Below are 288,358 nucleotides of genomic sequence, written 5' to 3'. Positions count from 1 at the left end.
ACCAACCAACTTCGAAGCGATCCTCACCCAGACACATTACGTACACTTACCCTTCCAACAGCCATGGAGTCCCATCAGGTCAACTTCTAAGCGATCCTCACACAGCCAAAGTACGTACACTGACAGTAGCATCCGCCATGGAGTCCCACCCAGTCAACTTCGAACTCAGCCTCACATAAATCTAGTACGCCCAGTGTGTATCGTGCATTAACCAGTCAACAAATTTATGTAGTTACCAGTGTATATCGTATAGGAACCAGTCAGCCAGTTTATATAGTTACCTTTGTGCATCATGGAGTGACAAATCATCCAGTCTATAGGGTTATCGGTGTGTATCGTGTAGGAACCAGTCAACCAGTTTATATAGTTACCTGTGTGCATCATGGAGTGACAAATCATCCAGTCTATAGGGTTACCGGTGTGTATCGTTTAGGAACCAGTCTACCAGCTTATATAGTTACCTGTGTTTATCGTGTAATAACCAGTCAGCCGAATCATGTAGTTACCAGTGTGTATCGTGTAATAACCAGACAACCGAATCATGTAGTTACCAGTGTGTATCGTGTAATAACCAGGCATCCAAATCATGCAGTTACCAGTGTGTATCGTGTAATAACCTGTCAACCGAATGATATAGTTACCAGTGTGTATCGTGTAATAACCAATCAACCGAATCATGCAGTTACCAGTGTGTATCGTGTAATAACCAATCAGTCTAATCATGTTGTTACCAGTGTGTATCGTGTAATAACCAGTCAATCTAATCATGTAGTTACAAGTGTGTATTGTGTAATAACCAGACAAACCAATCATGTAGTTACCAGTGTGTATTGTGTAATAACCAGACAACCGAATCATGTAGTTACCAGTGTGTATCGTGTAATAACCAGTCAACCAAATTATGTAGTTACCAGTGTGTATCGTGTAATAACCAGTCAACCGAATGATGTAGTTACCAGTGTGTATCGTGTAATAACAAAACAACCGAATCATGTAGTTACCAGTGTGTATCGTGTAATAACCAGTCAATCTAATCATGTAGTTACAAGTGTGTATTGTGTAATAACCAGACAAACCAATCATGTAGTTACCAGTGTGTATTGTGTAATAACCAGACAACCGAATCATGTAGTTACCAGTTTATATCACACAGTCTGATTGGTGTTTTACGCCGCACTCAAGAATATAATACGACGGCGACCAGAATTATGGTGGTAGGAAGCCAATCAGTGATCAAGGAAAACCCACGACCGTCCGCAGGTTGTTGACGGACCTTCCCACCTACAACAAAAGAGAAATATGAGTATCATATAATCAAGTCGTTGATCAATCTAGAGGCTGGTATAGATCAAGGTTCCTTTCAGTTACCTCTGGTCCATTTCTTCCACCCAGGTTTCACCCGGTTTCGTTCACCCGGCCCAGTTTCACACACTGCAAGCTCTATCCAGTTTCTCTCATCCGGCTATGGCCCGGTTTCTCTCACCTTTCGCTGACCATGTTTGTCTGACCGGTTGTATCCTGGTATCTCTCACTCGGCATTGACCCAGTTTCTCTCACAAGACACGGGCTCAGTTTTTCTCACCCGGCTCCGACCTGGTTCTTATCGGTTCTGGCCCGGTTTCTTTCACCCGGTAATGACCCGGTTTCTCTCACCCGGCACTGGCCCGTTTTTCACCTGGCTCTGACTTAGTTTGTCTCAGCGGTCCTAGCACGGTTGCCCTCACTCGGCATTGGCCCGGTTTCTCTCACCTGTTCTAGCTCGATATCTCTCACCCGGTACTGGCCCGGTTTATCTCACAAGGCACGGGCCCGGTTTTTCACACCCAGCTCTGACCTAGGTCTCACCCGGCACTGGCCCCTTTTCTCCCACCTGGCTCTTATTTAGTTTGTCTGAAGGGTTCTATCCCGATTTCCCTCACCAGGCATTAGCCCGGTTTCTCTTACCTGGTGCTAACCTATAGTTTGTCTGAACGTATCTAGCCGGGTATCTCTCACCCGGTAATGGCCCGGTTCCTCTCACCTGGCACTGGCCCAGTTTTCTCACTTGGCACTGGCCCGGTTTCCCTCACCAGGCACTGGCCCGGGTTCTCTCACCCGGAACTGGCCCGTTATTTTTTCACCATGCATTGGCCCGGTTAGGCTCACAAGACTTTGGCCCGGTTTCAAGCACCAGGCATTGGCCAGGTTTCTCTCACCAGGCACTGCCCGGTTTCTCTCTAAATTTCCGCTCTCTCACTTGGAGGTAAATATGTAGCATTTAATTTTTCAATAAAATACAGATGGGTCTGTTCACAAATCAATCACTCAATCGATCAATCAATACATCAACATATCTCAATGGCGACAAAACATTGACCCGGTTTCTCTCACCCGGCTTTAGACAGGTTTTTCTCACCAGGCACTGGCCCGGTTTCTCTCTAAATTTGCACCCTCTAACTTGGAAGTATATGTGTAACATTTTTTAAATTTTTCAATCCAACATAGACGTTCATTACACAGACGTTCAGTACAGATAAAAATGATGACAGCGAAAAGGAAAGAGTGACCTCCCAATCATCAGAATCATCACGAATCATTTATTATCAGATATACAAATACATGATCTCTACATGATATCAAATGGTTTATCAGTTTCACCAACAACCAGACTGAAAAATTGCGAGCATTCAATTAGGCTTATCGATGTAAAGTCTATAGTAATCAATTACTTTTACGAGTTTGGAATAGCGATAAAAAATCAATAAATCATCCCACTAGTCAATTTAATACTTCTTCCTTCAATTAAATCGCTGAATCACCTAATCAACCAATCGTTGAATCAGAGAATCCACCAACTGCTGAATCAAACAATCATGCAACAAACCGCCGAATCACCAAATCAACCAAACGCACTGAAGCAAATCACAAACAATCAACCAGGCGCTGAATCAACCAATTAACCAGGTGCTCAATCAACCAGGTGCTCAATCAACCAATCAGAGAGGTGCTCAATCAACCAGGTCCTCAATCAACCAGGTCCTCAATCAACCAGGTGCTCAATCAACCAATCAACCAGGGGCAGAATTATCTAATCCACTATGCATTAAATCAAACAATTAACCAATTAATTAAACGCAGGATAACATGGTTTGCTAATGAATCATGCATCCCACCAAATCACCAGATTTCCATTTATTAATGAATTGAGCACACAATCGATCAATATAGCCGCACACGCTTTAAAAACAGAAAACAAGAAGTGGGCTTCTTTGATCTCCATCATACTCTCATTTCAAACAGATCTATAAACGAAGTCTTTATTGGCTAACTAACAAGGCACCAGTCAACATAGCATAGGAAAAAGGGTATCCATGGCTATTTGAGGTTGTGATGCTGACAGAAACAAGACACGAGTGGACAAGAATTACTTCAGTACATTGGATATATATAGTCACAACTCACCATGATGACACATATTCTGAAACTCTGTCACATGTACAGTTACATATAACTTCTGTGGTAAGAACTATTTTTGTAAGACAAAAATTGCCCCAGGCTTCAAATTTGCATACATCAGCAATAAACAGAATCAGCCACCAAAGGTCAGCAAAAGTCATTCCCAATATGTCTGATGCTAGGTCCCTGCTAGGTGGGAGCTGTCACAGCTGTCCGGGTATATAACCAACACTTACTGTTACGCAAATTTGCTTGAAGGAGCCCGGCGTTCCTTAGAGCTCTGGAAGGTTGGGTTTGATCCGGCTGTAGGGGCGGTGAACCATGCTGGCTCTCACCTGAGTGTGAAATCACGTGATGAACCTGCGAGACCGAGCGACACACACAACGCAGGCCGGCAAAACCGTTATAACGCGGCCTGTACTTCACAGGGACAAATTATCCACAGCAATTTTAATTTCAACTTAAAAGGGAACAGTGCATGGAAGCAATATTTTCCGGAAACAAAACATCATGAAAGAATTATACGAATTTCAAGGCTAAGCCATAGATCAAAGGAAATGGGCCCGTTTGACTGGCAGACTGGATTTTCTTTCTCCATTTAGACCGCCTGTCTTCCTGTTACTGAACTTACACACGCCGTAACCATAGCAACGCCTATATACAGTCTCGTTAAGCGGCGCGCCTAATTTGTTATCAGTAAAGCTACCAATGGTGTGGAGATCTGACAAAATGGTGGATATTTGTTTCTGCTTGATAGTCAGGCGGCGTTACCTGTCACCCTGATAGCCCACGGTCAAGTTTCACATTATTCCTGTTGCCATGACGACAGGCCATGGTACATGACGAAAGAACGGACTATTTCCAGCAGGTTTCGACGACAACGAACATTTCTATATTGACATTGTTCGCTTATCGCAAAACCTGATAAAATAGCCCCGGAGCCTTGGATGACTTGCACGGACAGATGACGGCGCTGTTCCGCACGAGCCACTCGTGTGTCTGGTTGCCATGACCACCATGAAACTTTGACAATGTAGAGAGATTAACACGAGAGTGATATATACGGATTAGGATAAGATGTGACAGAATCAGAGATTCGATTGCAGATGTTGGGTAACATCAAAACCTTGTAAACAACCAAGTTTGTAACTCCCAAACCTTTTGTTGCGTACTAATAAAATTTCTATAAGCGATAACGCAGCAAGTAGTTTAATCCCGTTTACATTTAGCCGTGGTAATATGGTTTCCTGAGTTTTCTCTTTCCTGCTAACTGCGTAAATAAGCTGGATTTAACTGTCACGGGCATGAGGGATGTGGCGATCTTAACACTGGCGAGTTATTAATAAACAGACGAGAGAAGAACATCCTGACCGTATATCCGATGAAAATGGAACAATTGGACGTTTTCTGTCAATCTGTGACCAGCATATTTACAGAGCCACGCATACTTTGTAAAATTAGCGCTAATGTTAGGTTTTGTGTATAACCCTGCAGGTTCTACTGCTGACAGAAAGGTAAGTAGCGTGCACGTCACTTCCGCGTATTTTTGTCCTGTCATTGCCCCCAGTCGACCCGATATGGTCTGCCAAGCGTAACATACACCCCTAAACTAATATTATACCACGCACAGCTTTACCACAAACCAAATAAGTGTTGCCTCGAGAAAATATGATTCGCTTGTCAAAAGTTAACAGCTGCGGGGAATAAAATGGACCACCTAGCAGAGGGTTGCTCGTGCCATTAATGTTGTAGGGGAGATAACTCATCATCAGAACAAATCACTAAAACGCAGGCCATTTCCAGAAAAATCCACATGAGTATGACCAAGTCGGTCGACTCGTTAAGAACTGGAGTCACCTATACATACCCGCACAACCCAAGACGCTAGCCTGGACATTTCCAGGACCCGAATAAATTTGGCACGTCAGGATTTATTCTCCATTTTTGGAAACCATTACCAAACGGTATCAAAAATCTTTGAAAATATCGCAGAAAACTACACAAGTATTTTCTCCTGAAAATTTTATCCAATGACTGACAAATATTATAATAATTCAATTGCTGTAATGTCTCCCGTGTCTATACTGTCTCCAAGACCCTGTAATGTTTCCCGTGTCTACACTGTCTCCAAGACGCTGTAATGCTTCCGGTGTTTATACTGTCTCCAAGACGCTGTAATGTCTCCAGTATCTATTCTGTCTCCAAGACGCTGTCGTGTCTCCCCATGTTTATAAGGTCTCCAGACGCTGTAATGGCTCCCGTGTCCATACTATCTCCAACATGCTGTAATGTCTTTCCTGTCTATATGGCCTCCAAGACGCTGTAATGTCTTCGGTGCCTATACTGTCTCCAAGACCTTGTAGCCTCTCTCGTGTCTACAAACAATGGAAATGTGTGTACAAATGAATGGATGACTGAGTTAATGGATACAAAAAGAAAAGTTGTGGATGCGCTAGATTATTAGCTATTATTATTTGGAGATTATAAATGAATTCTGTAGGTGGCGCTACTTACTGCTCGGTATTTCTGATAGTCTATACTTGGGGTTGTCTGCCAACCGGGGACAATCAGCTATCTTTCAACGTTCCTCAGATTATTCATGCAAGGAATGGGATATTTTGCAGCAATCGCTTTCTGGCAAGTTGCACAGGATGGCTTTAATTTATGCCTTCATTTTTCTTTTTTATCTGGAACAAACTGCTGCCGTGCCGATGTCAAAAGGATGGTCAAATGATAGCTGCCTGATCGATGGCTGGTGAAACGACCGCGTGTTGAAAGAACAAAGTGAATTGCTGTGCACAGGTGTTTATGTAAAAAAACATCAATAAATTCTAATGGCACTTTCATGCGTTCTGGACAACAAGAGAGGGGATCATGGCCATAAATAAAGCAGCCGTTTTAACAATGCACGCTGTATCACCTCGTGTACATTCACTCACGAGTGCTATGGCGTTAAGTTCACGTACTACATTTCACAATGATCAGGCAGGTTCAGACTACATATGTCAAGATTACACCAACACTCCTTGATCAGTGAAGGTCTTGGTTCGAATCCAGCCTCCATCGACTCCCGCGGCACCGAACTCACATCAACAGATTTACTAAGTACTGTTATCTTCGAGAAGTCTGTCGGTTTAATTTTTGGCAGAGTTGCTCCCTGTTTCTTTGATCATTAACTTTACAGGCCATATATAAGAGAAATATTTTTGGCAGGGCGTATGCTTTACTCACTAAAAATGAAGAAGTAAACAATATAAGAAGTCAGGTAAGGTTGTCACGCAAAGGAGAAAACGTCCACATGTTTGTCTAATGAAGTTAGAAAGGTTCAGTTCATACTCTTGGTGCGTAATCCACATCCAGATTCTAAAGTCAGATTCAGGAAGAATACGTACATCAGTTCCGCTATCGTTTATTTATTTATTTGATTGGTGTTTAACGCCGTTTATTAAAGGATTGTTTACATGACGTCGTATAAGTGAATATTCTAGAGTACGGCGTAAAACACCAATCAAATAAACAAATAAATATAGAGAAACAAAAACAAAGTCATGAATCATAGATGTAATAGAAAAAATATCACATGCAGAAACAAACAGAAGTTCAGTGAGCTGTGGGACTATTATAGTCGTTATATTTATTTCATATGTGTTGGGCGGTATAGCTATAGAACCCGGTGGTTTATTGGGTGTTGGACTTGTATCCATTAAAGTCTCACCCTTAGGGATCTTGTACTGCGGTAACATTCAATATTTACGCACCTTTCTGTCTCAATTATTAACACTTGTGCAAAGAGATATTATCAGAATATAGTATTCTCTTTATAAATCAAAGGGCAGGCTAAGGAATGTCTGGCGCATATATCCCTAACACGTCTATGCCTGTGGGATAAGTGCTCAGGGAGAATATAGAATCCACATATGTATGAATGTACAGAGCGCCATGTTTGCCCGCAAAACAAGCAGTCTCTTACCACTCTCTGACTTGCAAAACTTGCGTCGTTTCCGTGAAACTCGCCACCTGTGTCCGTTTCCTGAAACTGACAATTTGCGTCGGTAACGTCATTGAAACTTCTAACTTCCGTCGGTTTCATGAAATTCGCTGCTGAATTTCGAACTTGAGACTAAAATTTTACGACTGTCATTTTATCGGTTCACTGATCTGCCAGTCAATATGTAAATACAAATGTTCGATGGCGTAAGAATATCTGTATATGAGTAAAACAGTACTAATGGACTTACAGGTCTACGTTTGTGTGTGAATGGCCTTCATTCTCAATGTGACCTTAGAGGAGGACTGAATAACATAGCAACTCGTGAAGAAGAGATGTCACAGCTCTGAGTTTCCTGAATGCATGGAATAAAATTTTACCACTGCGACTAAAAGGACTCATGTTGTGGATCATGTTCACGATATATATGTGTTAGGTTACAATGACTGCCATACATTGAATTCAGATCGTTTACATCACTGCAGACGATTGGTCATTGTGGTCACGTGTTGTAATGCAAATCACGTTGGTTCTCGCTACGGCTTTACTTCACCAGGTTATATTAAATGAAATATTCTAATATAATTGTGGTGCAAGATTACCTTTGGAACTGGTGGAGAGATCTGCTTCATTACATTTAACATATCAAAATAACTTCCAGTGAAAATTCGATAGATTACTTTGGAAATTGGTGCATTCCGCTTTGACACTAACTAGACAGACCATTTGCACCGGTCAAGTACACGTATTCTTGGTAAACTAGCACGCCAAAGCTCGCCTGAAGAGCAGCCTTAACGCTCAGCGCTGTCCTAAATGTCAATCGCCCGCAGTCAACCATTCTCAGGAGAAAGCAATTATACATAGAATTTCCTCATTGTCTTTCGCCCAAAACCTTATAACTGGATGCTTGAGTATTTCCATGCGTACAGCATGTCCATTACGTCTTCGGTTAATGCAAATTAATCGAGCTATACACACACACAGCCTGTTCCAGTGAGTTGAATGAGCATACGTAGTAACAAGTCATACTGGAAGGCCCATAATTACACCGTCATCAGATGATCATACGATTCTCTTCTTCACGTCTATAGTCACACCGTCATCAGATCATGACGCGCTTCTCTATTTAACGTCCATAGTTACACTTTCATCAGATTATGACACGCTTTCTTTTAGGCCCGTAGCTACACCGTCATCAGATCATGACACGCTTCTCTATTTCCCGTCCATAGTTACACCATCATCAGATCATCACACGCTTTTCTATTTCAGGCCCATAATTACACCGTCATCAGATGATGACGCGCTTCTCTATTTCCCGTTCATAGTTACACCGTCATCAGATGATGACACCCTTCTCTATTTCGGGCCCATAGTTACACCGTCATCAGATGATGGCACGCTTCTCTATTTAACGTCGATAGTTACACCGTCACCAGATGATGACACGTTTCTTTATTTCACGTTCATAGTTACACTGTCATCAGATGATGACACGCTTCTGTATTTCAGGCCTAAAGTTACACCGTCATCAGATGATGACACGCTTTTCTATTTCAGATGCAGCTCCGTGGATAAAGAGCTACTTTGAACATCCAGTAGAACAAATGACCAGGTAACTTTCATGTTCTGTATTCTTTTAAGTAAGCTTAATATGCTGATACATGAATACACTGGCACCTGAGTATATTCTGACAACTGAGTATTCTGAAATCTGAATATGCTGATACCTGAATACACTGGCACCTGAGTATATGCTGACACCTGAGTATTCTGAAACCTGAATATGCTGATACCTGAATACACTGGCACTTGAGTATATGCAGACAACTGAGTATTCTGAAAACTGAATATGCTGACACTTGAGTATCCTGAAAACAGAATATGCTGACACCTGAGTATTCTGAAACCTGAATATGCTGATACATGAATACACTGGCACCTGAGTATATGCTGACACCTGAGTATTCTGAAACCTGAATATGCTGATACCTGAATACACTGGCACCTGAGTATATGTAGACAACTGAGTATTCTGAAAACTGAATATTCTGACACTTGAGTATTTTGAAAACTGAATATGCTGACATTTGAGTATTCCGAAAACTGAATATGCTGACACCTGAGTATTCTGAAATCTGAATACGCTGATTCCTGAATACACTTGCACCTGAGTATATGCAGACAACTGAGTATTCTGAAAACTGAATATGCTGACACTTGAGTATCCTGAAAACAGAATATGCTGACACCTGAGTATTCTGAAACCTGAATATGCTGATACCTGAATACACTGGCACCTGAGTATATGTAGACAACTGAGTATTCTGAAAACTGAATATGCTGACACCTGAGTATTCTGAAACATGAATATGCTCATACCTGAATGCACTAGCACCTGATGGCAGCTTTCAGAAAAGCTCAAATATACTGGTCCAAGAGTATTCGATTGATCTGACTCGCAGGTAGTGTCGTGCTTGATTACATTGTAACTAGGGTATCCAACATCTGCTGTCAACTGCACATGTCAGATATAAGCGTGGGGAAGCTGATATTCTGAGGCCCACTTACATTGACACGTATACTTGCACACAAATCTACTCTCATTGCTGTTCAAAGTTAAACCTCTTGTAAACCACCTATGAAGAGCGAAATCATCATTTAATTGGAACATCTTGAGGTAGTTCATCGAGTAGAACTGTGAGCCCAGTACCCACTGCCTTAACTCTTCGCATTATGACAAATTCACCAGATCAGACTAAGCTGTTTAATTTTACATTTCCTCACAGAGAATGAAGCTAAATACCAGCCTTAAAATGAATCCAAAGTCTTAATCACGAAGGGCCAAAAACTCAATATACCACCAAATGAATATTCGTTAACATCAATATTCAAAAGTATCAAATATGTTGCATCTATAATTTTGCAAATAACCAAGGTTCCGGTAATACGTTTTTAAAAACTGTTACCTATGTGATTTGTTAACAGATACCAGTATCAGAAATTGTAAACGACTAACTGCTGAAGTATAGAGGAATCGTTCCTACAAAGGAATCTGTTCCCCCCGAAAGCTATGAGTGACAGGATAGGATAAAACATCACATTCGCCAGACAGGAACTTGTTTTGATTGGGAACAGCTTGCCACGTTTACATACACAAAGGTGCACAGCGGAACGGATGAGGCTTACCCGTTGATAAATCATGCCTGGATGTCACCTTATCGTCCGCCGTATTCTTGCCAGATGGAGAAATTCGCCGATCACCTGATTTGTTCAGCTGTGGGATGGAGGATTCAGGCGGGGTCGTCCTCTGTTCAGGCTCTCCTCACGACGGTCGTGCGACAGCTATCGGTCTTCAGCAAACACTGCCTGGCAACAGAAAACAAGCCTTGGCAACGGGCTTCTCTCTCTCAGTATGTGCACGGAATGCGTTGCTATGACGTATAAACGGTCTAAAAATCTAAGCAGCTTCTGAATGGCCTGATAAACCAACCAATTATTCAAAGTAATACGCTATTCAGCGTTTTTATGTCATTTGCTAAAGACGCCATCTGGCGACTTTCCACGCGTTCCCAATGTGCCCGGGAACGGTGGAGCGTTGTTATGCTCGGGGCTGTCAGCCTGGAGGACCCTCATCCAGGTCGAACCTCTCACGAGCCGATTGCAGGCTGGCCGGCGCCACATTGGCGCACTATACAAGCGCAACACCAATATTTGTTTCATAGTCAAGCAATAAAGGCGTATTGAGCTGGCAAATACATAAAGATATATAGCCTGCTCCGATGAACTTTCGGTTTCCCAGGGGAATTTCGGGCTCAAAGCACGGTAACCACTTTTACCAAAGAGATTCAGCAAACAGATTTGACAGTCCTTCTGGGCAAGTTTTACCCTCATTGAACAGAGCCGTGGTGCAATGCGAAGCGTGGGCTATAGCGCTTTTTGAGAAGCGGTAATGCCATTTCCACATTAACCAATCCGGTGCAATGGAGTAATGTCAAAGCGACTTTATCTAAGGGTATACATATTTACCAGGGTGAAAGAATAAAATATGACCGTCTGACGAGCTTCCACCGTAGAAACTGGCAGCATTTTGCCAAGACCAACCTTGGATGATCTAGTTCCAAAGGCTTTTTACTGGCTAAACAACTGAATAACACCTAGAGTGAGGTTTTGTGTCAAATTTCCGTACACCACATGTGTGACGAGACTCCTGCCGTCACGACTTTGTAAGTCGCTTTGTTTCTATAGACGCATTGTAATATAAGTATGTGTAGTAAGTGTATGGAAAGACGCCTTTGCTATTATTCTGCCCCGTGGGGTTAGACTACAAACAGTAACGTTAAAGATTGACACGCCTATATCATGCAGATTGCAAACTTGAAGAACCATTGTAAATATGCAGGTCAAAACTGCCTTGGTTTCTAAGTCCCAAGTGACTGACGCCACATACAGCGGCTGCATCCTTGCCAACTGCACGTCTGTTAAAGGAAAGAATACACGTCACTTCAGAATCATATGGTTTACCAGCGATATATGCGCACCTTTGCATAATTTCTATCTTTGGTACATTTCAGGCGCTATATCGTTATTATTACATTAAATGACACAAGCTTACATTAGATGACTGACAAACATAAAATTATGAGGGAAGGCAAAGTTCTCATCCAAAACGATACCGGAGACGTGGCTAAATAGACCACTGAGACGAATCTCGCCATACTTTGGTATCACGTGGCCAAATGACACCGGGCTGTAACTAAACTTTATGAGAAGGATGAAAATGGCGCTTCTCGAATGAAGTAATCGTAAACGTTAATAGCACTGCCGTGATGTGCAATAAATTTATAGTCGACTGGAGCTGCATTTCAAACAGGAGAGTGGCGAGTAGCCATTATGGTGAAGGAGTGGTACAGCTCATTTGTTAGAGAGTATATCAGCACCGGGCTGTCATACACGGCGTGGCATCACTCGAGTAGGTTTTCTGTAAATAAACCGTACTCCACCGTGATGGAGTTTGTGTGATATGCGGGAAAACGGTTACCAATTACAGCACTTTGCCCAGGCAACAACTGTGAAAATAGTTAGGCTTTTCGAACGCAAATCTTATAAAAGCAGGCCGTGTATTGTATGCGGAGAAACAAAGCCATGCATGCCATTATGCTCGCCGACGCTTTGTGGCAGCGTAATGCCTGAACAACATATATATGATATTATGCAAGGTTTGAGGTCATGTCAGATTGTATTAGAATAACGATGAGTCCGTATACAGACCGTTCCTACGCTGAAAAACGACTAGTGCGACAGCTTTCACCATCTCAATGGCGCTGTAACACTTCAGCGTACAGAAAGCAAGTAAGAGCAGAATGAGCTAACGTTTATGAGCAGTGGCGCGAAGCTAGGTATATTACTTTGTCACACTGTAACCGTGGTGTGTGTGTTGTGTGTGGGGGGGGGGGGGGGGGAGGGGGACGGTCCGCGCAGCATTAAAAAATAAAACCCACAGGCCGGACAGCTATGGCTGAGCCGATGTATATACCATAACGCATGCATTGCCTGAGAATCACATTTCTCTCTGCATCTATTGATCCAGTCGTTTGACGAGGAAAAATGCACTCACTATAATGACGTTCTAATAGCTGACTATATGTTTATCTTTTTTTATTTATTTATTTTTTTTCATTATTACATATTTGTCAGAGAACTTCGTGGCGCCATGCATGGTCTGTTCACACAAAGGCGGTGTCCACAGTGGCTATAAGCTTTATCGTTTATACCACATCCACAGATCTGTGGCGCATTCACCAAGTTGACTTTGTTAAGCCTGAAGGTATTGTGTAAACATAACTGAGAACATTTAACACGAGAGACTGCTTTATGTTTACCTGTGTGAACATAATTGGGAACATTTGATATGAGAGACTGCTTGGTGTTTACCTGTGTGAATGGGGTCCTTTTCTCCACAGCTGATGGCTTACCCGATAACTACCGCTAAACACCAGCTCCAAGACGCGCTATTGGTATCGACACGCCTCTGAACTGAGATATCAGTGGACGTCATCATTCAAGTTGAGTGTATTCACTAATCATGACTTGATAGTGTGCTCGTACATCATCAGTAGATTCTACCGTAGCATCATTTCGTCACCATGGCCCCCAGACACCACTGCCAGCCAGACTCCCGACATGCATCTACATATATGTGTATATCATGTAGGCCTACCCCGTCAGCTAGTAACAGGTTGGCATCCACTGATGATAACTTGCGTTCTAGAGCAAAGACCATCAGCGTTGGTGTACATATAGGCGGCACCCAGAGGGTACACAGGCTGGTCAGTACGGCCGATAAGTGCTCCCCGGAAATGCCATGCCGGAGCCTGGCCACCAACAAGGACCTGCCATCTAATTTGTCCTGATAACATTTGAAACTACTCACCATCGATAACGTCCCAACACCAGCGACCTACTGATAAAGCCTCCTTCAATGCCCAATCGCCTTTACAGTTTCGGCTATTTTATATGAATAGAAATTGCCCACAGAATTGCTGACATTTTGCGAAATGTCGTATCCAAAGCGTTAAATGGGGGATCGCCTCTGGCTACGATCAGTTAACACCAATAACAGTTGTGAAGTGATGAGCCTCCCTTATTTGCATATATCCCGAGTCCCTCTTGTGATATTATACGTGCACCTGAACGGGTTTTAATACCAAAAAATGTCAGCCGGCAAACTAATATGCATTTTGTGAATATTTTTACCATTTCGGTCTCCAATGGTATTTACGGAATCGTATTAAATTTCATGTAAAAATCACAGACCACTGCAATTCTTCAACCTTTTTGCATGTTTGCAATGTGTTTATTTCGAGCATTAACCGTGTAGACTTATACTCTTTGTGAAGCCCTGAAAGTGAACAATCCAACAAATGTATTGTCTCCAAAATCAAATTAAAACATGCATAAAATGCAGTGAAAGTTGCTCTTTCATATGTGAATAGGTTGAGGAGCAGGATAATAAATCTGCGCAACAAACTGAGTTTTAGACAAAAAACTTTAAAACAGTACGTTTGCTTTAAATACCCTATGTGTATCCAGAGCAGCAAATTATTCAAACACTATTTAGCAACCACGCCGCACAGAACTTTCACATTCGGTAAGCACGAGGAGGTTCACGTTAACATGTGCACGCAAACGGCCGCAGACTGTATGTTTTCTCCATGTGTCAATGTCACATTTAAACCCAGCTTGTACGAGTTCATCGTAACTAGCACTAGGCCCCTTCCTTACAATCACACACAAACTGCGTGTGTAATACTGACATAATTAACTAGTTCCTTTTGTCAAAATGGGACCTTCTGAAAAAGATGTATATGTTCCCTACATATCTTACCAAAGGTTCTGGTCGCACACATTTACGATCTAGTTTGTGTTGTATATAGCTTCAAACCACTGCAATGATCGATATATTTTATCATTAAAAATAAAGTATTACATTTTGAAGACACTTTAGCGAACAGGTGTGTGAAAATGGTGCATAACTGTGGATCTTTTCTGTGTGCTGAGAACTGTGGATCTTTTCTGTGTGCTGAGAACTGTTACGAAAACGTCTACCCAGTCATGTGCATGTATATAGGATATCCTAGAACTGGTTAGAAAAGCTGTGGCAGGCTTATAGTCTGTAACTAACAAAGCAGTATGCTTATTGATATACAAATGGTTATTTTGCTTGTGATCAGTGGCGTATACTCAAACTTCTCTAATACAATGGCGTCCCTGTTGACTGCTAAATCAACCGGGCAACCAATACAAAAACCATCGCCTTCTGACCGGCGTTTGGTGACTTACAACCTCAACAGAGAACTTACAGCTAGATTCAATCAGGCAGTCTAAATGGGTCATTTAAGGACTCATGGAAATATACATTAAAAGGCATTCGTCACCATGGGAATTGCACTCAATATTGTCTAATGATATCTTTGTGGACCTGAATCCAGAATTTTAGATCAAATTTTAAACCCACTCTTTGAACAATGGCGCTTATGTCTTAAGGCTTGTGTATAAATAACAAAGCCTGGGAACAGCTTGCAGAGAAGGAGAATATACATCATTTACTGATTCAACAGCAATGTAAGGAAGGCAGTGCAAAAAATAACTGTTTTCATAAATGATTTATGGAAGTGATGAGATTTATAAGAAGATAATGGCACAAGCGATAAAGAGACAGGGACACCGACAAAAAGATGGGAATTGGTATCATATTGCGACAACTCGAGACGAAAAGCTTTTAAACATCCGAATAAAGTGTGTTTTACTGCCATGAGCTCTATGATGCTGTCATTTTGGAAAATTAATTCAGACAAATGTATGTGATAATTATTATTACGTCAATACTTGGATAGTATATTGCAGCGCGTGGAGTAAGCAGTGCCCCCTGAGAGACACGTGTCCTATACATATGATCGCGAAGCCCGCTGGTAGTCTATAACACGACGACGGAAATATAGCCATAGACGCCATCCATCGGCGCAGAGAAGATTTAAATTCTTTTGCCAACCAATGAACAACCCATGCGTATAAAATCTGTATCTATACGTGAAAAAATGTTGATTTTGTGTCCGGGAAACATATTTTCAAAAAGTGCGTCTTGTCTGAGTCTTGTCACGAAAATCAACTTCAAAACATATATTATCAACGTTTGTTTAAATGGCTGTTATACATATATGCATTTTGCAGGTATTTAAAGAAATACAGTTCATCTTCACAACCCCCGAGTATATATACGCATATTTTTAGCCATTTAGAATAAAAAAGGAGTAAAAGGACTTGGTGGTCAGTAACATAACTGATAAAATCAAAGTGAATGTTTGAGTGAATGAGTGAACTTTTATTCTTTCACAGTCCCAACTACATGGAGATGGTGTCGGCATGTCAGGGCTAAGGATCACTGTTTCTTACCTCTTTAGTCAGTAACTACAACGCCAAAAACTCTCCAATTCTTCTCATTTTGGGCTCAAATGAAATATGTAAATAAATTACTGATTATAACTGCCGATAGCTAAATGCTGAAAAGGGTTGTAACATTTCGCTAGAAGACTGATTGATTGGTTGGTTGATTGATTGATTGATTGAATAATTAATTGTCAGCCTGACTGAATTTAATTAATGCAGTCTTCAACATTTTTCCTGTGAGATTTAGACCTGTTGGAATAGCAAAGGTAACTTGAGCACGTCAGCTGTGTTAAATTTCAATGTGGGAAAATCGTAAAGGCTTCAAAAATCTTTTTCCACAGATTAATTTTCTGTGAAGTGTGGATATGTTTTTGAAAAGCAAATGAAATGACAAAAGGAAAAAAAGACTCTCCCCTCCTCACCCTTCTAAAAAAAGAAACAACAACAAAATCTTCATGCCCGTGCGTCCATTCTTCATTTCAGGTTAAAAAAGACTGGGGCCATTTAGAGCGGCTGTGATCATGGAGCGAGGCGATAGCCTGACAAGTGTAGCCTTCCAATCTCTAGCCCTTATACGGCCTCCCCGTAACGCGGATATCAAACTAGAAGACAGGTAGGTTGGCATTCTCCTGAATAAAACCTGGCTATAGCGCAGCGTTTAGGAGAATCAGCCTCGGAGGCCGTCGGTTACGCTGATGGGCGCACCGCGGGGGAGATTGGCGATACCTTATCAACAACTGCGGGAAGTTATTCATCTCCATCAATGACACGAGCCGTCAGGACACGGACCCATCCAGTAAGGACCTTCCACGCAAACGCTACAGTTGAATTGGATAATGACACCCACAAGCCGCGCGTGCGTATATACCGAAGTATCATACCGACATATCGCGTTTACAATTATAAAATGGTAGTTTAGGGAATGATTAACATTTGACGCAATTGTCTAATGACGATACTATGGCAAGGTTTATACACCGGGTAAAATGTTTCCAAATCCATAATTTAGTATTTGTCTCCGGGCGACCATGCGCTTTGAAAGGTTGCATACAAAGGTTGGATTAAACGGTTAAATTATAGGCTGAATTAAAAGGTTGGTCGCGCAAATCCTACTCAATCAATCTAACAAACTTTGAACAATACAAAAACAAGAGCACAGTGACTGCACAATGCTTGGGAAATATATACAAAATACTAGTCATCCGCCAGAATGGATGTATTTTTACCTGAGTCATGGTAAAAGAATTTTGCTGAAAGATACATGTACACAATGCTACTCGGCTGAGAATACGATAACAAAAATTTTAAACCATGCTTGGGAAACTGAGCACAGAATTTGTTGAACACAACAACAGATTAATCTTGAGTGATAATCTTGATTAATGGCGATAAATGATAAACTTTAATTTGGGATCAACAGATATATATATATATATATATATATATATATATATATATATATATATATATATATATATATATATATATATATATATATATGGGGGTTATTGTGTGTACACTCATGCGCATTATGGTGTGTACGGTTATGCGCATTGTAGTGTGTAAGCTCATGCGTGTTATTGCGTGTACGCTCATGCGCATTATGGTGTGTACGCTCATGCGTATTGTGGTGTGCATGCTAAGAACGTAGACCAGGCCCAGTTTCATGTCATGCATGTACGATAATCGCACATATAAGACAATGGTACTGTAACAATGACGTACAAAATATCGCACGACAAATGTACGATAAAGAAATGCCGTATGCCGCTTTGTGGAACTAGGCCCACCAGTAGACTATGGTCACGCAATGACCCACCGTGACACATCGTGACAAATATACCAGTTTGAGTTAAAAAAATTTATAACAGTAGAATTGTGAATGTTGTGAATGTTGCGATTGTTGCGATATTTGGCGAGCTATATAGTTTGTGCACTCATTCTCAATCATCGAGAAAAAGTAATCCACACATAGCCAGGTAAAATACGCCCAGCACTTAGCACGACACGTCTAAGATCCCTCCCCAAACTACCATTATACAGACGGCTTTACAGCACAGACACGGGGAATCAATCTTATCTCGACTGTTCCTTCTAAGCTTTCAATCATAGGAGAAGACAGTCAGCTAAATTGATAATCCTCTATAGCTTAGTTCGTTCTCAGAGTAACACGATCACAGACCGATTACATGTGAGACAAATGAGACAAGCTGGTAAGCACGGACGTCAGTCCAGACGTCTCGTGTCGCCGTTACACTTATCAACAGCGCCCGGGGATCGGGACGCGCCTTTATGCGATGAAGGACTGGTCTTATGCGTTTTCTACCTGTCTAAAGAGGGCTCCGCAAAACAGGGGTAAAAGTTCTACCGGTAATTTTGTCACACCCGTTCATCACGAACTCAATGTGTAGACGGCAACGCCAATTTTATTTTGTGTTTCGTGGACAAGCCGACTCTAAAATGTCTAAATATGGAATAAAAATAAAAACGGAATATCAACGTTTTTATTTTGTCGGCTCTCTTGATTTAGCTGTTCTTCTTGGATTTCCGATTATGTGTATCTGTCTACAACTGAAACAACTGCCAGGATAATTCACATTTTACACAAACAAGATGATCTTCAAGTTCTTATTGTATTTTATGCCTTCCGATGACATTGAAAAAAGATTTATTCTGCTCGTAAAACAACAATAAAACTTGGTGTGGCCTAACCCTTTACAAATGTCAGTAGAAGATGTCCTTTGTAGGCAGGCTACGCAGTGTTTTCGTATGTTTTTTTTTTTTTTGCAATCAGCGAACTTGTTGAGATCGAATTCATTTGTCCGATAACGTGGATCATCAAACTGATCAACTTGTCTCAGATAATGTGAGACAAAGTTTGGAAATGTGGAGTTTTCTGAGTCACTAAAATGTCATTTTGATAGTATAACGTATAGGACATAAAGGTGCCATACTAGATTACTTCGGGATAAAAGTTTTAGTGGAAATGAACTGACGGAACATCGCAAATCATTACAAATATGACCCGGCGCCGATGGCATTGCCGGACACGCCTTTTTGAGTACCACTATGTCTCGCAAAGCCTCACAATTTCCCGCGTTACCTTTCCGCTAGAAGCTATGTATCGCAAAGCTCCGTGTGGTAAATGATGAGATGAGCGTACTTTATGTTCTACATCACTATAAAAGGGCACAGATGTAAAGCCTGTGTGGCCTTGAGATAAAAATGGAGTGGCCGTCAATCGGGAAGGACAGGATCTAAGAGAAGCTCTCGAGGGGAATCTCCGCTGTGTTACAGGTGTCTTTGTAACAGCGTAGTCCCAGTGTCATAAACCTGAAATGCTTCTGTTTGCATCCTTTTTCATTTAAGTTCAGTTAAGTCATATATATGTAAGTACAGAGCCTTGGACTGGGTTGCACAGCTCTGTTGTGGAGAAACGTAATATGGACATTCAATCTTAAAGATGCAGATATATTTTGGACATAGGATGCTTTGTCAAACCTCTTGTGTTAGATGTATTTTAAATTTTCACCAAACGTGTGAGAAACTGCTTAAGGAAAATAGGCTTTTGGACAATTCTTTCTCACAGACTCTCTCTCTCTATTGCCTCAAGAGATTCGTTAACAAATCGATATGGACTAAAAGAAAGTCACTTAGAAGCACACAGAAGGAAATGTTGTTTTAACCGGCGTCTGCAGCACGGTGATACTCCTAGCACAGGTCTTCCAGCGTCCTGAGAGGGTAAAGTGATACTGGACCCAATAGGACAAGTCTCCTCCAATTGATTGGTTAATTACATATACAAATCGATCCTGAAACCTTTGACTGGGAGGAGATTGCAAACGTGCGACAGCTTCAGGCAGAAAGCACCCATGGGCTCATGAATACAGCCCTCCGTAAACGCTTAGTTATGGGCTTCCGGCATCAGAATACCGAAGAAACCGTTAATACGTGTTAGATGTAAGTCCATGCACCTAACCGCTAATGCGTGTTAGATGTACGTTCATGCACCATTCCGCTAATACGTGTTAGATGTACGTCCATGCACCATTCCGCTAATACTTGTTAGATGTACGTCCATGCACCTTATCGCTAACACGGGTTTGATGTACGGCCATGCTCCCAACCGCTAATGCGTGTTAGATGTACGTTCATGCACCATTCCGTTAATACGTGTTAGATGTACGTCCATGCACCATTCCGCTAATACTTATTAGTTGTACGTCCATGAGCCTTATCGCTAATACGGGTTAGATGTGTGCCCATGAACCTAATCGCTAATACGTGTTAGATGTACGCCCATGAACCTAATCGCTAATACGTGTTACATGTACGCCCATGAACCTAATCGCTAATACGTGTTACATGTACGCCCATGAACCTAATCGCTAATACGTGTTAGATGTACGCCCATGAACCTAATCGCTAATACGTGTTACATGTACGCCCATGAACCTAATCGCTAATACGTGTTAGATGTACGCCCAAGAACCTAATCGCTAATACGTGTTAGATGTACGCCCATGCACCTAACCACTAACGGTGTTAGATTAAAGTCCCTGCACCTAATCGCTAATGCGTGTTAGATGAACGTCCATGTACCTATCCGCTAATACAGGTTAGATGTACCTATAATGGACGATTCCGCTAATACGTTTTAGATGTATATCCACGCACCTAATCGGTAATACGCGTTAGATGTACGTCCATGCACCTAATCGGTAATACGTGTTAGATGTACGTCCATGCACCTAATTGCTAATACGTGTTAGATGAACGGCCATGCACCTATCCGCTAATACAGGTTAGATGTACGTCCATGCACCTTATCGGTAATACGTGTTAGATGTACCTTCATGCACCTCTCCGCTAATGCGTGTAGATATACGTCCATGCACCTAAACGCTAATACAGGTTAGATGTACGTCCATGCACCTAAACGCTAATACAGGTTAGATGTACGTCCATGCACCTAAACGCTAATACAGGTTAGATGTACGTCCATGCTCCCAACCGTTAAAGCGTGTTAGATGTATGTCCATGCTCCCAACCGCTAAAGCGTGTTAGATGTACGTCCATGCTCCCAACCGCTAAAGCGTGTTAGATGTACGTCCATGCACCTAATCACTAATACGTGTTAGATGTACGTCCATGCACCAATGATTTTCATGAGTTCAGACGTTGAACGGAGAGAAAGTAGAAGCTGTACTCAAGTATCTCTCGGATGCCTGTTTCATTTCTTTTATACTTATCCAGTTTAATCCTATTTTTCCCACCGTTTGAGAACATTTTAATAGTATTTTTGACTAACTGTGTCTCAGAACGAAGGCGCCCGAGAATCTCACAAATTTACAAGACCGAATTTCCATAAAATTCACGAAAAAAACAGTCATTTCGTGTTCGCCACATACATAAAATCGGCAGCTTGTTAAAATGGATTGACACACTGTCTTCAATAAAGAAAAAAAATCCCGCTAATAATTAATAACTAAAGAGTGCTTCGGTGTATCTGAATCAAACAACTACCAAGGTAAAACTACAGAGATCAATTAGTAAAATAACCTTACCTGGATAAGGAGGGTTAGCTCATTTAGGAAGTTGGCTCAGTACAAATGCCTACGTGACCCTATAGTCTCTTCACGGAATCCTCTCCATCCCGAGCACCTGATGAACCAAGTCACAGAGTTCCAGAGAAACGGGCGTTGGTACATCGACAGTGGTCCTTTGTGGCATCCTGTCCATTCTAAACCACAGAAAACAGGCGTAGGTACACCGACAAGAGCTCTTTTTTTTTCTCTGATTGTCGCTGTTGACTGTTTGAAAGTCCTGGCTCCTTTGCACCACTGGCGGACCAGGGACATAACCCTGCATTTTCCATTAGACTGACTTCAGGGGCACCTGTTGTTGGCCAGAAGTATTGGCCGTTGGCGGTGAGTCCGCCAGGAAGCCCTGCTTGCGGCTACCATATGGAGTCGCCAGCATAGTTTGTGCCATGATCAGTGTCCGGAGCATAAAACAAAAAACCCTGCTTTGTTTTTTACGAGGATGCTGTGTGGTGGCTCCATGGTTGCTGATGAAACCACCGAGTTGTGTCTCTGCCAAATTTCTCCTCCACCGGCACCACTGTCTTACACCAGACGACCAGCGTCAACCTAGTCTGCGGTCTGGACCTGTGCGGCCGGGATATACAGTCCCTGCCGGCGTACATAAGCTTATTACAAAGAGACTACATAACGGCATAAAGCCAGTAAAGCGATGCATGAAAGTGAAAATGCTGTGTATGTTGAGCTTTATTCACACTCGCATACTCGCTCGATCGATAAGCTGCGTACAGTAGGTTTGATGGTGTCGGCCAATCAAGGCTCGCTGTGCTCAGCTCCCACCGTTCGCGCGGGGCTGGACAAAGGCGACACAGTACTTAGAGATCCAATTGTTTTGCCCAAGTGATTTGACTTTGGCATTATGGCCTGGGAATGGCTCGACTGAATGCCCTTGATGTAGTCTCCAAAGCCGGGTACCAGAAAATAAATATTGCTTACTAATGATTTCAAGCGATCAAATATACATACATGTATTGTATCGTGTAGCAACCATGCTTATGGCGAGCGTCAGTTAAAACTCTGTCACAATTGTTGTACATCGCGCGTGAGTAAGTGTCCTAACCTAATGAATGCCAAAGCCAAAGATACATCTGACTGTAACGTCGGGTAGACAGCATTATAGTTAGACATGTAGGGTATTTTGAGGGGGGAACGGGGTGGTGCTGGTGAAGATGGTGGAGTATTTGTCAAATCTGGTGCAACAGTCGTGCCTGAGTGTAGTAGGCCAGGAGCTGGTAAAACCGGAGATGATTCATCTGGTCTTGATGGACAGACGGTTTATTGAAAACACGTTATTTTTCGTTTACATGAAGCGGTAAGGGCGAAAAGCAATCAATCGGAGCTGTCACGTGGTATAATATTAACAGGAGATGGTGAATGCGATTGGCGGTGGCTGGGAGATATATAATTGTCGGTTTACTGTTGCATTTCCCCCGAGCCATGGGGTTTTAGGTAGGTCCCCTGCACAGCCTGCGGCCAGTCGGTGGAAGTCAGGATAATATATGGCTGCTGTACTAAAGGGGTAATTGTCATCAAGTGAAACAATCGATCGCACCAATGAAAGGCCGGTTTTATTTGGCTAATGCCCTCTGTTACCTGGTTACCACGTGCTGTGACAGACCAGGCGTTAGGCCCTGCCCCCGTCTCTTATCGGACGTTTCGTTAAAGTACCTGGTGCGAAGGCGACTTCTGTTTCCGACGGGTTTATAGCCAATCCTTGTTTGTATCTCTAACCTTCACTTTGACGATTAAAAGCAAGAGCCATAAATTCCTAGGTGCATGGTGGAAGGAACCCACTAATGACTTACAGCATTGTTTGCCAGATCTAAATGTTAATCTTTCAAAAGCTTACCTTGTATATGGATAATTGCAAAGTCATGCAAGACTCTACAAAAGCATTTTGTTTTACACCTTTTATGATATAATATTTATTTTTCGTATTGACATCTTTCTCTGGTATGTAAAGTAAATTGGAAAAGTAGTAATATGAATTCCTGACAGTGGAAATGTACCCTTATATGCTAGAGTATATTTGAGAGTATATTTGAACCTAATAGATTACAGTGTTAATATGATGTGGGAGGTGGATCGAATCCTACACTGATGCAATCAGAGTGCTTGGAGATGGATAGAATCCTACATTGATGCTATTAGACTGCTGGGAGTAAAGCACGTAGCATGTCCAAAGCTAAAATCAAACTCCCTACTCGTAGTATTTCTGAGGCTACGAATTTTTCCCTTTCAACATCATTTTAAGTTGAGGAATTGATTACCGTATAACTGTAAATAGTAAAGCGATAAATGTCCACGATGAAGATTGCATTTTTATTGCAACAAGAGCTCAAAATCCTAGCTTTGAATTCGTTTATTTGCATTTCCAACTATAGATTTAAACATCTGACATGTTTTGAAAGGTCATTTGTAAAAGAGACGAGAAAGTACAAAATATTTTAAAAATACAACCCAACAGTAAACAACGTTGATGAAGTACAGATAGAAAGTTGATGAAGGAGTGGGAATAGGAGCTGCGCGGACACAGATAGTTCTACAGGACACAGATAGTTCTACAGGACACAGATAGTTCAACAGGACACAGATAGTTCTACAGGACACAGATAGTTCTACAGGACACAGATAGTTATACAGGACACAGGACACAGATAGTTCTACAGGACACAGATAGCTCTACAGGACACAGATAGTTCTACAGGACACAGATAGTTATACAGGACACAGATAGTTATACAGGACACAGGTAGTTCTACAGGACACAGATAGTTCTACAGGACACAGATAGTTATACAGGACACAGATAGTTATACAGGACACGGATAGTTATACAGGACACAGATAGTTCTACAGGACACAGATAGTTATACAGGACACAGATAGTTATACAGGACACAGATAGTTATACAGGACACAGATAGTTATACAGGACACAGATAGTTCTACAGGACACAGATAGTTCAACAGGACACAGATAGTTATACAGGGCACAGATAGTCATACAGGACACAGATAGTTATACAGGACATAGATAGTTCTACAGGACACCGATAGTTATACAGGACATAGATAGTTCTACAGGACACAGATAGTTATACAGGACACAGATAGTCATACAGGACACAGATAGTCATACAGGACACAGATAGTTCTACAGGACACAGATAGTTCTACAGGACACAGATAGTTCTACAGGACACAGATAGTTATACAGGACACAGATTGCTATACAGGGCACAGATAGTTATACAGGGCACAGATAGTCATACAGGACACAGATAGTTATACAGGACATAGATAGTTATACAGGACACAGATAGTTATACAGGACACAGATAGTTATACAGGACACAGATAGTTCTACAGGACACAGATAGTTCTACAGGACACAGATAGTCATACAGGACACAGATAGTTCTACAGGACACAGATAGTTCTACAGGACACAGATAGTCATACAGGACACAGATAGTTATACAGGACACAGATAGTTATACAGGACACAAGAAGTACAGATCGCTCATATCAATTACTGTACTATTTCTTTCAAAATGAATAGTTTCATATTACAAACACCACAAAAAAGATTTGCGATGAAATATGTTGTTCTCTACGTCACCAACACTACAACCTATATGTTAACACTTAAGGACGGAAATGAAATAAATGTAATTTGAACCACGTTCTTTACCTTGCATAAATGCTGCAGAATGCTGGGTTAAGACCATAAAATATAAAGCCACATAAGTGTGTGCTATTTTGTCTGACTTTCATTGTTTCTCATCTTTTTTTCTCCAATTTGTCCTACCATTGTGACACTTGCACACTCAGTCAGTGAGATTTACACCAAACCACCTACACGTAATTGCTTTCTTCAACGCTCTTCCTCGGCAATATTTTCAGCAATAAGCAAATCCCTGTTGTACAAATTCGCACCTGCATGCTCTACGTTAGCTTGGTGAGCAGTTACAGCGCCACAAAGAGTCCAGGATGAACGGGCACTGACCGAAGCGAACATGCCTGAGAACCCTTGTACTCCGCGCCTATATGGAGTGGAAGAGTTTCTGTTTTAGTCTAGACTAAAATACTTACATTGGCAAATATTTTCATCATAGCAACGTATTGTTCAATTTCAGCACACCATGCATGCAACAAAGTCGGTCTCTTAGCTAATATTTCATACAAATCAAGCTATGACAATATACAAAGCCATGTTTTATGCTCCAGTTCCACGGGATCTAGTTACCCATATCTATTCATGACACGGATCTATTATTCACGGTACTGACTGAACCTTCAACATATAAAGCATTCAGCATTATAAACCCTTGTGCCCACGTATTGGAGATAAAGGGCTTCTATACCCCAATTTGTGCTCGTAGACGGGAGAGTTGGGGAAATTTTATTTAAGAAAATGTTGATGTAGCGACCGGTTCAGATGGGAGATTTAAGAAAATGGTGATGTAGCGACCGGTGCAGATGGGAGATTTAAGAAAGTGGTGATGTAGCGACCGGTGCAGATGGGAGATTTAAGAAAATGGTGATGTAGCGACCGATTCAGATGAGAGATTTAAAAAAAAATGGCGATGTAGCGACCGGTGCAGATGGGAGATTTAAGAAAATGGTGATGTAGCGACCGATTCAGATGAGAGATTTAAAAAAAATGGCGATGTAGCGACCGGTGCAGATGGGAGATTTAAGAAAATGGTGATGTAGCGACCTGTTCAGATGAGAGATTTAAGAAAATGGCGATGTAGCGACCGATTCAGATGGGAGATTTAAGAAAATGGTGATGTAGCGACCTGTTCAGATGAGAGATTTAAGAAAATGGCGATGTAGCGACCGGTGCAGATGGGAGATTTAAGAAAATGGCGATGTAGCGACCGGTTCAGATGGGAGATTTAAGAAAATGGCGATGTAGCGACCGGTTCAGATGGGAGATTTAAGAAAATGGCGATGTAGCGACCGGTGCAGATGGGAGATTTTAAAAAATGGTGATGTAGCGACCGATTCAGATGGGAGATTTAATAAAATGGTGATGTAGCGACCAGTTCAGATGGGAAATTTAAGAAAATGGCGATGTAGCGACCGGTTCAGATGGGAAATTTAAGAAAATGGTGATGTAGCGAACGATGCAGATGGGAAATTTAAGAAAATGGCGATGTAGCGACCGGTGCAGATGGGGGATTTAAGAAAATGGCGATGTAGCGACCGGTGCAGATGGAAGATTTAAGAAAATGGCGATGTAGCGACCGGTGCAGATGGGAGATTTAAGAAAATGGTGATGTATCGACCGGTTCAGATTGGAGATTAAGAAAATGGCGATGTAGCAACCGATTCAGATGGGAGATTTAAGAAAATGGTGATGTAACTGCGGGCTCAAATGTGAGAGAAATCGTCATGTTCAGGTCAGTTCACGTGTAAATCTTAGGAAGTGGTGACATATCAGTAGACTCAGAATACAGATTTATGCAAATCAGCAAATTAAACCTGTTCAGACGTGAGATTTAGAAAAATGGTGATATAGTGGTCGGTTCAAAGAGGAGATATGAGAAAATGGTGATGTACCGGCCGGTTATAATTAGAGATTGAGGAAAATGGTGATATACCAGCCACTGTGATATGCCAAAGCCCACAACATTCTCTGTACTATACACTATGACACGCAAAGCCCACAACATTCTCTGTACCATATTCTATGACACGCAAAGCCCACAACATTCTCTGCACCATACACTATGACACGCAAAGCCCACAAACATTCTCTGTACCATACACTATGACACGCAAAGCCCACAACATTCTCTGTACCATACACTATGACACACAAAGCCACAATATTAAGGCACGAAATTTTGCTTCATATATGCAAAGATCAAACAAAGCCGCACACAAGTTAACCTGTGCTGTGCACTGGCATACAAAGTCACGCAATTCCCTGTGCTGTGTACTAGCATACAAAGTCACACAATTCCCTGTGCTGTGTACTAGCATACAAAGTCAACACAATTCCATGTGCTGTGTACTAGCATACAAAGTCACACAATTCCCTGTGCTGTGTACTAGCATACAAAGTCACACAATTCCATGTGCTGTGTACTAGCATACAAAGTCACACGATTCCCTGTGCTGTGTACTAGCATACAAAGTCACACAATTCCCTGTACTGTGTACTCGCATTACAAAGTCACACAATTCCCTGTACTGTGTACTAGCATACAAAGTCACACAATTCCCTGTACTGTGTACTAGCATACAAAGTCACACAATTCCATGTGCTGTGTACTAGCATACAAAGTCACACGATTCCCTGTGCTGTGTACTAGCATACAAAGTCACACAATTCCCTGTACTGTGTACTCGCATACAAAGTCACACAATTCCCTGTACTGTGTACTAGCATACAAAGTCACACAATTCCCTGTGCTGTGTACTAGCATACAAAGTCACACAATTCCCTGTACTGTGTACTAGCATACAAAGTCACACAATTCCCTGTACTGTGTACTCGCATACAAAGTCACACGATTCCATGTGCTGTGTACTCGCATACAAAGCCACACAATTCCCTGTACTGTGTACTCGCATACAAAGCCACACAATTCCCTGTACTGTGTACTCGCATACAAAGTCACACGATTCCCTGTGCTGTGTACTAGCTTACAAAGTCACACAATTCCCAGTGCTGTGTACTAGCATACAAAGCCACACAATTCCCTGTGCTGTGTACTACCATGCATAGCAACACAATTCCCTGTGCTGTGTACTGGCATACATAGCCACACAATTCCCTTTGCTGTGTACTAGCAAACAAAGTCAGATTCAATAACCGAAAGAAATAAAGCTCGTTACATTTGTTAGTGTTGTAAGACTTTAGATTTGTAACTTTGTATCTTTTAGACCATTGCACGTGGTTTGTCACAATCTTTATGGGTTTCGTCATGAGAATGGTGTATTAACACATTCTTGATGGAAACACACATGTACTAATTACTGCTTGATGAATTAAGGCAGTTTGTTCTTATACTGAGAATGCATTCTGGCATTCTTAAACCCGAATGACCGTTTTTACCCAATATTTGTGAACAACAATAAACATATTTCAGCCGCTTGTGAGAATATCCCAAGTTACAAAATCAGTTCAGTTCTGTCCATTGCATTTAGAAGTGATTAAGAAGTTTCGGGAGGAGAAAAAGCAACATTTGTTTTCGTCGAGTATAATCAGTGCGCCCGCCATGTTAGACATTTCCTAGCAGTCTCCAGAGATGTACGGAAACCAGGTCTGTATCAGAGAGACGCTGATGAAAACAGGTATCAGTTCTCTAGGAAAACGCGGTTTGCCATTATAAAACAGTTTCCTTACAATGGGATTTGTCTGGCTCAATAAAAGTCGTTATCAGTCAATCTGTAATAGCGATGGAGAACGGTTGAGTCGCCCGGCTGGAGATCAGCATGGGGTCGTGAGGGAGTCGACGGTCGAGGTCTGCGTGCTGCTGTAACCTGAGAGCGCTCGCTTCCGTCGTCATACCTCACCACTGCCGAAACCGAAAACCACAAATTTGCATGCAAGTCTGTCCCTGTCGGATATTGTCTGCTTGTGGGACAGATTCCACAGAAACTGATTGCGAAGCGTGTCAAAGGCAGTTTCTAATGGGCGCATATAGCCATGCGAGGAAGACGCCACTTATTTCTGTCGAAGCCATGATAATAACCGCCCTGTGCAAAAAAAGTTGTGTAAAATTCATGAACTGAATAATTTTCACTGCCTTTTTAATATAGAAATAACAACTGTTAATAATTACGTAATATACTTCTAAAATATGAAGCCATTTCTAAATTTATAACAGATAATCCTATATTTAAATTTTTTTTTTTTATTTACGGTTTATAAGCATCACAAAGCGCCACGTGGGCGCAGTTGCCATAGAGAAGCAATGCCTATAAGCGGCTTACTTGTTACCATGGTAACAGCGTTACGTAACGTAACCTTGCTACTATTAACATTATTTGTATTGTAGCCACAGTCTTTATGGGAGAACTCACCTACAACCCGCCACCCGGCCATGCATCTGTGTCAAGCCTCTTAATATGCCAGTATCTTAACCTAATACTGCGTATATATTTGGAACTGTATAAGGCATATGTTACATTAGTCCCAGTGTATATCACTTTGTGTTTGTGGAAATGACTATATGCGTGTTATATACCGAGGGCAATAGTCTACATGTATAGTGAGGACAATGTCAGCTTCGAATGCATGAGGGACCGCCGTGCGTGGCTAAGGTGGTTGGCATGGAGCAGCCTTTCACGAATGCTTTCGCTGTGAGTTCAAGTCCCAGCTCATGCTGCCTTCCTCTCCAGTTGTACATGGGTACGTCTGCCAGGTCTAAGTTGTTTCTAGTACGGCGTAAAACACCTATTAAATTTAAAAATAAATAAATCGAATGCATGCTCCAGAAAGACTGAAATCTCGTGGATATGTCTCTATGCCTATAATTAAGCCCTGACCCTAGAGAACGGTTTCTCAAATAGCATGAACATTCACAGTGACACGAACTCTGGGGAAAACTGTCCTCGCTTCCAATGATATATCTATAAGACATGAAATCATCAAATAGAATATGGTTGTCTAAATACGACAATGATATTCAGGCTGTACTGGATTTCTGCCTAAAACAGGACCACCAGTAAAAAGGTGACCGTCATGCGCTTAACCGCTGTTGATGAATAACACCCATGTCGGTGAAATATTTTAAGGTAACCTACTGTTCCTCATTGCCTCATCCAAGATGACCTCCATATCGTGTCGGTGTCTTCCACGTTTCTTCTGATCATTTAATCACAAACTATCATTATGGGAATTACTATGATCAAACATTCAAATGACTTTTACACTATTCAGCTAGAATAAACGTGATATTTGTTACCCATTATAATGTTATGGCGTGATCAGTGTTGATGAGTCCTCTATTTTGGTTGGTTTCACAGCTTAAACTTGTTACATTCAGCTCTGGACATGACACGTGACGTTACTGACCAATTTCCTTGTGCGCGAAACCTCTATATTATTGTCAGCTATGTATAAGCTATGAAACCGAAGACATATTATTCCATGATAGCGCTCGCGATTCGGCATGAGTGTTTGTGTGACAGGTTTAATCCCAAAACTGTTTTGTGAATACAGCCATGAAAAAGTGCTTTGAGGGAAAAAAATGTGAATGACTATGCATGGGTTAATCTTGTCAGAGGCCAGTGCAGTGTATAGCTTATGGACAGGGCAGTTTGGTAGTAGTCTGAATGGTGTTATCAGCTACAGGCAATCTCTGGTTATGTATTGCGCCAGCCGGAATACATATTAATTGCTAAAAGGGTAAAACTAGTCGCTTGAGAGCATAAGTGCATGTTTGTATGCTGACTTCATCAAGCTGACTTCATTTTATTAAAGTCATACGATTCTTCATGTAAATGTGGATGATGTCAAAAATGTTTCTGTTAACAGAGCTGCCTACTGACAACACGGACACCCTCCACCGCAACCCCCCCCCCCCCCCCCCCACCCCTCACCACAACCGATCACCACTTCCATTTGTATCTTCACCAGTAACTTACCCCCGACATTGGAGACGCCGCTTGGACAATCCCACATCCAGGAGAGCCCAGTCCTCTCCCGCAATACCAATTATTATGCAAATGCTAATTGTTCCCCAAGCCGGGATAATCCGGGCTAGTGTACAGGCGGCCCCTACACGAGACTCGCCAGCCACAACACCCGACACGAAATCTCGCTTCGTCATCCGATCATCGTCTAAACGCAACTCCCTGGACACCGGCAATGAGTAAAGGAAACATATGGCGGTTCACGCTCGCCAATCCATTCCTGTAGTCTGGCCAGTTCACCTCCAGACGACCAGATATCCCTTTTTGGGGTTTGTTTTGGTCATTTTTCTCATCAAGGGACGTATTACAATTGGCTAGCTTTGTGTCAGCCTTGTAAAAACTATACGTCTATTCAATGTGCATCATTTCCTATTTAGTATGTGAAAAGCATAAATGCGCAATTTATGTTACACCGGTTTCCTTCATGTAACCATAAAACCTGCCTGGGGCCTCTGTAACCGTGTAGTTTCCTTCATGTAACCATAAAACCTGCCGGGGGCCTCTCCAGTGAAGCACAATGATCAACGAGGACAATGCGATCGCTAAGAGTTGAAGTCCAACTCCCGCTGGCTCCCTCTCCGGTCCCTCTCACCATAATTCTGGCTGCCGTCGTATAAGTGGACTGTTCTTGAGTAAGGCAACAAAAAAGTAAATAAATGTTAACCCTTATAATATAGAGGAGAATTTAAAAAATCAGACGGCACGAGAACTCTCATTTGACTGTTCCAGCAGATCCACCTGTTTGAGACCAAAACTGAAGATTACCACTGGAAACTTTTTGCATAAGATATCTCATGAATGTAGAAGACAAATCGATGTAGATTTTTGGAACCTATAAAAACAGCTTTCTTCCACTTTCATCTATACCTTACGTTACAGTCTTAACGTATGTAAGAGAATGTTGTTCAGCATTGACGCACAGCCTACAAAATAACAAACTTTCACAAGCTATACACAATATTAGCTTGGCAAAGCTAGACGCTAAATGGTAAATATACACGTTAAGGCTGCAAATGCAGCGTTAGACAGTCTAACGTTAAGAGACCATGTACAGCTCTTCGGTCGACTCGCTTACAGTGTAGTATCCTTATCCTCTGTCAGAATACAACCATATTTACAGCACTTAAGTCTGCCAAACAATGGCGCTACGCTATGGCTGCAATATATATAGTGCGAAAGCAGCGTTATTCATTCAGCACAAAAATGCTTCGAAAGTATGTAATATATCAATTTACTGTTTTGTTCTTTGTTTGACACTCTGAAGACTTTTAACAGCTTTCTCTTGAGCAGGGTCGTAGTTTTCTTCTCAAAGAGGATATAGTACAGGACTGCCTGGTCAATTCCTGGACACAAGGTGACCAACACCATTTTATCTAACCAGGATAACCGACGAGTTTACTATTGCTTTACACGCCACAGACTTTTACCTATTAATGAATGTCGGTTGTACGACTATATATAAATTTATATGTAAACAGCAACTTGGATCGTATTGTGTCTAGTGACGTTATAGATTGGTTGCTGGGTATTGTTTCCAGTGGCGAGTCCGTCACGTGACCGGTGCTTATGAACCACCAGGCCTTCGGTCAACCAAGCATGGCCGCCGTCAATGACCCATTATCTGGTACATAGCTTTCTTGATTTCCGTAACAGAGTCCTTATGTTGGCATTTACACGGAATATAACGTTCACCTGAGTTCCGCTCAAACTCTGGCCCAGCTTCGAATCGATTCACCAACCTCTTTTGAAGTCACCCTCTGACATGTTTAATAACGGCGTGAATTCTCCTAGGGGTTTTGTGCAATTGACACTATATTATGTTGACATCCTGAACTCAACACATTTTCCAACACAAGCTCTCTCAGCAGCCGTAGCATAAAAATTAATCGACTACCTTCCACTTCCAGCCCAGCCAACGTACAGCATCAGCCACCGCACGTACCCCACGGGCTACACCACCCACCCCTATTTACCTCAGCACAGTGACTGATCACCATCCGTGTGATTATGACTAATGACATGTCCACTTGGCCACGTTAACACACGTCTATTGTATACTATATTACTAGCCATTTTTCAAAGAACTAAATGGAGAAAATGGTACTATACCAGGCCTCGTTATTATCAAGCAACTTAAGACTTCACAAATTCCAAGTGCTTCAAAAATCAATAATATAATATAGTCCTATCTCGCAACAGGAAAGGACACGTTATGGTTGTTACATTGTTCTGCGGTAAAAAATCAATATACAGATTTTAAACTTCCTACTGAAATATATTTTAATTGTAGCTGTGTTCGAATTTTTGACATTAGTCTGAAGACGTTTAATAAAAGTTGTCCCTGGAATTTAGATTTGGAGACTGAACACAATACTGCAGCGGATGTTGACTCTCGGAATCTGATGTTTGCGATAGTTGCTGACGTATTACAGGTCTTGATTTTATTTTCCCATGAAAGGTGTGGCGTTTTAGAAGTAACTGCCCATGGTGTGGCGTTTTAGAAACAACTTCCCCATGTTGTCATGTTTTGGAAGTAACTTTCCCAGTATATGGTGTTTTGGAGGAAGTCGTATCTAGGACAGACCAATAAAATGCAGAATTTCAGACACTGGGATTATGTCTATTAAACATTCCATAATAAGGTAAAAGAAAGGTCATCTAAATCAACAGACATTGCCGTTGTTTGAACCATGAAGAAAGCCGTGTCCCAAAAGATCTTTTAGGATCAAATTGATCTTTTTTCAGTGGCCTATAACGCTTCTAACGATACCAAATTTGACAGGCTATTACAAATACATATATACCCATGTGCTTTATGTTTTATCATTGTAGAAATACAGAAACGTAGGAAAATATCTTTATGACCCATCCAATGAATCCTGTTTGGGTCAAATCCCCGACTTACTACATCGTCTCCTTTGTCTGCTGAATAAAGAAGTAACAATATAAAGCACAAAAGTCACACAACTTTATGTATAAGGTATCTCGTGAGTGTAGAAGACAAATCGATGTAGATTTTTGTAACCTATGAAAATAGCTTTCTTCCACTTTCATTTATACCTTACGTTACATCTTAACGTATATTGGAGAATGTTGCTCAGTTCGCAGATTGAACACCGGCAGTTGTTTCTTTTATTGTTTGGTTTTTAACTTCGTCCTCATCATTATAACTGTTAATGTAGTTCACAATACCGTCATGTTTATATGATGCTGTCTCAGTGGAACACCAAACATAGCGCCCCGACCAATTACATGCAGTGATCCACCGGATCACCATACAAAGCGCCTCGACCAATCACAGTGACTCGCTGGAACACCAAACATAGCGCCCCGACCAATTACAGTGACTCACTGGAACACCAAACATAGCGCCCCAACCAATCACAGTGACTCACTGGAACACCAAACATAGCGCCCCGACCAATTACAGCGACTCACTGGAACACTAAGCATAGCGCTCCAACCAATTATAGTGACTCACTGGAACACCAAACATAGCGCCCTGATCAGTCACAGCGACTCACTGGAACACTAAACATAGCGCTCCGACCAGTAACAGCGACTCACTGGAACACTAAACATAGCGCCCCGACCAATCACATGCAGTGATCCACCGGATAACCATACATAGAGCCTCGACTAGTTACAGTGACTCGCTGAAACACCTAACATAGCTCCCCGACCAGTCACAGTGACTCACTGAAACACCAAACATAGCTCCCCGACCAATCACAGTGACTCACTGGAACACAAAACATAGCGCCCCGACCAATCACAGTGACTCACTGGAACATGAAACATAGTGACTCTCACATAGTGACCACTTGGCCTTTCTTCATGAACAAAAAGATGCAAGTTTATTTGAACAGTTGTGTTTTCCCTGAGCTAGTTTGATGTCCATTTATTTGATTGTGGTTTTATGGGATTATAAAACGAGGGACAAATCATTGACCATTGACAAAATACTGACGAACTTTCTCATGTAGTGGTGAAAGACAAGCGGTCTTGAGCGAAAGTAAGACTGTCCCACCTTGGCCACACAGTGACAAAGGGAATATGTATAAAATCGCTGTCCAAGGCCAGGATTAGGTCCAAACTTCATGTATCAACGGTTGGAAGTCGTATTTCATAGGGGAGCGTGGGTGGGGGAGGGAGAAGGGGTTGATGTACAATACTATAATCGTCGTGTATCATACCAGTCAAGAACTTATATCACTCGTCAGATTCAAATTGCAGTTCTGCATGACGATGAGGAAGAGGGATATTTTGGGGAAAACTGCATACTGGCAAATGTGTTCAGTGGTAGGTGTCTGTAACAGGCATGCACATTCTTCAGTCACTTCTGAAGGAGTTTCGTGTTGTGGAGCTGATAGTCTCTGTATCTGGAAGACAGTTTGAGGAACCTTTATGGAAATATACCGTTAGTATACCAGGTGCACATACATTTTATTTGATCCCTTGTCTACATATATTAAAAATTGTCGTCTCCTCTCATGTCGCCTTTCAGCAAAAAAGAAACCACTTCATATACACAGCAATAAGACCAGCATGCAATGTACTCACGTCTTGAGGATTTTGCTCTTGTACATATAACATATATTGTGAACTTCAGTCTACATGTCTTGGATCTGAGTTTCTAGATGAGATATATACTCAGATTTACTCTGTCAGTGATAGAAACTGATGCAAACTTATGGATTTCTGGCTCCAGTGTCGCAGTTTTGATTGACTGGTTGATATTAAGGACGTGATCAAGAGTTTTACACTGATTTATGGCGGTTAGGTTTATTAGTGGAAGAAGTCAATGCCCGGTGTAAAACCTCCGACCTTAGGCAGTTACCTGACAAACCTGACAAACCTCCTGACCTGAAACCGCGGGAAAGGGTACTAGTAATGCCTTAATCAAATTTATTTTCCAAAGGTGGGTATTCTGACCCTAATTCATGCCTGGCAATACTGGCACGATCGTTCCTTGGAACATTTCTGGCGTCATTCCAGCATCATTGAAAACTACTGACTGCTTCTGTTTACATGTTTCCGTCATTATTTCATACTTCATTGGTTTGTGTTAAAGGTCGGTTTGGGAGTTGACCATGCCATTATTGACCGCGAGCGACCATTTTGGTTGACGGCTGCTGTACGAATGTCTGTTTGACGTACAGATCCAAAACAACGGACAAGGCTGAAGTATAAGGTTGAAAATCTGTGAAACAAAATTAAGCGTCTTTGGAATGACCACTTAAAACTGTGTGCGAAACGATACATAAAAAACGATACTTAGTTTTTTTAGCATTTTCTTTTTACTGAATTAAATGCAGGAAAATGTTAATGTCTAACTTGAGTCGCAGATCATAGGTATCAAACGGAGTACGTCAGAGTATGTATGAAGTGTAACAGGCTATGTTCTGGACAGACTGGAAAAGTAGTGAGCCAGTATGACCATAAAGCTTTACTTTCATCCTACTTATATATTATTACAAACGTGAAACATAAAACAGTCGAAGCAAAAGCTCTGTTAGATAGAGATAATTCCAAGCAAGATTTATGGCTGTACATTTGTGATCATTTACCGTCAAGTACCATTAGCTACTGATTAATGGTTAAAGGCTTTCAGTTTTATGTTGCGATTAACATATAAGGCGCTCGAAAAACCACACAGTCGTGTAATCTCCAGTAATCTCACATTTGTTCATCAGTCTACAGTATTCTTCGGAACCGGTGTAAATTCTCTCTTATTCTCCACGAGATATCTGTCCGTGACAAATGTATAACTGATCCAGCGACATTTCTTGGTTCTAAGCCAGGCCTTGGTTGTTCCAGCTTTTATCTGCTCCTAAGTCGCTCCTCTTTAACCTGGCTTTGACAAGGGTCCTCTGTTAAAGTTGTGGTCAAAGTAGAAGCAATACGTTACTGGAACACCGTTACTTTGGCTACATCCGGTCTGATCTTCACAACTCATGTTCCAATATTCGATCCCCGTGACCGCGGTGGCTTCCATTTACTGTTTAAAGACAGGCCTTGTCATTATTGAGCGATGATGTCCAGAGAGACAGAGCGAAGAAGCGCTAACAACGAGTTTTTACACGTAGTAGCTGAGGGATGGAGTAAAGTTGTACATGTCGCGTAACTCAGTTCTGGACCACTGCACCATACATCACTAGCTTCAGTACCAAGCATGCTGCCATATCCTGTACAACTTCCACCTGCCAGCCAATAATTTCTATCTCATACAATCCTTTGAAGTGAAAACCCTCGGTAATCTTATGCTATAAAAATAAATCAAGACACAGAGGCTTAATTACGTATCGTCCGTGCACTTGTAAACTGTGTGCCTGCTGTGATGGATTGGTTTTTATTGCATGCATGCATCACATCTATCCGGTTGACGGTAACCTTACTACTGAACATTCATCAGTTTGGCAAGACGGGAAATACAGACAAGGAACAGTTTGGGTTTTCTTTCCAAAAGTAGTGCCAACATAGAATACGTTGAGATACGTTTACTTTCTTGCAAATTTATGGCAAATGGAATGGTGTTGGTGTTATTTGTTTGGGTTTGGGTTTGTCTCATCTCCATCTTCGCCCACCATTCATCTCTATTTCTTTTATAAGACATAGTTTATGTCAGTGTCATGGTGAAACCTATGTAGGATTGTGTGAACACAGTTTAGTCTAGCCAAACGAGATGCACCTGTCCATTGTGTCCAAACGTGGACAAAAGACTCAAGTCCGACCTCGAACTGCTCTCAGCCGGCGTCGACGAGACCGATGTACCCGGGTTAACATTCTCACATGAATGTGGTCCTATCCACTCGGCATCAAACCTGTGGGGTAAAGCTGTCTAATAAATTATATGTCCTAAATGGCGCGTTTGCAACACCGACACTGATCTGTCCGCCCGTGTAAATCACAGCTGACTGAGCAACCTGGGACAGTTCATTGCCCACTGGTAATCGACAGAGCTTCACAACCAAATCTGCCTTGTAAGATCCTGCGCAATTGAAAATATTATGTTTCTCCATTCTAGGCCCTCTGTTTGAAACCGTACTCCGTATTAATTAAGTACAGAAACTGCTTCCAGTTTTACTTTGTCCTTAAGTAGCCTTGGAATGGCGACACACAATACAGCCTCTGCACTCATAATATTCTTCACTAATTTCAGCCAAAAGATCAAACTCATCATCAACGACAGGCGGCGACTGTGAGGTGTCCAGCACATGCTGGCTCCCTCTCTTGTCGGACGTGCGAAGGTCTGACAGCAACCTGTTGATGGTAATGGGTTTTCATTTGACTCGGTTCCCTTCCACCATAATGATGGCCATGATCGAATATTCTTGAGTGAAATATTCTTGAGTACAGCGTAAAATACCAATCATATGAATAAATAATTCGACTGCGACGAAACCATTTAGTGTCTCCTTGTTTAATCTGGTTCTCCCGACGATATGGCTGTATTAAGCCATACCGATTGATTCAGCCCCAAGCCATTGCTGCTGTGCTCAGCTATGAGATTTAATAGAACATTTTACATCAAAAAGCTACCTATTTGATACCATCTGATATTAACTCCACAGGCATTTTTAAAATTTTCAAATTATGCCGAAATGTTAATCCCCTTTTTCATGTTTTTAAAATCTTAATCAAATATGTAAGTATCGGTTGTAATGTCAATCTCCGTTAACAAGATAACAAGATTTACCGTTAACAAGATACACACACGTTAACATGGACCTGAAGCATCCATTATGATTGACGGTGTGCGAAAGTCCGTTTCGATATCCAGAGATTCTCCACAGTTTTGTAACGCAATAGATAGTAGGCAAAAATCAGGAGGACGATTTGCTACGGATCCTGTCACTATGATCAGAGATCTCTCCGTAAGATTCCAAATCTCACACACCAATACAAACTGATCCTGACATATTCAACCTGCAGAGTGATCAGCTTAATGTGGACTTAAATGGGGGTTACAGGGCTGTATGGGTACACTGACAGATGGCCGGCTAGTATAAGTAATCTGACTAGGGCGGAAGTGTCAACAGCGACGGGACGCACCCCGGCCAGTCTATCCCAGGACAAGGCGATACATGTATTAACTTTCACCGATATCATTATATAAACACGCCAGGCTCGGGCCGCAGAGATTTGGGATGCAAAGTACCGCCCTTATGCCATATTCTGACGAGTTAGAGTGGACAGGCGATCAATACGGTAAACACGGATGGTGTGTAATGGGGGTCGTGATTTCCGAGACACGTCGCCGGCCGTGTACCTGTCTGCAGCCTCCATTACCACGACAAACCAAAGTCACGCAGCGTCCGGCCGGCCGGTCACGTGACCACCATAATATCAGGGGCGCACTTGTCCGGTGTCAAACTTTGCCAACTGTTGTTCAGAACTATCCCATTATCATTTAGCTCAATCATAAATACATGCAAGGGCATTCATGAAAGGCATTTGTGGAAATCCCGCAAAAAATATGGAGCTGCTAGAACAATCCGGTTAGGTCTTGCGGTGAGTAGACATGCTTCTACATTTTAAGACATATAGTGTACCAATCAAAGACACAAATAAATAAATAAATTAATTAATAAATAAATAAATACACGCATACATACATACACGCATACATACATACATGCATACATACATACGAGTGAGTGAGTGAGTGAAAGTTTTAACGTCACTTTCAACAAGTAGTCGATCTACTACGGATAATTCATTTACTATTCAGTCAAAAAGGACACTAGAAGTCACATAACAAACACAGACGGTAGTTTAAAATCACAGCTTTCCTGCCATACCAATGGTAGAGAGAAAATCAAAAATAGTATCACTTTCTACAGAATTGAAAAGTTCTGAAAGAGAGCTCACGTGGTAAAAGGAACGTACAGGAGCAAAGTCGCCACAGTCAAGCAATATGTGCTTGACTCTGAACCGTTGATCACAAGCAAAGCAATGAGGAGCATCTTCTCCTTTCAACAAATACCCATGCGTAGCACGTGTGTGACCGATACGACACCTCCTCAAAATGCAAGAGCGGAGACGATGCCGTGAAAGGGAAGGCGCTGGACCAACAAACTGACGAATATCATGCAGTTTGTTGGTTGTCTGGTCATCCCATTGAGCCGGAAACAAGCGCTTGATATAGGAGCAAATAAGTGAACGCAAGTCCGAATATGGAACGTCAGTTTGGGTAGTAACGGAATGCAAAGCCGCCACATACATACATACATACATACATGTATACATACATATATACATACAGACAGACAGACATAAGTCGTATCTTATTTGAGGACAAATCCTCAACCGACATGTAACAGCATCAACAATGGCCTAGAAGCTTTACGGCACACCTCTGAAGCCCGAAGCTGGGCGGCACACCTCTGAAGCCCGAAACTGGACGGCACACTTCGGAAGCCCGAAGCTGGACGACACACCTCGGAAGCCCAAAGCTGGACGGCACACCTCGGAAGCCCGAAGCTGGACGGCACACTTCTGAAGCCCGAAACTGGACGGCACACCTCTGAAGCCCGAAGCTGGACGACACACCTTTGAAGCCCGAAGTTGGACGGCACGCCTCGAAAGCCCGAAGCTGGACGGTACATTGTTGAACCCCGAAGCTGGACGGCACACTACTTAAGCTGAAGTTGGACGGCACACCTCGGAAGCCCGAAGCTGGGCGGCACACCTCTGAAGCCCGAAGCTGGACGGCAAATCTGAAGCCCGAAGCTGGACGGCACACTCCTGAAACCCGAAGCTGGACGACACACCTCTGAAGCCCGAAGTTGGACGGCACATCTGAAGTCCGAAGCTGGACGACACCTCTGAAGCCCGAAGTTGGACGGCACACTTCTGAAGCCCGAAATTGGACGGCACACTAGTTAAGCCTGAAGTTGGACGGCACACTTCTGAAACCCGAAGCTGGACGACACACCTCGGAAGCCCGAAGCTGGACGGCACACCTCTGAAGCCCGAAGTTGGACGGCACACCTCTGAAGCCCGAAGCTGGACGGCACACCTCGGAAGCCCGAACCTGGACAGCACACTTCTGAAACCCGAAGCTGGACGGCACACTTCTGAAACCCGAAGCTGGATGACACACCTCTGAAGCCCGAAGTTGGACGGCACATCTGAAGCCCGAAGCTGGACGACACATCTCTGAAGCCCTTATGTAACAAACGTTCTCAACTTAATGAAAGATTAAAACAAACCGATTGACTGGAGCCAGGTAAAATCAACAAGCAAAACGTTCAGCGGCGAGTTTTTCAGTAGTGTATAAGATTTAAGTCATTTCTTATATTTGACCAATGGTCATTTTTTTCAGTAATGTATTACATAAAGATTTAAGTCAAATGGTACAGGTGTGTTGATGAGTGATGAGGACGTCATGACCTCTGACAGCCGGTGTTGGAACGCATTTACAACAGCCCTCACTCGGAATACACAAGCTGTGCCGGTCTGACCAAGCTCATATGACGATTACAATACGCAGGTGCTACAAGAAGGCCCTGTAAGACAAGTATGTATAGCTAAGGCTCATTTGGTCATTCGCAACCGAAATCCTTAAACTTTGTGTTGTACATACCCGGTCTAAAATCACCAGTACTGGTTCAATCGCCATTGCTTGAGTGAAACATTCTTGAGTAGACTACGCCGTAAAACACAGTCAAATGCAAAATTAAAAACAAAGGCTTATTGCTTTGAGCATTTGGCATGTAAACTGTATTCAAAAGGTATAATATACAAATACCAGTGGCTGATGGAGAGCCAGTTTTGTGACTTCATCTGTGCACGTGCTAAATATACCTGTACCATACGTGCATTTACATACTAGATATATACGTGAACAAGCTCAAATATATGTGTGCACATATTAAATACATCAGTGCACACGCTAAACGCACCTGAACAAGTGTTAAATACATCAGTGCACGTGCTAAACACACCTGAGCACGTGATAAATACATCAGTGCACACATTGTAAACGCACCTGAGCACATATTAAATACATCAGTGCACATGCTAAACTCACCTAAGCACGTGTTAAATACATCAGTGCACGTGCTAAACACACCTGAACACGTGACAAATACATCAATGCACACGCTAAACACACCTGAGCACGTGATAAATACATCAATGCACACGCTAAACGCACCTGAGCACGTGTTAAATACATCAGTGCACGTGCTAAACACACCTGAGCACGTGATAAATACATCAGTGCACACGCTAAACGCACCTGAGCACGTGTTAAATGCATCAGTGCACATGCTAAACACACCTGAGCACGTGATAAATACATCAGTGCACGTACTAAACACACCTGAGCACGTGATAAATACATCAATGCAAACGCTGAATGCACCTGAGCACGTGTTAAATACATTTCTGTGCCTGAATCCACTGATACTTTCTCTGCTGTTTCATCTCTGTGTCTGCATTTAACAGGTGATATAAAGAATATGAGTTTATTTGTTTGAATACGATTATCGGAGATTCGTTCCTGTAATGTTTACCCTTGTAATTTGTCCGTGTGTACCCAGAGAAACCAGCCTTATGTACGGTGTTAAACATACATAACAGATCCCGGTCCCAGGGACCAGAGCTATTCTGTAGGTAATGATCGGATATTGATGGATCTGAATGGACGGACTAAGTATCAGATCTGGGCAGGGTCACTAAAACATATTCAGCGACATATATATGCGTGTTAAAAGGCATTAATTAATTAGTAGATTAAAAGCTGTAGTAAGAGGCCGAACGTGTGTAACATCCATTTGCTACATAAGAGCCTACCTCATTACCCTGCGCCTCTACATGCTGCACTGGCAGATTTTCCACACCATGGGCTCGCATAAAACCGAACAAAAACCTTCATAGACAAATCATCGGTGTCATACTGATGAATAAGATCCCAGCAGATATATGGATGGTCTGCCACGCATACACTTTTGATATGGTATCTGGATATTTTCCAGACACACATGGATAAGCAAAACAAACAAACGTTAAATGATATAGGGATATCACCATCATAGTTGAGATAGTCCTAAAGATGACGTCAAACACCTTCGAAATATTAAATGCAAATTCATACTGGCGCAAACATGCGTAGATATTTCTCGACACTCTTGGATAAGCAAAACAAACAAACGTTAAATGATATAGGAATATCACCATCATAGTTGAAATAGTCCTAAAGATGACGTCAAACACCTTCGAAATATTAAATGCAAATTCATACTTGCGTAAAAAACGCCATATTCTTGTATTTGCAATCACACTACTGGAATTCGTAAGGGCTGGATTTTGTAGCTGAGGTAGCTATAACGTGGTAGAGTGAGGTCTATCCATTGAAGAATCAGCTTTTTACAATGAAGGGGCTGACTGACACTCTCAGAACTCCTGCGTCGTCATATGACTAAAAACTGTTAAGTATGACGCTAAAACCTAAATACTCACTCACTAACAAAAGGACAAACCTAGTCTTTGCACTGCCATTCGTAAACAACTATTCCTTTGAATTGTAACAGATAGGAGAAAAAATTTTAAGGGGACGTAAGAATTGTAGTATCCCGTAAATACCATGGCCCTTTAAAATTTAAATGTTTCGTTATTTACGAATTCTAAATCCAAGAATACACTAGGCAAACAGAAAAGTGTTTATGTTTTCGATTAGAAAAGCATGCGTGAGGTAACAGTGAAATGTTTGTTTATTTATTTAATTGGTGTTTTACCCGGTACTCAGGAATATTTCACTGATATCACGGCAGCCAACATCATGGTGGGAGGAAACCGGGAACAGCCCTGGGGAAATCCACGACCATCCGCAAGTTTTTGCCAGACCTTCCCACATACGGCCGGAGAACAGTGAAATGTAGATACTACATGCTGAATTGCTGTGATTTCCAGTAAATCATGCATAAATATGCAAATACTTAACCCTATGTCATTGAGTCTAGCAACTGAATTTTAACCTTTCATACAGCTGATCTGTTGGGTTTATAGGCATGCATATTACATTGCTTTCCATACAGCTGATCTGTTGGGTTTATAGGCATGTATATCACATTGCCTTTCATACAGCTGATCTGTTGGGTTTATACGCATACATATTACATTGCCTTTCATACAGCTGATCTGTTGGGTTTATGGGCATGTATATTACATTGCCTTTCATACAGCTGATCTGTTGGGTTTATAGGCATGCATATTACATTGCCTTCCATACAGCTGATCTGTTGGGTTTATCACATTGCCTTTCATACAGCTGATCTGTTGGGTTTATAGGCATGCATATCACATTGCCTTTCATACAGCTGATCTGTTGGGTTTATAGGCATGCATATCACATTGCCTTTCATACAGCTGATCTGTTGGGTTTATGGGCATGCATATCACATTGCCTTTCATACAGCTGATCTGTTGGGTTTATCGGCATGCATATTACATTGCCTTTCATACAGCTGATCTGTTGGGTTTATAGGCATGTATATTACATTGTCTTTCATACAGCTGATCTGTTGGGTTTATAGGCATGCATATTACATTGCCTTCCATACAGCTGATCTGTTGGGTTTATCACATTGCCTTTCATACAGCTGATCTGTTGGGTTTATAGGCATGCATATCACATTGCCTTTCATACAGCTGATCTGTTGGGTTTATAGACATGCATATCACATTGCCTTTCATACAGCTGATCTGTTGGGTTTATATGCATGCATATCACATTGCCTTTCATACAGCTGATCTGTTGGGTTTATAGGCATGTATATTACATTGCCTTTCATACAGCTGATCTGTTGGGTTTATAGGCATGTATATTACATTGCCTTTCATACAGCTGATCTGTTGGGTTTATAGGCATGCATATTACATTGCCTTTCATACAGCTGATCTGTTGGGTTTATAGGCATGCATATCACATTGCCTTTCATACAGCTGATCTGTTGGGTTTATGGGCATGCATATCACATTGCCTTCCATACAGCTGATCTGTTGGGTTTATCGGCATGCATATTACATTGCCTTTCATACAGCTGATCTGTTGGGTTTATAGGCATGTATATTACATTGTCTTTCATACAGCTGATCTGTTGGGTTTATAGGCATGTATATTACATTGCCTTTCATACAGCTGATCTGTTGGGTTTATAGGCATGCATATTACATTGCACAACTTTGGAAGGAATTACTTATTTAAAGAGGCCATAGCTTTTCAGAAACGGCCTCCTGAGCTCAACAATGGCGTAAAAGTCTCTAAAGAATTAAATGTTTTCAAATGAAAGCACATCTAATACTGTAACTTTTAAGACATTTGATTGGCTGACCGTTCTACGATTGCCATGGCAATGTCTGGTATATGTTTCCAGACGATTAACCCATCGAGAACACTCATATCCTTTATGCTCGAACCTCAGGTTACAACACAGTCACAACACAAAAGCTAACGCATAATTACCAAAAGCATTTTATATTTGCAATAAATATTGTGAAAAAAAGACAACACAACAATCACAGCGAAATAAAACATATAGCGATGTGAGATCAATAGCAAACAACGGAATATGTCAACTGCACGCTTGTATACGCTAATGAACGAGACAATTGGAGGCGTTTCGGCAAACATTTTGACAATGTATGTCTGCAGCAATGTCGCCTTAAATCTTCCTCTTGGGGAATCATTAGGACGTGCTGGCGACTTTCTGGAGGCTCCTCCAGACGGACTCAATGACCACTGATTACGGACACCATGCACGCTTAGAACAAACTCTCCATTCTCTACGAGTTTGTTACCTCTTCAGGCAGACGACATCTGATTCTGTCACGTGATCACAGCAGGATTCTCGTCAGATCGCTGACGACTATCACGTCATCTTGCCGGATAACCATCTCCTTGGAGACACGAGATACGAGACAATATTACAACGTCTCAGTCACCTATTCTGCGGTACATACGGCTGTCTTCACTTTCGGTTAACTTTCGCTAGACTATATCAGGTTAAAACCTTTTAGGTTGTCCGGGTTCTTGTGGACTCAGTTGTCCGTTACGAGGCAATAATACTGGTTGTTCCTGATTTGTTGATTCAGTGGTCAATTCTAGCATCATCGCTACTTAAGTATAGGTTTAGCTGACTGTTATACGTAATCTTGCCTGCAACAAATAGCTATATAAGCTGTTAAGTCTGTTTGTCTGTTGATCGTTAGTCAGTTTGTTGGCCTTCAGTCGGTCGGTCTTTCGCAGTAAAGAACCAGTGTACAAATTTTAAAATTCTTAGAGCAAATTTTGTTAATTGCAGCTTTTACTAGCTGTGAATTTTTGACTTAAACATTAATATGTTTGATAAAGGCCCAGTCTCGCTGTCACTTAAATCACGGTGTAAATGTCTGCTTTAGAGACAAGTATTGCAGATTAGCCCAGCATCTACTTCCACGTAGTCGCATATTTAAATATATCAGGTGGTCAAAACATTGTTTTACTCAAACCAAGGTAATTTGTAAATTTTCCTGTTTCTTGGGTGTGTGTGTGTTTTTTTGTTATTGTTGTTGTTTCCTTGGTGACAAAAAGAGTTGGGCGACGCATTTGTCTTCCACCAATAAGGTGTGCATATCTGTATATGACTCGCGTGAGAAAGTTCGTCAGTAACTTGACAAAGATCAGACATTTATCCCCGTTTCACCAACCCATAATACTGACCGTGAAAAACAACGAGTTAAGCAGCAACCAGATCAAATCAAAGTCAATTCAACAGTATTTATACTCCACAACAGACAGTATTTCGCTCATCCTTGTACTTTACTGTCGTAGCCCCTTATTTTGCTAACCTTGTATAATCACAAATATAGCACTGAATTCATCACACGTATAACAACGTTTTCTTTGCGCAAAGCCTGAAAACTCAGAATTAGGTTTGGTGCCACCTTATTCAACCAAAACATTCAACCATGCTAATCAGAGTTACAGAACATAAATAGGCCTATACTAAAACCAATGTATACATAGTAAAACCACGGTTGATATGTTAGTCAGTGTAGCGACTATGTTAATTTTTACCACAATAACAGATGAATTCTAGAAAACAAAATATATTGAACCCTAACCCTAATAGCCGGGACCTCCAATCAATATGCAAAAATAAATAGGTGAAGACTTGCTTTGAATTCAGTCGCCACAAGCGGTGACAAAGAAATCTGAACAGGGAAAACATAGGGCAATATGCTCATACTATCCCCTTTTCTTCCCTTTTCAGCACCCCCCCCCCCCTTCCCCTCTCCCCACACCTCCCCCACCCCACCTAAGATATACACATCTCACAGTTCCTCGGACTCCTGTTTAAATCACACATGCTTGACGTCCTCAACGGGGCACAAGCACTTAAAACAGGAAGAGAGAAAAGCTTTCTAGCCCGATATCACCTGGCTATAAATTTACACCAAAATGTATCGTTGAACAGCTCGACACCTGTGCTGTCTAACCACTCCTGAGACTGGATATTTGTTACAATGAATTAATGTCTTTTGTTTTAGCTTTTAATTGTATTTTAATAGGAGACGCGTGTGGGTTGGTGTATGCATTTGTGTAAACTGTCAACACACGTCGATGATGGAACCGCGCCAGTGTATCGAGGACACTGCGGCTTGTGGGCATCGAAACAGATGGTGCTATACGTAGTCTTAAGTAACACTTGCCGTAAAATCTGAGCTCTTGTGTGCATGTAATTCCCGTCAGCGAGATAAATAAAACATTCATGGCCATCCCAGAGTGACAAGCATAACCACAGCCACTAGCTGTTAATAACACATCGATGATGTATAAACCCCAAAGCTGTTTATCCGGTCATAGTAAGGTGCCACTCCTGACCCAGACATGAAATAAATAAGATAGGAAAACGAAAACTTTCAGGATAAACGGTAATTAAAGTATTCAGTTCTTGATACCCACTTTCGTGAAATAATCCAAACAACTAAGGAAAGGACAATGAAGAGCTGTGAGCGCAGTTGATTGGTACAAGTACCTATCTCCTTGGACATAGTGTGATCGTAAAGGAATCACGACAATACTACCTTCATGTTCACCCAGTTTTATTATACACTATTGAGTACCAGTATTAATGGTTTACATCACTTAGACAGAGTTATTGTAACACACAAAGAAATAGTGTTCAGTCACATAGTCATACAGGAAATAATAACACGGATTGATTGCTGTACTACATGTTGTTGTTGTTACATTACTGGGATCACACATTAGTATAATAAACATTCAGAACATATTCTAGAGCGCTACATGATATTGTTTTACTATTTATGACTAGAACATTAAATTACCCGTTTTATGTACGGCGCTGTGGCACATCTCGCTCATATAGCTTCACTATCTGTAATCCCTGTAAAAGCCGGAATTCTTCTTTAGCCTGTGCTTAAGGAACTTCAGTCGCTGCAATGCTTGGGATCTGTTATCCGGAAGTTTGTTATCATCTCTTTTGAATGGTAAACCGATTCTACAATGACCGTCCTTTCGAACAATTGACCTGCCTACAACGTCCAAGAACTTCGTCCTCTTGTGAAGGATGACGTTTATTTTCAGATACTTTCCGGAAAGTCCACATTGATTGCGTGTCTGACGAGCTTATCCAGACGATCAAATTCTCTTGGACGCTAATATATCTGCTCTATTTACGTGAAAAACAGGTTGACTCCCTTCTGGTTATCTTTGCTCTCTCACTAAATTGCACTAAAGGGGCCTCCGTGGCTCAGTTGGTTACTGCGCTAGCGCAGCGTAATGTCCCAGGAGCCTTTCACCAATCTCGGTCGCTGTGAGTTCAAGTCCAGCTCATGCTGGCTTCCTCTCCGGCCGTAAGTGAGAAGGTCTGTCAGCAACCTGCGGATGGTTGTCGGTTTTCCCCGGCTCTGCCCTATTTCCGCCCACCATAATGCTGGCCGCCGTCGTATAAGTGAAATATCCTTGAGTACGGCGTAAAACATCAATCAAATAAATAAATAAATAAATTCCAAATCACCCATCTAAGGATGGTTCTAACTGCATGGGGATTTTCCTTAGATCCAGTTCTGATGTCGATTGGCGTTTAGGCATCAGCAACATTGTTGCCTATAAGCAGTCCAACTTCAGCGTTAGCCAGCGGTAACTCAATGTCATTCAAATACTCCCAAGCACTAATGTCTTCACTAGTGGTGATCAAGTCCTTACTGACTGGGATACGATTCTTTGTGTAGATCTTTGGAAGACTAACTTCGTTTTCGAAGTCCTGATACTGTTCTTAAGTTTGACTCGTACTGATACTATAGGCATAGTACATCTTCCGTCACCAGCCCTCGTAGAACAATATGTAATGGCCAAAATGCGTTTTTGTGTTTGTTAAAGTGAGATGTGTTTTAGTTTTAGTGCGTGCGTTTTCACTTTTCATCAGTTAGCTGACTAAGGCAGGTTATCTCCTTAGGTGTCGCTTAGGTCTGTTTGAATGTGGGAATGTTAGACACAAACATGGCGAAACCCTAGCATAGGCAGCGTGAAAACGGATGGACACAATGAAGCCCAAAAACGGTGTGCAGTTTATTATTTTTTGTTTTAATGTAACATGCAAATATTTACATGTATATCTCTTTGTATAAGCCGCATATATTTTGTGTCTGTGAGGGGCGTAACTTTTCTGGGTTAAAGTAAATAGTTTTCTTTGTTGCTCTGGCCTAACTGTGCACTGCATTTCCGCCTTGCTGTCATGGTTTAACCCCGAGTTCTTCCCCTTTATCTGAGATACATATGAATGTTATAAAAATAACGTTAAACGTACGCAGTGAAATGCGAATGTTTTCGAGCCATTCTCTCAATATTCTCTCTTCGTTTTTACTTCATCTGTTTTGTTCTAATTTATGCACCGGCCCGGAGAGCACAGTTGGTAGAACGTCCGCTTCGGGAAGTTGTAACTTCCTCGCATGGCGTTCAGCATGAAGGGGATAGTGCAACGACTGGTTGACCCGTTGATCAGCGTAATGGCTCGGGCGGGGTGGCTTACTTGCCTTCGGTAAGTCGTCTCAGTGAAGCAGCACTAGATAAAAGAGTGGTGGAAATCCGTCCTGCAACAAGGAGGCACATTACACGTACATGCACCCTAAGGATTCCTTCGTCGTCATATGACTCAATGAATTGTCCAGTACGACGTTAAACCCCAAGCAGATCAGTTGGTTAGCGCGCTAGCGCAGCGTAATAACTCAGGAGTCTCTCACCAATGCGGTCGCTGTGAGTTCAAGTCCAGCTCATGCTATGGTAGAGCGTCCGCTTCGGGACCGGTAGATCCAGGATCAATCCTTGATCGAGTACCACCTAAGACTTTAAAAGAGGAAGTTGTAACTTCCTCGCTTGGCGTTCAGCATGAAGGGGATAGTGCAACGACTGGTGGACCCGTATCAGTATAATGGCTCGGGCGGGGCGGCTTACTTGCCTTCGGTAAGTCGTCTCAGTGAAGCAGCACTAGATAAAAGAGCGGTGGAAATCCGTCCTGCAACAAGGAGGCACATTACACGTACATGCACCCTACTAATTCCTTCGTCGTCATATGACTGAACAATTGTTGAGTACGACGTTAAACCCCAAGCACTCACTCACGCACTCACTAATTTATGCAACTGATCATGTATTTGACTAACATGTACGTACTAGCGCAAATTGTACTGTTTCTTGTTTGTCATGACAGAGAATGTGTGATGTAAAGCTGACATGTAAAATGTTGTCGTTTATTTTGTTTACAGTCAAACACGTACTGAAAGTATCACGTACTGACCGTATCACGTACTAAACGTAGGCCATTGACCGACAGAATGTAGCCCAAAAGTATATCAGTAAATGCCAAGAAATCGAACTACGTGCATTAAGTTCTTTAGTACCAAACATTACATTATACTCTCAGCAAAGTTCGAAACCCCAGTAGCTGTAGTGTCGGACAACCTTTCAGTACTTCGTTTGCTGACTTTGGCTTCTTCATGAAGAACTATAGGGTGGTGAAATTTGCAAAAGGAGCAAACTAGTTTGTTTCGACAGTCCCTAGCCCGGTGCCCTGGTTTTAAGCACCCATAACATAGCCCCTTCGACTTCATGAACCTATTTCGCTCTAACACTGGGTGCATGTAAAACCCTTTGCAGCTGTCCAACCTGTGTAATGTTTCCTTCACAGTACAGGCAGTTCCTAAATCTATTTTCTTTTGACTTAGCAGAGGTGGAAACACTCTGATTTCCCCCTGGCTGCCTGTCTGACAATACAACTGACTCACTTCCTTTAACTGATGTAGCAAAACTGCCTTTAGATCGATACTGTCTCCCCTGGCGAGACGACTGGCTGTTTCCAGAGCGGCTATTCTGTTTTGTCATGTTAAAGTTCATAGCCTCTCTGCCAAAGATAGGATCGGTTACCTTATGGTCTTCGTCCTTGACGAACTGTACTAAGTGACCAAAGCCAGTCACCTCCTCTCTCTTTGTCGTATTCTGTACGATGCCTCTCCACTTGTCAAGAAGGTAATAGGGAAGTTTGCAAACTAAACGTCTCAGATTCTCTGGGTATTCAAGCACCGTACAGCCTCTATACATTTCACAGCATTCTGACATTCGATAAGCAATATTGAGATGTCATCCCTGAAATCTGATGGCTGTTGAATGACTGGACAGTAAGTGGCGCATTACACATGTGGAATTTACAGGTTAAGCGTGTTGCAGGTCGTTACCATTATCTGTAACATCACCTGAATTCATGTTATCATTCTTGCGATCATTTACAACCCCTGGAATAAAACACGGAGAATTAACATTTAATAGTGATTTCACATTATTTGCCTTCGGTTGGTCATTTTTATCTTCCATATTTTCATCAGTTTTATTATTACTTGCCAAATTTGTCTGATCACGAACAGTTTCTGAATGTCGGTCAAAATTGTCCAACACTTTGGACTTGGCATTCACGATAACCATATCTGTGACCAAGTTCAGTTCTTCTTCCTCAGTTCTGAGTTTCGCTTTAGCAAGTTCCATTCTTTCTCTTTAAGGCCGACATCTTCGCTTTTAGTTCCGCCTTATCCTGCTAAACCTCCAGTCTGGCTGCAGACACCACACTGGCCAACGACAATTCACTTTGTCGCAAACTATGGTGACTGGAAACGCGACTGCTATATTTTGCACCTGCCAGCATGTCTGGCAGACTGTATTTCGACCAGTTCGGAGTCAGCATGTATCTGCCAGTTAGAGTATGCTGCTTTAAAGTTTTTCAGGTAGGTATACCGATCTTGATATATGTCATCTAAGTAATTCTGCTTTCAGTCTCTGATAGTAATGCACAATATTCTGTGTGTATTATTTTGGCCCTGGCTCCGGAGATCATCTCTGTTTCTACCCGTTCCATGACCCGGCTTGCTGTTCTCATCTCACACGTGTCTCACTCTTCACTCATCTTGGTACCAATCGTCAGTGATGTGATCGTAAAGGAATCACGGCAATACTGTCTACATGTTCACCCAGTTTTATTGCACTCCATTGAGTACCAGTATTAACGGTTTGCATCGCTTAGACAGAGTGATTGTAACACACAAAGGAATAGTGTTGTATCAGTCACATAGTCATACAGGAAATAATAACACGGACGGATTGATGAAATACATGTTGTTGTTGTTGTTACATTACTGGGATCATACATTAGTATAATAAACATTCAGAACATATTATAGAGCGCTACATGATATTGTTTTACTATCTATATGACTAGAACATCAAATTACCTGTACGGAACTGTGGCACATCTCGCTCACATAGCTTCACTATCAAAACTAACAAACTGATGCGGGCCACGTGGCTTTGTCACACCTACCAAAATAACACAAATATCGAAACTAAATGAAGCAATAGCGAAAAGATATGCAGATTTCTGCTTACTGTTACTGTTTATAATGACAATAAACATATTATACAACGTACCAGTTGTATTTTTTCCATGATCGCAAACAGACAGTAGAGGTTTGAAGAACACGTTATCGCATGGAGACCGCCATATTGTGAACAAAGTAGATAACTGTGCGGTAACACTAGAAGCTCAGAACGGAGTTACCTCCCATTAGCGTGCATAAAGTACATAACATTACTTGCTTACGTTTGGCCGTTACACATAGTATCTGTCAGTTGTAGGCCTGGTGTGTCTCAGTTGAAGAAATATTACATTTACTAACATCTTCACCCAGATTTCAGCCACATTAGCATAATTCTAGAGTCAAGTACCGTACCTTACAATTGAAGGTAGTAGCCCTTGGGTCGTGGTAATCTCAGATGCAAAGACATGTGCTCTGCCTTGGACTAAATTTTAGAAACATGGAAACTTGGTTGACATGGCGATATTTCGTCTAGATTTAACCAAGAACGCCTGATGCCAACGTGATCGCAGCGAGATTGCGACGAGATTTAATTACATGTACTCGATAATCTCGTGTAGGCCTAGTTGTCGAACAAATCTCATCCTAGTCGGAATCTAGTGTCTTCTTCTCATTCCTCCCCAAATCCCACGTTATGTGCTCGGAATTTTGATTGATTGATTGATTTTCTGATTTATTTTATTGGAGTTTTGCGTCTTCTTTTGAGCATACTTCACTTACACTTACAGAGCAAAGGGGGAAACCCACAATAATCCGCAGGGTGCTGACAGACCTTCTCGCGTACGGCCAGAGAAGAAGGTCAGCTGGAATATTGTGCTGTGGTAGCACGCTATCCACTTTTCCACGTAGGTATCATGTCCAAATTTTGAATGTTTCCTAATTTTGCCAAAATGGTCAGAGGATTTGTGTACCCCCACCCCCCACCCCCCCTCCCCCAACCAACTCGCGCACAGTTTAACTGTGGGCCTTCATGACAACAAGCGGTGACGACGCTGGTATGTCGCAGTCTAACGTGCCTTGGTGATCACTTGTCTCTCACCACTATGGTGTGCTTATCTGTACGTCACAGATTGGAAATTATATATCCACCTATAAAACTGACTACAAATGTATATAAATGAAAAAAAAAAAACAACCTTGAGTATGGCGTTTTAACAGCAAGCAAATAAATATACGTTAACAGAATAGAGGATGCATCCTATAGAAAAAGAAAATAAATCGCTAAACCAGCATTAACAGGTGAGCCTGACTCCGTGTAACTTTGCATTCAGCAGGAATATGGAAGAGACTAAAACATCTGGAAAGAGAGAAGCCTTAAAGTTCAGAAAACTATTCACATATAACATAGTAAGCATTATATCGCAAAGGCCTAAATATTTTATCCAAAATCATTTTTTTTTGTCGACTACTGTCCCATGCTGCATGAATTTTAATGCCAATCAATTTAGGTGTATTCCTCGTCTCCAGTAATCTGGTAATGGACCCGAGTTGCGCCAGCCGGTAACAAATGAGTGTCATATGTTCCATTACGCTGCAGTGGGCACGTGTATGTACATTCTCCCGGTCTCCAGCGATAAGCCAACAACTATCGCCTATAATGTCATGATCACAGTTGCCAAAGAACATCCTCTATAATTCATCGTGTTAATTTCGCCCGTCCCTCGGGGACGCGGCAAAGCGGTACTTTTCCGGAATGGGTCCCTCTACCCCTCCTCGGCCCGATGCCCCCCCCCCCCCCCCCCCCCCGATACTCCCCCCACCCCCTGGGATCTACCCATCCATAGATGGCCCGTAGTGTTAAGCGCGCCGTACAAATGTCAACGCGCCCAGTGCGCCACCCTCGGAGATTTTCTGAATGCAAAACTGTAGCAAAATCCGCCACTTTAGGATGTGCAGCGGTCCCCAAACTCAGGAAGGTCGAAATGTTGTGTGGTAAGGTTTCCCACTGTTCGAAAAATATCATCCGTTCCATCACGGGTCGACATTCCTACTCAGGCCTTTCGGTACAGGCATATTCGTCTCCTGACAGATGCGTTCATAACATCAGTCAATATGCTGCTATATAATAGGTTAATATGTATATGGTTCTAACCTATGTTTATCACACATGAAAAAAAAAAATGCCAGCTATCGCCCAGAGAGTATCAGTTTCAGTTTCAATGCATAGTTTACAAAAGGACTGTTATAACACACGATGGTGACAATCATGTTAAAATACCTTTTGTTTCATCCTTTGTGCTGCATATAAAAAGGAACAGTTCATGTGCAGTTGCTTCCCAGAATAATTATATATGGCACACCAAATAAACAAATCTACATTTTAAACTCTGTGTCGCTACAATATGTCTGCAACATGCTCAACGTGTCGTTAAGCCAGAATCATGCATTCATTCAAAGGAAGGGTGCAGAGCACCGAATAAACCTAGGAATTTCGTTGAATAAACGTCAGTGTATGCTGTGAATTAAGTTTTATATGTATTGACAAAAATAATACAAATACCACTTTGCTGGCTTTGTACTTTAAAATGATTTTAACGGTGTATAGAGTTTGTCGAAGGTTTGCCGCCCCTTTACATGCAGCCTACATGACTATGCAAAGGCCTCGTGCATATTACGGCAGTTCAGAGCCCAGACAAGCCCACGCGCTTAATATTCAACACCAAGCCTTACCTTATAACGCTGTTTTAATAAGTGTGTAATGCTCGCTCGATACGGTATGCTCGCAAGCATGCAACCAACCGCATGAGTCAAGAGAGAAAACATACAGAACATAGAGGCATATGTAAAACAGAGGTATATTCGGTTGGACGACTTGTACGGTACTCTATATACCTTCCGGTAAACAGTAGCTAGGGTTTACAAGATTCGGATTGTCAGAGCATAAACCTGCATGACTGATCGATGTTAGAATATACACTGACACTTTGTACCCTTTATATCATGATTGGTGGCAGAGACACTGGACTATTGGTGGAACTGCAGGCTGTATATAGGCCTACACGTACCACGGGATTGAATGAGTTGAAAAGTAAAATACACGTCACAGGGCGCTGAAGTCAACACATCCCTGACCCTTGCGAGAAATGCAACAGATTTGGTCCCAAAATATAGATACTTTATGTAAAGATATTAAGGGCGTACGTGACGACCATGGCCAGAATCGCCATGTTTCCAAAATGAACATTTAGTTTGATTATTTGTTTGTTGTTTTATTATTGAGACCATTCTCAGAATTTTTCATTTGTACCATGGTATTACTTGTGGAGGACACCAAACTGATAAGTGGATGGCGAACTTGCCTTATTCATACGTTTTGTAGGCCAATCAGTGAAAGGCCAGCGGTCTCTAGCGTACTTCATGGACTGCCCCATACCAAACACCAAAAACGAATTAATCCGTCAATGTTTACAGAAAGTCTGTTGTCTTAGTGATGCTAGAATGTATTCAGTTCTTACTCTGTGGCAAAGTCAACATAATACCCTGTTAGTCTAATAGAATCATTATGTTGAATTAACAGAATATTTGTGTTATATTTAACAGAACAATTTGCTGCAATAGCAGAATACATTCTAACCGCCAAGACAACAGACTTAAATCATTCGGCCATGGTCTGCTCCCACTGACAATGCAAGCCTTAGTCTGTCTATTCTTGTTACTGTATATAATACAAAAAAGGAGTACTGGTATGCCTATAAATGAAAAAAAAGTTTGGTTCTTACGTCGACAGTTTTAAAAGCGACAATAAATGGGAAGCACCAAACGCTGTAGGTTCGGCCACCTTCACCCGATTGTAAATGGACGGAACAGTGGAAAGGGATTCAGGTCCCTTGTGGAGAATCGTCTTTAGTCTATAAACTAGTTCCCTTCGCTATAAAGTGGCTTCGTCAATATATGTTCATGCATGCAGTATGATTTAATAGCTGAAGACAGGAATAAAACAATACAGATCTCCACGAAGATAGTGTATCCAGTTCGAGTTATGGCGAAGGATTGTATTCGATATAAAGCCCTATCAGCCGGTATGCTCATGTAGAGAGCCGGACCGACTGCCATCAGACGATCGACTCAATTAGACATTGGCCTTAGGAAGATTACATTTACAACCTCCGGTTTTAATCTCTCCAAAATATCTCTCCACAGTGTCACATGGCTGGTGTAAGCCGCTCCTATCCCACTCTGAGAGCGCAATTAGCCCAGGGCAATGGGTTAACAAAAAGCTTGGCTTACTTCACCAGTTCCTCTCCGAACCATATCGCAGTGAGATACCAAACATAATAATAGAATGGACCATGACACCAAATTACATGTGTGGAATAAGACCAAATGGCTTGTAACATATCCCGCGCCATGTGATGGACATGCCGATCCAACGTTCCATCTGGCTATAGATCTAATGCACATTGGCAAGCTGGTTTCTTATAGAAAATTCGGAGCAATGTTCAGTTGTTGTGTGAGGTGTGAACGCTTTCACTTCTGGCTTATTAAAGGCTAAACCACAGCGATTACAGGCCAATCTGAAGCTGAAGAAGAACAAGTGCTGCATGATTCGTTCCACATTATACGCCCTTCTCAATCGTGTATCAGCTACATACACTGGCCCGGAAGAGGCCAGAAACTCGAGGGGTACATGGGCCTCTGAGGACACTTTGGAAACATTGCAGTTGAAATCAAAAGACCGCCTGGCACATGATGTCAGCATTTCCTTCAGTGGAAGCTAAAGTGTAATTTTATATGTTACATTGAAGAACTAATTACTTTTAAACTCGCGTAAATAACATTTCTATACATAGTTTTTGTGGGTTTGTTCACATTTGATATAAAGCAGAAATTACTTCGCCTAACATAAACTGCACGCCTGCAAGGATAGGACACACATTCGCCAGCTAGCGCCCAACCACACGGTGTGCTAGTCCAACCACAAAGGTGTAAGCATCTAACCACAGGGTGTACGAGTCCATCCACAAAGGTGTAAGCATCTAACCACAGGGTGTTCGTATCCCATCTCTGAAATCGGCTAAACATGTTCCAAATTTGCCTTTTTAGTTCTACATTTAGCGCTGTTGCATACTTAGGAAAATTGCATGACAGACCTCAGATCCAGATCTGCACCTTTACCCTCCCTGCACACCTTTTCACATTCGTCACCTCAAATATTTGTCCTTGAAGACATGTATATACGTCAAAACATTGTAAGCAAATAACAAACAGCAAAGGTAAACGATATTGATAGAATTTATTCCCCCACACAATATAAACATACTGTCTATCATGCACTAATGAGCTAAAAACAATACCTACTGATTCGAGGTAGAGACAATCCATCAATACAACAACATAACAATCAGAAATAAGAAATTCACGGGCAGGCAGCAATTAAATTTACAACGGAAACTGTGCTTTTCTGGTATTACAATTGATGAGTCTTAAGATTGTCTGGAATTAGTAAATGATGCCAGCTACCTGGACATGTACAAGTATCTACGAGAGATAACTCTCTGGAGCAATATAAGGATTAACCAAGGGAGACAACCAACATCGGGGTGGGCTATAAGTAATATTAGTTGTCTGTGTCAATGAGCGACCATAAATATACATATTACAGAGCAAAAATATGGACATTGAGCCCAAGTGCCCAGCATTCATTAAAAATATGGATTTTAAACAGATTGTGTTATATAAAAATAAATATGTAGTCAAGTTAAAACGTTTTGCAAGTAACTGTAAACCCTTAAATATTGTTATTTAAGAATTAGCAATAAATAAACATCTTTTTCTTTTGTGAATATAATTTTAAAACACTCTTAAATCAAACACTCAATAAATATCTCAATTTTCGCTTCACATCTGAACAAATAACTAACAGGATCTGAACAATATAACCATCAGACAGGCTGAACATGGAACTGTTCAAGTTTGATCGATACCCTACTGCAGTGTGATGATTATCTCTTTCATCTAATACAATTAACATCTTTAGGACTACAATTGTAAAAACATTCTGCAGACCACTGACATTATCAGAGTTCAAAACATTCCACTGCTAACCAGCTGTGCAGGCATGCTAAGTTTATCTTCTCTCTTCTGAAGAACACACTATTATACAGTTTTATCCCAGGTCCACTCAACCTATGAAATCAATTATTCTTTTTGGGTGTTGTTTTGTATGGAAGAAGGATGCATCCACTTACTTTCTCGAGCCACGTGTTTTAACACACGAGGATTAAAAAAATTGAGCGGTTTTGTTAGTCCTGTCCTGCAGGTTTTATAATGGGATGAGCGAGACAAACTGGGTGACATTATTACTACTGTTGCACAGTTTGTCAACAAATGTCTGAGAATAATTTTAAAAAACTGCTAATTTTGACTCTTGTCAAAATCAGAAGTTAAGAACTCTAGAATATGAGATTTGTTTTAACCTATAATCACATGGTTTCACTAATATCACATTCTAGCACATCTTGTCATAAAACCCATGGATCAAGATTGGCAAAACTCACTCAATTTTATTCATTTTATTTGTTAATCTCAACTCCAATACTCTTGACCAGCTGGTATTAAAAGACATGGCTGAAGACCATGAGTGGCAGCATCTATCTTTTTTAAGTTTGTTCGTAAGCTCACTCAGTTGTTAGACTTGGGGTTGTACCTTTGCAGACGACACTAACAAGAGCTCTCAACTTTTCTTGGCTATACCATGCATTCATGTCACCACTGTTAGTATACTGGTAATTAGCCACCTCTAAAGCTGTAATTTACAGATAAGATGCAGGCCATGATGTCCTTCACATAAATGAACCAACCTAGGAGTAAATTACTTCACATATCAATAAGTGATTCCATATACATACATGTAGAATATCCTTCCCACAGATTCCACTGACACACACCTTTACATCAATCAAGTTTGACAATGCTTACCTTATTTTATATATAGATTGTCATTTTACAATTTACAAATATTTCCCTTGAGGAAGGTAAACTACCTACCAAGCTCATATCGGGTTCGTTGTTGTTGTAAATGCTGTGATCTACAAGCCTCTAAGGTAAGCATCCCTCTAAACCCTTGAGTTACACCAAGTGTCATTAATGTACATCAAATAAAGTGATTATGTTGTGACATTAAATCAACATTTAATATTGAACACTACACTGTCTTTGATTTTACTGAACAAAATTTGTCCAGACAGTAAATAAATTATTAAACACTACAACGGAGATATCTTTGGTCAACTTAACACTGCAACAATTAAATTAAGAAAACAATAAATAACTAAATAACTACTCCAGCCAATATAATGTGCTAATAGAATGTGAAGAGTAATGCACTGTACTCTGTACAAGCGTTTTCCGTCTTCAATCAGACAGCAAATATATACAGGTAAACACTAAGCAAATATGCAACGACTACTTGTGACCTCAGCAAACTGAAATCAAAAAGAAAAAGTGTACAATGACCTATTCCATGAATCTCGCCATTAATAAATGCATTATGTATTTTGTTTCTTCAGTCAACCATATTCATAACACTAGTGTGGAATTTTATTACCCAATCCACACTGGTTTAATGCCTATCACTTCCACACAGCATTAGCACCAACTACAATGTATCCATGAGGCAGCGTGAGAACTTTACATACTCTGGTCTACATTGTCTACCTGACCCACATCTAAATCTAGACATCCAGGCATCTACATATATGTAGCAGTTCAAGATCTGTCAATACCAAAAACCCACCGTACCCTAATTTATCAACAGTTTATCCTAAATATGAATTTTAAGCACTGTTTATAACTTAAACACATGCACATTAAAACTGGTTTAGGCTTAATGCTGAGAATGTCATTTCTGTTTATTTATACAACTTGTATATATAATGATGCCAAGAGAACAATTACAGCTAGATTCCAGTCTGTGACCAAATTTTCAATATGACATGTGTCATCCTCAGAAGGCTTTAATCGACTTAATCAGCAAAGTCTTGAAACAACTACCTGAAAAATAGTTAATCTCTTCTAATAAGAACACAGTTTACGTCTTGAGAGCCATATATATGTGTGTTCTACCACAAAGACATAAAATGTCAAGCAGTAACTGAAGATAGTCATGTTATTGGGCCACCTCAGGGGAGACAATCCATAGCAAGGAAACTTAACTCCATCTGTGCCTGACATTTTCTCATTGATAGGAATGGAACATTTGTGGTCATTCTTATTGAATAGCTCAACAGCAAAGCCATCTTCAAACCACATGTTACTTCTACAATTTCATACATACTGTGACACTCTGTAGAACAGTTTTGGGTCACCTACTGCCAATTGCAGGCAGTTCATATCTTTTTCAATTCATGCACTACATGTCAATAATGCAGGTATTTTTCCTTGTGCACTAAGCAGGCTTTGAAATGATATCAAGAAAAATAATCATTAAATAATAATCCCAACTGACTTAAACTGGATGTCTTCAACTATAGATGGTGTACATTTTTTTCAACTTAAACATTTTTCTTATTCAACTTGTTACGGTAAATTGACATTAACAATGTTTGAGTGATAGACATTAGTCTGTGGTAAATACACATACAACGGTTAGGATGGCTAGGTGGGGTCCTGGGAGATTGACTATTGTCGAGGACGGTGAAAGGAACCATATGCATATTTCTGTACAAAATCATCAGCTGATGGAACTGGGATACTGATGAAACTTCCAATAAAAGTTTATCTTGTTCAAGCTGCCATAAAGAATTAAGACAGGTGTAGTTCTACAGCCCTTAATGAAATAAAAGGTTTGCTGCCGTCAACTATAAGTGAGCTGTAAAGTCCAAATTACATACAGATCTAAGAACACATGCCTGTGAGATAGGTCTAGTCAAGAAAGGTGGCTTGCTGGCCACGTACATGTAGGTAATGAACAGCAACAGAGACTACCCCTACAGGGTCTGGTTATGCTGAGAGTATGACCAGCCTCAGTCCTGCCCGGTGCCCAGTGCATACAGAATCTTCACCTGGCTCAGTCTATCTCAGGCAGGATGTCCGGGCAAAAGTATTTACACATATCCTGCTCATTATTCACAAACACCACCTTGCTGGCTGTCACTTCGTGAAGCCTGGTAGAACAACAAACAGCAAAAGGTAAACATGGTCTCAGATGATACAAAAGAACATATGTCACGATACAAAAGTGCTTCTTGGATGTACCCAGATCAATCCTCAGAGAAGGGCCACATATGATGGCTTTTTTTTATTTATTTATTTTTCTCTCCATGTTAATTTCTTAAAATTCCTATCTATTACATTTGCAAGAATAATAATAATAATAAAAAATCCCCACCAACCGACCCAATTTTTGGATAGCATCAGGTTATGCTCAACAGTTGCTGACATTTTTATTTCAACCTTTTGAAATATCAAGTGGCAGAAATAAATATAGTCAATTTTTTCAGCTCAATTATTTGACTACAGAGATAAATTTTAACTGGCTGGGTTGATCAACTGTAAAGGTAAATATGACAATATTATCGGCAAGTCTGGTCCAAATAATCATGTCTTGGAAAAGTAAAACCACAAGAACATGTCGAAGAATTGGGTTCACATGTCTAGCACCAAGAAGTTCCTTGCAGTTTTTGATATCATGCCCATTTATCATCACAGTAGTAGAAGCCTGGTCTCCAAGCCTACTGCTCTTGAGTACGGCATAAAACACCAATCAAATAAATCATACTAAGAATATCAATGACTACATTATAATGCTGGCCGCCAACACATCAGTGAAATATTCTTGAGTTTGGCATAAAACACTAATCAAATAAATAAAGAAACAATAAGTACATTAGAAATGTAATCCCAAACTAGTCAGTAGGTCAGCAGACCAAGTGGAGACAACTCATGGTAAGGGAGAAAACTCAGGCAGACCTATGATATACCAGAGGCACATAAGGACACAGACCCCCGCTACAACTTCCGTTTTTCGGGAGGGACGAATGTAATTCTTTTTTGCTGCCAGGCTGCCGTTTTTGGTGAACAAGTGCATGCTTGGTATCAAAATGATGTAAAATGTCTAAGCTTTGGGCAGGTATGAGTTTTAATGATAAAAGTTTAAAATTCCGGGCGAGAGGACACCAGGAGACAGGTGCTGATGAGGCTGTGGGTGACGTCCCCTTGGCGCTGCTAGGCACCCCTCCCAGCTGCCGGCATAGAAAGGTCCAGATTTTGACCAACGAAAGTCAAGATTTTTATGGCTTATTTCTCACAGACTGGTCCAGGTATGCACCAAAGCTTAGTGGCCACGGAATGTTTGGGACTGAGCTAAAGCGCTAAACATTAACAATGTCGCCTGTTGAAAATTAATGGGGGTCTGTGGCCATAATGCCACCACATGTGGCTTAAAATTCAAATTTAAAGTCAAGCTGAATATTTATTTGATTGGTGTTTTATGCAGTACTCAAGAATATTTCACTTATACGACAGACAACCAGCTTTATGTTGGGAGGACACCAGGCACAGCCCGGGGGAAACCCACAACCATCCACAGGTTGTGGAAGACCTTTCCATGTATGGCCGGAGAAGAAGCCAGCAATATGGCGGGAGGACATCAGGCACAGCCCGGGGGGAAACCCACAACCATCCACAGGTTGTGGAAGACCTTCCCATGTATGGCCGGAGAGGAAGCCAGCAATATGGCGGGAGGACACCAGGCACAGCCTGGGGGAAAACCACAACCATCCACAGGTTGTTGGAAGACCTTCCCATGTATGGCCGGAGACGAAGCCAGCAATATGGTGGGAGGACACCACGCACAGCCTGGGGGAAAACCACAACCATCCACAGTTTGTTGGAAGACCTTCCCATGTATGGCCGGAGACGAAGCCAGCAATATGGCGGGAGGACACCAGGCACAGCCTCGGGGAAAACCCACAACCATCCACAGGTTGTTGGAAGACCTTCCCATGTATGGCCGGAGAGGAAGCCAGCAATATGGCGGGAGGACACCAGGCACAGCCCGGGGGAAACCCACAACCATCCACAGGTTGTTCCAATGTACAACCATGATCTTAAAAAAACATTACTTTCAAACAGCTTTTATGCTTAGAGAGACAAGACCTACTTTCACACGTACATGTGGTAAATGCAGGAACTTACCACGGTCTGATGGCAGCCCAGCAGCCTGAGAACATCATAGGAGAGTTGATGATGAGACAGACCCCGAGTCTCTCAGGGTAGTGCTTACTTAGCAGCCAGATCAGGTTCTTCACAAACTGGTAATCCATACAACTTAGGCTGAAGCCTTTCATGTCAAAAACAATACACAAGTTGTCAATGACATCCTCATGACATTTTTTGCAGGCATTTTCCTGGAAGAGAGGAGATCTTTCACTGATTACTACATTCCTAAACAAAAATTGCCAATAACGTGATACACCTTACAAATCACAACAAACTGTAGATGAACTGCTTAACTTCACTGCACACCCACACTCCATACACGTTCTACACCAAACTGATAACCTGACTCGTGATGTGCATCTTTAATTTGTACCTACAGAAACTTGACAGTATCATAATTCTAGAGTCAGTATACACATGTGCAATCAGGCCTGGCCATACATGACACTTCGAGATGAATTTGGCTTTCATGCATGCCTTTCAACTTATTCTCAATAACTGCCCCATATAACAATTTGCACCCATATTACTTTAAAACTGTACTAAGTTTAATTAATTTATGCCAGACTCAAGAATATCTCACTTATACGACAGTGGCAAGCATTATGATGGGAGGAAACCAGGCTCTCCATGCCCATCCACATGTTGCTGGCAGATCTTCACACATACTACTACAGAGGAAGCTAGCAAAAGATATTAAGTGTAATGAATCAGTCATGTATATAACAAGCTGTTGCCATTGACTTGTAAGTTCATCTGCACTCACCAGTATGCATACCATAAACTTCATAAATTTGTCTGTATCTCTCTTATACACAGATGTAAGTTCATTTGCACTAATCAGTATGTACACTATATGTAAATTTCCCTATATCTCTCTCATACACAAATGTATTAAGTTCATCTGCACTCAGCAGTAAGAACAATATAAACTTCATAAATTTGTCTATACCTCCCTCATACACAGATGTAAGTTCATCTGCACTCACCAGTAAGTACACTTTAAACCTGGTATATTTGTCTACATCTATCTCATACACAGATGTAAGTTCATTTGCACTCATCAGTATGTACACTATACACAGTAAATTTGTCTATATCTCTCTCATACACAGATGCATTAAGTTCATCTGCACTCAGCAGTAAGAACCCTATAAACTCTCTAAATCTGTCTATATCTCCCTCATACACAATGTAAGTTCATCAGCACTCACCAGAAATACACTTTAAACCTGGTATATTTGTCTACATCTATCTCATACACAGATGTAAGTTCATTTGCACTCATCAGTATGTACACTATACACAGTAAATTTGTCTATATCTTTCTCATACACAGATGCATTAAGTTCATCTGCACTCAGCAGTAAGAACCCTATAAACTCTCTAAATCTGTCTATATCTCCCTCATACACAATGTAAGTTCATCAGCACTCACCAGAAATACACTTTAAACCTAATAAATTTGTCTATATCTCTCTCATACACAGGTGTAAGTTTATCTGCACTCACCAGTAAGTACACTTTAAACATGGTAAATTTGTCTATATCTCCCTCATACACAGATGCACTAAGTTCATCTGCACTCAGCAGTAAGAAACCTATAAACTCTCTAAATCTGTCTGTATCTCTCTCATACACAATGTAAATTCATCCGCACTCACCAGTAAGTACACTTTAAACTTGGTAAATATGTCTATATCTCCCTCATACACAAATGTGTTAAGTTCATGTGCACTCACCAGTATGTACACTGTAAACCTGGTAAATTTGTATACATCTCTCTCATACACAGATGTAAGTTCATCTGCACTCATCAGTAAGTACACTTGGAACTTGGTTAATTTGTCTGTATCTCTCTTATACACAAATGTATTAAGTTCATCAGCACTCACCAGTATGTACACTATAAACCTGGTAAATTTGTCTATATCTCTCTCATACACATTATGTTTCCGGACCGCCACATACACAATAGGTCTGTAACCAGAATGAGGACATAGACATTAACATACAGTCTTTACTAATACTGTTCCACTAGGAAGGGACCAAGCAAAATGGGAAATACCAAAAAAAAAAAAAAAAAAAGCCTGGTCAACGAATTGCTCTTGTTCTGGTCATAGGTACATGAGAGTGTTGAAATGCTATTGGTTTCACATCATTCAGCATAATTTAGAGCACCATTACCAGTATTGTTTACAGGTGAGAAGAAGTTTATTTATCATGGGTACTAGGTGAAATATCCCAGGATATACCATTTGTTCCCTCTAACAACCAAAACATTATTAATAATAACCAATGGTATTCCATAAACACTGCAGCTATATATGTGAAGACACATGTTTTTATATCTTTTTTTTTTCTTCCCCTTTTTTTTTTCTTGTATAATCAATGTTAAGAATAAATTTTACCATTTGTGTTTGAGACACACTAATTTTTCAGTGAATAGGAGTTGACTAAAACATTAAAATTATTCAATAAACAGCACGTAATGCTACTGGATTTATTTGCTTCTAAAAATGCATATTTTTAGAACAAAATTTGAAGTAATAAATATATTTACTATGCTAAAGTCTGTGAACTTCAGATGTATTTTTCAGTGTGCAGCGAGACTTGACAATCATGTTACATACCTGCCTTGGGAGTCTCTGTGCCTCAGGATTGTGATTTTCCTAGAAATGAGCTCTTCTTGAATGTCTTTGTCTTCAGGTGACAAAGACTCCACGCCAAACTCCTGCCGCCATTTGTTACTCTTTAATAAATTTTTGCAGGCTAAATCTGCAGTCCCAAAAGCCCTGAGAAATCTACGTAGAGATGCATCACTATGAGCCTGTGTAAGAACACAGCAATGAAGTGACGCCATACATTCAACATTATTCAGTAAAGGACTACTAAATGTAACAAGCTGAATCAAACAAGCGGATAGAGAAAGCACAACCTTGCACGAATTTTCTGACAGGCATTGCAAAGATATCACCAAGTAAGCCTTAAGTCGGTTTTCATCTTTCTGTCTGTCAGAATATTTATTATCTTTTTATCTTCATTGGTTTAGGTTTTATTTTTTTAATAGTTGAGTAAAAAAGCTGTTACCAGTACCTGCGATGGATCAGCCTCAAATAAGATCTAAAAGCAAACAAAAACAGGTCATTATACTAATGAAGTGAAAAGCTGCACAGCAAGAATAAAATCCTTAGCAATCAGGTACTTACTTCAATGGTGTTTTTCGCCACGATATGGCTGAAATATTGCCGATGTAGTGTTAAGCCATAATCATTCATTCATTCAATGGTGTTTTGAGCTATATCAGAGACAGTATATTCCTTTGAATGGAATTTTACACTGCATTGCTGTAAAGATAATTTCACATTTAAGTTAATCATTTTTTTAATCATGAGTCTTACCCTCAGCCTCAGCAATTATACTGCTATAATACATGCCACACCTTGGTGGTTCCAGATTTGACTAATGAACTGCATTTAAAATGCAAATAGTTTCCTTTTTAAGATACCCTAATTCTTCTAATTTTCCAGACAGATATCAATAGTGTTGAAAGCAGAATATTAAAGACATAAGTATGTTGTTCATTAGATGGTATAACCATGTGAGAAGAAAGAAAGTAAATATTCCCACTACAGTTACATGTATATTGGCTAAAAAGACCAGACATCCCAAAAATTAGAAAAAAATGGGGTACATGTGAAAGGATCAGCTCTGTGCAATCTAAACCAAAGAAAGATGGAAACACTAGAACATTTACATTTTTAATACAGCAGAGGTAAAGAATTCTTGCATGATATAAGTGAGTGGTTCAAAACTTTCTCACATGGCCCAGTGAATTACCTAATTACAACGAAACATATAGTTCTTTTGGGAATGGATGGCACAGATAAACCTATATTTATCCATGTAAATTTAGAAAACAAATACAAAAAGCTTCAGCTTTTAACCATGTTCTTAGACAGAACAGGGAAATTGAAAGGGTGTCATTTTTATGGAAGAACTAGCCTTTGACAAACGATGGAAGCTTTGGACACAATTGTATACATCGCAACTGCCTTCAGGTGGAATTAATGAAATATTGTATTGTATTGTAAGCAATTTAATACATGCCTGTACTTCTAATAAAGGGATTCAAGGGAAAAGACTGTCATTAACAAATAAATTTAAAAAATGCCACATGCCCTTGTCTAATAATGGTGCAAGAAGAACTGAAACAAAATCACTTTTACAATGAAAATTTATGATTGCCACAGTTATTAATAATCAGTTAAACATGCGTACCTTGCAGTTCTCTTTTAAATCCAATAATTCTTCCTCAAATTTGTTATTTTCTTCATCACCAGCCATCTTTACCAACCAAAAAATAATTTATTTCCAGCCACAAGATAATTCATTAAAGGCAAGGTAAACTTCTCATAGCATTGCTGCAGATATAGTTGAAATCTGAAATCACAACACATCACAATTATATAAACGACTGTTAAGTCATCTCTAACTACTCTGATTCTTCTGAGTTTTAGGACAGATATTAATAGTAAAAATACATTTCTCTCTCAGTTTTCTTGGAAAGGCAGATATGTTTATGTTGTTCATTAGATGCACAAACCACTCAAGAAAAGAGAAAAGAGAAAAGAATTACAGGTCTACCAGAAGACCTAATGTCCCAATAATGAGAAGAAATGCAACTTTTGAAGTGTTAAATACATGTTGGGATGTATGTGAACATAATGTTAAGTTGAATGGGAGAAACATATGAACTCGCCAATGGAACATTCTTGTGTTTGAATTTCAACTAAATCTGTCATGTCTGCAATATATTTTTTGATTTTATATTTTTTTTACCTTATGAACTACTTCACAACACACTGCCACAGAGTATATATACATTCTGTTACATTTTCAGCTTTATTATCTACTTGTCTACAGTCACCTACTAAGACACCTATCTAAGGTAATATTATGATATACATTTGTAATACAGTAATTTTCACGTTATTTCCACAGCTTGATCTATATTCAAGACTGACAAGTTATATACAGTACTATACATGCCCTATATTTTAGAGTGTCTTAATCTTGATATTATTTCTTGGAAAACATTTCTTCATATAAAAGAATAGATACACGAGACCTAAAAAGCATAAACAGGTACTTCTCCAGTTCCAGAGTGTTACCCAACAACAACACACTAACTTCAAGTTTGGCCAGCTCAGCCCTTGACGTTCGGGTTTCTGGAGACGACATATGGAAATTTGAGACGGCTGCATGACAACCCATGGTGTTATGAAATGTGTAAATAATCCATCAGACGTGTCCTTACATGTTTCATGTTGTGATCAACAAATGTACACAGCATCACATCGAGTGACATGAGAATGACCGATGGTTAGTTACGTAAATCACTGCATCAACGTCTAGCTGTCAGATGAGACGGTGCATGAAAATGTCGTCTGCTACTACAATATTCCATTAACTCAACTTGTTAAATGCAAAAGTTCTACAGTAACATAAAAACTGTTACGACAGTTACACACCATATGCTGGATTTGCCGAAAAGGCCATAACCTTTCTAATCCTAAGTCACCAGTAATCAGATGAAGCGTGATTACATCGAACTGGGCTAAATCGATCGGCTTTTCTCAGGCCAGTCACAATCGGCCTTGACCCCCGGTGCGTGAAGTCACAGCGAGATGTTGTTTGAAACTTAATGTAAAAAAAAAACAATTACTTCAAGAAAACTACTTAGCATTTAACATTTCGATTAATAATTATGTTTGTTCCGGAGATTTCATATATTAATATTTTATTCAATTACTTTGAATAGTTCCAAACAAACCCCCCATAAACTTCGACGTAGTGCATCAGGTTACACACATGGGTAAGATGGAAGTGACGCTAGACACGTCGTCTCTAGGTGCAAAAGATGCTGAAAAAGTATTCCTTCGTAAGTGTCGAGGTTGATATGACTAATATATTTTATGCAAATTCATATGAAAGTGACACATATCCTTCGTAAGTGTCGAGGTTGATATGACTAATATACTTTATGCAAATTCATATGAAAGTGAGCCAGTAGGAGAAAAAAATGCAGATCACAGGCTAGTTCTTGGCTTCTGAATATGTCTGTTACAGTGCCCGTCTATGGACGACAAATAGCAGTGTATCGTTTGACTTGTTGAACTAAATCTGTCTTTGTCTGTCAGGATTTGCAATACCGATACAAAGTACGGGACTGTGTGTATCCTTTAGTGCTTCCCTTAGATATGGAGCCCAGTAGCAGCAATATGGAAAGGTACGGTGGTCTAGCATTGCACCCAGTGACATTTGTGACGATGGTACATACATGTAAGTTAGTTGAAGTGCTGCTTCAGTCCCAAGAGAGGCCAGGCGGAAATATTAAACTGATATGAAGGATACAATATAGAATATAGCTAGCACCACGCTTCAAATAAATTTATGATGAATAACTTTATTTAACATCTGTAAGTGGAGAGTCCTCAAAAACAAAATCTTCAGCAGTTTCCGTAAAATGTAGCTGATGTAACGTTAAAATATTCCTCATGTGACAATGAATCAGGCAGATATGGAGTAAGGTAGCTATGCTGGAATGACGCCATGCCCGTTTGAGAGTATGATGTCATTTGCGGCTGTACGTCAGTGACAGTGACGTCAAGTGTTCTTGCATGACGTCACACAAAGGCAAACTTGGAGACAACAGAAAACTGTTGTTTCCGTTTTATCCTCTCAAACTAACAACTGTAATACAGAGCATTTTTTAAGTGTAAGAAAGTAAGTCTGTCTGTCTTCATCCTTATCATTTAACCTTGCTCTTAGGATGAACAAGTCTTGACACTTAAGTAGCTCTCTAACTAACCGCACAGAGTATGCCCTAAGTTGTTATCATTCAGAACTTCCAAAAGAGGGTACTAGTATGCAAATAATTAGCTTAAAAGCACTGATCAGCTAGCCCAAAAATGCAGTCAAAAAATGGCATATATTTACTTGTACGCAGAGGCTGAACTAGACCTTACTGAGTACCAGTATGAATTCACAACTGATTTTTTTGGCTAACAACCATCAGGTAATTAGGTGCTAAAATACTATTTGATAGCTCAGCCCAGGCAATCTAGTGTCCTCCATATCAACACTGACCACTGTCAGATCTATACATTTTAGTGAATTTAGTGAAATATTTATAAGCACACCTCATAGAAAGAAAATATAACAAAACAAGACAGAGATTTTCTGAAAAATCTGTGTGTTTTAAAAACCAGAGACCAACACTGTCAAGTGTGCCAGTTGCCAGTGTCAAAAGGTGTAGACTCTGACTGCACATTCATGAAAGTAAAAATAGTCATAAGCATATAACGCAAATTAGTGAAGTATGGCCCCTGTATTTCAGTATGACAAACAGAATAAATCCAGCCAAAAGTATTTTGAAATTTAAAATTTTACAAACTGCAAGTTCAGAAGATTCAGGAAAACTGATTTTCTTCCATTAATCCTTGTGCTACATGATTTGTCCCCTTCATCAGGTTCTGTATCAGGTTCTGCACAGGGAAGAGAGAGTACCACTGTTGGCTTTTTATTTTTAACTTGGGTGGCTAAAACTCTGTTCTCTGACTTGGTTGTCTTTATTCTGCCGTTCATGCCAAATATCTCTGAAAAAAATATATTTTTTGTTTGAAGTGATCAATAGCATACAGTGTATGAGGATTAAAGGATTTGAAAAGAGGAGTAGTTTATGTACTATTCCATTTGTTTTCTTTTGTGCGCTTAGTTATGTTGTTGTCTGTATGTGCTGTTAATTTTTCAAAGTTTATTTTGTATTAGAAACTTAGACATAGAGTGCAGATATTGTGATTGTGATGGATAGGACATAAGTTCTTTGTTAAATGTTATTTTGATTGGGATACTAGTATTGTTCTTCGGGTTCACTGATGTTACACAGGTATGGATATGTAACCTTGTATATGTATTTGCAATGAAAGGGAGATGTTTTAACCTGGTATATTCCAGCCTCTAGTTTCTTTTAGGTTGCTTGTGTTGGGATAAACTTCAGTTTATTTTCAATCATGAATTGTCTCCCTTTTTTGGCACTGTCAAACCACTGTCTCCAGAACTTGTCTAGGCTTTCCTCCCACCCCTGGTGAAATCCTAAATTACGAACTCTTACAAAATTTTCGCTTCTTTACCCCAGTATTACTGTACATAGTGTATTCTGTCACTGGTCCATTGTATTACTGGTCCTTTGTATCACCGGTCCAGTATGCTCTTAACAAATTGACCAGACAGTGGTTGTTAAATATAGTGAATGAAGTGCTTCATGGGCCTATGGTGTTCTGAATGAGCCCCTTTCTATTTCTTACTCCAGTTAACTTTCCCAATGGAAAAATCAAAGAAGAGGCGAAAAAGGATATCAAATTTGAAGCTATTGAGAGCTCTGACAAAGACGATCCAGTGAAGAAAAATCACAAAACTGTGGTGAGTTAACTGTTAGCTCACATAACTTGTTTCTTTGAGGGTGTTTACAAGTAGATTGTTCTTTAGCCTGTAGACAGTTTGTGAAAGTATTGAAATACTGTACACATAATTGACTCATGTTAAAATCTTTCAAGTACAATCTCAACATTAAATTGCTGTAGGCCTTCAACCGGTCTCCTCTTTTTAATAGCATTTATTGATCAATATAAGTCATATTAGGTACTGTACATACATGTATGCATTGATGATAGTGCAACGGCTACTGTATCTGTCTACATATATTATATATCACCTGAATATTAAAAACGTGGGTAAATTTCCCTATTTATGTTGATGATTAGGTGGCCAAGACTGGCAAGATGACGTACAGAGGTCAGAACTTCGGCCCTACAGCCTGCAGATCTGCCGGTCTCTGTCAGTAAGTGACACCTGCTTTCCATCTTCCACAGTATTTATGATTATTTGTTAATGTATGTGTGAGACAGATTTGTATCATCTGTGCTTTTAATGGAAAAGTTATTTCAGAATAATATGAGAGCAAAGTTACTCAAAATGAATCCAGTTTGACAATATTTCAGTGTTACTTTTATTAAGTCGTCATCTTAATTACATATGACGTGACTGCATTAAAGTCAACATATTGAAATTGTCAAAATGTATTTATTCAGATTTACATTGCTTATCTAGTCGATCAGTGGCTCTCTTCAAAGGTATAGGAACCATTTTCTTAGGTGTTTCTTTCTGGAATGTTTGGATAGCTTGCCTTATAAAAACCTTATATATATTTTTCTGCTGAGTGATTTGAATCTTTTGCTTAGTTGGAAGTCCATCTGGATTTTCTGTTTTCCATCAGGTATTACCTCGGTGTACTAAATAAGGAGACTGGGAAAATGCGATTATTGGATGCTCATATGATAAACATGGAGCCAGTCATAGCAGGTGAGTGTGAGCAGGTGAGGGAATATCACTGGTTATAGCAGGTGAGTGTTGGTTGTCACTGGTTATGGCAGGTGAGTGTTGGTTGTCACTGGTTATAACAGGTGAGTGTGGGACGTCACTGGTTGTAACAGGTGAGTGTGGGACGTCACTGGTTGTAACAGGTGAGTGTGGGACATCACTCGTTATAGCAGGTGAGTGTTGGACGTCACTGGTTATAACAGGTGAGTGTGGGACGTCACTGGTTATAACAGGTGAGTGTGGGACATCACTGGTTATAACAGATGAGTGTTGGACATCACTGGTTATAACAGGTGAGTGTTGGACATCACTGGTTATAGCAGGTGAGTGTGGGACGTCACTGGTTATAACAGGTGTGTGTGGGACGTCACTGGTTATAACAGGTGAGTGTGAGATATCACTGGTTATAACAGGTGAGTGTGGGACATCTCTGGTTATAACAGGTGAGTGTGGGACGTCACTGGTTATAACAGGTGAGTGTGGGACGTCACTGGTTATAACAGGTGAGTGTGAGATATCACTGGTTATAACAGGTGAGTGTGGGACATCACTGGTTATAACAGGTGAGTGTGGGACGTCACTGGTTATAACAGGTGCGTGTGGGACATCACTGGTTATAGCAGGGGAGTGTTGAACGTCACTGGTTATCCAATGCTGAGTGAACTCTTTATCCATGCCCTGTTTTAATAGTCAGAATCGCGTAATTTCATAGAATGCTGAAGCAAAAGCCACATTCTCAACAGTTTTGGATATTTTGGAAAAGTGAATTCCGAGCTTGTTTGAATTTGACTAACATCTAACATGACTAACTGTGTAGATGGCAGGGCAGTCATATTGGGGCAATGTTCGCATACCAGTTGTAGTAACAAACTCATAACTACAGCCACAGTATACTTCAGTCATGGGTAAATTGTATGCTAATTTCTCTGTTAATTGACAGCTTGAATCTTACTGGCCATGTTACAGCTTGTTTTCTTGTGTGAAATAAAGAAGATATTGTTGAAAAAAGAAACAAAATAAGAAAATTCCTTCATTCTACCATATGACTATATAAGCAGAACAGACAAACAGACCAGAGATCTTTTCTCTTTTAGGGGAGGAAGAGTCTAGCATCCCAGAAATTCCAGCCAACTTGAATTTGTCCTTCAGAGAGAAGGTGAGGTGATCAACAAACCAGCTTGTTCAGGTTTTTATACATTAACCCAGGTGCCTTGTAGATCAGAATGGAGTCTGCTGTAAACTGTCAAATTTCTAACTCCATGTACCCCAATTCTTCTACCTCTGCCACCAGTGTTTTGAAAAATTGTGAGAACTCTAAGTTTCAGGACAGATTAATAAGTATAATGTTGTGTCGGGGAATATGCAGAACTTATACGGCATGTTTTTCCCATTCTGAGGATCAGCAAAAAGTGGAACTAATGAATGACAAATGCAAGTCATCTTGAATGACAAAATGTAAGTTATCATGAATGACAAAATGCAAGTTATCATGAATGACGAAATCCAAGTTATCATGAATTACAAAATCCAAGATATCATGAATGGCAAAGTCCAAGTTATCAATGACAAAATCCAAGTTATCATGAATTTCAAAATCCACCTGATCATGAATGACAAAATCCAAGTTATCATGAATTTCAAAATCCACCTGATCATCAATGACAAAATCCACGTTATCATGAATGACGAAATCCAAGTTAACTTGAATGACGAAATGCAAGTTGTCATGAATGACGAAATCCAAGTTATCATGAATGACGAAATCCACATTACCATGAGTGACAAAATCCAAGTTATCATGAATGACGAAATCCAAGTTATCATGAATGACGAAATCCAAGTTATCATGAATGACAAAATGCAAGTTATCATGAATGGCGAAATCCATGTTATCATGAATGACGAAATCCAAGTTGTCATGAATGACGAAATCCAAGTTAGCATGAATGACAAAATGCAAGTTATCATGAATGACGAAATCCAAGTTAGCATGAATGACAAAATGCAAGTTATCATGAATGACGAAATCCAAGTTATCATGAATGACAAAATGCAAGTTATCATGAATGACGAAATCCATGTTATCATGAATGATGAAATCCAAGTTATCTTGAATGACGAAATACAAGTTAGCATGAATGACAAAATGCAAGTTATCATGAATGACGAAATCCATGTTATCATGAATGATGAAATCCAAGTTATCTTGAATGACGAAATCCAAGTTATCATGAATGACAAAATGCAAGTTATCATGAATGACAAAATGCAAGTTATCATGAATGACGAAATCCAAGTTATCATGGATGACGAAATCCAAGTTATCATGGATGACGAAATCCAAGTTACCATGAATGACAAAATTCACATTACCATGAATGACAGAATCCAAGTTATCATGAATGACAGAATCCATGTTATCATGAAAGATGAAATTCGTTGTATCATGAATTACAAAATCCACATTATTATGAATGACGAAATGCAAGTTATCATGAATGACAAAATCCAAGTTATCATGAATGATGAAATCCATGTTATCATGAATGATGAAATCCAAGTTATCTTGAATGACGAAATCCAAGTTATCATGAATGACAAAATGCAAGTTATCATGAATGACAAAATGCAAGTTATCATGAATGACGAAATCCAAGTTATCATGGATGACGAAATCCAAGTTATCATGAATGACGAAATCCAAGTTACCATGAATGACAAAATCCAAGTTGTCATGAATGACAAAATCCAAGCTATCACGAATGATGAAATCCAAGTTATCATGAATGATGAAATCCAAGTTATCATGAATGATGAAATCCAAGTTATCATGAATGATGAAATACAAGTTATCATGAATGATGAAATCCAAGTTATCATGAATGATGAAATTCAAGTTATCATGAATGATGAAATCCTAGTTATCATGAATGATGAAATTCAAGTTATCATAAGTTTAGAAATTAGGTACAGCTGATACTAATTAACACTGCCTACCCTTTCCAAGATTGTAGTCTTTTGATTTTTATTAGAATGACATTCTCACAAAATCATTTGGGAGCTCTAAGAAGAAGAAAGCTGTTGAATCACGTCAGAGGAACCAAGTAAAGGGGGAGGCATTAGAGATGGCTCTGGAGATGGCTGTAGATCATGCCATGTCTCAGCCAGACGCCAAAAATCTTCTGAGTGAGTGGAATTTTCTGGAGTATGGCATTAATCAAAGAACTAAATTGTGAGTGAGTGCCATCTGTACTACAGTATGTAAAGCTGTGCTTGGGATTCAAACATAAATGTTGACCTGCATATTTTTTTTTTTTTTTTTTTTTTTGATTGGTGTTTTACGCCGTACTCAAGAATATTTCACTTATACGACAGCGACCAGCATTATGGTGGGTGGAAATCGGGCACAGCCCGGGGGAAACCCACGACCATCCGCAGGTTGCTGACAGACCTTCCCACTTACGGCCGGAGAGGGAGCCAGCATGAGCTGGACTTGAACTAACAGCGACCGCATTGGTGAGAGGCTCCTGGGTCATTACACTGCGCTAGCGCGCTAACCAACTGAGCCACGGAGGCCCCGACCTGCATATTCAGTGTATTGTGCATTTGTATTGTGGTAATTGTCCTTCAGAGAAAACAAAAAATATTCAACCTGTAGTGTTTTAAATGTAAGAATTATGATACAATTACATTTATTGTAGCAAAGTGACAGTATTTATCTTGACCTGTTCATTTCCCCTCAGTTTTCTGCCTGTTTATACATATATATACATATATATATATATATATATATATATATATATATATATATATATATATATATGTGGTAGGTTGCCCTAAACAGCTAAATACCCAGAAAATAAAATGGCGGCAGTCAAAGCCAGGCTGTACTGTTATTCACATCCTTGTGTATTATTTTCTTGACACAATTTTAAATCTATTACCACTGAGGAATTTTCCAAAGAATCATTTTCGGTATTTCACCTATAAAATGGCACATTTTGGGCGATTTTCACCTATAAAATGGCACATTTTGGGCGATTAAGTTGGATTGATTCACCCACCTTAAGCCACTTAATAATTTTTTGTGATGTTTGATTAATTTCTCACCAGAAAAACAAAATAAAAAGTGTTGACGTGAAAAGTGTTATTTTAAAAAGTGACATTTATTTTCATGTACCTGTGTGTCACAGCATGACTTTACTCTGTTTTACCTCACTTTTTGATACTATGATTTTACTCTGTGTAACTTTACTGTTTGTTGCCTCGTTGGATCCAGTGTATATGACCTTGATGCTGTGTTTTGCCAGGCCCCAGCAAGTCTTCCGAGACCTCCAGCCTGATTCCTCCATACAACAAAGACGCGACAAGCCCAGCAGGAGTGTACAATCTGGATGACAGTGAGTTGTCTAGTTATGTCTTACCTCATCATAGTCCTCATCTGGTTATGTCTTACCTCATCCCAATCCTTGTCTAGTTATATCTTACCTCATCCCAGTCCTCGTCTAGTTATGTCTTACCTCATCATAGTCCTCGTCTAATTATGTCTAACCTCATCCCAGTCTTCGTCTAGTTATGTCTTACCTCATCCCAGTCCTCGTCTAGTTATGTCTTACCTCATCCCAGTCCTCGTCTAGTTATGTCTTACCTCATCCCAGTCCTCGTCTAGTTATGTCTTACCTCATCATAGTCCTCGTCTAATTATGTCTAACCTCATCCCAGTCTTCGTCAAGTTATGTCTTACCTCATCATAGTCCGCATCTGGTTATGTCTTACCTCATCCCAGTCCTCGTCTAGTTATATCTTACCTCATCCCAGTCCTCGTCTAGTTATGTCTTACCTCATCCCAGTCCTCGTCTAGTTATGTCTTACCTCATCCCAGTCCTCGTCTAGTTATGTCTTACCTCATCCCAGTCCTTGTTAAGTTATATCTTACCTCATCCCAGTCCTTGTCAAGTTATGTCTTACCTCATCCCAGTCCTTGTCAAGTTATATGTTACCTCATCCCAGTCCTCGTCTAGTTATGTCTTACCTCATCCCAGTTCTTGTCAAGTTATATCTTATCTCATCCCAGTCCTTGTCAAGTTATATCTTACCTCATCCCAGTCCTTGTCAAGTTATGTCTTACCTCATCCCAGTCCTTGTCAAGTTATATCTTACCTCATCCCAGTCCTCGTTTAGTTATGTCTTACCTCATCCCAGTCCTTGTCAAGTTATATCTTACCTCATCCCAGTCCTCGTCTAGTTATGTCTTACCTCATCCCAGTCCTCGTCTAGTTATGTCTTACCTCATCCCAGTCCTCGTTTAGTTATGTCTTACCTCATCCCAGTAATTGTCTAGTTATGTCTTACCTCATCCCAGTCCTTATCTAATTATGTCTAACCTCATCCCAGTCCTCGTCTAGTTATGTCTTACCTCATCCCAGTCTTCGTCTAGTTATGTCTTACCTCATCCCAGTCCTCGTCTAGTTATGTCTTACCTCATCGCAGTCCTTGTCAAGTTATATCTTACCTCATCCCAGTCCTTGTCAAGTTATGTCTTACCTCATCCCAGTCCTTGTCAAGTTATATCTTACCTCATCCCAGTCCTTGTCAAGTTATATCTTACCTCATCCCAGTCCTCGTCTAGTTATGTCTTACCTCATCCCAGTCCTCGTCTAGTTATGTCTTACCTCATTACAGTCCTTGTCAAGTTATATCTTACCTCATCCCAGTCCTTGTCAAGTTATGTCTTACCTCATCCCAGTCCTTGTCAAGTTATATCTTACCTCATCCCAGTCCTTGTCAAGTTATGTCTTACCTCATCATGTCCTTGTCAAGTTATATCTTACCTCATCCCAGTCCTCGTCTAGTTATATCTTACCTCATCCCAGTCCTCGTTTAGTTATGTCTTACCTCATCCCAGTAATTGTCTAATTATGTCTTACCTCATCCCAGTCCTTGTCTAATTATGTCCAACCTCATCCCAGTCCTCGTCTAGTTATGTCTTACCTCATCCCAGTCCTCGTCTAGTTATGTCTTACCTCATCCCAGTCCTTGTCAAGTTATATCTTACCTCATCCCAGTCCTTGTCAAGTTATGTCTTACCTCATCCCAGTCCTTGTCAAGTTATATCTTACCTCATCCCAGTCCTTGTCAAGTTATATCTTACCTCATCCCAGTCCTCGTCTAGTTATGTCTTACCTCATCCCAGTCCTCGTCTAGTTATGTCTTACCTCATCCCAGTCCTTGTCAAGTTATATCTTACCTCATCCCAGTCCTTGTCAAGTTATATCTTACCTCATCCCAGTCCTTGTCAAGTTATATCTTACCTCATCCCAGTCCTTGTCAAGTTATGTCTTACCTCATCATGTCCTTGTCAAGTTATATCTTACCTCATCCCAGTCCTCGTCTAGTTATATCTTACCTCATCCCAGTCCTCGTTTAGTTATGTCTTACCTCATCCCAGTAATTGTGTAGTTATGTCTTACCTCATCCCAGTCCTTGTCTAATTATGTCTAACCTCATCCCAGTCCTCGTCTAGTTATATCTTACCTCATCCCAGTCCTCGTTTAGTTATGTCTTACCTCATCCCAGTAATTGTCTAGTTATGTCTTACCTCATCCCAGTAATTGTCTAGTTATGTCTTACCTCATCCCAGTCCTTGTCTAATTATGTCTAACCTCATCTCAGTCCTCGTCTAGTTATGTCTTACCTCATCCCAGTCCTTGTCTAATTATGTCTAACCTCATCCCAGTCCTTGTCAAGTTATATCTTACCTCATCATAGTCCTCATCTGGTTATGTCTTACCTTATCCCAGTCCTCGTCAAGTTATGTCTAACCTTATCCCAGTCCTCGTCTAGTTATATCTTACCTCATCCCAGTCCTCGTTTAGTTATGTCTTACCTCATCCCAGTAATTGTCTAGTTATGTCTTACCTCATCCCAGTCCTTGTCTAATTATGTCTAACCTCATCCCAGTCCTCGTCTAGTTATGTCTTACCTCATCCCAGTCCTCATCTGGTTATGTCTTACCTCATCATAGTCCTCATCTGGTTATGTCTTACCTTATCCCAGTCCTCGTCAAGTTATGTCTAACCTTATCCCAGTCCTCGTTTAGTTATATCTTACCTCATCCCAGTCCTCGTTTAGTTATGTCTTACCTCATCCCAGTCCTCGTCTAGTTATGTCTTACCTTATCCTAGTCCTCGTTTAGTTATATCTTGCCTCATCCCAGTCCTTGTTTAGTTATGTCTTACCTCATCCCAGTCTTCGTCTAGTTATGTCTTACCTCATCATAGTCCTCATCTGGTTATGTCTAACCTCATCCCAGTCCTCGTTTAGTTATATCCTACCTCATCCCAGTCCTTGTCTAGTTATGTCTTACCTCATCCCAGTCCTCGTTTAATTATGTCTAACCTTATCCCAGTCCTCGTCTAATTATGTCTTACCTCATCCCAGTCCTCGTCTAGTTATGTCTTACCTCATCCCAGTCCTCGTTTAGTTATGTCTTATTTCCTGTTCAGCCACATCCACTTTAGGGGGCCTCCGTGGCTCAGTCGGTTAGCGCGCAAGCACAGCGTAATGACCAATGCGGTGGCTGTGCGGAGCCTCTCACCAATGCGGTGGCTGTGAGTTCAAGTCCAGCTCATGCTGGCTTCCTCTCCGGCTGTACATGGGGAGGTTTGCCAGCAACCTGTGGATGGTCGTGGGTTTCCCCCGGGTGCTGCCCAGTTTCCTCCCACCATGATGCTGACCAACGATGTATAAGTGAAATATTCTTGAGTACGGCATAAAACACTAATCAAATAAATAAATAAATAAACACATCCACTTTATTGACATGCTTCATAATTTTGTTAATCATCTTTATATTCTTGCGAAGAACCAAAAACATGATGTAGCATCTCTTGTACCGACGTGCATGTGGTCATAAAGACAAAGCAGGACGTAGCGTCCCTTGTACTGATGTACATGTGGTCATAAAGACAAAGCAGGACGTAGCGTTCCTTGTACTGACGTACATGTGGTCATAAAGACAAAGCAGGACGTAGCGTCCCTTGTACTGACGTACATGTGGTCATAAAGACAAAACATGACGTAGCGTCCCTTGTACCAACATACATGTGGTCATAAAGGCAAAGCAGGACATAGCAGCCCTTTTACCGACGTACATGTGGTCATAAAGACAAAGCAGGACGTAGAGTCCCTTGTACTGACGTACATGTGGTCATAAAGACAAAGCAGGACGTAGAGCCCCTTGTACTGACGTACATGTGGTCATAAAGACAAAGCAGGACGTAGCGTCCCTTGCACCGATGTACATGTGGTCATAAAGACAAAGCAGGACGTAGCGTCCCTTGTACTGACGTACATGTGGTCATAAAGACAAGGCAGGACGTAGAGTCCCTAGTACTGACGTACATGTGGTCATAAAGACAAAGCAGGACGTAGCTTCCCTTGTACTGACGTACATGTGGTCATAAAGACAAAGCAGGACATAGCGTCCCTTGTACTGACGTACATGTGGTCATAAAGACAAAGCAGGACGTAGCGTCCCTTGTACTGACGTACATGTGGTCATAAAAACAAAGCAGGACGTAGAGTCCCTTGTACTGACGTACATGTGGTCATAAAGACAAAGCAGGACATAGCGGCCCTTTTACCGACGTACATGTGGTCATAAAGACAAAGCAGGACGTAGCTTCCCTTGTACTGACGTACATGTGGTCATAAAGACAAAGCAGGACGAAGAGTCCCTTGTACTGACGTACATGTGGTCATAAAGACAAAGCAGGACGTAGCTTCAATTGTACTGACGTACATGTGGTCATAAAGACAAAGCAAGACGTAGCGTCCCTTGTACTGACGTACATGTGGTCATAAAGACAAAGCAGGAGGTAGTGTCCCTTGTACCGACGGACATGTGGTCATAAAGACAAAGCAGGACGTAGCTTCCCTTGTACTGACGTACATGTGGTCATAAAGACAAAGCAGGACGTAGAGTCCCTAGTACCGACGTACATGTGGTCATAAAGACAAAGCATGACGTAGACTCCCTTGTACCGACGTACATGTGGTCATAAAGACAAAGCAGGATGTAGAGTCCCTTGTACTGACGTACATGTGGTCATAAAGACAAAGCAGGACGTAGCTTCCCTTGTACTGATGTACATGTGGTCATAAAGACAAAACATGACGTAGCGTCCCTTGTAATGACGTACATGTGGTCATAAAGACAAAGCAGGATGTAGAGTCCCTTGTACCGACGTACATGTGGTCATAAAGGCAAAGCAGGACGTAGCGGCCCTTGTATCGACGTATATGTGGTCGTAAAGACAAAGCAGGACGTAGAGTCACTTGTACCGACGTATATGTGGTCGTAAAGACAAAGCAGGACGTAGCGTCCCTTGTACCGACGTACATGTGGTCATAAAGACAAAACATGACATAGCGTCCCTTGTACTGACGTACATGTGGTCATAAAGACAAAGCAGGACGTAACTTCCCTTGTACCGACGTACATGTGGTCATAAAGACAAAGCAGGACGTAGAGTCCCTTGTACCGACGTACATGTGGTCATAAAGACAAAGCAGGACGTAGCGGCCCTTGTACCGACGGACATGTGGTCATAAAGACAAAGCAGGACGTAGCGTCCCTTGTACGCACATACATGTGGTCATAAAGGCAAAGCAGGACGTAGCTTCCCTTGTACTGACGTACATGTGGTCATAAAGACAAAGCAGGACGTAGCTTCCCTTGTACTGATGTACATGTGGTCATAAAGACAAAGCAGGACGTAGCGGCCCTTGTACCGACGGACATGTGGTCATAAAGACAAAGCAGGACGTAGCGTCCCTTGTACGCACATACATGTGGTCATAAAGGCAAAGCAGGACGTAGCTTCCCTTGTACTGACGTACATGTGGTCATAAAGACAAAACATGACGTAGCGTCCCTTGTACGCACATACATGTGGACAAAACAAGATTCATTTGACGTCAGCGGAAACAGCTACATACTCCAGTAATAAAAATAACTCAGGCCTGATTGGTTGGCACTGATACAATTTTTTCAGTGTGCATGTTGTAGCTTGCTTTGATCTGTCATAGTTATGCAACATATCAAATATAAAAAGATATGTGTTTCCTCCGCCATAATGTTGCTGTTGTGTAAATGAAATAAAATGTCCATCATGGAAATAAATAAATTAAACTATGGGAGACTTTATCTATGCATATTTAAGTTTGGTCTACTGTTATCTTTTGTCTTTTGAATGTGTACAGTTGTCAGCCCAAGAGAAAGGGATGAACTGTCTTGGGCGGCCGAAGTGTTCTTGAAATGCGAACGTGATCAAATAGAAGCCTGGAGAAAAACTTCCACGTAAGTGATTTGGTCTTCTTTAAAAATTAGTAAACATTGGGTGAGGTTTTGTTGCTGCTATAAGATATGCATATCCCTACCATATGAAGCTACCATATTAGGTGAGGTTTTGTTGCTGCTATAAGATATGCATATCCCTACCATATGAAGCTACCATATTAGGTAAGGTTTTGTTGCTGCTATAAGATATGCATACCCCTACCATATGAAGCTACCATATGATGGGCACTTCCTTTAGGTGAGGCTTTTATAAGATTGGTACCTTTTTTGGTTGTGGTCGCTGTAAGATAGGCACCTTCTTTGGGTGAGTTTGATATAAGATAGGCACCTCCTTTGGGTGAGTTTGATATAAGATAGGCACCTCCTTTGGGTGAGGTTGCTATAAGATAGGCACTTCCTGTGGTTGAGGTTGCTGTGAGAAAGGCACTTCCTATGGTTGAGGTTGCTGTGAGATAGGTACTTCCTGTGGTTGAGGTTGCTGTGAGAAAGACATTTCCTGTGGTTGAGGTTGCTGTGAGAAAGGTACTTCCTATGGTTGAGGTTGCTGTGAGATAGGTACTTCCTGTGGTTGAGGTTCCTGTGAGAAAGGCACTTCCTGTGGTTGAGGTTGCTGTGAGAAAGGCACTTCCTATGGTTGAGGTTGCTGTGAGATCGGTACTTCCTGTGAGAAGGGCACTTTCTATGGTTGAGGTTGCTGTGAGATAGGTACTTCCTGTGGTTGAGGTTGCTGTGAGATCGGTACTTCCTGTGAGAAGGGCACTTTCTATGGTTGAGGTTGCTGTGAGATAGGCACTTCCTGTGGTTGAGGTTGCTGTGAGAAAGGCACTTCCTATGGTTGAGGTTGCTGTGAGATAGGTACTTCCTGTGGTTGAGGTTCCTGTGAGAAAGGCACTTCCTGTGGTTGAGGTTGCTGTGAGAAAGGCACTTCCTATGGTTGAGGTTGCGGTGAGATAGGTACTTCCTGTGGTTGGGGTTCCTGCGAGAAAGGCACTTCCTACGGTTGAGGTTGCTGTGAGAAAGGCATTTCCTGTGATTGAGGTTGCTGTGAGAAAGGCACTTCCTATGGTTGAGGTTCCTGTGAGATAGGCATTTCCTGTGGTTGAGGTTCCTGTGAGATAGGCACTTCCTGTGGGTGAGGTTGCATGTGAGATAGGCACTTCCTGTGGTTGAGGTTGCTGTGAGAAAGGCACTTCCTATGGTTGAGGTTCCTGTGAGATAGGCACTTCCTGTGGTTGAGGTTCCTGTGAGATAGGCACTTCCTGTGGGTGAGGTTGCATGTGAGATAGGCACTTCCTGTGGTTGAGGTTGCTGTGAGAAAGGCACTTCCTATGGTTGAGGTTCCTGTGAGAAAGGCACTTCCTGCGATTGAGCTTGCTGTGAGAAAGGCACTTATTGTGGTTGAGGTTCCTGTGAGAGGCACTTCCTGTGGTTGAGGCTGCTGTGAGAAAGGCACTTCCTATGGTTGAGGTTCCTGTGAGATAGGCACTTTCTGTGGTTGAGGTTGCTGTGATAAAGGCACTTCCTGTGGTTGAGGTTCTTGTCAGATAGGCACTTCCTGTGGTTGAGTAAAGCATAAAACACCAATCAAATAAATAAATAAAGAAATCTTCAGCCATGACATTGAGAACAGTTTCTGATCCTCCACCACCAGGTACTCATCCTATGTGCTGAATCATCTTGTCACCTTACCCCTGAGGGAGGAAGCCCGACTCAAGAAAGCCACATTGTTACTCTACCTTCAGAACCTCATTAAGCTTTATCAGACGAAGGCAGCAGAGCTAAGGAGTAAAGGTAAGTCACACAAACATAAGTCACCTTACCCCTGAGGGAGGAAGCCTGACTAAACAAAGCCACGCTGTTACTCTACCTTCAGAACCTTGTTAAGCTTTATCAGACGAAGGCAGCAGAGCTAAGGAGTAAAGGTAAGTCACACAAACATAAGTCACCTTACCCCTGAGGGAGGAAGCCCGACTAAACAAAGCCACGCTGTTACTCTACCTTCAGAACCTCGTTAAGCTTTATCAGACGAAGGCAGCAGAGCTAAGGAGTAAAGGTAAGTCACACAAACATAAGTCACCTTACCCCTGAGGGAGGAAGCCCGACTAAACAAAGCCACGCTGTTACTCTACCTTCAGAACCTCGTTAAGCTTTATCAGACGAAGGCAGCAGAGCTAAGGAGTAAAGGTAAGTCACACAAACATAAGTCACCTTACCCCTGAGGGAGGAAGCCCGACTAAACAAAGCCACGCTGTTACTCTACCTTCAGAACCTCGTTAAGCTTTATCAGACGAAGGCAGCAGAGCTAAGGAGTAAAGGTAAGTCACACAAACACAAGTCACCTTACCCCTGAGGGAGGAAGCCCGACTAAACAAAGCCACATTGTTACTCTACCTCCAGAACCTCATTAAGCTTTATCAGTTGAAGGCAGCAGAGCTAAGGAGTAAAGGTAAGTCACACAAACATAAGTCACCTTACCCCTGAAGGAGGAAGCCCGACTAAACAAAGCCACGTTGTTACTCTACCTTCAGAACGTCATTAAGCTTTATCAGATGAAGGCAGCAGAGCTAAGGAGTAAAGGTAAGTCACACAAACGTAAGTCGCCTTACCCCTGAGGGAGGAAGCCCGACTAAACAAAGCCTCGCTGTTACTCTACCTTCAGAACCTCATTAAGCTTTATCAGTTGAAGGCAGCAGAGCTGAGGAGTAAAGGTAAGTCAGCAAAATGATGTTAGCCACAAACCCATCAGTCACCTTATGTTCTTTCAGATATTTCGTTTTGTCCTTTCTAATTTCAAGGCTTCATGTGTGGTTTTTTAGTCAAGAATTCAAGTATATCTGTTAAATGTGCACAAAATGTCTCTAAGATGTTGTGTATTGAAGATAAATGTGCTGTTGAATTTTCATATGTTATTACAATTGTTCTTCAGGACAGGATAGATTCAGGGAATTTTATAGTATTTTATGTTAAAAGTCTTCACTTTTGCGAGGGTCTTTGGTGGGACATAGACATAAGACATACTCACTTGCTGAGTACATGGGAAGGTCTGGCATCAACCTGCGGATGGTCGTGGGTTTCCCCTGGGCTCTGCTTGGTTTCTTTCGACCATATTGCTGGGCACTGTCGTACAAGTGAAATATTCTTTAGTACAGCATAAAACGCCAATCAATGAAATAAATAAATCCTCTTAATGCAACTGCAGATGAGAAAAATTCCTCATAGCTTGGCTAAGGTCTTTGTCCTCCCACAATTGATTGGCCTCTGACCAATGAGTTGGCTGGCTTGCAGTTAACTCTGGCTGGTTTGGTTGAGGCTTTAAATCAGAAGGTTTGTCAGATGGATGGAGAAGGTCGGTGGTTTACTCACCACACTCAGGAGGTTTGTCAGATGGATGGAGAAGGTCGGTGGTTTACTCACCTTACTCAGGATGTTTGTCAGATGGATGGAGAAGGCCGGTGGTTTACTCACCAAACTTAGGAGGTTTGTCAGATGGACGGAGAAGGTCGGTGGTTTACTCCTCAAACTTAGAAGGTTTGTCAGACGGACGGAGAAGGTCGGTGGTTTACTCACCACACTCAGGAGGTTTGTCAGACAGACTGAGAAGGTCGGTTTACTCACCTTACTCAGGATGTTTGTCAGATGGATGGAGAAGGCCGGTGGTATACTCACCAAACTTAGGAGGTTTGTCAGGTGGACGGAGAAGGTCGGTGGTTTACTCCTCAAACTTAGGAGGTTTGTCAGATGGAGGGAGAAGGTCGGTGGTTTACTCACCACACTCAGGAGGTTTGTCAGATGGAGGGAGAAGGTCGGTGGTTTACTCACCACACTCAGGAGGTTTGTCAGATGGACAGACAAGAGAGTCAGGGGTTTACTCACCACACTCAGGAGGTTTGTCAGATGGATGGAGAAGGACACGAAACACAAGACCACTGATGTATCATTCTTTAGAACAGTGCTACATACCAAAGGAATAGATAAATTGAACTTTTAGTAATTAGAATCTCGTATCTCTCTCTTTATTTTTATTCGAATTCATATGAGACAAGAAAGGTCTTGTTTCAACATTTCAGACCCCCTTCCAGATCTACCAGATTTTGTGAAAAAGTCTGTTCTCAACAAGTTCACTTTGAAGTTGGGTGAAGATGGGAGAAAGATGACAAGGTATGTAGAGTCATTTCTCTAAAGATAACAAGGTACGTGAAGTCACTTTTCAAAAGATAAGGTATGTGAAGTCACTTTGCTAAAGATGACAAGGTACCTGGAGTCACTTCTCCAACATGACAAGGTATGTGGAGTCACCTCTCAAAATATGACAAGGGATGTGGAGTCACTTCTCAACAGACACAACAGGAAATCTGGAAATGTAGGACATAGAGGATTTCACATTGTCAAAGTGTAATACCATAAAAATAAATATTTTTAAAGTAAGAGATGGAAATAATATCCCATGAGAGACGTATGAGAAATATCCCAACCTTCACTCTGCAATTCTCTATTGTTTATAGTTTGATATCATGATTTTGTGTATCTGAACAAGTTTATAAGCAGTGTTTTAAGCTGCAGGCCTACACAGATTGGTCATATACAAGTGCCATCTACCTCCGGGCTGGAGGAATTTTTCTTTAGTCTAGTGGTGGAAGAGTGGTTTCCAAACCCATAGATTGCTGGTTCAAATCCCTGTGATACTTGGTGCTGCGAGCAGGGTTGCTGGGGTACCTTATATAGCAGGCCATGATGCTTTGATGGGCCCTGTGTCTGTTAGACTGTGATGTATATAAGCGCTGTCTCCCTACAGGCCTCTAGTGGTGGAAGCTTGGACTCCAAACCAAGAGGTGGTTCAAATCTCCAGTTAGTACGCCCATCACACTAGTTCCAAGATGAATAAAAAAAGTAAATATTGTAGTCATTCTTATACAACATAAATCTGCATGCAGTAAACTGCTCCTATTTTTTAAAACTAAACTCTGTCAGAAAAGAAACGCAACCCCCGTATTTTAGAGATTTTAATATTTAGTTTTAGGACGGCACAACTTTTTTCTTATTGAAGACAGAAGTCAGAAATTTGGCAGAATAATAATCAAGATGGTCATGTTTAAAACTGTCTTTTCAAAAGTTGCTCACCAGGGGGCGTCTTCCTCAGTATCTCGTATGACCACCACGAGCTGCAATCACTGCACGGCATCTCCTTGGACAAGAACGGATAAGACGCCGGATTCTCTCTTAGGGAATGGCCCTCCACTCCTCCTGTAACGCAACAGCGACCTGTTGAAGCATCTGTGGCGGTGGCTGACGTTGACGCACGTGTCGATCCAGAGTATCCCACAGGTGTTCAATAGGGTTGAGGTCTGGTGATTTAGAGGGCCACGGCAAGACATTGACGTTGGAATCCTGCAGAAAGTTCATTGTTGCACGTGCAGTATGAGGCCTGGCGTTGTCTTGTTGAAAAAGCTGTGTCTGTCGGTCAATAATCGGGAGAAGGTGAGGCTGTAACACGTGGTTGATGTAACGTTGGGCTGTCAGGTTCCCTGGAACGATCACCAAGTCTGATTTCTGGTTGTACGAGATGGCTCCCCAAACCATAACACTGCCTCCGCCAAATCTGTCCACCTGCCGGACGCAGATGGGCGCAAAGCGTTTCCTATACACACGCTGTCTTCCGTCGTGACGTGTCAAAAGAAAACGGGATTCATCAGAAAACCAGATGCGCCTCCAGTTTTGTAAAGTCCATATCCTTACGTTGTTGCACCACCCGAGTCGTAGGCATCGATGTAAGGGGCGTAGTACAGGTCCAACAACTGGTCTACAGGCACGTAAACTCGCTTCTTTCAGACGGTTCCTAATCGTTTGAGCCGACACTCTCCTCGAACCTGGTATTTGTTTGGCAGTCACGATTGGTAGGGCATGCCGATTACGCAGGTGAAGGACCCGGATGTACCGATCTTGAAGTGGGGTCGTGATTCTTGGCCTTCCACTTCTCGGGCGATCGTTGGTCGAATTAAAGTTGTTGTAACGGCTTCAAAGTTGGGATATCGTTGTTTTGTGAACATTTAGGTGTCGTGCAATAGTACCAAAACTTTCTCCGGCTTGAAGATGACCAATGGCGATATTTCGGTCGGCAGCACTCAGTCGCGGCATTTTACCGACTGCCTTTCGTCGACGAATGAATGAATAAAATACGAAAGCACATGGGCTTTTATACACCCCCACACTATAACTGCCATTGATATGATTTGCAAGTGAATGGTTCTGTGTGCGACGTCAACAGGGTCAGTCCATGCGTTGTGACGTCATAAGCAATAAAATACACTTAGGAGAGAAAAGGCAGTTGTTTGGATGGTAATCTTCATTAAAAACGTGTATAATTTCATTACATTTGGCTAAAATTTAGTTTGGAAGCAATAACTTTATTTGAACGAATTTTTGATATCCGAGGACAGGGGTTGCGTTTCCTTTTTGACAGAGTTTATTATTATTTACGAAATCATTATTATTTATTAAACTATTATTATTTAATAACCGTTATTATTTACTAAACCATTATTATATACTAAACCATTATTATTTACAGAAGATTTCCTGTGGGAATTCCTTCAAAATCATGTTGAATTTACACAAATAATTTGGCTGTCATTGCTTGTGGTGTCTTAAACAGTATTAAATTCATGAGAAACAACTTTTCTCTTCATTTTTTCTTTCATCAGATGCATGCCGGCACGGATGAAAGACAAGGTGATCTCATACATCCTGGTTCTTTGTCTGATTATAGACGAGTTTCAGGTGGACTTAGGCCCACTGCAGCAAGACCTTAAAATAAGCCAACAGAGGTAAGCACTACTCAAGCTGTGCCAGTCAACTTTGGGACTTTGTAAACTCTAATATAGATGGTGTTACAAACATTAGAGTGCCCATCTTATCCTATTTTAGGGTAATGTCATGCCTAAGATGCTGGGTATAAGAGATTAAATCAAGTACTCATCAGATCAGAGGCAGTATACTGGAACGTGGTGTCTGGTGCCTTTAGCATGGCATTGCAGTATGTTGGTATGAAGACCAATCTGGTACCCTGCTAAACATTGTTTTCGCCACAACAATGATGTCAGAAACTGTCTATCTCTCAGTTTTCAGGACCCAGGAGGTTTGTCAGATAGCTGACAAAAGGGCAGTGATTGACCCTGGGCACTTCCCTCATTAAGAATAGGTCTGTTAAACCAGAGCACATTGTTAAAAATTAAATATTATATTAAAACCAGCATAGGACTCCCAAAGTAAACAAATTGAACCAAATTCAAATCTTCTCAAATTTTCATCACATTTTAGAATTTCAGTGAATTCATGAGATGCATTTGCTCAAAGTACTAAAATTTGATTGAAGATGTTTACCTGTATCTCTTGTTGTTCAGAAGAAGATTTGTGGTGTTACTCTGTTTTTCTGACTGGTTTCAGACTGACAACATTTGTTCGAGCTCTGGGCTGTCATTACAATGTCAGCAAGAAGACAGAGTTTGGGGAGAAGACAATGACGCAGACAGCCAGATTGGAGGTTCCTTTGACATTCCCAGAAAGAACAATAAAGACGAAGAAAACCCGCCGATGATGCTTGAAGCAGCTGCTGATTGCTTCAGCGTGGTGAAAGTGGCACAACAGCATCCAGATCAGTGACAAACCAGTGGAAGGATATGCATGTACACACCTGCAGTGCCACCTTCAGTGCCAAATTCTGCACACTGCCCTTGTCTCACATACAACCCTTTCATGTGGGTTGGCCTTGACTTGGTCTATTCATAAGGTAGACAACTTTCTAGGCGTAATGAGCACGTTACCATGGTAACTAGCAGAGCCTGCCTCCCTGAGTTACACATGAGTTAAACACAACAGGAATAAATTTGTTACTTTGAGTAGCTTGATCAGAGTTGGTTTTCCAGAAATTGTACATCAGCAAGAATAACTGATCTCTGTGTGGTGACTGGTGATGATCTTGATCGGGGTGGACATCATCCCTAACAAGAGCGTTAACAACATTGTCCTAGCCCCCATTGAGCTGCCCATTGTTTGGTCATGTTTCCATTTGTTATCTCCCGATTTCAGTGAGCATTTGTGAACATACTTCACAGTTTAGGCTGCCAAGGCAGGAATAGGCATGGAGCATAGGATTGGACACTGCAGCAGTCCCTGTGTGGAGACGGTGCTCAGCACCAAAATCTAATCTGTGCTCAGTGTCAAATCTCACCTGTGTGCTGACCTGATATTGTCAACAACAACTGAGTTACCATTTAACAGTTATTTACCTTATTAACAGAAGCTCTATACAAGCTGGTTTGTTAGCTGTGATAAACACCGTTGTTTTTGCAAACCTTGTCTCTCCCTCTTTGTGATATTCATGTTTTATGACAAGTGGTGGCAGATACTTGTGTGGCAGTTTCCGCGGTCAAACTTTTATTGAAGACCATCATTCCACCATTGTATTCCAAACTGTTTGTCAGATGTGGGGACAATTTGTTGGTAAAACTTGGCCGTCATCGTATAAGCATAATATTCTTTAGTATGGCATTAAATAACAATAACATAAATAAATAGACCAATATCAATGGCATTAGATGACAGGTTAGACAGGTAAAAAGGATATAGTTGTACACGAGTAGGTCTGGCGGCAACCAGCGGATGGTCACAGCCCGTTTTCCTCTAGTCACAAGGCTAGCCGCCATCATATGAAATTTTGAAATTTCAGTGAAATTTTGGGTGAAATTTTCTTGAGTACAGCTCAAGACACAATAAACAAAGAAATAAATCGTAAACAGGAGGCAAATGTTCAATCCTAAGGCCTTCACACCTAAGTCTGTAACACAGGCTAAGGGGAGAGGTGAGGTGCTGCTCAGAGAGTGACATTCAAGTGAGGCAGGGCTATAAATGTGCTACAAGAACAGGCCATAGTTATCTCCCCCTCCATGCTCACGAAATACTTCTGCTACCTCGGGATAGATCCAAGACTCGTTCTTGCCAGTTTAGCTTTCAGAAATACAGATCTGTACTCTTACATTGGCTAACCTGCAGCTCGGGATCAATGCGAGTATGCTGTTGTGGACACATCAAATTTGCACACTACAAAGACGATAATGGCAGTAATTCGGACATCACATAGGTATTCGTGAATGATGCAAACCATCATTGCCATAATTACCACAAACTACCAGACACACTGACAAACACCAAACTTCGCCATTTTGATACAAATCGGCTGCAGCATCTGGCAACAGATAAACTTAGGCAGATTACACCATAATAAATGGCGATTTTGAGACTCTTACCATTAGTTTTTATTTTTTCCTTTCAAAACTGTTGCCTTCTGTTCATTATTAAAAGACGATATTATTAAGTTTTGGATCACCCTAGCCACAGGAAATTTGAATGCTATCCGAGAGAATGCATTGGTTATATTTGGCAACATTATACATGTAGTGTTTATTATTGCTGCAAAATAAAGTGCATCTATGGGGTTTAACGTCATACTTAACAATTTTCCAATCACATGACACCGAGGAGTGAATGTGTGTACATGTATTGTCTTCTTGTGGCAGGGTGAGTCCATGCAGCCAAAGTGCTGCCACCACTGAAGTATCATGCCAAGACACCAGAAAACTAGACCCCACCCAGTCACATTCTACTCGCACAGTCAACCAGTCATGTTTCCTTGCTCTAACCTCACAGTACTGAGTAACAAGCGAGGCAGTAGCAAGTACCATTTTTAAAGTTTTTGATATGACCAGGCTCTGGTTTGATCCTGAAATCTCATGACATACTTGGGCGATATGAATTCAGAATTACTTTAAGATCGTGGGAAACCTGTTTTCATTGCGTGCAGCTTGACGCTTTGAGAACATAATACACAACAGGAGTTCCAAGCTTGTGAATGTAATGATTCAGAGTGGAAAATGTGGAGGCTAAGCTTGAAACCTGACCAACCGATCTTACAGCTAGCTTGACCTGTAGTTATCCCCCCCTCAGGGTTCATAAAATGCTTCCCCTGCCATCAGAGTTTTCAGGATTGTCACACTTGCCAGGTTTTTGACCGTGTCCATCGTGTGCAGAAGTTGAAGACCTGTAGTGGACAATACAAGTGAGCTTACTGTTTGACCTATTCTCCACTGTTTAATTCATATTCAGGTAGAAAAGTGAAAACATCGCTGTAAACAAACACCAAAATTTGATGTCATTTTAATATTCACTTTCTTCCCATTATAATGAATGTACATGTAACCAGAAAATTGATTTACAATCAGCAAATACTTGTGTAAATATATATACATATATGTAGGTATGGAAAGAATACCACCATTTTTCATGTACCTTGAAATGATTGTGACGAAATACGTAGATGTACAAAGGCTTTCATGTGTACATGTATGAACACAGAACAGTCTTACCAAAAAAAAAAAAACTTGCCATCCTGAAAACAGTGGACAGTTCATGACAAACAAAATTCTGAAGGAAAAACAAAGGTATCCATAACTGGAAATTTGCAAATTTAAAGCTGGATATTACAGCTCTGGTTGTATAATCACTATTAGTGTAAAACCAACAGACTTCATACAGAACACTGCTCATCTGTTTTAATGATGAGATAAGCACCTGTCTTTGATATACAATAAGTCCTACAATTATATATGTACAGTTCTGATCAAAAACTTATTTCCCCCTTTTATAGTTAAATATGGTAAACATACATGTATAGGAGAAAGTCTGCTTTATGAGCTACTTTATGAGCGCTCGTGACTCGTACATACATGTATGTGTTCATTAAAAATATAAAATTAATTGGCATGGAGTGGTCAACTAGTTGACAGACTTAAAAACCAGCAGTTTTCCTCAGAAATTAATATGAAACAGAACACTGAGAGCGCAGACTAATGACGTAGTATAAACATACCCTGCCTACATGCCAATATACCCTGCCTACATACAAATATATCAAGCCAAAATGACGGCGCTACAGGCTTCTTGTGAGTTTATTTATTTATTTGATTGGTGTTGCGCCATACTCAAAAATATTTCCCTTATACGCTGACAGCCAGCATTATGGTGGGAGGAAAGCGCGTAGAGCCCAGGGGAAGCCCACAACCATCCATAGGTTGCTGGAAGACCTTCCCATGTAAGGCCGGAGAGGAAGCCAGCATGAGCTGGACTTGAACTCAGGCTTCTCCTGGAGTTCAAGTATATAGCCATTCTATCTTAACTTTATAAAATATTATTTCACTTGTCTCATTTCAAATTAAAAAATAAAATAAATGAAATGCTTTCTTATGCATGTACATGCAGTAACCTCAACAAAATACTTGGACTTACCATGTAGTAAAATGAATGAACATGTAAATAAATCATGAGCTTGACTGAATGAGCTTACTAGTATTCAAAACCTGGCAATTGTGGCCCTATATTCTGACAGGTATGTACACACTATTCATATACTGTACACATCTTCATCTCCACATTCACCAGACATCAAATAAAGTGTTTTATTTCGTATTTACTTTTTATATTTGGTATTTGGACAATTTTTCAAGTAAGTATGAGAGTTAAAACAACACACATTTAAAAACCTTTAAAAATTACCTGAAGTATTACTTCTTTGATGATTCCTTATGAAGGTTGTAAAACATGGAGAGGCTGGCCTGTAATAAACACATCTCTGAAACAGGTCACATAATGAGAATAATTCCTTAGGTCATAATGTACCCCAATTGGAACTGGAAACTAATTGGATTTCTCTTTCTCCTCAACAGCTGACTGTAGTAATATACAACAGTCCTTATTTCTACACTCCCTCAAGCTAGCACCAAATCTAACAACAATTCATGTACAATACCTTTTGAATTTCCCTTTGAAGCTTACAATACAATGTGTGTATTCGTCAAGTTCAGGGCTTTGGTATAAGAATACTTCACTAGACAAGACGGGCAATTGCTCTGAGAACAGGTCCGCTTGGGACTAATGTAAACACGTAAACGAGTCCACGCGTTTTCAGCATGAACCCATGGCTCATGACAATGCCTTCACTGTCCCAAGGCTCATGACAATACCATCACTGTCCCAAGGCTCAAGACAATACCATCACTGTCCCAAGGCTCAAGACAATACCTTCACTGTCCCAAGGCTCATGAGAATACCATCACTGTCCCAAGGCTCATGAGAATACCATCACTGTCCCAAGGCTCATGACAATACCATCACTGTCCCAAGGCTCAAGACAATACCATCACTGTCCCAAGGCTCATGACAATACCATCACTGTCCCAAGGCTCAAGACAATACCATCACTGTCCCAAGGCTCATGACAATACCATCACTGTCCCAAGGCTCAAGACAATACCATCACTGTCCCAAGGCTCATGACAATACCATCACTGTCCCAAGGCTCAAGACAATACCATCACTGTCCCAAGGCTCATGACAATACCATCACTGTCCCAAGGCTCATGACAATACCATCACTGTCCCAAGGCTCGAGACAATACCATCACTGTCCCAAGGCTCATGACAATGCCTTCACTGTCCCAAGGCTCATGACAATACCATCACTGTCCCAAGGCTCATGACAATACCATCACTGTCCCAAGGCTCATGACAATGCCTTCACTGTCCCAAGGCTCATGACAATACCATCACTGTCCCAAGGCTCATGACAATACCATCACTGTCCCAAGGCTCATGACAATACCATCACTGTCCCAAGGCTCATGACAATACCATCACTGTCCCAACGTCTCTCCCTTAATGACATATTATCACTGTGCCCAGATATACTTCTTCAGCAAAATGAGGGAAATGCTGGCCTTGAATAGACTTAAGTAATGTTTTATGGGGGAATGGGTAGGTGATACACTGTGAAGATTGGTTTGTTTTTCTCATAATTCTTGTAAGCTGCTGCCTCACATACTGAATGACTTTAAGGCAAACCTGAGCGTGGGTGTTAAAACATGCCACAAATTGATTGAGTCCATATCAAGGCCTATTAACTGCTTTGTGAAATGGACCTCTTTTAACCTAATTTATGCAGATTTGACATTTTGAAAGTTAAGGATGGCTCTGCTGGACACTGTCCTTAATGAAGCAATCACTTTGTGGCATTTCCACTCATCAAATGCCAAAGTGGGGGCATCCACGAGGACGTAGTGTATCTGCGGTATTCCAGATTAGCAAATCCTGCCTGCTCGATGTTACGCCATGTCTCCCTGTTCAAGTGGCAGCCTTCCGCGATAATTTTAAAGACAGGGGTCAGGAAACACTGCAAACAATATGACCAGGTTGAGGGTTGAGCTGCTACATGCTCCAGGAAGAAGAACATCCCACCCTGTACCATGAGAGATAAAACAAAACTGCACGTAAGCTTGATGGGAACAAAGCTTGCATGTAAACACAAAACACAAAGCATATAGTGATATGTAATGCAATGCAAACATCACAGCTGGTTTAGGAGAGAGCGAATATTTATACTAGTTTTTTGTTTTATTGTTTTGTTGTTTCATTTTATTGCACTATTGGAGCCCTTACTATCAGATGTCTTGTAGCCCTTACTATCAGATGTCTTGTAGCCCTTACTATCAGATGTTTTGTAGCCCTTACTATCAGATGTCTTGTAGCCCTTTACCAATGAGATGGCATCTTCTGATCCTTCTCCTCCTGTGGCTTTATGTTAGGAGGTTTTGCAGGAACTTTTGTTTTTTAAGCGCCTCCAACCGCAACTCCATAGGTGGGGGATTCTGCGGGGGTGGGTGGCTGAAGTAAAAGTGTATGATTCAGCCCCATGCTTCAACAGAATCATATTTTCGGCCTACATACATTTACGTGTCTTCCCTTCACATCCCCCCCCCCCCCTTACAGCCCCCCTCAAAACTGACTACATTTTTATGTGTACGTGGAACGGTTCAAGTTTGACACAGATTCACCGAAAATACCTAATAACTTGACAAATGAACTTGTTTGTTGATTGACTCTGCCCAAATTTCTTTCTTAATATACTTTTTTGTAGCTCTTTGGTGGTTTTTGTTTAACATTCTTTTGGAAATTGGTAGAAGGGTGTCTGTTTCCACGCCTAGGTACGCGTATTTTTGGATATCACTTGAATACCATTTTCATTGGTGCTAGAGTTCAACAGTCAGCTGGTCACTGGCACTACGCCTATATATCACCTTAGAAATCCATTTTGTTCAAAATATTGCAAATCAGTATTTGATGTACAGGCCTCCAAACTTACATAAAAATATAGCAATGGCAAAGCAGGGGTTAAAAATATACATTAAGATTTAAAGTGCTTGTGTGTTGGTCTGGGATGGTATTAGTTCTGCTAATTTAGCATCCCAAAATTCATATGATGTGGTCAAAAGGACAACTTTACACTTTTTACGACTTTGACAGCTGTTTAACTCCTAAAAGGATTGGGTTATGGCTTGTCATGCTTGTCAGGAGGTTTTTCAGGCAACTTTTAAAGCTGTGGTTGTTGCCACTTGGTAGAGCGATATCAATTTATTGAAGAACCGGAACCAGCTTACAACATTGAACGTTGACTAACAAAAGTATCGGCCTATCCTTTAAAACTGCGCCCAATTTGTCCATCCACATCAACAGGATTTAAGTTAGATGTACAAATGACGTACTGGTTTTAAGACTCGCTTCACCTCCTTCAGCAACTGGTCAGTGTCTTCCACACTGCACAGGACAAGCGTGCACACGGCCGCGTCACAGAAACTGTCCGGAACTTCGGACATATCCTCGCCTTTAGCAACGATGAATTCTCTCAGCTTCACATGTGGGAACTCAGAACTGTTGCTTTTTAAATAGGACTCAAAATGTGGGTTAGGGTCCACGCAGACAATATTTGTCCCTCGGGGGTAATACTTAAAATTCGCTCCTCCTCCAGCCCCGATTTCCAATAGCGTCAGATTTTTACGGTCTTTCAATGACCCTTTGATTGCCACGAGGGGTCCAAACAGTTCCTCTTTGTCATTCCCTAGCTTCTTATTAACGCCTGCTGTCATCCGATTAATAAAATATGCAAAAAACCTTCTTTTCAAACTCTGCAGAGGTTTCCTTAGAAGTAGAAACAAAAGCATCAGGACAAGGAGGGGTCCCAAAATATTGAGGAGGATTGTTTTCAACGATGCATCAAACTGCGCCATTTTGGTAGCCTACTTCTCAAAACAGCTACAATAACAAGGCCGGGTCGTGACCAGTAGGGGGGCGTTTGTCGACGCGAGTTGAGCACATGACGGTTGTCAGGTAAAACTCGTAATCTCAATGAATTTTTTTTCAGCGCGCATTCAGAGCCGATGAGCCCACATGTGCAATGCAGGTAACATTTACTATAAATCTGCATTTTAATGTGTCCTGGTTATTTTTTTGTTTAACAAATGTGGTATTATTTATTTATTTATTTGATTGGTGATTTACGCCTCACGCCCACCCAAGACTATTTCACTTATACGACTGCGGCCAGCATTATGGTGGGAGGAAACCGGACAGAGCCCACGACCATGTGCAGGTTGATGCAATACCTTCACACGTACGGCCCGAGAGGAAGCCAGATATGGTACTAGGATTTGAGCCCATCATCATGCTATTTGGCCCTGGGGATCGAGCGTTCATCGATTATACTGCAACCTGAAACGGACAGTAACAGACAGGCACTGACATATGAAGCCCTTGCCTACAACAATGCGCAGGCTACAGTAGATCCACGGTCAATCGTGGGTCGTGTCACACCTAAGACCTTAAAGAAGAGAAAGTTGTAACTTCCTCAGTTGGTGTTCAGCATTAAGGGGATATTGCAGTGACTGGTTGAGCCTTATCAGTATAATGGCTCGGGCGGGGCGCCTTACTTGCTTTCAGTAATTTGTGTCGATGAAACAGCACTAGATAAAAGAGTGGTGCAACTGCAACAAGGAGGCACATTACATACATTCTAGGGATTCCTTCGTCGTCGTATGACTGAAAAATTGTTAAGTACGACGTTAAACCTCAAACACTTACTCATTCACCCGACTATCTAAGGCCCATCTACACAACCAGTCACAGACACGCGACCACCTAAGGCCCATGCATACAACCAATCACGGACACGCGACCACCTAAGGCCCATGCATACAACCAATCACGGACACGCGACCATCTAAGGCCCATCTATATAGCCAGTCACAGACACGCAACCACTTAAGGTCCATTCATACAACCAATCACAGACACGCAACTACCTAAAGCCCATCCATACAGGGAATCACAGACACACGACCACCTAAGGCCCATGCATACAACCAATCACAGACACCCGACTACCTAAGGCCCATCTATATAGCCAGTCACAGATGCGCAACCACTTAAGGTCCATTCATACAACCAATCACAGACACGCAACTACCTAAAACCCATCCATACAGTGAATCACAGACATGCGACCACCTAAGTCACATGCATACAACCAATCACGGACACACGACCACCTAAGGCACATGCATCAGTCAATCACAGACAGGCGACCATCTAAGGCCCATGCATACAACCAATCACAAACATGCGACCACCTAAGGCCCATTCATAGAACCAATCACAGACGCAACCACCTAAGGCCCATCCATACAGCGAATCACAGACACACGACCACCAAAGGCACATTGATACAACCAATGACAGACACGCGACCACCTAAGGCCCATTCATACAACCAGTCACAGAGACACGACCCCCTAAAGCCTATGAATACAACGAATCAAGAAACCTGAAACTAATGCATGCCATCAGTCACAGAAATGTGAAATAAATGTACCGATTAAAGTGGTTTTATTTAATAAAATTTGATTAAAAGCCAAGGTCACTACTCGATATATACCATAGCCACTCCCTTTATCTAAAGTATGGGCAATGAACACCTGAAACATTTTATTGAAGAGGCAATGAGTGACGTCAAGCTGAGGACCACAATGCCAGCGACCAGGTGACAAGCTGTGAATAGCGAACATGAGCGCTATCATGAAAACATATATCAGGGGTATGAGTAACCAATCTCGAGCGTGACCGGAGAAAATACGTGTTAGCTGCAATGGCAATCAACCAAGCGAAGATCTTAATGGCCTAAGTTGATAATTATAGGTTTACTCGAAATCCGCCGTCTAACTGTATGACTTGGTCAAGTCTAGAAAAAAATGACCAGGTCATTATTCTTTCTGTGATGTAAGAGGACATTAACAGCAACGTAGGCCTAGATTTTGGCGAACATCTCTTAAAAATCGTGTTCATTTTTTTTCGCCTTTATTCAGGTACGAGTTTTCGGTATTTCGGGATTTGCTAAGCTGAGGCTGCTGTTTACATCATGTGACAGACGGTATGACATCAGTTCTTTGGCAGACATCTGCTTTTCATACTGAGCACTTGAGACGATGTCAACAACTAGTAATGAATGTACAGCAACCCTAGGACTATGCTATACCAGCCACAGCTTTTCAACACCCAAACCCACCAGGACTATACGTTAGCCACGTTGTAAACCAGAATACAAACATTCACCACCAAGACTGGTGGCTTCTCGTTATACAAGCTTTAAAGTGGGACCTTTTGAAAGTGCCACCGCTACATTATCCTCTTGTAGTGTTTTCAAAACGGATCCAAACCAACATTTTAAGTTTTAAAACTTTTAATTTTAAAGTTTTAAGTTAAAATGTTACTTTTTCAACATGTCAACGTTTTAACTATAAGTTTACCCTCTGCCCAAAGGTTTGAGCTTGAGCATTGGAAAAAAATCAATAATCCGTCTTCAGCAATGTGGGTTCGTTGAATCAGATTAGCATCTATCTAATTAGCATGTAGTAGAATGCGCTTGGGTAAAACAATACTCGGACGATCTCAGTCTATATAGCAGAATAATTAAAGGGTCGTACCCCAGATAAGCTGTGAACCGACAGTAATCTAAAGCACGAACATAGCCCGCGAAGGGCATCATTTTGACGTAAAAAGTGCCTCCAGAGGAGATATATTTAGATGAGCCAATTTAAGGGTCAAATGGGGCGTCTCCCTCCTGTTCAGGTACATAGAGTAGATGAATAGCAATGAGCGAAATGGGCTTCCCGATAGGAGAAACAGCCAGCATTCCATGATCTCTTTTTTTTTTTTTTGAATTCATTATATAATGACGTATATAAATTGTCTATATAATGGACCACCGAATATCAGGTTACATGTGAATTAAACAAGGGACAGAGATCCCCTCATCACCTTGTGGCATTTCCTCACCCCGTGGCATTTCCAATCTGCATGTCATCACCTCGTGGCCTTTCTAGTCAGCATATGTTATCACCTCGTGGCATTTCCAATCTGCATGTCATCACCTCGTGGCCTTTGCAGTCAGCATATGTCATCACCTCATGGCCTTTGCAGTCAGCATATGTCATCACCTCGTGGCATTTCCAATCTGCATGTCATCACCTCGTGACATTTCCAATCTGCATGTCATCACCTCGGGGCATTTCCAGTCAGCATATGTCATCACCTCGTGGCATTTCTAGTCAGCGTATGTCATCACCTCGTGGCATTTCCAGTCAGCATATGTCATCACCTCGTGGCATTTCCGGTCAGCATATGTCATCACCTCGTGGCCTTTGCAGTCAGCATATGTCATCACCTCGGGGCATTTCCAGTCAGCATATGTCATCACCTCGTGGCATTTCCAGTCAGCATGTCATCACCTCGTGGCATTTCCAGTCAGTATATGTCATCACCTCGTGGCATTTCCGCTCAGCATATATCATCACCTCATGGCATTTCCGGTCAGCATATGTCTTATTAGGAAGGACCAGGAGGATGTGGTGAACCTGCGGTACTCCAGACTGGAGAACCCCGGCTGGTCTGTGTTACTCCAGATCTCCCTGTTCACACTGCATAATCTCCCGAATGGATTCAGAACACACTGGAAACGATACAGGATCAGAGTGACGGAGGCGCCGCTACATGTTCCAGGAAGAGGCATACCCCACCCTGACTACAATAGATATAAACAAGCCGTTATCACACAGTAGAGAATTGCTCCAGACAACACACAAATGCGCACTGTCTTAAAATTCCCCCAGTGTAATCTCATACATGTTTCACAACAAATGCTAAACTTGGCTATAACTTTAACGGCGTTTGAATGTTGTATAGACGGTGTACACGAAATCACACGAAAATTTACGTTGATCATTATCATATGGCAGAATACTGGCCATATACAAGCGACTGTACAGGGGCCTCCGTGGCTCAGTTGGTTAGCGCGATACCGCAGCGTAGGAACCTCTCACCCAGGATATCGCTGTGAGTTCAAGTCTAGCTCATGCTGGCTTCCTCTCCGGCCGCAAGTGGGAAGGCCTGCCAGCAATCTGCGGATGGTCATGGGTTTCCCCCTGGGCCCTGCCCAGTGTCCTCCCACCACAATGCTGGCCACAGTCGTAAAAGTGAAATATTCTTGAATACAGCGTAAAACACCAATGAAGTGAATAAATAAATACAAACGGCTATATATTCTTACGATTTTGAAAAGCATCTCGGGATATGTGCATGTATGGATAACAATTTCTGATTTATACAATACACCATTGGAAAATTCGGAAACTTGTATTGAAAGCTTTGATAATGTTAACTGACGTTCATATCGCTCGGATGCTGGCAGCCGAGTAATGAGTTAAATACAAGCGATACCCATAAGTAAATCTAACACACATTCAGTACATACAGGTACATGTCAACCTAAATATTTATCTTACGGTTGATTTCAGTATTGCTTATTTTCACATCTTCAAATGTTTTTCTGCTAAGCTTCTTATCCACCGCCCCTGACAAAAGATTAAAAGAACACGTAAAATACTTTTCATTCACACCCTGCCAATTGTTTTCTCAGAAATAGAAACAAAAGAAACAAAGTAAGAATAGGTCCCAAAATATTCAGGAGAGTTTTTGCGCAGAGGTATCAACTTCGGTCATTCTGTTTTTCTGTAAGACTTCTGAACTCTCTCAAGGCAGTTTCTTCACCAATAAAGCCTAATCGATCCACACACTTTTTTTCAGACGCGATAACCAAACATCCGTTATCTCCCTTACAGCTCGGGCAGCCCGAACAATTGACCGGTCTATAGACTGCTGTTTCTTTACTTACAACATTCGCTCGTCCGGCAATCTTTAGCCCGTATTGCTTGTGTTACCCGAAAGAAAATGGACAAATGTATCTCCTATCAACCGAATGTCTCTGCACATGGTGGTCCTTCATTCAGGTCAGAGTCTGTATCGGTTGATCGACTCAAACGCATATCTGTGCTTCGAATTTAAACGCATGAGTTACTTATATGAACGGATGTCGCTTTTCAAACTTGATACTTCCGTGGTAGGCTGTAAGTTAAGTTGTTTTCTTACTAAAAGCACACATATTAAAATCGTCACAAGTCCATCGAGCCAATTTACTGTGGTGACCCAATATCGGTTCACACTGTGTTGTCATCGAAGTTAACTCATTTTGAGCACATTTTGAGTTTGACTGCTTCTTAAAACAAGCCCCAGAAATAAATGGTCGATAAACTTAGTGATAATGGGGGAATAGCTTAGTACTCTCCATTACGGTGCTTTCATTCCTTCGCCCGAGTCTGCAGTCGTCATGACTGCAGGCTACTTAAATTTTCAGGCTGACAGCTTGGGCCTTAGGTTAACTCACTTGAAAGCCCTTTCACACTGGGTTGACAGATGGTCATATGGATAGATGGATGGATGGATGGAAGGACAGACAAACGGACAGATGGAGGGATGGACGGGCGGTCAGCAACAGTTTCCAAATTGTAGCACACAGTTTGTTCTCACTAATCTTGAATAGAGACTCTACTCTATAATGGGATGCTCACATGACTTAAAATATGTTGTTAATTTAGCCCATGTATATTGCCATTACACCGTGCCTTGTCACTTCCTATACACCCTACTGACTGTTCTAAAATATATAACTAAACTAAATTCTATTAATACACAAGACATTTGGTGCCAGAATGGTAAAATTTATTGTAAACAATTAAACTGACATGGACGTCTCACATACAATAAAACAATGGACGTATAAAAGTATCAAGTATATCTGATAATAATGAATATCTGAAAACTAAAAATACCAATATTTCTTGAAACTGAAGTTACTAAAATCTACCAGAATATATCAGCAGTCAAAACAATTTCTATATGTAAAAGAAAAAAGAAAAAAAACAAAACAATTTTTTATAATTCAATTCTGATCAAGACAAGGAATTTCTTTGATAAGAAATATGGCTCTTTTAAATGTAGACTAAAATGTATTACCGTACAATTATTAAGAAAACTATGAACATTTATACAGTACGCCTGTCCATAATAGCTGTGGAGAATGAAACTGAACACCAGTGATAGTGAAGAGAAAAATATCCTAGGTTGAGAATATGTGGTTATCAATGTTAGTATGCCAAGTACAATATTTAACAAAACATAACTCAAATTATGGGAAATTATTTAAGCTCTCTGTCCATCATATTCATGATTTTTTACAGGTTTTGTCTTTTTTATTCCACTGAGTATGCCATACACAGCAGAGATAGGCCATGTTTGGCTGGTTGGACCCTGAGCTCTGCAGCGTCTGGAAGTAGTGTTTTATAGCCTTGAATCCTTTCATCTCGTCCTCTTTCTAGGATGTATCTTCTACATCGTCTTGGTATGAGCCCTTCAACCATACGATGTTCTCTCTCAGTCTTCAGGGCCCATTAGCTAATACTGTTATCAAGTCAAATTACACACTTGTCCAAAGTGAAAGTGTCACAGCAACAGACTTAGTTCACATCTAATATACTATTACAAAGTTATTTTGAACTAAATACACACACACACACAAAAAAAAAAAAGACTTAAAAGGCTAAAAGTTAAACCTGGTATTAAGTCTGAGAACATTTTAGAACAACCAGGCCCTGAAATCAAACTAAAAGAGACAAACGATTTTCCAGAAGCTGCAAACTGAGTTGGCGTACACTTTACAGTAGTGTCTTGTTTCAGCACCGTTTCGGCATTCCCAAGTCCTGCCTAGTTATTGGGTAATGGACCACTCATCTAACCATAGGTTCGCAATACTGCACAGAGGCATAGTTTTTGCTTTTTAGCTATGTTTGGAGCCTTGTATTTTCTTTACTCAAAATTGCCCCAGAAATTAAAGCTTGTTGCTACTGGCGCTGCAGGAGACTGGCTTTTGTTTCAAGCATGAAGGACCTGAGAGTTTTCCTCTCTTTTCATTATGCTGGTTTATCCAGTGACAATTCAGACTATGTACAGATAGTTACACCATCACATATAATGATATACTCCATATAATGTCTTGTAACAATGTACAAACAAAAAACAAAACATGCACTTGGACAGGTAGCAGTGAAAGTTATCTGCAGCTACCCTGCATGTATGGACATGTATATAAGGCAGTGCAGTGTAAATGAACTAAGAACATCATAAAATATTATTCACAGTGGTGAAAAACAATTTAAGTAGGATATGATCCCACCTTCTAAACAAAAATCAAAACACAAAAATTAGTTATGGATGAAATGTCGGGTTATTTAGGATAATATTTAAGCACCGTTGAACAATGTGAGCATTTTGGTCAGTACAATACTTAAAAAAAACCTCTCACGCTATATAACCATGATAATGACACCAATCACTTGATGGAAAGACTGATGACACTGATCATTTGATGGAAAGGCTGATGATGCTTATCACTTGATGGAAAGGCTGATGACACTGATCATTTGATGGAAACGATGTTGACACTGATCATTTGATGGAAAGGCTGATGACACTGATCATTTAATAGAAAGGTTGACGACACTGATCACTTGATGTAAAGGCTGATGAAACTGATCACTTGATGGAAAGGCTGATGACACTGATCACTTGATGGAAAGACTGATGACACTGATCATTTGATGGAAAGACTGATGACACTGATCACTTGATGGAAAGACTGATGACACTGATCACTTGATGGAAAGGCTGATGACACTGATCACTTGATGGAAAGGCTGATGACACTGATCACTTGATGGAAAGCCTGACGACACTGTTCACTTGGTGGCCGTCCCTGCCAGGAGATTTCTCAGTGGGAAAATCCACGTAGACAAAGTAATTCTGCGATACTCCAGTGTAGCAAATCCTGCACATTCGATGTTATACCAGGGTTCCCCGTGCTTGTGGCCCTTCTGGTCATGTCTGAAAAATCTCTGAATCCCACTCAACAGGTAGTGGAGGCGACTGTGACCTGAATGACGGCCTGCAACATGGTCCAGGTAAAAGAACATCCCACCCTGTGTACAGGAAAAACATACCTGCATAAAAATTATAACACATACAAGTATACATCTATATACTGAACAGCAGTATCTATTTGCTGTTAAACTGAAAAAAGTGAGTCCCAGGAGTTCCTGGAAGAGTCTGATTGGAGACTGGAGCCCAGGTAATATTAAAATTAATACAAAGGGTCAGCTAACCCACCCTTGTCACACTTGATTAAAGGCAAAAAGAGCTGTTACTGATTAGCTGATAGTAAGGCCATGGTTGGTTTACAAAATATCCCATTCACACTTCAGTGCACAAAGCAAGCCTTTAGGCTGGTGTCTTTTACTTAAACAAGACTTCTATAACAAAGACAATCGGCCTGGAACGTTCTTGAATATGAAATAAACACTGTTAGCGTAGAGACCCCAACAACATTGGGCCTGTTTAAGAAAAGGAGTTGGTGTCTATTGGGGCTATGCCTGTGTACTTCATATATGTTTTATCAGCAAAAATATATATACAGATTACTGTGACGTAATAAAGGAAAGAACAACAAGAGTTCACAGCTTTGTACTGTTTCGGTACATGTGGGAGGTATTTTCCCCACAGTAGTGCACATGACAAACGCATATGACACATAGCGTATTCATCTCCCTTAAACAAGTCTAAGAAATACATTGTGTGACAACAAATCAAATGGCCTAGTGGTATAGAAGACAGATTACGGACCCAGTGGAAGTCTGATGGAAGTTCGAATCAAGAGGTGTTCATAAGGACCATAAAAGCAGTATGTTAGTATGTACATCCCATCAAGTGTCCAGGGAAAGCACAAGGCTGGGTATCAGATGATTGGGTTCAGCATAAAAAATTAAAAAAAAAAAAAAAAGAGTCCGTTTTGCTAAATTTTTGCAAGATTAACGTCTCCCCATTTATTTTTTAACCAATGACAAATCAGTAAAAAGTACGTCACCGTGGGGAAAAAAAGGCGTCAAGACGCACGTGGAAAGTATCATCTGAACACAGCTAACAATGTTGTCTTCACAACTTCCCAACTTCGATATTCTGCTAAATTTGTTAAACGTATTATTACTCACTGGTTTTAAAACTCGTTTCACTTCTTTAAGCACCATATCAATGTCTTCTACAGAACATAGAACAAAGGTGCACACAACGGCGTCACAAAAACTATCGGGAATTGCGGACAAGTCTTCGCCATGAGCGATGATGAACTCCTTGAGCTTCACATGGGAAAACTTTGAGATGTTGCTCTTCAGATAGGACTCAAAGTTTGGGTTTGGGTCCACAGCAACAATATTTGTTCCGCTGGGGTAGTATTTAAAGTTGGCCCCGGTACCGACACCAATTTCCACGACTGTTAGTGCAGACCTCTTTCCTTCATCTTTCAAAGACTGTTTGAGTTCCAGAAGTGGTGCAAACAGTTCCTCTTTCTCACTTCCTACCTTTCTATTTATGATACCTGTTATCCAATACATAAAAAATGAGAACAACTTTTTCTTCAAGCAATGAAGTAGAAGTAGAAGTAGGATGAACAGGACAAAAGCAGATGCCAATATGTAACTGGGCGACAATGACGGCCATAAATCGTTCCCTGCCGACATTTTTAAAAATAGCTGGAGAAGCATTAGTTGTTGTGGCGCGTTACACGTCATGACGAGTTGATCACGTGATGGATGTGAGTTACGTCTGGAGTTCACTTGGTACCACAAGTTCATAAAAATTCTGTTGCAAAGAAAAAAAAATTGATCAAGGGAGCCTGTTAAGTACTTGAATACTTCTGCGTCTGATGCGGTTTTGTGCCGTGTGCCAGTGCGCTGTGTTCAGCTGTCACCTAGATCTATAACTGACCGCTAAGTGGCCACACAACGTGATTAAATCGTGTCGACTTTTGTGTCAACTCTCTTGAATCGATGTAGCGCAGATAACAATTGCGGTTAACTTTTTTTTAGACTAGAGTCATTTTTTTTTTCACACATTTCGCTTTTGTTTGATTTCTACTCAGGCTCATAATGTTTTGATCATGCGCCAGGATTTTTTTTTTCTTCGGAATGGACTTTTGTCACTTCTCAGAGAGGAGACTGCAAATATAGCCTAAGCGTTTAACCTTTTACATACACAGGCCGGGGTTGCGTTGTCCGGGGGTTTGTCCCGAAGCCCGTCAATATCGCTGACACAACCATGTTGAATTTTAATAGGCCTAAGTCTTAAAATTAATGTTCCACTGGATGCTTTGCAGGTGATCATGACTACTCAACTAAGATTAGTGTATGCCTACATTGCAGTACTGAGAGGTTAGAGCAAAGAAACAGGACTGGTTGGCCCGGTGTCAATATAATGTGACTGGCTTGGGTGTAATGTCTGGTGTCTTCGGCATGATACTTCAGTGGCGGCAGCATTTTGGCTGCGTTTATTCGCCCTGCCAAAAAAAAAGGAACAGTATATGTACACATAATGACTCATCGTCGTGATATACCTGAAGAATTGTTAAGTGCGGGTGCAACGTTAAACCTCAGTATACATACATATATACATACCATCCATTGTAGGCTTAGGCCTGTATACTGATGGACATATCTAGCCTGCATAGCTTGTTCTGGTTGCCTACTTTAAGGCACTTTACTCGTGCCAATACACATTTAGATTAGGCTTGGCTACCTCTTAGCATAGGTCGGAAGAAGATTTTTTGGAGTGAGGTCAATATCAACTTAGGCCCTAGCCACAATTTATCAAGGCGTAATTGTAAGGATGGTTCCTTGTCCATCTCTGGCACATTTCTTTCACATCATACAACACAATTAACGTCTGTGTTCGAACAGTAGCCTATCTGCATCAGCCTATATAAACTCATCCAATCTGCAGAACTTCTGTTCTTTTAAACTTTGAGAGTGCTACTCTGCCAGATGGACAATAGGGCCTACATCACTGCCGTATTGCAGGCGCCGTCCGGGTCTATGAATTCGCCTATCATTCATTCGCTAAGAACATCTCTTGCGCCTTTCTATCATTGCAAACTATTAATCGCTTCTCTTTGCATGATTCCGTCGGACTGTCGTATTTTCTATAGTTTCTTAGTTGTTTGTGTGGTTTGTGTTAAACGTCGTTTTGGGAACTAACTTTCTAATCATTGACCAGGAACGTGCATTTAGGTTGATGGCTGGTATATGAATGCTTGTTCCGACGTATGGATTTATGCACAACCAAAACAGACAGGCATATACATGTTAAAATAAAATATTTGACCACTCCAGTAGACATTTCACATGTTTTCTATGAAACACCAATTTTTGGGAGAAAACGTGGAAATGATTGACTGAAAACGTCAATGTTATAAAAAGGACGCCAGCCTATGTTAAAACATATACGTGTATAGTCCCACCATACACATGTAACGTGTTTATGGATAAGACGTCTGCGTTCAAATAAAAACACAGCAAGGTGTTTGCACATTAAAGCGGGTGTTTTTATAAATACATGTCGTGCGTCGTTAATATTTGCAGTGTATTACACCTTACTGTAAATATGGGGGGCCTCCACGCAGCGTAATAACCCAGGAGCCTCTGTCCAATGCGGTCGCTGTGAGTTCAAGCTCATCCTGGATTCCTCTCCGGACGTAAGTGGGAAGATCCACCACCAGCCTGCGGGTGGTCGTGGATTTCCCTGGTTTCCTCCCACCATAATGCTGGCCGCCGTAACATAAGTAAAATATTCTTGAGTACGGCGTAAAACACTAATCAAATAAATGAAAATACTGTGAATGAAAGTACTTTCAATCTGTACCCTGTGATCTCAACCTCTAAAGCACTCTTTTCAGTGGAATTTATCATACAGTTATTACAAAAATGATTTCTCCATAGAAATGTGCAGCTTATTTTCAGTTCAAGTCCAGCTGATGCTGGCTTCCTCTTCGGCCGTACGTGGGAAGGCCTGCTATCAACCTGCGGATGGTCGTGGGTTTGCCCTGGGCTGTGCCCTGGGCCCATCATCATGCAAATGGCATGATGATGGGCTCAGATCCTAGTACCATATCTGGCTTCCTCTCGGGCCGTACGTGTGAAGGTCTTGCATCAACCTGCACATGGTCGTGGGCTCTGTCCGGTTTCCTCCCATCATAATGCTGGCCGCTGTCATGTAAGTCAAAAATGCTTGAGTATGGCGAATAACACAAATCAAAAAAATTAATATTATGCACTTTGTTATGTTAACCAAGATCTGTATTTGACTGTGACTATACCACAATACTTCATTGAACTATTCCTCAACAACTGCCACATGGGTTGAGAAAAATGTGACATGCTTGGACAAAACCAGCAGACTTTACTAAGAACCATGCATCATTCTTGGAGGAAACTAACGTATCGTACCATCAACGAAACTTTATCCCTTGAAGCACTTAGGCATTCGGACAAATCCTGGACATTTTCTGAGAACAATTTTTTTCCAAGGTCACTGGGATCATGTAAAGATATACTTTGTGACAGCTAGGCTTGTAAACACGCTATCTCTTAAAATCTTGAGGCAGTTTTCATTCAATTTAAAGCTCATGTGGAATAGTGGTCCTATAATTCATTTATATATTCAGGTTTAATGCCACAATCAGGAACCAGACTGCCCAGAATACTACCTTTGACAAGGTACTGACAAACTTTCCCACTTGTGATGTACGGAAAAGCACACCACACTGGTAGAAGACGTTAGACTGTGCAAATGAACACAGGCTCCATAAAAAGTTTAAATGGGGAGATTCCAAGTGCCAGGTCAGATTTAATCACACATGTGTATCCTGCTGTGCCCTATTCAAAGGGAAGCTCTTTAAAGGCAAAAAAAAAAAAACAACAAAAAACCACTAAAAGAAAGTATTTATCAGATGAAAGACCATTAAACACTGTTCAGAAAAATTGATTGATTTATTTTTTTTACGCGTTTTTCAATAATGCTGACAAATGTATGTCTTCACATTAAATTACATACTCTATCAGATGTTCATGCATAAAATCTGTGTTAAATGTGACTTTAGCAGAGACATACCAGGTTCACAAATAACTTCTGATAAAAACAATAATTTAACATATTGCTGATGACTAAAATTCTATATCTACAAAATGTAAAATAACAGAAAAAAAAAAACTAAAACCATCAGCCTTGATCATCATTTGGAGAATAAAACATGAACATATCAAAACTTTTATCACAATGAACTTGTCAATACTATAAAAATATAAAAGAGGACACATGATGATGTGAAATGCTGACTAAAAGTTCTCAACCAAAGAGCACAGACCACAGAGTGAATCTGTTACACAAGGGGCAAATACATGTACATGTATTACTGTAGCCTTTCCTCCTTCCTCTTTTTGGACTTTCGATGAGAATGCTTGCGCTCATGCCTCCTGCTCTTATGGTCTTTCTTTCTCTTGAGACTTTCGCTCATGTCTGAGTGTCTTTTTGATGATTTAGGGATTTCAGACCTATGTCCCGCTGGATGAGTATGATCATTCGTTGAGTGATGATGTCTGTGTTCAGAGGATCGGGATTTTCTCCACACAAGGTCAGATTTCCTTTCACCTGATTTGGCAGAACGTGTCTCATCCATGTGACTTCCATCCGTCTGCTGATGAGGCTTTTTCTTAACCGGACTACGAAGGTTCCTTAACGTGCTGACCACTGTATTGTTCAGGAATCTTTTGTTGGCACGAGGAATTGGAGCTTTTAACCTAGAATGAAAGATGAGTCCCGAATTAACTGGCTTGTTCAACAACTGAAGAGAAACCTTCTGGATGTATCCATGATCTTATGGACTCCTAACAATTCTCTCTATGCTAGTTTTTGGATAACCTTTCTATACACATTACTACTTAGCATCTTCCTGACCTCTGATGTACACACTCATACGTATTGACACCTCTGTGGCCTGGCCATATAACCATCGACACCTAAGATGATTTTATTTATTTGATTCCTGAGGTTCATGGTACTTATTATTCTTTCACCGAGAATTGTTCTTCACACAGCAATGTAAACGCTAAAGTACTGGGACTGTTCAAATTGTTATAGAAGATAACTAAGAGGAGTTAAGAAGATTTCAACAGACAAAAAATTTCATCCATGACTAAGATGCTCAAGTTTCCCGTCACTGCGATCACGAAGCGATCTTAGACTTAAGTAAAAACTTCAATCATTAAATTTTGTATGTTCCTTCCCGTTTTTTTAGCGGAAATTTGTTGTATGATAATGTACGCAGAATTTATGTCGTCAAGCAAAATTTGGACCTTGCATCATAAAAACAACAATTTTAACATGATTTGAAATTTTGAGGTAAGTCTAAAATCGCTTTGTGGTCCCTAGGCCAGATTCTGAGGGTTCTACTGATTTTAGAAACATGTTCTCAGGTTTGTTTGGAAGTATGACGATCCCACTAAAGGACAAGTACAACACCAAAGGTAATATTTTATGACATTTATTTGCTTCCAAAAATGCCGGTTGTTGGTCAAAATTTTATGTCATTTAGGGTCTTTTCTGTACATAACAAGCCTGGAATATATTGACAATTGCAGGAATTATCAAGATGGTCCTAGTCTTCCTCCAATCTTGTGAGAAATTGGCATGTGCAACCATTTTTCACATTAATTCTCTCCAGAACAGAAAATACGACCTTAATGTTTTATTTTTACCCTTCATCTAAAATTGGCCAAGGGATATTGTCATAGCAGTCAGCATGAGTCCATTCCTCCATTTTCCCAGTAAACTCTCTGTCTTGAACGCTTGTTGTCGGGTTTACCATGCTTGTACTGCAGTCAGCACGAGTCCATTCCTCCATTTTCCCAGTAAACTCTCTGTCTTGAACGCTTGTTGTCGGGTTTACCATGCTTGTACTGCAGTCAGCACGAGTCCATTCCCCCATTTTCCCAGTAAACTCTCTGTCTTGAACGCTTGTTGTCGGGTTTACCATGCTTGTACTGCAGTCAGCACGAATCCATTCCTCCATTTTCCCAGTAAACTCTCTGTCTTGAACGCTTGTTGTCGGGTTTACCATGCTTGTACTGCAGTCAGCACGAGTCCATTCCTCCATTTTCCCAGTAAACTCTCTGTCTTGACGCTTGTTGTCGGGTTTACCATGCTTGTACTGGCAGTCAGCACGAGTCCATTCCTCCATTTTCCCAGTAAACTCTCTGTCTTGAACGCTTGTTGTCGGGTTTACCATGCTTGTACTGCAGTCAGCACGAGTCCATTCCTCCATTTTCCCAGTAAACTCTCTGTCTTGAATGCTTGTTGTCGGGTTACCATGCTTGTACTGCAGTCAGCACGAGTCCATTCCTCCATTTTCCCAGTAAACTCTCTGTCTTGAACGCTTGTTGTCGGGTTTACCATGCTTGTACTGCAGTCAGCACGAGTCCATTCCTCCATTTTCCCAGTAAACTCTCTGTCTTGAACGCTTGTTGTCGAGTTTACCATGCTCGTACTGCAGTCAGCACGAGTCCATTCCCCCATTTTCCCAGTAAACTCTCTGTCTTGAACACTTGTTGTCGGGTTTACCATGCTTGTACTGCAGTCAGCATGAGTCCATTCCTCCATTTTCCCAGTAAACTCTCTGTCTTGAACCATGCTTGTACTGCATGTACACTTTGACATTGGAAGAATCTTACTCATTTTCAGGCACATGAGTTGTCATTGGTGTCATTTAAGTAACATTTTGTGACAGGCCAGTAAACATGGCATCTTTGAAACTATAAGCAATTTTGGTCAAACATTTACCACATGTGCATTTACCAGTTATGTAAAAGGACTGCATTGTTTTCTGGCAATATACTATCATTGACAGTGAGGTATATTGTTCATGGTCTATGGGTCTTTGTTTCCATTCCTTCTGAACACTTAAGTCACTTCGGTGGCTTAATAGTTAGAGTGTCCACCTTAAAGTCAGATCTGGGATCAAATAAAGGGTCAAGTCATTCCAAAGTCTTTAAAAATGGTACTTGTTGCTGCCTTGCTTGGTAAACTACAGTCAGTTAACTTATATTTTGTGACAGGCTTATAAACAAGATCTCTCTTGAACTCTTCCAGCATCTTTCATCAAACATGTGCTACCTTGTGGATGAACTGCTCTCACATACGCTGACTTACTGTTCCAAGGTCATTGAGCCTTTACCTTGTAAACATGCTATTTCCTTCAGCTTGTCAAAGCGTAAGTAGTGCACACCACTATATTCCTAAAGCTTGATGCAGGTTAATGGCAAGAAAATCGCTAAAATGTTTAACCAGTAAACAGTGTCCAGTAAAATAGTTTAATCTGTTTTTTTAGAATTTTTCCAGCAGAGTGAAATGGTCTTAACACATTAGATTCTATGATGGTCTGTATTGACACAGAGTCTCAGTGGCACTACTTCCACATTTTTGCTTGAAATGGTTTGTTTCAATGTCCCACTGAGCGGATGCAGTTATAGATCTACAGGTACAGTGTACATGTATCCTGACTGATGAAATCTGAAAGCCTATGTGTTAAGTGGCCAAACCTAATTTAGTCTCACTGGTCCAAATATGGTCAGCAAAGGCCACCATAGAATTCCGAGTTTCAAGTGCACTTTACTAGCATGAAAAACAGTACAAAGAAATCAGTCTATTTTATGGACATTGTTAAATGGTCTTTTGTCTGACAAACTTCATGTTAGTGTTTTCTTTGACTTTAATGTCAAAACTGCTGATATGAATTAAATTTCAATGTTTAATAGATGAAAGCTTTACATGTTCATGTAACAAAACTAACTGTACAAATTTCTCAATCCTAGTTTAACAATCCTCATCAATAAATAAAACAGTAAAAAACAATTTTCATAAATGAAAGTAAAAGACATTACAATACCAATAATTCAACTGTCCCAATTTCAAACCTTTCCATTAATCATTACATGAATACCCCCTGCCTGAGTGTCTTACCATCCAGTTGCCCCCATATCTCGGGCCCTTTCTGCTCCTCTCTTCGCTTCCTTTATCAGCTCCTCCATGGCTAACCTATCATGTGATGCACACAGAAAAAAGTGAGAACTTATTAACGAGCCACTGATATTAGTGATGCTATGGATTACTTGAAACATCTGTCAGATTTCATACAGTAGACAGCATCAGAGAGCTGTAATGTAGAGCCATAGAGCAGGTAAGGTACATGCAGAGCCATAGAGCAGGTAAGGTACTTGTACAGCCATAGAGCAGGTAAGGTACATACAGTCATAAAGTACAGCCATAGAGCCATTGAGCAGGTACGGTACATGTCGTGCCATAGAGAAGGCAGGGTACATGCAGAGCCATAGAGCAGGTAGGGTATATGTACAGCCATAGAGCAGGTAAGGTACATACAGTCATAAAGTACAGCCATAGAGCCATTGAGCAGGTACGGTATATGTTGTGCCATAGAGAAGGTAGGGTACATGCAGAGCCATAGAGCAGGTAGGGTACATACAGAGCCATAGAGCAGGTAAGGTACATACAGAGTCACAAAGTACAGCCATAGAGCCCTTGAGCAGGTACAGTACATGTCATGCCATAGAGAAGGTAGGGTACATGTAGAGCCATAGAGCAGGTAGGGTACATGTAGAGCCATAGAGCAGGTAGGGTACATGTAGAGCCATAGAGCAGGTAAGGTACATGTGGAGCCACAGAGCAGGTAGGCTATAGAGTAGAGCCATAGAGCAGGTAGGGTACATGTAGAGCCATAGAGCAGGTAGGGTACATGTCGTGCCATAGAGAAGGTAGGGTACATGTAGAGCCATACAGCAGGTAGGGTACATACAGAGCCATAGAGCAGCTAGGGTACATGTAGAGCCATAGAGCAGGTGGGGTACATTTAGAGCCACAGAGCAGGTAGGCTATAGAGTAGAGCCATAGAGCAGGTAGGGTACATACAGAGCCATAGAGCAGGTAAGGTATATGTAGAGCCACAGAGCAGGTAAGGTACATGTATAGCCAGAGAGCAGGTATGGTACATGTACAGCCATAGAGCAGGTAGGGTACATGTACAGCCATAGAGCAGCTAGGGTACAATTACAGCCACAGAGCAGGTGGGGTACATTTAGAGCCATAGAGCAGGTAGGGTACATGTACAGCCATACAGCAGTTAGGGTACATGTAGAGCCATAGAGCAGGTAGGGTACATTTAGAGCCAGAGAGCAGGTGAGGTATATGCAGAGCCATAGAGTAAGTAGGGTACATGTAGAGCCATAGAGCAGGTAGGGTACATTTAGAGCCATAGAGCAGGTAGGGTACATGTACAGCCATAGAGCAGGTAGGGTACATGTACAGCCATAGAGCAGCTAGGGTACAATTATAGCCATAGAGCAGGTGGGGTACATTTAGAGCCATACAGCAGGTAGGGTACATGTACAGTCATAGAGCAGGTAAGGTACATACAGAGCCATAGAGCAGGTAGGGTACATGTAGAGCCAGAGAGCAGGTGAGGTACATGTAGAGCCATAGAGTAAGTAGGGTACATGTAGAGCCATAGAGCAGGTAGGGTACATGTAGAGCCATAGAGCAGGTAGGGTACATGTAGAGCCATAGAGCAAGTAGGGTACATGTAGAGCCATAGAGCAGGTAGGGTACATGTATAGCTATAGAGCAGGTAAGGTACATGTATAGCCATAGAGCAGGTAAGGTAAATGTACAGCCATAGAGCAGCTAGGGTACAATTACAGCCATAGAGCCAGAGAGCAGGTGAGGTATATGTAGAGCCATAGAGTAAGTAGGGTACATTTAGAGCCATAGAGCAGGTAGGGTATAGAGTAGAGCCATAGAGCAGGTAGGGTACATGTAGAGCCATATAGCAGGTAGGATACATGTACAGCCACAGGTACATGTAGAGCCATAGAACAGCTAGGGTATGTGTAGAGCCATACAGTAGAGCCAAAGAGCAGGTAGGGTACATGTACCTGTAGAGCCATAGAGCAGCTAGGGTACATGTGGTTACCTTTCAAGTTCTTCCTCTTCTTCTCCAACCTTTTTGTCGGCTTGGTTGTTAGCTGCCTTAACCTCACCATTTTTGACAGTTGGTTCCATTGAAGATTTCTGATTCTACAAATGAACATGAGCTTTTGCTAAATGGAGAGTTTAACCACCAGCAAGTATCACAGGCAGACAGCATAATGTAAAATGTTAGGGCTGCTATCACCAGAACTCTAAAAATTAAACCACAGAAATATTAGGTTAGGAAAATATTACATTAGGTACATGTAACATGAAACAAATATATATGGTCAATATCAATATGTAAATTTCATAGTTTTTCACTTTTAGTTTATCATAACAAAACACCAAATCAAAAGTCCATCAGATAATAAATCTTAAAGGGCATCACAAATACAAGGGTATGCAACTTGTCATTCTGTACATTGTTTCTGTGAAAGAGATTTATATTTTGACATAATCAGTTTGCTGTTCTGCATACAAATGCATTCAGACCTACGTGTATCTCCCTGGAACTCCCTGGAGCTCCTTGGAACTATCTCAAAATAACTAAATATACATGTAATTAATATTGGTGCCAGAAATAAGAACAGAATGAATGTTATGTGTGTCTGAGTCAAGTTCAATCAACACCAGTGTATGTCACAAATCCAAAGTGGTGCACTGAGTCTGATAACATCTTACAGGGGCACAGGAAGCAAATGAAAAGTGGAGTGATTTGTATGGGGCTTTTAAGTTGGTAAAATAAACCCTAACTGACGTAAATTGACAAGAGGCTGGATTTTCAATAGTTACTCGTATTGTCAAATATCACACAATGACATCTATTGGGCATATGCCACAATGAGTTTTGCTGGCAAACCAATTTTTACATAGGTGCAGCGCACAGCATTTAATGGCACCGTAAGGCCTTTCAGAGTTAGACATGCACGATATTGCCAATTACAAAACTGCAAATACCAAACTTCATTCAGTAACAACATGCGTTGGCCCCCAACTTTTGACAATGTTTACTACGCCACTGCACTTCAAGTGGACATTTCAGTCCTTTCTTTATAATGACATGGCACTTCCACCAGCCTGGCCTTTTGATCAGCACATTATAAACAAAGGTGCGATATAGCCAACAATCAGTGATAACATATGAACATTTATCATTCTCATACCTGCATCAGTTATTTTCCTTGGTAACTTGCACGTGAAGGACAGAAACAGGGAAACGCTGAATTAAAAACAAACATTTTTGCACTTCTGGGTTTCAATACATGCACGTATGAAATGTCTGCGGAGTTAAGAGAAAAACAGTTCCAAATGTGTCAGATTTATGGTAAGGAACATCGCTGCTCACACGTGCACTGAAACTCCTAGCTCTAGCATAAATCTACGCCAAGAGAGTGATCTTTAAGTACAAGTCACTCACTTTTCTTGAGACTCGCTGAATGAAAAGAGAAATGAAAACCATTACAAAATTGTGTGTGGTGACTGAAAATGGAGATGTTATGACGTGGATTGGGCAAGGTAGACGTAAGCGGAGTGCTTTCCCATGTGTCATCACTGGTAAACCCACACAAGCATGAAATTATTGTGCAAACTGGATAAATTAACTGGCTATTGTTTACGATCAGTCTCACCAGTAATTACCTAGAGGGAACCATAATCAACATTGATCACTAAAAACATTTTTCAAATAAATTAAACAAAATTGAAGAAAAGATTCAACAAGTACAAATTATGCTAATAGTATCAGTGGTTATCTCCCTTGTATGGGCTGTGAGGAGTATGCATTCAAACATGGTGGCTGGAGTTGGAATTTCCGCTGTAGTTTCAAGCTTGTGTGGATTTACTAGTGATGACACATGGGAACACCTACCTGTAACAGACAACTGAGACGACTGTGACTACGGACAGACAAATTATTTGGTGCCCAGCAGTAGTATATTGAACCCAGCAAGGGAAGTACAGAGGTGTTCAATGTATGCTTATGGAACAAGAGAGGGCTGTGAGAGTATATGTAATCACAGCCCTACAGAATATATACTATGTGCATGAGGTGGGGTGAAGGAGTGGTATTTGGAGTGAAATTCAACATTCTGAGAGTGTAAGACTGGGTACACAGTTGTGACTGTTGACAGTCCTCTGTCTGCACATCCCATCCTCCATGTTATCAACACGCGCATGCCGGCGGCAGCTCAGATTCAGTGGGGGGTGCTGTGTGCAAATATCAAATCATCTCAAATCTAACCAAGTCTCTGGTCATTTAGATGTCAGCATAAGTAGTGTGTGGCTAGAGTGCGAGGCACCTCCAGTCTCTACATTTACCTCATCCAGTTACGGCATCATTGTTTAGTTCTTCTCATTTGTGTGGAGAACCGGAAGTCAGTGGAAGGGTTCGCTGACGCTTCCGGTTCAAATGACAGTTGTCAAGAAATCCGTTCGCGGTGAGTAGAAATTAACCAAAATCAGAGTCAAATTAAGATGTGAAGACTGGACCTCTGTAAACAGAATACCACATTGGATAGCACATTCACTGTAGGCTTCCAGTGACATGGATGCAGTTATCTGACAGGAGCAACACAAGAAACTAAAATAAATTTAAAGGCTGGCCAAATCTTGATAAGCGAAATCTGGACTCTGAGTAGAGATACTTGGGATTAGTAAAACAGCTGATCTGCGTGTCAAATATGATGTCACAGTATGCTGCGATGTGAACAATTGTAAGTTACTTTTCGGCAGAATAAGCTATTTTACCGCATAGTAACATGACCAGACATTAGTTTAGGTAGACACGAAAGAGAGTTCCATAATTTATTACATCTGTCATTTATTCTTTGCTTTTGTTTTTTTTTTCCTTTGTTATCAAGTGACATTGTACAACAGGCCAAAGCAAACACCCTACTAAACATCACACATTCAAGAATGCAGACATTCAAGCACTTTCCGGTTTACTCACGCCAACAAGCTTTACTTGTGACGATAAGATGGTAAAAATATTATGTAAATAACCTGAAAGTTACTACAAAACTTGGCTTCATGGCGACATATGTTCAAAACTTTGCTTTTTTGATGTTCACCATTTACATACATGTATGCTGTGCAGTATGTTCTGCTGTCTGACATAGTATAATTTTTGGTTATTATCAGGCATAGTTGTCAGGATTTCTTTCATTGTTATTGATTTCCCTCTACTGACCCAGGCTATCCATCTCTTCATCATCTACTTGCCACTGCTGGAGGCAGTTGCAGTGAGTTGCCCGTCTGTGCACAGTTTTGAATAATAGGTGAAACTGGATGTCTTATCAATTTAGTTCAGTTAGGGTTTTATTCTAATTGTTCATGTACATGCTTACAAGTGAACTGCCAAGGCCTTTGATCTGAAATGGAAAGATATAACAAATGCATAGCGATGATTATTCTACATTTTTCTGTTATTTCTGATATTTGTATGAAAATTGTAGGTTTTTGTGGCCAAAAATGAAAGCAGAAGTATGGACACAATAGCTCCCCCCCCCCCCCCCCCTGGATTTTGGAACATTGTGACGTCAAAGCAACCCTAACCTATCCATCTGACCGTCAATGACATCACAAAAACTCCTAGATTTTTGTGAGCATAAATGACAGGCACCATCCATGATATCTCGAGGCTTTACAAACAAAGAAGTATAAGCAATGAATAGTTTCCATACAATGTTACATTGGATTATTGTAAATATTTTACTGAAAAAGACCAACCCGGTGATGAATTATTTTCACAAAAAAACTTCTACAAGATTATACAATGTTGGGAAAAGCCAGTTGATCAAAACTTTTTTGTGAAAATTAAAAACTTTGCAATTCACCGTTAAATAATAGTGACTTACATGTATTCTCCCCAAAGCAACATGGCTTATGGTAAGTAGACATTTTAGACTCCCCCCCCTCCCACTCCCCACACACTCGCCCCGCCCAAACTATGGGGTGATGTTAATAGCAATATACATAAAACACGTTCTTTTGAATGTGAATGCTGCATTACAGATACTGCTGTTGTCTGAATGTCAGAAAGCACACATTACAGGACTTCGTTTACAAATTGTACTTGTATTTAAAAGTTGCTGAAACCTTGGTTATATCTTGGCTATGATACCAAAATTACTTCTTATTTTTAATATAAAAACTAGCTAGTTATTTATGAACTATGACATTTTTTTTCAATTGTATTGCTAGTTTTAATACAGCTCAGTTAGTTTGGGTGCCCAACAGTTAAGGAGCACAAACTCTTTTCAGAACTGAAATAGCACTAGATATGGCCCTGTTATATCCATGATCACAGATATTAAACAGTAAACCTTTGGCATCAGTAACACATACATGTACCCGTAACTTCACCCACTGTCCACTGATGTACATGTACATTGTACACAGGCACTAGATTAAGATATATCCCCCTATGAAGTCAGTCAACAGGGAAAGCTGTATTTTATCAGCTCTTAGCTTTGGCATTCACCTATCTACATGTACATGTAGGTCAGTTAGACAGAAGTCTGAGATAAATGCCAATGTTTACTGAGCAAGAGGGCTTGAGTCAAACATTTGTTAACACATTACACTAGTACAGTGTGTCTGTCTGTGAAGGGATTGAGCTATACAAGCGAATGAGCTGTAGGCTATACAAGCCTTAGTGTAATACTGTTACGGAAGACAGGGTCAGTGGCAAATCCAGAAGAAAAGCTTTGTCACACTTCATTAGAACTGTTAATACATGTACAAGTAGGTAAATAGAGTCATTTCTTTTCAGGCATCTACATGTGTATGGAATGTACTTTGTATTGTCGTATTTGATTTGTAGACTGTTACTTGTGTTTTTTAATGTGTGTCATTTTCTCACTGGTTATTTGTAACACTTGTAGGTGGTTGGCTTGGGGGGATGATTATGTATGTGAGTTACAAATGACAAGTTTCATCAAGTAAATTAAACGTGTTTGGTCCTGAATATGATAAGGGAGTACAGTAAAACACTTAGCAAACCTGCCATTTAGAGGGCACCTAGACCGTATGTGTTTAGTGTATGTACAGCAACTGAACAAATCATGCAGAAATGATGAACTGTATTCAGGCCTGGTTTATTTCACCTCAGGTTTGGCATTTTTCAGGTAACACTTTCTGTAGGATTCTTATTGATTCATCCACCTTAATATGGCCACTTGAGAGTTTGTTGTGAATTTTTTTTTTTTTTTTTCTTGCCTGAAAAAGTGTTTGCCTGAAAAGTATCATTTTAAGGTTTTTATGTTCTCCTGAAAGCGTATTTTACATACCAAACTTTAGGTGAAATACAGTATTGTATGTGGATAAAGGACCTCAGTCAGGAGGCGGTTACTCAGTACACTCTATGTGTACATTATGTACACATGTGTATGCAGTCAGATGTTAGAACTAGCTGTCATGTGTACTCATTGCCTGTACACGTGTTTACAGGCTAAGTGCCTCCTCGCTATAACATGCCAGCACATCCTGAGGACTTGTGGCTTCACTAAAGCATTGCTCAAGCTTATCACCAAAGTCAGCTGTTTGGCCCTGGCAGAGCTGACTTATAGTAGTGTGAGCCTGTGGTCAGAGACCAACAGCTGTTTCCTTTAAAAAAAAACATGCATCTTTTTTGGAAGCCCTTTTATTACACTCACAAGCGAAGAATGTTACGCTATTCTCTGTCTCTTTGTTAACAGAGGCTGATATGCTGAGCATTGCCTTCCCTGACCCAAACAATAAAAGATGACAGATGCGGCGGGAATGAACAGTACAGAGTTTGCCAGCATTTCAGGAAGCTGACCTGCATTTATCTGTTGATATGACAGAAGCCCTTCCACATGGACGGTTAATGTTACAGCAAATATCATACCTTACAGCAGTTTGATAGTGTGCAGCAGTGAATCAGTCAGCACACAAGTGGACTACTTTTCTGGATTAACGTGGGATCCAGATTGGTGCTGTAATCTGAGGTAGTGGGGTGCCCCTAACTCACAGCAGACATGACGGCGATCAGCTTCAGGGGCCAGTTGCTGTGGGAGAACATCAAGCGGGGCGATTTAGCGGCCGTGGTCAATCTGTTAGAGAGCGGGGGCATAAACCTGGAGGAAAAAGATGAGGTAATTGTCATCGTGTGATTTGTCTGCCATTTCTTACATCTGTTTCCTTTTTTTTATCAATTTACAAATGTATAAGCGTTACTACACTGGTACAACACAGTCCAGAGAAAACCACTGCCCTTTACCGGGTAAATCAGACAGGACCTCCACTCCAGGCTGAGCTATTATTGAGCTAAAACAGTCTTGAGTGTGGCACTTTAAACTGCCCAGCCATTAATATCTGTCTTTATTAATGACAGTGTATTTATTATTCAGACAGTGAAATTTAGGATAATGGAAAGACTACATTTACATTTACCTGCTTGTTGCTTCTGTTAGTTCTGTTAACATTCAAAGATATCTACACCAAAAGTAAAATTTTGTTTTAACGTGCAAAGATATCAGCACCAAAAGTAAAATTTTGTGTTAGCATGCAAAGATGTCAACACCAAAAGTAAAATTTTGTGTAAGCATGTAAAGATATCAACACTGAACATAAAATGTTGTGTTAGCATGCAAAGATATCAACACTGAACATAAAATGTTGTGTTAGCATGCAAAGATATCAACAACAAAAGTAAAATTTTGTGTAAGCATGTAAAGATATCAACACTGAACATAAAATGTTGTGTTAGCATGTAAAGATATCAACACCAAAAGTAAAATGTTGTGTTAGCATGCAAAGATATCAACACCAAAAGTAAAATGTTGTGTTAACGTGCAAAGATATCAGCACCAAAAGTAAAATTTTGTGTTAGCATGCAAAGATATCAACACCAAAAGTAAAATTTTGTGTAAGCATGTAAAGATATCAACATTGAACATAAAATGTTGTGTTAGCATGCAAAGATATCAACACTGAACATAAAATGTTGTGTTAGCATGCAAAGATATCAACACCAAAAGTAAAATGTTGTGTTAGCATGCAAAGATATCAACAACAAAAGTAAAATGTTGTGTTAGCATGCAAAGATATCAACGCCAAAAGTAAAATGTTGTGTTAGCGTGCAAAGGTATCAACACGAAAAGTCAAATATTGTGTTAGCATGCAAAGATATCAACACCAAAAGTAAAATTTTGTGTAAGCATGTAAAGATATCAACACTAACATAAAATTTTGTGTAAGCATGCAAAGATATCAACATCAAAAGTAAAATTTTGTGTTAGCATGTGAAGATATCAACACCAAAAGTAAAATTTTTGTGTTAGCATGTAAATATATCAACACTGAATGTAAAATGTTGTGTTAGCATGCAAAGATTTCAACACCAAAAGTAAAATTTTGTGTTAGAATGTAAAGATATCAACACCAAAAGTAAAATGTTTTGCAGTCATTCGAAATACATGTATGTATGTTGGTGATAGCTCAAGCGACCTTCCAGATGTCAGCCCTAAAGTTTTTAATATCGACATTTTTTTTGCTGATGTTTGTGCAGATACAGTCTATAGTAAATAAATTATATCCATTAACGTTTTCTGTTACATTGATGGATTTTGGGTATGTTCAATAGTATACATGTGTATGTTCCTAAAAGAATACAGATATACAATTGCAGTTGTGTGCACCTCATAATTTACCTGAGTTTTAAGTGTGTGTTGTCATACTTATGGCTTCTTTAACACCCTGATGCATTTAGTCAGTTGGTTTTAGTGGCTCTTTTAATATCCTGAAGCATTTAGTCAATTGGTTTATCAAAATACATTCATACAAATCACTTATGGCAGCACAGCATGTTTAAATATGGTTTTCTGCTGTTGAGAGCAGATATACTGATACTGCATGTGTATTTAGGTGTATATGGACATTTTGAGACATATTCCTGTTTGTTGATATGTTAGAGATTGCCTAAGGAAGAGTGACAACAAGTGATCTGTTTTGGGATAGGTGATAATTAGGGTAATACCACCTCCAGTTACAACTAAGTGTACCCAGGTGTGTACAGGTAGAACAATTCAAGAGGAGGTAACTTGTGGTTTTACTCTGGTCATGATACCTTTGTTACTGACACATAAGCCTATTCTGTCCATGCAGTAGAGGTTGATAATGAGAACAATGAAAAGGTGTATGCCTGGTCCTGCTTACAGCTTATTGTTTCCTCCATCTCACAGCTTTTTTTCATACAGTGGACTGTTCATGTAGTGGTTTGGCTACTACAGAATACATGTATATGCCCTTCTCCGCCTACCCCCAACTATTGTGCAGTAATCACACATCCTCTTGTAGTTCCCTTCTCTGTGACAATGACTCTGTGTGTGCCACTGAACAGCAGAGTTGACATGGAGCATACTTAGATACTCCGATACTCTGTTTTCCTTCTACAATGATCCTGCTCTGGCTATTGTGGAATGGTTCAAGCTTTATCCTGCCCTGGCTGCATTCACTGACTTGTACATTCGGTGACCTGTACCAAGCTAATGAGGCCATCACTTATGATGTAAAGTTTCAAGTGCCTGATTTATCAACAAGGTAGTACATCAAGCTTGTGAAAATCCCATGAATTTGTACATGGAGGGGATTCACTCCACACATATATACAAATAGTTTTTAACTTCTTTGTCAAAGTGAGCCTGGATTCATTGCACCAAATATCATCACATTTGGTGTGAAACTTATTTGTATGATTTTATCTATTAATATGTTTACATAATCTTTATGAAGAACTGATTAACATTACTTACTTTTCCATCGTTAATTGTCCAACGATTGTTACTGTGCAGATTTGGAGGTGGTTTGAGGAAGAAATGAAATTTGTGTATATTCTGCAATGATAATCACATCTGTACATACATGTACCATCAAAAAGGCTAAGATAATTGGCATACTACAAGGTACACCTGGCATGTTAAAGGGTACACCGTTAAAAGGTATAAATATACACTCTGTACTCTTGATTAATTTCTAAAGTCTCTGTTAACGTTGTGCGTGTGTCAGATTCTGAATGTACGCGTAGGTACATCGGCTGTGGCACAGTGTAATGGTGGGTAAGGCTGGGTATTTATGATCAGATATACTCAACCTTTCCGTTTACATTTAGCTGTCAGTGTGACAAGATGTGCATGTGGTCGTACAAGAGAAGGTTTGACAGCAACCTGCGGATTGTCATGGTCCCCCACCCTCCCCGGTTTCACCCCACCAAAATGCTGGCATATATCCTTGTGTATGGCATAAACATTTATAAAATAAATAAATAAATGTTCTTTGGGAATTTCCGTTATGCTGAATTATATCCACAAAAGGTGTTTCTGGATTAAATCTGTATGTTGGTTGATGTGTTTCAGAATGGCCAGACGTTTCTCATGCTGGCTTGCGAACGGGGAGAGTTGTCCATCGTCAGAGAGCTTCTGGAGAATGATGTAGATGTCAATGCTGTGGATAATGTGAGCTATTCACACTAATGCTCCTTTGTTACATGGCTTTATATCGTTGTTGGGGGCCTCCGTGGCTCAGTCAGTTAGCACACTAGTGCAGAGTAATGACCCAGGAGTCTCTCACCAATGCTTTTGCTGTGAGTTCAATTCCAGCTCATGCTGGCTTCCTCTCCGGCCGTACGTGGGAAGGTTTGTCAGCAATATGCGGATGGTCGTGGGTTCCACCGAGCAGAGCCCGGTTTCCTCCCACCATAATGCTGGCCTCCGTCATATAAGTGAAATATTCTTGAGTACGGCGTAACTCACCAATCAAATAAATAAATTATATCGTTGTTGTGAAGTGTTAAAATTCCTGCTACATGTACATGCGTCATTTCATACACGTACAGAGAACAGTGCACGTGTAGCTTTTCTAATGGACCAAATAGTTCCTTTAACTTTTTTAATTGGCATTAGTTCAGTTGATGAACACAAAGCACAGCAGAATCTGTAGATAACAACTTAATTGATTCTTGGTATGTAATGTTTCAGTGCAGATACTAACACCATTTCATTACACCTTGAATGTCACAGACAAGAACCCTCATATTCTCTAGTTTCTCTTCCCAGTTTATTTCATACTCCTGTCTCAGTGTATTGCATCATATTTGGATTGTTGAAATTCTTTATCTCTCCCATTGTCACTGTGTCTCCCCAGGAAAGCTGGAGTGCTCTGCTGTGTGCAGCCAGAGAGGGGCACCTGGAGATAGTGATAGAGCTGCTGGAGAGAGATGCAGTGCTGGAACACAGAGACATGGTAAACACACATTGCCTGAAAGCAAGGCCTGTAAAAGTCCTGTAAGAGTGGCATGTACAATTTCTCAGTCATTAAATTTGCATTCTCAGGAACGAAAAATGGTGCAGAGAAAACAGTTCAAAACCAACACACTGTTTTTACATGTATATTTATACTAGTGAGTGTTTAATGAGTGGAATGTTCAGTGCTCTATATAAGTGTATTTCCTTCTACCATACTGACTGATTGCTTGTTTTCAGTGTATTACGTTAAGCCATGTTCGTTGATTGCTCCTTTTCGTTGTATTATGATAAGCCATATTGGTCCATTGCTCGTTTTCAGTGTATTACATTAAGCCACATTGGTTGATTGCTCAATTTTGGTGTATTATGTTAAGCCATATTGGTTGATTGCTCGTTTTCAGGGTATTACATTAAGCCACATTGGTTGATTGCTCGTTTTCAGGGTATTACGTTAAGCCATATTGGTTGATTGCTTGTTTTCATTGTATTACGTTAAGCCATATTGGTTGATTGCTTGTTTTCAGTGTATTATGTTCAGCCATAATGGTTCATTCCGTGTTTTCAGTGTAACTGGACAGCATTGATGTGGGCGTGTTACAAAGGGAAGGTAACTGTGGTACAGGAGCTGCTGGACAGAGGAGCAAACCCTAATGTTAAAGCTGATGTAAGTCATCACTTACATCATGAGCCATTACTTTTACCCCTCGTCTTTAGTGCATATACGAAACGCAAAAGAAAAAAGCCTTCATTGTAATGATAATGATTGCCAATTTGTTTGAGATTGTTCAAGTTATCAACAGTTCAGAATGTCCATATGCCATCTATTTCAGTTCATTGAAAAGCTGCCAGAAACTGTCTGTTCAGTGATACTAACTCTGGTTCTAACTTCCAATGTTTGTCATACACATGAATGAAGCAGTCAGTTATATGAGAGAACCTCACTGTCTCTCATGGACATGTTCATCACCACTTCATCACATCTATGCATATGGTGATAACTATGTAGAAAGCATTTCTTCTGTGTTTTCAGCACAACATGACATGTTTGTCATGGGCAGCAGGCCGAGGCTACACAGAGATTGTGTCCATGCTGCTACAGAAGGGGGCAAAGATCAACTCGCCAGACAAGGTAGGAAGCTCTTAGGCTGAGTTCTGCCACAAATCATCTCATTATTAAAACTAGTTCTTTTGTAGATTTTGTACCAAAGCAAACACATTGCTTTTGAAGTTAAAGAAATTGAAAAGTGGATCCTAAAGGTCAAAGTGAATGCTTTACACATTAGAATTTGCCTGTTTATTCAAATTTGAACTATTTAGGTGATGATTTGAATGTGTTATGCTCAGCAAGATGTTATTAATGTTTTATGCTAACATTAAGAAAGAATAACTGTAATTATTTGGATGAATAGTAATTTGTGTCAGATAAAATTGCAAGGCAATGTGAAATAAAGGTACTGGCAGGTTGACGTAGTGATCAAGGATAAAACTGATGCCTTCATATGTCTGCACAGTACGGGACGACGCCCCTGATCTGGGCCAGCAGGAAGGGTTACCTGGAAATTGTCAGGATGTTACTACAGGAAGGCACCAACGTGGATGTTGCCGGCATGGTCAGTTATCTCCCTTGTGGGGCTGTCTTATTTTGAAATTTGTTTTGGTCAAATAAGAAGTTTATGTTCATATTTCGTAAGAAATCTTGCGACAACCCAAGTCTGTATTCTCCGTGCTGATTTTCGTGTGTCTGTAATTTGCGTGGTTATATCTGTGATGTAAGTGCTCTGCTGACTATGATGGCGCTCTATTGATGTTTTGCAATGTTCAGTGTCATTTAATTGACCTAACCTGTCCCATCTCACATTTCGGCAGGTATCCATCCCATTACAATCCTGTTGAAAGGCATTTTGCACTCATGTCGAGACAAAATAGTAGTTTGGCGGCCCCTATGTTTTATTTGGTATATTTTATTCCACTATTATTTTGATTATATTGATTTGCAAATTTTAACATAATTCTGAGTGTTAGCAGTGATGCGAAAATCTGTACACATGTCTGAGTGATGTGTCCAGTATAGTGTAGTTGTGTATAGCATACAGAATAAGAACAAATATGAAGGTATTTGGAACGTTCTCTTGACAAAAAAGTATTCCCAGTTTTTAGTCCATTTTATTTGCTTTTAATAATTTGATTTTATTTGAATCTGCATGTATTATGGCGTTTCTTGAAAAAACATTTTCACTTGGACAGAATTCCTGGACAGCATTGCTGGCAGCTACCAGTGGTGGTTATGCAGAAGTTGTTGGAGAAATCTTGGAGAAAAATGCCAATGCTAATGCTCTAGATAAGGTAAGTAGTGTTGATGCTAATGCTCTAGATAAGGTAAGTAATGTTGATGCTAATGGTATAGATAAGGTAAGTAGTGTTGATGCTAATGCTCTAGATAAGGTAAGTAGTGTTGATGCTAATGGTATAGATAAGCTAAGTAGTGTTGATGCTAATGCTCTAGATAAGGTAAGTAGTGTTGATGCTAATGGTATGGATAAGGTAAGTAGTGTTGATGCTAATGCTCTAGATAAGGTAAGTAATGTTGATGCTAATGGTATGGATAAGGTAGAAACAAGAAATATTGCTGATGTCAGTGCTTTTGCTGGGTACATAAGGTAAATGCAGGTAGTAGATGTAGTGTTAATACTAATGCTGTAGATAAGGTGGACAATCACAGTGGCTCTGGTTTCCATGTTATTATCATTCAAATTAGTATGGGAGTCAATGTTTTGTAGTCTATAGGAATGCCCACAGCCATGTGATGTGATTTTCACATGTAGTGAATAATAGTAATAATAATAAACTTTATATTTAGAGGGTTGTATACACTCAGTCAACAACAAATCACATTGCTTCCCACACCCAGACAAATCTGATGAATTGTTGAGTACGACGTTAAACCCCAAGCACTCACTCACTCACTCACAAATCTGATGTATTACTGTAAAGGCCCCGCACTGTCAGATGAAAATAAATATTAAATGAAATAGAATTATTGTGATGTACATAGTTTGCAGTAAGCAGGTCAGTTTTCCTTGTGGTGTATATAGTAACATGTTTGTCGTCTTCACAAGGATGGGTTTACTGCTCTGACGATTGCGGCCAAGGAAGGTTACACAGAGATCGCTCAGGACCTGCTGTCACATGGAGCCTACGTCAACCTCAAGGACAGGGTAAGAGTTACTTCCCCTTTTTGCCTTGTCACAGTTCTATTCATGCGTACATGTCTCTAGGGCTACCTATGAAGTAAACACATCTGAAGTTTTCTCTGTTTTTTTGTAATACTACTTGCATTTAATGAATACTTTCATACATACAACTGTGTACTTAAATGAATATCCATGTGTAACATAAAATACATTCATAAATATCTCCCACCTTTCTGATCAATTAGACATCACCAAGATTTATTTATGGAGAAGACTGGTGAATCTTCCATTTTGTGTGCTGTTGTTGTTGTGACAGGATGGGGACTCCATACTGATCCATGCTGTGAAGGGAGGGCACATTGAAGTGGTTCAGTCATTGCTCAATAAATATGCAGATGTGGACATCCAGGGCTCTGTGAGTTTGTGGACTTTGTGAATTACCTTTGTAAATCTAGACAGCTAGATCTTCTGAGGTAAGGTGTACTTTTATGATGGAGGTGGCAAATAATGCCAGTATTTGGGCTATAGAACCGAGAAACCAACAACAAGGAGAAAAAGGTAGCAAACTTGTTGAAAGATTGAAGCAAAATGATTTTTTTTCTCTTCTGGAATGTTACAGGAATGTTGTCAAGGAACGTTAAAGGAGAAGAAAACATAAAAATGATGCCAAAATCAGATGAAAAAGCGTCAAAGCTTATTTGCAAATAGTGATCTTTAATATTTTTTTTGATTTTTTTTTTCAAGAGAAAAGGGCATATGAAAATGTTTTTGTATGGTGAGTATTTGGGACCAACTTTTGGTATTTATCGTTGTTGCGTAATGATGTGATGCTTATCTAACAAATTTATTTGAACGTAAATTTGTTGTTTATATGGGAACTATGCATTTAACTTAAATTATGATAATATTTATGAACATATTAAAAATATAAATGTGATCCAAATTGAGGTTTAATACATTTGTTAGCTGAAAAGAACAAATTCCAGTGCAAAAATATTTATTAGACCTGTGTTACATCCTCATTTATGACATCATTAAACAAAGACTATAAATACCAAGCAATGGTCTCAAATACCCACTATACAAAAATTATTTTCAGGTATCTTTTTCTCCTTAAGGAAAAATATTGAATACCACATTTAGGAATAACTTTTCGCACTCTTTCATCTGAACTTTATGTCATTTTATGTTTTCTCCACCTTTAAGGTTAAGGCATTGTAGTGAAGATTTGGAGGCCGTGTCCCAGTGATACACCAAGGCTTTGCTGCATTCAACGTATGGTAGCATAGCCATATATTTGAATCATAATAACTTCTTTGATAACATCTGAGTGTGATTTTCTTTGTTTCAGGAAGGAAAAAGCGCCCTCTATTGGGCTGTGGAGAAGGGCCACAATGACATTGTTCGTATTTTGCTCAACAATGATGCTGATACAGAATTGGCAACCAAGGTAATGCAAAGTCTGTCTGCTGAATGTAAATGGGGAAAGGGGTGTTGATCATTCAAATCGTAGAAATGAATGGTTTTATCCAATACATGTTTGTGTTTTCATGGTGGTAACTGCTATGGTTTTGCTTTTGGAAGGACTGTGAATTTTCAAGATTCCTACACAATTGGTGCGTGTTGTGGAAGCTCTGGTGGTTTAAAGTCAACATTGTGATTAAATTCCTAAGAGGATATCTCCTAACTGATGAAAAAATGGCTAAAAGTCTTGTCTCTGAGATTTACAGATGTTTTATGTTTGAATTTTACAATGTTCTGTTATCCTTCAACCTCTGCTAAAGGTTTTTGTAAAGTTGTATAAAATTTCCATTGCAAACCCATTGGGAGTGTGTTTATAGGAGGTGTCAATTATTGATGATTTTTACTTGCTGTTGTTTGATAATGACAATGTTTATTGTAGGATAATGACAATGTTTATTGTAGGATAATGACAATGTTTATTGTAGGATAATGACAATGGTTATTGTAGGATAATGACTGGTTATTGTAGGATAATGACAATGTTTATTGTAGGATAATGACACGGCCTTGCTTCGAGCTGTGAAATCTCGTAATGAGGAATGTGTGAGGTTACTCCTGGAGAAAAACGCCAAGGTGTCAACTGTTGATAAGGTCTGTAGCAAGCAACGATTCTGGCTAACTGTTCTCTACGGAAAAAAACTTAACAGTTCTTGTTTAAAAAGGAAGAGTGAAGTAAATTGTAAAATATAGTTGCTTAAGCAGCAATGCTGGAGTTCAAGCTGGTATTTCCAGCCTATGCGGTGTCACTTTCGTTTAATTACATGGTGTCTTTATGCATTGTGATGTAAACAACTGAGTTAGAAAACATATGTTCTTCTTAACTATGAATATATTGTATATACAGCATACATGTAAATCTGCCAAATGTAGTAAATCAGCCTTTGGACAATTTTTGAAGGACTGAATGATTTTTAGCATTACATACATTTCAATTTTACACCTGTAACAGTTTTCTATTGCGTGACTTGCAAATATGTAGAAAATTGCAGTAAATTAGTGATTGTAAGCATATTGCATGAGCCAGTGATTTGAACCGTTAAGTATTATTACCTGAGTTTATGATGATGTGTTTTGCCTTGACCCACAGAGAGGTGACACGCCTTTACACATCTCCCTGAGGGCGCGCAGCAAGCGTATCACAGAACTGTTACTGAGGAACCCTAAGAACAGCCGCCTCCTCTACAGACACAACAAATCCGGCGAGACTCCATACAGTATAGATGCTTACTATCAGAAGGGAATTCTCACTCAGATCTTTGGACATCGTGAGTTATGGACATTTTGTATTCTGTTATGTGCATGACTGCTGTCAGTTTCTAAATTTAGCTTGCCACTGTTTACATACGTTGAGTTCGGCGCCTGCTGTCTGCCTCTGCCTTAGAGTGTTCCAGAATGTGCTCAGTTCGGTGCCTGTTTGTTTACATCAAGTGTTCAGAAATTTTCTTATTCTAGACAATTCCACCAGGCTATATAAGACCTATGAAAGCAGGTCAAAAGGAGAGAACAGAGAATTATTGAGAGTTTTGGATGCTTTCGCTGTGTATTACTTTAGTAGGCCTTTTGTGCTGAATTTTGGTGTCTTTATAGCCTCTGGCTTTGTTATATCTCCACCGAGCACTTGTTCAGTCCGAGCTTGTATATTTGATTCGTGCTCTTGTGTACACAGTGCTTATTAGTACACGGACCCTGTCTGTGGAATTTTGTGTATATTTCGTCATACACTCAGTTATACTGTGGATTTTCCCTCTTGTGAATTTGCCTGTGAGCATTTATGCCTGTGTGGTATATATTGTGGAATATATGAGTCCATTTGGACTTGACACCGTAAGTACTTTAGTATTTGTATAGATACTGCTATCCTTTCTTGTTAAACTTAAGTACTTTAGTATTTGTATAAGTCTTATTATCTGTTCTTGTTAAAGCTAATAAATTGTTGTAAAATAAAATCTGCTGGTTTTGGTTACTTTATTGTGCGGCTAAACTGTCGTGTATTTCGAACAAGCCATCTCTTTATAATACAGACAGTTTGGGTCGTAACAATTCTTAATGCATCGTGTCTGGCAATATGAGCAGCACCACTGACATTTATAAAATTTGTACTTTATTAGGTAAATATCCGTGCCTTTATGTTCAGGAGTTTTGTTCAGTATTATCTTTGTGAAAAGATTTTGTCAAGAATGGAGATCAGTTTTAATATAAGGCTTGTATCATACTGACTACTTTGAGAGATGATGAACACCTTTAACCAAATTGTTTTTATTGCAGTGTGGTCTGTATTTTCTGTTTTATTTCTTCATGCCTTTCTGACCTTCTTGTTGCTAGGTAACCTCAATGCTAATGATGGGGAGAACTTACTGGGCTATGAGATCTACAGCAGCGCCCTGGCCGATATTCTTAGTGAGCCCTCCCTGAACACCCCTATCACCGTAGGGCTGTATGCCAAGTGGGGCAGCGGCAAGTCCTTCTTGCTGGGCAAACTCCAGGGTAAATACTGGGAAAATTCCAGGCTGTACTGGGTAACAGGGCACATGGCAGTGGGGAATCAAGCAAAGTCTAACACTACACCTGGCTCCATTACAGTACATGTATCATTGCTCCATGTGTGATTATCCTGTGTAAGATAGACCCAGATATAAATGGAGATACATGGCTAGCAAAGTGAAGTGTTAAAATTTAATATGTACATGAATGTGTAGCAAAGGAAACCTCCTTCAGTTCACCTTCAGCTGTTGTAATTCTAAAAATAAAGTTTTTGTTTCAACCAAAACATTGGTCAAGATGGATAACCTTAGCATTACTGGTATACTCCTGTTGTGTTCTTAACTCTCCTGTACAGAGTACCGGTGCAGCGTATGTCTTGCCCCGAGCGTCAGCCTCTGTGTTGGCGTCCAGTAACAGGGAAAGGAATGTGAAACAAGATCTTAGGGCTGGTATCTTAAAAAGTACTGCATGTGTTGAAGGTTTTGCACACATGTAGAGCACAAAAACTTGGCCGAGGTGTTGTATTTATGTGTTTTATTTGTCATTGTCAGTTCAGGTGATTTTTCACCAACTATTCACCCCTCTGTTCTACAGTCCCTGATTATCCTGTGAAATTACAGCTGCTGTTATACAGTGTACATGATATGTATGTTGATACCTATTTTATACAATATACAGTGTATATATATGTTAATACATATTTTCAGACGAGATGAAGTCCTTCACCCAGCAGTACGTCCAGGGCCAGTTCGAGTTCACCAAGGTCATTTTCTTTGTGTTCTTCCTGCTGAACTCTGTCGTCGGTTTGGCATTGGGTCTCTCCACCCTCTGGAGCGTGGGACTGGGAGTGGGGCTGGGCCTCTTTATCCCAGAGTATGGATTCCTAGGTAAACTGCTGGATACAGCTGGTTAAGACATGTAGGAATTATAAATTGAGTTTTCACTTCATGGTTTCATGGTTTTAATTAAGGTATATTTAAGATGTTATCTGTCCTGTTATGTTCCTCTGGTTGCAGCTACACTTAAGGAAACAAGACTTCTCTCCCGATTTTATGGTGACCTTAGTATGTCAAGAGTTGGGTTACACGAAGGTTGCGTAAGGTTACATAATCCTACTGAAAGGTTGCATAATCCTACTGGAAGGTCACTGTTTGTAATGTGTTTGTAAGTACATGTACTCATGTTCAGTGGGTGTAACTTAACCTTTCTATTCACTCTTGACAGCCTTCATCTACGTGGCCAGTCAGAGGTATGACATAGAGTTTGCTGTAAGGATCAGTTGTGTGTTGCGTCGGAAGATGGACACACTAACCCTCCTGCTAAAGCTGCTGTTTTGTGCTCCACATAAGCAAAACAAGATCGATGTACCAAGAGTAAGGTAATCATGGGACTATTTAAAAGAATAATTATAGGCCAAAATGATGTTTTCTTGTCTAGTTTTGCTTTGGCATTGTAATTTGCATAAATAATGCAAATGTTGTGAATAATTAATGTTAAAGCTTTTGAGAAGTTTGTTTGAAGGATTCATTTTGTCACATTAATGATAAGAATATGATTTAGGGTTCTGACTTGCAGTTTGCTGTTAATGTTGCTTAAGTTCCATAGCTGTTAAAGACAGGACCCAATTGAGAAAATAAGTTTACAGTTTATAAAATTCAAGCCCCAGTTCATGAAATTAAATGCCAGTCAAGAAAACTTGTTGCTAGCCTGGAAAACGTGATCCAGTGTTGGAATGTGTTGTTGTAGGTTTCTGTTCTCTGACTACACAAGAATCACCAGTGTTGGAGGTGAGAAGGCTCTAGCTGTGATGATCGGAACGCTGTGTGACGCCGTGGAGCAGGAACTCGGCCCGCTCGTGGCTCGTCTCTACAGGATATTCAAACCTCAGCCAAGTGAGTCACTACATCAAGCATGTGTAAACTCTTTGTTTAGACTTGTTGAACTGTATTGAATATAATGCCACAGGAACCATTATCTTCTAGTAGTTACATTTATTTTTTTGGTTGTTGGCTAAAGCCATATTCAGATTTTATTTGAGCATTTATTAATGCAAGAATATTTATAAATGGAGTAATGATTGTATATTGTATAAACCATCGTTTGTTGGGATTTTTAACACTGATTAGTATTTGTAAGTTCACTGTGAATCTAGTGAATATTAATGCCAGCATTGTCTTCCCTGAGCAGATGCCTCTTCTACGGGAGGATTCAAGTCTATATGCTGCATCCCCTACTTCTTCCTGGTCATCTGTGTGGGCCTGTGCCTTGTCACAGGTGTGGTCTTACTGGTCAGGTTTAACATTAACAACGGCTCCGTGAACCCTGTCCTCATCACACTGGCGTGTATTGTGGGACTAGCCATCATGGGCAATCTCTACACCTGGGCACAAGCTATTGCCTCCTTGTACATCTCACAGAAAACCAGGGTGCTGGCTGCTGCTGACCACTTGGACACTCTCAAGGTGGACGGCTTTATGCAGAGGCTGAAGCAGGAGGTGGACCTGATGTCTGAGATGGTCACTAACATGGATATGTTTACGGGGAATGAGACGCGCCTGGTAGTGGTGGTGGACGGACTGGACAGCTGCGAGCAGGACCGCATCCTCCAGTTTCTTGACACGGTCAAAACGCTCTTCTCAGATGCAGACTCGGCCTTCATCACCATCCTAGCTGTCGACCCTCACATCATCATCAGGGGAATTGAGCAGAACCTGCGTACGGCATATCACGACGCCAACATCCATGGCTACGACTACCTGAGGAACATCGTGCACCTGCCGTTCTATCTGCAGAGTCAGGGAGTGCGTGTGCAGCAGGAGGACTACATGGTGCGCGCATCTAACAGCGCGTCTACGGAAACAGGATTTGCTGTGAGTGATTCCCCAAGGTTCCGGGTGAGTCAGAGTTTGAAGTGACGCCCTCCCACCCCCCTGTCAAAATTACAAACCATCTTTTCTTCCCATGAATCCAACTTTTAGTGGACTACTAGTTTAACCATGGCCTTAAACAAGCCATATTGAGGCTTGATGTGCATTATGCAGTGTGTCATGCATGTATGTTGTAGTGTTTGGTAGACTTACATGCTCTGGTTGTCACAATGTCTAGCCTGGATGTCTTGTGATACCTGCATGAATTATGTCTCCAAAATCTCCTAGCTATGTGTTAGAGGAAACAGTATGTCAGACTGACTTGTGCACATCAATCCCTGCCTTGCTACTGGATATGAATAAGGTCTATACAGGTCAGAATTTGGCATATTTTTTAAATGAATTATTCTTGTGGTAACAAAAAATGTAATGACATTTGAAGTATGTTGAATGATATGAACTGGAGCTGACGTTTCCAAAGATTCCTAGATCTTCAGACATTTAATCTAATTCCCATACCTGTTGTTTGCAGTGACATTTACCAAAATCCAATTCCTGGATGACCACACCTGTTGTTTGCAGTGACATTTACCAAAATCCAATTCCTGGATGACCACACTTGTTGTTTGCATTGACATTTACCAAAATCCAATTCCTGGATGACCACACCTGTTGTTTGCAGTGGCATTTACCAAAATCCAATTCCTGGATGACCACACTTGTTGTTTGCAGTGACATTTACCAAAATCCAATTCCTGGATGACCACACCTGTTGTTTGCAGTGACATTTACCAAAATCCAATTCCTGGATGACCACACCTGTTGTTTGCAGTGACATTTACCAAAATCCAATTCCTGGATGACCACACTTGTTGTTTGCATTGACATTTACCAAAATCCAATTCCAGGATTACCACACCTGTTGTTTGCAGTGACATTTACCAAAATCCAATTTCTGGATGACCACACCTGTTGTTTGCAGTGACATTTACCAAAATCCAATTCCTGGATGACCACACCTGTTGTTTGCAGTGACATTTACCAAAATCCAATTCCTGGATGACCACACTTGTTGTTTGCATTGACATTTACCAAAATCCAATTCCAGGATTACCACACCTGTTGTTTGCAGTGACATTTACCAAAATCCAATTTCTGGATGACCACACCTGTTGTTTGCAGTGACATTTACCAAAATCCAATTCCAGGATGACCATACCTGTTGTTTGCAGTGACATTTACCAAAATCCAATTTCTGGATGACCACACTTGTTGTTTGCAGTGACATTTACCAAAATCCAATTCCAGGATGACCATACCTGTTGTTTTCAGTGACATTTACCAAAATCCAATTCCAGGATGACCACACCTGTTGTTTGCAGTGACATTTACCAAAATACAATTTCTGGATGACCATACCTGTTGTTTGCAGTGACATTTACCAAAATCCAATTCCTGGATGACCACACTTGTTGTTTGCAGTGGCATTTACCAAAATCCAATTTCTGGATGACCATACCTGTTGTTTGCAGTGACATTTACCAAAATCCAATTCCAGGGTGACAACACTTGTTGTTTGCAGTGGCAGTTACCAAAATACAATTTCTGGATGATCACACTTGTTGTTTGCAGTGACATTTACCAAAATCCAATTCCTGGATGACTACACTTGTTGTTTGCAGTGACATTTACCAAAATCCAATTTCGGGATAACCACACCTGTTGTTTGCAGTGACATTTACCAAAATCCAATTCCAGGATGACCATACCTGTTGTTTGCAGTGACATTTACCAAAATCCAATTCCAGGATGACCATACCTGTTGTTTGCAGTGACATTTACCAAAATCCAATTTCTGGATGACCACACCTGTTGTTTGCAGTGGCATTTACCAAAATCCAGTTCCTGGATGACCACACTTATGGTTTGCTGTGACATTTACCAAAATCCAATTTCTGGATGACCATACCTGTTGTTTGCAGTGACATTTACCAAAATCCAATTCCAGGATTACCACACCTGTTGTTTGCAGTGGCATTTACCAAAATCCAATTCCTGGATGACCATACCTGTTGTTTGCAGTGACATTTACCAAAATCCAATCCCTGGATGACCACACTTGTTGTTTGCAGTGACATTTACCAAAATCCAATTCCTGGATGACCACACCTGTTGTTTGCAGTGACATTTACCAAAATCCAATTCCTGGATGACCACACTTGTTGTTTGCAGTGACATTTACCAAAATCCAATTCCTGGATGACCACACTTGTTGTTTGCAGTGACATTTACCAAAATCCAATTTCTGGATGACCACACCTGTTGTTTGCAGTGACATTTACCAAAATCCAATTCCTGGATGACCACACCTGTTGTTTGCAGTGGCATTTACCAAAATCCAATTCCAGGGTGACCACACTTGTTGTTTTCAGTCTTGTTTACCACAAGCTAACATCAGGATTCCTTAAATGTCGACACACAACAGTGCCGTCTTCATGCATGAGGTTTCAAGCATCAAAGGCTAGAAAACCACCCTTGCTTTTACAATTTCTGGATTTGTGGCTGAAAACAGGAAGCAAAGTATCACAGCTTCATAGACGTCAAAAAATTCAAATACCCTATCAGAAATATGTTTTTTTCAAGGTTGGCTGGAGTCAGATCCAACTGCCCTGTAATAGAGCCCTACTTAGTTTTTTTAAATATCTAACTACCCTGTAGAATTAATAAGACAAAGTAATCTTAATTCTGAAATATCAAAGTAAAAATATATTCCATGCATCCATTCCAACCGGTCGATCGCCTAAACCATGTAAACGTAAATTCTAGATCATCATGCAAACTCCCATGAGAACAATAATTTCACATGTTGGCTTTAGAATAGTGTGCTTTCTGTTGGTAGTTGTCTTCATTTTAATTGCAAGAAAATCTGTCTGACCTTTATGTCAGTTTAAACAGAAAATGACATGAAAAAGACAAGGCTCTGGAAATTACGTGACCAATGAAATGTCTTGTTTCATAATCACAAATAAGAGCACATGGTCACACCTCTGAGGAATTTGTGCACACACATGGTTTGAAACATGGCCTCGACAAAGGTGGAAGCCGATCATGAAAACCTTTTACATATGGCCATTGAAGGATAAGTTTCTCATTCTAAACACTGATAGCTACGGTTATAGAACTAGACTGCAATGCAAAATATGTGCGATGCATCTGTCTGCCATGTACAGACTGAAGTCTTTCATCAAAATGCAAAGGGTGTTGCACTTGATGCAAAGCAGTTAGCTATTTATATGAGTGACATAATACATAAACAAAGAGTATCAACTGTAATTTAATGATTAATATTTTAATTAACACTATTTCCAAGTTAAAAAAAATATCAAACAATATTATTAAAAACAGTACATATATATGACAATTCTCTGCATGAATTTTTTCTTCAAATTGGATAAAACCTGATACTTTTAAATCAAAGAAAATATATAGCTTGTAAAATGTTAGAGTTCTCTGTGTGTACACGAGTTGTGGATATATAACTCCATGTACAGTATTTTGAATCTCTTAACTGTGGTTAAAACGGTGGTTAAGGTAGACGTCTATGAACCCCTGCATCAAGATGAACAACATGTTTAATTATGTCAGACTTTGGAATGTCTGCAAATAGGATGTTCCAGCAAACTTCTGAACGCCCTATTAAAGCGATGTACATGTATTGTTTTTTTTGTATGAAATGTGCTAAATTTTGATCTCAAGATGTCGTTAACATTTATAAACTTTTTAGCTTAATTTGTGAAAGAAACCTGACCTATAGGAAATCCTGTATAAAACAGAAAATTATTTGAGTTTCTTTTAAATTTTGTTTGATACCCTTAGTATTGTATATTTCGTGAAGTGTAAATCATGTATTTTTTGTGGGTGGTGTGTCACTTCAGACTCTGTCAAACTTGTGTGATATATTGTATAATTACTGAATGTTTCCACTTGTTACAACAGGACCAGTGCTGACATGTCCACTGGCACTACCACCAGTACTGACATGTCCACAGGCACTACCATCAGTACTGACATGTCCACAGGAACTACCACCAGTACTGACATGTCCACTGGCACTACCACCAGTACTGACATGTCCACAGGCACTACCATCAGTGCTGACATGTCCACAGGAACTACCACCAGTACTCACATGTCCACAGGCACTAACACCAGTACGAACATGTCCACAGGCACTTCTACCACCAGTACTGACATGTCAACAGGCACAATCTTACACCAGTACTGACATGTGCACAGGCACTACCACCAATACTGACATGTCAACAGGCACAATCTTACACCAGTACTAACATGTACACAGGCACTACCACCAGTACTGACATGTCTGCATGCACTAATACCAGCACGGACATGTCTGCAGGCACTACTACCACTAGTACTGACATGTCCACAGTCACTACCACCAGTTCTGACATGTCAACAGGCACAATCTTAAATGCACATGGACTTACGGTAAATGACCTAAACCTTTGCCCAGGACCTGGGTAAACATTTTACCTGATTCTGAGAGTCCGGTTAATCCTCAAAAAAAAAAAAAAATAGTTGGTTTTGAAGTTTTTTAAGAAAGTACACGCAAGGTGATATTCTACTGGAAAAAAAAGTTTCAGCATCAAAAGTAATATTTGATGACATATTTGATGACCCCTGGCACTATATAGCAGGAAAAGCTGCAGATGTTGTGGTAATACATACTTGGCGCTCAGGCACCCCTGGCACTATGTAGCAGGCAAAGCTGCAGATGTTGTGGTAATACATACTTGGCACTAAGGCACCCTGGCACTATGTAGCAGGTAAAGCTGCAGATGTTGTGGTAATACATACTTGGCACTAAGGCACCCTGGCATTATGTAGCAGGCAAAGCTGCAGATGTTGTGGTAGTGCATACTTGGCACCCCTGGCACTATGTAGCAGGTAAAGTTGCAGATGTTGTGATAATACGTACTTGGCACTCAGGCACCCATGGCACTGTGTAGCAGGCAAAGCTGCAGATGTTGTGGTAATACATACTTGACACTAAGGCACCCCTGGCACTGTGTAGCAGGTAAAGCTGCAGATGTTGTGGTAATACATACTTGGCACTAAGGCACCCCTGGCACTATGTAGCAGGCAAAGCTGCAGATGTTGTGGTAGTGCATACTTGGCACCTAGGCACCCCTGGCACTACGTAGCAGGCGAAGCTGCAGATGTTGTGGTAGTGCATACTTGGCACTAAGGCACCCCTGGCACTATGTACGATGATAAATATCATTGTCTGTTTACTGGCCACTAGTATGGACATCGCTTTACGATGATACATATCATTGTCTGTTTACTGGCTACTAGTTTGGACAACGCTTTAAGATGATACATATCATTGTTGGTGGTTGGATGTCTGTTTACTGGCTACTAGTTTGGACAACGCTTTAAGATGATACATAACATTGTTGGTGGTTGGATGTCTGTTTACTGGCCACTAGTTTGGACAACGCTTTAAGATGATACATATCATTGTTGGTGGTTGGATGTCTGTTTACTGGCTACTAGTTTGGACAATGCTTTAAGATGATACATATGATTGTTGGTGGTTGGATGTCTGTTTACTGGCCACTAGTTTGGACAATGCTTTAAGATGATACATATCATTGTTGGTGGTTGGATGTCTGTTTACTGGCTACTAGTTTGGACAATGCTTTAAGATGATACATATGATTGTTGGTGGTTGGATGTCTGTTTACTGGCTACTAGTTTGGACAACGCTTTAAGATGATTCATATCATTGTTGGTGGTTGGATGTCTGTTTACTGGCTACTAGTTTGGACAATGCTTTAAGATGATACATATGATTGTTGGTGGTTGGATGTCTGTTTACTGGCTACTAGTTTGGACAACGCTTTAAGATGATACATATGATTGTTGGTGGTTGGATGTCTGTTTACTGGCTACTAGTTTGGACAATGCTTTAAGATGATACATATCATTGTTGGTGGTTGGATGTCTGTTTACTGGCCACTAGTTTGGACAATGCTTTAAGATGATACATATCATTGTTGGTGTTTGGATGTCTGTTTACTGGCCACTAGTTTGGACAATGCTTTAAGATGATACATATGATTGTTGGTGGTTGGATGTCTGTTTACTGGCGACTAGTTTGGACAATGCTTTAAGATGATACATATGATTGTTGGTGGTTGGATGTCTGTTTACTGGCCACTAGTTTGGACATCCTCAGTTGTATGTCTATAAAACATACAACATGTCTATAACTTTGGTAAACCTCATCGATGCAGCTGCTTTTTATACTCTGTAAAGATGATCATCATATCAGATACTTCCTCCACTGATTGCAAAGTGAAGTGTTAGGTTAGCACATAACTACATATATACTTTAACCTTCCTCTTTCCTAGGATTTTCCCCTACCATTTTTAGCGTTTCTACAAGTAAGACTTGTTCAATCAGTTGAGTTCTAAGTTTCCAGTTCCAATTTTTTTTATACCCATATTTATACTGCACCTCCATATTTCCTGTATTTTACCTGGTATTTGCATTGGTAGTTGTTAATTGCACTTTGACATATTTTTTATAAATTGCATGGCAGATGTAAGTTGTTGTTCTGTATTCCTTGTCTTTGTTGGTTATTGTTTTTGTGCATTCCCTGTTCACAGTTTATTTGTAAACAGTGATCAGCCGTGGTTGGCTAAGACGTCCAGTCATCTGTCTTCACAGGACATTTTCTAAGTGTACTTGTACCACTCAGTGTAGACGTACCACTCAGTGTAGTTATGCCACTATTCCAAGGTCATGACAGATTCCGACTCTCAGTCATTGAATAAACTGTGCTAGCAGTTGGGCTAGACTTTTTCTTATGGCCACTTTCACAGACAACTTATATTGAAAATATCCATTTTGATGTGAAAGGTTTTAATTATACTATTAACATTAGTTTACATTAGTTTACCAATCCCCAGTACATCAGGTTTGCTTGTGAAAGCTGGTGAGTGCTAAAGAAACTTAATTGAATTGTTCTCGCAAGAAAATCCTGTTAATTAAAATTTACCTTGTTTTTGTATGTCTAGTCTCTCTACCTTAGTTCATTTTGTTGGATTTTTTTTTTCTTTTTCATTTCTTCCTCAAAAGTTTAGTAGGTAAATGTTTAATACCGTTCATCTGGTTGTTCAAAGGTGTATTAAAAGTTAAGCCAGGCTTAAATCTTAATACCAGTCTCCACGTAATATAAAACTAAAGGGACTTTAGTCCAGACTAAGGTTAATGCCTGGCTTAACTGCTAATACAGTGGCTAATCCTTGATTTCAGCATCAAGAATCTGTGATGTCCAGCTTGTCCCTGGCTGAACATAAACACAAAAAACCTGTGAATGGACGGAAGAAGAACAACAGACTTAACAGTTCCACCTGGCACACCTCGTCCTTTGATCTCTCTAAAACTCTTATTAAGAACGACTACTTCAGTGACATCAATCCACGCAGCATGAGGCGGCTGATGAACATTGTGGCTGTCACAGGTACCTGGGTGTCACATGATTTTCTGAGGGGAGGCAATCCTGTAGTTTGACATGTGTGTCTGGTTATCCAGCTTCAGTTTTGTGTAGAAAATGAAATGTGTAGAAAATGATGTGTTTTTCTTTTTTTTCTGAATTAAATGTTAGAAAATTCCCACGATGCAGTTTGTCGTATCGTCTGAACAAATTTGACAAGTGGAATACAAATAGGACAAGTATATTTCATACATTTGCAGGAAGTAGTGCATGCTCTGTTTTCATTACGCGAGTCGACTTTAGGGACAGCGGACTACAGATATAACCATATTTCATGTATGGGGTCACACAGGTATCTAATAAGTGAAAAGCTTTTCACTGGTTTGTAGCATAACCCACATCTGTCTCTCTCTGTCTCAGGTCGGCTGCTCAGAGCCTATAACATTGAGTTCAGCTGGTATCGTCTGGCTGCCTGGATCAACTTGATAGAGCAGTGGCCATATCGAGTATCATGGATTATCCTGTACTGGGAGGAGCAAGAGGGCATGGAGGATAATAGCACCCTCCGTAACATCTATGATAAGTATGATATCAACCCCTGTATCTAGACAGCTTTGTGAAAATAGGACACTCATATAACCATGTTTCTCATCTCACATTTAGCTGTGCTAATGGCTATTTAATCAAAGATTTTTCTCATACCACAAGAAATTGTTAAGTCTAACAAAGTTGTCTCTTCAAAGTTAGCTGGCCTGTATGAAGTATAGCTTGTGTTGTACTCTGAGTGTCAATATTGGCGTCCAGTAACAAGAAGAGCATAGCTCTGAGATTGGCTAACCATGTTCCCAGCTTATAGCTTCCACATTAACCGCACTGAACTGTCCACTTTCACTAACCTGGGACTTGGCCTTGTCACCTGTGCTGCCCTTAAAGTCCCAGCATTGTACGCCACAAAAGGATGTGTCCCATGATCTTAAAGTAATTCTGAATTCATATCACCGCACTATGTGGGAATAACAAAGACCATAACATCTCAGATAACACAAATGTTACCGCCGCACCTACTCTGTTACCGCCGCACCTACTCAGTTACCGCCGCACCTACTCTGTTACCGCCGCACCTACTCTGTTACCGCCGCACCTACTCAAACAGTATCAGAATTTCATAAACCACTATTTCAAATCACGGACTTGGTTACCTGGGTGGACTCCGCTGCTCTTGCCAAAATTAAGATCTTCCTTTTTTACAAAGGTTAGTTCGTTTCTGTTCATTATTAGCACACAAAGAATTTGTCGACCACCCTTTAGATGATGTTCATCTCATTGGTTTCAATCAGGTCATTCCACGAATTTATCTTTTTCCGCATGATGTCGTGTACGTCTGACTCAAGTGGCGTTTAGCCAGGTTTGGCTTGCTGCCGATGTAACAGATACATTTGTGGAAATTGTGATGTTATAGTCTTGATCTTTCACGAATAACTAGCTGATATGTAATAGTGTACAGCTTTGGCATATTGAAGACAGCGCACGCATACGGACCAAGTTCCAGGTTAGTACATGGAAGAGTACAGACCTGTATTTCTGAAAGCTAAGCTGGGAAGAATGAAACAGATCTCGGATCAAGGGAGAGCACTGTTAAAAAAAATGTTATGGGTGGTATCTTAAAAAGCATTGCAGGTGTTGAGATAATGCGAGGGGGATATTCCATCATTGATTAAGTGTGTGTACATATTTAATACCATAAATTACAGAATTCCTGATTTACTGTATTGTGTATTATAATCAAAGTTAAACAAAATGTTAAAAATGTCTAGTGTCTCAAAAAGTACTGCATGTAACTTGAAGTTTTACGTGCACATAAAGCACAGATTTGCACAAGGGGGATGTTCCATCGCTGAAACTCTGTGAGCATATTAATCACCATAAATTACCAAATTCATGATTTTTGTCTCCTGCAGGCCAGCTCTTTGGTAATCTTGCTACCAAATCAAAGTTTGATAGGCTTGTTATGTAAACTTTGATAATGTTATACATGTGGGTCACAGAACAGGGTGCTAGAAATCTCTTGTGACTTCATCCATTCTCACAGTGGCTGTATTATTTCATGTGTAACTGATGACTGTAATCAGTCATTTAGAATGTCAGTATACACATATCTGATACATTTCTGAACGTACAGCAGCCACGTGAGTTGTGATTGAACCATCCTGTTCTCTGTAATGCTAGAGATTGTGAGGGGTATATGTATGCATGTATGTAGTTGGGTGTTTTGGAAATTAACTCGGCAGCAATTCGTGCTATCAGTTCGTATGAATTATAACGATGACCTAATTGTATCACATCTGCGGTGAGAACTTTAGTTGCTTTCATGCAGTTAAGGAGTAATTACACTGGTACCTTTATCTGTCAGCATTTTATGGAAGGTTATTCTTTGTTAATTTCTCTTACAGGATTGTTGACAAAATTCCAAATTCTAAAGAAGTTGAACCTCTTCTTGAGATTGATAGAAATGTGAGAAAATTGGAGACATTTCTGACGAGTCATTCAACAACATCTGCCACTCTTAGCGTCGGAGATTTGAAAAAATTCTTACCATGTACCATTAACCTGGACCCGTACCTGAGGAAGCTTATCAGAGGTGGGTACGAGGGTCCTCAACTGCCTGTTGTCATGGTAACTAAGCTCATTGATCAGCCAGTAAATCACAAACTCAATTTGTAGGACTGGTTGTCGTGAGTACAACCTGCAAGGTATGAGGATTTACACTTTCTCCTCACATGCATGTCTAACTTGGATTTCTGAAACAGTCAAGCCTGAAATTGTATGAAACACTATATCTGTGTGTGAGTGCGTGTGAACGTGTGTGTTTGTGTGAACGTGTGTGTGTGCGTGTGAATGTGTGTGCGCGCGCATGAACGTGTGTGTATGTGTGTGTACGTGTGTGTGCATGTGAATGTGTGTGTGTGTGTGTGTCAATGTGTGTGCATGTGAACGTGTGTGTGTGTGCATGTGTATGTGTGAGTGTGAACATGTGTGTGTGTGTGTGTGCCTGTGAACGGGTGTGCTTGTCAATGTGTGAGTGTGCCTGTGAACGTGTGTGTATGAGTGCATGTGAATGTGTGCGCGTGAACGTGTGTATGTGTGTGTGTGTGCGTGTCAATGTATGTGCATGTGAACGTGTGTGTGTGCATGTGTGTATGTGTGAGTGTGAACATGTGTGTGCCTGTGAATGGGTGTGCTTGTCAACGTGTGTGTGTGCCTGTGAACATGTGTGTATGAATGCATGTGAATGTGTGCGCGTGAACGTGTGTGTATGTGTGCGTGTGAATGTGTTTGTGTGCATGTGAATGTGTGTGTGTGCGTGTGAACGTGTGTGTGTGTGCGAACAGTTGTGTTTGTGCATGTGTGCGTGTGTATGTGTGAGTGTGAACATGTGTGTGTGTGTGCCTGTGAACGGGTGTGCTTGTCAAGGTGTGTGTGCATGTGAACGTGTGTGTATGAGTGCATGTGAATGTGTGTGTGAACGTTTGTGCGAGTGAACGTGTGAACACAAAAAACAAAATTAAAATCCTGAAAGTAAGTTATAGTATCTTAGATTGGTGTGAAGTTATGGAAAGAAATGTTTAATATTGACATTGTTTAATTTCCTTGTTTATTTCCTTGAGATACTTGTGTTTATTTCCCTGATTTCCTTGTGTTTATTGTCTAGACCTCCAGCAGAATGTTGATGTGAACAGAGCTGACTATTCCTTCATGGGTTTCCCTGGGACGGGCCCTAGTAGGGCACAGGGTGGGTCCAAACAGACAGAGGGAGCCCCAGGGTATGGGCGCCTGGGCAGTCTGAACAGATCAAACTTCTCTCCCAGGGACACCCCAACCCGAGGCCCTGTGTACGGAGGGCGGGGACCGGCCATGTTGCACCAGGGGATGGGGTATGGGGCTCAGCACATGATGCCATCGGCCATGACACACCCGTACTACATGAACATGGTGCCGCCTCATCATCATCATCATCCTGTACCCTCCCCTCAGACCACGCCCCCACCTCAGGCTGTCCTCCAACAGCTCCATGTAAGTGAAACAACTGATACTGACCTATAACTACCCTCATTTTTTGGACCTTTTCAACCACCCCTGCAGCCAATGTTTTAAAACATTTTGAGAGAACTATGGAGTATTGGGAAATAATTTGCACAGCTTTGTGAAGCTTTCATCCTTAGCAAGACGAACAAATCATTTTTGGCATCATTGTCAAAATAATTGTCTGCATAAATTTGACTGAAAAAAGTTTTCTACAGTACTTTGTGTCTTTTAAGTGAAAACCTAGAGTATCTGTGACCCAGGGGGAATACTCGCTTTAGGGAGATACACTGTTCTCTGTGCCAACCTGTGTGTTCTCTACTACTCTGTTCTCAACACTGATTTCATATCTGATCAAATTTGGACCTGTATTTAGGCTTGTCATATCGTGCACTCTTACTTTTTTGTCGATACTTGCATTTTGCTAAAAGGTCATTTTGTATATAAATCTTGCCATTGAAATTTATCAAAAAATAATTTAGTTTTCCTGAATTTACTTTTGTAAGGCGCAATTTGATTGATCAAATTTTGCCTTTACACTCCAATAAATGGAAAAAAATGAAGCCACGCCCACGTAGAACTACTTTTTTCTAAGAACAGAACTGGAAGAAACTGAAGGTACGTCATGTAAAATGATAAACAGAACACTATAAGTATATCTGCTTTTGTCTGTATTATTTTCACAAACAGTGTGAATTCTGTGGATAGTCTAGGAGAAAATAAAGCTGTTAAACAGCCGTGCCTACATCAGTATGAGCTTGATAACATGGTGGCACGGACATAGACAGTCCTGCTGTCAGTAGGGTGCAAAACAAGCCAATTTGACCTAAATCACTTCTCAACTGATGTTTAAAATATGCACTGCCATCCTTGGATAACCAGTAAGATTGAAATAGTGAGATATCTTTCATATATTAGAAGTACATACATTTTGCAACCGGCATTGCAAAGTCACCTGTGTAAGCAATGCTGAATTTTCTCAGTGTGCAACAACAGCGCAGCACAAACATCTTGTCACCTAGAAGATTTGTCTCACAAGATATATTCAACTCATTCTGCACCTTCTGCAGCCACTGTTCTCTCAGATTTCACCCTATATGTCCTAAATGTCAGGTTTTACTCATTCTGCACCTTCTGCAGCCACTGTTCTCTCGGATTTCACCCTGTATGTCCTAACTGTTAGGTTTTACTCATTCTGCACCTTCTGCAGCCACTGTTTTCTCAGATTTCACCCTATATGTCCTAAATATTAGGTTTACTCATTCTGCACCTTCTGCAGCCACTGTTCTCTCAGATTTCACCCTATATGTCCTAAATGTGAGATTTTTCTCATTCTGCACCTCCTACATCCACTGTTCTCTCGGATTTCACCCTGTATGTCCTAAATATTAGGTTTTACTCATTCTGCACCTTCTGCAGCCACTGTTTTCTCAGATTTCACCCTATATGTCCTAAATATTAGATTTTACTGATTCTGCACCTTCTGCAGCCACTGTTCTCTCAGATTTCACCCTGTATGTCCTAAATGTTAGGTTTTACTCATTCTGCACCTTCTGCAGCCACTGTTTTCTCAGATTTCACCCTATATGTCCTAAATATTAGGTTTTACTCATTCTGCACCTTCTGCAGCCACTGTTTTCTCAGATTTCACCCTATATGTCCTAACTGTTAAGTTTTACTAATTCTGCCCCTCCTGAAACCACTGTTCTCTCGGATTTCACCCTATATGTCCTAACTGTTAGGTTTTACTCATTCTGCACCTCCTACAGCCACTGTTCTCTCGGATTTCATCCTGTATGTCCTAAATATAAGGTTTTACTCATTCTGCACCTCCTGCAGCCACTGTTCTCTCAGATTTCACCCTGTATATTCTAACTGTTAGGTTTTACTCATTCTGCACCTTCTGCAGCCACTGTTCTCTCGGATTTCACCCTATATGTCCTAAATGTGAGATTTTACTCATTCTGCACCTTCTGCAGCCACTGTTCTCTCAGATTTCACCCTATATGTCCTAAATGTGAGATTTTACTCATTCTGCACCTCCTACAGCCACTGTTCTCTCGGATTTCACCCTGTATGTCCTAAATATTAGGTTTTACTCATTCTGCACCTTCTGCAGCCACTGTTCTCTCAGATTTCACCCTGTATGTCCTAACTGTTAGGTTTTACTGATTCTGCACCTTCTGCAGCCACTGTTCTCTCGGATTTCACCCTATATGTCCTAAATGTGAGATTTTACTGATTCTGCACCTTCTGCAGCCACTGTTCTCTGAGATTTCACCCTGTATATCCTAACTGTTAGGTTTTACTCATTCTGCACCTTCTGCAGCCACTGTTCTCTGAGATTTCACCCTGTATATCCTAACTGTTAGGTTTTACTCATTCTGCACCTTCTGCAGCCACTGTTCTCTCGGATTTCACCCTGTATGTCCTAACTGTTAGGTTTTACTCATTCTGCACCTTCTGCAGCCACTGTTCTCTCAGATTTCACCCTGTATGTCCTAGATATTAGGTTTTACTCATTCTGCACCTTCTGCAGCCACTGTTTTCTCAGATTTCACCCTGTATGTCCTAGATATTAGGTTTTACTCATTCTGCATCTTCTGCAGCCACTGTTCTCTCGGATTTCACCCTGTATATCCTAAATGTTAGGTCTTACTCATTCTGCACCTTCTGCAGCCACTGTTCTCTCGGATTTCACCCTATATGTCCTAAATGTTAGATTTTACTCATTCTGCACCTTCTGCAGCCACTGTTTTCTCAGATTTCACCCTATATTTCCTAACTGTTAGGTTTTACTGATTCTGCACCTTCTGCAGCCACTGTTCTCTCAGATTTCACCCTATATGTCCTAAATGTTAGGTTCTTCACGATTCTTTTTGAAACAACTCGCAGATGTAAACATATCTCGTCATAGCGCTTTCTGGCCACGGGACATAGCCTAGTAACTATAAAACATTGATCACAAATTCAGGAGCCAGCAGGGTTCCCTTCTTCAAAACCATCGACTAACATTTCTCACAGTTTGGAATGAAAGTAAAACATTAGATAACATTCTTTTATTCCTTAAATTAAATTATAAGGATTGAATGAATTATTTTTATGTTTATTGGAGTGTAAATGAAAAAAACACTGTGCAAACTTTTGTGTAAACCAGTACACAGATGCACACAGCATTTTTTTTTGTTAATACCCCAAATTAACCTAACAGCTATTACAGTCAACCCTTAAACAATTGAACGTCTACTAGATTTGTTATTCACATTTTGAACAGATAATCATTTCGTCAGTCTAACATGAAGAGTGTTACATGCATTTATATTATGGCATAGGTATGCAAGAAACCTGACAGCTGTTAAACAGTTCATAATATGATCATAATTACTGTGTTAAACAAAATAAAATAAACTGGCAAACATAAATCTTTGTGAGTTGATGTTGTTTCAGAGTAACATTGGGACGGAGAAGCTGAGTCACCTGTCTCCGCATGGTGTCTGTAACCTGCTGTCGCGTCTGGAGCGCATTGACAGACAGCACCTGGCCGAGTACCAGAGCCGTGTCCTCGCCAACAACATCACTGGTATTGTCCTGCTCACCTGTGAGATGGACGAGCTGAAGCAGGTGATGCAGATGACGTTTGGGGACTGGCAGCTGCTACGCCTGGTTATCCTGTCTCTGCGAGAGAGAGAAGCGCAGGGCAGCCAGGAGACGGATGGTTCCAGCGGCAGCCAGCGCGATGCTTACCTGGCCTCCAGCTTCGACACCCTGGACGGTGAGGATTACAAGCTGAGCACTTTCACTAACAGTCAGCACGACATGGGTGGTGGATGCCCCCTGGAGGCACCACTCCCTCGTTATGCAGACAGTGGCAGTATACAGCTGGCTGTTGTTCCTTCTCTGTCAGAACCTGCCACCCAGGCGCTCCCTATCACCAAGGAGACAGTTGTGGAGAGCAGATCTGCACCGCACGTTACACTGTCTAGCACCAATATCCTCCAAAAACCCAAACCCAAGATACGCCGCAACAACAGTATCGTGGAGCAGGTGAAGTATGAGAGCGAGCTGTTGCGCGGCGTTTATGCAGGGTTTGAGGAGGAGAATGAGAGTGAGGAGGAGGATGAGGAGGACAGTGCAAAGGAATCTGAGAAAGGTTCTCTGGTACAGCCACATTCGAGTGCAAAGCCCCGCCTGGAAAAGACACCTTCAGTGAGGTTTTTTGTAGAAAATGAGTCTGCCGCTGCCGTTGCACCCGCTGACCAGAACTCGTTTTCTGATTCCTCTTCACAGATTGAGATGGCTGCTCTGCCATCAGAGGGCACGGGCACAGAGCGAGCAGAGGAAGACAGGACTGCTTCAGACAGTGAGCCTCTGCTCAAACTCTCATCATCGGAGGACTTAACGAGCTCTTCCAAAAGCAGTCACAAAAAAGATGCTAAGTCAAAGTTTGGGCTTGTTTTTATGAAGGAGAAGTTGATGGGTGAAGGCAAGCGGCCATTTGACTTGTCGTCTGAGGAGGAGGATGTGTATGGCTCCATGGGAGCAGTGCCTACCCGATCCCCCCCACAACTAGACACGCCCTCAGTGGACTCTCCAGGACAGGGGCCGCTACAGATGCAACACACTTCACCAGGGGTGGAGAACAGGTTGTCCTGTACTTCGTTCGATCAGGGTGCAGCTGCTGACACTGTTGTGTGGCAACCCAGAACCTCACCAGTGGAAACATCCAGGAAATCAACCAGCAGCACTTCTGAGGAGAAGAAAACTGTTGTGTGATGTAGCTGGAAACTCTCACTGAAGCATGTTTGCCAGTATGGGAGTATTGTCTACAGAGCAAAAGTAACTGAGAGCACAAGGTGAAAAGTGACAACATGTGAGAGGGTTCACCCCCAGTCGGTCGGAAACACTCTGTCACCTGTCATGGTTGGTTGCCTGGATATCGCTTTCTGCCTGCATCATGACTGGGTTTTAACCTCCACACACTTGTAGTTAACCTCCACACATATGTAGTTAACCTCCACACATATGTAGTTAACCTCCACACATATGTGGTTTACTACGCACACTATCAGATGCTGTTACTACTGTAGTTACAACTACTCTGAGTAATTTTGAGACTGTGGGGATCATGCTTGGGATTTGATGTAGCTAGGAAATACTGCAACAAACAAAACAGATGGAAAAAACAGTCGGTTATGAGGATCTTAAACAGTGTCAGTATATGCGACTTTGGTTACTGTTGTAATGTTTCCTGTACACTCCTCAGTACTTCCTAGGCTGTACTTACATAAATAGTGTCAGTATATGCGATGACTTTGGTTACTGTTGTAATGTTTCCTGTACACTCCTCGGCACTTCCTAGGCTGTACTCACATAATAGTGTCAGTATATGCGATGACTTTGGTTACTGTTGTAATGTTTCCTGTACACTCCTCAGCACTTCCTAGGCTGTACTCGCATAATAGAAGATATGACTTATGTCATTAGTCTCCACTTCTGAGGTGAAAGGAAAACTGTAGTGTGAGAAAATCTAAATGGTAGTAATTCTTGATGACATGGTATTTATAAAATTCTGACGCGAATTGACAGATTTGGGTGTCTAAACCTTGCCGTTTAACTTTGCACACCTCTACCAATCCTGTATGACATTCGCATGTATCTGAACTGTTTCTTGTTCAGATATGTTTGAAATGTTCTCCCCAGACAGAGGTTGCATACATGTTGTTATCATGACAGATTCTGACACCATATGCTCTCATATGTATGTACGTGTGTAAGGAATTTCAACTGTTACCTCTTTGTCTGTGATTTTCCATTGTCTCCAGTAAGAGTACAGGTCATTGAAGGACTAAGTTTGTAATGTATGGCTGACTTGATGGCTTTGATGAATGTATGGGAGGGACACGTGGTATTCTGTGCACATACTTCTCCCCGTCATTGGCATTATGTGATAAATTGACCTGTGTTCAGATAATATAACATATATGTAGTCAGGAAACCATTGTGGTTGAAGTCATCTTGTGTTTGTAGAATATAGGGTGGATGGATATGTTCAGTGATGTTCTGTTTTATATAAGGTTTTGGAGCAAAGTTTTCCCAGCCAGTCAGATCACCCCTGGAGTAATACAGACTGCCTCACTATCAGATTGATGCTGAGTTAACTTCTCTCACCTCTTCCACCTAATATATGCTTATAGTTAAAAGTACAGGAAGTGGGATGAAAAGTATAACATGACAGGTGGTATTCTCTGGTTTACAACTACATGTACACTGGTGTGAGGTGATTAGGTGTAGAACTCCGAAGAGATCTGATGTGATGTGTTACGTGATAGTGTATTGTACAAGGAGTCATTTCTGTCGTGTAAACTGAAAGAGTCCCAGTGAATGGAACATGGACCCTGATCACTGTGCACCAGATAGGCCACGTTATGTGATATGATATTAAAAGGCTGTGGTGGATCTGTGGCAGGAGAGAGATATAGACACATGCTACAAGGTGATTGAGGGGTAAAAGGATTAGGCGATTATGTTTGAATGACAAATTGTATTTAGTTTTTGATGTATGTTAAAAGCAAACCAAAAAAATAGTTTTGTGATCAATAAAAGTATACTATACATACGTATTAGGTAAAGGCGATTTTCAGAAGCCATTTTTACATAGACACAAGCATTCCCTACTTCAGAAGTTTACCTATGTAAGATAGTATGCTGTAATTCTTCAAACTTTTTGCATTTTTGGAAGGTTTTTATTCAAGCATATTCTTAAGGCTTTATTCTGTGTAGACTAATAAGATTATAGTTTTTGTGAAGCCCTGAAATTGGCCAATCCAACAAATGTAGTTTTGTTTCCAAAATCTGATTATAAATGTGGATAGATTGCACTGAAAGTTGCTCGTTCACATGTGAAACGGTTGAGGAGTTAGTGTGCTTATATATGCGGAATAGATTGACCAGGTTGCGACTGGGTCAAAATCTTCATTACCATACAGTACAAAATAGTAACTTTAGAAGAGAAAAAGTATTCAGTTTTAGTAATGCAAACGGTGTGATACATTGCGAAATCAAAATAAAACAAGAACATATTTGTTTGTGCAGCAATTATGTATGTCATTGATGATGTGATGTGTAAATATGTAAATATTGGAGGTGTGGATGAGCACAGGTTTAGTGTGGGTGTACTTTACACTGTTGTAACAGACCATATTGTACGAGTACTACACAGGTAATTGTGAAATGTGTTATAATTAATTGAGATAAATTTTCAGTTGGTGCTTATACATGTAGTTATTTTATGTTCATGTATTTGAGTGTTGTTCTGGTTATTAGAGTAAAGCTACACACTACATGTCAGTGGCTGTTGTTCTGGTTATTAGAGTAAAGCTACACACTACATGTCAGTGGCTGCTGTTCTGGTTATTAGAGTGGAGCTACATACTACATGTCAGTGGCTGCTGTTCTGGTTATTAGAGTGGAGCAACATACTACATGTCAGTGGCTGCTGTTCTGGTTTTTAGAGTGGAGCTATACACTACATGTCAGTGGCTGCTGTCCTGGTTATTAGAGTGGAGCTACATACTACATGTCAGTGGCTGCTGTTCTGGGTATTAGAGTAAAGCTACACACTACATGTACATGTCAGTGGCTGCTGTTCTGGTTATTAGAGTAAAGCTACACACTACATGTCAGTGGCTGCTGTTCTGGCTATTAGAGCGGAGCTACACACAACATGTACATGTCAGTGGCTGCTGTTCTGGTTATTAGAGCAGAGTTACACACTACATGTACATGTCAGTGGCTGCTGTTCTGGTTATTAGAGCGGAGCTACATACTACATGTACATGTCAGCAGCTGCTGTTCTGGTTATTAGAGCGGAGCTACATACTACATGTACATGTCAGCAGCTGCTGTTTTGGTTATTAGAGCGGAGCTACATACTACGTGTCAGTGGCTGTTCAGGTTATTAGAGCGGAGCTACACACTACATGTACATGTCAGTGGCTGCTGTTCTGATTATTAGAGCGGAGCTAGACACTACATGTACATGTCAGTGGCTGCTGTTCTGGTTATTAGAGCGGAGCTACACACTACATGTACATGTCAGCAGCTGCTGTTCTGGTTATTAGAGCGGAGCTACATACTACGTGTCAGTGGCTGTTCAGGTTATTAGAGCGGAGCTATACACTACATGTCTGTGGCTGCTGTTCTGGTTATTAGAGTGGAGCTACACACTACGTGTCGGTGGCTGCTGTTCTGGGTGTTGGAGCGGAGCTACACACTACATGTACATGTCAGTGGCTGCTGTTCTGTTTATTAGAGCGGAGCTACATACTACGTGTCAGTAGTGGCTGTTCTGTTTTTTAGAGTGAAGCTACACACTACGTGTCAGTGGTTGCAGTTCAGGTTATTAGAGCGGAGCGACATATTACATGTACATGTCAGCGGCTGCTGTTCTGGTTATTAGAGCGGAGCTACATACTACATGTACATGTCAGCAGCTGCTGTTCTGGTTATTAGAGCGGAGCTACACACTACATGTACATGTCAGTGGCTGCTGTTCTGGTTTTTAGAGCGGAGCTACATACTACGTGTCAGTGGCTGCTGTTCTGTTTATTAGAGCGGAGCTACACACTACATGTACATGTCAGTGGCTGCTGTTCTGGTTATTAGAGCGGAGCTACATACTACATGTACATGTCAGTGGCTGCTGTTCTGGTTATTAGAGCGGAGCTACATACTACATGTACATGTCAGCAGCTGCTGTTCTGGTTATTAGAGCAGAGCTACATACTACGTGTCAGTGGCTGTTCTGGTTATTAGAGCGGAGCTACACACTACATGTACATGTCAGTGGCTGCTGTTGTGGTTATTAGAGCGGAGCTACACACTACGTGTCGATGGCTGCTGTTCTGGTTGTTGGAGCGGAGCTACACACTACATGTACATGTCAGTGGCTGCTGTTCTGTTTATTAGAGCGGAGTTACATACTACGTGTCAGTGGCTGTTCTGGTTTTTAGAGTGAAGCTGTTCTGGTTATTAGAGGGGAGCTACACACTACATGTACATGTCAGTGGCTCCTGTTCTGGTTATTAGAGCGGAACTACACACTACATGTACATGTCAGTGGCTGCTGTTCTGGTTATTACAGTGGAGCTACACACTACATGTCTGTGGCTGCTGTTCTGGTTATTAGAGCGGAGCTACACACTACGTGTCGGTGGCTGCTGTTCTGGTTGTTGGAGCGGAGCTACACACTACGTGTCAGTGGCTGCTGTTCAGGTTATTAGAGCGGAACTACACACAACATATACATATCAGTGGCTGCTGTTCTGTTTATTAGAGCGGAGCTACACACTACATGTACATGGCAGTGGCTGGTATTCTGTTTATTAGAGTGGAGCTACATACTACGTGTCAGTGGCTGTTTTGGTTATTAGAGCGGAGCTACACACTACGTGTCAGTGGCTGTTCTGGTTATTACAGCGGAGCTACACACTACATGTCTGTGGCTGCTGTTCTGGTTATTAGAGCGGAGCTACACACTACGTGTCGGTGGCTGCTGCTCTGGTTGTTGGAGCGGAGCTACACACTACGTGTCAGTGGCTGCTGTTCAGGTTATTAGAGCGGAACTACACACAACATATACATATCAGTGGCTGCTGTTCTGTTTATTAGAGCGGAGCTACACACTACATGTACATGTCAGTGGCTGCTGTTCTGTTCATTAGAGTGGAGCTACATACTATGTGTCAGTGGCTGTTTTGGTTATTAGAGCGGAGCTACACACTACGTGTCAGTGGCTGTTCTGGTTTTTAGTGCGGAGCTACACACTACGTGTCAGTGGCTGCTGTTCTGGTTATTAGAGCGGAGCTACACACTACGTGTCAGTGGCTGCTGTTCTGGTTATTAGAGCGGAGCTACATACTACGTGTCAGTGGCTGTTCTGGTTATTAGAGCGGAGCTACACACTACGTGTCAGTGGCTGCTGTTCTGGTTATTAGAGCGGAGCTACATGCTACGTGTCAGTGGCTGTTCTGGTTTTTAGAGCGGAGCTACACACTACGTGTCAGTGGCTGCTGTTCTGGCTATTAGAGCGGAGCTACACACTACGTGTCAGTGGCTGTTCTGGTTTTTAGAGCGGAGCTACACACTACATGTCAGTGGCTGCTGTTCTGGTTATTAGAGCGGAGCTACATACTACGTGTCATTGGCTGCTGTTCTGGTTATTAGAGCGGAGCTACACACTACGTGTCAGTGGCTGTTCTGGTTTTTAGAGTGAAGCTACACACTACGTGTCTGTGGCTGCTGTTCTGGTTATTAGAGCGGAGCTACACACTACGTGTCAGTGGCTGTTCTGGTTATTAGAGCGGAGCTACACACTACGTGTCAGTGGCTGCTGTTCTGGTTTTTAGAATCAGTATAAAGAAGTATGATCCATATTACCAGCCTGGACATGTATATGTAAACTGAAATGAACTTTTAACAGAGCTCTTATGCTCTGTTAAGTCCAAATCTAAACCTGATGGTCATATTTTGGGGAGTTTTGTATATAGTCCGTGTTGCAATGATTTACTGTCTTTTTGCCTGTACATCAGAAAGTACAAGTATTTGAACATTTCAGTTTACCTGTATCTGGACAATTTGCTTCCAATGATTGTCTTCAAATGAATGAAACCTACCTGTATGTTTATGTTTAAACAATGTAATACAGTAAACATCACTGAAGAGATAACCTACCTGTATGTTTATATGTATGAGTCTCACTGAAGTCAGATTTACTTGCTGCCCCTTACACTGACTTGCCTTCAAATGGATTTCACTTCCCAAAATACTGAAGCAAAAGGAAATTAAATGATTATGGCTTTTACTACACATCAGCAAATTCAGCCATACAAAGACAAGAGGAAATTTTGACTGGACAAAAAGCAGATTGACTGGGAACCGGTGTTTCTTCAGTTCTACTGGTAATAAGAAACATACAGGGAGTGACTACTAGATGTGAATTCTATACAGAAGACTACATACATGTTCATACATGAATGCATGTCAGATTCCTTTACACTCCATTCTGGACTACACAAGCTGCAATACAGTGCTGTTGTTTTGAATGAATAAACAAAAACAGTGTACATAATTTAAAGCACCTTGTTAAAAGCACAGAAGTAGAGTATATTAATCTTCACCTGTTTGGCTAAAGCAGTCAAGATCTTTTGTGGTACATGCACGTGATTCTTGTTTAATTATTATTTAATGGCATCCTCACAGGTTTTTCACTCAAAAACCTGTGATCAGTTTTTAGAACGCAGAATACTGGAGTGTCGATCAGAGAGCCATGTCTTGTGTCATCAGCATTGCATGCAGTGAAGCAGCACTATGGTGGGTGGAAATCTTAGTGTCGATCAGGAACCATGTCTTTTGTCTTCAGCATGGTACTACAGTGAGGCAGCACTATTGTGGGTGGAAATCTGAGTGCCGATCAGGGAACCATGTCTTTTGTCTTCAGCATGGTACTACAGTGAGGCAGCACTATTGTGGGTGGAAATCTGAGTGCCGATCAGGGAACCATGTTTATTGTCTTTAGCATGGCACTACAGTGAAGCAGCACTATGGTGAGAGGAAACTGGTGTGCCGATCAGGGAACCATGTCTTTTGTCTTCAGCATGGTACTACAGTGAGGCAGCACTATTGTGGGTGGAAATCTGAGTGCCGATCAGGGAATCATGTCTTGTGTCTTCAGCATGGTACTACAGTGAGGCAGCACTATTGTGGGTGGAAATCTGAGTGCCGATCAGGGAACCATGTTTATTGTCTTCAGCATGGCACTACAGTGAAGCAGCATACGGGTACATGATGTTTTAAGTACTGTACAGGGCTAAGTGGTTAGTGTGCTAGCACAGCTCAATTACTCAGGAGCCTTCGATCAATGCAGTTGCTGTGAGTTCAAATCCAGCTCATGCTGGCTTCCTCTTCGGTCATAAGTGGGAAGGTCTGCTAGCAACCTGCAGATAGTCATGGTTTCAAACAAGCTCTGCTGGTTTCCTCTCACAATAATACTGGTCACCATCATATAAGTGAAATATTCTTGAGTATGGCATAAAACTCCAATCAAAGAAATAAATATACATACAACACGCCGTAAACAAAGCAAAACTAAATAATAGATAAAAATATACACGATAAATAGGTTTACTTCATGATTTTTATGGAGGTAATCAACAAAACATGTATCAACAAGACAATCAGAGATGGAAAGGGTCATCTTCCAGTATGGAGGGTGGCATACGATCAATGTGTGACCGTCATATAAATTTACCTGAGCCATGAATGGGTATGTGGAGCAAAATATACAGGACAGTAATGCATCATTATCAACCAGTGATGTATCCCCATTAGCAGTTGAATTATCACTTTAACACTTGAGTTAACATAAATGATTTTAGAGGAGAAATGAACCTGATATGAAACAAAACAAGTTGAGGTTGGAGCTGCTCCTATCACTACACCAGGCTAAATGTAGGTGCATGTCAACAAAAATACAGCTAATGCCTACAATAAAGAGTTTCTTCCCACACTGTGTATATTCTCTTATGTAATAATAGTACAGGTGTACCAGCAGCAATTAATCTAATAATTACCTGACATGCTCTGTAAAATGACCTCGTACAATGAACACAGCTTGTTCCAAACAGAGATCAGAGTTCATTACAAAATACAATCTTATTGCACAAGAAATCTTCTGCCATAATACTTTATCAAAAATAAACCACACCTGAGGAAAAGGAAAAGCTGCTATTAGAAACATTCACAGCTTCTAACAAAGGTAATGGTACATCAGAGATATTGACATGTACATACAAAACAAGCATCTGAAACACCACAAGCACAATTTCTCGCCGTACACCAGACTTTCAACTAAACAGCAGATTAAAGTTGATAATTTACTAACTAGTACATGCTTGAATTACACTGACATTATTCGTAATGTGTGTAATGTATTCGTAAAGAATATCTCAAGTTTATCAAAATACAGCACTGTGACTGATCACACTGGAGGGAACACTGTTCAATGACAACTTTGACTACCTCAGCATATGGTTTGATTATTTTAGTACTGTTGTTTCCACCATGAACAAGACTCACAAATACAATGTGATAACCCCAGAACTCCTAACATGGATTCCACATTTAGCATGTCTACGCCTTTCGATATACTACAACAGTAAAAAATATCTCCATATCAACATTTACAGTAAGTGATAAACTGACAACAATACATAAGACATATACTCAATTCTCCAGTGCTTGTACATTTGAAAACTCCCAGCATATGCAGCTTAATTATCATAGGGTTTTAAGCTCGACATCCCAGCTTACCATATATCTAACTACACTCTACATGTGTAACAACAGACTGACAATGTCTCAAAATATACACCAGGCTGGCACACTGATGAAAGATCTCACACTACCATTATCCTGTTTACTTTAAAAAAATTAAAAACAAACAAAATCATGATATATATGATAAGGTAAGGTCGTACAAAAAAGGGCACAAAAATAGTTTTTCTCTCACAGAGATGAAAACCAATAATACAGAGAGAGAAAAAGATGAGAGGTCCAAAAATCATGAAAGATTATATCAAAAGATGTTTACAAAATTATGCAATAACACAAATATCACAATGACGATCCAACATTTCCCACTCCTGCAGCACTGTTTAATAATGTATGGCTGTGTTGTCTTGTAGTGAGGGCATAGGTGGGGACAGCCAGCGACCAGCCCAAGTGACCCCTCGCCAGCCTTCCAGGTGGTCAGTAGGTACAGTGCGGCCTAGGATCCTCATCAGGGAGCAGGTACAGTAAGAATATGAACATGAAGAAAAGGGTGAGGATCTGAAGCCCCAGGGTGATCTTGGAGTTCCGCAGCATACGGTCATGGGATGTTGCTAGGGTGTCCAACTGCAGGGCAAGGAGACAGAGTGTGAGAGGAGACACTATCGAGGAGTGGTAAACGAGGATAAAGCAAGCTTATACCACAGATTAGCTATGCACAGTGTTCGCAACCAATCATTGGCTTCAATCCCAAAGTACTTATTCTAGCCACAGGAAACGTTTTCACATGAAGACAAGTACCAACTGATAGGTCCATAACCAACCATTCGTCTAAATCAGATTGAGTTCATCATCAAATTTCTTCACGGTTATGACAGGGTTTATGCTCCATTACTGTTGTGAGCCATTCCGTAACGATCTCTACACTGTATTAAGTGTATCAGCTGACTTCTCCATCCAGCTGATGACACGTGTTTACCAACCATGTATGAGTAGCCAGCTGTTAATCTGAGCTCTGCAACTAGTCCATCTGTATCAACCAGACGAGTGGGGCTTGATGGTCTCCAGCCAAAACATTTTCACCTGCTGGTCTAGTCATGATCCACTACTAATTATCTCAGATTGAATGCTGGTTGTCTAACATTGTGCTCCAGGATTTGTCACCTATATTAAGCTAGTCACTTTGATGGATGGAGAAAAGTGAGTGCCCTGAGTAGAGAGGAGTATACCTGATTTTTGACAGGTATCTGACCAACTTTCCGAAATCAAGCCACAGCCAAACAAACTTTTGTAAGATTTATTTCCTCGATTGGGGTTTTAGGCCATACTCAAGAATATTTCACTTATACGACGGTGGCTAGTATTATGGTACATGTAGGAGGAAACCAGGCAGAGTTCGGGGGAATCCCACGACCATCTGTAAGTTGCTTGCAGGCCTTCCCACATACGACCGGAGAGGAATTCAGCATGAGCTGGACTTGAGCTCAAAGAGAGACAAACCAAACTTACATATGTGTAACAGAGAATTCACCAGCCTAATTAATATAGAGTGAGTGAGTGAGTGCTTGGGGTTTAATGTCGTACTCAACAATTTTTCAGTCATATGACGACGAAGGAATCATTAGGGTGCATGTACGTGTAATGTGCCTCCTTGTTGCAGGACGGATTTCCACCGCTCTTTTATTTAGTGCTGCTTCACTGAGACGACTTACCGAAGGCAAGTAAGCCGCCCCGCCCCAGCCATTATACTGATACTGGTCAACCAGTCGTTGCACTATCCCCTTCACGCTGAACGACAAGCGAGGAAGTTACAACTTCCTCTTTTAAAGTCTTAGGTGTGACTCGATCAAGGATTGATCCTGGATCTACCGGTCCCGAAGCGGACGCTCTACCAACTGTGCTATCCAGGCCGGTAAATTAATATAGAAGAATATTCACCAAAACTAACTGCTACACCATATTGTACATACCTGGCGTCTTAATGATATAATCTGTTGTTTAATTTCCCAATTGTCTGGTCTTACTGTTGGTTCCGAATAATCACCCCTTGTTACTTGTGTACATCGCAATCTGGAAATATAATGACATCATGAAACTCACTGTGTGCTTGTAGAACTTTCACTTTCAGTAAAAGACTTCAATTTACATGTACTTACTTATATGGCCGATCATTATGTGCTACTCAGGAGTTTTTCATTCACTGTGTTTCCACTGACGACTGTGGGCATACCTGTGTTCCACGATGTTCTCCCTGGGTCGAGTCTTTCACAGGTAGATGTTTCCACTGATGACTGTGCACATACCTGTGTTCCATGATGTTCTCCCTGGGCACTGTCTCCCACAGGTAAATGTTTCCACTGAGGACTGTGTACATACCTGTGTTTCATGATGTTCTCCCTCGGCACTGTCTTCAACAAGTAGATGTTTCCACTGATGACTGTGTACATACCTGTGTTCCTTGATGTTCTCCCTGGGTACAGTCTCCCACAGGTCAGATACACTGGTCGGGTAGTCAAAGTCTCCCACAGGTAAATGTTTCCACTGATGACTGTGTACATACCTGTGTTTCATGATGTTCTCCCTGGGTACAGTCTCCCACAGGTAAATGTTTCCACTGATGACTGTGTACATACCTGTGTTTCATGATGTTCTCCCTGGGCACTGTCTTCCACAGGTCAGATACACTGGTCGGGTAGTCACAGTCTCCCACAGGTAAATGTTTCCACTGATGACTATGTACATACCTGTGTTCCTTGATGTTCTCCCTGTGTACAGTCTCCCACAGGTCAGATACACTGGTCGGGTAGTCACAGTCTCCCACAGGTAAATGTTTCCACCGATGACTGTGTACATACCTGTGTTCCATGATGTTCTCCCTGGGTACAGTCTCCCACAGGTCAGATACACTGGTCGGGTAGTCAAAGTCTCCCACAGGTAAATGTTTCCACTGATGACTATGTACATACCTGTGTTCCATGATGTTCTCCCTGGGCACCGTCTTCCACAGGTCAGATACACTGGTCGGGTAGTCACAGTCTCCCAGAGGTAAATGTTTCCACTGATGACTATGTACATACCTGTGTTTCATGATGTTCTCCCTGGGCACTGTCTTCCACAGGTCAGATACACTGGTCGGGTAGTCACAGTCTCCCACAGGTAAATGTTTCCACTGATGACTATGTACATACCTGTGTTTCATGATGTTCTCCCTGGGCACTGTCTCCCACAGGTAGATGTTTCCACTGATGACTGTGTACATACCTGTGTTTCATGATGTCCTCCCTGGGCACTGTCTTCCACAGGTCAGATACACTGGTCTGGTAGTCACAGTCTCCCACAGGTAAATGTTTCCACTGATGACTGTGCACATACCTGTGTTTCATGATGTTCTCCCTGGGCACTGTCTTCCACAGGTCAGATACACTGGTCGGGTAGTCAAAGTCTCCCACAGGTAAATGTTTCCACTGATGACTGTGTACATACCTGTGTTTCATGATGTTCTCCCTGGGCACTGTCTCCCACAGGTAAATGTTTCCACTGAGGACTGTGTACATACCTGTGTTCCATGATGTTCTCCCTGGGCACTGTCTCCCACAGGTAAATGTTTCCACTGATGACTGTGTACACACCTGTGTTTCATGATGTTCTCCCTGGGCACCGTCTTCCACAGGTCAGATACACTGGTCGGGTAGTCACAGTCTCCCACAGGTAAATGTTTCCACTGATGACTGTGTACATACCTGTGTTCCATGATGTTCTCCCTGGGTACAGTCTCCCACAGGTCAGATACACTGGTCGGGTAGTCAAAGTCTTCCACAGGTAAATGTTTCCACTGATGACTGTGTACATACCTGTGTTTCATGATGTTCTCCCTGGGCACTGTCTCCCACAGGTCAGATACACTGGTCGGGTAGTCAAAGTCTCCCACAGGTAAATGTTTCCACTGATGACTGTGTACATACCTGTGTTTCATGATGTTCTCCCTGGGTACAGTCTCCCACAGGTCAGATACACTGGTCGGGTAGTCAAAGTCTCCCACAGGTAAATGTTTCCACTGATGACTATGTACATACCTGTGTTCCATGATGTTCTCCCTGGGCACCGTCTTCCACAGGTCAGATACACTGGTCGGGTAGTCACAGTCTCCCACAGGTAAATGTTTCCACTGATGACTGTGTACATACCTGTGTTTCATGATGTTCTCCCTGGGCACTGTCTTCCACAGGTCAGATACACTGGTCGGGTAGTCAAAGTCTCCCACAGGTAAATGTTTCCACTGATGACTGTGTACATACCTGTGTTTCATGATGTTCTCCCTGGGTACAGTCTCCCACAGGTCAGATACACTGGTCGGGTAGTCACAGTCTCCCACAGGTAAATGTTTCCACTGATGACTATGTACATACCTGTGTTCCATGATGTTTTCCCTGGGCACTGTCTTCCACAGGTCAGATACACTGGTCGGGTAGTCTTCTGTCAGTTCTATAGCCATGATCAGGAATTTGTCTCGGGATATTGTCTGGGCGTAGGCTACAAGGAAATGTTATACGTAATAAACCACAAAAGTACATCGGTACATGTACAGATAACTCCCAGGATTAGTATTACCCTATCTGTCCACCATTCTGCCAACATCAATATACAGCTCACCTTATTATGACTTCTATGTATTTATTCCTTCAATGTTTCACACTGCACACATGACTATATACGGAGGTAGACATGTTACTTGTGGAGGATACCGTGAAATGCTCAGGAATACTCAACTAGGCAGGCGCAGAAGAAACACTATGACTTCTGAACGCCATCACATCAAATATGATCACAGCTCTGCGGAGCTGTGTCACCTCACAACTGCTCAAGTTTAACAGGATGTGGCTCAGGGTAAACATGAGAATGCTTCCATCACGTCTCCCCCTTGTGTGCCTATGTGAAATATACCTCAGATTTCCAAGCACACTCACAATTGTGTAGATAGACTGTAACCTCTACACAGGAGCCAGGCCGCACGATGCCAGCGCTTGGGCGCACACGGTACTTCTCTGGGGAAGTGGTCTTCACCTTGAAGGCGATGGCGTACGGCAGAGAGTTGGTGAGGGATATGACATCTGTACTCTCCCTGGCATCCTCAACATAAAACTGTAGCTCTTCAGCAGGGCTGGCAAAACATTCAAACTTGTCATTAGAAAAAAATTTACTTCTTAGCCAACTAAACATGTCTGAATGCCCACCATACAGCAAGTACTCATTTAGAACCCTAGTTTTACAGGACTGAAGCATTACCACAGGAAGCACATAAAGTTAAAAGGGGAACACAAAGAAAACACAAAAAGGTAAAAAAGGGGTATACAAAGAAGACACAAAAGTAAAAAGGGGTAGACAAAGAATACAAATAAAGGTAAAAAAGGGTACACACAAGGAATACACAAAGGTAAAAAAGGGGTACACAAAGCTGCTATAACAGTCAACTAGACAGTGGAATCAGAGTATCCCACCAACTGGCCTGCTATAGCAGTCAACTAGACACTGGAATCAGAGAACCCCACCAGCTGGCCTGCTATAGCAGTCAACTAGACAGTGGAATCAGAGTATCCCACCAGCTGGCCTGCTATAGCAGTCAACTAGACACTGGAATCAGAGTATCCCACCAGCTGGCCTGCTTATAGCAGTCAACTAGACAATGGAATCAGAGTATCCCACCAGCTGGCCTGCTATAGCAGTCAACTAGACAGTGGAATCAGAGTATCCCACCAGCTGGGCAGCTATAGCAGTCAACTAGACAGTGGAATCAGAGAATCCCACCAGCTGGCCTGCTATAACAGTCAACTAGACAGTGGAATCAGAGAATCCCACCAGCTGGCCTGCTATAACAGTCAACTAGACAGTGGAATCAGAGAATCCCACCAGCTGGCCTGCTATAACAGTCAACTAGACAGTGGAATCAGAGTATCCCACCAGCTGGCCTGCTATAGCAGTTAACTAGTCAGTGAAATCAGAGTATCCCACCAGCTGGCCTGCTATAGCAGTCAACTAGACAATGGAATCAGAGTATCCCACCAGCTGGCCTGCTTATAGCAGTCAAATAGACAATGGAATCAGAGAACCCCACCAGCTCCACCTGCCATAGCAGTCAACTAGACAATGGAATCAGAGTATCCCACCAGCTTGCCAGCTATAGCAACTAGACAATGGAATCAGAATAAAGATAAAAGTTATGAAGTGTGGTGTTAAAGATGTCATTTTTGGGAGTTTTTGTGCACAAAATTGAGGCAGTCATCTTTGATATGCAAACTGTGAACTGCATGCTGCAATCTGTGAACAATTCCAACACTGTAAATGGCTGAGCAAGTGTTGAGCTATATATGGTAGTCCTAAAAAACTTCATTGTGGGGTGTGGCCTTCATCTGGAGTGGCCTTTGACATGCAAATCGCTCCCCATGATTGGCTATCCCTGTACTATGGGTGACAACTGCAGCCCTCTGATTGGTTGAGCAAATACTCAGTTGACAACAGTCACTGTCTGCATGGATGGTTTAAGCATTCCAGTTTACACAGTATAGGAACAGTCACAGTATAGGAACAGTCACAGTATAGGAACAGTCACAGGATAGGAACAGTCACAGTATAGGAACAGTCACAGTATAGGAACAGTCACAGGATAGGAACAGTCACAGTATAGGAACAGTCACAGTATAGGAATAGTCAGGATAGGAACAGTAACAGTACAGGAACAGTCACAGTATAGGAACAGTCACAGTATAGGAACAGTCACAGGATAGGAAGGCATATGCATTGGCCAGTGCCATAGGCTCCTAGTACTAACACAGATGTGGAAAGCTCTCTACAGATACTGTATATACCAGAAAAAGTAAATTCTTACTCTACAAATCTGGTAAAGAAGTTAGAGAGACAAAAAGCTTATCTAGATAAGTGATTGCATAAGAAAGTGTAGACATACGAAGAAGGCCTGTGGAAATGGGTGTTTTCAGGAAAACAGGATGAAGTCAATCTGAATGTGTGTTCACAAAACAGGAAAATGGTGACAAATCTGGTAAAATCGAACAGAATGAGGGAATGAGTGAGCGTTTGGGGTTTAACATCGTACTCAACAATTTTTCAGTTATATGACGACAAAGGAATCCTAAGAGTGCATGTAATGTGCCTCCTTGTTGCAGGACGTGTTTCCACTGCTCTTTTATCTAGTGCTGCTTCACTGAGACGCCTTACTGAAGGCAAGTAAGCTGCCCCACCCAAGCCATTATACTGATAAGGGTCAACCAGTCGTTGCACTATCCCCTTCATGCTGAATGCCAAGCAATGAAGTTCCATCTTCCTCTGTTAAGGTCTCAGGTGTGACTCGACCCAGGATTGTCCCTGGATCTACCGCCCTCTTTCTGTTCAGAAAGAAGTCAATCTTGATGTGTGTCCACAAAACAGGAAAATGGTGATAAATCTTGTAAAATCGCCAGAAGAACCCAATACCCTTCTTCTGATCCTACATGTAGGAAGGCATGTGCATAAAACTGCGTAAGCCTTACATGAAACTTTTCTTGATAACAAAAATGATAAATCTGGCTAAGTCCATAACTCTAAACCCCTTTATACAAGAAATTGTTGCCCTGCATGGAGACTTAATTTCTTTGTTTACTACAAAATACTGTGAAGAGAATTCCTACATCCTAAATTGAAGTTTATATATCTGGTAAATTTTTGAAATGAAAGTCTATCAATTAAGTCAATAAAAAACATTCACAAAGCCTATAAACTAAAACCAATAATACAGTTCAACCGTTCATCAGTAGGACCTCTGTAGATGTACAGAGGTGAAAAGAAATATAAAAAAAACACAAACAAAACATATCTTTCTATCTCTGTACGTTGGAGATGAATGCTATGTTAGTAAGAAAAACTTCATTGTGGGGTGTTCATTGGAGTTGCCTTTGACATGCAAATCGCATCCCATGATTGGCTATCTGTGAACTATGGGTGGCAATGCTATCAGTAGACCCTTTGTAGATGTACAGAGGTGAAAAGAAATATAAAAAAAACACAAACAAAACATATCTTTCTATCACTGTATGTTGGAGACGAATGCTATGTTAGTAAGAAAAATTTCATTGTGGGGTGTTCACTGGAGTTGCCTTTGACGTGCAAATCGCTTCCCATGATTGGCTATCTGTGACCTATGGGTGGCAATGCTATCAGTAGGCCCTTTGTAGATGTACAGAGGTGAAAAGAAATATAAAAAAAACACAAACAAAACATATCTTTCTATCTCTGTATGTTGGAGACGAATGCTATGTTAGTAAGAAAAATTTCATTGTGGGGTGTTCACTGGAGTTGCCTTTGACGTGCAAATCGCTTCCCATGATTGGCTATCTGTGACCTATGGGTGGCAATGCTATCAGTAGGCCCTTTGTAGATGTACAGAGGTGAAAAGAAATATAAAAAAAACACAAACAAAACATATCTTTCTATCTCTGTATGTTGGAGACGAATGCTATGTTAGTAAGAAAAATTTCATTGTGGGGTGTTCATTGGAGTTGCCTTTGACGTGCAAATCGCTTCCCATGATTGGCTATCTGTGAACTATGTGTGGCAATGCTATCAGTAGGCCCTTTGTAGATGTACAGAGGTGAAAAGAAATATAAAAAAAACACAAACAAAACATATCTTTCTATCTCTGTATGTTGGAGATCCACGAATGCTATAGTAGTAAAAAAAACACAAACAAAACAAAAATTCCTATCCCTCTATGTTGGAGATCCACGAATGATTGCCATTATACAGGGCCTAATACCTTAAACTACGCAGCAAAAAAAAACCCTTCAATCCAGGTGTGACAGGTCAATACACAAGAGCTGAAAAAAAGCTTAGCCTGCCATCCGAGAATGTGCATTTACACACCATACCTTAAACCAGGGAGCAAAAAAAAATGTCTACTTTTCAATCCATGTATTAAAGAGCAGCATACAAGAGCTAAGAAAAAATGCTTAACCTTCAATCAACGAATGAGAGCCCATTATACATGTACAGGAGCTAAAAGAAAAGGCGTAACCTGCAATCCATGTATGAGAGCCCATTACACAGGAGCTAAAAAAAAAGCTTAACCTTCTATCAACAAATGAAAGCCCATTATACACGTACAGGAGCTAAAAAATAAATGCTTAACCCAACACCACCAATGACACCGACAACTGCCACTTTCCCCCCTCTTACAATATCTCACCTAACTTCGTACAGACAAGATAAAAAGGAGTACACATAATGAATACACAAAGATAAAAAAGGGATACACATAAGTGTAAAAAAGGGGCACACATAATGGTTAGAGCGTCCGTTTTGGGAGTGGTAGATCCAGGATCAATCCTGGGTCGAGTCACACCTGAGACCTTCTTCTCAGGAGGACGTTCTTCCTCGCTTGGCGTTCAGCATGAAGGGGATAGTCCAACAACTGGTTGACCCGTTTCAGTATAATGATTTGGGTGGGGCAACTTACTTGCCTCCGGTAAGGGGTCTCAGTGAAGCAGCACTAGACAAAAGAGCGATGGAAATCCGTCCTGAACATGGCTACATATAATGGTACAAGGGAACACATAAGGGCAGACATAAACACAGTACCTGATTGTGAGGAGCCGGCCGATGTAGGAATTCTCGTCACGGTTCATCCGTCTGGATTGTAAGGCTGAACGGTTGATGTTCAAGTTTTTGTTCACCGCTGTTGACTTTATAGGCAGAGAAAGCGAGGCAAACACAGCTTATCATCACACCACAAATGTGTTTCATTTCATCAAACAAAATCAATATTCTAACATAATGTATTCTTCAAACAATTTTTTTACACTGTTTACACTGTGCATATCTTAAACCTTTACTTATCTTTAAACATAAATATACTCTTTCTACAGTATTTTTAAGCAATTTAAACTACTGTAATTCTTCAACCTTTTCACATGGTGTTTATTCAAGCATATTCTGAAGGCAATTTTCTGTGCTGAGTGATATGTTATGAAGCCAAGAAATTGGCCAATCCAACCACTGTAGTTTTGTCTCCAAAATCAAATTAAAAGTTTGCATAAATTTGTGTTCATCAAATAATAATATTCCCTTCTGCTTTGATTTTACCTTTGATTTTGAGTCTTCTTCTTTGATATTATCATTACTGAAGCTTTTGTACACTGTATTTTCAGCAAAGGTCACCTGTAACAAAAGACATGTTCATAAAGACATTGTTTTGTTTGTATCCTAACTGTTAGTCCTACAAAATTATTAATGAAACCACCTGGGTCAGACTGATGAAAACACCTGGGTCAGGTTGAGGAAAACACCTGGGTCAGACTGATGAAAACAACTGGTATATTGATGAAAACACTTACTGATGACTAAATGTTAGTCCTACAAGTTTACTGATGAAAACACAGGGTCAGGTTGATGAAAACACCAGAGTCAGTTTCACACAAACAAGTTCTGTCAAAATTAAGCCATACTCGTTTAACCAAATGCAAATAATAGCCTCAAACTTCTAACAAAATTCAAACAGGCAAACAACATGTGCATGGTTTTGTTTTATACAAAACAATTTCCGTTCACTTTTGTGGAGAGTTATGCTGAACATTCCAGTATAAAATGAATAATTTCTGGCATTTAACACAAAGCAAGAACAACAGTAAATACACAGTGAACATGATCCTTGAACGGCTGATCTACCTTACAAATCCTTCACCTTCTGAACTCAAACATCCTACGTGGGTTTATCAGCCTAAAGCACAAGAGAATTTGTCAGACACAACAACCATATCACCTCAGAGGCTCATTGTTCATAAAATCTGTTTCCTTGGTTTCACAATTCTTACAGTTCTCATGGTCATGTAGTTTACATTGTCATGAGTGTCAAGGTTTCTACTGTGACATCACAATCATGCTGACAGCCAATGATATGTCTGAATCAAAGAATGATGTCATAATGCAGGGAAGATGTCACAAAGAGAAATATGATGTCATACATTGTCAACGTTACCAGAAAATCTTTGTGACGTCATTAAGTCAGGGAATATGACATCATAATGTCATTACAAGGCCATATAGGGTTAGGCATTATGACGTCATTGGGTTAGGCATTGTGACGTCATAGGGTTAGGCATTGTGACGTCACCAATTCAGGCATTATGACGTCATGATGTCATCACAAGGCCAGGGTGATGTCCCATTCTCTTCCACAGAGGATGTAACATAGGGGTGCAGTCCATTTATTAATCCAACCATGACGTGTCAGATTCAGTGATCAATGGAGAACAGGGTGTGACGTCAATGGAGAACAGGGTGTGACGTCCCATTGGTTTACAGGGTGAAGCCCCTATGTTCCAGGCCACTGACCTCACACTGACAGCTGATTAAACAATGTTTTTATAGGCTGAAATTGGTCCCTTTTTCGCTTTGCACATGTACTTATGGATGAATCAATATTAGACAATGTCTGTGTTATTTAACTTCTGAATTACACGTACATGTCAAGTACTTGATTTTCTCCAGCAAATTTGCTGCAATTTCTGTCCTTAGGAGGTGAATTTTATTCAATTGTGACCCCAAAACTTGTGGTTTCTATGGAGTTGTATTTTCACCATGTACAATAAACTGGATTCACATATGGATTCATGACAGGCAGTATTTTCAACAAGTTTTAATTCACTATGATGCGCTGTAAACCTCTAGCCCCTATTGGGCAGGGGACTAAAGATGTAGTCTGATATTTTATTTTCACTTTTTTTGGTGGATAAGCTTTATGACAGAAACTTCTGTTGACCAATCAGAACTTCTATTTATTTACTGAACATGTGAGGATACAGAAATACAGAAAAGATTCCCTGTCTGTATCACTGACATGCGGAAATTAGGGTGATAAATAACCACTAAAAAAATAGTCACAACTAAGGCCAAACCTATTTCAACTGTTAAACCATTGTCTACTTTTGCAAGATTCTGGTACAGCTGGCCCAATAATGGGGGAATAACTGAACACAGCACACAGAAACTACTTACCCGCTTTTTGGCCCCTGAGCGCGAAATCTTTCCGTTCTCAAGAAAACCTTTCTGGACCGTCGGATCATAGGAGTACTGGAACTTGTCCTGTAGAGGAGGTAATACACACAGAGGGATATTAACATGTCTTTACAACAAGGCTCAGCTGTAGGCTATGTAACACTGGTACTATGCCATACTGGCCCAAGCCCAAAAAGCCACCAGGACAGCTTAACAAATGCCCGCCATGCTCCCAATGCACAACCATGCCTCCATGTCTCCAGCCTACCCCACAGAGGGCCATGCAGCTATATGTGGCGGTACCAGAACTACATGTCACCTGGAAATGAGAAACTGGATCAAAGCACACACCTTAAATAGGAATCTACGTCACCCCAATCCTCTGAGAAACGGAATGAAAACTACCGAGTTCACATCATTCCAAGTATCCATTTCTGATTTGATTGTAACAGCCTTTGAAAATGAGCATATTTAACATCCACTCTGACCTCTACTGTGATCGTGCAGGAGTCACACACTTGAATTTGCAACGCTCCTCAAATGTTGATTCCACAAGATCGTGGGATCTCCCACCATAATGTTGTAAACGTTAAGTGAAACATTCTTGAGTATGGCGTGAAACACTAATATAATTAATCAAATGCTGATTCGGCTTTATACTATCTGAAGGCGTACACTGTAATAATAACACACTGCAACCATAACACATTCACTAACATGTCCCAGTCAATATACACATTGAGTGTATGAACCTGAATGCCACCTGTACATATCATGACATTAACACTAACACAGGGAGCAGGTCATGTGACAATAACAAGCCATGTGCTGGACACCTGTGAACTAGTGAGGAAAGCTTCAAAGTGAATACAAAAGTACCTGTAAAAGTGGAGCCTTACCAGTACATACTGCAGAAACCTTGTCATATCAGGTCACAGCCAACACAGCCTCCAGGAAGCTAGGTCACTAGCACATGCAGCAGAAAGCATCATGGACTACCAATCATACCTGACACTGCCCTATTACACCTGTGACCTGGGGTTGTCTGAGCTGTTGTGCAGTAGACTAGTCCCACACAGACCCCTCCCACCGCTCACCTTCCTGCTGCCAGCATTCCCCCACCCCCCACCCCACCCCACCCCCAACCTGGTTATGATTTCCAGTGTGAGCACATCTGCCACCAGATTACACCACACAGGAGACTGCTCTAGTCAAGTCTACTCCACACACAGCATGTGCCATGCCAAAAGTACTGTACTTTCCACTGACCCCATATAACCAACCTTATTCTGAACAAACTCACCTTACTGGCATCAAACTAACACAAATCATGTATGAAATGTGTTAATTATGCCTTGTTACATCACTGGGAAAGGATGACAAAAGAGAGCTGTGATTCAACCATATCTTTTGTCATATCACTGGGAAAGGGTGAGGAAACAGGGCTGTGATTCAACCATGTCTTGTCATATCACTGAGAAATGGTGAGGAAACAGGGCTGTGATTCAACCAAGCCTTGTCATATCACTGGGAAAGGGTGAGGAAACAGGGCTGTGATTCAACCAAGCCTTGTCATATCACTGGGAAAGGGTGAGGAAACAGGGCTGTGATTTAACCATGCCTTGTCATATCACTGGGAAAGGGTGAGGAAACAGGGCTGTGATTCAACCTTGCCTTGTCATATCACTGGGAAAGGGTGAGGAAACAGGGTCGTGATTCAACCATGCCGTGTAATTTCATAGGGAAAGGGTGAGGAAACAGGGCTGTGATTCAACCATGCCTTGTCATATCACTGGAAAAGGGTGAGGAAACAGGGCTGTGTTTCAACCATGCCTTGTCATATCACTGGGAAAGGGTGAGGAAACAGGGCTGTGATTCAACCATGTCTTTTGTCATATCACTGGGAAAGGGTGAGGAAACAGGGCTGTGATTCAAACATGCCTTGTCATATCACTGGGAAAGGGTGAGGAAACAGGGCTGTGATTCAACCATGCCTTGTCATATCACTGGGAAAGGGTGAGGAAACAGGACTGTGATTCAACCATGCCTTGTCATATCACTGGGAAAGGGTGAGGAAACAGGGTCGTGATTCAACCATGCCTTGTCATATCAATGGGAAAAAGTGAGGAAACAGGGCTGTGATTCAACCAAGCCTTGTCATATCACTGGGAAAGGGTGAGGAAACAGGGCTGTGATTCAACCATGCCTTGTCATATCACTGGGAAAGGGTGAGGAAACAGGGCTGTGATTTAACCATGCCTTGTCATATCACTGGGCAAGGGTGAGGAAACAGGGCTGTGATTCAACCATGCCTTGTCATATCACTGGGAAAGGGTGAGGAAACAGGGCTGTGATTCAACCATGCCTTGTCATATCACTGGGAAAGGGTGAGGAAACAGGGTCGTGATTCAACCATACCGTGTAATTTCACTGGGAAAGGGTGAGGAAACAGGGCTGTGATTCAACCATGCCTTGTCATATCACTGGAAAAGGGTGAGGAAACAGGGTCGTGATTCAACCATACCGTGTAATTTCACTGGGAAAGGGTGAGGAAACAGGGCTGTGATTCAACCATGCCTTGTCATATCACTGGAAAAGGGTGAGGAAACAGGGCTGTGATTCAACCAAGCCTTGTCATATCACTGGGAAAGGGTGAGGAAACAGGGCTGTGATTCAACCAAGCCTTGTCATATCACTGGAAAAGGGTGATGCAATAGGGCTGTGATTCAACCACGCCTTGTCATATCACTGGGAAAGGGTGATGCAATAGGACTGTGATTCAACCATGCCTTGTCATATCACTGGGAAAGGGTGAGAAAACAGGGCTGTGATTTAACCATGCCTTGTCTTATCACTGGGAAAGGGTGAGGAAACAGGGCTGTGATTCAACCAAGCCTTGTCAAATCAATGCAAAAGGGTGACGAAATAGAGCTGTGATTTAACCATGCCTTGTCATATCAATGGGAAAAAGTGAGGAAACGGGCTGTGACTCAACCATGCCTTGTCATATCACTGGGAAAGGGCGATGCAATAGGGCTGTGATTCAACCAAGCCTTGTCATATCACTGGGAAAGGGTGAGGAAACAAGGCTGTGTTTCAACCATGCCTTGTCATATCACTGGGAAAGGGTGAGGAAACAGTGTCGTGATTCAACCATGCCTTGTCATATCAATGGGAAAAAGTGAGGAAACAGGGCTGTGATTCAACCAAGCCTTGTCATATCACTGGGAAAGGGTGAGGAAACAGGACTGTGATTCAACCAAGCCTTGTCATATCACTGGGAAAGGGTGAGGAAACAGGGCTGTGATTTAACCATGCCTTGTCATATCACTGGGCAAGGGTGAGGAAACAGGGCTGTGATTCAACCATGCCTTGTCATATCACTGGGAAAGGGTGAGGAAACAGGGTCGTGATTCAACCATGCCGTGTAATTTCACTGGGAAAGGGTGAGGAAACAGGGCTGTGATTCAACCATGCCTTGTCATATCACTGGAAAAGGGTGAGGAAACAGGGCTGTGATTCAACCATGCCTTGTGTTATCACTGGGAAAGGATGAGGAAACAGGGCTGTGATTCAACCAAGCCTTGTCATATCACTGGAAAAGGGTGATGCAATAGGGCTGTGATTCAACCAAGCCTTGTCATATCACTGGGAAAGGGTGATGCAATAGGGCTGTGATTCAACCATGCCTTGTCATATCACTGGGAAAGGGTGAGAAAACAGGGCTGTGATTTAACCATGCCTTGTCATATCACTGGGAAAGGGTGAGGAAACAGGGCTGTGATTCAACCAAGCCTTGTCAAATCAATGCAAAAGGGTGACGAAATAGAGCTGTGATTTAACCATGCCTTGTCATATCAATGGGAAAAAGTGAGGAAACGGGCTGTGACTCAACCATGCCTTGTCATATCACTGGGAAAGGGCGATGCAATAGGGCTGTGATTCAACCAAGCCTTGTCATATCACTGGGAAAGGGTGAGGAAACAGGGCTGTGTTTCAACCATGCCTTGTCATATCACAGGGAAAGGGTGAGGAAACAGGACTGTGATTCAACCATATCTTTTGTCATATCACTGGGAAAGGGTGAGGAAACAGGGCTGTGATTCAACGATGCCTTGTCATATCACTGGGAAAAGGTGAGGAAACAGGGCTGTGATTCAACCATGCCTTGTCATATCACTGGGAAAGGGTGAGGAAACAGGGCTGTGATTCAACCATGCCTTGTCCTATCACTGGGAAAGGGTGATCATTTGGGTAGTGATTCATGTTCACTTAAACAACACAAGTTTACATGAATATGGTAATTCACACATTAGCAGCAACATATTTATTGAGCAAAACTGACACAAAAGCGAATCCAAGACAGTGTTTGAAATAATGGCTGCATCTACATATATTAACCTGTGCAGCCCCAAAAAATTTCCCTGTGAACCAATGAGATTCTGTTTGGCAGTAAGTATGACACAATCCAACACATAAACCTCAGGAAGAAGTTTCTTTGATCTAAATAGCCACACTACATCAGTGTTCAAGTTCCATGATGGTTTCACAAAGCTGATAAGTTATGAGGGAGGAGGAATTATTTATTGGTGTTTCTGTTCTCAAGAATATTTCTCTTGTATGATGGCAGCCAGCATTATGGTGAGACGAAACATGGCAGTGCTCAGGGGAACCCACAACTATCCACAGGCTGCTGCCAAAGTGCGGTAGGGGATACAATAACCAAAACAAACTTGACAGATTATGCAAATTAGGCACCTGGTTCAGAGTCCCAATAATCCACAAGTGAGTAAATTATGTGGGGATAATAGTTCATAACGCTCAAACAGTACGACTATGGGTCTAGTTGTACAAAGCAGCGTGCAATATTTTTTTATCGTACATTTGTTGTGCGATATTTTGCACATCACTATTACTGCACCATAGTCCTTTATGTGCGATTATCGTACATGTATCATTGTGAAACTGGGCCCAGGACTGGTGTGTGCTTTAATGGAATACATTTTCATTCAATGTAATTTATCATCTGGTTACCAGGGGTGGAACTACCTCAAACCAGGTAATGTCACACTCACAGTTCCTCCCATGTGTTCCAACAGCTGGTCCTTGTTGATGTACTCCTGGATGTCAGGTTTGTTCACAAACTTGATCTTCTCTACAGCTTTCTGATTTAGCCATGTTTTGATCACTCTCCATGCAGCTGAAAACATACAAAAGACTTGTGAGGAAAACCTTTGTCTACAAAATCAACCATGGCTCAATCCTCACCAGAACTCAGCCAAAAAAGTGGGTCCAGAAACTCCATTGCATTTTATGTATTTTAAAAAATACTATTGATGTTCATATTTATTTATTTTTTCTCAAAGATAACCTAAGGAGTATATTCCATCTACAGGGTCCTCAAGAAAGTCTTACTTAATACATAATCTGTCAGATTTGCAAATGTAGAACATGAGAAAGCCTGGATGGAAACCACGGCAAACCACTCAGTACCACAGAACCAATGAGATAAATGCAATGAAGCCAATGACACAGGTGACAAATGGATTCACACAAACAACCCCACTGGTCATGGTCAAGTGGTCTCAAGGAAGCCAATGACACAGGTGACAAATGGATTCACACAAACAACCCCACTGGTCTTGGGTAAGTGGTCTCAAGGAAGCCAATGACACAGGTGACAAATGGATTCGCACAAACAACCCCACTGGTCTTGGGCAAGTGGTCTCAAGGGAGAACACATCACACCACTCAGTCTTGTCCTCAGGGATTCAGAGAAGTCCAAATTTTTTCCAACTGGAAACTGAAAATTGAGTTTTATTCTTGTCCAGATTGAGCTCATTTATATATTAATTGCTGATTACAACCTGGTATCGAGTTTTATTGCACTTAAGCGACTTGTGAACATGAAAGTGAGACAAAGAAAGTTTAATTTCATTTGAGGTTCATTTCTGATCATGATTTTATTGTTGATATGTATGGATACTTTCACAAGTATATTATCCTGACCACAGATATACATTGTATAATAAAACAGTTATAAACCATGCTGATGCATGTTCAGTTGTTGAAGGAAAGAAAGGAACCAACAAACATTATATCAAAAGTAGACATGAGCAAAATTCAGAGATAAGGCTAATCCTACACAGACAAGAGGTATATAATAAAACAGTGTAAGCACCCCAGGGGAGCCTCACCTCAAATCACTGAACACCTCTGACCTACATTGCCTGTAAAACACCATCCTTGTCCTTCCTTGTATGTAAACTTCCCTGTATGGATTTGGAGTGATTGTGAGTGCTTGGGGTTTAACATCGTACTTGACAATTTTTCAGGAATAGGACAACAAAAGAATCCTTAGAGTGCATGTAATGTGCTTCCTTGTTGCAGGACGGATTTCCACCGCACTTTTATCTAGTGCTGCTTCACTGAGACAACTTTATACCGAAGGCAAGTAAGCATCCAAGCCATTATACTGATACGGGCCAACCAGTCGTTGCACTTCCCTTTAATGCTGAATGCCAAGCAAGGAAGTTACAACTTCCTCTTTTAAAATCTTAGGTTTGACCAGGCCCAGAAATGACCCTGGATCTCCTGCTCCCAAGGCTAACACTCTACCAACTGAGTCATTGGGAAAGGTCGTTTGGATCTGGAAAATCACCTGCCGTTTCAAGTGCCTCTAAAAAGGATTTCACATCACAACAATGTATCAGTAAAAGGATAGATTTTCTAAAAACCACATTTTCCCTGGCATTACTGAGTTGGTGACTGTCAATGAGAGCTCGGGAAAGCATACCAATGGGGTACCTGCAGATTTTCCTCTCACACAAGGTGGCGCTAGTGTTACATAGGACCTGTGTATCGCAAGTCTTTTGTTGTGACACGTAACACATGTTGCATTCTGCGGTATTGTCTGTGACGTATTTGATCTACCCACTGTGACGTCGCCCTGATGATGCTGCAGTGGAATGTGCAGCATCACTGAAATGGCGTAGTACGTTCCACTTCCTATTTCTGCCGGTATCCTATTATATGACCCCTGAGATGCTATTGACGGGAGATACTTATCCTTATACCTGACTAACCTTTCTGCTTAATATGGAATGTCCCAAACAGAACATTTCTGGTGCCTAAACAAGGGGCACAAGTGGGGACGTCAATCTGGGGAAAACATAATGGCTGATGCCAACTTCAAAAAGGGGCGCTCTTCGGGATTGTTTGATGAATTAGATTTGAAGCTAAAATCTTATGTTTTGAGCCTGTTATTACAAAATTTAAGATCTACATGAATCCTTTTCAAATTTTCACGGTGATTACTCGGCCCACAGAGATATACACCCATCTTTCCCTAAACTAATTTAAACCACAATAGTAAATTCATGAGTAGGCTAGATCCAGCAATTGATTCAAACTGCTGCCTGCTCTCTATACAAAACCGACACAAGTGCCAGCTTTTTATTGTGATACATAGTAGGCATACCTTGCAATGTACACTGTAGTTTTGGATACAAAGAATCTGTAAATCTTACATAGGACAACATCACATTGCACATGCTTTGCGGACAAGGCTCTGTGCTTCAAATGACTGGGTTATGCAGGTCAAAATGGATTTAATGAGGCACCCAGACTGACCTGATTCTGCCTGACTGACCATGATGTTTGCTGAACACAGATGATTATGTGATTAGCATTACTTGCTAACAGGATGATTGGTCTCAAATCAGGACAGTGACAGACTTCTGTGATGTGTCTTTAAACACTGTAGATGGTGGAGCAAAATGGCTTGAATCACTTAGCCCAACCTGTGTGGGCAAAGTCTGGCCATTAGGCCATAGGTGTCTTTGCCATCTTGGCCCTGAAAACCACTCAACGCTACATGTATGTTTTTGAATGGATTTCAGTTTTCTCCAAAAATCTGAGTATATGCAACAGAAAAGCACAGAATTGAATTTCTGTAACCCCAGATTCAGTTTTTAACTGAATTTTACCACCAAATACAGGGTCTGAAATCGATCTGTATGAATCACTGTGTGTTACAAACCAGAAGACACCAGCTCAACTTAAAGTAGGGCACGTTAAATGTATACTGTGGTAACTTCTATCACGTTGACTTCATTTACATTAATTCCAAACGAAATTTAAACTGGAGACAAAAGTTTCATTACATTTGGTGCATAAAATTCATGAAAGCTACAACTAAGAGCTCAGGTCAAAACTTACCATTAAAAATCCACGGCATTTCAAACACAAGAATATATGCTGGAAAGAAAATGAAGGACATCTCATATTAAAACATTTAGAAAGATCAGACTTCATGATGATGATGAAACCTAATGCCAACCTTGACCTCAGAACTGTTGATATAAAGGTGGAAATCAAATGAACTCAGGAAAAAAAGATGAATACATGGAAACTGTTGTTGAGATACATGTGCCTATGTGTTCCTACAGGTGAGGCCTCATGCATATGACTGGAACGCTTCAGTTTCTATTTTGTGTTGATCAAAACCACAGCCGTCAGAAGATGCACAATCCTTCCTGGGACATATTCAACAGAGTGATTGCATAATGATGTCATCATCTGCATGCATGATGCATTATGGGCTTAAAATAGGGTCGGACTTGTTTACAAGATGGTGGATGGTGTGGTATTATACTGCCCATACAGACGTGAAAGCATAAAGCATGTCAGGAAATTCACAAACACTTCAGGCTAACTGTGGAAAATGCCACACTTACTACATACCTAACAATCCTGGGAAATAAAATTTGAAACAGGTTAAGCAGTACTTTATAAGATCCATGTCCTGAAATAAAAGAAAAGAAAATTTGTTATCCAAAATAGCTATGTACTACATCTTTCCAGGCTTGCAAATCTGTGTCTAAATCATCAAGTAGTTTTGTGCTCCACTTACCAGGTTTGTAGATCTGTGTCTAGCGTACCAAGTAGTTTTGTGCTACAGCTAACCAGGCTTGCCAATCTGTGTCTAACATATCAAGTAGTTTTGTGCTACAGCTTACCAGGTTTGTAGATCTGTGTCTAGCATACCAAGTAGTTTTGTGCTACAGCTAACCAGGCTTGCCAATCTGTGTCTAACATATCAAGTAGTTTTGTGCTACAGCTTACCAGGTTTGTAGATCTGTGTCTAGCATACCAAGTAGTTTTGTGCTACAGCTAACCAGGCTTGCCAATCTGTGTCTAACATATCAAGTAGTTTTGTGCTACAGCTTACCAGGTTTGTAGATCTGTGTCTAGCGTACCAAGTAGTTTTGTGCTACAGCTAACCAAGCTTGCCAATCTGTGTCTAACATATCAAGTAGTTTTGTGCTCCACTTACCAGGTTTGTAGATCTGTGTCTAGCATACCAAGTAGTTTTGTGCTACAGCTAACCAGGCTTGCCAATCTGTGTCTAACATATTCAGTAGTTTTGTGCTACAGCTTACCAGGCTTGTAAATCTGTGTCTAACATATCAAGCAGTTTTATGCTACAGCTTACCAGGTTTGTAAATCTGTGTCTAACATACCAAGTAGTTTTGTGCTACAGCTTACCAGGCTTGCAAATCTGTGTCTAACATACCAAGTAGTTTTAGCAAATAACTATTAGCAAATAGTTATGTATGCTACAGCTTTGTAAATCCTGTGTTTAAAACATCAAATAGTTATGTGCTACATCTTACCTGGTTCGCAAATCCTATGTCTAATACATCAAACAGTTACGTGCTACAGCTTACCAGGTTTGCAAATCCCATGTCTAATACATCAAACAGTTATGTGCTACAGCTTACCAGGTTTGCAAATCCCATGTCTAATACATCAAAAAGTTACGTGCTACAGCTTACCAGGTTTGCAAATCCTGTATCTAACATATCAAACAGTAGAACTATCCTCTCCCCCGGGGCAGCCAGCGACGCTTGTTCTAAGGCGAGAGCAAAAAACTTCTTCACTGTTGGCAGCATATTCAAATCTTTCCTGTATTCCTTGACTTTGACAAATACTACAAGAGAAAACAGCTGAGTGAGTACATGTGTCCTTCACTTCTATGTGATTACTCACCAGACATTTCACGTCGATGTCATTACTCACCAGACATTTCACGTCTATGTCATTACTCACCAGACATTTCACGTCTATGTCATTACTCACCAAACATTTCACGTTTACGTGATTACTCACCAGACATTTCACGTCTATGTCATTACTCACCAGACATTTCACGTCTATGTCATTACTCACCAGACATTTCACGTCTATGTCATTACTCACCAGACATTTCACGTCTATGTCATTACTCACCAGACATTTCACACCTATGTCATTACTCACCAGACATTTCACGTCTATGTCATTACTCACCAGACATTTCACGTCTATGTCATTACTCACCAAACATTTCACGTCTATGGGATTACTCACCAGACATTTCACATCTATGTCATTACTCACCAGACATTTCATGTCTATGGGATTACTCACCAGACATTTTACGTCTATGTCATTACTCACCAGACATTTCATTTCTATGTGATTACTCACAGAACATTTCACATCTATGTCATTACTGACTTTTGGATAACAGATAGAGTAATCCTGAAAACACACACTCATTAATCCGCTAAGTACTGTAAATCTTCAAACTTTCTGACCTTTAATGCAATTTTTCACTGGAATTTATGCATACTATTACGAAATTATGCCGAAATAGAGCTAACTGAACTAAAAGCAATCACCATATATAGTGATATCCCCTAATATAATATATATATATATAATAATAATAATATCTGTATTTATAGCTCGGTCAATGTACAACGTAACTGTTCTTCCCCAAGGCCTTCACAAAGAAAACAATACATGGGAAAGAAAAAACAAAAAACATCAATATATATAAAACAAGATAAAGCATCCTGTAGTTTGAAATGTGAAGGTACATACATTCATACCTACAAAAAGCAACAAAACCAATAGTGCTGTCACCAAAACTTTCCCAACTGGAGAAGTAGGGTAGTGGGAGACGGCCCATTACCGACCCCTTCCTGCCCCCCATCCCTTCTGGCTGGAAACTCCTACACACATGTACAGAAAACAGACCAAGTGAGTGGGAGATTGCCCCTTTCCCACCCTCTGTTTGGTTCGAACAATGCACATGTGTGCAAGATTGTCACAGGGGCCTAGCCTTACTAAAAGGTTTGCTAGAATAATAAATTTAAGTATAAACAAAATTTAAAAAAAAAATGTACACGTACAGATATTTTAGGTTTGAACATATCACATTTAGATTCTAAACAAAAAAAAAGGTAAGAGAGATAGGATTTTATCTAGATGGTTGATACAATGAAAGCATACATGCATACATGCACATTGCAGTTGTTGTCTGCAGATAACTAATTTTAAGTGATCCAAAGCTTGATAAGGAATGGGCTGCAGATAACTGTAATTTTAAGTAGCCTGATTGAAAGCTTGATAGGGAAGGGGCTACAGGTAACTGTAATTTTAAGTAGCCTGATTGCAAGCTTGATAGGGAAGGGGCTGCAGATAACTGTAATTTTAAGTAGCATGATTAAAGGCTTGATAGGGAAGAGGCTGCAGATAACTGTAATTTTAAGTAGCATGATTGAAGGCTTGATAGGGAAGGGGCTGCAGATAACTGTAATTTTAGGTAGCATGATTGAAGGCTTGATAGGGAAGAGGCTGCAGATAACTGTAATTTTAGGTAGCATGATTGAAGGCTTGATAGGGAAGGGGCTGCAGATAACTGTAATTTTAGGTAGCATGATTGAAGGCTTGATAGGGAAGGGGCTTCTTTCATGTGTATTGAGAGGCAGTTCCAGAGTTTGATGCCTATATGTGTAAAACTTTCTATCATGTAATTTGTCCTTGCTTTAAGGGCATAGATATTATGTGTCGCTGATCTAAGAACAATATTGTGCAGCTGTTTGTTTGGAGGGAAACTTGACTATCCTTTCCCTATTTTTAACTGAGCAGTTTCCCCATACTGAACAGCAATAATCAAAGTGAAGAAGAACATAAGGCTTACAGAAAATATCACCTCAGTGACATGTTAGACGAGCTCTCTTCCTTCGTAGAATGCCTAACAATTTCGAAACCTTTTTACACACATTACTGATTTGTGTGTTCCAGGGAAGATGTTCATCAATATAAATACCAAGCAGTTTAGCATTACTGACTCATTTGAGTTTACTTCAATCAAGCATAACAGAGACAGGAACATGTTTGATTGACTGCAGCCATTGCCTGGAGCCCCGTATCATGTATTTAGATTTTGGGGGATTAATGAACATGATGCTTTTGTCGTACCAGTCTTTAACGTGATCCATACCACTGTTAGGATTGCGCTCAAGGTCAGACATATTGCCGTAGGAGCACTATATAGTTGTGTCATCAGCAAAGTTGTCAGTAGAATTGCAACTGTCTTTTATAAATAATGGTAGATCATTTCTATAAAGTACACAAGTATAAAAAGTAAAGGTCCCAATATGGAGCCTTGCAGAACACCCGCCTTAATATCCATAGCATCAGACATTTCTCCTCCAACAACATCCTCCTGCTGTCTGTTAGATACATTAGGTTATACTGGAAAAAAGTAAAGCAGTTGAGTGAAATTTGTATAATTTAAGTTTTTTTATGTAATATATCATGATTAACAGTCTCGAATGCTTTCTTGAAGTCTACAAGTACGGTTCCAATAACTTCCCCATTATCTATCGCCCTACGCCAATGTTCATCCATTTTCAGCAATGCAGTTCAACAAGAGCATAAGGAACGAAAACCAGATTTATTTTCATGCAATAGTTTAAAATTTGAGAGATATACTCACACAGACAGTTATGAGCATGTCATTCAATGATTTTTGAAAGAATGGGTAGGACAGATACTGGACGATATTTTTCAACTTTATTCTTTGGGCTCCCTTTGTGAAGAGGGATAACTTTAGCAGTTATCCACGTCTGGAAAAGAACTGCTCATAAGACATTTGCTTATTAGTATGGTCAAAGATGTTGCAATAATAGGGGCAACTGATGAAAGAAATTCAGCGTTGATATTGTCTAGACCACTGGCCTTACTTTTATCAAGGTCTCAAAGGTATTGTAAAACAGAAACATACGTGACATTTGGTATGAAAAAGAAGGTATCATGAGGAACTTTTTCCTCAACTTGTTCCCTGAGTTTTTCAAGGCTCTGAACAAAACTGTCCTTGTTTATATTATTATTATCCATCAAATGTTGGGCTACATTTGAGAAAAAGATATTGAAAATATGGCTAGTTTTAGCTGGATCATTTATTACATTGCCATCCTCATCAGTGATGGCATCTGATTATAGACTCTTTTGTTTAGGATTACATTTTCTCAGGATCTCCCAGATTCTGTTCGGAGAAGATGTATTCGTTTTCAAGCCAGTTGAGAATGGCCGCTTCTTTGCACAAGCAATTGTATTGTTTACTTTATTTTTCCAGTGCTTGGGATTTGCCTCATGTCTCTTTCCTTTGTACATATCTCGTTGATACATAGAATTTAGAATATCTTCTGTAACCCACGATGGTTTTAAAAGGTACTTGACTCGTCTTGTTTTCAAGGGGACATGTTTATTTAGAGCATCTTGGAATAGATCTGACCATTCATTCACAGCCCGCTTAAGGATTTATTATGTGATCTATAGTTTCCCAAGGCACATCGATTAAGTCTTGGTGGAAAAAATTGTAGTTGAAATCTTCACATACTCTATACTGATTTGTAACATGCTTCATACTGTAGTTAATCATTGCTTTGAGGGTGACACAGACTGGAGAATGATCATTTATGGCTAGAACAGGGACCTGATACAACTACCTCAGTTGAGGTCACATATATGTGATCCATGAGAGTTGATGTGGATGAAGTGATGTGGGTGGCTGACTTAACAAGTTGAAGCAGATTTAAAGATTCTGTCATACTAGTCCACTAAGCATTAGGAGTGATTTTACTAAAGTCCACATTAAAATCACTATGGAGAACTAGCTCTTTTTGTTCATGATATACATTTACTAAGTTTGTTTCAGATTCTTACATTCATGCTGACAGAGTTTTGGGTCTGCATACACAGCAGGTTAAGAATGATTTCGCCTTTGCTGGCTTGAAAAGTGAATCATATTATTTCTAGTTTTGGTTTAGATGGCCAGACTTAAATTGATCAAGTTTGGGCATAATGTGGCACACATTTCAGTGGGCGAGACGAATTCCTTAAGTTGGTAGATTTAAGAATGGACCAGGAATTGAAGAGCAAATAGAAGACTGATTTTGTTGGGCTTAAGGGGAACATTGTGCTGACCAAGGTTTTGTGGGAGGAGAAATGTCTGATCAGAGGTACAGCTGTCCTCAATAAATAATAAAAGGTTTACATTCATGTAACTTTATACGTATAAGTATAACAGACATGATGGGAGTAAGGCATGAGGGAAGTACTACTGCATGATTAAAGACTTGGGCAGAACACGAGAATAACATATCAACATTGGAAGACACGGATACATTTTTCATAATTAGGAGAATTGTCCGTCTCCACAGGTCTTAGACAGTTTGATTTGAATGTTTCACATCTACTTGTCTTATTGTTGTCCTGCATTTCATCACAGTCATCACAACGTACAACATTTAAAACAGAGTTATTTGGCACTGTTTTAGATTCCTCAGCACACACACATAAAAGTTAAGGAGAGTCACAGTCAATGCAACAGTTTGATGAGCACAGTGAGGAGAAAACATTGTTATCGACACTCTTGAGAAGCACTTGGCCAGCATGCTATTGTTTTAATGACCTAGTCCAATACATTTCTCACATCGGATTTGATGCTTACGCCAACATGAGGCTTCTCCTAAATTAAGTCTAACAACAATGCTGTTGGTGAATCTGTTCTAGTTGAGTTTACTGGAGATATTGGATTCCACACACTTTTACAGTTGGTATGTTGACCCAAATCTGCTGAGGTGAAGCCCAAAGGCTTGATTCATTAGAGTTATTTGTGCAACACATAACTGGTTCACTGGCAGTTATCTTGACTTTCTGAGTGCAGTTTCAGGTGGGAAAACTGTTTCTTCAATGTTAGTCAATCAGGCTGGTAGCAGATACTCCAAATTGTCTTCACAGTAATGCAGGCATGTTCAAAGATCATACAGTCCACAGCACTGAGCCTTTCTTATGCTGTACAGGTTGTACTTGATGTTCGTAGTCAGAGCTAAAGTCACTATCTCCTTCACCTGGCAGCCAGGCACCATCCATACCCAAACAATGCCAGCCCCAAAACAAGACAAAGTCATCTTCACTCCAATCATCAAACAAGTTACACGTATCATGTTTGTGATGACTTTAACTATAAAGCTGATCACACTACCCTAGAATTCGTGTAATTCATGACATCGGGCATCATCGAGGCATGAAGATATTTAGAGGCTGTAAAACACATTAGAACTCAACGGACATGTTAATTACAATATTTCCAAACTCAATGGACATTTATATTACATCTGACTTTCCCTTGCATTTAATGATCTTTAAAAAAAGAAAACTACTCCTAGTGATCACAAACACTCACAAATTTTGTGTCCATCCTTATCTGTGTTATGAAAGAAAACAGCCCCTAAATCCCACATCCATCGGTTAAAGTTATCTTCAGTTAAATCTGAAATAAGAAAGAAACAGAATAGAGAACGGAATTTGCACATACTACAAACCACCAGAGTTACAATCTATGAGTTTCTCAAAGAAAAGAAAAAGTAATAAATATTAAACAAGTAAGATATTATGCAATCAAAGTCAAGTTATCAGGAGTGTACCATTTAATCCTGGAGAAACCCGGACATAATCTTAAAGTAACGTGTACCATTCAATCCTTTGATAACCTGCACCACTTAACCTGCAGTAGCCCGTACCATTTAATCCTGATGTAACCCTTACCTTTTAATCCTTCAGTAACCTGTACCATTTAATCCTGCAGTAACCTGTATCATTTAGTCCTGTAGTAGCCTGTACCATTTAATCCTGCAGTAACCTGTACCTTTTAATGTTTCAGTGGCCTGTACCATTTAAGCCTGCAGAAATCTGTATCATTTAATTCTGCAGTAGTCTGTACCATTCAATCCTGCAGTAACGGGAACCATTTAACCCTGCTGTAATCCATACCATATAGTCCTACAGTGACCTGTACCATTTAATCCTGTAATAGCCTGTACCACATAATCCTGCAGTAACCTGTATTATTTAATCATTAACCTGTACCATTTAATCCTGTAGTAACATGTACCATTTAATCCTATTTCCATCCTCCATTTCAGGGACTCATGCATCATAGCCAAGGAATCCTCCAGCTTATCTCTGTCCTCCACAAAACACCTCACATACTGGTCCTCACATTTGACACGGCTCACGTCGCGGTCATCGTATAGACCCTTCTCAATATTCTCTGAAATCAAACAAGAGGTAAACAATGGAAAGCCATCATAGCCTTCCATAATATCCTGAAAGAATATACTGATTCATTTAATTTGATACCTTTTCATACCTTTTCTTCCAACCTTTTCAACAGCCTCTACAACCAATATTTTGAAACATTCTGAGAGAGCTATGGGGTGTAGTAAAATAATTTGCACAGTTTTACGAAGCTTGCATCTTTGGTGACACAAACAAATCATTTTTAGCATCACTTTCATAATAATTATAGGAATAAATTCCACACAAAAAAGTGCTTAAGTGCTTGAAAAGGTTGAAGATTTAAAGTACGTTGTTAGCCATTCTCTAGAATATTGCATTTTAATAGTTAGGTGAGGTTTATGGGTAGAGTAAAGTAGGCATTGCCTGGTCAAAACCACAGCACTTGTCCAGTTAGGCAATGCCTGGTGAAACCACAGTACCTGTCCAGTTCGGCAATGCCTGGTGAAAACCACAGCACCTGTCCAGTTAGGCAATGCCTGGTGAAACCACAGCACCGGTCCAGTTAGGCAATGCCTGGTGAAAAACACAGCATCTGTCCAGTTAGGCAAAGCCCAGTGAAAACCACAGCACCTATCCAGTTAGGCAATGCCTGGTGAAACCACACTATCTGTCCAGTTTGGCAATGCCCAGTGAAAACCACAGCACCTATCCAGTTAGGCCATGCCTGGTGAAACCACACTACCTGTTCAGTTAAGCAATGTCTGGTAAAACCACAGCACCTGTCCAGTTAGGCCATTCCTGGTGAAAACCACAGCACCTTTCCAGTTACCTGACTAATCAACTTACTTAAGGCCCAAACTGAACCAGTAGGCAACAAAACATCCAGCTGATCTCCACTGAACACTCCCTCCAGAAATGCTGATATAACAAGTCAAAGGCATTTTCATTGCAGAATATTAGGATGTTTCGGGGGCAAAAGCCCTGCGCATCTCCATGGCTTGGACCGTGTCCTTCTGCTACTAGCCACAGAGACACTGCTGGCTTAATTCAGATCAAACAGACTGTGTCGCTCGCAGTCAAAAGTATTTTCATCCTCCAATCTTAACATGCACAAGGGAGATTATTCCTGTCATGTTGTTACTAAAACGATGGTGTGATGTTTGGGCCGGGCGAAAATACTCTGGACTTTGATGCAGGAAGTGTGTTTGATTTTAATTAAGCCAGCTGTATCTCTTTGGCTAAACGTGAAAGGAACAGAGTCGAGCCACAGAGATGTGCAGGATGACCATAAAAATACTGAAACTTATTTCACTGGTGGTCAGAAGGGAGATTACTCCTAGGGTCTCTGCCAGCAAATAGATAGAGCGAGTGGGTGCTTAGGGTTTAACGTCGTGCATAACAATTTTTCAGTCATATGACGACGAGCCAGCAAAGGGAGTCTGTCAACGTGTTAATACCGTGCAGAACGGAGCTATATATGCTTGCAACATCCATGTCACTTTGTAATTGAAGCGAACAGCAGAACAGTTCGTAAACTTGTCCTAACTATTAACCCTCGTCCATAAGGCATTCACCGGTCACTGCTCAATGACACTCACAATGCTGTCAAATCTGCTTTATGCCTTACCTGCAAACTCATCTAAAAACATTTGTCGAAGCTTGTCTATCCTCGGATCTTTATCCTGAAAAAGACAGTAAGGAAAGGTTTACCACGGTGTCAAAAGTTTGCAGGACAGTGAAGAGGAAATATTGTCAAAATACTTACTTCTGGGGTGACAGTTTCGTCAACGTCGTCTGCCACTTCACCCATGTTTATATTTTTTGCGTTTACTTCCGGTAACGTGACGTATTTGTTTTGTTACGACGACTGCTATTGGTTAACTGCAGTGATATTCTGGTTTAAGATTTGATGTGTATCCGAACAACAACATTTCACTTTATTTAATGCTCTGTAGATCTTCATGTGCCGAGCTACATTTAAAAGCTATCGATTACAGGAAAGTGTTTGACTGCTGTTTGGACTATATCGGAATTAAATTGCATTTACACGTTAGTCACATCTCACCTGAGATTAACCCAAAGAAGTCCTTTCTCTTTTGACTAGATACCTTACAATCCTTAAAAGGAAAAAAAAAAACACTTCAAACAACGACAAATTTGGCTTGCTTGATTATAATCTAATATATTACGAAAAGTATTAACTGAGTACTCAGCATGTGGGACTATTTTTTCCAGACAGCGCACATTTTACCACCGGAACTTAGTTATTCTTGGTACAGACCTAGTGTATTAGACAAAATTTCTCTGGAATTTAATATAATAGAGAATCAATGTTTATTCACTGTATATTTATAATAGGCATGAACCGGTGTGGACGGCTATGGGCTTTTTCATTTATCTTTCTTTGTCTTTCTATACTGAACACCACCTTATCGTATATATATATATATATATATATATATATATATATATATATATATATATATATATATATATATATATAGTCCTTGTTCGTTATTTGTGCTGAAAATTGGCATTAAACGTGGCTAGCATTTTTAGTGTGCAACGTTTCTTTGTAAGGAGCATGTTAATTGGTCGACGAGACAGGCACATGGCGCGGTATTTCATATGTACCCAACGGTGACAGATCGAAACCATGTGCTTTTACGATGGAGACATCACCATTTCCATGGATCACGTCTCATCTTGGCTATCTGTTGAAACTTGAGATTGTCAGTGAGGAAAGTAACGTGTCCCTAGAGTGTCAGATCTCGCGTTTTGTAGTCGCAAGAAATGTGGGACAGCAAGATCAAAGTGTTGGCCCAATTGGCGATGGATCGGCCTCCGTCACGAGACCCGAAACACATTTCGAATTCATTAGAACAATATCTTTAGCGATAGAACATTGTAGGTCAGCTCGTTTGATTTCCTTGCAGAAGTGTACAGATTCCTATTCAGGGATGTCCAGACCGTATGTTTTGATCCAAAAGAAAACTGACCGTACCGATGTGCCCTTCAGGTGTCAGTGTGTTGGAGTCTTCGAGTTCGATCACAGCTTATCCACGCTTTATCTTTACAATAAGGGGGAATTTCTTGTTGACCACACAGATTTTCGGAGAATTCATCACAGAAATATTCATATAATAGACGGCCCATCCTTCATATGGGTTGACAACAGCAGAAATTACTTGGGTCATGTATGTTTGGAAAGTGAAACTGAAAGCTTAGCACATGTTGCAAGAACAGATTTGAATGATAATGAAGACAAATGTCTTGCACAGTCTGATTATTACTTATTAGGATGGAGTACAGTTAAAAACTGTATCTGCAAGCAAATCCTTGTCTTAGGGAAGTTTTTTCTGAAAGTCACAAATAAAACCGCAGATGAAAGTCCTTTAACCAGTGGCATTTCTGAGACACATTTTTTGGCCATAGTGTATGAGTGGACTGGAAAAATATACAAGCAGTACAGACTGAGAAGAGAAGATGTCCGGAGAATTATACCCCATGAGTACAGTTCTGTTGTCAGGAACATTGTTATGGATAAAGTTGAAATCACAGCAGATAAACAGCATGGGTCAAGGGGTGAGGAGGTGGTGCTAAACTTCTGTCGAAGTCACATCTTTGCCTGCACCAGTCAGAAGCATCTCCTGGAGTTCGTGGACGGTCACTTGTTGAGGTGTGTGGACATTGAGTCTGGGAGCATCAGCAGGATACAGATCATCCACAGTTATCAGCTACAGCCTCACCTGTGTCTGTGGTCATCAAGCGACCGTAGTGTTATGGGGCTCAGGTGTGCTGACCTTCAGGTACCATACACACATAGTCCTGTGTGTATTATATATTCTGTTACAGGCTTTTCTGCTGTTCTGCTGGTGATAATTAAGTTAGCTCAGGAGTCATAGGACTGCTTTAGACTGAAAGACAGGAATAAATTAAGAACTTAACCTGAATTTCCACATTTTACATGTCAAAATGTCTTGGAGAGAGGGATAGTGTCACTGATATTCAGTCACATTCACCCTAAAATTAAAGGATACATGAAACGCTTTGGCTTTATTTCTTAATGTGCAGATTATGATGTGTAATAACATATAACAGTACAAAGTTTTCAACTTTGGGGGGTAAAAGCCCCACTGATCAGTCCAGAAATTAAGTAGGTTGCAGTGGTGACATCAACGATGATCCCAGTTTAAAAAGAACTCGTTGGGGTATAGACTGAATGGGTCTAGGCGAATGGGGGCAGGGATGTGGGGAACAGATGGTATGGCAGTGTGCGGAGGTGGGGGCTCAGCTGGCCATGAAGAAGCCATGCAGTATCTGTGTACATGTCACCTTGCCCACACTGTAGCGACACGGATCACCGGGCACGGGGCACTTCAGCTTTGTTCACCGAGTTCCAAGCAAGATCAACGACGACCTAATTTCCGAAAAACTCTGACCGTTGACAGAAAATATGCATAATATGAGGGGTAGTTAACATATATAAAAATACCACCAATATGAACTTTTTTTAGCAAAAATTCTGGGGCATAATTTTCTTTATTTGGCATAGAAACATAGTCTTTTTTTAGAGTTTCTTTCTATGTGTCCGTTAAGTGAAGATTTTAATGTTAAAGTGAACATGAAGTCTGCCACTAAATACACATAGAAAAATGATATAGGACACAGTTATCAGAGAAGAATATGTAAAAAATTCTATAAAATTTTGAAAGCCGAGAAGATGAAGTTCAGCACTGGGGATATGGCACTGACAGACAATTTATTTAGATATAGCTATGTTGCAGAAGTCGATATGAACTTAGCCAATCACTAGCGCTGAAGCACTGTCAGGATTGTCAGTGTAGTTTCTTATAGTGGATAGGCAGATATTGCCTATACAATAAACTGGATTTTGTGGTTAGCTTAAGTTTTGAACGGATGCATTTTGAACCACACAGTTATAAGCAGGGAACTGAGAACAGCTGCCCTGGTCACAATGCGTACATGTTGGGCAGAAAACCGCAGTAACTTGTCAGGGTGAGCCAGCAAGAAAACTGCCTTGTGAGAGTCATTGCTTGAGGAAAAATTTTTCCTTAGCAAAGTCAGATTGAGCACGAAAATATCTTCCCAAAATCTGATTGAAAGGTTCACTTATCAATCAGAAGGTTCTGCTATGATCAGTAAATTCCCTGAAGTCGGTACAGCCAGCTAGGCCTAATGCTTACATCCATGCAGGACGAGGACGAGCAGGACCGCTAAAACATGACGCTTGTGTCCATGAACATCTCCCTGACCAAGCTCCAAACTAAAACAAACATCGGCCCTTTGAACATGGAACAGAGCTGATACTCTTTGGTTGGATATTTTTTTTTGTTTGTATTTTCCCATTAACATATTGTTTAGTACTGATGGTGTGAGAGAGCTCCTAGGTTTTGTGATGTTGCTCTAGATAGCTACAACAAAGGGGCTCGTAGATGTCAACCAACAATAGATTCAAAATACTAAATACGGAGTTTAAAAAAACTCAGAAGTATGCTGTAATATAGAGAAAAACTGAATATATGTCAGTAAAATGTCCGGAAAACTCAATTCTGAAAAAGACACTTCTTGTGAAATATGTGGAGCGCCAGATGCCTTTATCAGTTCCGTCTGAAAGTTTTGTTTTGACTACGTGTTTACACCACATACTCCTACCAAACATCCCATTGTAGACTCTGCAGCCAGTCAAACATCAACTACAGCTTTCGCCTTACTTCTGTGTAAACTGGGGGATGTCACGCTGTGGAAACGTGTATGAAAAACACCCCATAACCCAACCAAGAACCATGTGATCTGATTATAGAGAAGTGTACAACCACGTGTTTTACTTTCTGGTACAAATATCCACAATCCATGTCCAGGTAGAGAGCTCTAAATTTTTACAAGCTACTAGTATATGTTTTCCTAGTTTTAAAAGCATCAGGTTTTATCCCATTTGAAGGAAAAATTCGTACAGATAATTGTCATGTATATGTACTGTTTTTAATAATATTGTTTGATTGATGTTAACAAGGATATAGTGTTGATTAAAATATTAATCATATATATTTATTTTATTTCATTTAATGACAGTTTTTTATTTCACCGATTGTTTGTAATGTCACACTGTTAACAGCTGACGGGCGCTCTTTTTCTCTCCCGCTGTTGAGCACAGCCGGCCTTAAAGTGCTTGGACAGGTATACCGTATCTGATACTTGTAGATCAAGATAGGCCTACCTGTGAAGTGTTTTCACCTGTAAAATAGTGTTGCCATATTCTTCATTACCTTACTAAGCTGATGACCAGTGTCAGTGTGTTTCCATAGGGAGTTGAGGTTTCAAATTAATTACCCATTTTGTGAGATAATCATTGTAAAATGTTCGTGGAAATCCTGTAAAAATTGCAGCTGTCAGCGTCTTACGACAACAAAACATGGAATTCTCCGTGATCTAATTCTATTGATAATTGTGGCTCTTGTTCTAACACTGATGAAAAGTGGCATGTATTTCCAAGGACAAGTTGCTCAAGTTATAGCCGAAGCCCACTTACGTAGATCCCCAAGGTTATTTTTTGTGAATTAAATTAACTCAGTCATGGACTGGTGTAACCACAGCGACAAATTGAGACCTTTCTGCATCATGTTACCTGCCGTAACATGATCAAAACAGAAGATTTTTGTTTTAAACCTTTACCTTATCAAACAATCCTTAACAGAGCCCCTTTTATGACAAATACCGTTTGGGACATCCCAAAACTGAAAAAAAGGTTAGTCAGATGTGAGATGGCTTTTTTCCCGATCAAAACTTTTAGGGGGTATGTAGCTGGGAATATATTGGCATAATTTTCTGAGCTGTCACTGATATCACTACTATCTATAGAGGCTTTGGTGGGTAGAAAATTGTTGTAGAGTGGAAACAATGGTAGTGACAATAGAAAGGGCAGGTGCATTTTAGATGCAGGGAAATTCACATACAAGCTGATATGTTCCACCCTTTTCATGCATGCAATGATCTTCATACAACACATGATTTTGGCCCTCCTCTTCCTCATGTGTAAATTTTTTAGAGTGTAAATTAGATGAAAGCTGGTGATCTGAGCTGAGGCTCACTTGGGTGCTTACACTCTTCAAACTTTTAGACAAGCATCTACATTGAATGATGTGTTGAGGACAGCATAAATGTTCACACGAAGTTTAATTAAAATTAGGAAATTTAGGAAAATAGAAACAGATTTCTCAGTATAGATTTTATTTTACTAGATCATGAGGTTCCACTTCACTCCATCAAAAGTATCAGCTGGACTGGATTTTGGTTATATTTTCACATGCCCCCCACCCCCCCCACCCCCACCCTCTGTACCGGACCTAAAAATGCTAGCACAAACTGTTGACTTAAACTGTGCGCATAAAAATGCTTAACTAATGTTTACTTGTTAGTTTTATTGTAAAGATCTAAAAATATTTATTTTTTTGAGAATTGCCTCATATTCAGTGACATATTTAGTACTGTGTTGTTGTCAACGCTGAGGAAGTTTAATTGTGATCAATCATTTGAACACAATTCTATAATTGTTTTTCCCTTCTTCCAAAAAAAAAAATACCTGACTACCCTCTTTTGTTATAAACTGCTTATCACATCAAGCAAACAAAGTTTTAATTTTGGCCTAGGGTAGTTAGATATTCAAAAAAACTCATTGTGGCACTATTACAGGGCAGTTAGATCTGAAAAAATAAAACTCAAAACGACCTTGAAGAAAGCTCATTATTTCAGATAGGGTAGTTAACATTTTCATGTTTATGAACCCCCTGCTAACATGGTAAAATGACGTTCCCAAATGAGTGGCTAGGTGCTCACGATTGCTGTTTACTTTGTTGATATGCAGTGTCAATTTTTAAAATATTTTTAGAACGTTTCTGAAATACTGCTTCATTAATTAATTCAGCTTTAGTGGCTAACTTAAAGTGATGATTGAGATAGTCAAACAAATGTAACGACTAATTGGTAATGTGCGCCTTGAAGTTAGGCAGAGAGTTCACATATGGTACACTATTGACTGACACTTCACATATGGTACACTATTGACAGACTTCACATATGGTACACTGTTGACAGACTTCACATATGGTACACTATTGACTGACACTTCACATATGGTACACTATTGACTGACACTTCACATATGGTACACTATTGACTGACACTTCACATATGGTACACTATTGACAGACTTCACATATGGTACACTATTGACTGACACTTCACATATGGTACACTATTGACAGACTTCACATATGGTACACTGTTGACAGACTTCACATATGGTACACTGTTGACAGAGACTTTACTTATGGTACACTAGTCAGTAATGTACGCCTTAAAGTTAGACATAGACTTCACATATGGTACACTATTGACAGAGACTTCACATATGGTACTCTAGTCAGTAATGTACGCCTTGAAGTTAGGCAGAGACTTCACATATGGTACGCTATTGACAGACTTCACATATGGTACACTATTGACAGAGACTTCACATATGGTATGCTATTGACAGACTTCACATATGGTACTCTAGTCAGTAATGTACGCCTTGAAGTTAGACATAGACTTCACATATGGTACACTATTGACAGAGACTTCACATATGGTACTCTAGTCAGTAATGTACACCTTGAAGTTAGGCAGAGACTTCACATATGGTACATTTGACAGACTTCACATATGGTACACTGTTGACAAAGACTTCACATATGGTACACTATTGACAGAGACTTCACATATGGTACTCTAGTCAGTAATGTACGCCTTGAAGTTAGACATAGACTTCACATATGGTACACTATTGACAGAGACTTCACATATGGTACGTTATTGACAGAGACTTCACATATTGTACACTGTTGACAGAGACTTCACATATGGTACACTGTTGACAGGTTTCAGTGACACACAAACCACTGACATTAACTGCCATTAAAGTGAATAGTGATCTTCAACAAGTTCGATCAATGTTACCCCTTTTGCCAGGAGCCCATGTGTTTTATCGTAGGTAGAGATGATGAAGAGAGACGTATCAGAGGTGATTGTGGATGACTTTCTGGAGAATGGCACAGATCAGTTGATGTTGTTACATGCAACCAGTTCTACTTGGCCTCCTTCAGGATGGAGCCTGACAGATTTGGGGCCTAACTTTGTAGACTGCGTCAAACAATGTGTAAATATTTCCTGTTTTCATGTCATCATTTATGCACATGGGTAATAGAAAGCAAAATCAAACAGAGAATGTTTGTAAGTATGTATGCTTGAGGTTTTACATGATACCTAACAATTTTTCAATCATATGACGATGAGGAGTGTTCAGGTATGTGTACGTATCCTGTGTCTTCTTGTGATAGGCGAGTCCATGCCGCCAAAGGGCTGTCCCCACTGAAGTATCATGCCGATTACACCAGACATAACACCACGTGATGTTACCTTTCTATTCCAGGCGTCAAGTTCGTGTTCTAACCAGGAAGACATGTCCTCAATACAGGCAGCTTTAAAAGCCTTACAGATGAGACTTCAGGTATCCTTAGTGCTGCACTGCTTTCATTTCTCACCTGTGTTGATTTACATGTGAGAAAACAAGCTTAAGCCACACAGTCAACCAAATCCAATATTGTATTGATTCTTAGAAAACAGTGGGCCCTAAAATATGTCTAACTAAAATCTCCTGTTGAGAATTTTGCTAATCTTACTAATATGGCAATTAAAATAAAGCAGTGAAAATTTTGGAGAAAAAAAAATGTGAATAAGTGAATGAAGATGAATTGTTTCTGTTTCAGTCTGACATCAACAGACTAGTGGAGTTAACGAGTGAGGCACACGACAGACAGCGATTGGTCGAGCTTGGTTGTGATGTGGTCAACCGTTTGACTCTCAACCATGATTCAGTCATCCCAGACCAGGTGAGATTTCCCTAGACTTTAGTTAATAATAGACGGAATTGCGCAGTCCATGTCTCGGGGGCCTGTCTTGGATACTGTGTTTTACTGAAACTTTGGTGTGTAAAAATGCACTTTCAGAAGCATGTGAGGGTCTTAAAATGTTATATTTAATGCCAACATTTTTTTTAATAAAAAATTAGCAAAACAAAATATGACATTAGGTGGATGAATCGATCAGAATCAAGGAAAATGTGTTATTTAATAAATGCTAAAGTTTGGTTTGAATACAGGTCTCTGCACCATGGTTTCAGCGACAAGCCAGTGAGAGTTTTTTGCCCGAAGTGTGAACTTTTGGGTGACAATGATTGCTCCTTAGGTAAATCACCTGTTCTTTAGGAGGAAGTTTTGGGAGGAGTATTTGTGACATGAAGCCAAATTTTGGGCTCTACATATGCCATTGACATTTCACTGAAATGATATTGATAAGACGCAAACTGCTGGCAGCAGTGGCCAATTTTTATAACCAAGACGCGCAAAGATATAGGAAACCAGAACTTAGGCAGACCTAGAAAGGAAACCATGTTATTCTGTGTTTTTGGCTGATGTCTGCCACATACATGTTGGAATGTTAATCAGTTTAAATGTTGAATAACACTTGGCTAATCTCAAAAATTCTTTTTCTTTGGTCAGCCTTCTTTGGTGCCTCTGCTAGGACACCCTGAAAACTTTGGTTCCTCTGGTTACATGACTGTATCAGAACCTCCCATTGGAGGAACGTCGCTGGAGGTGAAGGACACGTGGCAGAGGCTATGTGATGGATGTTGGGTCATCGGGGTGGAAGTGTGTAACATGTCAGACAAGTATGTAACATGTCAGACAAGTATGTGGGCAGATACATTATATAAAGATATTAGTTGGCAGAAGTACACTACATGTATTTTAAACATTGTTCCATGTATTTTCAAAAAAGCTACATGTATTTTAAACAATACTAAGGTGTATTGTAAACTAAACGACATGTATTTGAATAATACAGCTTGTATGCAAAACAATTTTACATGTATGTTAAACAATACTGCATGTATTATATAGAGGATATTGCACACTGAAGGCTGAATGCCATAAATATTGTTAGAGTGACAGGTGTAAATGATAACCAACGGGACGCGAAGCATCAAGTGGGTTATCATTTTTTACCTTTCACGAGAACAATATTTATGGCATTCAACCTTCACTGTGCAATATTCTATTTATTATTTATATCCTGACATTTTCTTTACATGTATATAAATGCTTATAAGTTTATCTGCTCCATACGTGAAAAAAATAAGCAATGTGGCATCTGTGTCGTATTTCTGATTCCATTCATATGCGCGAACTATATATTGCACTGAAGTGCAGGGCCTTGTGATGCGGTCCACGAGGCATGGTCCATGGGTCAAGGTCTCCAGCAGTGTAATAGCAAAATGTAATAACCAAAGTGACATCTATCTAGTGAAGATTATCAGTGAAGTAAATACTGGGATTTCACTGATGTATAAATAATATAACCCTATGTTTCAGAGAATTAGGCCAGTTAGCCCTCTCTGCCTGTTTACCATCACATGTTGGTCTTGAGAAGGAAAACCAGCTGTCCAAGTCTGTCTGGCCAGTGAAAACAAACCTCTATGCCAGCCAATCAGTGACCTTGTCTCGTGATGATGATTGGATCTACCAACCAGTGGCCTTCAAATTTCCAAGATTAGAACTGTCAGAAGAAAATCAGGATGGTGACAAACTCAAACCAGGGGAGACAACCACAGTGCTATGTGTCCTGTCACAGCCTCTCTTTGGTGTGACTGTAACAGATCACTTGTTACTGTTTCTAACGTTTTCATGTGGAAAACTCGGGAATCAAAACAGAGGGAAACAAACGTTTACAGTGTTTTGTGGAAAGGTCGAGTTCTCTAAAGAAGATCTGTTTGAAAATCGAAAGGCCATAGATCTGAGATCTTCTTCCAAGAAAAGAGAACTAGGTACATGTAAACTGAAATATGAACTATATCAAGTATGACAGAATAAACTCTCTGCATGTTCATGTAGTCGTCTTGTACTAAGTGCTAAGAAGAGACAGGGTTGGAGATTCCCTCGTCTCTCCTGGGGCCATGGTGGTAATAAACAGGTTTCAACCCTTTTAGGGCCTGTGAAATTGCTTAAGAAGTTGAAGTGACAAATTCTGGAGTATGGTGTCAATCGAAACGAAATAAGTCACTGTGGCATACACGTTGAACTTTCTATTTGGCATACACATTGAGCTTTCTATTTGGCATACACATTTATCCTTCTGTTTGGCATACACATTGAGCTTTTTGTTTGGCATACACATTGAGCTTCCTGTTTGGCATACACATTTATCCTTCTGTTTGGCATACACATTGAGCTTGTTGTTTGGCATACACATTGAGCTTTCTATTTGGCATACACATTTATCCTTCTGTTTGGCATACACATTGAGCTTGTTGTTTGGCATACACATTGAGCTTTCTGTTTGGCATACACATATAGCTTTCTATTTGGCATACACATATAGCTTTCTATTTGGCATACACATTGAGCTTTCTGTTTGGAAGTTGAGCGCAGGTGTCAGAAAGTGTGCCAGTTACTTGCTGAAGGCCTATTGTCTTCAAGCTTCAACGTTGCCATCATTTATGTGAACTGTTCAGTGTGATACATCTGTCAGAATGTTAGTTACAGGACAACACTGAGTGGGCATAGTAAATGGCTGAATGTGACCACAACAGTAGTGTCATGTCACCTCAGTGTACATGCTAACGTTTTGACAGCCTCTCTCTAGAGATATTGAGTGGATCTTTTCTGGAGGCAGTTTGCCATTTGACAAGGGATACTGCCGGCATCTCCTAGGGCTGTCTTGTTTTTTTTATATCATGTCACAGACTTTACCCTTGTCATATGAAATTCACTTCACAATTGTAGAAAATATACTTCAAACTAAATCAGGAGTATTGATTGTGTCTTGTGTTGTAGATGTGGAGGTGTACAGATCCCGCCTGTCCCTGGATGCGGTGCAGTCTGGTGTTAGACTGTCTGTCATATCCACTCCACCAGCACTGACCAGTGTGGCCACAGCACTGACCAGGGCTGGCTTGACTCACCAGCCTCTGTATGACTGTTATCTGTGTCCCCAGGGACTTGACCACTTGAGGTGGGTCAGACTTCAGCTGACAACAACAACAACAAGGCAGCCATTGCTGAAGGTCATGTTCAGGTAAGTCTCAAGCTAGGAGAAAGGGTGTAGGCTCTAGCTTATTTTCTTGACCTGTATCTATTCCATCAAAATAGCTAATCTAATATTTCAGCTGTTTGTATATTTTCTGAGGAAACAGTTCCTCACTTCCAAGGCACGTGCACTTCAGGGTCGGTGGTTAGACTCAGGCAGGAAATTTCCCGGGCTTCCATTGTTCATGAGATCTTGGTGATGAGAAGTGATGCTGATCACCAGCTTCCATTGTTCATGAGATCTCTGTGAGGAGAAATGATGCTGATCACCAGCTTCCTTTGTTCATGAGATCTTGGTGATGAGAAGTGATGCTGATCACCAGCTTCCATTGTTGATGAGATCTCGGTGAGCAGAATTGATGCAGATCACCAGCTTCCATTGTTGATGAGATCTTGGCGATGAGAAGTGATGCTGATCACCAGCTTCCATTGTTGGTGAGATCTCGGTGAGCAGAAGTGATGCTGATCACCAGCTTCCATTGTTGATGAGATCTTGGTGAGCAGAAGTGATGCTGATCACCAGCTTCCATTGTTGATGAGATCTTGGTGATGAGAAGTGATGCTGATCACCAGCTTCCATTGTTGATGAGATCTCTATGATGAGAAGTGATGCTGATCACCAGCTTCCATTGTTGATGAGATCTTGGTGATGAGAAGTGATGCTGATCACCAGCTTCCATTGTTGATGAGAACTCGGTGATGAGAAGTGATGCTGATCCCCAGCTTCCATTGTTGATGAGATCTCTATGATGAGAAGTGATGCTGATCACCAGCTTCCATTATTGATGAGATCTCTTTGGGGAGAAGTGATGCTGATAACCAGCTTCCATTGTTCACAAGATCTCTGTGAGGAGAAGTGATGCTGATCGCCAGGTTCCATTGTTCACAAGATCTCGGTGAGGAGAAGTGGTGCTGATCACCAGCTTCCAGTGTTCATGAGATCTCGGAGAGGAGCAGTGATGCTGATCACCAGCTTCCATTATTGATGAGATCTCTATGAGGAGCAGTGATGCTGATCACCAGCTTCCATTGTTGATGAGAACTCAGTGAGGAGCAGTGATTGTGATCACCAGCTTCCATTGTTGATGAGATCTGTGTGAGGAGAAGTGATTCTGATCACCAGCTTCCATTGTTGATGAGAACTCGGTGAGGAGCAGTAATTCTGATCACCAGCTTTCATTGTTGATGAGATCTCTATGAGGAGAAGTGATGCTGATCACCAGCTTCCATTGTTGATGAGATCTCTATGAGGAGAAGTGATGCTGATCCCCAGCTTCCACTGTTGATGAGATCTCTATGAGGAGAAGTGATGCTGATCACCAGCTTCCATTGTTGATGAGATCTCTGTGAGGAGAAGTGATGCTGATCACCAGCTTCCAATGTTGATGAGATCTCTGTGAGGAGAAGTGATGCTGATCACCAGCTTCCATTGTTGATGAGATCTCTATGAGGAGAAGTGATGCTGATCCCCAGCTTCCACTGTTGATGAGATCTCTATGAGGAGAAGTGATGCTGATCACCAGCTTCCATTGTTGATGAGATCTCTGTGAGGAGAAGTGATGCTGATCACCAGCGTCCAATGTTGATGAGATCTCTGTGAGGAGAAGTGATGCTGATCACCAGCTTCCATTGTTGATGAGATCTCTATGAGGAGAAGTGATGCTGATCACCAGCTTCCATTGTTCACGAGATCTCTGTGAGGAGAAGTGATGCTGATCACCAGCTTCCATTGTTGATGAGATCCCTGTGAGGAGCAGTGATTCTGATCACCAGCTTCCATTATTGATGAGATCTCTATGAGGAGCAGTGATGCTGATCACCAGCTTCCATTGTTGATGAGAACTCGGAGAGGAACAGTGATGCTGATCACCAGCTTCCATTGTTGATGAGAACTCGGTGAGGAGCAGTGATTCTGATCATGTCAGATTTGGGAGAATTTTCCAGTTACTCATTACATTTCAGTGGTGTACTCTGGGCACTCTGTTTCTCCTACCCATAAACATGGACAGGATCATGTGAGTAAAAATGTGCTAATAGTATGGTGTAAAGCAACAAAAAGGTAGATATGCAAAAAAGTAAGATCTGACATGAGAAACTTGGTCACCATTTTTGTTTCTTTCTGTTGAATTCTTTTGGGAGGGAGGATCGTTGAGTGGGAAAGCTAAGAGTTACTTTATCACTGATGATTTCAAATTTTTTTCTGACAGAAACAAGTCTCAACTGTGGTCCGTCTTGCATTACCTCTATCATGTCCTTCCTGATGATGTTGCCATGATACCAGAGGCTCAGAGCGAGGCTGTCAGTGTTAGGAGTCTTCACAGACTGCGGCAGATGCTGAGACAGGAAGCAGAATTTTCCACGTCTAAACTCTCCGAACTACTTGATAACTGCATCAGAGATGATGACATAATGGAGGTGCAATCAGATGACATTGTTCAGGGCCACTCCACTGATGCTGTGCAGGATATCCGCCATGGCTTCTCATGCATGCAAAAAAATGTTCAACGTCTACGGAAAGACGATGTCATTTCGCAAAAGCATTTTCAAGAATTTCTTTCTGATCTCCGGAAACACATTCAGTCCACAGACTCTGCGGTTCTTCAGTTGTATGAGACAATGTCTTGACTGTTTTGTTGTGCAACTCAGTGCTTCTAAATGGTAGCTGAGTCTTATCAGTTGTGTTATGACCAGCATTATTCAAAACACGGCTGGGTCACCTAAATGACTAAAACACCTTCTTGATTGGGCAGCCTAAATGATTAAAACACCTTCTCGATTGGATCACCTCAATGATTAAGACACCTTCTCGATTGGGCAGCCTAAATGATTAAAACACCTTCTCGATTGGGCAGCCTAAATGATTAAAACACCTTCTTGATTGGATCACCTAAGTGATTAAAACGCCTTCTCAATTGGGCAGCCTAAATGATTAAAACACCTTGATTGGATCACCTAAATGATTAAAACACCTTCTCGATTGGGCAGCCTGAATGATTAAAACACCTTCTCGATTGGGCAGCGTAAATGATTAAAACACCTTCTCGATTGGCTAATTGATTAAATCCCCAGCCATTGAAGTAGTTAAGGGGCACTGTCATGATCTGAGACAACCTTGTGATATTATGAATCATGTTGTCAGCATTGCTCAAGTAATTCTCTCATTTCATCAGCCATGTATAGATACATATACATTGATAATTTCATTGTGACATTTTAATGAAGATGTTTGCATACATATATCCTGTATGTATGTTTGTTATGCTTGTACTAGTATATAGTAAAACCATTTTATGAATTCAGCGAATGGCTTTATAGTTGATTTTCCTCAGTCATAGTGCTTATATCAGGATGTTACACTTCACATGGTACAAAGCTTGGTGGTTCTTAGTGTACCCTAACTGGCCTCAGTATCATTTGGTGTCTTTGGCATGGCAATCCAGTGAGGTAGCAGTACAAATTTGGCTGGACTATCCTCCTACAAGCAGACTGGATCAGGATACAGTGAAAATATTTTTTTTAATTTTTTGATGTGATTGGTCTTTCACATTTCCAGCTGTACTGGCTATTCCACCAACAACATTTCCAGCTGTACTGGCTATTCCACCAACAACATTTCCAACTGTACTGACTAATCCACCAATGACATTTCCAGCTGTATTGGCTATTCCACCAACAACATTTCCAGCTGTACTGGCTATTTCACCAACAACATTTCCAACTGTACTGACTAATCCACCAATGACATTTCCAGCTGTACTGGCCATTCCACCAACAACATTTCCAGCTGTACTGGCTATTCCACCAACATTTCCAGATGCACTGACTAATCCACCAATGACATTTCCAGTTGTACTGGCTACTACACCAACAACATTTCCAGCTGTACTGACTAATCCACCGACAACATTTCCAACTGTACTGGCTATTCCACCAACAACACTTCCAGCTGTACTGGCTAATCCACCAACAACATTTCCAACTGTACTGATTAATCCACCAATGATATTTCTAACTGTACTGGCCATTCCACCAACAACATTTCCAGCTGTACTGACTAATCCACCAATGACATTTCTAACTGTACTGGCCATTCCACCAACAACATTTCCAGCTGTACTGACTAATCCACCAACAACATTTCCAACTGTACTGACTAATCCACCAATGACATTTCCAGCTGTACTGGCTATTCCACCAACAACATTTCCAACTGTACTGACTAATCCACCTGTGACATTTCCAGCTGTACTGGCTACTCCACCAATGACATTTCCAGCTGTACTGGCTATTCCACCGACAACATTTCCAACTGTACTGACTTATCCACCAAAGACATTTCCAGCTGTACTGGCTATTCCACCAACATTTCCAGCTGTATTGGCTATTCCACCAACAACATTTCCAACTGTACAGACTAATCCACCAGTGACATTTCCAGCTGTACTGGCTAATCCATCAACAACATTTCCAGCTGTACTGTCAATTCCACCAACAACATTTCCAACTGTACTGTCAATTCCACCAGGGGCCTCCGTGGCTCAGTCGGTTAAAGCGCTAGCGCAGCGTAATGACCCAGGAGTCTCTCACCAATGCGGTCGCTGTGAGTTCAAGTCCAGCTCATGCTGGCTTCCTCTCCGGCCGTACGTGAGAAGGTCTGCCAGCAACCTGTGGATGGTCGTGGGTTTCCTCCGGGCTGTGCCCGGTTTCCACCCACCATAATGCTGGCCGCCGTCGTATAAATGAAATATTCTTGAGTACAGCGTAAAACACCAATCAAAAAAAAAAAAAAAAAAAATCAATTCCACCAACAACATTTCCAACTGTACTGACTAATCCACCAGTGACATTTCCAGCTGTACTGGCCATTCCATCAACAACATTTCCAACTGTATTGGCTATTCCACCAACAACATTTCCAGCTGTACTGGCTAATCCACCAATGACATTTCCAGCTGTACTGACTAACCTACCAATGACATTTCCAGCTGTACTGGCTACTACACCAACAACATTTCCAACTGTACTGACTAATCCACCAGTGACATTTCCAGCTGTACTGGCTTATCCACCAACAACATTTCCAGCTGTACTGTCAATTCCATCAACAACATTTCCAGCTGTACTGTCAATTCCACCAACAACATTTCCAACTGTACTGTCAATTCCACCAACAACATTTCCAACTGTACTGACTAATCCACCAGTGACATTTCCAACTGTATTGGCTATTCCACCAACAACATTTCCAGCTGTACTGACTAATCCACCAATGACATTTCCAGCTGTACTGACTAACCCACCAATGACATTTCCAGCTGTACTGGCTACTACACCAACAACATTTCCAACTGTACTGACTAATCCACCAATGACATTTCCAGCTGTACTGGCTATTCCACCAACAACATTTTCAGCTGTATTGGCTATTCCACCAACAACATTTCCAACTGTACTGACTAATCCACCAGTGACATTTCCAGCTGTACTGGCCATTCCACCAACAACATTTCCAACTGTATTGGCTATTCCCCTAACAACATTTCCAACTGTACTGGCTAATCCACCAATGACATTTTCAGCTGTACTGGCTATTCCACCAACAACATTTCCAACTGTATTGGCTATTCCACCAACAACATTTCCAGCTGTACTGGCTACTCCACCAACAACATTTCCAACTGTACTGGCTAATCCACCAATGACATTTCCAACTGTATTGTCAATTCCACCAACAACATTTTCAGTACTGACTAATCCACCAGTGACATTTCCAGCTGTACTGGCTATTCCACCAACAACATTTTCAGCTGTATTGGCTATTCCACCAACAACATTTCCAGCTGTACTGACTAATCCACCAATGGCATTTCCAGCTGTACTGGCTATTCCACCAACAACATTTCCAGCTGTACTGACTAATCCACCAATGACATTTCCAACTGTACTGGCCATTCCACCAACAACATTTTCAGTACTGACTAATCCATCAGTGACATTTCCAGCTGTACTGGCTATTCCACCAACAACATTTCCAGCTGTATTGGCTATTCCACCAACAACATTTCCAACTGTACTGACTAATCCACCAATGACATTTCCAGCTGTACTGACTAATCCACCAATGACATTTCCAGCTGTACTGGCTATTCCACCAACAACATTTCCAACTGTACTGACTAATCCACCAATGACATTTCCAGCTGTACTGGCTATTCCACCATTGACAACTTTTGGTCTGTGGGTGACAATTAAACCTAAAGGTTAGGATAATGACTTATAATAACTACCACATCAGTGGGCCTAATGGTTAGAGTGTCGGGAAACCCAGGATCACACCTGAGTGGGGTCATATCCAAGATTTTTATCATATCATCATATCAACGATGGTACTTGTTGCTGCCTCGCTTGGTTCTCAGCACTTAGAGCTTAGAGGAAGGTAACGGGACTGGTTGGTTAACTAATGACTTCTCGTCATATGACTGAAAAATTGTGAAGTACCTGTACAACTTTAAATCTCAATCATACTTACATACATAATTTGATAACTTTCTTCTCATGAGCTCTGCACAGTTTCTTCCTTCCTTAATACTGGCCACTGTTATATAAGTGAAATATACTTGTGTGCAGCATAAAACGACACTCAAAGGAATAGTTTTATAGGGCAGAAAAAAATCAATTTTGAATTGCATTCTATTAAACACTCGCTTTTGTAGTCTTCGAAAACTGATGTGGCATGTCAGGAAAAAAGGGAAGGCGAATCCACAAATTTAGAATTTCTTTTGAAGAAGGTGGGTTTTATTTTTCATTTATGCGTTTATTTATTTAGTTTTTACTTTTTTATTGTTTTGTACATGGTAAGACATATGCCGAAAGTAATCGAGGGGGGGGTAACTCTCGATTGATTTCCGACTTTTGCCGAAGAGACCCGAAGTAATTTCTAGCGCGAAATAACGTGTGGATCAACAAGTGTGAAACGTAAAAAGGGGTCTGCACAGAACGTAAGCTGATATTGACAAGTTAATGCGTGGTACTGTGGTACTGGCGTATACTGTCAGGAGCACGCTCCCAACTGTCATCGGTCTGTTTTGTTAGCTTAAACTACTATTCACAGACGAACGACACCTACATGGTGGAGTTACACTAAATCTGTAACAGCGTGACCGATTTTCTTGCAGCACGGCGCAGATCAACAAAACACGAAAGCATTGTCGCTGTCATTGGATGTAGCCTTTTTTTATGTTATCCTCATGTGGTGTATTGTTTCTAGCTGGCTTTACTGGTGCAACTGCGCTGTTTTGATCATCGCATTGCAAATTGACTAATAACGGAAATTGGTTAGCTTGCGCTGCAACAACAACAATAGTAGACTGCTTAGCTAGATCGCTGGATTGCTGGATTGCCTCGCACGCGACATTAGAGTGTCATGGCGATACCCTCAGAACGTTTTTACACCCCAGCCGTTTTTGTACCATAAGGTCAAAATCAGTGACCCCCAAGTACCTAACATGACCTAAACATTTGCCTGAAATTACAACATGTAGATCTTACCTAATTAAAGCAATAAGCTTAGGCTATGAATAACAGATTATCAAGTTTCCCAGTGTACGTTAGCAAACCATTTTGTTGTAACTGATTTTTTAGCAAAGTCATATTGTGCCAGTTAGAATGGAGTAGCTATATTCCAGCCAACAACAAATATTTGTGAATACTGCAGATAGGTGGTTTAATTGTTAATGCCATAAGTATGCATACAGTGTAACCTCAAAAGTGAAAACCTCATTTTGACTTATTATTCAGCCGTTTATCATTTCAGACTATAAAATAAAAAATATTGAGTCAAAATTTCTCATAGTTTTATCTGCCTGTAGGTTTTGTGAAACTTATCAGTGGATCTACTGAATTTTACAAAAGTATTACACCTGATAAATGAGATGTGTTGTAGGTGATGACAATCCAGAAAATCTACAAACAGCCTGCTCTGAGTGAAGGGACAACAAAACTGCTGAAGAGCAGAATAAAAGGCTTACTGAAGAAAGATGTCTCTGTTTTGCAGACAGAGCACTGTTACTACATCCTGACATCAACACAAGGTGAGTGGTTAATGTAAACTGCAGTTAGGACCCTTGCTGACAGAAAGGACAAGAAAGTTCCCTAGTCCTTGGCCAATGAGGTTGTCTGTTTGAGTCCAGCTCTCACTGATTGGGCTGTGGCTTTATCATGTCAGTGGGTGAGCCACATACCTAGTGAAAGCCAGTCCTTTCCATTCGTACACCGTTCACTATCAGACATGTGAATAATTCTGAAGTGGAGTGTAAAAGACCAGTGAAAAAAAAAACATAAACTTATGTAATTTGGTAAGCAGTACATAGAAGGATGCTGTGTTGTTCGTGAATTTTCTCGCATTATAAAGTTGGTACAGCGAATGCTTCAGGAGCAGTTGATCAAGGATCAATCCGGGTCGGGTCACACCTAAGACTTTAAAAGAGGAAGCAGTAGCTTACTCACATGGCGTTCAGCATTAAGGGGATATTATCAGTATAATTGCTCAGGCTGGCGGCGTACTTGCCTTTGGTAAGTCGTCTCAGTGAAGCGGCACTAGATAAAATATGAGTGGAAATCCGTCCTGCAACAAGGAGGTACATTACACGTTCATGCACTCTAAGGATTCCTTCGTCATCATATGACTGAAAAATTGTTTTTTTGCCAAACTCTTGCATTATAAACACGCTATCCGGTTTTTCCACAGACTTAAACATAAACAGTTCAGTGTATTGAACCTGTAGACATAGATATAATTGTTCACTTAATGTCCAATGTTCATTTGTAATTTTTGAGGATAATCAAAAGAGAGGAGTTGAAATCAGTTATTTCTCTGAAACTTTTCTGATTATTAACCATATCTTAAAACCGGTGATAACACAGCGCATGTTTTCTAAAACACAAATCTGCAAATAAATCAGCCAAAAATATGATGTTGCAAATAAGTGCAGTAAGTAGAAGACTGATGATATTGACACCTGCTTTTACTCGATAGCCATTACTGATGAAGAGGAGAAGAAGCTGCTATGGATTCTGGGTACCCCGTTCCTGGAGGGGAATGTACAGAGGACAAGTCAGCTGAAACCCAGTGTCCAGGACACAGACCTGCTGCTGGAGATAGGGCCCAGGTAACTGGCTCACGTTGGGTACACCTTTACAATGGGAATGTTTGTGAGCTACTACTACTGCTACTCACAGGCAGGCTAGCATTCTCTGTACTCTCTTACATGACTAGCAAATTTTGTAAAGAAATTTGGAACTATGCCAGGGTCATAGGAGTCACAATTACCCGATAGGAATTGATTTCAGAAAACACAAAATTTCTCAACATTTGTTTCTAATAATACTTGATAGATATGAAGTCCAGATATCCATGCACAGCATGCTTCCACCAAACACCTACAAAAGTTACAGTGATGAATGCTGATTCTAGATTGGGATCTATCATCACTTATCATCAATATCTATGCACAGCATGCTTCCACCAAACACCTACAATAGTTACAGTGATGAATGCTGATTCTAGATTGGGATCTATCATCACTTATCATCAATATTTTGGCCACATCACCACAGTGTCTCGTTGGAATGGACCAGACACCAGCCTCATTCTGAGAGGGTCACACCTACAATCTGAAAGGGTCACACCTACAGTCTGACAGGGTCACGCCCACAGCCTGACAGGGTCACACCCACAGCCTGACAGGTTCTCACCCACAGCCTGACAGGGTAACACTCAGTCTGACAGGGTCTCACCCACAGCCTGACAGGGTCACACCCACAGCCTGACACTCACACTCAGTCTGACAGGGTCACACCCACAGCCTGGCAGTGTATGGGTGTGAACCTGTCAACCTTACAGTCTGACAGGGTAATGCCCAAAGGCTGACTGTCAGCCTGATGTAGTCAACCTTACATTCTGACAGGGTCACACCCACAGCCTGACAGGGTCACACCCACAGTCTGACAGGGTCACACCCACAGCCTGATAGGGTCACACCCACAGCCTGATAGGGTCACACCCACAGCCTGATAGGGTCACACCCACAGCCTGACAGGGTCACACCCACAGCCTGATCCAGTCAACATTATAGTCTGACAGAATGCATCAGATATTCCAAGTACATAAGGCATTGGTTAGTTTATATATGGTCTGATATCAGCCTTGTTATCACTGTGTACATATTTATAGGTGGTTTCTGATTTTTCAGATTTTCCAATTCAACTTAAATCACTTGATTGATTTTTTCCAAAACATCACAATATCTGATTCATAATATTTAGTTACAGTTAGGTGATTTTTGCGTTTTCCAGGTTAAATTTTTCGACAGCCTTCTCAACAAATGCATGCTCCATCTGCCGGTCGGTGGGTTTGAAGAATGTACAGCGTATAGAGAGCTCTACACGCTATCTCATCAGATTTACTGATGGCTACAAACCATCCCTGAAAGAGGAGGAGCTTATCTTGTCAATTATGCATGACAAGATGACTCAGTGTCGCTATCAGCAACCATTGGACAGCTTTGAGCTCAATGTGAGCCCTGAGGAGGTGTATGAAATTGATGTCCTGGGAAGTGGGAAGGCGGCACTTGAAAAGGCCAACAGAGAGTTAGGTAAACAGGCATTAACCAGCATGGGGTTATAGTTCCACTCCCTTCAGGCTCTTCCCTGTTTTCTCCCACTGTAATGCTGGATGCTGTCGTATAAGTGAAATGTTCTTGAGTGCGGCATGAAACTCCAGTCAGGTATATAGATTAATATAGTGGCAGTTTGTGACATTTATCTGTGTATCATTTGATCATCTGAGGTAGGCACAAACCGTGTGGTAGAAAACTTTCATTTGGCTACATGCACATGAGTAAGACCATCGGTATTTGAACTGAAGTGTTTGAATGGTGACCATCCTCATTTTTCCTGTTCCTGAGAGTGATCTTAGAAAGGACGTTTGGTGGAAATGGTGGAATTTTAGTAAACTGAAAGTTTTGGCATCAAAAGTAATATTTTGTTGTCATTGTTTGGTTCTAAAAAATGCACTTCTTTGAGCAAACTTGTAGGGCAAATACAGGAGTTAATAGTGCCACCTCTGCCACATATCAGACATAGATGTTGTGAATTTACATTGTAGTTGTTTTATGATGTTGTCAGGTGTATTTCACTTAAACATGCCTAGAGAACAAGTACAGGGGGTTAAATCTCAGGGTTCTGATATCTAGCATGTCTAGACCATCACTAACTACATGCAGACCATCACCAGCTACATGCAGACCATCACCAGCTACATGCAAACTGCTACCAGCTACATGCAGACCATCACCGGCTACATGCCGACCATCACCAGCTACATGCAGACCCTCACCAGCTACATGCAGACCATCACCAGCTACATGCAGACCATCAACGGCTACATGCCGACCATCACCAGCTACATGCAGACCATCACCGGCTACATGCAGACCATCACCGGCTACATGCATGCCATCACCAGCTACATGCAGACCATCACTAACTACATGCAGACCATCACCAGCTACATGCAGACCATCACCAGCTACATGCAGACCGCTACCAGCTACATGCAGACCATCACCAGTTACATGCAAACTGCTACCAGCTACATGCAGACCATCACTAACTACATGCCGACCGCTACCAGCTACATGCCGACCATCACCAGCTACATGCAAACTGCTACCAGCTACATGCAGACCATCACCGGCTACATGCCGACCATCAACAGCTACATGCAGACCATCACTAGCTACATGCAGACCATCAACGGCTACATGCAGACCATCAACGGCTACATGCAGACCATCACCGGCTACATGCAGACCATCACCAGCTACATGCAGACCATCACCAGCTACATGCAGACCATCACTGGCTACATGCATGCCATCATCGGTTACTTGCAGACCATCACCGGCTACATGCAGACCATCACCGGCTACATGCAGACTATCACCAGCTACATGCAGACAATTATACAGGCCGCTACTTTAGACTTTTGATCAGAGAGCTGTCAACTTTGTCCAGAGCTCCGATTTTACTTGATTTAATTCTCTGTGAGGTAGCTGGCTAATGTTCCTTGGTGGCCTTGTGCTCAAATAGATAATGAAAGTGCTGTAACTATGACAACTTGTCAGACGTCAGCTTGGAGTTTGTCTGTGGATGATCTTCTCTGTGATCACTTTATCAGTGAGGCTTGGTCTGTTTCAGGGCTAGCGTTTGACAGCTGGGACCTGGAATACTACACGGAGCTGTTTTGTGAGAAGATGAAGAGGAACCCCACGAATGTGGAGTGTTTTGATCTGGCTCAGTCAAACAGGTCAGCGTGACTGTGAACTCCATTATGTGACTAACACCATGCACATGTGACCAGTATCATGCTCATGTGGCTAGCATCATGCACATGTGGCTAGCATCAAGCACGTCAGTAGCATCATGCACGTGACTAGCATCATGTACACATGGAAGAGCATGCACATGTGACTAGGATCATGCGAGCGTGACTAACACCATTCACACGTGACTAACATCATGCACATGTGTCTAGCATCATGCACATGTGTCTAGCCTCATGCATATCTGACTAGCATCGTGCACATATGGCTAACATCGTGCACATATGGCTAACATCGTGCACATGTGGCTAACATGATGTACGTGTGACTAACATCATGCACATCTTACTAACATCATGCACACATGACTAGCATCATGCACATGTGACTAACATCATGCACATGTGACAAACATCATGCACCTGTGACAAACATCATGCATACATGACTAACATCATGCACATGTGACTAGCATCATGCATGTGACCAGCATCATGCACCTGTGCCTAGAATCATGCACATGTGGCTAGCATCATGCACATGTGACTAACATGCACACGTGGCTAGCATCATGCACACGTGGCTAGCATAATGCACACATGACTAACATGCACACGTGGCTAGCGTCATGCACAGGTGACTGGCATCATGCACATGTGACTAACATCATGTGCACGTGACTAGCATCGTACAGACGTGAATAGCATTATGCACATGTGCCCAGAATCATGCACACGTGGCTAGCATCATGCACACAGGGCAGTTTTAAGTTTACTTCTTGTTCTTACTTTTCTGACATCATTTCCACTGTCCATCAATCAGAAGATGGCAGAGACATGATCCCAAAAATTTAACACTACAAGTAGTTTTCAGACTTACACCGTGGAATGTGCTGAATTATCCATTTTGTCATTATTTAAGTGTACGTGTACACTGTACCTCAATTAGTAACTTTTTTCATATAACAAGTAAAATTACAAAGAAAGGTGGACAGTGTAAAATATGTATAACTAGTTTGTCACTTCTGTACATGTGAACTTCTTAGTGCTCTTCCCATTGTATGGTAGATTGAATCTGTGTAAGGATAATTGGTTTGGTAACGACTGATATGTGAGAGAAAACAACACGTTTGTAAAGTGAACTTTTCCAATAGCTTTCTAACTGACATTGTAAATGGTAATGTTTTAGCGAGCACAGCCGACATTGGTTCTTCAAAGGTCGTATGCAGATTGAGGAGCTGGAGGAGGAAGAGGATCTCTTCTCCCAGATCATGGCCACCCAGATCACCTCCAACAACAACAACATCATCAAGTTCTCGGACAACAGCAGGTTAGATTGCTCCTACAAGAAGATGACCTATTCAGCACAGTTTACTTTCCTGTTAATAATTTGCTACCATTGAAACATTGTCTGGAGAAGCATTATTTATTTTAAATAAATGAATGTATACCTTCAGTTGGCGGATGTCATAAACTATGTGTTAAAGGTTTGTGTTAATTTGTTTCCATTGCAATTGACTAAACAGTGCAACTGCTGATCAATGAAGCCTAGGACTATATAAATATAAGACTGTATTGTATTTATTTATTTAGTTAAAAATGATTGATCTCCGTAAATAACAATCAATAACAAGATTGACTTGTGCCTTACCTTTCAGCTGTATTAAGGGGTATGAGGTGAAGTGCCTATCCTCTGAGAATCCCTGTAAAGCCGCACCATTTTGTGTGAAGGATGAGGCCAGGCATATCGTCTTCACCGCAGAGACCCACAATTTCCCAACAGGTAAGCTCAGCATAAGGCAACACCAATTTATATTTCTGTTTTATGGGCAGAATGAAGGGGAAAAGGGTGTAAAAATAACACTAACAAACCATCCAACTTTTGGGAAATGTGGACTGTCCGAACAAGTTTTCCTGTTAAACATGTGGAGTTGATTAGACAACCTTGAAAAACAGAAAAATGATTCAAGTGTCAAGGTCAGATAAATTAAAAAGGTGTTTTTTTTTAATTTTATTTTTATTCCAGGATTTGTTAGCGTCATCTCCCCCAAGGAGCAGAAATGTCTCCCACCCCAATCATAGAAAATTGGGGTTTCCTTAACATGGGGCAGAAATGTCTCCCACCCCAATCATAGAAAGTTGGTGTTGCCTAACAGAGTGCAGGAATGACTCCTGCCCCAATCGTAGAAAATTGGGGTTACCTTAATAAGGGGCAGAAATGTCTCCCAGCCCAATCATTGAAAATTGGGGTTTCCTTAACATGCGGCAGAAATGTCTCCTGCCCCAATCAAAGAAAATTGGGTTTGCCAAACAAGGGGTAGAAATGTCTCCTGCCCCTATCAAAGAAAATTGGTGTTGCCGAACAGGCAGCAGAAATGTCTTCCGCAACAGTCATAGAAAATTTGGGTTTGCTTAACATGGGGCAGAAATGTCTCCCGCCCCAATCATAGAAAATCGGTGTTGCCTAACAGAGAGCAGAAATGGCTCCCGGCCCAATCATAGAAAATCGGGGTTTCCTCAATAAGGGGCAAAAAGGTCTCCCTCCCCAATCATAGAAAATTGAGGTTTCCTTAATAAGGGACAGAAAGATCTCCCTCCCCAATCATAGAAAATTGGGGTTTCCTTAATAAGGGACAGAAAGGTCTCCTGCCCCAATCATAGAAAATTGGGTTTTCCGTAATAAGGAGCAGAAAGGTTTCCCACCCCAATCTTAGAAAATCGGGGTTTCTTCAGTAAGGGGCAGAAAGGTCTCCCTCCCCAGTCATAGAAAATTGAGGTTTCCTTAATAAGGGACAGAAAGATCTGCCGCCCCAATCATAGAAAATTGGGTTTTCCTTAATAAGGAGCAGAAAGGTTTCCCACCCCAATCTTAGAAAATCAGGGTTTCCTCAGTAAGGGGCAGAAAGGTCTCCCTCCCCAGTCATAGAAAATTGAGGTTTCCTTAATAAGGAACAGAAAGGTCTCCCGCCCCAATCATAGAAAATTGGGGTTTCCTTAATAAGGGACAGAAAGGTCTCCCGCCCCAATCATAGAAAATTGAGGTTTCCTTAATAAGGAGCAGAAAGATCTCCCTCCCCAATCATAGAAAATTGGGGTTATAAATTGATTATATGTATTGTGAACTAATAAGTTTCTCGAGTGATGCCTTATTGTGATTTATGGTAGGCATTCACCCAGTGCAAGATATACCAACTGTACACTGTCAGTTGTTTTAAGTATCAACATGACAGCCTTAGGCATTGTTTACTGTACTCACCTCACAACAGCAATAGATTTATTGATTGATTTGTGTCTACCATTGTGCTCAAGAATTTTCCTCTTACAGAACACAATTGAAGTATCACCTTGTGCTGTTGTTGTTTAGGTGTGGCTCCATTCCCAGGGGCCACGACGGGGACAGGGGGTCGTATCCGGGACGTCCAGGCCACAGGCCGTGGGGCACATGTGGTGGCTGGCACAGCGGGCTACAGCTTTGGCAATCTCCACATTCCAGGTCAGTGTTAGAGGTTGAAGTCTGATGTTTTTAGGTCTTGGTTCTTTTAATATTCAAAGTCTGAAACTGTTAACAGGAATTAAAACAGTGCCTTATGTTTGGTTAGTGATTTCCAACCAATTCAGGATATTTTGTTTTCTTTGTTTTGGAGGCTGGGTTGGTGGGGGTGGGTGGATTTTGGTTTTGTAAGATGTTTGCATCTTAGTTTAGGTGGAATATTTTAGAAATGATACAAATATGTTTCAAAAAAAGAAGGGAACAAGTGAACTACTTACATCATATATTGTATTTTGGAGAATATCATTTTACAAATGAACTTATTTATTAGTTTAATTTTAACATAAATTTATTTCAACCTCTCGGGACTTACCAATGCAGTCGCTGTGAGTTCAAGTCCTGCTCCTGCTGGCTTCCTCTCCAGTCATACTTGGGAAGGTCTGCCAGCAACCTGCAGATGGTTGTGGGTTTCTCCAAACATAATGCTGGACAAGCAGTATACTTGAGTATGGTGTAGAACACCAATCAAATAGATAAAATAAATACTCAACCCCCTCCCACCATGTTGACTAACTGCTTACCCCTGTTTTACACTGCCACAGGTTACCCATTGCCCTGGGAGGATCCATCCTTTGAGTACCCCAGTAACTTTGCCTCACCAGTGGAGGTGGCCATCGAGGCCAGTAATGGAGCGTCCGATTATGGGAACAAGTTTGGAGAGCCAGTACTGACGGGGTTTGCTCGCTCATTCGGCATGAAGCTGTCCAATGGAGAGAGGAGAGAATATATCAAACCTATCATGTTCAGCGGAGGCATCGGAATGCTCAGCTCAGAGCATGTCTGTAAAGAAGAGGCCCAGAAGGGTGAGTGGGAGGCATTATTTGTGGGAGTTTCATTAATAGTGTGTCCACGGTTCGTAACAAGATTATTGAAGAGATTTGCAAGATAGGTCTAAAAGCAGGGGCTTTTCTTTTTATAAACTCAATTTGAACAATGAGAAAACTCAATATTTTTTCGTCATTTATGTATCATGACTTAATTTTTCTCTCTGTATAGTGTTTCAAATACCTTAAATGCAATGTTAAATCCATTTTAATCCTTTCTTATTAAACGCCTCCAAGTTTGGTTAAATGAACAGCACACTTCAACATTTATGAGGTACAACTCATAAGGCGTTTAATGTATCTTAAACTCAGTGTTAAATTATATTATAGATATTTTTAAGTGGAAGGGCGTTTGATTGTTAGGTAACAAATTATTTCATCTCAGCTGGTGATATTTACAGCTGATTCTGGTGATAATGGTGCAAGGCGATTGGATATTTCTAATCTATATTTAATACTACTTTCCAAGAGGAAGGCTAATTGTATAGTCCAATGTACAGTAGCATTACCTTTGTATACATGATTGTTGACGTGCACGTAAATCTAAAAAGTCCTTAAGTGAAGAGGTTATACTGACTCTAATATAGTGTTAGTGATTTTGAGTGACTTGGTGATTTATAAAGAACAGTAAACAGTTGGGAAAATACTTCTGTAAACATTTACGTTGCTACTTCAGTCATAAACAAAGGCCTTGTTTTGTACAAGTTTATTTACCAAGTAACATTTGGTGTTGCCCCATGGGCTATTACCTTTTTGGAATGTTGCGTTTATGAACGGTTTTGCCCACTGATCGAAATAACTATTTTGTTGTTGTAAATGCTGAATGACGCAGTGCCTTCCGTCGACTTATTCAGCGGAACGAAAATACAAGAAAACAAAAGTCAAGAGAATTAGATTCGCCGACATCGCGGTCTTCAGGACGATTTTTATCCAATTCCGTGGCGTGTCGAGTGGCTTTTTATGGTATCTCGCTTTTGTGCCCTACTCACAAATGTCAGACTGTTTCCATTAGACATGTACGGTTATTGTTTTATTTTTTTATATTTTTTAAAAGTATCTGGCACTTCATATTTTTACTTCACTCCACAATTAGCTTTCAAAATGACATCGTCATCCATGCATCTTTGTGTGCTGAGCTGTTCTGTGGATTGGGATACTTAAATAATGTTGCGATATATTTTGACATCGTGTCAGATTCTCATTAGACGATGACTGTGTGATTGACGTAACAGTTTAGGTCAGTCGGGTAGATGGCATTACGCGGTGAGTAGCTCAAAGCAGACCTTATTTTCGAATTTTGAAAGGAAATTCTGAGGAAATATCAGATAAAGGCCAGTGCCAATGGTTGCAAAAAGTGCATTAATGTCTTAACTTGTGGATAGATCAATGTATTAAGTGGATTTGAATATTGAGTGTTGTGAACACAGCAAGCTTTGTCATTGGGGTAGCTGAGTATAGATACAATGTCATAAGTGAGTGCACACCTCTTCCGGGCTAAGGATGGCAAAGGTCTCCGCATATCAGTAAACATCAGCCATCCTTATACTCGATTTTCGGGATAATGTCAAGCAAACAATATAAGATATTCAAACAGAAAACCGAGGTGCAGGAAAATGGTATTTACCGATGTAAATAAAGATGATTCGCGTGGAGAACTGTCACTTGTCGGTTTGAAGTGAATGTTTCACGCCATACTTTTATTAACTATGATTTGGTTGATTGGTGGGTTATTCATGTTCCACACCTTGCTCACATGGATGTGTTGTGCATTGAATGGACCCTTCTAGTGAGCAATCATTTGTCTGTAGGCGATTTCGTTTGTCCGTTAAGGGGATTACCGACTGCTGAAAGTGTTCCATCCGAGGTGAGTGCCAGGGGAAAACCCAGATCACAGCCTTGTGTGCGGGTAACCTTTGACCAGTAGTGGTGATATGCGGCAACTCTAGCGAGAGATGAGGTAAACTCAGCCACTCTAGCGAGAGATGAAGTAAAGTCAGGGACTCTAGCAAGAGAGTTGAAGTAAAGTCAGCGACTAGCGAGAGTTGAAGTAAAGTCAGCGACTCTAGCGAGAGATGAAGTGAAGTCAGGGACTCTAGCGAGAGATGAAGTAAACTCAGCGACTCATGAAGTAAAATCAGCGACTCTAATGAGAGTTGAAGTGAAGTCAGCGACTCTAGCGAGAGATGAAGTAAAATCAGCGACTCTAGCGAGAGGTGAAGTAAAATCAGCGATTTTAGGGAGAGGTGAAGTAAAGTCGGGGACTCTAGCGAGAGATGAAGTAAAATCAGCGACTCTAGGGAGAGATGAAGTAAAGTCAGCGACTCATGAAGTAAAATCAGCGACTCTAATGAGAGTTGAAGTGAAGTCAGCGACTCTGGCGAGAGATGAAGTAAAATCAGCGACTCTAGCAAGAGGTGAAGTAAAATCAGCGATTTTAGGGAGAGGTGAAGTAAAGTCGGGGACTCTAGCGAGAGATGAAGTAAAATCAGCGACTCTAGGGAGAGATGAAGTAAAGTCAGCACTAGTCCACAAGCGACGAAACACGTCTGAAAGAAGAACAACCACCAAGTTAGAAAAATACAGAAACTCAATTTATTTCATGAAAACTCAATATAAAATTTGTCTAAAACTCAGTTTTCCGGTATTTTCTGAGAAAGAGGCTAGGAAAACCCCTGAAAAGAATTAGCTCTTGTGTTGAGCTCGTTGTTTCTAAACTTCTGGTTAAAATATTCTACATTTAATCTTCTCAGTTAGAAATTTAATCTAATTTTGGAGTTTGAAGGATACATCATGCTGAATTAGATATGCTGAATTAGATGACTAGCAATTTGGTTAATGTTCTTCCATTGAATATGTCTCCTCATCTTCTGCCTCGGTCAGGAATGGAAGTGGTGAAGCTGGGAGGCCCGGTGTACAGGATAGGTGTCGGGGGTGGGGCGGCCTCCTCTATTCAGGTACAGGGGGACAACCAGGCAGAGCTGGATTATGGGGCGGTGCAGCGGGGAGATGCAGAAATGGAGCAGAAGCTGAACAGGGTGATACGGGGGTGTGTGGAGATGAGGCAGAACCCCATCTGTAGTATACATGATCAGGGAGCAGGCGGCAATGGTGAGGCTAAACTCTCTACCCTCAGTTATGGTGAAGCTTAACTCTTTACCCTCTGTTACGGTGAGGCTAAACTCTACCCTCAGTCGCGTGAGGCTGAACTCTCTACCCTCAGTTATAGTGAGGCTAAACTCTCTACCCTCAGTCACTGTGAGGCTTAACTCTTCCCTACCCTCAGTTTTGGTGAGGCTTAACTCTTCTTTACCCTCAGTCATGATGAGGCTTAACTTTCCTCTGCCCTCAGTCATGGTGAGGTTAGCTCTCTACCCTCAGTCACAGTGAGGCTTAACTCTTCTTTACCCTCAGTCACGGTTTGGATTAACTCTCCTCTACCCTCAGTTACGGTGAGGCTTAGTTCTCTACCCTGAGTCACAGTGAGGCTTAACTCTCTACCCTCAGTGGCGGTGAGGCTTAGTTCTCTACCCTCAGTCATGGTGAGGCATAACTCTCCTCTACCCTCAGTCACCCTGATGCTTAACTCTCCACTACCCTCAGTCACCGTGAGGGTTAACTCGCCTTTACCCTCAGTCATGGTGGGGATTAACTCTCCTCTACCCTCAGTTACAGTGAGGTTTAGCTCTCTACCCTCCGTCACAGTAAGGCTTAACTCTCTTCTAACCTCAGTCACTGTGAGGCTTAACTCTCCTCTACCCTCAGTCACAGTGAGGCTTAACTCTTCTCTATCCTCAATCACGGTGAGACTTAACTCTTTTCTACCCTCAGTAACTGTGAGGTTTAATTCTCCTCTACCCTCAGTCACAGTGAGGCTTAACTCTCTACCCTCAGTCACGGTGGGGATTAACTTTCTACCATCAGTCACGGGGAGGCTTAACTCTGCTCTACACTCAGTCACTGTGAGGCTTAACTCTCCTCTACTCTTAGTCACAGAAGGGATTAACTCCCTAACCTCAGTCATGGGGAGGCTTAACTCTGCTCTACACTCAGTCACTGTGAGGCTTAACTCTCCTCTACTCTTAGTCACAGTAGGGATTAATTCTCTAACCTCAGTCACGGGGAGGCTTAACTCTGCTCTACACTCAGTCACAGTGAGGCTTAACTCTCCTTTACTCTTAGTCACAGTAGGGATTAATTCTCTAACCTCAGTCACAGGGAAGCTTAACTCTGCTCTACACTCAGTCACAGTGAGGCTTAACTCTCCTCTACTCTTAGTCACAGTAGGGATTAACTCTCTAACCTCAGTCATGGGGAGGCTTAACTCTGCTCTAAACTCAGTCACAGTGAGGCTTAACTCTGCTCTACTCTCAGTCACAGTGAGGCTTAACTCTCTACTCTCTCAGTCAAAGTGAGGCTTAATTCTCCAACCTCAGTGACAGGGAAGCTTAACTCTGCTCTACACTCAGTCACAGTGAGGCTTAACTCTCCTCTACTCTTAGTCACAGTAGGGATTAACTCTCTAACCTCAGTCATGGGGAGGCTTAACTCTGCTCTACTCTCAGTCACAGTGAGGCATAACTCTCCTCTACTCTCAGTCACGTCTGGCGGAAGCACTGGGAGAGGAGGCTTATACGACAGCTTTCAGGGGTATGGGTGGAAGAGTCTGACTTGTTTGAAAGTGAAGATTTTGTGAATGGTTGAGAGTACATTGGAAACTCCTCACAGCGATAGTACGGAAAATAACCTAAAGTATCACTGTGGTTTACTTTGGCACAATCTGAGTTGGCAGCAAGATGACAGAAGAGAGCGACTAGTCACCACCACCCCCAACCCCTTTCATTACCCTGCATGGCACTTAGCAGCACTGGTAGCTAATCCTGGCCACATGTGGTCAAGTCACTGACAGTGAGGTGGGCCGGTTTCCAGTAGGTATACATGTACATCTCTAAATATACTCATGAATGAAAAGAAACTATTGAGACAGATGATTTCTATTACAAATCTTCAAATTTCAAACACTGTCTCAAAGCATGACTAGGCCAAACAAGGAATGTACTTACACAATATACTCTGCAGACAAACCGATCATTCAGGTTAGCTAAATTCTGTATACAGAGAGCCCTGATGTTTAAAAACGGATATGTGACTCGGCACTCGACATGCGTAAAGGCACTGGGTAGTCACACTTAATCTCCAGAGAGATTTCTCCTAAATTCCCATTTATCACAAAATAATAGTAATAAGACAATCAACCTGTTGCGAAATGCATGTGCTAAAATCACTGATTAAAACTGAGGAAAACATGAACTGTTGGTGATAGGAGCATAGACTAACTGCTCAGTGAAGCGTGAGCTTGTCTGTTGTATTCTTGAACTGTCCTTATGATCCCCTGACCACCCCTGATGCTCTCATACGGCACCCAGTCAGTAAGAACCACAGTCAGCACAGTGAATCATGGGATACACTTTCCAAGTCCTAGGGTGAAACTTTAGGTCGTTCACCTGTAATTCATTTCTGCCCTAATCCACTTGTGGGATGAAAGTGTTTTTTTGTTTTTTTTCTACTATTCTAGATATTCTTAAAGAAGAATGGAAAATGGAAAAACTTGTCTTCCCTTGTCAAAAACTTGTCTTTCCCTTGTCAAAAACTTGTCTTTCCCTTGTCAAAAACTTGTCTTTCCCTTGTCAAAAACTTGTCTTCCCTTGTCTTTAAAGTAATAATTCTGTAGCTGTTGTTTCAGGGAGCTAGAGCAAACTGATTGCTGGAAGATTCATCAAGGTGTTATGCTCAGTTGATTCTCTGGTACATTTCTCTGCTTGCTGATTGAACATGGAATTAAAACATTGAACAGAATCTGTGCAAAGACTAGTGTAGATCTTTAATTTCTCACTGTGAGTCAGGCTATATGTGGATTCAAGTCCGAATTTTGAAAGATGGATAAAGGACAGAAAGTTTTCGTTCACCAAAGTGGCAACCTATGTTGAATTTCTCTTCACACCCAAAATGCCAGACTAAGGCCGTGTCTCTTTATCTACCGGTAAGTGTTGTGATGTATCAATTTTTGGCTTCACCCTCTGATTACAGGTAATGTCCTTAAGGAGATTGTTGCACCTGCAGGAGCAGTGATCAGAGCCGAGGATTTTGAGATGGGAGACCCGACCATCAACATCCTGGAGCTGTGGGGGGCAGAGTACCAGGAGAGTAATGCTGCACTGGTTCGTCAGGCTGACCGGGGTGTGCTGGACGCTCTCAGTCAGAGAGAGAGGTGCCCTGTCTGCTATGTGGGCACAGTAACAGGGGACGGCAAGGTACGGGCATGGGTCTGATGTACCTGTGATAGATTTCACAAAGCATTTCGAATTCAAATCAAAATGTGAAACACATTTTTAGACGTTATCTTTGAGCCCTAAAAATTACAGTTTTGACCATCATATAAATGTTATCTTTGCACAAAGTTTTCCAGATGTTCATCTTTCATTTTCAAGATTTTCATCCTTCAAGATCTCAGCATTGTGACAAGATTTTTAATTTTGATGTTCAAATGTAAGTCCAGGAATGGATTTATGGAATCGGTTGCTGCATCCTGTGTATGAAAGGCCATTGATCAGGCCAGGTTACTGTAGCTTATTTCAGATGTGAAATTTAGCGTGAAATAATTCTTTTACTCTGGTAGCAGTGACTTGTGTAGTAGTGAGTCCTGTAACTGTGCCTAGCAATGGCCTGTGTGGAAGTACTAAATTCTGTCACACCGTGGAAGTACTGAAATCTGTCACACCATGGAATTACTGAAATCTGTCACACCATGGAAGTACTGAAATCTGTCACACCATGGAATTACTGAAATATGTCACACCGTGGAAGTACTAAATTCTGTCACACCATGGAAGTACTGAAATCTGTCACACCATGGAATTACTGAAATATGTCACACCATGGAAGTACTGAAATCTGTCACACCATGGAATTACTGAAATCTGTCACACCATGGAAGTACTGAAATCTGTCACACCATGGAAGTACTAAATTCTGTCACACCATGGAAGTACTGAAATCTGTCACACCATAGAATTACTGAAATCTGTCACACCATAGAATTACTGAAATCTGTCACACCATGGAAGTACTGAAATCTGTCACACCATGGAAGTATTGAAATCTGTCACACCATGAAAGTACTGAAATCAGTCACACCATGGAAGTACTGAAATCTGTCACACCATGGAAATACTGAAATCAGTCACACCATGGAAGTACTAAATTCTGTCACACCATGGAAGTACTGAAATCTGTCACACCATAGAATTACTGAAATCTGTCACACCATGGAAGTACTGAAATCAGTCACACCATGGAAGTATTGAAATCTGTCACACCATAGAATTACTGAAATGTGTCACACCATGGAATTACTGAAATATGTCACACCAAAATGCCGAGGAAGCAGGACGAGATACAGTTGAATACGTGTACCTCCACTGTAACCAGGAGCTTATCACTAGCTGTAGTTTGTTTTTAGATACGACTGATTGATCGCGAGAAGATCACCGAGGAGAATGGACGTGAAGCGAAGAGGGCCCGCACAGACTGTCCCGTTGACCTAGACTTGGAGCTTGTGTTGGGGAAGATGCCGAGGAAAGTGAGACAAAACTTCACGGCTGTAATCCCTGAACTTCAGTGTGCTAATCCCTCAATTTCTGTACTGTAATCCCACAATGTCTTTACTGCATTCCCTGAGTGTTTTTAATACTGCAACCCCTCAGCTTCTGTACTGTAATCCCTCAACTTCAGTACTGCAATCCCTCAATGCCTTTATCGTGATCCCTCCTGCACTATAATCCCTCAAAATCTGTATTGTAGTCCCTTAACTGCAGTACTGTGATCCCTCATCTTGTGTACTATAACCCTTCAGTATTAGTTCTCTAATCCCTCAGCAACACTGCTGTAATCCCTCAACTTCAGGAAGGTAATCCTTCAGTGTTAGCTCTCTAATCCCCTATGGTAGCTTACTGCAGCCCATGAATAGTAGTATTGTAATACTTCAATATTATTACTGTTGTCTTATTTCTGTATTCCCTCAACTATAGCACTGTAATCCCTCTTCTATAGTACTGTAATCCCTCATCTATAGTACAGTAATCTCTCTTGTATAGTACAGTAATCCCTCAACTATAGTACTGTAATCCCTCTTTTATAGTACTGCAATCCTTCAGATATAGTGCAGTAATCTTTCTTCTATAGTACAGTAATCCCTCACCCATTGTACAGTAATCCTTTAGATATAGTGCAGTAATCCCTCGCCTATTGTACAGTAAGCCCTCACCTGTTGTACAGTAATCCTTTAGATATAGTGCAGTAATCCCTCGCCTATTGTACAGTAATCCTTCAGATATAGTATAGTAATCCCTCGCCTATTGTACAGTAAGCCCTCATCTATAGTAGAGTAATTCCTCATCTATAGTACAGTAAGCCCTCACCTATAGTACAGTAATCCCTCAGATATAGTACAGTAATCCCTCACCTATTGTACAGTAATCCTTCAGATATAGTACAGTAACCCCTCACCAATTGTACAGTAATCCTTCAGACATGGTGCAGTAATCTCTCTTGTATAGTACAGTAATCCCTCACCCATTGTACAGTAATCCTTTAAATATAGTGCAGTAATCCCTCACCTGTTGTGCAGTAATCCCTCACCTATTGTACAGTAATCCCTCACCTATTGTACAGTAATCCCTCTCTTGTAGTATAGTAATCTCTCAACAGTAATATTACTATCACTTAAGGAAATTCTTTGTGTATTATTTACAACCTGTGCTTAGTTCTCACCATTACATCCAGACAACCAGTCAGCACATATGGGTGTTTTGAGTGTTGTGACTGGAAAAGTCCTTGACCCTGAATTTCACTCTTCCCCACCCCTCAGGTGTTTAAGCTGGAGCGTTCCTTGCCTCCCGTAGAGGGACTCACCTTACCTGAGAACCTGAGTGTCCTGGACGCCTTACAGAGAGTGCTGCGCCTCCCCTCCGTGGCCAGTAAGCGCTACCTCACTAACAAGGTATGGCACCATCACCTACTGGGCCACCTACTGTAATGTGGCACCATCACCTACTGGGCCACCTTATGTAATGTGGCACCATCACCTACTGGGCCACCTACTGTAATGTGATACCATCACCTACTGGGCCACCCACTGCAGTGTGACACCATCACCTACTGGGCCACCTACTGCAGTGTGACACCATCACCCAGGCCACCTACTGCAGTGTGACACCATCACCTATTGGACCAGTTATAAATAACTGTCATGTGGTCATATAGATCTCCTTTGATGGTTTTCTATCTTGATGTCAGAGAAGTTTTTGTAGCGTTGCTGTTAGGTCATCAAGGAAATACAGTAGAAGCCAAAGAATTATTGCATTTAGCGCAGTGATTCTCTAGAAGTTGAAATTTGTCATAAATTTTGAAGTAGGAGTTACGTTCTTGCCTAACCTTATTTGGAAGGACAGAGATATAATGTTGTTCCAATACCTTCTAGTTTGGACAGTTCTATAGTTAATGTTACATTGGTCTGTTTGCATGATACCTTATTTCACCCTCCAGCATCTTACACAGCTGACTGCCCTTGTTGCAGGTAGACCGGTCAGTGACAGGCCTAGTTGCCCAGCAGCAGTGTGTGGGGCCTCTCCACACGCCCCTGGCTGATGTGGCCATCACAGCGCTCTCTTACTTTGGGAAGGTAACATTGACCTCTGTAATATCTATGTCTCATGGCGTCATTTGGCAGAAAAGATAAAGCCCCAGGATTTGCTGTAATTCTTCAACTTTTTCACATGTTTGCCAGCGGTTTATTCAAGCATGTCCTGAATGCATTGTTATGTGTTGACTGATAAAATTATACTTCTTGTGAAACTGGATGATCCAACCAATGTTGTTTTGTCTCCAAAATCAAATTAAAAATGTGCATAAATTACCTATGTGCATAGTATGTTGCTCATTCATATGCGAAAAGGCTGAGGATTTAGGGTAGGTGATTTTATAGTCAGTCCGATGTTCTAAATTAACAAATGAAAATTACTATGGGTCTCATGACTAATGAATTGTCTACCAGAGTAAATAAAACTGTTAGATTATTGTTCCACAGTATTGAGGCACGCTTTACAATAGTCATAATACATATGAACAGATCCACCTGATAGTTCCAGAGGTTACAGGGAAGGTACCGTAAGAGATATTGACCATCACACTGTGTTACAGACAGGGTCAGCTACGGCGATAGGAGAACAGCCAATCAAAGGGTTGATAGAGCCAGCTCAAGGGGCCAGGATGGCAGTCGGAGAGGCTCTCACAAATCTAGTCTTTGCTCAGATCACTAATCTCAAGGTTTGTAACTCCTTACTTTGTTTCAACACTAACTAAAATTTAGATGTTGTGTGTTCCTCTTGAAATGGAAATCAACCTTTGGTGCCATGTGAAAATTGTGAATATTTTGAGGCGATGTTGCTGTGACGATTTAAAATTTATGATGTGCTTATTATAGAAAGAACTCTCTCAAAAGGAGTGGGTTGGTCCTGAAAAGGACCTTTGGTAATCTTCTGTCCCTGGGCCATGTCATCCATCACGGCATGTCATTTCACCGCCTCAGCCGTTCCACCTGAGGATACAGTTTCTTCCTCAGTTTGCTGACTCTGGCGGCCATGTTGCTGGCAAACATGCAGTATGTGTCTCTGAGGCCTTCGGCTGTGGCTATCCTGAGCTGAAGACTGTAACGAAACGCTCTCTGCCCCAGACTGCTGGCTCGCTCATACTTCTGCCGCAGATCGCTCAGTTTGGTGTTCAGTATCTTGATTTGGTCACAGGCTTTCTCAAAACAGCTTTCTGCACTCTGAAGCTTTGCAGCCACTTTCTTGTTGCTGTTGAAACTGCTGGTGCACATTTTGGAGACAGTGCAAAAACTCCTGGTAGGATGGTTATGATGCTGGTTCAAAAAAAAGTTTGAGTGTGTTTGGTGTAACACAGAGCAATCATTATATACTGGGAAAATAGGGATACTTCTTACCCAGCCAATCATAAGCTGACAGACACTGCTGATTGATGGCTTGGGGGAGGGACAAGTCAGTGAATGCTCCACCAGCAGGTGGTACCTTTATCCCAGTCTGCCCCTTGATTGGCTTATCTGTGTTTGTCTAGTCTTCAGTCAGTCTGACTGACAGGGCTTGGCTGATGACTGAATGGACTGTTGATACAAACACTGGCGTGTTCAGTCGGCTTTAGGTTCACTCAGCATGGAGGTGCTTGTCTCTGAGGGCCAGTGTTGTAAGCCATTTCAAGCGTCTTGTTAATCTCAGCAGGTGACCGGAAACTACCTGACTGTTAGAGACCTTACCAGAAGCCAAAATGATACAGCATGTCCTGTGTTAAGACAAAGCATTCCAGGGTATCTGTGTCAGAGGAATGAGACTGAAGCTAGGTGTGTCTTTAAACAGTTCAATCATGTAAGGTGTGATTTGATGAATATTTGCAAGGAATGAAATATGATGCCATTTTTTGGATGTCTTGCTGAGTATTTACTTGTACCAATTACATGTAGGTCATTAAATCAGTGTTATGAACTGTTGGTTTGGTCAGAGTGATACAACAGGTTGAACAGGTTTATATGTATGATTAAGATAAGTCATTATGCAAATCTTTCTGTTGGAATGAATGAGTGTCTACAGTTCAACGCCAGTTCTACATCAGTGCGGCCATATCATGGCAGCCGTATCATGACCCCCATACCATGATGGCTATACCATGATGGCTATACCATGATGGCTATACCATGACGATGTTCCATGAATCAGCCAATGATACACTGTTCCAGTATTCAACCTGGGTAGGCATTGTCTGGTAAATGCTGACTCTTGTCTTGAATAGATTCAGTGTCTGATGGGTTTGTGTGTTAGAAGCCATTTTCAGCTTATGAGATAATCCCTTATCTTGATGTGAGAGGACTACACTGAATCTTAGAGAAGAATCTGAGGGGTGGTGGTAGGGGAATCAGGGCAATGGCAAGTGTTAATGGGTTATCAGGTAGTGTGTCTGTAATGCAGAGGGAGAACTCATTAGAAGTATAGGTGGCTTTTGTATCCAACTGGTGTGACCAAGAAGGGAATTGATATCTCTGGACAGTCATCATAAACACTGATGAGTTGACATTTTTTCATCTCATAGCACTTGGACATTAGCAAAGTTAATGTTACAATAGAGAGCTCATATAAAATATTTCACTCTGGTAACTGATGCTAAGACTTTGCTGGCCAGCTCAATGGGGTCTGTTATGTAAGACTTTGCTGGTCAGCTTTTTGGGGTCTGTTTTATAAAACTTTGCTGGTCAGCTTATTGGGGTCTGTTCTATAAGACTTTGCTGGTCAGCTTTTTGGGGTCTGTTCTGTCAGGCTTTATGAGATTTGTTTGGAAATCTTGAGCAGTGGGACTAAAAGTATAAGGCTTCAAATTCTTCTTCTTGTTTTTTAATGTAACAGAAGAAAATTGAGCATGATTGCACAAAAAAATATCAGGAAGGAAAAGTTGAGATTTGTCTTTTTGTTAGTCACATCTCCATTGTTTCACTGCAATCATATATTTGGTAAATTTACAAAAAACAGTGAGGTAGGATCACATTTGTGAATAAACAACAATGATAATGTATGGGATTAAGTTTAAATCCTCATAGCTTGGGCAGCAGTGTTGTCAAGCTCAGTCAGCTTTAGGGGTTACCTGGTGTAAAGAGTTGTAGCTCAGTGGGGTGTCTGCAGGGAGTAGGAGATGGGTGTGGCAGAGGGGTATTGGCAAACTAAATCTCAAAAACTCATAACAAATCAGAGTGTAGAACAGTAGGTGTGGGGAGATAGGGAAGCATGTCAGAGGAACCGTGAAAAGGAACCACTGTTTAAATGTTAAAGGAAAACACATGAAGTGTGATAAGATTGAAATAGAAGTAGAATGAAGAGGCCAGACAGTTTGTGAGCACAAGCCACCGCACACACGTGCTGTGAACAAGCCAGTCTGGAGACATGTGTGTTTCTCTTGGGTTTCTGCTAAGCCATTTCCAGTGTCTTTCCTAGGTGATACAAAAGTGTCTGGAGTTTGGAGGAATGGTCTTCATGAGGGGCTTGGAACAATACATGCATTTCAGGCCATGATAATGAAAGCGGTGTTGCCAGGTTGTTGACCTGTACAGGAAAATCGTGCATTTATGTTCAGTGTTTCATGGAAAACTTCTGGACCATTAATGATGTTTTATGTTAGCTTTATCACCATAGTTTCATAAATTTGCCAGTGGTCTTATTTCTGGATGTGTGTAGTCCATACACAGCCTTGTGACAGCATGGTCACGGTAGGTGGCTGCTGGCACTAAATTGTCTCCCACTGTTCAACACCACACTTGACCAACTGTTGTTCTGTTCCCGAGAAAAACAGGTGTTTGTGATGGAAATATAAACAGAAAATAAATCACTTCCTGTTTTAATAACATAATGATGCAGTCAGACTTACAAAAAAATCTCTCTTGTCTACTGCTTGGGGTTATTTGTTCAGGTGCAGAGTGAACACAATGTTGACATGGTCACATCTACTTCATGGCTGCCTTGTTACCGTGTCATGGCTATCTTGTTACTGTGTCATGGCTACCTTGTTACCGTGTCATGGCTACCTTGTTACCGTGTCATGGCTACTGAGGGAACACTCCCTGGAGATTGAGCGTGACCACCCAGTACCTTTACACATGTGGAGTGTCAAATATCTGTTCAAATGCAGAGCTCTTCATGTACCAAGCTATCACAGAACTAAGCACCCCATAAATCGCTTACTTTTGAACTGCCATCAGATGATGTGAAACTGTGTTTAAGCAATAACTTACAATCAGCAGGGCTTGAAATCTCCATGTGTCTATTATACCTGTCACTGGCGGGATTTTTGCCAACAAAAGGCAAAAAAAATAATCTTTCCTGTCACTGGCATAGCATAAATCACGCCTTGGCAAATTTGCATATCTGTAATTATAAAACATGTGGGAGGTTGGTGACAGATATTTCTCAGTGAAATCCATTGGTGCCTGAAATACATGTGTACAAATATTTGTTACATAACAAGGGCTCTGAATAGACAACTGTTCACAAGGTAATGGTGCTACATGCCTTCCACATTAGCCAAACAATGGTGCATTTGACGTGACCATGGATCATACCTGGTAGCGTTTGTACGTAGTTTGTCTGACATGACCATGGATCATACCTGGTAGCGTTTGTACGTAGTTCGTTCGGCATGATCATGGATCATACGTGGTAGCGTTAGTAGGTAGCTTGTTTGCCATGGCCATGGATCGTACATGGTAGCATTTGTAGGTAGCTTGTTTGTCTTGACCATGGATCGTACGTGGTAGCGTTTGTACGTAGCTTGTCTGACATGACCATGGATCATACATGTTAGCGTTTGTACGTAGCTTGTCTGACATGACCATGGATCATACCTGGTAGCATTTGTACGTAGCTTGTCTGACATGACCATGGATCATACCTGGTAGCATTTGTAGGTAGCTTGTTTGCCATGACCATGGATCATACCTGGTAGCGTTTGTAGGTAGCTTGTCTGACATGACCATGGATCATATGTGGTAGCGTTTGTACGTAGCTTGTTTGGCATGATCATGGATCGTACATGGTAGCATTTGTAGATAGCTTGTTTACCATGACCATGGATCATACCTGGTAGCATTTGCAGGTAGCTTGTTTACCATGACCATGGATCATACCTGGTAGCATTTGCAGGTAGCTTGTTTGGCATGATCATGGATCGTACATGGTAGCATTTGTAGGTAGCTTGTTTGACATGATCATGGATCATACATGGTAGCATTTGTAGGTAGCTTGTTTGACATGATCATGGATCATACATGGTAGCATTTGTAGGTAGCTTGTTTGACATGATCATGGATCATACATGGTAGCATTTGTAGGTAGCTTGTTTGGCATGATCATGGATCGTACATGGTAGCATTTGTAGGTAGCTTGTTTGACATGATCATGGATCATACCTGGTAGCATTTGTACGTAGCTTGTTTGACATGACCATGGATCATACCTGGTAGCATTTGCAGGTAGCTTGTTTGGCATGATCATGGATCGTACATGGTAGCATTTGTAGGTAGCTTGTTTGACATGATCATGGATCATACATGGTAGCATTTGTACGTAGCTTGTTTGACATGACCATGGATCATACCTGGTAGCGTTTGTAGGTAGCTTGTGTGACATGACCATGGATCATACATGGTAGCATTTGTAGGTAGCTTGTTTGACATGACCATGGATCATACCTGGTAGCGTTTGTAGGTAGCTTGTCTGACATGACCATGGATCATACATGGTAGCGTTTGTAGGTAGCTTGTCTGACATGACCATGGATCATACCTGGTAGCGTTTGCAGGTAGCTTGTTTGGCGTGATCATGGATCGTACATGGTAGCATTTGTACGTAGCTTGTTTGACATGACCATGGATCATACCTGGTAGCGTTTGTAGGTAGCTTGTCTGACATGACCATGCATCATACATGGGAGCGTTTGTAGGTAGCTTGTCTGACATGACCATGGATCATACCTGGTAGCGTTTGCAGGTAGCTTGTTTGGTGTGATCATAGATCATACATGGTAGCATTTGTACGGAGCTTGTTTGCCATGACCATGGATCATACATGGTAGCATTTGTAGGTAGCTTGTTTGCCATGACCATGGATCATACATGGTAGCATTTGTAGGTAGCTTGTTTGCCATGGCCATGGATCATACATGGTAGCATTTGTACGTAGCTTGTTTGTCATGACCATGGATCATACATGGTAGCATTTGCAGGTAGCTTGTTTGCCATGGCCATGGATCAGACATGGTAGCATTTGTACATAGCTTGTTTGACATGACCATGGATCATACATGGTTGAATTTGTAGGTAGCTTGTTTGCCATGATCATGGATCATACATGGTAGCATTTGTACATAGCTTGTCTGACATGACCATGGATCATATGTGGTAGCATTTGTACATAGCTTGTCTGACATGACCATGGATCATACATGGTAGCATTTGTAGGTAGCTTGGTTGCCATGGCCATGGATCAGACATGGTAGCATTTGTAGGTAGCTTGTTTGCCATGACCATGGATCATACCTGGTAGCATTTGTAGGTAGCTTGTTTGCCATGACCATGGATCATACCTAGTAGCATTTGTAGGTAGCTTATTTAACATGACCATGGATCATACATGGTAGCGTTTGCAGGTAGCTTGTTTGCCATGATCATGGATCATACATGGTAGCATTTGTACGTAGCTTGTTTGCCATGACCATGGATCAAACATGGTAGCATTTGTACGTAGCTTGTTTGCCATGACCATGGATCATACATGGTACAATTTGTAGATAGCTTTTTTGCCATGACCATGGATCAAGACCATGGTTGCAATTTGTAGGTTTGTAATAGTCATCGCCTGACTGCATAATTTGTTGGGTTCAGTTCATGAGTAAACTAATAAAGGGACATGGGCTGGTCGGGAGACCTGTACTCACTGGCAGTGACTTCAACCCCCGTGGCGCTGATTAGAGACCATAGTTGCCATGAAGGGTGGTGGAACAGGCCGGGAGCTAATCACCCACTACTGTCATTTTTCCACTAACTCAGCCCGTGGGAAACTTTACGACAGAAACTGATGGGCGAAACTTTAGGTCATTTATCAGGGGCTGTTACATACCTCCTAGACACAAGACCATCACAACATAGCCAGGGAATGTGTGGTTGTACTTCACATTTGTTGTTCTACATCTGTGTGAAAGACATGGTTCCATGGACATGGACATGATACACATGTGATAGACATGGTTCCAGAAAGAGACAAGTGCTTTGCATGTAGATGTTGTTCTGTGAACATGTCACCTGTGCACATGCTAGTTGACTTCAAGGTAATGTATATCCCATTGTGAAAATTTGTACAGCTGGTTTCAGTGCATCCGACAATGAAACAAACCTGATAGAAAATAAAAATATAATTTTCATATTTTGTATGCACATAATAAATATTTGCTTAAAACGTCTTCAGCATTTTGTATGGGTTGTTCGAGCTTCTGACATAAATGCATTTGTAAACATTTTAGGATTCAGGTTAAACATATTGTAGGATTCAGGTGTCAACACCTTTTGTTTGTATCTTTGTTGCAGAATGTGAAGTGTTTGTATCTTTATTGCATGATGTGAAGTGTTTGTGTCTTTGTTGTGGCATATGAAGTGTTTGTATGTTTGTTTTAGGATGTGAAGCATTTGTATCTTTGTTGTGGGTGTGAAGTGTTTGTATCTTTGCTGTGGGGTGTGAAGTGCTTGTATCTTTGTTGTAGGATGTGAAGTGTGTATCTTTGTTGTGGGGTGTGAAGTGTGTATCTTTGTTGCAGGATGTGAAGCATTTGTATCTTTGTTGTGGGGTGTGAAGTGTTTGTATCTTTGTTGCAGGATGTGAAGTGTTTGTATCTTTGTTGTGGGGTGTGAAGTGTTTGTATCTTTGTTGTAGGATGTGGAGTGTGTGTATCTTTGTTGTGGGGTGTGAAGTGTGTATCTTTGTTGCAGGATGTGAAGCATTTGTATCTTTGTTGCAGGATGTGAAGTGTTTGTATCTTTGTTGTGGGGTGTGAAGTGTTTGTATCTTTGTTGTGGGATATGAAATGTTTGTGTCTTTGTTGCAGGATGTGAAGTGTTTGTATGTTTGTTGTAGGATGTGAAGTGTGTGTGTCATTGTTGTGGGATGTGAAGTGTGTATCTTTGTTGCAGGATGTGAAGCATTTGTATCTTTGTTGTGGGTGTGAAATGTTTGTATCTTTGTTGCAGGATGTGAAGTGTGTGTAATTTTATTGTGGGATGTGAAGTGTGTATCTTTGTTGTGGGTTGTGAAATGTTTGTGTCTTTGTTGCAGGATGTGAAGTATTGGTATCTTTGTTGCAGGATGTGAAGTGTTTGTATCTTTGTTGCAGGATGTGAAGTGTGTGTATCTTTGTTGCAGGATGTGAAGTGTGTGTATCTTTGTTGTGGGATGTGAAGTGTGTATCTTTGTTGCAGGATGTGAAGCATTTGTATCTTTGTTGCAGGATGTGAAGTGTTTGTATCTTTGTAGTGGGATGTCAATTTTTTGTATCTTTGTTGCAGGATGTGAAGTGTTTGTATCTTTGTTGCAGGATGTGAAGTGTTTGTATCTTTGTTGTGGGATGTGAAGTGTTTGTATCTTTGTTGTGGGATGTGAAGCGTTTTATATCTTTGTTGCAGGATGTGAAGTGTAGCGGTAACTGGATGTGGCCTGCTAAGTTACCTGGGGAGGGGGCAGCTCTGGTGGATGCCTGTAAGGCCATGTGTGCTGTCATGAAGGACTTGGGGATTGCGGTGGACGGTGGGAAGGACTCGCTGAGTATGGCAGCCAGGGTTGGACAGGACACCATCAAAGCTCCGGGTCAGTAATTGCCAGTCCGTGTAGTAAACCTTGAGCACATGCACATTGTGCGTATGGACTGAGCATGTAAAACTGTTCTAACATTTCATAGGTTTGGTAATTGCCTTGTTCTCATGGCAAATCTGATTTCTGATGGGAGTTCAATACTATGTCATTAAATATATCTGAGTGGTTTAAAGTTGGTGCATGTAAATTATTATCTGTGCACCTACCTTGTACACTCGTTTACACCTTGTTTGTGTAAATTTTGTATTTCATTTGGACCCTGGAGTGTAATGTAAGGTGTCTGTGTGTGACATTGGAAACTTTAGAGGAAGTGATCCACTGAAATGCCTTATTACCCTCTATGAAACTGAATTTAACACATAGAACATGTCAAGTCAAATTCAGGAATTTGTTATCCATGAAACAGTAATGTGTGTTTATATTGTCGTAGGCACACTGGTCATATCTGTGTATGCTGGATGCGAAGATATCACAGCTACCATCACACCAGACCTCAAGTGTACCTATGACAAGGGTAGGTAAACACTTAGGTATTGGTGTGGTGTGGTGGAGGCACCATCACACCAGACCTCAAGTGTACCTATGACAAGGGTAGGTAAACACTTACATATCTGTATGGCATGATGAAGGCACCATCACACCAGACCTCAAGTGTACCTATGACAAGGGTAGGTAAACACTTACATATGTGTATGGCCTGGTGGAGGCACCATCACACCAGACCTCAAGTGTACCTATGACAAGGGTAGGTAAACATATACGTATCTGTATGGCGTGGTGAAGGCACTATCACACCAGACCTCAAGTGTACCTATGACAAGGGTAGGTAAACACTTACATATCTGTATGGCATGATGAAGGCACTATCACACCAGACCTCAAGTGTAGCTATGACAAGGGTAGGTAAACACTTACATATCTGTATGGCATGATGAAGGCACTATCACACCAGACCTCAAGTGTACCTATGACAAGGGTAAGTAAACACTTACATATCTGTATGGCATGGTGTAGGCACCATTGATCGCTCAGTTGTCTTAAGCTTGACATTCGCTGCTCATGATCGGCGCTGGGCTTATCCTTGAAGCCTCTAGGACACATGGGGAGGTCGTTTTCGCCAGTGTGGAGCCTCTAGGATACATGGGGAGGCTGTTTTCGCCAGTGTGGAGCCTCTAGGACACATGGGAGGCCGTTTTCGCCAGTATGAAAGCCCCTAGGACACATGGGGAGGTCATTTTCGCCAGTGTGAAAGCCTCTAGAACACATGGGAAGGCCGTTTTCGCCAGTGTGAAAGCCTCTAGGACACATGGGCAGGCCATTTTTGCCAGTGTGAAAGCCTCTAGGACACATGGGGAGGCCGTTTTCGTCAGTGTGAAGGTGAAAGCAAATCTGTACATCACTTGTGGGAAAGTTTCTCAGTAGCTTGTGTCGATGGTTTACCTGAGGAACGTCACTTTCCTCCAAACATAAAACTGACAGTCATGGTATCAGTGAAACACTCCTGTATTCTTTGTGTACAGCTCTTTGCACAAGATGTTTTAATATGATCTCATGTAGAGTTTAACATAAAAACAAAAAAGAAATTATTAAATAATGTGAGTACAGGGTGTGGATTTGTAATGGTGCTCTGTATTTGTAATGGTGCTCTGTATTTGTAATGCTCTGTATTTGTACTTTCCTCACAGGGGCACTTCTGTATGTGCCTTTCTCTAGGGGTCGCAACCGACTTGGTGGGTCAGCTTTAGCCCAGTGCTATCAGCAGCTCGGAGATGACAGCCCAGACTTAGATGACCCTCAACTGTTTGTACAGGCTTTCAACGTCACGCAGAACCTTATACAAGGTATTGTGCTGTTTGTACAGGCATTCTGTGTGACCCAAAGCTGTTTGTACAGGCATTCTGTGTGACCCAAAGCTGTTTGTACAGGCATTCTGTGTGACCCAAAGCTGTTTGTACAGGTATTCAATATGACCCAAAGCTGTTTGTACAGGCATTCAGTGTGACCCAAAGCTGTTTGTACAGGCATTCAGTGTGACCCAAAGCTGTTTGTACAGGCATTCAGTGTGACCCAGAGTTGTTTGTGCAGACATTCGGTATGACCAGAGCTGTTTGTACAGGCATTCTGTATGACCCAAGGCTGCCTGTACAGACATTCTGTGTGACCCAAAGCTATTTGTACAGGCATTTAGTGTGACTCAAAGCTATTTGTAAAAGGCATTCTGTGTGACCCAAAGCTGTTTGTACAGGCATTCTGTATGACCCAAAGCTATTTGTACAGGCATTTAGTGTGACTCAAAGCTATTTGTAAAAGGCATTCTGTGTGACCCAAAGCTGTTTGTACAGGCATTCTGTATGACCCAAAGCTGTTTGTACAGGCATTCAGTGTGACCCAAAGCAGCTTGTACAGGCATTCAGTATGACCTAAAGTGTCACACAGAATCATGTACGAAGTAGGGAGCTGTTTGTTTATTCATTTATTTATTTTATTTGATTGGTGTTTTATGCCGTACTCAAGAATATTTCACTTAAATGATGGCGGCCAGCCTTATGGAGGGTGGAAACCGGGCACAGCTCAGGGGGAAACCCACGACCATCTGCAGGTTGCTGAGAGACCTTCCCACATACGGCCAGAGAGGAAGCCAGCATGAGCTGGACTTGAACTCACAGCAACCGCGTTGGTCATTACGCTGGGCTAGGGCGCTAACCAACTGAGCCATGGAGGCCCCAAGCATTTAGGCATTTAGTGTGACCCAAAGCTGTTTGCACAGGAATTTGTTATGACCCAAAGCTATTTGTAAAGGCATTCTGTATGACCCAAAGCTGTTTGTACAGGCATTCATTGTCAGACAGAGTCGTGTTCAAGGTAGCGAGCTGTTTGTAAAGGCTATTTAGTGTCCCGCAATCACACCATTGTGCATGGTTTTGTATTCAGTTTGAAAGCCGACTTTCTTCCTGAAAGATGTGGCAACACTCGATTTGACCTAAAAATTTTCCCCAAAAAGCTTTCATTTTTAGAAGCAAATTAAATTAGTAAGTATTACCTTTGCTGCTGAAACTTACAAAGGGGCCAATCAGAAACTGTCATTGTATTGATAATATGACAAACAGCAGTTACATCGTCGGCAGTAAAGCGTTCCTTCATGTTGTGGTGGGCTGTTCCACTTGATTGGCTCAGTTTCATTGCACATGTATGTAGCTTAGTTGTGGCTTCATTGAGAGTGTTTTTATGTGGGTAGTGTGTGGATTTGGCATTAACCATTGATAACATGGCCAAGTACTGCAAAGTTTGGGTCTGGCCAGACATGAGTGTCCGTTTTCAGCCTGAGTATTATTGTGTTGTGTTCAGAGGGCCTGTTGACTGGAGGGCATGACGTCAGTGACGGAGGACTGATTACCTGTCTCCTTGAGATGGCATTTGCAGGGAATTGTGGGATTCATGTCGACATTCCTGCATTTGAAGATGGTAAAAACATGCTTCTTCTGGAAATGTCTACTGTCTTCTACATGTTTTGCATCTATATCTTTTAATACAAATAACCTCTGTTTTTTCAATGATGTAACAATTTTTGAGCGTTTCAGACAATATGGTTAATCACTGAATGCATTTCAAGGGTTTCAGTACTTTTGTCATGATGAGCCAGACTTAATATTTTTGTCATGATGAGCCGGACATAATATTTGTGTCAAGATGAGCCAGATATAATATTTTTGTCAAGATGAGCCAGACATAATATTTTTGTCATGATGAGACAGACATAATATTTTTGTCATGGTGAGTCAGATATAATATTTTTGTCATGATGAGTCCGACATAATATTTTTGTCAAGATGAGTCAGACATAATATTTTTGTCATGATGAGACAGACATAATATTTGTGTCAAGATGAGCCAGACATAATATTTGTGTCAAGATGAGACAGACATAATATTTTTGTCATGATGAGTCCGACATAATATTTTTGTCAAGATGAGTCAGACATAATATTTTTGTCATGATGAGACAGACATAATATTTGTGTCAAGATGAGCCGGACATAATATTTTTGTCATGATGAGACAGACATAATATTTGTGTCAAGATGAGACAGACATAATATTTTTGTCATGATGAGTCCGACATAATATTTTTGTCAAGATGAGCCAGACATAATATTTTTGTCATGATGAGACAGACATAATATTTTTGTCATGATGAACCGGACATAATATTTTTGTCATGATGAGACAGACATAATATTTTTGTCATGGTGAGTCAGACATAATATTTTTGTCATGATGAGTCCGACATAATATTTTTGTCAAGATGAGCCAGACATAATATTTTTGTGGAGAAGGGTGGGTTAATATTGAAGCAATTGATCAGTACAAAGACAACTTAACTTTCCCACTTTTTCATAATGTTTGTTTGAAATATTTTTATTGTTTCAGGAAAGAGAATATGCACATATTATGTTATCAGATGACCATACATGTATTATGTTATCAGATGCACACCATAATTTGCAGGGAGTGAGATAGAAGTACTGTTTGCAGAAGAGCTTGGTGTGGTTCTTGAGATCCCAAACTACAACAGAGATGTCGTACCAAAGTTTTACCAGTCCAAAGATGTACCCTGCTTCCTGATTGGATCATCCAGAAAGTCTGATGAGCCATTGGTAAGGCATTATTCATCAATCAGTCTCACTGTCCTGTATTTGACTCCTCCCAGCACCCCTCACCCTGGGTTTCTGGACATGCATAGATGCAAACTCCTTAACCCTTTCGTACTTCCTTGGAAAGTCAAAGACTCTTATTTCAGATTGTGGACTTTGCAACACTCCAAGCATATAAATAAATAAGTCAATAAATATTACAGACTTCTCTCGTTAATCTGACCTCCATCATAGAAATGAAATATCCATGAGTAAAACATTAAGCACAGATCAAATAAATGAACAAATAAGGTCAGACAAAATGATATATAGTTAGTTCTCCGGGCTTTACCAGGTTTCTCCTCAACAGTGTAAACAGTCTTACTTTGTGCCTTCAGCATGTAGGAAGGTCATGTGCCAGCAACCAGCAGTTTCCCACAGGCTCTGCCCTGTTTCCTCCCACCATAATGCTGGCCTCCTCCGTAGAGCTGAAATAGTCTTGAGTATAACATAAACCATCAATCATAGAAATAAGTATTTTGTGTCGGAGTGCCTGAACCACATCCCTTGTGTACTGGTAGGTGAGTGTGAGCGTGGGGACTAAGGAGGTACTGACCCACAGGATGACTCAACTGAGGGACCTGTGGGAACAGACAAGCTTCCAGCTGGAGCGGTTACAGTGTAACCCCGAGTGTGTGGAGCAAGAACAAGCTGGCCTGAGGGAGAGGGGAGAGCCTCCCTACCACACACCCTTCCTGATCACAGACCCCATGATACCTCTCGGGACTAGCACAGGTAAGAGGCTCCCTACCACATACCTTTCCTGATCACAGACCCCATGATACCTGACAGGACTAGCACAGGTAAGAGCCTCCCTACCACATACCCTTCCTGATGACAGATCCCATGATACCTGATAGGACTAGCACAGGTAAGAGCCTCCCTACCACATACCCTTCCTGATCACACGCCCCGTGATACCTGACAGGACTAGCACAGGTAAGAGCCTCCCTACCACATACCCTTCCTGATCACACGCCCCGTGATACCTGACAGGACTAGCACAGGTAAGAGCCTCCCTACCACACACCCTTCCTGATCACACGCCTCGTGATACCTGACAGGACTAGCACAGGTAAGAGCCTCCCTACAACACACCCTTCCTGATGACAGATCCCATGATACCTGACCGGACTAGCACAGGTAAGAGGCTCCCTACCACACACCCTTCCTGATCACACGCCCCGTGATACCTGACCGGACTAGCACAGGTAAGAGCCTCCCTACCACGCACCCTTCCTGATGACAGATCGCATGATACCTGACCGGACTAGCACAGGTAAGAGCCTCCCTACCACACACCCTTCCTGATGACAGATCCCATGATACCTGACAGGACTAGCACAGGTAAGAGCCTCCCTACAACACACCCTTCCTGATGACAGATCCCATGATACCTGACAGGACTAGCACAGGTAAGAGGCTCCCTACCACACACCCTTCCTGATCACACACCCCGTGATACCTGACAGGACTAGCACAGGTAAGAGCCTCCCTGCCACACACCCTGACAGGACTAGCACAGGTAAGAGGCTCCCTACCACCCACCCCTCCTGATCACACACCCTGTGATACCTGACAGGACTAGCACAGGTAAGAGCCTCCCTACAACACACCCTTCCTGATCACACACCCCGTGATACCTGACAGGACTAGCACAGGTAAGAGGCTCCCTACCGCACACCCTTCCTGATCACACGCCCCGTGATACCTGACCGGACTAGCACAGGTAAGAGCCTCCCTACCACACACCCTTCCTGATGACAGATCCCATGATACCTGACCGGACTAGCACAGGTAAGAGCCTCCCTACAACACACCCTTCCTGATCACACACCCCGTGATACCTGACAGGACTAGCACAGGTAAGAGCCTCCCTACAACACACCCTTCCTGATGACAGATCGCATGATACCTGACAGGACTAGCACAGGTAAGAGCCTCCCTACAACACACCCTTCCTGATGACAGATCGCATGATACTTGACAGGACTAGCACAGGTAAGAGCCTCCCTACAACACACCCTTCCTGATGACAGATCCCATGATACTTGACAGGACTAGCACAGGTAAGAGCCTCCCTACAACACACCCTTCCTGATGACAGATCGCATGATACTTGACAGGACTAGCACAGGTAAGAGTCTCCCTACCACACACCCTTCCTGATCACACGCCCCGTGATACCCGACAGGACTAGCACAGGTGAGAGCCTCCCTGCCACACACCCTGACAGGACTAGCACAGGTAAGACGCTCCCTACCACACACCCTTCCTGATCACACGCCCCGTGATACCTGACCGGACTAGCACAGGTAAGAGCCTCCCTACCACACACCCTTCCTGATCACACACCCCGTGATACCTGACAGGACTAGCACAGGTAAGAGCCTCCCTACCACACACCCTTCCTGATCACACACCCCGTGATACCTGACAGGACTAGCACAGGTAAGAGGCTCCCTACCACACACCCTTCCTGATCTCACGCCCCGTGATACCTGACAGGACTAGCACAGGTAAGAGTCTCCCTAAAACACACCCTTCCTGATCACACGCCCCGTGATACCTGACAGGACTAACACAGGTAAGAGCCTCCCTACCACACACCCTTCCTGATCACACACCCCGTGATACCTGACAGGACTAGCACAGGTAAGAGCCTCCCTACCACACACCCTTACTGATCACACGCCCCATGATACCTGACAGGACTAGCACAGGTAAGAGCCTCCCTACCACACACCCATCCTGATCACACGCCCCATGATACCTGACAGGACTAGCACAGGTAAGAGCCTCCCTACCACACACCCTTCCTGATCACACGCCCCGTGATACCTGACAGGACTAGCACAGGTAAGAGGCTCCCTACCACACACCCTTCCTGATCACACGCCCCGTGATACCTGACAGGACTAGCACAGGTAAGAGGCTCCCTACCACACACCCTTCCTGATCACACACCCCGTGATACCTGACAGGACTAGCACAGGTAAGAGTCTCCCTACCACACACCCTTCCTGATCACACGCCCCGTGATACCTGACAGGACTAGCACAGGTAAGAGCCTCCCTACAACACACCCTTCCTGATGACAGATCCCATGATACCTGACAGGACTAGCACAGGTAAGAGTCTCCCTACCACACACCCTTCCTGATCACACACCCTGTGATACCTGACCGGACTAGCACAGGTAAGAGGCTCCCTACCACACATTCTTCCTGATCACACGCCCCGTGATACCTGACAGGACTAGCACAGGTAAGAGCCTCCCTACCACCCACCCTTCCTGATGACAGATTCCATGATACCTGACCGAACTAGCACAGGTAAGAGCCTCCCTACCACACACCCTTCCTGATGACAGATCGCATGATACTTGACAGGACTAGCACAGGTAAGAGCCTCCCTACAACACACCCTTCCTGATCACAGATCCCGTGATACCTGACCGGACTAGCACAGGTAAGAGCCTCCCTACAACACACCCTTCCTGATCACAGATCCCGTGATACCTGACCAGACTAGCACAGGTAAGAGGCCCTACCACACACCCTTCCTGATCACACGCCCCGTGATACCTGACAGGACTAGCACAGGTAAGAGCCTCCCTACCACACACCCTTCCTGATGACAGATCCCATGATACCTGACCAGACTAGCACAGGTAAGAGCCTCCCTACCACACACCCTTCCTGATGACAGATCGCATGATACTTGACAGGACTAGCACAGGTAAGAGCCTCCCTACAACACACCCTTCCTGATCACAGATCCCGTGATACCTTACCGGACTAGCACAGGTAAGAGCCTCCCTACAACACACCCTTCCTGATCACAGATCTTGTGATACCTGACCGGACTAGCACAGGTAAGAGCCTCCCTACAACACACCCTTCCTGATCACAGATCCCGTGATACCTTACCGGACTAGCACAGGTAAGAGCCTCCCTACAACACACCCTTCCTGATCACAGATCTTGTGATACCTGACCGGACTAGCACAGGTAAGAGCCTCCCTACAACACACCCTTCCTGATGACAGATCCCGTGATACCTGACTGGACTAGCACAGGTAAGAGCCTCCCTACCGCACACCCTTCCTGATCACACACCCCGTGATACCTGACAGGACTAGCACAGGTAAGAGCCTCCCTACCACACACCCTTCCTGATGACAGATCCCGTGATACCTGACAGGACTAGCACAGGTAAGAGGCTCCCTACCACACACCCTTCCTGATTACACACCCCGTGATACCTGACAAGACTAGCACAGGTAAGAGTCTCCCTACCACACACCCTTCCTGATCACACACCCTGTGATACCTGACCGGACTAGCACAGGTAAGAGCCTCCCTACAACACACCCTTCCTGATGACAGATCGCATGATACTTGACAGGACTAGCACAGGTAAGAGTCTCCCTACCACACACCCTTCCTGATCACACACCCTGTGATACCTGACAGGACTAGCACAGGTAAGAGGCTCCCTACCACACACCCTTCCTGATCACACACCCCATGATACCTGACAGGACTAACACAGGTAAGAGCCTCCCTACCACACTCCCTTCCTGATCACACACCCCGTGATACCTGACAGGACTAGCACAGGTAAGAGTCTCCCTACCACACACCCTTCCTGATCACACACCCTGTGATGCCTAATAGGAAATAGCTTTTTTTTTTGAAACTGAAGACATAAGTTAGTTGAGCTGTGTGACTTTCAATTAGCCATTGTATATTTACAGCAGCTGGGAAACCTAAAGTTGCCATCATTCGTGAAGAAGGGAGTAATGGAGACAGAGAAATGGCAGCTGCATTCCACATGGCGGGTTTTGAGACATGGGACGTCAACATGGAGGACCTGTGTACAGAGCAGATAACACTAGAGCAGTTTCGAGGCGTGGCATTTGTAGGAGGGTTTAGTTACGCGGATGTGTGCGGATCAGCTAAAGGTACTGTGGCGATTTTGCTAGAGACAGTATATTATTTCATATAATTGCATGGGAGGTTAGGGGTTAATTTTCTGCCTTGTCCATAACGTAGACACAGGTTTTACCGGTAGAATGTAAATTTTATGGGTTAGACATATCCTTAAATTAAATTAGAATTTTTGTGGAATATTTTGAAATATATATATATATTTTTAACATATATAGAGACAGGGTATTTTGTGCACTCATGAGAGCAAGTTGTTTTTGGCGCCTTAATATAACTTTTGAAGGACACAGTTTCCGTGGACCCCTGTCCCTTCCAACGTAAGAATTTTAACACTTGATGACTTAATTAGAATACCATATTTCACGTATAATACATTGACATGTTGAAGGAGTTTCTCTCCAAGTTTGGTGATCGGATATTGTTTGGCTAGGTTGCTAACAACATTTTTTTTTAGCGACCTTAAGTTTGGCGAAACATCCGCCATTGTTAATATTTTGAAGTGACAAATTCGAGTAGCGTTTCCATTACTTTTGGACATATTCTTGCTGTAACAAACCACGTACAGCATCTTTCCAGTTAAAAACAACATTAGTACTCACTGACTGTGGCATGATTTTGGCATAAAACATCCTTTATACCAAGTTTAAGACACTAAATCATTTTTGTGGTTGTTGTTGTTGTTTCGCCGCGCACGATCGTCGTTCGCGGTGAACTGCCACTAGACGAGGTTGTCTACTTTACGACATCCTTTAGTGTTAACTCATATTGAAGAGTTTCAAAAGGGGCATTAACTTGTATTTGCGAAAGTAAATAGTTTCACTCCACAGGCTCATCTCCTTTCTACCTACAAGTTATTGTTCATCTTTCCATTATTAAGAAAAAGAAAGAAAAATGTGCCATGACATTAGATACGCATGTACATGTATAGTATTTCTATACACAGATGTTGTTACTTTGGTATTAGCCAATCAGTGCTCTGAGTACCATCCTTGGTACTCATGAATATTTATGAGCGTAGACTATAAATACCGGGCAAATTCCCACTTTTAGTCCCAGATGATCTCGGACCACCGTCGTGTTAACATCTAAATTTCCACCTAGTTAGCTTTCTAAGGCAGGTATTTTACATGTATATAAGCAGTGTGAAGTGGTAGCTAGATAAGTTGTCAGCACTGAAGTGGGATTTCAGCTTTAGAGCATACCTAGAGACAGTGGGACTGCTAGTTCCAAATTGTGACACAAGTGTTCCCAGGCTGTGGGACTGACTTTCCCAGGCTGTGAGACTGATATTCCCAACCATGATTGAGACAGTATATCTCAATAGTTTGTAACTGGGATTTTCTGGACCAAAATTTTATAATTCCCAGGTATGAGCTGAAACATTTATACTGGGAGAATTTGTGCATAAGTGCCCCTGAGCAATAGTGGGACTGGGATTCCCAGTTTCAGCACAGGGAGACGCCGAGTCCCAGAATTTGGAACTCGTTTTCCCAAGTTATTACTGGATCAATTCTGGAACTGTTACTCCCAGAGAAGACCTGAAAGTATTATTTACTGATAATGTCCCCACACATGGCTGACATATTGTCTATATAACACCAGTAGGACATACCACTATCACAGCAGCACTAGGTTTAATACCTCCCTGAGATATCCCTAACACAGTTATCTGAACCATCTGAAGTACAGATGTTGTGCTTGTACACAGTACTGGCACTTTTACATATATATATATTAACATACTCCTGTCACTCTATTTTAATAAAACTGTTGCTGCTGTTTGTTGAACCTTAAAAATCGGACTTTTCTTGGTTATTCGAAGTTCAGAGCTAACTAGTGGTTTCCCCAAACATACTACTGAATGACACGGACTGACCGAGCTGACATTCAAAAGAATCCATAGTAGCGAACGTCTCCAGCAGTATACAGATATTGTTCCAGAGTTCGACACTGGGTGTTTCACGCTACCAATATTGTGCTTTCCCCTGTAGTAAATGGTGTGATTTGGAACTGGGATATCTGTATCGTTAAGAAGATATATATATAAAAACAAAATCGCTACAGTACGCAGACGTTTGTCCACAAACCATGGATTTTAACATACTTCTACTTACATACTGATGTTCATTTACAGGAATGACCTGAAACTTCACCCAAAAAAATTGCATTTTTAAACGTAAAAATGAATATTACTTTTGATGCTTAAATTTACATTTGCCCAATAGGATATAATCCTGCCTTTCAAACAAACTTCTCGCCACGATATGGCTGAAATATTGCCGATGTGGCGTTAAGCCATAATCATTCATTCAAACAAACTTCAAAATATATAACTCTCAGAATCCATCAGAATTTGCAACTTGTCTTGGCCATGGAACCAGCCACTCAAGCACTCGCTCACTCACTCTTAACCATGGGACCAGACCTCCAAGCACTTACTCACTCTTAGTCATGGTGATGCACCACCTCTAGGTACATGTATCACCTCTAGATACATGTATCACCTCTAGATACATGTATCACCTCTACGTACATGGACCACCTCTAGGTATCCCTTGGCTTCTTTCAGAGGCATTTAGGAATTGGGATGGTATAGATTGACAGAGGCATTACTTATGGATAACATATGGTTTGATAACGATGTAAGAACCTACATCGAAACGTCACCAACACAGTAAATCCAGGAATTGTTATCCAAAAGTAATGCCTCTGTCAATCTACACCTCTATGTACATGCATCACCTCTAGGTACATGCACCACCTCTAGGTACATGCACCACCTCTGCGTACATGGACCACCTCTACATACATGGGCCACCTCTAGGTACATGCACCACCTCTAGGTACATGCACCACCTCTGCGTACATGGACCACCTCTACATACATGCACCACCTCTACGTACATGCATCACCTTTAGGTACATGCATCGCCTCTAGGTACATGTACCACCTCTACGTACATGCACCTTGTCTTCTGCCCACAATTGGTGATGATGTACCGTGGCATCACCTCTAGGTACATGTACCACCTCATGAACTTTATAATGATCGCAGTTCACCTTGTCTTCTGCCCACAGTTGGTGATGATGTACTGTGGCATTGTTGCACTGTTATGTATGCATGTGTGTTTGTTGAAAATTCCTATGAGAAATTTCATCAAGTTTTATTGTGGTCAGAAATGAAGACATCTGTATTCTAAAGTAGCAGATGCTATATAACATGTTTAGTGTTTTCACTTCTTGATTTGATATCAGTTTCTGTTCCTTATGTTGGCAGGCTGGGCAGCGGCCATTTTGTTTAACAGCGTGGTACGGGATCAATTTATGCAGTTCCGAGATCGCCCTGACACCTTCAGCTTGGGCGTGTGCAATGGTTGCCAGCTGATGGCTTTGCTGGGCTGGGTGGCCCCCATGGGCAAAGGTAGGCCAGGCTGTTCTGTTGGGTAAAAATAGGCCATCTTTTCAAACTTTTTCAAACTATTTTCTTGTTTTTTGCTGTAAATGACTTTGCCTGTTTTAGAAATGGCTTAGGCATTTTGGATTTTTGACTAAAGGTTAGAAGAATCTTTTTGGGCAGCTTTCAGGAAGTTAGCGCATTATTTGAAGTCTCTAAAATAAATTGACCAAGTAATGCCTTCCTTTCTCACTAAGGAATATGTTGGTAAAATTTGTCAGGTCAATTTAAGATTGTAGCAGACCAGCTCATCATAAAGCTGTTTCGACCTTGGCTCTGTCAGCTGAGGCATCTGATTGGTGCAGCCTATCAACCCTCGACCAATTAGACTGGAGCTTCATATCACTAGGTTTGCTGTGTGCATGTAACTAGCAAGCAAAGGTGATTTACTCTAGGCAACCAGGTTTTCACCGCCAATAAAACAAAACAAATCAGATAAATATATACACCAACAACTCAAGCACTGATCGACATGCTGTACCTGATAACTGTTGTTTACAGCCACCTCAATAATGGCAGTACTGTGATTCTTCTTATTTTGTGACATCTAGTCTGCCCTTTTCAGCCAGTATGCATGTAATCGTTTTAGGAATACACTGTTTTTCTTTTCTGAAATGATTAGCACATCTGATGAACAACATATACATATATTTACTGTGCTGAAAAACTGACATAGAATTGTAATGTTTTGCTTCCAGCACTGCCAATATTAGTCTTAAAACTTACAACAGATTTCAGTGATTTGGCCAATGATCTCTTGCACTGTGTTTTGTTTCAGAATCAGGAGATTCATTAAACCAGCAGGGTGTGCTGTTTGATCACAATGTGTCTGAGAGATACGAATCAAGGTTTGCGACTGTGAAGGTCGTGTCGAGCCCATCTGTGTTGCTCAAGGACATGGAGGACACCGTGTTTGGGATGTGGGTCTCTCATGGAGAAGGTCAGTGGGACATACAAGTCCTCTATCTATACTTGATTCTCATGAATAACACGGTGTTTGGGATGTGGGTCTGTCATGGAGAAGGTCTGTGGGACATACAAGTCCTCTGTCCATACTTGATTCTCATGAATAACACGGTGTTTGGGATGTGGGTCCCTCATGGAGAATGTCAGTGGGACATACGTCCTCTATCCACACTTGATTCTCATGAATAACACGGTGTTTGGGGTGTGGGTCTGTCATGGAGAAGGTCAGTGGGACATACAAGTGCTCTATCCACACTTGATTCTCATGAATAACACGGTGTTTGGGATGTGGGTCCCTCATGGAGAAGGTCAGTGGGACATACGTTCTCTATCCACACTTGATTCTCATGAATAACACGGTGTTTGGGATGTGGGTCCCTCATGGAGAATGTCAGTGGGATATACGTCCTCTATCCATACTTGATTCTCATGAATAACACGGTGTTTGGGATGTGGATCTCTCATGGAGAATGTCAGTGGGACATACAAGTCCTCTGTCCACACTTGATTCTCATGAATAACACGGTGTTTGGGATGTGGGTCCCTCATGGAGAGGGTCAGTGGGACATACAAGTGCTCTATCTACACTTGATTCTCATGAATAACACGGTGTTTGGGATGTGGGTCTGTCATGGAGAAGGTCAGTGGGACATACAAGTCCTCTGTCCGTACTTGATTCTCATGAATAACACGGTGTTTGGGGTGTGGGTCTGTCATGGAGAAGGTCTGTGGGACATACAAGTCCTCTGTCCATACTTGATTCTCATGAATAACACGGTGTTTGGGGTGTGGGTCTGTCATGGAGAAGGTCAGTGGGACATACAAGTGCTCTATCTACACTTGATTCTCATGAATAACACGGTGTTTGGGATGTGGATCCCTCATGGAGAATGTCAGTGGGACATACAAGTCCTCTATCCACATTTGATTCTCATGAATAACACAGTGTTTGAGATGTGGGTCTGTCATGGAGAAGGTCAGTGGGACATACAAGTCCTCTGTCCATACTTGATTCTCATGAATAACACGGTGTTTGGGATGTGGGTCCCTCATGGAGAATGTCAGTGGGACATACAAGTGCTCTATCTACACTTGATTCTCATGAATAACACGGTGTTTGGGATGTGGGTCTGTCATGGAGAAGGTCAGTGGGACATACAAGTCCTCTGTCCACACTTGATTCTCATGAATAACACGGTGTTTGGGATGTGGGTCTGTCATGGAGAAGGTCAGTGGGACATACAAGTCCTCTGTCCACACTTGATTCTCATGAATAACACGGTGTTTGGGGTGTGGGTCTGTCATGGAGAAGGTCAGTGGGACATACAAGTCCTCTGTCCACACTTGATTCTCATGAATAACACGGTGTTTGGGGTGTGGGTCTGTCATGGAGAAGGTCAGTGGGACATACAAGTCCTCTGTCCACACTTGATTCTCATGAATAACACGGTGTTTGGGATGTGGGTCTGTCATGGAGAAGGTCAGTGGGACATACAAGTTCTCTGTCCACACTTGATTCTCATGAATAACACAGTGTTTGGGGTGTGGGTCTGTCATGGAGAAGGTCAGTGGGACATACAAGTCCTCTGTCCACACTTGATTCTCATGAATAACACGGTGTTTGGGGTGTGGGTCTGTCGTGGAGAAGGTCAGTGGGACATACAAGTCCTCTGTCCACATTTGATTCTCATGAATAACACAGTGTTTGGGGTGTGGGTCTGTCATGGAGAATGTCAGTGGGACATACAAGTCCTCTGTCCATACTTGATTCTCATGAATAACACGGTGTTTGGGGTGTGGGTCTGTCATGGAGAATGTCAGTGGGACATACAAGTCCTCTGTCCACACTTGATTCTCATGAATAACACGGTGTTTGGGGTGTGGATCCCTCATGGAGAAGGTCAGTGGGACATACATCCTCTATCCACATTTGATTCTCATGAATAACACGGTGTTTGGGGTGTGGGTCTCTCATGGAGAATGTCAGTGGGACATACAAGTCCTCTGTCCACACTTGATTCTCATGAATAACACGGTGTTTGGGGTGTGGGTCTGTCATGGAGAAGGTCAGTGGGACATACAAGTCCTCTATCCACACTTGATTCTCATGAATAACACGGTGTTTGGGATGTGGGTCTGTCATGGAGAAGGTCAGTGGGACATACATCCTCTATCCACATTTGATTCTCATGAATAACACAGTGTTTGGGGTGTGGGTCCCTCATGGAGAATGTCAGTGGGACATACAAGTCCTCTGTCCACACTTGATTCTCATGAATAACACGGTGTTTGGGGTGTGGGTCTGTCATGGAGAAGGTCAGTGGGACATACGTCCTCTATCCATACTTGATTCTCATGAATAACACGGTGTTTGGGGTGTGGGTCTGTCATGGAGAATGTCAGTGGGACATACAAGTCCTCTGTCCATACTTGATTCTCATGAATAACACGGTGTTTGGGGTGTGGGTCTGTCATGGAGAAGGTCAGTGGGACATACAAGTCCTCTATCCACATTTGATTCTCATGAATAACACTGTGTTTGGGGTGTGGGTCTGTCATGGAGAATGTCAGTGGGACATACAAGTCCTCTGTCCATACTTGATTCTCATGAATAACACGGTGTTTGGGGTGTGGGTCCCTCATGGAGAAGGTCAGTGGGACATACAAGTCCTCTATCCACACTTGATTCTTATGAATAACAGGATTTTACACGTGAAGTATTTGTTTGAGTGTGGTAACGTTGAATCTGAATGGACTAGGTTTGTTATGTACATGAGTGTAAAGAGTGTAAAAGGTTAGACAAAATAATGGAATAAGACTGAAAAATTACAAGAGACATCTTGAGCATAGACACTGGTCAAATATGCAAATAACTACCTGCAGTTGTTCTAACTTTTGCAGGCCGTGTGGTCTTCAAGAGTGACTCGGTGTACAAGAATGTAATTGGGAAGAATCTCTCTCCTGTGCGTTACGTGGACGATAAGGGTATCGCCACGACCACATATCCTCTCAATCCCAATGGCTCAGTGGATGGAATTGCCTCCCTCTGCTCTGAAGATGGCCGCCACCTGGCCATCATGCCGCACCCTGAGCGGGCTTTCCTGGCCTGGCAGTGCCCGTGGATGCCGTACAAACAGAGACAAGAGGGCGGACTCCTCTCCCCGTGGATAAAGATGTTTCAGAATGCCTACTCTTGGTGTATAGAGCCACCTCCATCCTGTGCATAGCTCCTCCCATACGGGGCTGTTTCTCAAGGGTGTGTAGCATTATACCTCCCTTAATCACATATGCTGACCGAATACGCTGCCTTGGCACTTGTGACTGGCACAACGTTACAAGGGGTTCGAGAAACATCCTTCAAGGGCAGAGTAACATCCATCCAGGGCATAGCAACATCCCACTTGTGCAAGATCACTATGTCTTAAGTACAGTAGAACTCAGAATTGTCTCTTAATAGCTCAGTAAAGTATTGTGATTACAGAACTGTCTGTTATGAAACTCTACTGTAATGCTTTAAATGAAAGTGCTTTATATATGGTAATGACAGAATTGTCTATTGTTAAGGCTCCATGCTTGAATGGTAATTACAGAGTTGTCTATTATGAGACTCGCTGCTTTAATGGTAATTACAGAACTGTCTATTATGAGGCTCTCTGCTTTAATGGTAATTACAGACCTACTAGTATCTATTATGTGGCTCTGCTTTAATGGTAATTACAGAACTGTCTATTATGAGGCTCTCTGCTTTAATGGTAATTACAGACCTACTGGTATCTATTATGTGGCTCTGCTTTAATGGTAATTACAGAACTGTCTATTATGAGGCTCTCTGCTGTAATTGTAATTTCAGAACTGTCTATTATGAGACTCTCTGCTTTAATGGTAATTACAGAAATATACATATGTAGCTCTACGTTGATGTGTGTATCAATAACTGTGTATAGTACAGCATTATGTAATAGTACTTTCACAGGTGTCACTGTTTTAATTGTAACATGCTGTAATAATGGTAATTATAGTTTTATGAGGCTGTTTCAATATGTTAATTTGACTGTAAAGTACACAGTTTTGTCAATCTGAAATTATTTCATTATTATGAAATGTAAGATACTTTAAGCATGTGCTATAAAAGTTTTTTGTATTAGTCAGACCCCCAGTTTTCTAGGTTCATGTGATTTTCTTGCACTCTTGCTTTTGTCAGTACCATACCATTTCTGCTTTGGGGGCTTCCGTGGCTCAGTTGGTTAGCGCTGACCCAGGAGCCTCTCACCAATGCGGTGGCTGTGAGTTCAAGTCCAGCTCATTCTGGCTTCCTCTCCGGCCGTACGTGGGAAGGTCTGCCAGCAACCTGCGGATGGTTGTGGGTTCCCCCTGGCCCTGCCCAGTCTCCTCCCACCATAATGCTGGCCGCTGTCGCATAAGTGAAATATTCTTGAGTACAGCGTAAAACACGAATTTTTTTTTTTTTTTGATATCATAGAACTGTGAACAAAAAAAGCATGAGCAAATATTTCCATTTAGTCATGGGAGTTATAAGTGTTGAACACATTCACTTGCGCCATAATTCAGCAGGCCGCAGAGCTGTAAACAAAGTGTTGGAGAAGGGCAGTAGTGAGTTGCATTGGTCAGTAATTTCATTCCAGTCTAGGATGTGTCCTCTATAGTAACAATCCCGCCTGTTGCAGATTTGTCATTTTTGTGTATTTGATAAAAGATGTAATTCTAAACTGGTGCATTCTACTTTTTGCCAAAAAAAAAAACATTTCTTTTGGTGCTCATAACTGTGTGTATGTATGCCTATAGAAAGTTAATTTTCACAGGTATATTTTCTCATTGCATATTAGGGAAGCACTTTTCTGGAATACCCTCTTCAAATTTTGTGCTTATGATATGGTTTAAGGAAAAGCTTTCACAAAGATCTGTCTCATCTGGGGAAAAAATTTCTCAGAGGAAATGTGACACTGTCTCACAAGAAGATATAAGGGCTCCATGTCCAGCTGTCTCAATAGATTAGTGAGTTACTCCTGCTTCTGTTGGACACCAAAGCTGTAGTAAGACACTGTATTGTAATAATATTGTAAGAATCACTGGCTGTTCAATCAGTGCGTCGGATACCGTCCAATATGAATGGTTTTAGTTTGAGAAATGGTGGCCTTTTTTACATCTCGGAGGAAGAGTAAAGCTTTCCAATGTTTTAGCAGAGCTTTATGTGTAATCACTGTTCTCATAATGACATGTAACAAGTGTTCTCATAATGTGTAACCAGTGTTCTCATAATGACATGTAACCTGGTGTTCTCATAATGACATGTAACCAGTGTTCTCATAATGACATGCAACCTGGTGTTCTCATGTGTAACCACTGCTCTCATAATGATGTGTAATCAGTGTTCTCATAATGTGTAACCACTGTTCTCGTAATGTATAATCAGTGCTCTCTTTGTGTTTAACCGATGTTCTCCGTATGTGTAACCAATGTTCCCCAAATATTTCACCAGGTGTGTAGGTTTAAGCACTAATCTCCCAATGTTTCAGCAGATCCCAAGGTGTAAGCAATGTTCTCCCAATGTTTCACCAGATCCCTAGGTGTAAGCAATGTTCTCCCAATGTTTCACCAGATCCCTAGGTGTAAGCAATGTTCCCCCAATGTTTCACCATACTCCTAGGTGTAAGCATTGTTCTCCCTATGTTTCAACAGATGCCTAGGTGTAAGCAATGTTTCACCAGATTCCTAGGTGTAAGCAGTGTTCCCCCAATGTTTCACCTTACTCTTAGGTGTAAGCAGTGTTCTCCCTATGTTTCACCAGATTCCTAGGTGTAAACAGTGTTCCCCCAATGTTTCACCAGATTCCTAGGTGTAAGCAATGTTCCCCCAATGTTTCACCAGATCCCTAGGTGTAAGCAGTGTTCTCCCTATGTTTTAACAGATTCCTAGGTGTAAGCAATGTTCCCCCAATGTTTCACCAGATTCCTAAGTGTAAGCAATGTTCCCCCAGATTCCTAGGTGTAAGCAGTGTTCTCCCTATGTTTCAACAGATCCTACGGTACGAGCACTGCTTCCCCATTGTTTCAACAGATACCAAGGTGTAAGCAGTGTTCTGCCAATGTTTCACCAGATCCCTATGTGTAAGCAATGTTCTCCAAATGTTTCACCAGGTCTCTGGGTGTAAGCAATGTTCTCCCTATGTTTCACCAGATTCCTAGGTGTAAGCAATGTTCTCCAAAGTTTCAGCGATCCCCGTATGTTTATGTTGAAACTGTTACGAAGTCCTCTCCAGAATGATGGCGAGTAGTCTAGGTGACCTTTGGGACAATAGCCAGGGATATGGGAAGAAAATCTCAAGCAAGCATGATGTGGTTTGGATAAGTTTGTGGCTCAGTGGTGGATTAATTCCTTGGTAAATAAATAAGTACACCAACTGTAACCCTGTAAAACTGTAACTTATGGCTGTCTTGACATGTTTTTGGTATGTTCGTTGTGTCTAATTGCGTAATTTCCACGGAGAACATCCGCCATCTTCATGGTATGGTAGTATTATTTGTAAGTCGATGGTCATTGTGAAATGGAAGCACGTTTTTATTCTAAAGGAATGTCAGCTGCTGTGTTTAGCAAGTGAATGCCGGACAGGATGTCTCTAATCTTTTAGTATAGCTCTTGTTCTCATAATCAAAAAAGCATCTGTCTGTAATGGTATTGTATTACCAACCCATAAATGGATGTATAAATTTGACGTGTTCTATTGGAGCGCAGATCACAGTACAGAGCAGCCAAAATGGTTTGCTTTTCATCATTACCTCGACTACATTACTGGTGTGGAATATGTGTTCAGCAGGGAGCGGACAGATTTCACGTCACGTGAGACGGTACTAGGTTGAAATCTGACATTATGTCACAGTGTTGTCATTAATGTTTTATTGTTTTATGTGGATTATATAAAAGGAACAAACAGCGTGATGAAAGTGACGTCGTAAGAACGCCATTATACGGAAAGATTCGGGCTTCTGCGGTGAAGTTTATACCTCATTAATCAATGCAATCTTTGTAATTCACGGGACCAAAACTGTTACGTTTTTAATTACCCAGCCTATGTTGTTATCCGCGATTCTCAATCTATTCGCATATGGACGCAAAATCGAAAGAACTATATTTTAGTCTTGTATTAAAAACAACACAAACAAAAAAAATAATAATTTAAATGATGTGTGATTTATTTATTTTGGAAGCGTTTGAAACATGTTTAATGTGAGCCTACTGTACATTTATACGGGATATAACCCCTGACAAGGTTGAGAGATTAGCTTGTATATTCCTGCATTTGTTCAGATGTGAGAAGCTGCGGGGGTATATGATGAGGGGCGTTGTTTCTTTCCCTTTTTTAGTACCCTGTGCTGGTGTGCGTGTGTAAATCTTCGTGTATTTTATACATGTACATATGTCACCAGGCCAAATAACTTCATCTAGTATTAATCCTTGCCGTACAAATTGTGTTTTTGTGTCAAAGCGTCCAAAGAATGCGTAATTTACGACCGCAGCATAATACTCCGTATTGTACAGATAAATAGACATTTAAAACAAATCTACTGATATTGTTATGATATTGTTATACACCATTCTGGTTCTGTGGTGTTCCAAGACGCTATATGAGAAAACCCATACCTGTATTTTTTTCACAGTAGAATGTGAGATGCGACAGGTGTATACATGTTAAACTTTTACGTGTAATGATTTCATATGAGCCTATTTCACTGTGTTCTGGCCGCAATATGGCTTACATATAGCCGACATGGAGATAAACATCAACTTAATATGAGAGTAAATTTTAAAATGAGAGTAAATAGCTATGTCTGTCCCCGGAAGGAAAGTTGAAACACGTGCTTGTGTTTGTAACTTGTATTTAACACTGAAATGGAGGTAAAGCACATGGGTGTTTGTCTACAAGTGTCAGAGATTGCCTGTTGGGTGTGATTTAACTCTGAATTGTTGGGTGTGATTTAACTCTGAAATGGAAGTAAAGCACATGGGTGTTTGTCTACAAGTGTCAGCGATTGCTAGTTGGGTGTGATTTAACACTGAAATGGCGGTAAAGCACATGGGTGTTTGTCTACAAGTGTCAGAGATTGCCTGTTTGGTGTGATTTAACACTGAAATGGAGGTAAAGCACATGGGTACAAGTGTCAGAGATTGCCTGTTTGGTGTGATTTAACACTGAAATGGAGGTAAAGCACATGGGTACAAGTGTCAGAGATTGCTAGTTGGGTGTGATTTAACACTGAAATGGAGGTAAAGCACATGGGTACAAGTGTCAGAGATTGCTAGTTGGGTGTGATTTAACACTGAAATGGAGGTAAAGCACATGGGTACAAGTGTCAGAGATTGCTAGTTGGGTGTGATTTAACACTGAAATGGAGGTAAAGCACATGGGTACAAGTGTCAGAGATTGCTAGTTCGGTGTGTAGTGGCAAGTACTGGTAAGATTAAATCAGACTTTTCAGCATAGATGCCTGAAGCAACAGGAATTGACATAACTGTTCTACTATTGATGTGTGGTTAACAGTGGTTAGTGTAAAATATGTAAATGAGTATAATTGAGATTAAGATGTACAATGATGTCGGCATTGGTTTTCTGTGAAACTGAAAATGTTATTGTTAATTGTTAAATAATGAGAGAAGACTTGGTGGATTGTAAATGTATGCCTTGCACTGTAGACGTTTGATTCTGATCCTCGCCTTGGACACATTGAAAGTCTTAGTCATAACAAAACAGAAAGTGACAGGATTCCAGGTATGGAAAGGTGTTACAGGATTGCCTCCCTTTAGACATTGTGTTCCTTTACCGCTCTAGAGACATTTATATAAGAGTGTCATCAGCAGGGTTACCCAGTCACAATAACTCTGTAGTCCTGTTTTATACACCCCCCCCCCCCTCCCCACCCTCAATACCGTAAAGCCAGTTTATTCAGTGCTGCTTGAGGTTTAACCCAAAAGCAAATACGCCTATTTAGTGACATAGCTTACACTGCTGTTCCACTGCTCAGGAGAAAGTGTGGCTGAATTATTTTTCCTAAATGTGAACGTGAAGTAGTGTGTGAATCTAAGCCAGAAGCAATATTGCCGTTGAACTGCTTATACACAATGCCCCCTATATATTATACATGTCCAGTGAGAGTATACACTGTACCTATACCGTAATATCCTTCATGTCATACATTTGGCGACATCAATCGTTTTTGTGGGTCGCTCTAATGTCATGCCACCCCCCACCATATATTGGCCATTCATTAGTGTGGTTCAGTTAATGTCATGGCGCTCCCCCGTCCCCCCCCCCCCCAACATATATTGGTCGTTCATATCCTGTATTTTGGCGACATCTTTCGTTAGTGTGGATTACCCAGTGCCATGCCCTCCCCATATATTGGTTGGTTATTATATATATGTATATATATATATATATATATATATATATATACCAAGTATTTGTTACAAACGGAAAACTCAGTTATTAATGAACAAAATAATGAAACTTTGGCTTTCCTCCCTTTATTTTAATGTATACGGTGCACAGTGTGTACACAGTCAATATGACTCGTATGACCTACATGCCATGGTTCTAGCCCTTATGGCGTTAGTGTGCCTTTCGCTGTAGTGCCAGTTCCAAAACCTTGTCTTCTATCTTTTAAGACATCATGCAAAATTCATATAGTTTTCTATGGTGTGGGCTGTCCCGTCCATCGCATGTGTATGATCTCCTTTACCGTCTGATACAGATTTGACTAGAAGATTTTCTCACAATTCGTCCCCCTTTTATTAGAAAGTCCAAGCAATAGGTGTTATTTGGAAGGATTTCTTGCTATCAGTGCAGACTTGGAACGTTGAATTGCCCAGTCTCCCTAAGCTTGTGAATTATACTCACTGTTGATGTGTACTCTATCTACAGCTCGAATTTATTATGTATAATAAAAGAAAGTTCAAGTTTCTTATTGTTTTTCTTTGATTCTTATAATGGACATTTGTATAGTTCAGTCAGGGTTTCGCAGCCTTAGGCGCTTTTCCCATACACCACTGACGTGCAAGTTTGTACATTGACAGAAGTACAGATCTGCACCGTTGGATTTATTTATTCATTTGATTGGTGTTTTACGCCGTACTTAACAATATTTCACTTATACGAAGAGCAATATAGTGAGAGGAAACCACCGGGAGATCTGGCAGACCTTCCCACTTACGGCCGGAGAGGAAACCAGCATGAGCTGGACTTGAACTCACAGCGACCGCATCGGCTCAGAGGCACTAGCGCGCTGAGCCACGGAGCCCCCCCCCCCCCCCCCCACAGTAGAATGTACTGGTGCTGTGTACTGTTTACTCATCTATACGCACTTGTACGTACGATATATCCAAAGCGGGCTGAGTATAACGTGCCTACTAACCATAAAGCACGCGTCTATAAACACTGCCCACGAGAATGACGGTCAAATCAATCAATAACCATTTATCATTAACTATATATTTATCAATAGATAGATATATAAACTTAAGTGCAGACAGAAATGGTCCATATCAATTAATATGTGTGTTGAACTATTCATTGTTGCGCTATTGTATGGCGTCAGAGGATTACGGGTACAAGAACAATTTTGATTTAAAGTTCTGTCCCCGCAAAAGCTGACTCTTCACCATGCTGCTCGGGACCCATGGCAAGGTAGCCGCCATCTACAGCTAAGTCTGTGCCCGTGATGAACGCGGCGTCCCTGCTACACAAGAAAGTGATGCCCGCAGCCACTTCCGATGTCTCCCCTGTACGGCGGAGCATATGGAATCTGGAGACCGTATGGTTCTGCTTGCCCTTGTCGCCTCCGACAGATTTGGCTGCCTGAATATTGGAATTAAAATATAGATCATACAACAGTTAATAGGGTGCATTAGCTTTGCCTTTACTTATCGCTCTGTGCGATTTTCTGTCAGTGGCACGACCGTTTCGTATCTACCGTTAATCTCCCAAAATCAATTTCACCGAGGTTTTCACCAACCAGTCTCCCTGCTTTACGAAATGTAGCACAGAAGGATGGTTTACTGCAGAAGTATGAAAGTCTACCGGTTTCAGCCGTGAAGATGTAACTATGTCAAAGCTCAAAAAAGGACAAAGTTGTCATATAGTTTTGTTGAAAACATACGAAACGGGCCAAAGCTCGAATTTGGTCTGTTGCTTTGAAGTCATGTACCAATCTAGCCCATGGAGCCGTGCTATACTAACTTAGTGCGTATAGCCCGTCTCCTGGCCCTATCTCGCCAAGCAGGAAAATTTCACAAACCTGTATAACTCGAGTCCACCTTAATGTTTGGTATGATTTGAATCCCTGTTTATCCGCGTTTAAAACAGGTGCACCAGTAAGCCCTCTTTTAACAACAATCCAGTCGTTGAATCGATTGTGGTTCCCCGGTTTACCCCCACCATAATGCTGGCCGCCGTCGTGGAAGTGAAATATTCTTGAGTACGGCGTAAAACACCAATCAAATAAATAAATAAATTTTGGTTTAAATAAAAATCGGTTTGAATCGAAGAGTGCAACTGATGGTCGCCATGTTTGCTGCTAAAAACCTCAGGCAAAGTATGTGTTGGCTGTTTGAAGGAAAAAACTTGATGACAACGAAATCCAGTGAGTAAGTAGCCTACCTTTATTTTTGAAAGCCGAATAGGCACCACGTAGTCGTGTCTACCACTGGGATAGTACCAACCGTTCACAAAAGAAGTCTCGGCGAACATATTACATTGTATTAAAACAGAATTTCCTAATATTCAGCTCTAAAATCATACTGCCGCGAGATCATATACCACAAAATATAAATAAAATTCATTAATGAGGGGCTTTATTGTAAATCACGTAAACTTCCACATGGTGTTCACCAAATTAGTGTGGCAGGGTGATTAGTTAGTGAAAACTAATGAATAAACATTAAAAACAGGGCGTGATGTATCCTACTGTCATCATTTCTGTAAAACAAACGGTATCTTGCTAGATCTCGCCATCGTTAATCAGTGTTTTCAAAGGGCTACATAAACCCAAAATTGATCCACGAAAACAGGTACTACTCCTGATTCTGATATGTCCTGGGGTGCAAGTTGGGCATCGTTAAACGTGAAGTCATTTTGACTGAGACTTCCGAAGAGCAGCAGTAAAATAACAACTTTGGATAGAGGATAGAGGATTAAGGTCGACCAAGAGCGAATAAACGCCGAGAAGTTCTCTAGTTAGCTTGTTAGTTAAGGGAATAGAGAATCCCTGCTGATTGGCTGACAGTGGAGATGGGGTTTCCTGGGTTAAAGCCTGTAGCTTTAGTCACGCTTGAGTAAATCTGCCATACCTAAAATTGAGCTTAGGCTAAGCATTTTCTGGACTTTCTTATCTTTCACACCAGCTTATCGGAATCGATTCTCTGTCCCATTAAAACCCCAATCATTGTTAAAATATATGGACTCATTTACTTTAGAAAACAATGACATCAGGGGATAATGGTAATGAACCTGTCTATATTACCTCGGGGGTCCAGATCCAGGCGGGAGATACCGAGTTCACCCGAATGCCGTCTGCAGCCAGATCCAGGGCCATACATTTCGTCATAGACAAGATGGCGCCTTTGCTCGCTGTGTACGTCCATCTGATTGGCTGAGCTCGGTGTGCAGATATACTGGACAAGTTAACAATGGAACTTCCCCCTGCTGTATGCAAAAGTGAATTGAATATGACTATCCAGTAAATGATCCCAAACAGGTTTATCACTAATTAAAATCAAGTAAGCACTGAAATGGTCAGTGAATTTCTCTATTTTCTTCCAATCACATGTTAATGGTTCAAGTTTGGTTTAGGCTAATTCTTGTTACATGTCTTTCTTAACTGTTGACATAATGTATGTACTTACTGTTTTTCATGTATGAATGACTAGCCTGGATCATGTTGACGTAGCCAATGACATTCACAGACATGGTCTTCTCCCAATCGGACCGCTGAGATGCCAAAGCTGAGATCAGACAGAAATAAGAAAAAAAGGTGATTCTTAGCTGGGACACACGCGCTTGCCCCATAGGGTAGTGTGTGCACAAACAACAGGATAGTGTGTACAAACAAAACTGGATAGTATGTACAAACAACAGGATAGTGTGAACAAACAACAGGATAGTGTGTACAAACAAAACTGGATAGTATGTACAAATAACTGGATAGTGTGCACAAACAACAGGACAGTATGAACAAACAACTGGATAGTATGCACAAACAACAGGATAGTATGCACAAACAAATGAAGAGTGTGAACAAACAACAGGACAGTATGAACAAACAACTGGATAGTGTGAATAAACACCTGGATAGTGTGTACAAACAACAGGATAGTGTGTACAAATAGGACAGTGTGTACAAACAACAGGAAAATATCGTTTTTTTAGTTCACAGCTTCCTCCGCTTTCTCCGTTTGGTATCCGACAAAAGTGATCAGCCTGTGGCGGATTCAGCAACAGCTGGATTCGAGCCTGCAACCTCTTTGCTCGTGCTAGGAAAACTTATATCAGTCAGATGATGATGGTGATAATAAAGATGAGGTGTGATAATGGGGATAATGATGATGATATTAGATTTATGCCGGCTCCTTCAGCCAGGAAGGTCTCCAAAACGTTAATAAACAATGGTCTTTTTAATACTGGAGTTAGATATGACACCGTGACCGACGTCACTGTAAACCACTTACCTTTGGAGCCAAAGTAAACGGCCGAGTTAACTAAGCAGTGAATATGTTCTCCGTGTTTCTTGACGACGTCAGCCACGCCAGCGTCACACTGTGTCCTCTGGGAGACGTCCACGTTGTGAAAACTAACGGTGTAATTTTTGCCTTCTGCCCATTCCAGTACACTCCTGCCGGCGTCTTCATTGATGTCAAATACAGCTACTGTGGCGCCGTCGTTCAGGAAACGTTCTACCGTCGCCCGACCAATGCCAGAGGCGCCACCTGGAATGTACCTAACATGATCTCAAGTGATTTTTTATTTATTTTATTTATATAATTTATGTTTAACGCCATACTCAAGAAGATTTCACTTATATGACACCAGTGCCACATGTATATCACACTAATGTCACCTATGTATGACACCATGTCACATGGATATGACTCTAATGTCACACTTATATGACACCAATGCTACATGTATTAGTATGACACCAATGCCACATGTATATGACTCTAATGCTACATGTACTAGTATGACATCAATATCACATGTATACGAAACCATTGTAACAAGTATATGACACCAATGGTACAAGTACTAGTATATGACACTAATGCCACATGTATATGACACCAATATCACATGTATGACACCAATGAAACATGTATATGACACCAATTTCACATGTATATGACATCAATGTCATATGAATATGACACCAATGCTACAGGTACTAGTATATGACACCAATGTCACATGTATATAACACCAATGTGACATGTACATAACACCAATGCCACATGTATATGGTACCAATGTCACATTTATATCACACCAATGGTACAGGTACTAGTATATGACGCCAATGCAACATACTACAAGTACTAGTATATGATTTTTTTTTTGATTGGTGTTTTACGCCGTACTCAAGAATATTTCACTTATACGACGGCGGCCAGCATTATGGTGGGTGGAAACCGGGCAGAACCCGGGGGAAACCGACGACCATCCGCAGGTAGCTGACAGACCTTCCCACATAAGGCCGGAGAGAAAGCCAGCATGAGCTGGACTTGAACTCACAGCGACCGCATTGGTGAGAGACTCCTGGGTCATTACGCTGCGCTAGAGCTCTAACCAACTGAGCCACGGAGGCCCCTACTAGTATATGACACCAGTGCAACATGTATATGATACCAATGCTACATGTACTAGTACATGACACCAATGCTACACGTATTGGTATATAACACCAATGTTATATCTGTATGACACCAATGTCACATGGATGTGACACCAATGTCACATGGATGTGACACCAAAGCAAAATGTACTAGTATATGACACCAATGTTACATGCGTATGACACCAGTTCTACATATACTAGTATGACACCAATGTCACATGTATATGACACCAATGCAACATGTAACACCAATGTCACATTATATGCCACAAATGTCACATGTATATGACACCAATGTCACATGTATATGAGACCGAAGTCACATTTATATGACACCAATATCACATGTACTAATATGTGCCACCAACGTGACTTCGCAAATCAACGTAGTTACCTGTGACTATAACCGTGTATCCCCGGAACCTCCCCAGTGTGTGTGACTGATTGAGAGCCGGCTGATTCTCTGACAAATACTCCGCCGCCATATTGTCACCTTTGTGTGTTCCTGATCGATACGTACAGGCGTGGATCAACTGTACACCTGCTACACGTATAACATATACTTATGAGTAGCCTGATGTGGTAAGGACTCTTGTAATCTTAAAGTATCTTGTAAAGATAAAACCAAAGACGAACTAATGTCTATATCTATGACCTTGTAGACCTGTAGGGGCGTGAATCGCACCTGTCTTATACAGGTAGCTGAACTCGTCATTGCATGTCATGAGTGAGCTAAAGACGTTCTAACTATTAATATAAATAAGCCACTTTATCTCGATTTGATGAGAAGAAGAGAGGTAGGCACAGTATTCTTCACTTTTACCGTTCACGATGTGAAAGTCTAAGTCCATATGATCTGCTCCTATAGGCAGCCGTATAGAACTATAAATGATCGACACAGATAAGCAAATGATGTCGTTTGGGGTGGACTACTTCATCTAATCACCTGGAGAACACGGTATATAAAACAAAACGATAACCATGGAGTTTTGTAGGGTGAATGTTGCTTGTTTACACTGGAGCGCGTGGATAATAAGACACTGACGAACAGAAGTTGAATTTAAGTTCATGTATCCCATATGATATAAAGACTCGCGTATTTACATGACACAAGCAAGTCCCCCCCCCCCCCCCCGAAACTGTATTCTCATCGTAAACAATGTAGCATTATAAACATAAACATAGCCAACCCTATATATAGTAAGTTCAAAATAAAGCCGCAATTAACCAAGCTGTTACCAGTTGGCAAGAATTCAGTTACCGACCGGAACTGGTCGCATCCAATGTGGAACTGTGCAGTAGCGTTTCGGTATTAGGGAAAAAAACCAAAACCGATTGGTTATCAATCATTGGGAACTGTCTGTAACTGAGTAGTAAGTAACGACGACCATACGGTAGTTGCATGGTACTGCCAGGAAAGGCCCAGATTGGTACCATTTTGCCAGGGTAGTGTTGCTGACTGACGGATACAAGCATCTACTCGATGCTTGGGCCCAAACAGAGCGAGGAGAATATGGAAAAGAAACACATCAGTCATCACTGTCGACCTTTCTCTCTGGGTAAGGAAATGTAGGACCATTCAGATATATTCACCCGCTGAAAGAACCGGTCATAACAAATATAACAAACTGGCGTAGGTGTGGGAGATTTATTTAAAACACGCTGCTTACACTCATTACAATATGCCTTGACAGTGTCTTTCCATCTAGTCTAATACATGCACTGGCGAATTTGCTGATGATTTTCTCCTGCTCTATGTGACCAGATGGGTTGTCATGCGCAGCCCACTGACCTGGCATCTGGCTGTGTGACACGACATCTTAGATTCGAAATAGTGGCAGGCATTTACACTAAAGGACTCACAGAAACACTAGTGCCAACAAGAAGATGTACTTATATTCCGAAACCAACTGTACAGAAGGACTCTATAAGTATCAGACTTACCTAAGTGCAACCTGATGACGATTGATTGATTAGCGGTAAAATAAAGGATTTTTCATTTATTTGACAGCAGTCACGTTTATGAGTGGAGGAAATTGCATAAAACCCACCGGCCTTTGTCAGGTACCTGACAAACCTCATGACTTAAAGGCGCAGCCGAGACAGCCAAAGGGTGGGATCGAACACGAGACCGCATTGTTTAAGGGTATGACAGTCGCAGTCGCAGTAAGCATCAAGCAGATCTACGTCGCAGTAAGCAACAAGCAGATCTACGGAGGTGTAAACATCAAGCAGATCTACGTCGCAGTAAGCATCAAGCAGATCTACGTCGCAGTAAGAATCAAGCAGATCTACGAAGGAATAAGCATCAAGCAGATTTACATCGCAGTAAGCATCAAACAGATCTACGGAGGAGAAAGTATCAAACAGATCTACGGAGGAGTAAGCATCAAGCAGATCTACGGAGGCGTGAGCAACAAGCAGATCTACCCTCTCAGCAGAAAAAAATCAGTCCCATACACAGCTTCCATCGCTTTATTTATCGAAATGATAATGGAGCTGTCACATATGTAATGCATCGCATTTAAATTAATGGACTTTTGAGCAAAGACAACAAGAATATAATTTTTATCTACAATTCTGGCGCTTTTGTGCTTCCTACTTCTGAGGATTTCTGGTACAGGGCAAATTTTGGTCTAAAGTTCTGTCCCCGCAAAAGCTGACTCTTCACCGTGCCGCTCGGGACCCATGGCAAGGTAGCCGCCATCTATAGCTAAGTCTGTGCCCGTGATGAACGCGGCGTCCCTGCTGCACAAGAAAGTGATGCCCGCAGCCACCTCTGATGCCTCTCCAATCCGACTGAGCATGTGAAACTTGGCAACATTTTTGTCTACGATTTCTTTTGGCCCGATTTTGGCTACCTGTTCAAAAAGTTTGTGCGTATTAAGATATGTCTACACTTATGCCCCAAATAGCAATAACTGATTTTTACGGTTTATAACAGTATAATCAAATGATTTAAGGAAAGCAAATAACTCGATACAATTTACCCCTGCGCCGGCTGCGCTCTCACCACAAACTTACGAGCGAGTGATGTGTCAGAGAAAACCCTTAGTTTCGCATAATTTGCATATGGAATCCACCTGTTTTTTCTCAGTCGCCTGTATGGTCTTATGACTTATCGGCGATACCGCAGATGTATATCAGAACTGATATATTCATACAGTTGACTATTTAACTCATCCGCGATATGGACAGTTCAAGTTTATTACTCCAATAAATGATAACGTCTCATATTGCCATTCTGTAGGCCTATAAGCCCTACTTACTTCTCTAAAGGATTTGCTGTGGGAAGCTGTGCTAGAAACACAACTCTTACCAGTCACATATAAAGACATCTGTGATTCACACTGCAATGTTCGATTTACCTCGGGAGTCCATATGTAGGCTGGAGATACCGAGTTTACCCGAATGCCGTCTCCGGCCATATCTAGGGCCATACATTTCGTCAAAGACAAGATGGCGCCTTTGCTCGCTGTGTACGTCCATCTGATTGGCTGAGCTCGATGGCTGGATACACTGGCAATGTTTACAATCGCACTGTCTTTCGCTAAATGTGGAAGTGCAAATGATATGAACTCGCCATTAAACTGATGTCAAAACGGTCGGTATCTGCTAAAAATTTGAAACCTGGGTGGTTCTAACTGGTCAAAACAGTGTACAATGAGTAAAGCTTTAACAATAATTCAAGTCACATTTACAATGAAATTCTTCTTTAAATAACGGGAATAAGAAACCGTGTATCAGACCACTTACTGGCCTTCATGTATGGATGACAAGCCTGGACCATATTGACGTAACCCACAACATTCACCGACATCGTCTTGTCCCAGTCTGACTTCTTGGAATTCAAAGCTGAGCGGGGACGAAATAGAGAAGGAAAAGTTTTTAATTTCATCAATCGAAATATGATACATCCATATGAATGGACACGCATCCTGCCTGTGGTCCTTCAAACGCTCTGTACATCTACATGAGTGAATATGCATCCTGTTTGCGACCTTTCAAACGCTCTATACATCTACATGAATGCACACGCATCCTGTTTGTGGCCTTTCAAGCGCTCTGCATATCTACATAAATGGACACGCATCCTGTTTGCGGCTTTTCAAGCGGTCTGTACATGTACATGAGTGGACATACACCGTGTCTGCCCCTTTGCAAACACTCTATACGTCTACATGAAAAACAGACGTACTGGACGTTCCTACCGTAACGTCCAGTTTCGGTCATATACACTTTCACGCGGACAATTTCACTTAACAAACCGTCTCGAACCTTACCTTATTTTTGCTATCCACCGATCCCCGAAATGTAATGTCAAAGCCAGCATTGGTAAACCATCTTTTAACAATAGTCCAACCATTTAAACTTTCGAATCGGACAACTCAAATCAACGTCTGCCATGTTTGGGTAGGGTGATGGGCCGCGAAAATTTTATCCCACCCAACATTCTGTTTATACAGGGCATATATTCTTAAAGAGAATGTTAGCTAGGATAAAAGTTTCACCTTGAAAATGTCTCTCACGAAAGAAATTTAACTCCCTCGGCATGTTCTTTGCCCAAAGTTCTATAACTCTGAATTCATCTTCTAAATGCTGAGATATTCGCGTGCTCCTTTTTTTCCTCGTCATTTCGCTCGCTGTGCACGTGACTTTGCTTAGTAACGGTAGAATTTTGATCAGAAATTTCATTGGACCAAAGAATCTCTATCATAAATTATGTATTCTGCGGCGTTCCCTTCTTCAAAACGATCGACTAAAATTTCTCACAGTTTGGAATGAAAGTAAAACATTAGATAACATTCTTTTATTCCTTAAATTAAATTATAAGGACTGACTGTAATATTTTTTAAGTTTATTGGGGTATAAACGACAAAACCGCTGGCTAGCTAAAACATATTACAGTCAATCCTTAAATAATTGTTTTACAACCAACTGGATAACTTCAAACGTATGAAACCATGGATGGTCATTCGATGAAACGAAAACAGAAGATATGCAGCATCATGTATGGTTGGTATCGCCAGTCGGCGGGATCGGATCATAACATACCTTTTGAGCCAAAGTAAACGGCCGAGTTGACCAAACAGTGAATGTGTTCTCCGTGTTTCTTGACGACGTCAGCCACGCCAGCGTCACACTGCGTCCTCTGGGAGACGTCCACGTTGTGAAAACTAACGGTGTAGTTTTTGCCTTCTGTCCATTCCAGTACACTCCTGCCGGCGTCTTCATTGATGTCAAACACAGCTACTGTGGCGCCGTCGTTCAGGAAGCGTTCTACAGTTGCCCGCCCAATGCCAGAGGCGCCACCTGGAAGGTCAAACAAATGGCCTTTACACAGGTATGTCGACCTGCTTGTAGCTGTTCTTATCTATTTAATGTTTTGCTGAACTTAGATGTTTCTTCTATGTCTAACATGTTCACTTGGGTAATTTTATGGACTGATTTCAGAAAATTATGAGCGCTTTCCCGCACACCTGGCTGCCATGGAATGGATTTACCTCCAAAAACACACTTGCATACACTTGTATAGTTAAATTATATTGTGCTAAAAGCAAGATTTATACTTAGCCCATAACAAACCGTATACAGTAAGCAAACTGCTACAGGCAGCAGAGAACCCTTAGATCTTTAGCAAACCGTACACCGTAAGTAAACTGTTACAAGCAGCAGATAGCCCCTTAATCTATGGCAAACAGTATACCGTAAGCAAACTGCTACAAGCAGCAGAGAACCCTTAGATCTTTAGCAAACTGTATACCATAGTCAAACTGTTGCAAGCAGCAGAGAACCCTTTAATCTATAGTAAACCGTATACAGTAAGCAACTTGCTACAAGCAGCAGATAACCCCTCCATCTCGAGCAAACAGTATACCGTAAGCAAACCGCTACAAGCAGCAGAGAACCCCTTAACATATATAGCAAGCTGTATACAGTAAGCAAACTGCTACAAGCAGCAGAGAGCCCCTTAATCTACAGCAAACCGTATACCATAAGCAAACTGCTACAAGTAGCAGATAGCCCCTTAATATCTAGCAAACCGTATACAGTAAGCAAACTGCAACAAGCAGCAAAGAACCTTTTTATCTATAGCAAACAGTATACAGTGAGCAAACTACTACAGGCAGCAGAGAACCCCTCAACCTATATAGCAAACTGCTAACCTTAAACAAACTGCTACAAGCAGCAGAGAGCCCCTTAATCTACAGCAAACTGCAAACAGTAAGCAAACTGCTACAAGCAGCAGGGAACCTTTTTATCTATAGCAAACCGTATACAGTAAGCAAACTGCTACAAGCAGCAGAGAACCCCTCAACTTATATAGCCAACTGTATACCGTAAACAAACTGCTACAAGCAGCAGACAACCCATTAATCTACAGCAAACCGTATATAGTAAGCAAACTGCAACAAGCAGCAGAGAATCCCTCAACCTATATAGCAAACTGCATACAGTAAGCAAACTGCTACAAGCAGCAGAGAGCCCCTTAATCTATAGCAAACTGCTACAAGCAGCAGGGAACCTTTTATCTATAGCAAACCGTATACAGTGAGCAAACTGCTACAAGCAGCAGAGAACCCCTCAACTTGTATAGCAAGCTGTATACCGTAAACAAACGGCTACAAGCAGCAGAGAGCCCCTTAATCTACAGCAAACTGCAAACAGTAAGCAAACTGCTACAAGCAGCAGGGAACCTTTTTATCTATAGCCAACCGTATACAGTGAGCAAACTACTACAAGCAGCACGGAACCTTTTTATCTATAGCAAACTGCATACTGTAAGCAAACTGCTACAAGCAGCAGAGAACCCATTAATCTACAGCAAACTGTATACAGTAAGCAAACTGCTACAAGCAGCAGAGAACCTCTCACCTTATATAGCAAACTGTATACAGTAAGCAAACTGTTATAAGGAGCAGAGAACCCATCAGTCTATAGCAAACCGTATACCATAAGCAACCTGTTACAAGCAGCAAAGAACCCCTTAATCTATAGCAAACCGTATACAGTAAGCAACTTGCTAGAAGCAGCAGAGAACCCCTCAATCCCGAGCAAGCAAACTGCTACAAGCAGCAGAGAACCCCTTAACATATCTAGCAAGCTGTATACCGTAAGCAAACTGCTACAAGCAGCAGAGAACCCATTAACCCATAACAAACTGTACACAGTAAGCAAACTGCGACAAACAGCAGAGAATCCCTTTGATCTAGAGCAAACCGTATACAATAAGCAAACTGCGACAAACAGCAGAGAATCCCTTTGATCTATAGCAAACCGTATACAATAAGCAAACTGCTACAAGCAGCAGAGAAACTCTTAATCCATTACTAACTGTATACAGCAAGTATACAGTTAAATGAAGAACAATCAACGTAGTTACCTGTGACTATAACCGTGTATCCCCGGAACCTCCCCAGTGTGTGTAACTGATTGAGAGCCGGCTGACTCTCTGACAAATACTCCGCCGCCATATTTTCACTTGTAGGCCACACGGATATGTCCATGTAGATGTGTGGTAATGACCCGCATCTTAATCGAGACAACGAGGCCTACTTTTATGCCTCGGATACATCTGGAGGGTAATGGTGGCGAGGGTTTTGGGAGTGGAAAAGACATTGCTGACTCAGTCTGGTTTAAAAGTTCAACTTTCAACTTAGCTAGGTCGACAAAGAATCAGACAGATTTGAGAAGATTTTTCAAATGTATCCTCGACATGTAAACCAACCCCCCGTCTACAACCGTGATATTTATGCATGGGTTACACATGTACAATTCATGCCATTCCATTCCAAACTTCCATTGTCTTAATAAAATAAGCCGTATTTCACCGGTCACGTGTGAACATTTGCCACACTTTCGTCGCTGCTCTGATTTTATTCTCTAAGCTGAGAAAGCCCATGCGAACGTGAACTCCTATTACTTTTTCTCATGAACACCTAGCCTACGTCCAGTATAATAAGAGACAATCTGGAAACTTCCTGGACAGTGAATTTTTCCTAAAACAATCTTAAAGACAAATAATAAAAAACCGCCGTACTTGAACTTTCTCTGCCTTTACTTGGGACATCCTGCCCACAATATGGGGCCTCCCTGGCTCAGTTGGTTAGCGCGCTTGCGCAGCTTATACTGGAGCCTCTCACCAAAGAGTTAAAGTCCAGCTCATGCTGGCTTCTTCTCCGGTCTAACGTGGGAAGGTCTGCCAGCAACCTGCGAATGGTCGTGGATTTACCCCAGGCTCTGCCCGGATTCCTGTCACCATAATATTGGCCGCAGTCGTGTAAATGAAATATTCTTGAGTGCGGCGTAAAACAAATAAAATAAATAAATTAAATAAATAAATAAATCCTGCCCACAATCCCGGGCGTCCAAACAAACATTCGTGAAGTGATTTTTGAATTCCCAAATCCTTGGTCTCTCTGGTTATCAACTTTTCTTTTCGGTTAAACGGAAAATATATTTACTTATTTATTTGATTGGTGTTTTACATCTTACTCAAGAATACTTCACTTATACGACCGCGGCCAGCATTATGGTGGGTGGAAACCGGGCAGACCACGGAGGAAACCCACGACCATCCGCAGGTTGCTGTATCAGGAGGTGAAATGTGTTTTGTCTTTGAAGTCATGCTCAGGTGTGTACGTCTGTTGTATTATTACACTCATAAATCTCCTGTATTTTTACACTGTATTATGACACCTTTGTAAATCTGTTGTATTATTACACACGTATATAAATATGTTATATTATTACACACATAAATCTGCTGTATTTTTACACATGCATACCGTAAGTATATTGTATTGGTACTCATATGTAAATCTGCTGTATTATTACAGATATAAACCCGTTTTAATATGACACATGTGTAAGCCTAAAATTGCAGTATTGTTACAGATACAAACCTATTGTGTTATGACACATGTGTAAATCTGCTTTGTTGTTACAGATATAAACCTTTTGTATTATGACACACGTGTAAATCTGCTGTATTGTTACAGATATAAACCTGTTGTGTAATGACACATGTGTAAATCTGCTTTATTGTTACAGATATAAACCTTTTGTATTATGACACACGTGTAAATCTGCTGTATTGTTACAGATATAAACCTGTTGTATTATGACACACGTGTAAATCTGCTGTATTGTTACAGATATAAACCTCTTGTATTATGACACACGTGTAAATCTGCTGTATTGTTACAGATATAAACCTCTTGTATTGAGAAACATGTGTAAACATGCTGTATTGTTACAGATATAAACCTGTTGTATTATGAAACATGTGTATGCCTAAATTTGCTGGATTGTTACAGATATAAACCTGTGGTATTGTGACACATGTGTAAATTTGCTGTATTGTTACAGCTATAAACCTGTGGTATTATGGAACATGTGTAAATCTGCTGTAGTGTTACAGCTATAAACCTGTTGTATTATGAAACATGCGAAAATCTGCTGTATTGTTACAGATATAAACCTGTTATAACCAGATATAAACCAGTTGTATTATGACACCTGTGCAAATCTACTGCATTATTACACATTTGTAACTCGATTGTATTATTTCTTTGACCATCCAGGTGAAACAAGCCAAGGAAAGCAAATTCCACATTAAAACGTACAACAGTATAGATTTTCTTCACGTTCGAGTATAGAATGTATTTTTACTCCTCTTATGACACTCATCTTACTTCGACAAGCAAGATACACTCTGTTAAATGACCTATGTATATATATGTACGCGTAACTGCATGTGTGACGCTTGTGTTTTGTATGATGTAGGCCACCCTATACATTCGGCTTCCTGCAAACGGGAAAATTTAGCATCTCTGCCGGCGGAGGAACAAAACAACTGCCGTCTGAAAATATACAGAATCACATATTACCGACCTCTCAGATAGGTTGTAAAACGACGACCACGTGGTATCATCAAAGGGACTGGATGGCCATGCTGGTCATTAACAGCACTATATTTAACACTCTTAACCAACGCTATCGTGTCGCGGAACGTCTCAAAAGTGCGCGTGATTTGGTTGATGTAGAGTTGATGCTAGGGTGACCATGGGTGCGCGGTGCAAACAGGAGATTTCGCAACACACCTGAGCGTTAAGCAGCAAATTACGACGTATAGGAAGAATGAAAGAACTGTGCATCGTAAACCTGGCTATAAGAGTTCCGTTTAGTTCACACAGTCTGCGCTATCAACTGATTGTTAGAAGTCTAAATAGTGTCTTCTCCCTATCGAGGGTTTAGTGTTGGACAGAGCATTATACGTGAGAGGGACCAGTTTTCGATACGGTAACTTATTGGAGTGAGTGGAGATGTATGGCCTACTGGTAATCTGTTTTAGCAGAGACAATCAATGAAACACTTGACCGTGACATTAAACACATGTAGTAAACACGCTGAAGTACCATTTATCTTACACCTGGAGCTATCACTTTAAAGCTCTATGTTACACATAAGGTGATAATTGAACTACTAAACAGATCCGTTAAACTGGCTGTGGCCGCCAGCTTTCATCAGCCCGCCCTCTGGCAACGGTCTGTCACTGGGCGCAAGTGTGAGGCTCATCAAATGATCAAATGATGCACTGACAAGCATATCTGTACTGACTGCTCGGTACAGTTTAATTCAACGTTAAATGTACTACCTCCACATTTTGTATTTCTGACATTCATCATTGTATATATATCAATATATATCAATATGTGAGACTGTTAATTGAGGAGGGGGATCCTTTATCTGGCAGAATTAGGTATGGTAGTACATTGTTAGATCTGCTGTCACCTTCATTTGTGGAACCAAGTCGGCCATGTAAATAGGTAGGCCAGGTAATGTAATGTGCTGGCCACTATGGCTCATACAAGCTGAAAATGTGTGAATTAGAGGAAAAGTTATCACCATTGTGATAGCTTTTGAGAACCATCATTGGAATAATGCCGGTTTACATACAAATCTGTTCAAAGGTTTTGCAGGCTGTTGATGGACAACAAGGAGTTTAGATTACCCTGATATGGATTATGCCAAGGAAGAAATGCTAAGGAAGAAGTTATTTTTAGCACTAGCACTTTTACATCTAGTGAGAAATAAATATATTCCATACACCGCATACTTTTCTCTACAGTCACATCCCATGTTGTAGTTTTGAACTCCTGTCAGTGCCAGTGCAATTGTCTGAAGGCTATGGGGCAAAATGACGGACCCAGCAATTTGCATGAAATGTCAAATTAAGTTGGCAGAAAAAAAGGGGGGTTTTCTTTGGTAACGTTTCGATTCTGAATTTCACAGAAAGGTCAACCACTGCAGCGCATGTGCACCTCGCTAACCCAGATTTTAAAAACATGGCAGCATGACATACTAAATATGAGTCTGTTTTTGACATTGGCTAAGATTTACAGCAGAATGGTGATTATATATTGCAAGTAGTGATAGTGGCAAAATGTGTGTAAATACTTTAGCTTTCAGAATTGCTGTGCTGTATGTGTATTCAGGACAAATCTAATGTGCATGCATCAGAATTGAAAGAAGGGGTAGTTCTTTGTAAGCATTATACAGGAATCTGGTCCACATAGCTCTGGGGCTAAGGGTGGCCAGCAGTCCCCGCGTTTCAGTATTTATAGGCCGCCCTTAGACTGTGATTGATCGTTCACATAAGTTTTGCAGATCATTCACACATTTAGGTACCAGGTGTAATGTGATGCATTCAAGTAGTACAAGGTGTACTTATCCAGATTGCTTTTTTCTCCACAGAATTAGTATGGGATCATCATCCTCCAAGAAGGGCCCACGACCCCAGCCCGTTCGGCCCGCAGATCATGGACCCCTTCCCCAGGAACTTGTCCCCTACGCAGGTCCTCAGATCCAGTACCGTATTGTCCAAATGATGGTGAACTTTAAGTCACATGTAACGTTTGGGTTCACCCAAGGTGTGCCCCAAACAACTACCAACGTGGATGACTACTATCCTACCCTGGGAGCTCAGTACGGGGAGGGCTTCACACTCATCTCGTTCTACCGTATACCCGGTGGGGCTCAGCAGACAGGCCTGTTCTCAATGACAGTGGCTATACCCTTTCAGGGAATCTTCTCGTGCTGTCCTTCTGTACCCACACATGAGCGCTGGCAGCTGAGGATTGAGAAGTCGGCCATGTACGTACATGCCATGACGTCCGTGCGCATCTTTAGAGGTGCCACAACACAGAGTGCAGCTAACACATCTCACCTTATTGACATGATATCAAGCTGCACCGCCACTGGTGGTCGACTGATTTGTGTTGAAATGACAGGAATGATGTCAGCTCAGGGTATGCAAATGGGACTGACGAGTAGCAGCATGCAAACAGGTATGTCTTATATTTATGTTATATCAGTCTGGGAAATGTTTGCAGTGTTCCAAGTGAATACTGTTTTGTGGCAGTGCAGTACTCCAAGTTTTAACAAAGGAGTTCTGGCTTATGTCATAGAAGCGCTGGCTTATGTCATAGGAGCACTGGCTTATGTCATAGAAGCGCTGGCTTATGTCATAGGAGCGCTGGCTTATGTCATAGAAGCGCTGGCTTATGTCATAGGAGCGCTGGCTTATGTCATAGAAGCGCTGGCTTATGTCATAGAAGCGCTGGCTTATGTCATAGGAGCGCTGGCTTATGTCATAGAAGCGCTGGCTTATGTCATAGAAGCGCTGGCTTATGTCATAGGAGCGCTGGTTCATCGTAGCAAACCATTTATCACAATAAACAAAGCAAAAATTAACACCATTATGACCGGGGTCACGACAACAGAAACGCACAAGCCTTTTGAAGCCAACAACAGGTCATTTATAACTGTAACTCGGAGAGTGACCAGGACTAAGTGGTCCTTGCTAGTCAATTCTCCGGCCCAATCCTAACTTGTCCCTCCAGCAAATACAAATTTCACTGAGAAATATCTGTCATCAGCTTCCCGTTTCCACGTAATTCGAATTTAGTATGTCAGTCTACACGCATTACAATTTGACCTGTCTGCCTGTTGCAGAAGAGTTACCTTTTGAAACTGGATACCCCCTTTGCCCTTCACTGGCAAAAGTCATGCCATCAAAGAGTGTAATAGACACATGGAGTTTTGGAGCCCTGTAATTGTCAGTTAGTCTGTTAGCACAGACTAACTGCTGAGTAAAGCATGAACTTGTTTATTACATTCTGGAACAGTCAGTATAATTCCCTGACCACCCCTGATGCTCTCCTGTGGGACTCCCAGGGAGAAACTTTAGGCCATTTGCTGTACAAGTTATTGTGAGTCTGAACATGTACAGTAGAGACAGTCAGAGTTAATCCTCTTAATCTGTAAACAATAGTCTCAGACCCTTGGTAGATTACATCCAGTGTTACAGGGGGCCTCTGTGGTTCATTTGGTTAATGTGCTAGGGCAGCGTAATGACCCAGGAGCCTCTCACCAATGCAGTCACTGCCAGTTCAAGTCCAGCTCATGCTGGCTTCCTCTCTGGCCGTACGTGTGAAGGTCTGGCAGCAACCTGCGAATGGTTGTGGGTTTAAACACACCATATTGTTGGCCGCCGTCGTATGAGTGAATATTCTTGAGTACGGCGTAAAACACCAATCAAATAAATAAGTCAGTGTTACATACTGACTTCATTATAAACTAATTAGGTACTGTTGTGACATATTTACGTGTAAAATGTCCGGGAATTCTTTGACTGGTCAAACCATCTCACAACAAGTATAGACAGCAAACCACAGTTCAAAGCAAGTAAAGTTACAAACATTGAGAAAATTTAGCGTTAGCCATGTCATAAATTTGAACTAATTCGACCCAAGTTATTTCTGTATCTCAGGTATGCATCTGTTTCCGCTGATGTAACCCAAACCCTGTTTCACTCTTTAGATGTATGAGCCTGGGGTTCAGCTGATGCCACACACTTCTGGTTTCTGTCAGAGTTGCCATGGCTTTGTTAAAATTCCAGATTTAAAGTGGATTAAGAGGGCGGCTAGTGTGTTGGGAGGGTGAAAGAGAGTTCATTTTGTGTAGCAGATCTGAACGGTTGTCCTTATGAAGATAATTGTGTAAGCAGACATGAACAAAGCCGATGGGAATATCCATGATGGGCATTCTCCCACTACAACCCAAATTAAGTCTGACACATTGTGGCTCATTAATATGTGTTGGCTCTCCAGTGGGTATGTGGTATTTTCATTGGATTTTGGAGAGGCAAATGTTGGATGGAGGGGCTGAGGAACTTAAGCGGAATTAATGTAATTGTTACGGAGGCAAACACTGCATGGGTGCCGTGTTTGAGGAAAGTGTCACACGGATGAGGATTTAAGTTACACAAAGGTCACGAGGGTAATGATGTAATGATGGATGGTTGAACATCACATTGTAGGTTCATGAGGATACACTTGGTCTCCACCACAGACCTGTCTTCCCAAACTGATGCGATAGAGGAGATGGTTAGGTTTATCAGCAATGAAAGTCTGACGGACAAAATCATGGGATCTGTTAACTTTCCTATTTTATTTTTATGCCGTCCACTGGCATTTTAAAAAGATTCATTCTGCCCATGAAACAAAAAGTAAAATTGGTGTGGCCTTACTGACCCCTTTCCTCCCTACCTGTTTGCTGGAACAGAAGCTATATTAGCTGTAACTAGCAGGTAAAAATAAGCTTAAATTGGAGCACAAAGTTTCTTTTTAGACTGACAACTATTGTTTGTGTGACTCTTTTGCTGATGAATGAGATTTGTGTTGATTTACAGATAGTCATGGAACCTTGTAAACGTGACCACATGATGCTTTGTCCTTGTAGGTGTGGTTGTGGAACCTTGTAAACGTGACCACATGATGCTTTGTCCTTGTAGGTGTGGTCATGGAACCTTGTAAACGTGACCACATGATGCTTTGTCCTTGTAGGTGTGGTCGTGGAACCTTGTAAACGTGACCACATGATGCTTTGTCCTTGTAGGTGTGGTCGTGGAACCTTGCAAACGTGACCACATGATGCTTTGTCCTTGTAGGTGTGGTCGTGGAACCTTGTAAACGTGACCACATGATGCTCTGTCCTTGTAGGTGTGGTCGTGGAACCTTGCAAACGTGACCACATGATGCTTTGTCCTTGTAGGTGTGGTCGTGGAACCTTGTAAACGTGACCACATGATGCTCTGTCCTTGTAGGTGTGGTTGTGGAACCTTGTAAACGTGACCACATGATGCTCTGTCCTTGTAGGTGTGGGCGTGGAACCTTGTAAACGTGACCACATGATGCTCTGTCCTTGTAGGTGTGGTTGTGGAACCTTGTAAACGTGACCACATGATGCTCTGTCCTTGTAGGTGTGGGCGTGGAACCTTGTAAACGTGACCACATGATGCTCTGTCCTTGTAGGTGTGGTTGTGGAACCTTGTAAACGTGACCACATGATGCTCTGTCCTTGTAGGTGTGGGCGTGGAACCTTGTAAACGTGACCACATGATGCTCTGTCCTTGTAGGTGTGGTTGTGGAACCTTGTAAACGTGACCACATGATGCTCTGTCCTTGTAGGTGTGGTTGTGGAACCTTGTAAACGTGACCACATGATGCTTTGTCCTTGTAGGTGTGGTCGTGGAACCTTGTAAACGTGACCACATGATGCTTTGTCCTTGTAGGTGTGGTCATGGAACCTTGTAAACGTGACCACATGATGCTCTGTCCTTGTAGGTGTGGGCGTGGAACCTTGTAAACGTGACCACATGATGCTCTGTCCTTGTAGGTGTGGTCGTGGAACCTTGTAAACGTGACCACATGATGCTCTGTCCTAATAGGTGTGGTTGTGGAACCTTGTAAACGTGACCACATGATGCTTTGTCCTTGTAGGTGTGGTTGTGGAACCTTGTAAACGTGACCACATGATGCTCTGTCCTTGTAGGTGTGGTCATGGAACCTTGTAAACGTGACCACATGATGCTCTGTCCTTGTAGGTGTGGTCATGGAACCTTGTAAACGTGACCACATGATGCTCTGTCCTTGTAGGTGTGGGCGTGGAACCTTGCAAACGTGACCACATGATGCTTTGTCCTTGTAGGTGTGGTCGTGGAACCTTGTAAACGTGACCACATGATGCTTTGTCCTTGTAGGTGTGGCCGTGGAACCTTGTAAACGTGACCACATGATGCTTTGTCCTTGTAGGTGTGGTCATGGAACCTTGTAAATGTGACCATATGATGCTCTGTCCTTGTAGGTGTGGTCGTGGAACCTTGTAAACTTAACCACATGATGCTCTGTCCTTGTAGGTGTGGTTGTGGAACCTTGTAAACGTGACCACATGATGGTCTGTCCTTGTAGGTGTGGGCCTGGAACATTGTAAACTTAACCACATGATGCTTTTTCCTTGCAGGTGTGGGTGTGGACCTCTTCTTCAACATGCCTCTCCACCCAAACCCCACCGTGTACATTTACCAGTGTGTGAACACGCCCATCCCCATGACGATGACCCCCGGCTTTGGTCAGGTCACAGTAGACATCCAGTTCAACTTCATGGGTCATCTAGCGGTACATCTAAACCAAGGCTACAGACTGGTGGAGATATTTTACGACCAGTCGGCCATGTCTCAGATACATGGTGGCTTCATGCCAACCACAGGCATGTCAATGAACACCATTTGGTTCTTCGAGAAGGAGGCCGATCGGGTCAACGACATCACCCCGGTGTATGAGGGGTGCATCGTGGAGTACTATCTGAAGATCCAGCCAGGCCTAGGACAAGTGGTAGCATCAGCCAATTGGGCACCTTTGATGGAGAACATGGGGAACAAAGGCTGGGAGCTAGCGTGTACCCTGGAGACACCCAAAATAGTGCGGTCAGGCATGATGACCATGAAACAGACAATCCTACTGTTTTTCCAGAGGAAGATCTTGACTTCTAACTCTGCCTCTGGCATGCCTCCATCCCATATTGGGCTTGTAGACCCGTCTACAGGGGCACCCATGGCTACAGAGTATGCCCCACCACCCTCCTATGACGAAGTTGCTAAACAATAGGCTTAATGTATGCTCACCACTCTGCTACGATGAAGTCATTCAGCTATCGGCTTACAGTAATCCCCAGCCTCCTACAATAAAGTTGCTAAGCAGCACTAATCTTATATACTCTAAAGGTTATGAAGTGAGAATATAAAAACATATATCAGTAGTTGTTCATACTCTGCTATGTTGAGTGCATAAGTACTCCCTCTGTGCTGTAAATTGAAGATATCAGGTTACAAGGGGGAGGCGACTATTAATATCTCTAGTTGGGGTGGTTGTATCTTTCGGCATCTGTCTGTTAATCAGTCCATTCAGCCATTTGCTGAATCGTCTGTTCATCCGTCTGTCCTATTCCATGTGAACATGATATGTCTTGAACTCAAAATCAGGTTTGCCAAACTTACTTCTCACATCTATTCAGTGATAAGAAGGAATGCTGTGTATTTTTAGTGACCTTGACCTGTCATATCATCCAGGTAGTTGAAGTTGAAACACCATATCTTCGGAACTCTTAATTATTTATATGCAACCGTGGCCTGTTATTCAAGGTCATTTGTGCCAGTATGTCTTAAGTACATATGTATTAGCTTAGATGAAATTTTTGTATAGATGAAAGTCAGATATATTTTTTAATGTATGTCGTATTTTTACTGGAGATGTATTGTTATATGTTCTTATACGTGTATATTAGAAGATTGTTTAACGTGTGTGCATACACAAGATTTTTACGTCAGCGGAATAGCGTTTTCTATTTGAGATTTGTGTTTTGCACTGAAGTGATTATTGTACTGACGGTTTTTGAGCTCTTTAAGCTCTATAATGTACAGACATTCATCATTCATTCCACAAAGTTGATTATGTACACAGACATTCATCATTCATTCCACAAAGTTGATTGATTATGTACACAGATATTCATCATTCATTCCACAAAGTTGATTATGTACACAGACATTCATCATTCATTCCACAAAGTTGATTGATTATGTACACAGATATTCATCATTCATTCCACAAAGTTGATTGGTTATGTACACAGACATTCATCATTCATTCCACAAAGTTGATTGATTATGTACACAGATATTCATCATTCATTCCACAAAGTTGATTATGTACACAGACATTCATCATTCATTCCACAAAGTTGATTGATTATGTACACAGATATTCATCATTCATTCCACAAAGTTGACTGGTTATGTACACAGACATTCATCATTCATTCCACAAAGTTGATTGATTATGTACACAGATATTCATCATTCATTCCACAAAGTTGATTGATTATGTACAGACACTCATCATTCATTCTACAAAGTTGATTATGTACAGACATTCATCATTCATTCCACAAAGTTGATTGATTATGTACACAG

At 41.3% G+C, this 288,358-nt stretch overlaps 12 protein-coding genes and 1 long non-coding RNA gene across 23 annotated transcripts; 5 read left to right on the top strand and 8 right to left on the bottom strand.

Moving 5' to 3' along the window:
- Positions 1 to 5,514: 5,514 nt before the first annotated feature.
- Positions 5,515 to 22,063, bottom strand: LOC135472202 (uncharacterized). The gene is made up of 3 exons (XR_010444512.1): positions 21,937 to 22,063; positions 10,613 to 10,792; positions 5,515 to 5,810 (listed from the first exon to the last, which is right to left on the bottom strand). It is a non-coding gene; the product is annotated as an uncharacterized LOC135472202 (long non-coding RNA).
- A 36,716-nt stretch (positions 22,064 to 58,779) lies between these two features.
- LOC135472845 (uncharacterized) lies at positions 58,780 to 70,395 on the bottom strand. 2 transcript variants are annotated; one of them, XM_064752547.1, is made up of 7 exons: positions 70,260 to 70,395; positions 69,007 to 69,168; positions 67,822 to 67,848; positions 67,359 to 67,555; positions 66,621 to 66,705; positions 64,702 to 64,913; positions 58,780 to 62,669 (listed from the first exon to the last, which is right to left on the bottom strand). In XM_064752547.1, exons 2-7 carry the CDS (start codon positions 69,070 to 69,072, stop codon positions 62,573 to 62,575), a joined length of 684 nt encoding a protein of 227 aa, XP_064608617.1. In that variant the 5' UTR covers positions 69,073 to 69,168; positions 70,260 to 70,395; the 3' UTR covers positions 58,780 to 62,572. The 2 variants fall into 2 exon arrangements, with proteins under 2 accessions (XP_064608617.1, XP_064608618.1); XM_064752548.1 differs by lacking the exon at positions 70,260 to 70,395 and adding an exon at positions 70,046 to 70,220.
- A 213-nt stretch (positions 70,396 to 70,608) lies between these two features.
- LOC135472380 (DNA-directed RNA polymerase I subunit RPA49-like) lies at positions 70,609 to 93,708 on the top strand. The gene is made up of 12 exons (XM_064751855.1): positions 70,609 to 70,669; positions 73,100 to 73,209; positions 73,551 to 73,627; positions 74,063 to 74,148; positions 75,261 to 75,322; positions 77,199 to 77,352; positions 78,477 to 78,566; positions 84,433 to 84,529; positions 86,181 to 86,320; positions 88,597 to 88,687; positions 91,228 to 91,350; positions 91,970 to 93,708. Exons 1-12 carry the CDS (start codon positions 70,609 to 70,611, stop codon positions 92,118 to 92,120), a joined length of 1,242 nt encoding a protein of 413 aa, XP_064607925.1. The 3' UTR covers positions 92,121 to 93,708.
- A 3,371-nt stretch (positions 93,709 to 97,079) lies between these two features.
- LOC135472378 (thiol S-methyltransferase TMT1B-like) lies at positions 97,080 to 99,693 on the bottom strand. The gene is made up of 2 exons (XM_064751852.1): positions 99,172 to 99,693; positions 97,080 to 97,868 (listed from the first exon to the last, which is right to left on the bottom strand). Exons 1-2 carry the CDS (start codon positions 99,691 to 99,693, stop codon positions 97,632 to 97,634), a joined length of 759 nt encoding a protein of 252 aa, XP_064607922.1. The 3' UTR covers positions 97,080 to 97,631.
- Positions 99,694 to 105,608: 5,915 nt separating this feature from the next.
- Positions 105,609 to 109,458, bottom strand: LOC135473118 (thiol S-methyltransferase TMT1B-like). Its single transcript, XM_064752948.1, has 2 exons — positions 108,949 to 109,458; positions 105,609 to 107,883 (listed from the first exon to the last, which is right to left on the bottom strand). The coding sequence occupies exons 1-2, from the start codon at positions 109,345 to 109,347 to the stop codon at positions 107,644 to 107,646; spliced, it is 639 nt and encodes a 212-aa protein (XP_064609018.1). The 5' UTR covers positions 109,348 to 109,458; the 3' UTR covers positions 105,609 to 107,643.
- Positions 109,459 to 112,794: 3,336 nt separating this feature from the next.
- LOC135474105 (protein POLR1D-like) lies at positions 112,795 to 121,183 on the bottom strand. Of its 2 annotated transcripts, none has more exons than XM_064754113.1 (4): positions 121,139 to 121,183; positions 118,824 to 118,927; positions 116,801 to 116,875; positions 112,795 to 113,583 (listed from the first exon to the last, which is right to left on the bottom strand). In XM_064754113.1, exons 2-4 carry the CDS (start codon positions 118,910 to 118,912, stop codon positions 113,196 to 113,198), a joined length of 552 nt encoding a protein of 183 aa, XP_064610183.1. In that variant the 5' UTR covers positions 118,913 to 118,927; positions 121,139 to 121,183; the 3' UTR covers positions 112,795 to 113,195. The 2 variants fall into 2 exon arrangements, with proteins under 2 accessions (XP_064610183.1, XP_064610181.1); XM_064754111.1 differs by lacking the exon at positions 121,139 to 121,183 and adding an exon at positions 119,986 to 120,043.
- On the top strand, positions 121,175 to 158,571 carry LOC135474104 (kinase D-interacting substrate of 220 kDa-like). Of its 2 annotated transcripts, XM_064754109.1 has the most exons (24): positions 121,175 to 121,533; positions 124,519 to 124,938; positions 128,197 to 128,295; positions 128,984 to 129,082; positions 129,650 to 129,748; positions 130,115 to 130,213; positions 130,596 to 130,694; positions 131,329 to 131,427; positions 132,201 to 132,299; positions 132,592 to 132,690; positions 133,627 to 133,725; positions 134,292 to 134,390; positions 134,887 to 135,064; positions 136,122 to 136,283; positions 136,988 to 137,167; positions 137,505 to 137,658; positions 138,027 to 138,172; positions 138,468 to 139,150; positions 145,592 to 145,624; positions 146,499 to 146,706; positions 147,100 to 147,262; positions 149,130 to 149,317; positions 150,389 to 150,750; positions 154,207 to 158,571. In XM_064754109.1, the coding sequence occupies exons 2-24, from the start codon at positions 124,822 to 124,824 to the stop codon at positions 155,530 to 155,532; spliced, it is 4,890 nt and encodes a 1,629-aa protein (XP_064610179.1). In that variant the 5' UTR covers positions 121,175 to 121,533; positions 124,519 to 124,821; the 3' UTR covers positions 155,533 to 158,571. The 2 variants fall into 2 exon arrangements, with proteins under 2 accessions (XP_064610179.1, XP_064610180.1); XM_064754110.1 differs by lacking the exon at positions 145,592 to 145,624.
- A 4,371-nt stretch (positions 158,572 to 162,942) lies between these two features.
- LOC135472147 (motile sperm domain-containing protein 2-like) lies at positions 162,943 to 194,342 on the bottom strand. The gene is made up of 15 exons (XM_064751510.1): positions 194,309 to 194,342; positions 194,171 to 194,225; positions 192,416 to 192,574; positions 191,708 to 191,794; positions 185,961 to 186,115; positions 184,867 to 184,927; positions 184,342 to 184,380; positions 181,197 to 181,321; positions 176,122 to 176,208; positions 174,211 to 174,285; positions 173,707 to 173,810; positions 169,050 to 169,243; positions 168,492 to 168,615; positions 166,056 to 166,155; positions 162,943 to 164,712 (listed from the first exon to the last, which is right to left on the bottom strand). Exons 2-15 carry the CDS (start codon positions 194,190 to 194,192, stop codon positions 164,566 to 164,568), a joined length of 1,479 nt encoding a protein of 492 aa, XP_064607580.1. The 5' UTR covers positions 194,193 to 194,225; positions 194,309 to 194,342; the 3' UTR covers positions 162,943 to 164,565.
- An 834-nt stretch (positions 194,343 to 195,176) lies between these two features.
- Positions 195,177 to 209,030, top strand: LOC135472782 (uncharacterized). Of its 2 annotated transcripts, none has more exons than XM_064752449.1 (8): positions 195,177 to 196,352; positions 201,593 to 201,757; positions 202,031 to 202,108; positions 202,368 to 202,490; positions 203,160 to 203,329; positions 204,033 to 204,484; positions 205,494 to 205,734; positions 207,953 to 209,030. In XM_064752449.1, exons 1-8 carry the CDS (start codon positions 195,213 to 195,215, stop codon positions 208,368 to 208,370), a joined length of 2,787 nt encoding a protein of 928 aa, XP_064608519.1. In that variant the 5' UTR covers positions 195,177 to 195,212; the 3' UTR covers positions 208,371 to 209,030. The 2 variants fall into 2 exon arrangements, with proteins under 2 accessions (XP_064608519.1, XP_064608520.1); XM_064752450.1 differs by having other exon boundaries at positions 195,177 to 196,222; positions 207,953 to 209,029.
- Positions 209,031 to 210,806: 1,776 nt separating this feature from the next.
- Positions 210,807 to 211,697, bottom strand: LOC135472374 (calpain clp-1-like). Its single transcript, XM_064751848.1, has one exon. It carries the CDS (start codon positions 211,695 to 211,697, stop codon positions 210,807 to 210,809), a length of 891 nt encoding a protein of 296 aa, XP_064607918.1.
- A 982-nt stretch (positions 211,698 to 212,679) lies between these two features.
- LOC135473891 (phosphoribosylformylglycinamidine synthase-like) lies at positions 212,680 to 264,503 on the top strand. Of its 5 annotated transcripts, none has more exons than XM_064753821.1 (25): positions 212,680 to 212,743; positions 213,688 to 213,835; positions 214,780 to 214,912; positions 216,099 to 216,397; positions 218,004 to 218,112; positions 219,317 to 219,457; positions 219,786 to 219,910; positions 221,492 to 221,620; positions 222,220 to 222,480; positions 225,382 to 225,609; positions 228,586 to 228,809; positions 230,018 to 230,137; positions 231,425 to 231,556; positions 232,133 to 232,237; positions 232,756 to 232,881; positions 240,833 to 241,013; positions 241,450 to 241,533; positions 242,705 to 242,860; positions 244,365 to 244,481; positions 245,526 to 245,674; positions 246,232 to 246,445; positions 250,476 to 250,679; positions 253,943 to 254,086; positions 254,898 to 255,059; positions 257,987 to 264,503. In XM_064753821.1, the coding sequence occupies exons 2-25, from the start codon at positions 213,691 to 213,693 to the stop codon at positions 258,310 to 258,312; spliced, it is 4,014 nt and encodes a 1,337-aa protein (XP_064609891.1). In that variant the 5' UTR covers positions 212,680 to 212,743; positions 213,688 to 213,690; the 3' UTR covers positions 258,313 to 264,503. The 5 variants fall into 5 exon arrangements, with proteins under 5 accessions (XP_064609891.1, XP_064609890.1, XP_064609895.1 ...); XM_064753820.1 differs by having other exon boundaries at positions 250,473 to 250,679; XM_064753825.1 differs by lacking the exon at positions 225,382 to 225,609 and having other exon boundaries at positions 250,473 to 250,679.
- A 1,070-nt stretch (positions 264,504 to 265,573) lies between these two features.
- On the bottom strand, positions 265,574 to 279,929 carry LOC135473009 (3-oxoacyl-[acyl-carrier-protein] reductase FabG-like). 3 transcript variants are annotated; one of them, XM_064752777.1, is made up of 8 exons: positions 279,880 to 279,929; positions 275,038 to 275,295; positions 273,739 to 273,837; positions 270,377 to 270,526; positions 268,820 to 269,077; positions 267,998 to 268,096; positions 267,616 to 267,797; positions 265,574 to 265,952 (listed from the first exon to the last, which is right to left on the bottom strand). In XM_064752777.1, the coding sequence occupies exons 1-8, from the start codon at positions 279,917 to 279,919 to the stop codon at positions 265,722 to 265,724; spliced, it is 1,317 nt and encodes a 438-aa protein (XP_064608847.1). In that variant the 5' UTR covers positions 279,920 to 279,929; the 3' UTR covers positions 265,574 to 265,721. The 3 variants fall into 3 exon arrangements, with proteins under 3 accessions (XP_064608847.1, XP_064608846.1, XP_064608848.1); XM_064752776.1 differs by lacking the exon at positions 279,880 to 279,929 and adding an exon at positions 277,367 to 277,482; XM_064752778.1 differs by lacking the exons at positions 273,739 to 273,837; positions 279,880 to 279,929 and adding an exon at positions 277,367 to 277,482.
- An 838-nt stretch (positions 279,930 to 280,767) lies between these two features.
- On the top strand, positions 280,768 to 287,774 carry LOC135473764 (uncharacterized). Its single transcript, XM_064753649.1, has 3 exons — positions 280,768 to 280,814; positions 281,743 to 282,335; positions 286,351 to 287,774. The coding sequence occupies exons 2-3, from the start codon at positions 281,750 to 281,752 to the stop codon at positions 286,992 to 286,994; spliced, it is 1,230 nt and encodes a 409-aa protein (XP_064609719.1). The 5' UTR covers positions 280,768 to 280,814; positions 281,743 to 281,749; the 3' UTR covers positions 286,995 to 287,774.
- Positions 287,775 to 288,358: the final 584 nt, after the last annotated feature.

The sequence above is a fragment of the Liolophura sinensis genome, chromosome 8 (genome assembly GCF_032854445.1).
Source record: "Liolophura sinensis isolate JHLJ2023 chromosome 8, CUHK_Ljap_v2, whole genome shotgun sequence".
Taxonomy (NCBI): domain Eukaryota; kingdom Metazoa; phylum Mollusca; class Polyplacophora; order Chitonida; family Chitonidae; genus Liolophura; species Liolophura sinensis.
The sequence above is the reverse complement of the archived record's forward strand: the minus strand, read 5'-3'. Positions and strand labels throughout refer to the sequence as shown.

What these genes read in the sequence shown, in the direction of transcription:
- LOC135472845 (XM_064752547.1), bottom strand. Translation starts at nt 69,072, where the DNA reads ATGGCTGGTGATGAAGAAAATAACAAATTTGAGGAAGAATTATTGGAT. An exon ending in ATTTAAAAGAGAACTGCAAG is followed by an intron (nt 67,849 to 69,006) that starts GTACGCATGTTT and finishes GTTTGCTTTTAG; the next exon opens with ATCTTATTTGAGGCTGATCC. An exon ending in TGGGCTGCCATCAGACCGTG is followed by an intron (nt 62,670 to 64,701) that starts GTAAGTTCCTGC and finishes TTGTTCTACCAG; the next exon opens with GCTTCACGAAGTGACAGCCA.
- LOC135472380 (XM_064751855.1), top strand. Translation starts at nt 70,609, where the DNA reads ATGGAAGTGACGCTAGACACGTCGTCTCTAGGTGCAAAAGATGCTGAA. An exon ending in AGACGCCAAAAATCTTCTGA is followed by an intron (nt 77,353 to 78,476) that starts GTGAGTGGAATT and finishes GTGTTTTGCCAG; the next exon opens with GCCCCAGCAAGTCTTCCGAG. An exon ending in AGCAGAGCTAAGGAGTAAAG is followed by an intron (nt 86,321 to 88,596) that starts GTAAGTCACACA and finishes TCAACATTTCAG; the next exon opens with ACCCCCTTCCAGATCTACCA.
- LOC135472378 (XM_064751852.1), bottom strand. Translation starts at nt 99,693, where the DNA reads ATGGCGCAGTTTGATGCATCGTTGAAAACAATCCTCCTCAATATTTTG. An exon ending in TGAAGCGAGTCTTAAAACCA is followed by an intron (nt 97,869 to 99,171) that starts GTACGTCATTTG and finishes CTCATGGTACAG; the next exon opens with GGTGGGATGTTCTTCTTCCT.
- LOC135473118 (XM_064752948.1), bottom strand. Translation starts at nt 109,347, where the DNA reads ATGTATTGGATAACAGGTATCATAAATAGAAAGGTAGGAAGTGAGAAA. An exon ending in TGAAACGAGTTTTAAAACCA is followed by an intron (nt 107,884 to 108,948) that starts GTGAGTAATAAT and finishes TCCTGTACACAG; the next exon opens with GGTGGGATGTTCTTTTACCT.
- LOC135474105 (XM_064754111.1), bottom strand. An exon ending in GAAGAGGAAGAACTTGAAAG is followed by an intron (nt 116,876 to 118,823) that starts GTAACCACATGT and finishes ATCACATGATAG; the next exon opens with GTTAGCCATGGAGGAGCTGA. An exon ending in GATATGGGGGCAACTGGATG is followed by an intron (nt 113,584 to 116,800) that starts GTAAGACACTCA and finishes CTTTCATTCTAG; the next exon opens with GTTAAAAGCTCCAATTCCTC.
- LOC135474104 (XM_064754109.1), top strand. Translation starts at nt 124,822, where the DNA reads ATGACGGCGATCAGCTTCAGGGGCCAGTTGCTGTGGGAGAACATCAAG. An exon ending in GATATTCAAACCTCAGCCAA is followed by an intron (nt 138,173 to 138,467) that starts GTGAGTCACTAC and finishes TTCCCTGAGCAG; the next exon opens with ATGCCTCTTCTACGGGAGGA. An exon ending in CTACGGAAACAGGATTTGCT is followed by an intron (nt 139,151 to 145,591) that starts GTGAGTGATTCC and finishes CCTCTTTCCTAG; the next exon opens with GATTTTCCCCTACCATTTTT.
- LOC135472147 (XM_064751510.1), bottom strand. Translation starts at nt 194,192, where the DNA reads ATGTTTTTAGATGAGTTTGCAG. An exon ending in ATACAGGATTTGCAAACCTG is followed by an intron (nt 184,928 to 185,960) that starts GTAAGCTGTAGC and finishes CTTTTATTTCAG; the next exon opens with GACATGGATCTTATAAAGTA. An exon ending in TTATATCATTAAGACGCCAG is followed by an intron (nt 164,713 to 166,055) that starts GTATGTACAATA and finishes CTTGCCCTGCAG; the next exon opens with TTGGACACCCTAGCAACATC.
- LOC135472782 (XM_064752449.1), top strand. Translation starts at nt 195,213, where the DNA reads ATGGAGACATCACCATTTCCATGGATCACGTCTCATCTTGGCTATCTG. An exon ending in TAGACTGCGTCAAACAATGT is followed by an intron (nt 201,758 to 202,030) that starts GTAAATATTTCC and finishes TTTCTATTCCAG; the next exon opens with GCGTCAAGTTCGTGTTCTAA. An exon ending in ATTCAGTCATCCCAGACCAG is followed by an intron (nt 202,491 to 203,159) that starts GTGAGATTTCCC and finishes TTCTTTGGTCAG; the next exon opens with CCTTCTTTGGTGCCTCTGCT.
- LOC135472374 (XM_064751848.1), bottom strand. Translation starts at nt 211,697, where the DNA reads ATGGCCAGTACAGTTGGAAATGTCATTGGTGGATTAGTCAGTACAGCT.
- LOC135473891 (XM_064753820.1), top strand. Translation starts at nt 213,691, where the DNA reads ATGACAATCCAGAAAATCTACAAACAGCCTGCTCTGAGTGAAGGGACA. An exon ending in GGACACCATCAAAGCTCCGG is followed by an intron (nt 241,014 to 241,449) that starts GTCAGTAATTGC and finishes ATATTGTCGTAG; the next exon opens with GCACACTGGTCATATCTGTG. An exon ending in CAAGTGTACCTATGACAAGG is followed by an intron (nt 241,534 to 242,704) that starts GTAGGTAAACAC and finishes CTTTCCTCACAG; the next exon opens with GGGCACTTCTGTATGTGCCT.
- LOC135473009 (XM_064752776.1), bottom strand. Translation starts at nt 277,457, where the DNA reads ATGGCGGCGGAGTATTTGTCAGAGAGTCAGCCGGCTCTCAATCAGTTA. An exon ending in ATACACGGTTATAGTCACAG is followed by an intron (nt 275,296 to 277,366) that starts GTAACTACGTTG and finishes TTGACCTTCCAG; the next exon opens with GTGGCGCCTCTGGCATTGGG. An exon ending in TCATCCATACATGAAGGCCA is followed by an intron (nt 270,527 to 273,738) that starts GTAAGTGGTCTG and finishes TTATACGTGTAG; the next exon opens with CAGGTGTACAGTTGATCCAC.
- LOC135473764 (XM_064753649.1), top strand. Translation starts at nt 281,750, where the DNA reads ATGGGATCATCATCCTCCAAGAAGGGCCCACGACCCCAGCCCGTTCGG. An exon ending in GAGTAGCAGCATGCAAACAG is followed by an intron (nt 282,336 to 286,350) that starts GTATGTCTTATA and finishes TTTTCCTTGCAG; the next exon opens with GTGTGGGTGTGGACCTCTTC.